Source organism: Staurois parvus, unplaced genomic scaffold (assembly GCF_062004578.1).
Source record: "Staurois parvus isolate SC_StPar_1 unplaced genomic scaffold, SC_StPar_1.0 ptg000544l, whole genome shotgun sequence".
In the NCBI taxonomy this organism is placed as follows: domain Eukaryota; kingdom Metazoa; phylum Chordata; class Amphibia; order Anura; family Ranidae; genus Staurois; species Staurois parvus.
The window spans coordinates 7,285,881-7,545,411 of NW_028318340.1; the positions used below are offsets into that span (position 1 = coordinate 7,285,881).

Consider the following 259,531-nt stretch of genomic DNA (forward strand, 5'->3'; position numbering starts at 1 on the left):
TGGTCTAAGTATATAATACTGTTAGTTATCTTTGAGCTCCAGTAAATCTGATGCTTAGGCATTCTTGTGAAATTCCCCTAATTTTAAAAAACAATCTTAGGTTGTGTAGAGATGTGCAGCAGTACTTATCAGTGTCTAACTTGTAATGTCCATTTTACAGATCAAGCCTTACCATGGCACCATGTGCAGGACGCATGGCATATACTGTACATCCAGGCCTAAACGTTGGTCTGCTTAACATTGAGGATTGAATAAGCAGTTATATATAATGTGCAGGGGCGGACTGACCATTTGGAAACTCGGGCACTGCCGAGGGCCCGGGGTCCGTAGTGGGCCCCATTAAACGCTCCTGGTACCTTTTTCATAGGCTTTTTTGAGTTTGAGCAAGGACACAGGGGCCCCATTATCCCCTATTGTCCAGGGGCCCCATGAGTTGTCAGTCCACACCTGATAATGTGATACCAATGCAAATAATATACACGTTCCTGTGGTACTGCATTTATCATGCCGTCAGTCTGCCACATATGGCATTACTGCACTAATGTAGAAGTACCCATACATTCTACAGCTGACACTAATAGGTGTAGATATACCATTGTCTATATGTACACTGTATATTCTTGTATTTCCGCATCTATCTAAGGTGCTGGGTTAACAGGCTTCGATGTGCAAAGGCAGTCTTAGGAATTCATAAAGGGTGTCGTAAGCTCCATTTAGAACTCTGTTGGAGCACAGTATCAAAAGTGTAGGCGCTTCTACCGGATTCATATACATGTCTTAGACAAATACATGAATTTGTCAGTGCCTGTGCTGAGGTCAGAGTGTCCATATTGGACAATCCTTCCTCAATGCACTGCCGCCTTCCTTCCCCATTCACTGCACTAGTCGCACTGATAGGTGCATGGCCAATTAGGTTTGTACTGGTGGGTGGGCACAGTTTGGTGGGGAACTAAGAGGCTAGTTCCCCATCAGGTTTGCTTTACTTTTAATTGGCAGTGTATGACAATGAACAATATTTGCAACGTAGTTTTTTACAGGCTTCTGAGAATACACCTGGTCACTAAAGCCAGCCATACATGGATCGAAATTAGGCCAGTTCAGCAGGGAAATGGAATTTCAATCCATGTATGGGCAGGGAGGTTGTATAGAAGCCAATCTACTAATCAATTTTTGTACAACCCCCCTGTCAGATTTTTTCCGCTTGATCAGCAGTGTAGGTTGTAGCCTGCAAGTGTTTTTGATAGCAGGGAATTCTGCTGGCTTTTAGAATACAATAGCTCATGAGGGAGAATTCTTCCATCCATACTGAATGTGTGGATGGGGAAATCAAGTCAGTTTTATTGTTCAACACACTGGTTAAACTAAAAAAAAACTGACTCATCTATAGCTAAAACTACTTTAACCACTTGCCTACAGGGCACGTATACCCCCTTCCTGCCCAGGCCAGTTTTCAGCTTTCAGCACTGTCACACTTTGAATGACAATTGCGCGGTCATGCAACACTGTACTCATGAAATTTTTATCATTTTTTGAGACATATAGAGCTTTCATTTGGTGGTATTTAATCACCACTGGGTTTTTCTTTTGCTAAACAAACCAAAAACTGAAAATTTTGAAAAAAAAGTTTTTTCTTAGTTTTTGTTATAAAATTTTATAAATAAGTTATTTTTCTCCTTCACTGATGTGGCTGCAGTGATGGGCACTGATAGGCTGCACTGATGGGCACTGGTAAGTGGCACTGATGAGGAGGCACTAGTAGGTGGCACTGATGGGCATTAACAGGCATCACTGATGGGCACTGAAAGGCAGCACTTATATATGGCATTGATAGGCGGCACTGACTGGAACTGTTAGGCGGCACTGACTGGAACTGTTAGGCGGCACTGATGTACACTGATAGGCAGCCTTGACTGGCACTGATAAGTGGCACTGACTGGCATTGATAGGTGACACTGAAAGGCAGCTCAGATGGGCACTGATATGTGGCATTGATGTGCTCTGGTAGGCACTGATATGTGGCACTGGCATGTGGCATTGATGGGCACTGACAGGTGGCACTGCTGGGGCTACACTGATCATCAGTTCCCTGATGATCAGTGTACATGTCCCCTCCGCGGAATTCCGATTACCGGCACTCTTCTCGAGATGTCAGCATGACAGCTCGTGAGGAGAGAAATGCAGATAACCGGCATTTCCCTATTTACATGCGATCAGCTGTGATTGGACACAGCTGATCACATGACCGAGCCAACACCTTTGGCTCTTTTTGTTGATCGGTGATCCGAGGGACACAGCGCACCACTGATTGCCGCGCTGTGCACTCCGGGAGCTGCGCACGCGTAGTTAGAGTGGGAGGACGACATATGACGTCCTCCCAGAAAGAGGGAACCATCTTGCGCCCGTCATTACCTTATATGGCGGCAGGAGGTGGTTAAACTCCCCTGAAAAAGTAGTCATACCAGAGAGGAAGATTAAGGAGTTTGTTAGGCTGGATTTACATTTGAGCATAGCATTTTTTTAGCATTTTTTGTGCTTTTATCACACCACTTTTGCATGTTTTTACATGTTTTCATCAGGCATTTTTGAACTTTGGAGTTTTTTTATTGGCCAATAGAAAAAAATATCTATTTCATCATCTGTTGTTAGTTTTTCAAGTTTTTCATCTGCATCCTGGGTGAAGTCACTTCTTCTTCCTGTTTTTCATTGTTCTTCCTTTTCTTTGCTGTGTTGTATTGTTGATCGTGCTCTGCAAAAAGGAGTGATGATGAGATGGCGTGTTTTGTGGCAGCAGCCACTGTTACATAATTTTTGCTTCGTGGAAAGAGAGAGGAAGAGTAGGGCACAAAGATACTAGATCCACCCCATAATTGCAGATCGGGAAAAGAGAGGCCAGTTCTGGGTCATGTACAGTGACCTACATGCTCATGAAGATACATTTTTGGGTACACCAGGATGTCCATAAAAAAGTTAGTTCAACTTCTTTTGATTCAAAATTGTTGTCATTGTTGTTTTCTTACTGTCCACTAAACCTCCCTTTTTTTCCTGACAATTTCAACAAATTACTGTGTTTGCACAGTAGTCGTTTGCAGCGAATGGACACATATTTCCATAATAGTATACCTTCTGTTGAACGACTAATCATCACACTGAGATAGTTTGTATTATTTTTTTATAAAAACTGTTATTAGAACTGATACATGAAGAAACAAATATGCTTTTTTAATATGCATAAAATTAAAACCAAACACACCTGTTGCAAGTAATACAAAACCTTAGTTTTTCAAATATAGGAAATTCTCGAAAGATATATTTTTTTTAAATATGTGTTATTATTATTTTATAATTATTTCTATTTATATAAGGCAAAGCAACAGGCTTCACATTGCCAAAACTTGTTATACTACAAAATAGTGCCAGCATGGATACAGGAGTGTGATTTATAGTCCTGGTCACACATAGGCAAGCTCACCTCCAACAACAAGGATTACTTCTTCCCTAGAATTTGAACACATGTTGGACATAATAGCTATCAAAGTCAGCAAGGTCAGAACACCTCCAAAAATGTAATTGCCCAAAAAATGGGAAAATAAAAAAAATAGAGCTAACGTAGCTAAAAAAAATAAATAAAAAATAGAGGTGATGGTAGGTGTATGGGGAGTTGGCTAGCTCATTGGGTGACATCACCACATTCATGGAATGGGAATAATGTGACCAGGTGGAGGAAGGGGGATTTAGAGGAACATTCTGCCAATTAGAAGAATGTGGCGTTGGCAGAGGAGGAGGGACTTGGGCAGGATAGTGTGTTGGCAGATGATGGGGGGGGGGGGGGGGGGCAGAATGTATTGTTAACAGTTGAGGGGGTCTAAAGAATGTGGTGTTGGTAGAGGGGGGTTGGCGAGATTTGCATAGGGGCCATAAAGTGGTAGAGGTTCAGAGGACCTATATGTGGTGGTTGGCGGGATAGGAAGTTGCAATATAACATATGGTACCTGCCAACATGTCTGCCTGGAGTTCTGGTGGTATCTTCCCCATAATGCCTTCCAAACACCTTGCTGACAAAATGCACAAGAGACCTGCTGGTGTTCATGCGTTCTGAAATACTGGCCATTATGTCCAGCATTCGGTTAAATTCAGAGTCAGAAGTTTTCCTTCTCATTGCACATGTGCTTGGTCTTGGAGGTACACAAGAATGAATGGGTGGAGTGGACCCTTCTTCTACAACAGGTGTCCCAGAAGTAGAGCTTGCTGGAGTTGGCATTTGGCTTCCCAGAGATTATTGACCTGCTTGCTGACTGCTTGCATCTGGATCGAAATCCTCATTTTCTGTAGGATACTCCCAGCAGCTTTTCGTACTGAAAATAGAAAATCGTTGTTAGAAGCTGCTGTTTTCATTTTTGTAATGCCAAACAAACATACAGGTGATATATACACAAATCAGCGCGGATATACTATAATCCGTGATACACCCGTGTGCCAACTCTACACAGCCTTGTGTGAATTTACTACACTATATTAGTTTTTGCAGATAGGGAGCAGTGGCGTAGATGATAAAGAAGAGGAGACAGAGGAGATTGTATGATATACAATGCATGCCTAATGGGAAGAATCTGGTGAAAATATATGAAGGTCTTTGAAGGATAGTTGTGTGCGGATTTGTCTATATATAAGACTGTTTTGCCCAGGGGGGGTGTTCTCGTTCTCAGCTGCACACTATTGTGACTTTGGGCTCTTGTGGCAAATAGAAGATTTTACATACAGGTGATAGCTTACCTCCCCAAAGCCACAATTGGCTGAAGAAACTCAAAATAGGTAGAGTTCTTGAATGTGCATTTGGAATTTTGTCTAACAAATGGCGGCCTCTGCACACTCCCATCACCTTTGAACATGCAAAATGGAATCTGTGCTGTGCCCTCCACAACTTTGTTAGGCAGCGTGATGGATTGCTGTTTGAGGACTCATTAATACACAATCTAGAAAGAGCTCATTGGACTGGGGTTCAGGGAAGCACACAAGGTACACATATTAGGGAACCATTTGCATCCTACTTTAGGTCTCCAACAGGACAGGTCCCATGGCAGCCTATAGGAAATTGCATAATGGTTAATAAAACTATCTTCTAAGCTGCACTGAATATTAACCACAATGCGTTATTGATAAAAAGCCTTGTGTGTTTTAAAATATATGTATGTTTATTTACATCATCCATACAGTATTGAGTACTAGGGGTCAGAGAGTGCCCTAATGTATTTGTGACATGCTGACATCTATCTACTTGTATGTCCCAATATAGCCTTATTATCCCTCCTGCAGGACACAGAAAAAGGAGTGGGACGGTGGGTGGGTCTAGTAAGCGATAGCATGTATAGATAAATAAATAAATGCAAAAAAAAATAAAAAGGCATATCACTTCACATTGCTGGGTGTGGAGGTGGTTGTGTTTAGCTTACCTTTATCATCGTTGTCTGTGGCATTGAAGTCTGCCCAGTTTGGGAACACTTGGCTGCTAATCTGGTCCCATACCATCTTCTTCCTTGGGACTTATAAGATGGATCTCTGGCATCCTACAGGCAGGGGTGTCACTTCATCATCCTAATTAGATTTTCAGGATCCAGCAGAGTCCATGTTTCCCCCCCTGTCTGCTAAACAAAATGGAGATCTGTGCATTTCCTTTGAAATATTTTGTAATTTCCTTTTTGGTTGTTAACTTTAACTTGAGCAGAAAAATGTGCAAATACATGCGCAAAAACATGCAATTCACGCATTTCCATTAATTTCTATGGGAATAAAAATGCACCAAAAATGCCCAAATCTGCCTAATTAGAGCTACAAAAAAATCTACGGAACTTGTTTGTGCTTCAGCTGTTTGGCTTCAGGCAACCTGGAGTGGAGATGTGTACCATCTCTACTGAGAATAATTTAATTTTTCTCCTCAGGCATATTTGAGCTTCGAACTTCAAGCTACAAATCGCTCAAGTGTGAATCCAGCCTTAAGGTCTTTTGTTTATTCAGTCCATCTTTACTTGATCTCATCTTCATTAGTGATGATTTCTTCATGGACGTCTTTGAGGATACAAATTCAAGCCTGAAATTTCCTTTTGATTTCATTGGTTTTCTGGAAAATGATCCTTGTTTGCTACATTTGTTTCTTTTTGTTTCATTTGGATCTGCTATCCCTTTACAAATGTTACAGCTAAAAAAGAATATTACTACAGCACAAGAAAGAGGAAAGCAATTCTGAAAGCAATGTTACAGCAGCTGACAAATCTTCCATAAGTCCAGTAGTATATAAATGAGTATACAACATTCAGTGAGTGAATGTGTACAATTCCATAACAATGCCAAAAACATAAGTTATAAATCCACTCCTATTGTAATAAAGCATGTATGTGAATGTTAACCCTTTCATGATGGAGGGTAAACAAATCTTAACGCCTCAACATAGTTTTGCAACTTTGATATGTGCTGATAAAAATGTACATATCAATTCAACTACTCTTAGATTGTAAGCTCCGAGGAGCAGGGCCCTCCTATCCCTCTTGTATTGAACTGTATCATTGCTCTATTGTCTCCCTTTATATTGTTTAAATGCTGAGAAAACTGTTGGCGCTATTTAAATCCTGTTTTATTTTAATAATAACATAGTCTATCCAAGTGAATTGTTCTTTTTAGGAGAAATTGAGCTTTCATTTGGTGGTTAATGGTAATGGATAGCTCCTGTTTTTTTTTTTTTAAGTATTATTTATTTCAGTTACTTATATAGCGCTGTCAATTTACGCAGCGCTTTACATATATATTGTACATTCACATCAATCCCTAACCCTCAAGGGGCGTACAATCTAAGGTCCCTAACTTACATTCATACATACACATACAAGGGCCAATTTAGACAGGAACCAATTAACCTACCTGCATGTCTTTGGAGTGTGAGAGGAAACCGGAGTACCCGGAGGAAACCCACGCAGGCACAGGGAGAACATGCAAACTCCAGGCAGGTGATGCCGTGGCTGGGATTCGAACCAATGACCCTAGTACTGCCAGGCAAAAGTGCTAACCATTTAGCCACTGTGCGGCTTATTATGGGTGTAAATGGACATGTGGCATCTGATCCAATCTGCCAAAAAGAAACATATGAGGATCGTACCCCTTCAGTACATCGAATCAGATCAGATGGCAGTCGGTTGGAAATGGACAGGCAGTCCATTTCCATCCAACCGCCCATAGGGGACAGCGGCTGTGTCCATGTCTGCTTGCTCAGAGAGGATCAGCAGACAGCTCCCCCGCTGAGCAAGTGAATCCTTCTCCCTCCTGCTTGCCATTGACATAATCTTGAGTCGGCCCATCTTATGGTGGATTGCTACTGTCAGTGTGATGAGTTCCGTTTACATACTATGAAGTTTTGATCTACATGTGTTAACTCTCAATTATCTAGATTGAGACCAAAGAAAATCATGAATTTTGTGTTTTTCAAGCAGGCTTGTATACTTTTTGATGCGTCCAAGGAAAAACCGAATAGGCCTGTAAATATTGAAGGGCTTAACACTTTTGTCTTAACACTTATGCATTTTCTAATATTCAAATGTCTGAATTAGAACAAATGTAATCATAAAAGATATGCATGAACACGTCTTTGTGCCCCAGTTGCATTTTGAGAAAAAACATTTTTTTTTTATATTTTTTGCTTTTTTCAGCATTTCCCAAAGCTGCGGAGTGTACATGGATGGGTCATGGAGATACTATTATTATTACAACATAATCTACAGTTTTACATTACAAATGTGAACATTTCAGAGGGAAAAATGGTACAGCTGTATTAGTCATATTTTCTCTGCTCTAGAAGAACAAGTTGTTAATACACTTAGAAATGTAATTATGTAACTCCAACTTCTTTGCTTTGAACAACCGCTGCTGTATAAACACAAGTTAATCTCTGGTGAATGGAGTTGCTTTTATTGTGCCCATAGGATATCATTCATAAGTATGGCTTAATTAGAAAGATTTTTTCAAGGCTGCTTATCCAGTAATCTGTGCTAAGTGTACATATTAATCTGTCAGCTAGCGCTTTCAACTTAAATATTTGAATCTTAACAGAACATTTATTACTCATGAGAGCAGCAAGCCTTTCTTTGGTCTTTACGTATTTTAAAAAGTAAGTTTCATTTTACAAGTTTCAATAATGTGTAATTGCCAAGAAAACCTTCATATTAAAAAGTGAAAAACCATTTTCATTTGGTACTGGGCAATCAGCAGGGCATTCTGGTAAACTTGCTCAGCCCACAAAAATGGTGATTATGTTAGACATCAGGCTTAATTAAAGGGGATTGTAGTTGTTGGAGAAAACATTAGAAGGCAGGAATGATAGTTGGGTGCAGCTCTTACTTTTTCAGTTATGAAAATGTATTTTGGAAATCTTTTGGTGAGCAACACCATCTGTGCCACACTTGTATGAATTCGAGCAAATCATGCCACCTCTAAAGCACTGTCCCTTCTGTAATAAACTGGTTACAGGGTCCACATGCAGGCACCTAGCAATGCCTGTTCATATCTCCAATTATGGGAAATACTAAACTTACATAATAACACTTCTTTGTGGTATCTCAAGTTGGCCTCCCCCTCCTAAATCATTCACCTTCCATATTAGAGCACCTCAGGGTTGGGAACTCCAGGAGGATCCCAGAACCCATATAAAGATAAACAGTGTCTGCAGTTTAGTGCTATGGTTAGGTTATGACCATACGTATGAATGTTTATACAAAAATCTACCAGGCCAACTTTAGTCTGCTAGAGCATGGAGGACAAGATGATTCAGGGACTGGTCTAGCAGCCTGGAGGAGATGAGGATTAAGTAAGTAAATCTAATTCTCCATACCCCCTAGAACTATATGATCAATTAATCCTTGCAAATGTGGGTGCAGCCCACTGCAAAAGAGAATTTTCAAGTTTCCTAGAGTTAATCTTTAAGCACATATTATTCTATAGATTCACATATTTTCTGCCCAAAAGGCAACTGCACCTTTGTTATGAAGATTGTTATGGTAATGAACCTGCCTAACTTAAAAAAATTTTTTATAATAAACATATTATACTTACTTAATCTGTGTAATGGTTTTGCACAGAGCAGCCCCAAACCTCCTTTTCTGGTGTACCCTGCCAGTGCTCCTGGCTCTTCCTCTTCGGTGAAAGCCCCTGTAGGAAGCTGCTTGCTATGGGGGCACTTGTGCGGGGCTAGATCCAGAGCCACACTGCCTGCATCCATAAACATATACAGTGCAGCTTGGCCCTGCCCCTGCTCTCTTCTCACAAACTGTGATTGACAGCAGCAGGATCCAATGACAACCGCTGTTGCCTGTCTTTCCAGTGAGAAGACAGAGAGTGGAAGGAGCCACTGCTCTCGGGCACAGTGCTGGATTGAGATCAAGCTCAGGTAAGTATAAGGAGAGGGGAGCTGCATTCAAAAGGTATAAAACTTTAAACCTTTTGAACCACTTTAACTCTGTTCCTACAAAAATCATCAAAAATTTTGACTGCTTAATTTTCTCTAAGTAACCATCCAAGCACCTGTGGAGGAACAAGTCCACACAAAGTACTATTCTGCGCTCTACAAATCCCAGCATTCAAAGCACTTGAGGAAGCTTTCTCCTGCCCTCTCTCCCTGTTTGTCCTGCATATTTGTTACCTGCTTAGTGGACATGCTGAGGTGATTTAGCAGCATTTATATGATCACCATTCTACCTCAGCAGCACTGAATGAAAGAGTAATACACCCATCTCTGGTATTACCCACATAGGTGGAGCTGATAATATCCAGTAAAGAAGTAAAATTTTGTTAGTGTTCACGTTTCAACCAGTCAGGTCCCTCTCTGTTCATTCCAACCACCTATTATCTAATCAGATGGCCGAGATTCTGCAGAAGCATTTGGCCAATGTCATTTGACAGTAGAATGGCAGTTGGCAGGGTATAGCTCTAATTTCAGAAAAAGATAGTATTTATAACTCCCGTGCAAACAGTGTCTACTACTTAACACAATGATCTGGGTAGCTGCTGCTCAGTTAATATGTAAACATATCATCCAAAATGCTACAATTAAAAGCTGTGCTTTCCCAATACCATTTCATGTGAACATAACACTTATGTATACACACTATACATATAACATGTGATCTATAAACTCCAATAAATAATTATAGTGTTATAAGTCTCTTTTAAAGTGCCAGTGCATAAAGAAAAAGAAAAAAAGGGCCACAATTCACAAGAATTCACAAGAATTGTGGCATTTTGTTTTTCTTTTTTCTAATTTCCAAAAGGTCAGGTTAAAATAAGTTTCAGAGAGGCACACATGAGTGTTTTCTGGCTCGCAATAATAGTAGGTACCATGCGACATCAATTCTTAATAAGGACATTTACTTCAAAAAGCTTAAAATGACTAGCAAGTTCACTTTAAAACTGTGACTGGTAGATACAACTGGGAGCTATCATGCAAAGATCCCACTGCTGGAGTCCTGAATAATATTAATAATACAAACAGGTGCAGGTTATTCTCCTAGATTGTAAGCTCGAAAGAGCAGGGCCCTCGATCCCCTCATGTTTTGCATTGTATTGGTATTGTTCTGTCACATGTTCTGTCCCCCTTTGTAATGTACAGCACTGAGCGAACCATTGGCGCTTTATAAATACTGTATAATAATAATTGTCACCTCTATAAGTGGAGCTGTTTATCTGGCCATTGTGCAGAGAGAATAGAGGTTGTGAGGAGCTTTATTCCTCTGAAGCTTCCATAGGTGTGTCATCAGTGGAGCAGCTGTTCGATTAGACACTGTAATGCTGAGTGAACTCCATGACCATTTTAGTGAGGGCAATGCTAATAAATAGCATGGCTCACAGCAGTTGGCGCACATTTGTGCTGGTTAGGGACAGTGTATTTAGCACTAAGGAGAGGTTCCAGCCAAGGAGGGACAGAGCAGGGATACCACTTCTTTCTATGCCATCTGGGGACTTTATAAAGTTGGGACATAGACCTTTCTATCAGTCTCGTAAGGCACCTGCACCACTGCTCTGCCTATCAGCCACCCCCTTTACTCAGACACTGCTTCAGTAATGTAAGTATTATCTAAGTGTCATCTTGAGTGCTGGGACTGTGTTGAAAACTGAGATCTGTAGTACCCAAGTTGTCTGATGTTCTGGTTCCAATGCCATATTGTTTGGGGCTGTTGGGCAAGCACCTTACCACTGACTTCCACAAGTTGTTACTTCTAATTAACCAAATATTAACTGTGCCACTTTCCTTGTTCTTTGTGTACTTTTACTCTATTGCTGGTACCAATCCACTGGCCAAGCCCACAAGAAGACAGCAGGTAATTCTATCTGGCTTAACCTACAAAAAAAATCCTACAAAGCATTAATTTCACCTTTGTAGGTAAAACTACCTATGGTTTTAACCCATGTCATTGTTTTCTCTTTTATTGTCCTCTTTCATCTACAGTATTTCTAATAAACAACCAACATTTGCCTTCCTTTGACAGTAAAAAAGTCATTTTCAGTGGTAAAACTGAATTAACGCCGGACACCTGCCTTTACACGCACACAAACTTTAATGGCATCCCAGTCTTAGCCCGTAGGGTTCAATATTGAGTTGGCCCAGCCTTCGCAGCTATAACAGTGCCAACTCTTCTGGAAAGGCTGTCCACAAGGTTTAGGAGTGTGTCTATGGGATTATTTGACCATTCTTCCAGAAGTGCATTTGTGAAGTCAGGCACTGATGTTGGACGAGAAAGCCTGGCCCGCAGTCTCCACTCTAATTCATCCCAAAGGTGTTCTGTCGGGTTGAGGTCAGGACTCTGTGCAGGCCATTCAAGTTCCTCCACTCCAAACTTGCTCATCCATGTCTTTATGGACCTTGCTTTGTGCACTGGTTCACAGCCATGTTGGAACAGGGAGGGGCCATCCCCAAACTGTTCCCACAAAGTTGGGAGTGTGAAATTGTCCAAAATATATTGGAATGCTGACACCTTAAGAGTTTCCTTCACTGGAACTAAGGGGCCAAGTCCAACCCTTGAAAAATAACCCCACACCATAATCCCCCCTTCAACAAACTTTACACTTGCCACAATACAGTCAAGCAAGTACCGTTCTCCTGGCAACCGCCAAACCCAGAAACATCCATCGGATTGCCAGACAGAAAAGCGTGATTCATCACTCCAGAGAACACATCTCCACTACTCTAGAGTCCAGTGGCAGTGTGCTTTACTCCACTGTATTCAATGCTTCAATTACACTTGGTGACTGTTGTTGTGCTAATCTGAAGGCCACATGAAGTTTGGAGGTCTTTAAAGTGTTACTAAACCCACAACAGTAAAATCAGTCTGTATTTGCAGTAATGCGTGTTATACTCACTGTGGAACCTAAGGTGTTAATCCTCTGCATTGTGTAAAAAGGCTGTTTGATTCTGTTTTCTCCGCCCCTCCTTTTGTTCAAATGTCCACCTGATAAGACAGATTGAACCCGTAGTCTCATGCACATGCTCAGTTTAGTGTGTATTGCTAGAGAGGTTTTTCTTTTTCTTGGGAGAGTGCATGTGATCAGCACAGGACCAATCAGCACTGTCCTTACAGAGGGTCGGGGTTATGCATCCTCCTAGAGCAGAAAGAAAACTCCTCCTACAAGCTTTAACCAGTGCTCTGCTGAAGTCACAAGACTGCTCTAACAGCTGATGAGAAAAGGTATTTAGCAGTTTATATTTACTAATTTAATTGCATTTCCATGTTCTGTGTACTGTGGGAGACCAGATATAGTGAATACAGGGTCCTGGATTTAGTAACACTTTAACTATTGACTCTTCAGACAGTTGGCAACTTCTGCGTACTGTGCACTTCAGCATGCACTGACCCCGCTCTGTCACTTTACGTGGCCTACCACTTCATGGCTGAGTTGCTGTTGTTCCCAGTTGCTTGAACTTTGTTATAATACCACAACAGTTGACCGTGGAATATTTAGTAGCAAGGAAATTTCACAGATGGACTTATTGCTCAGGTGGCAACCTAACACGGAACCATGCTTGAATTCACTGAGCCCCTGAGAGCGACCCATTCTTTCACAAATGTTTGTAGAAGCAGTCTGCATGCCTAAGTGCTTGATTTTATACACCTGTGGCATGGAGGTGATTGCAACACCTCAGTCCAATGATTTAAAGGGGTGTCCCAATACTTTTGGCAAAATAGTGTATATGAGGGGCGTTCAAGTCAAACCAGGATGGTTGAGTTTATATAATAAAAACAAATTTCAAGGAGTGGAAACTGTATTTATTTTTCTACATACTCTTCTCTGTGACATTGTTCCATTTGTGACCACATTTTCCCTCTTGAGATTTCCTGTCTCTAGCATAGCACAGCTTACCTATTAACTATAAAAACCACTGAGCAAATACACATTTCACACAAGACACAGTATTGTCAGTAACAAAAAAGGCAGCAAATACTTACCAGTGTGTTGGGTAGGTGTATTGTGGTGTGGCAGGCTGGGCCAGAAACAAAGTGAAGTATTTTAAAGAGTTCAACTTGTACAAACAGACCCGCCGGGAAGGATCACCGTCTCATGACACAACTGTTCACAGTGGGACAGTGGATAGAACACCCAAGGATGCTGACAGCATCTGCCACAAGGGAATGTGGCCTGGCCGATCCAATCCAAAGTGGAAGCTTCTGATGAGGTAGAGATAGTCCTTACACTCTCCCTACTCCTCCTGAACCTTTATATAATGCTCAGCACTATCACTGGCAGACGGGGAACCTGTCCCTACACTAGTCACTCGCAGATAGCTTGCCAAGCTCAGAGGTCAGTTTTAAATAGACTCTGCCTAACCCAAGATGGCTGTCATATGGGGCATTATCATCCAACCAGATTCCTGGCCCTAGTGAAATCACAGAAAAACTTGGTCCCTCTTGACTTTCTCCTCCATATGCAGATGAGCGCCACCTGCAGTGGAGATTACAGATTGCACCTGGCTACAAGTGTCCATAATCTTACAATAATGCTATTCTGGAAGCGTACAAGTGGAATTATGGAATACACACCTAAATATTTTCATGTAAACAGAAAGTAGCCTGATTCTTTAGTTAACACATATTTTAGTTATTATTGCAGTTTGTCCATGTGATTTTTTTTGTAACTTCCATATTTTTACATGCTTATTTATACTTAAATTTGTCATTCACACCAGAGCATATCAAAAATGCTCACTCACAAAGAAATGATCAGTCTAAAAATCGAATGGTAGGTGTATTGTAACACTGAGAGACAGAATAGCAACACAAAATTCAAAAGAAATGCATGTCTAACAAATTATGCACTGATCTGCATGTTTGTGAGGGAAATAAGCATTTGATCCCCTATCATTCAGCAGGATTTCTGGCTATCAGGTGTCTTTCATACAGGTAACAAGCTGAGATTAGAAGCAGTCTCTTAAAGGGAGTGCTGCTAATTTCATTTTGTTACCTCTATAAAAGACACCTGTCCACAGGAGCAATCAAACAATCAGATTCCAAACTCTCCACCAAGGCAAAGACCAAAGAGCTGTCCAAGGATGTCAGGGACAAGATTGTAGACCTACACAAGGCTGGACTGGGCTACCAAACTATCATCAAGCAGCTTGGTGAGAAGGTGACAACAGCTGGTGCAATCATTCGCAAATGGAAGAAACACAAAACAGCTGTCAGTCTCCCTAGGTCTGATGCACCATGCAAGATCTCACCTTGTGGAGTGTCAATGATCATGAGAACAGTGAGGAATCATCCCAGAACTACACGTGAGGATCTTGTCAATGATCTCCAGGCAGCTGGGACAACAGTCACCAAGAAAACAATTGGAAACACACTACACCGACAAGGATTGAAATCCTGCAGTGCCCGCAAGGTCCCTCTGCTCAAGAAAGCACATGTCCAGGCCTGTCTGCAGAGAAGGACTGGTTGAAAGTGTTGTGGTCAGATGAGACCAAAATCAAGCTCTTTGGCATCAATTCAACTCACCGTGTTTGGAGGAGGAATGCTGCCTATGACCCCAAGAACACCATCCCAACTGTCAAACATGGTGGTGGAAACATTCTGCTTTGGGGGTGTTTTTCTGCTAAGGGGACAGGACAACTGCACCGCATCAAAGGGACGATGGACAGGGCAATGTACCATCAAATCTTGAGTGAGAACCTCCTTCCCTCAGCAAGGGCATTGAAAATGGGTCATGGATGGGTGTTCCAGCATGACAATGACCCAAAACACATGGCCAAGGCAACAAAGGAGTGGCTCAAGAAGAAGCACATTAAGGTCCTGGAGTGGCCTAGCCAGTCTCCAGACCTTAATCTGATTGAAAATCTGTGGAGGGAGATGAAAGTTCGAGTTGCCAAATGTCAGCCACCAAACCTGAAAGATTTGGAAAGGATCTACAAAGAGGAGTGGGCGAAAATCCCTCCTGAGATGTGTGCAAACCTGGTGGCCAACTACAGGAAATGTACCTCTGTGATTGCCAGCAATGGATTTGCCACCAAGTACTAAGTCATGTTTTGTGAAGGGGATCAAATACTTATTTCCCTCATGAACATGCAAATCAGTGCATAATATGTTAGACTCATTTCTTTTGAGTTTTTTGTTGCTATTCTGTCTCTGTGTTACAATACACCTACCATTCGATTTTTAGACTGATCATTTCTTTGTGAGTGGGCAAACATTCAAAATCAGCAGGGGATCAAAAACGTATTTCCTTCACTGTATGTACGTATCAAAAATGCATGTTTTTGCGCACATTTCCAAAACGTGCCAAATAAATGGTATAACGTGCAATATGTAATTGGGTGCCATACATTCTTAATGGCACCCCAGACATGCTAAGAAAACAGGTGTTTTCTTGTGTGACACAACGCATTAAAGTCAGCTCCAAAAAAAAAGACTGGTGTGTTTTTGGAGCATAGGGAAGCCCATTCAAGAAAATGGGCTGTCCTACATGAAGCATCACTAGGTGTGAATGCAGCCTTAAAACCCAACTATAGGTCTGTCCCAAAGTTGACCCCCTTATTTAAAAACAATGAATACTAGTCTTCTATTTGTACATGTGACATGCGGGGTCCTCTTCCCTCCGGAGGTGGGCATTCCGTTCGCTTGTATAGAATAGTATTAATGTAATGATGTGTGGGCTCTGTTCTGTACAGCCCAGGGGTGGACTGACCATTTGGAAACTCGGGAACTGCCTGAGGGTCGGGGTCAGTAGGGGGCCCCATGAGATGCCCCTGGTACCTGTACCTTTTTCATAGGCTTTTTTGAGTTTGGGCAAGGACACAGGGGCCCCATGATCTCCTATTGCCCGAGGGCCCCATGAATTATCAGTTCGCCCCTGATACAGCCATAATGTCAGTCCAGGGCAGTGTGATGCACCCCTAGAGGGTGGATACATGACACCCTGGGCTCACAGGAAGTAAAGAACATTAGGTGTCATTCAACCTGGAAGACTATTTTTTTTTTCTTTAGTGCATATACACAGGTTAGCCATTAGTTCATATTTGTATGATCCATAATCTGTTGTTTTGATGCATCAACACAGAAATTGCATTATTTAGTGTAAACAGGCTTGCATTGAAAAAAGTACTAAAAAGCATGAAGCAGAACCTCTGTATGTAATATGGTTGACCCTACTGTATGTATATAATTACACACCCTACAAAGAAACCATGGTTTTAAACCATTTGCAAACACTGATCAGAATTTACATCCAGCTAATCTATTTTACATGTATTATAAAAACCCCAAAAGACTTTAATTGGCTTAAGCCCATAGGAGAAATCATATTCCATATACCAACATAGGACTTTTTCTATTAGGTGATAAGCACAATTAATCCTTCTCACAATTTGCTTACTCTGCAGATCACCGAGATACATAATGAGGCAATCCATAGCAAATGACAGTTGGCAAACCTTACTCAAATAATACCCCATTATTCCACTTAATTTCTTTTGGCTATCTCCTCTAAATCTATGTGCTGGGAGAATTGGATCAGCCATGCCCTTCTTTACGCCTTTCATTATCAAGAATACTTTAAATATTTAAAAAAATTAAAATAAACCTTTTTCTGGAAATCTATCCAGCTGAGTACACTTGTGCAGCTGATGGCAGCAGAGAAAAGATTGGCTCTGTGAAATGTAATTATCTACAGGAAAAAGACAGTTCACACCAGCTCCTAATTACAGTCTTCTCCACTTGTCAATGTGGCAGGCTAAATCGGATCAAATATGGCCTAATGTTATCTGTTTTCATGGCTGCTCTATCTGACTTTTATTTCAGGCTATTATTAGAGCAATTAATAACGGCAAAAATCTTGTCCTGTCGTTTCAAGTAATGATCCTCTCTAATTTCCATTATACACATCCCCTTAGGCCTTGGAACAAATATGACATCAACAGTGGCTAATTATATTTTGTGTATTCTAAAATCTGCAGGATTGGGAAGCTATATGTGTTCATCTCTTGCTCTGACGTGCAGAGGCAGATCCTTTCAATGATATTAAAAAAAAAAGTAAACCTTTCATTTATAAATGAGAAATCCTAATCAGGGTAAAAACATCTCCAAGTTTACATTAAATCAGATCACATACACTTTTAAGTTTTAAATAATTTCCGCTTGTGCTAAACATTAAAAATTAATTTTCATTGTTGATGTCTGCAGTGCTTTGTGTGGCAAGGGCCCCAGCTAGTTTTTTTTTTCCAGAAAATACATGAACCTGGATGTTATAGATGGTTTATTTCTAATACAGACCCAAAGCTTTTCATTGTTTTTCAAAAAGGGTATCTGAATGCTAGAAGATGTCTAAGGTAAACAGGCATTCATAACCCACATATGATTCTTAAGTTCATATTTTGCATGGAATCATCTAGGTTTTCTCTTTGTATTTGTCATTATTTGGAACATTCTGGCTTTTTTAATATTGCAAGACAAAGCAGTGTATAATTACACTTTTAACAAAATTTTAATTCAAAATTGAAGCAAACTTTCCAAGGCATCATAGATATTGATATTGTTAAATTCTTACCTGTAAATGCTAGTCTAACAACAACAAACAATTGCTTTCAGGGATTTTCATGCCCGATTTGTCATATTGCAGTCTCACCATTTAGCCATTTTTCTTTTCTTTTTTTTTTTTTTTATCCTTCTATTATTTACTTGTTTTCACAACCTAGAAAAACAGATGCAGCAGGCTATAAAGTCAGCCATTCTACTGATTGCTGATTCTGGTATTTGACAGTTGTATGAGTGCAGTGTTAATTTATTTTTCTAAGACACGGGTGTCAAACTGGCAGCCCTCCAGCTGTTGCCAAACTACAAGTCCCATGAGGCATTGCAAGATTGACAGTTTCAAGCATGACTCCCAAAGGCAGTGGCATGATGGGACTTGTAGTTTAGCAACAGCTGGAGGGCCGCCAGTTTGACATCCCTGTTCTAAGGAAATCAAGGCACAATCTACATCCTAATACTTGGATTTTAAAGCGATGCAATCCAGGCACTGTTATTTCATTTTTTTTCTAGCAAACTGCAGGACTATACAATTGTGTTCAAAATAATATCAGTGTGTGAATAAAGCTCAAAATCCTTCTAATAGCTTTTATTTCCATACACACAAATGCATTCGGAACACTACACATTCTATTCCAAATCAAAACATGAAGAAAAATATATCAAATTTGTGTTGTTCCTCTAACAAAATTGAAGAAAAGTGAATATTAGACTGTTCAAAAAAATAGCAGTGTTTGTATTCTTCTTTGCAAACTCAAACATTCACTATATAAACTGAAAAATGTTTGAAGATTTTGCTTTCCTTTGAATCACTTAATGAATATTTAGTTGTATAAGCACTGTTTCTGAGAACTGCTGTACATCTGTGTTGCATGGAGTCACCCAACTTCTGGCACCTGTGAACAGGTATTCCAGCCCAGGATGATTGGACTACATTCCACAGTTCTTCTCTATTTCTTGGTTTTGCCTCAGAAACTGCATTTTTGATGTCACCCCACAAGTTTTCTATTGGATTAAGATCCGGGGATTGGGCTGGCCACTCCATAACGTCAATCTTGTTGGTCTGGAACCAAGATGTTGCACGTTTACTGGTGTGTTTGGGGTCGTTGTCTTGTTGGAACACCCATTTCAAGGGCATTTCCTCTTCAGCATAAGGCAGCATGATCTCTTCAAGTATTCTGATGTATTCAAACTGATCCATGATTCCTGGTATGCGATAAATAGGCCCAACACCGTAGTATGAGAAACATCCCCATATCATGATGCTTGCGTAACCATGCTTCACTGTCTTCACAGTGTACTGTGGCTTGAATTCAGTGTTTGGGGGTCGTCTGACAAACTGTCTCCGGTCACTAGACCCAAAAAGAACAATGTTACTTTCATCAGTCCACAAAATGTTGCGCCATTTCTCTTTAGGCCAGTCAATGTGCTCTTTAGCAAATTGTAACCTCTTCAGCACATGTCTTTTTTTCAACAGTGGGACTTTGTGGGGGCTTCTTGCAGATAGCTTGGCTTCACATAGGCGTCTTCTAATTGTAACAGTACTCACGGGGAACTTTAGACCTTCTTTGATCTTCCTGGAGCTGATTGTTGGCTGAGTCCTTGCCATTTTGGCTATTCTTCTATCCATTCGAATGGTAGTTTTTCGCTTTCTTCCACGTCTTTCAGGTTTTGGTTGCCATTTTAAAGCATTTGAGATCATTTTAGCTGAGCAGCCTATCATTTTCTGCACTTATTTATATATTTTCCCCTCTCCAATCAATTTTTTAATCAAGGTACGCTGTTCTTCTGAACAATGTCTGGAACGATCCATTTTCCTCAGAATTTCAGAGAGAAATGCACTGTAACCAACATGTACAACATTTGCTGCCTTCCTTCCTTAAATAAGGAAGGAAGGCAGTAATTGCCACCTGTTTTTCAAAGAATGAATGACCTCACTAATAGAACTCTACACTGCTATTATTTTGAACATTCCCCTTTCAATTAGTGATTCAATTACACAGAATCAGCAGCATGCATGTCATGAGTGTTGGGTCTGTTGGATTTCTATTACTCTACTACACCTGCTAGTAAATTATTTGCCATGTAGAAATATCATTTCTACCAAAAACAGTGATTGATCAGGTTATTGATGTCTGACTGCTATTATTTTGAACACAACTGTACATAGGACTTTGCATACTCCCTCTGTCAGCATATGACAGAATTCATGTGCAACAACTGGCTACAAAGGTAATAAGTGTTGCATTGTGGGGAGGCACAGAAAGTGTCATTTGTTCCCCCTACCTAGATATACAATTGTGTTCAAAACTGTATATCTAGGCAAAGTCCCACTGTTGAAAAAAAGACATGTGCTGAAGAGGTTATAATTTGCCAAAGAGCACATTGACTGGCCTAAAGAGAAATGGTGCAACATTTTGTGGATTGATGAAAGTAACATTGTTCTTTTTGGGTCTAGTGGCCGGAGACAGTTTGTCAGACGACCCCCAAACACTGAATTCAAGCCACAGTACACTGTGAAGACAGTGAAGCATGGTTGCGCAAGCATCATATATGGGGATGTTTCTCACACTACGGTGTTGGGTCTATTTATCGCATACCAGGGATCATGGATCAGTTTGAATACATCAGAATACTTGAAGAGGTCATGCTGCCTTATGCTGAAGAGGAAATGCCCTTGAAATGGGTGTTCTAACAACACAACGACCCCAAACACACCAGTAAACGTGCAACATCTTGGTTCCAGACCAACAAGATTGACGTTATGGAGTGGCCAGCCCAATCCCCGGATCTTAATCCAATAGAAAAATTCCACACTCTGGTATAAGCTCATGGTCACTTCAGCGGCTCTGAATGGTCCTTTTGATTGTGATGATGAAATGGATCGCATCTAACAAGCTGCCGACTGTAGCAGTTTATTATAAGTGACATCCCTACTTTGCCACTACCACCAATCTATATCTTAGAATCCCTTCTATCCCAATATTGGCACTGCAATGCAGGGAAAGGAATCCTTTATCATATTTTCTGGTCATGATTGAAACTGAAAGCTTACAGGAAGGAAGTTAGAACCATAACCATCACAGATTTCACACTTCCAGAGACCCTGCCCTCTTCCTTCTACATAGCTCTTATATTCTTCATGAAACATACCAAAAATTTGTGTGCCAGCATTTACTGAACGCAGTGAAGGCCTATATTCCCCTGAAACGGAAAGATTTTTCTCACCAGTGATAGCAATGGAACTTATCAATTCCTCTCAAAATAAAGGAGATTTTCACCTTTAAACATGGTTCTATTGGAACAACTTCTGACTTCATCCCCACCTTTCTAAGATACTGCACTCAAAATGGAATATGCACTTCAGAGTAAGCTTACACTCCTATGATAGTTTTATCCAACAATACTAATCTAATATATTAATACAGTATATTTTTGACTGACAGAAAAGGGGAAAGAGCAGACTTTGCAGGGGAGAAGCAGCCGGCACCCAGTGAAGACAATTTAGTGACGGGTCGGCATTCTATGTCCCCTGCATAGCCCTCTGTCTCCACTGTGCCTTCCCATCTCTATTCCTTCAGCAGCGGAGACAGCAGACTTTGCAGGCGAGAAGACTGGCAACAACCTGTGGGGAAGATCATATATTTCAGGATGGCTGAGCATATATACACATCCTTTGTCTGACTTGAATGAGCACCGAGGTGTTAAAAAGCAGGGCATACATTTTGAGTTTCAAGCAGTGGGTTGAAAAAAAACTCTCATATATCCCGGCATCCACACAAGCGATGTGAATGCAGGGATCTCCCCCATTGCACTATTGTATTCTCACAGAAGAACCCCCTGTCAGAATACACAGATCAGTGCTGCAGCCATTGGCAGCAAAGTGCTGACCAATTGCTGGTTTTCCAACAGGACCGTTTGACAGAAGGCGGTCTTTATACAAGCCTCTGTTGAACAGAGAGGGGTACACACAGATCCAAATTCTGCCGCTTCAAGCTGAACTGACTGTATTTTGGTACATTTATACCATGCTTTATTCTTTATCACCCACATTCATTCAAAAATGCTAATGGCCATTCAGCTTTACGATCACTTCTTTTGTGAATGAACAGGAAAGCACTCTGTAAAGAACACTTCCTGTTCAATGTGTAAGTGAAGCTGCAAAAGTAAAAGGATATTGAAGGCTCAGTGTCCTCAATCTCTTTCTCTATTTCAAAAGTGAAATATCAGGGGTCTGCCAACCATGTGTTGTGGTGTGCTGTATGCTAATAAAAGAAGGTACACACACAATTTTGATGTGATTGTATGTGTTGAGCAGCCCATTCAAATTAACAGGCTACCTCATTTCAGTGTGATTTAATGTACATAAAAATGCAGCACGTAGATTTGAATCTAGACTGAATTCCTTGCCGCCACCACCACCACCCAGGAGCCCATTAACAGGTTCTAAATGCTGGGAGGTGGAGACAGGCTTCCACATCACATCATCATAAGCTCCTGACTGTAAAGAATCTACATGATCAACAAGGGTCTCTACAGGACAGCACACTTTCTAGACCATACAGGGATCAGAGTCAGTCTTCTTATTTTTTAGAAACATTGCGGATGCCCCCTGCAGAAACTTTTCACCTGTGCCAAATTAATCACTTCTTGCAGAATCTGGGCAGGGGGCAGGTTGATATAACCATTAGGACCATGTTTACAAGATACTGTCTTCTGCAGGGGGATATCAGAGTTATATGCTCTGTTCAATAGTCAACACATGCCATCCTATCAATCGGCATGGGAGTCAGATCTGGGTGAGACAATAGCGGAGGAGGAGTGGATACAGTGGTCCACTGTGGTGCATAAACGAATACTCAACAGCACTCCAGTGGAGGCGAACTGCAAGACACTATTCATATAGTACCTTGTTCCGGCAAGTCTAGCAAAACTCTGCCCTGGTACCTCACCCCTCTGCTTTTTAGGGTGTGGGCAGAGACATGTACCATGTCTCGTGGTCTTGTTCGAAGATCCAGCGATTTTGGATCCAAATATTCAATCTCGTCTACTTGGTAACAGGACAAAATATTCCTAAAAGCACCAAAACAATGTTGTTTGCAGACATTTCAGACAAGATCCCCAGACATATTCGAAACCTCATTTTCTTTATCTTCTCAGCTGCTAAAATAACCATAGCACAAACATGGAAATCACCTGTGACTAATGTTACCTTGATCAAACATAAAAGATCTTGGATTATGATGAATGAAAAGCATTCTTAAAGAAAAACAACCCACGTCTGAGAAGGTGTGGAATCCCTGGATTGTATATCTTCAACCCCCCTAGATACCAGGACATCTTGTGGCCGGGGATCTAGACCAGGACAACCATTTTTTTCCCTTTTTTTCCTTCTCCTTTCTCTTTCCTTTATTATTTTTTTTCTCATTTATGAATAATGTCTGAGGACTTTATGTGGAAGTTTAAGGGGAGAACTTTGGAGCCCCCCTCACTTCTACATGTTTAAGGGAGCATGGCTCCGTGCCTATTAGTAGGGAGAATACTATCTCATCTATTTACTTCTTCACCTCTTTGAGAAATTAGGATGATGTTTGATCTGAATTTAAATGTGATGTTCACTTATAATGACATCTGTGACAGTTGGTCGAACTCACCAACGTGTTGTTGGGCGTGTTGTTTTTCTTACCTGCAGGGCCAGCCTGTTAGAATTGATGTTTTAGTTTGAATGCATTAGGATAATTGTACTCTGTCCCCGAAGTATATTGGAGGGTAAACCCATCATCTTTCTCCCCCCCTCCACTTTACTTGTTCACTTGTCATGTAACAACTATATCACTGTCTTACATTTCAAAAATTTAATAAAAATGTATTGAAACAGAAACCAATGGATAACTGAAAAGAGAATGTCATTACAAAAAAAAAAATAATAATAATAACTGCAGGTATAAAGGGCAGGAACCAATCTGCAACAGACTCCCAAAACGTTTTCACAACTGAATACTGTGCCAATCTGATAGGAAAAGGAAAAGCTTCAGCTCTTTCTCATAGTGCTGAAGCATGCCTGTCCAGCTGTACCTGTCAGAGACAGATGGGATTTGGCAATGATGGGAGTGGTTGGCAAGCTGCCACTTTAACCTGGATCAGTTTTGTATTTTAATGACAAGGTCTTTTTAGCACCAAACAAAATATGTGTTGGGCCATCCCTTTAAAAATAGTCAAACAATATTGACACAATTACTAAAAACCTAAGGTACTGAGGTCATTGAGTATAGGAAGCTAAATAAGAGGGGCCCTATAATTAGAACTGAATACATCGCATTTACATTAAATTCAGTGCAGCAGGTAGCTCGGTCCAACATATAGTTTACAAAGCAGAAACATTTATAAGATAAAAAGAGCCACTTGTTGGGCTGCATAGTACAGTTCTCACATGAGACTATTGTATATAAAAAACCTAGGGATGATTTACTAAAGACAGCTAGACTCATTACTTTGCAAGGGAATTTTCCACAGAGCTTAGTTAATAAGGTGCAGCTCTGTTGATGTCCATTATTGAGCCATATGCAAGCAAATTGGTTTTTTTTTTATTTGCCTGTGTTTGGGTATTCTTTGCAGAGGGAAATTTCACTACACTCTGGGGAAAACCCACTTATCAAGTGCAACTTTCCTTGCAAAGTGAACAGCCAATTTGCCTTTAGTAAATCAACCCCAATGACTCAACTACAATATGTTCTGGATGGAGCCCAGGATTATTTTCATTACCACTGTGTTACTAAAATGAACCTGCGGGGATAGAAATATGGGAGATGCCACTACCTACTGTTCTAGTTGTAGAAGTACGATTTTTGGGAAATCATTGACATTTCCAGGCCATAGAGAAGCTTGCCAGCTACCTCTTCACAATTTAGTGTCAAGGTTTCCAATAGCTCTACTTAGATAAAATTAACACTTGCATATATTTTTTGATCTTTTTTTTTTTTTTGAACGGAATTTTTTTTCAATTTACATTACCACAAGAATCAGATAATTGTACAATATATTTAAAGAGTACCCGCACCTTTAGTGTGGTTCCACCTTAACCCCCAGAGTTATGCAAGCCTGTTCCCAATCCAGCAATGCACAAGTCCGGCAAGGAAGATTTTAGACAAGCAACCAAGTGATCTGGGCAGCAATATCTCACTACATTTGGCACAAATAAGTATAAGAATGGGAGAAATATGAGGGGCACTGATAGTATGTATCAGTATGGGGCACTGATATAAAAGAATACCTGCACCAAACTGTATGTACCTAGACCTAAATTTCAATGCATGACTTCATGCAGCAAAGTGTACATGGTTATTAACCACAGTTAAGTGAAAATTTTACATATTAGAACTCAGATATTCAGAGCAGTATAAAGTTTGCTTCCTTCTGCAGGCTGACATAACTTATGGATTCAAACTGGCTACAACCAATTTCCTATTGAAGAATCTTTTGAGGAGAGAAAGAAAGAGTCACCTAAGGCTTCATTCACACTGCCACTACAGTATTTACATTTTTTTAAATGCAGGAGAATGGTGGAACCTGATCCTTAAATTGGTAGTAAATACCGCTTGGTGATTTGTACCTATAGATAAGCTTATAATAAAACTTACCTGTAGGTACAAGTAAAATCTCCTAAACATGCACCGTTTAGGAGATATTCACCATTTCTGCAGCCAGTGACTTTACTAGCTTCCATTCAGAGTGCTGTGCTGCAATTGTGGCTCCCGCACACATACTCACGAGTAATGTCATTGTGGCTCAGCCATACAGTTGGAGCCCATGAACCCAGAAGGAACAGGTGAAGGTAGACGCCCTGTCAATGGTGACAGCGCACCACTGGAGGGCTTCATTTTAAGGTAAGTAAATCGTAATGTGCTAGTATGCAATGCATACTAGCACATTATGCTTTTAATTTGCAGGGGAAAGTTTTTTTTCTGACTTTACTACTGCTTTAAGACCATAGGCTTGAGCCATAATCTGCCAGAGCCACAAAAAATAGTGGAACAGGAAGAGGGTTCCCTACTTGTGAGGACCATCTGAAATGAAAGTCTGCCTGCCTTCCTAATGGTTGCAGTGGCCACTAGGTAAACTTGCATAGTATGAACTACATCGATACAATGAAAGAAAAACTCCTGATGTACTGGAGCATGACAGCGAGATGGATCAATGTCCTGGCTGAGGTGAAAGCTGAAACTACCTTAAGAAGGAAACAGTCTCTATGCAAGTTCCAAAAAGTTCTTTACAAGACAAGGTCACCAGCTCATAGTGCATCACATAGGTGATGACCATGACCAGTAAAACAGCCATATAAGAGTGGAAAGGGGAACATCTTTAGTTAGCTCAAATCCTGTGCTCATCAATGAACAAGAAAGAAAACAGGATTTTTGTACTTACCGTAAAATCAATTTTTTGAAGTTCATTAAAGCAGTAATAAACCTACAAACAACCAATTAATATAATGCAGATGACCAATTCTTAAACATAGTACCTGTATAATTTTTTTTTTAGTTCCCTCCTTCCTTTGTTCTTACCTGGTGATCCAACCAGTAATACCCTTCCAGGCTTAGGATGTCTCCACTTTAGATGGAAGAGCAAAGGAGACACCTTTGGACAGCAGCACTGTCAATCTGAGAAGAGGGTAGTGTTAGCAGAAGTTTGGCTTTAAATTGTTAGTTAACCGCATCTAACACTTTTTTGGCAATTACATTTTTGGAGGAATAAAAGTTTTACATAAATGAATAAAAGCTGAGCATTGTAAGCACCCATGTCAACTGATTTGTCTCAACCCCCTAACTGCTACTTCTGATGGACAGCTTGATCTGTTAAAGGAAGTTGAAAAATAACATACAGGTATAAATGAGGGATAAAAGCCTAAAAATACAAAAAAAGAATGTAGAGGGAAGTGACGTCAGACGCAAACGAGAAACCGGAAGTGGAGCGGCGGCCATTTTAGAGAGTGGAAGTAAGACTGTTTGCAGCGGTTTGGACTCTCCTGGACGTACGGCATGCAGGTTTTTCACACTTTTAAAACATGCGATGAGAAAGATTTTATATTGTAAGCAGCACCAATAAAATTTGTGATTCGAATGTGTGGCGGTATTACACTATATATCTCTTTATGTGTGTATATATATATCGTTATCGGGATGGCGGTTATGATGAAATTGGTCTGAGGAAATAGTGTGGATGGATCCACATTGAATTATGAGGAGGTGAAAGTGAGGATACTGGCAGAATAATACTCGTTTACTCGTCCCATCATACAGCCTACTTGGGGATGTTTATCTAAAGCCTTAAATGATAAACACATTGGTAAGGGTATTCACTCCTTACTGCAGTAGACGTGATTTATGTGTGTGTTATAAACACTTTAAAGAGTGATTCACCTACACAGCTTTTCACTATACATAGTGTATTGGCACACGTTTGCTGTTTACACGTTTTTGTTTCACTTTTGGTGAATTATCACTGGTTGAGTTATATGATATTAATATATTAAGGATAATGCACTATGTGGTTTCTATTTTTGTTTTTTTGAGGTAAATCAAGCTTACACAAAACTTTGAAGAATTTATCACTATTCTTGGACAATTTTTTTGGACTTAATTTTTGTTTGAAGGGGACTTTGATTTTATAAATTTTTGGATTTTTGGATACAGGACTTTATGTTTGTTATTATTTGGGGAATAAGAATATTATTTATTATTATCACTAAGCATATTATTTGTATATTGTGTACACCTCTAAGGGTAGGGGTGAAGTGTGCTGACACGGGATATTTTGGGTAGAGTGATTTATTAATAATATTAAAAAAAGAATGTAGCCATACATATATTGTAATTGGTAAGTGCCATATTTGGTTTTGGTTTTTTTTTTGTCCCCAATGTGATGAAAAAAAAAGTTAAAGGATAAGTTCATCTTGGGGAACATTACATGTTCCACTCATTTTTTGGGTGGAACATGTAACATATTTCCACTGCTGCCGTCTCTCCCTGTGACAGTAGTATGGGGTGAAGTTCCCTAACCAGCTGTCACGTATTGAAAACAGTGTGGCTGTGTGGTGCTCTGCCTACACAACTGCATCATTCATTCACAGACTTCCGTGAAAGGATGAACTACAAGTCCTGACATACTTTTTACGGATGATGGCTTGTAGTTCTCAATGAAATATCATGACGCTGTTGAGCACTGTGATAGTTCATTGAGTCTGTCGGTGTAAAACGGTTTGCCCATTTGAAGTACGAGCACACAAATTACACTGGCAGTCTGCAGGAGACCTGTATGGCACAGCGGTCTGGTGATCATTGGTACAATGCTTTACAGGCTCAAAAAAAAAAAAAAAAAAAAAAAGCATACTTTTTTTACCTGAAAAAAATGGTCTTTTTTTTTAAAGTGAACTTATCCATTAATTAAAATTTTTGTAAAGTGGACCTTTAGGTATAAAATTAAACATGGGCAAACAGGCAGGATTTTTAATGCAGCAGAGACATGCTTTGTCTCTTCTGCATTCAAGCTACCTACCTGCCTATCCACCCCTATAAATCGGAAGGCAAGTATAGTTAAGCTTTAAGTTGGCAATGCCGAATTTGACGGAATTCCAACACATGCGTGGGAGTGATGTCATCTCCTCTCAACGTTCAAGACCGAAAGCTGGCCATCCGAAGATGTCAGCGACCAGGTGGGGGAACACCAGGACAACGCATCGCAGGATCGGAGGTGAGTATAGTTCCGCTTTAAGTTGTAAAAAAAATGTAAATCCCCCCCAAAAAAATATTTCTGAGACCCCCCCACCTCCACATACAGTGCATCCAGAAAGTATGCACAGAGCTTAACTTTTGCCACATTTTGTTATGCTACAGCCTTATTTCAAAATTGATTAAATTAATTTTCCTCAACATTCTACAAACAATACCACATAATGACAACGTGAAAGAAGTTATTTTTGAAATTAAAAAAAAAAAAAAACCCACATGTACATACAGTTGTGTTCAAAATAATAGCAGTCAGACATCACTAACCTGATCAATCACTATTTTTGGTAGAAATGATATTTCTACATGGCAAATAATTTACTAGCAGGTGTAGTAGAGTAATAGAAATCCAACAGACCCAACAGTCATGACATGCATGCTGCTGATTCTGTGTAATTGAATCACTAATTGAAAGGGGCATATTCAAAATAATAGCAGTGTGGAGTTCTATTAGTGAGGTCATTCATTCTTTGAAAAACAGGTGGCAATTATTGCCCTTATTTAAGGAAGGAAGGCAGCAAATGTTGTACATGCTGGTTACAGTGCATTTCTCTCTGCAATTCTGAGGAAAATGGGTCGTTCCAGACATTGTTCAGAAGAACAGCGTACCTTGATTAAAAAGTTGATTGGAGAGGGGAAAACTTATAAAGAAGTGCAGAAAACGATAAGCTGCTCAGCTAAAATGATCTCAAATGCTTTAAAATGGCAACCAAAACCTGAAAGACGTGGAAGAAAGCGAAAAACTACCATTCGAATGGATAGAAGAATAGCCAAAACGGCAAGGACTCAGCCAACAATCAGCTCCAGGAAGATCAAAGAGGGTCTAAAGTTACCTGTGAGTACTGTTACAATTAGAAGATGCCTATGTGAAGCCAAGCTATCTGCAAGAAGCCCCCGCAAAGTCCCACTGTTGAAAAAAAGACGTGCTGAAGAGGTTACAATTTGCCAAAGAGTACATTGACTGGTCTAAAGAGAAATGGCGCAACATTTTGTGGACTGATGAAAGTAAGATTGTTCTTTTTGGGTCTAGTGGCCGGAGACAGTTTGTCAGACGACCCCCAAACACTGAATTCAAGCCACAGTACACTGTGAAGACAGTGAAGCATGGTTACGCAAGCATCATGATATGGGGATGTTTCCCATACTACGGTGTTGGGCCTATTTATCGCATACCAGGGATCATGGATCAGTTGGAATACATCAGAATACTTGAAGAGGTCATGCTGCCTTATGCTGAAGAGGAAATGCCCTTGAAATTGGTATTCCAACAAGACAATGAACCCAAACACACCAGTAAACGTGCAACATCTTGGTTCCAGACCAACAAGATTGATGTTATGGAGTGGCCAGCCCAATCCCTGGATCTTAATCCAATAGAAAACTTGTGGGATGACATCAAAAATGCAGTTTGAGGCAAAACCAAGAAATAAAGAACTGTGGAATGTAGTCCAATCATCCTGGGCTGGAATACCTGTTCACAGGTGCCAGAAGTTGGTTGACTCCATGCAACACAGATGTACAGCAGTTCTCAGAAACAGTCCTTATACAACGAAATCATAATTAAGTGATTCAAAGGAAAGCAAAATCTTCAAACATTTTTCAGTTTATATAGTGATTGTTTGAGTTTGTAAAGAAGAATACAAACACTGCTATTTTTTTGAACAGTCTAATATGCACTTTTCTTAACTTTTTTTAGAGGAACAACACAAATTTGATATATTTTTCTTCATGTTTTGATTTGGAATAGAATGTGTAGTGTTCCCAATGCATTTGTGTGTATGGACATAAAAGCTATTAGAAGGATTTTGAGCTTTACTCACTTTTTTCAACACTGCTATTATTTTGAACACAACTGTACATCAGTAAAAAAAAAATGCCTGTATGCCTAAAAACACCACAGGATTGATTTACTAAAACTGAAAAGTGCAAAATCTGTTGCACTCAGCCTCCAATTTTTTTTCCATCAAAGCTTAGATTTTGCATTTTGATTTTTTCTAGTTTTAGGCTACATTCACACTTGAGCTAAGCCTTTTCAGGCATTTTTTTAAGTGTTTTTTTTTTTCAGGCGTTTCTGCATTTAGAAGAATTTCATCTACACTATATTGCCAAAAATATTTGGACACCCCTCCAAATCATTGGATTCAGGTGTTCCAATCACCTCCATGGCCACAAGTGTATAAAATCAAGCACCTAGGCATGCAGACTGCTTCTACAAACATTTGTGAAAGAATGGGTCGTTCTCAAAAACTCAAGCAGGGTACCACGATAGGTTGCAAAGCTTCCACGGTCAACTGTTAGTGGTATTATAGCAAAGTGAAAGCAACTGGAAACAACAGCAACTCCGCCACAAAGTGATAGGCCACGTAAAATGACGGAGTAGGGTCAGAGCATGCACAAGTCTCTGCAGAGTCAATAGCTAAAGACCTCCAAACTTCGTTTGGCCTTCAGATTAGCACAAGAGTGCGTAGAGAGCTTCATGGAATGGGTTTCCATGGCTGAGCAGCTGCATCCAAACCTTACATCACCAAGTGCAATGCAAATCGTTGGATGCAATGGTGTAAAGCAAGCCACTACTGGACTCTAGAGCAGTGTTCTCTGGAGTGACAAATCCCACTTCTCTCTTTGGCAATCTGATGGACATGTCTGGGTTTGGCAGTTGCCAGGAGAACGGTACTTGCCTGACTGCATTGTGGCAAGTGTAAAGTTTGGTGGAGGGGGGATTATGGTGTGGGGTTGTTTTTTCAGAAGCTGGGCTTGGCCACTTAGTTCTAGTGAAGGAAAACGCATCAGCATACCAATACATTTTGGACAATTTCATGCTCCCAACTTCCTGTTCCAAGATGACTGCGCACCAGTGCCCAAAGAAAGATCCATAATCACATGGATGAGCACGTTTGGGGTGGAGGAACTTCACTGGCCTGCACAGTCTTGACCTCAACCTGATAGAACACCTTTGGGATGAATTAGAGCAGAGACTGCAAGCCAGGCTTTCTCGTCCAACGTCAGTGCCTGACCTCACAAATGCGCTTCTGGAAGAATAGTCAAACACTCCCATAGACACACTCCTAAACCTTGTGGACAGCTTTCCCCCCAGAAGAGTTGAAGCTGTTATACCTGCAAAGCGTGGCCAGCTCAATGGCTAAATCACACATCTGGAAAAGAACACAGCTGCAAATTTCCACAAAAGTTTTAGAGCATGATCTGAAGTTAAAAATGGTGGGAAATCATGCCCAACTGACATGCCTGCAAAAAATACTGTAGAAAAATCCTTGGCACATACAGTTTTGTACTTTTATCCTTGATCTGGGGAGCAGTGTAGCTGTTCCAGTGTGGCTTCTTCTAACTTCCGCCCAGGCTCTGATGGTTCTTGCCCAGCTTTTATAATGGGGATCCCTGGTATCATCATATCGTTGCGGGCAGCACAGTGGCTAAGTGGTTAGCACTTCCAACTAGCAGCACCAGGGTCGTTGGTTTGAATCCCAGGCATGACACTACCTGTCTGGAGTTTACATGCTCTCCCTGTGCCTGGTGGGTTTCCCCCAAGTACTCTGGTTTCCTCACTCACTCCAAAGACATGCTGGTTGGTATATTTGCTCTTGTGTAAATTGGTCCTAGTATGTGTATGTATGAATGTAAGTTATAGATCTTAGATGGTGAGCTCCTTGAGGGTTAGGAACTGATGTGAATAAACAACATACAGTGGGGCAAAAAAGTATTTAGTCAGCCACCAATTGTGCAAGTTCTCCCACTTAAAAAGATGAGAGAGGCCTGTAATTGGCATCATAGGTAGACCTCAACTATGAGAGACAAAATGAGAAAAAAAATCCAGACAATCACATTGGCTGATTTGGAAAGAATTTATTTACAAATTATGGTGGAAAATAGGTATTTGGTCAATATCAAAAGTTCATCTCAATAATATGTTATATATCCTTTGTTGGCAATGACAAAGGTCAAACGTTTCCTGTAAGTCTTCACAAGGTTGGCACACACTGTTGCTGGTATGTTGGCCCATTCCTCCATGCAGATCTCCTCTAGAGCAGTGATGTTTTGGGGCTGTCGCTGGGCAACAGAGACTTTCAACTCCCTCCAAAGGTTTTCTATGGGGTTGAGATCTGGAGACTGGCTAGGCTACTCCAGGACCTTGAAATGCTTCTTACGAAGGAGGTTTGCACTCAAAATCTCACGATACATGGCCCCATTCATTCTGTCCTGTACATGGATCAGTCGTCCTGGTCCCTTTGCGGAGAAACAGCCCCAAAGCATGATGTTGCCACCCCCATGCTTCACAGTAGGTATGGTGTTCTTTGGATGCAACTCAGCATTCTCTCTCCTCCAAACATGACAAGTTGTGTTTCTACCAAACAGTTCTATTTTGGTTTCATCTGACCATATGACATTCTCCCAATCCTCTTCTGGATCATCCAAATGCTCTCTAGCAAACTTCAGACGGGCCCGGACATGTACTGGCTTAAGCACGTCTGGCACTGCAGGATCTGAGTCCCTGGCGGCGTAGTGTGTTACTGATGGTAGCCTTTGTTACGTTGGTCCCAGCTCTCTGCAGGTCATTCACTATGTTCCCCCGTGTGGTCCTGGGATTTTTGCTCACCGTTCTTGTGATCATTTTGACCCCACGGGGCGAGATCTTGCGTGGAGCTCCAGATCGAGGGAGATTATCAGTGGTCTTGTATGTCTTCCATTTTCTAATTATTGCTCCCACAGTTGATTTGTTCACACCAAGCTGCTTGCCTATTGCAGATTTAGTCTTCCCAGCCTGGTGCAGGTCTACAATTTTGTTTCTGGTGTCCTTCGACAGCTCTTTGGTCTTCACCATAGTGGAGTTTGGAGTGTGACTGTTTGAGGTTGTGGACAGGTGTCTTTTATACTGATAACAAGTTCAAACAGGTGCCATTGATACAGGTAATGAGTGCAGGACAGAGGAGCCTCTTAAAGAAGAAGGTACAGGTCTGTGAGAGCCTGAAATCTTGCTTGTTTGTAGGTGACCAAATACTTATTTTCCACCATACTTTGCAAATAAATTATTTCCAAATCAGCCAATGTGATTGTCTGGATTTTGTTTCTCATTTTGTCTTTCATAGTTGAGGTCTACCTATGATGCCAATTACAGGCCTCTCTCATCTTTTTAAGTGGGAAAACTTGCACAATTGGTGGCTGACTAAATCCTTTTTTGCCCCACTGTATATGTGTCAAGTGCTGTGTAAATTGACAGCACTATATAAATATCTGTAATAAATCATAGATGCAGAGGTGGCCACGAATTAGACCAATGAAGGTCTCAGCTTCCAGCACCAAGCTCTTCTCCATTTTGAACATCAAATGTGTGTTTATAAGGTATGTAGCGATGCTAGAAAAAGGAAGCTGCTGTTTAGCTAAAGACGCTTGAAAAAGAAAAAAAAAAAACTCTCATTGCTCATGCGCTTTCAATTCATGTCTATGGGGACAAAAATGCTTAATTCTGACTGCAAAGTAGCTCATTTATTCTTTTGACATGCGTTTTGCTACAGATGACAAAACAATCAAATGTGAACAGGGGCCATTGAAACAAATAGAATTCTCCTTGTTGAACGTTTTAGACCTATGAGCTACAAAAGGCTTAAGTTTGAACAGAGCCCCCCTACCGCTAAGTTTTTAGGCAGCAGTATGTAAGAGGCCTTTTACTGCCACCTGAGGGAGGAATTGGATACTGGAAGAGAATAAAAAGTTTTTGGCCAGACAGATATAATCCCTCCCCCTCCCCTTATGCCTCAGTTTTGTAGAAATGCAGCATTGGGAACAGATCACAAACAGAAGGTTATGACCCATAAATCCTGTTTTCTCTATCATCACAAGACCAGTATTAACTCGCAGACAAATGGGACATCCAAAAGCAGTCCAACTGAGGTTTTGGCAACAGCATACCTACAGGCTCACATATGAAGAAAAAAATGGGGACTGCCTGAAGGACTTTGCACCTGAATCTGGCAATAAATAACATTTAACATACATCTGGGAAAACGCATCCAATGTATGAAATAAGAACCCAATGGCAGCCTTGAAAATCTCAGAAACCATTGCTTGATGCCTAAAAGCCCAAGATGTACTTACAGACCTCAATACAACTTTCTCCTTGTGCAAGAGAAGAAAATGTTCCTTATAGTACAGGGCAGCCAGGTTAAGCACGTCTTGCAACATGTCTTGTAACTTTTTAAATAAAAGTGGAAAGGGGAATGTACCCAATAGGTTAAAAAGCTGAAAGAACCAAATTTAGATCCACAGCCACTGGTTGTTGTACAGGTGGGAATACAAAAAGTCTCATTCGAGGAATGGGATGGTAGCAGTCTTTGGATCACAAGGGCTGAGATTTGCTCTACAATGGTACTCTGGGCCACATGAATATCCAGGCCAGGTTGCAGAATCTATTTCTTAGGGTGAAAACCTCTTTCTTCACACCAGGTGAAGTAAGCTCTCCATGTACGATGGTAAACCTTTGTAAAGTGTATTTCCTAGCTTTTAGCAGCATAGGAATGACAAATTTATAAAAGTCCCCATCTCTCAAGATATGGCTATTAAAACCAGTAACCATGAAGCAGGGTGGTATATTGACCCTTGAGAAAATCAGGTAGATCTGGAAGAGACCAAAGACAGTCTGCCAGGAGTTTGATAAGGGCGGAGTACCACATCTGGCTGGGCTAATTTGGTGCTCTGAGCGTCACAGGAATGCCCTTCATCTTGATCCTTTGGAACAGATAAGTATAGAGCTTTACAGGAGTAGACCTGAAAACCAGGATGTTCGCCTACCTGTGATAGAGGTCCTGAAAGGCCTTTTGATGAAAGACCTTGTCCTCACACTAGACGGTGCTGGTGAGTCTGTCTACTGACAGTCCATGTCTGGGAAGTGAATAGTGGACAAGGCTGGAAGTTATGCCCAAAACAGGTTTTTTTTTCTTTGCTTCTCTTGCCACAGCAAAACATGTGGTTCCTTCCCAACATTTGATACATGCCACTGCTGTGGTTTCTGATTAAATCTGGAGCAGATGGGCCTGCAGTCAAGGAAAAAAAAGGACCTCTTTTACTGTAGTGTTATAGAGGCAACCAAATTGCTTGGAGCTCCATTATGTTGAACTGGAGATGAGCATCTCCCATCTAGAACTCCCTACATTGTTATTCTGTTACACCGGTATCTCCTTGACTCCAAGGCTGACATTTCTGAGCCACCAGTGCAGAGATCACCAGGTTTGGGTGTCAGGAATATTTATTAATCGAGAGATTGCATCTTCTTGCTCCATGCAGAGAGAATGTTGAGTTGTAGGGGTCTGGAGTGGAACTGAGCATATGGGATGGCTCTGAATGAGGCTACCATTAACCTCAAACCGTTCATGCAGAATCACAGGGTTGGATGGCTCCTGGCCTATAGAGTCAAAGTGTAATAGTGCAGAATTAGAAGTTTTCTGGTAGGAGGAAAACTCTGGCCTGAGCAATGTTGAGAATGAGAAACAAATAATCCAAGGATTAAAGCTGTTTTAGTGCTGATTTTTGAAGGTTTAGGATGCTATCAAACCTTTTAAAGGTCTGGACTGTCCATACAACATTGTAGATCAGTTATTGTGCCAATTGTTCTCTCAGAAAGCGATCCTTCAAGCATCTCACAAATAGGAAACACCCTGGAAGCGGAGTAAGGTTAGTACAGGTGTCAACAGCTTGGTGACCATTCAGGGTGTGGAAGATATGCCATATGAATATGCTTAAAACTGGTAGTGTTCTGTGCTCACTGCAAATTGAAGGAAGTGTTTTACCCTTTACCCAAGAATCTAAGATCCTTGTGAACCAGGTGTCTGCAAATGCTACCAGACATTTATCCACAAAGCTGAAGTCTATAGGCACAGAGAATTTTGGGGCCCAGGCTTTATCACTGATTTAGGCCCCTGACTTGGGAGTTGGAGGGCTGGGAGATAAAGGAACTCTTTCCAAGCCTGCAGCCTAGGATTCTTTTACTGGGGTAGTTCTACCCAAGAGTGTTAAGTCTGCATCCCTTAGAGTGGAATGACTTCCGGTGATTCTCTGATGTAGACCCCAGCCGTGGCATTGTACAACTGGATTCTCATCGGGTATCATAGATCAGCATTGAGAGGACAATCAAATGGCTCAGATTCCCAGAATTTTGATTGGAAGTCAGACTTTCTCTGACATCCAAGTCCCTACCCTGACATGGTGTTCAGGACTGTCCCCCAGCCCAACAAGCTTGTATGTGTTGTGAGAACTTTTTTTAGTGAGGAAAGGGCGTCCCTAACTCCAGTGTTGTACTGGAGATCACCATGCAAGGGAGCGTCTGGCCTTGGGGACAGACATATAGGACAGACCCAGAACCCTCAAGCAAAGAGGTCCCTGGTATGAGAACAAAGGGACAGAGGTTTGGCCTGAGGGGGAAAAATTCTGGACAAGGGGATGTGTTAAGCATCTGGAGGCTCATGAATTCTGCATGCTGAAGGCAAGATGCAGTTGAATATTGACAAACTGATCCATAAGGATGGAACTTGGGTTCAGGGCACACAGTCCAGACAACAATGGTCTGACACTGCAGATTGCATGACAGGGTCCACCAAGGCAATGGGTTTTAAGGAGGGCCACTAACCTTTTATCAACTTGTACTTTAAACACGGAATTATCCTTCGCAGTGCCATGAGAAAATAAAAAATGGCCAGATGCACCACAGCGATTGCCCATATCCTAAGGACACTTTAATTTTTCATGTTTTGCTGTAAAAAAAATAAAAAATTTGGGAGGAGCAAAAAAGGTCCAGCCAGGACATGGACTGGGAGGATCTTAACTGGTATAAGGAATTTTAGAGATCACATACTGGATACCCTTAGATGAGCAGTCGCTGGCTGCTCCAGCACTAACCAAGAATATTCAGCTTCTACAGTGCCTTGAAAAAGTATTCATAGCCCTTGAAAATGTCCACATTTTGTCATGTTACAATCAAAAAAGTAAATGTATTTTATTGGGATTTTATGTGATAGATCAACACAAAGTGGCACATAATTGTGAAGTGGAAGAAAAATAATAAAAGGATTTCAAATTTTTTTTTTGCAAATAAATATCTGAAAAGTGGGGTGTGCATTTGTATTCAGCCCCCTTTACTCTGCTCCCACTAACTAAAATCTAGTGGAACCAATTGCCTTCAGAAGTCACCTAATTAGTAAATAGAGACCACCTGTGTGTAATTTCGTCTCGTATATGGCCTCTGTGTAGCCTTCGGAGGTTTGTTAGAGAACATTAGTAAACCAACAGCATTTTGAATGCCAAGGAACACACCAGACAGGTCAGGGATAAATTTGTGGAAAAGTTTAAAGCAGGGTTAGGTTATGAAAAAAATAAATATCCCAAGCATTGAACATCTCAAGGGAACATCTTTTCATCATCCAAAAATTGAAAACGTATGGCACAACTGCAAACCTACTAAGACATGGCCATCCACCTTAAACTGACAGGCTGGGCAAGGAGAGCATTGATCAGAGAAGCAGCCAAGAGGCCCATGGTAACTCTGGATTAGGTGCAGAGATTTACAGCTCAGGTGGGACAATCTGTCCACAGGACAACTATTAGTCGTACACTGCACAAATCTGGCTTTTATAAAAGAGTAGCAAGAAGAAAGCCATTGTTGAAATAAAGCCATAAAAAGTCCCCTTTACAGTTTGTGAGAAGCCATGTGGGGAACACAGCTAACATGGAAGGTGTTCTGGTCAGATGAGACCAAAGTTGAACATTTTAACCTAAAAGAAAAATACTGTGTGTGGCAGAAAACTAACGCTGCACATCACACTGAACTCACCATCCCCACCTTGAAACATGGTGGTAGCAGCACCATGTTGTAGGGATGCTTTCTTCAGCAGAGACAGGGAAGCTGGTCAGAGTTGATGGGAAGATGGATGGAGCCAAATACAAGGCAATCTTAGAAGAAAACCTGTTAAGAGTCTGCAAAAGACTTGAGACTGGGGTGGAGGTTCACCTTCCTGCAGGACAACCCTAAACATACAGCGACAGCTGCAATAGAACGATTTTGATCAAAGCATATTTATGTGTTAGAATGGCCCAGTCAACACTTAAATCCAATTAAGAATCTGTGGCAAGACTTGAAAATTGCTGTTCACAGGCACTCTCCATTCAATCTGATAGAGCTTGAGCTATTTTGCAAAGAAGAATGGGCAAACATTTCACTCTCTAGACGTGCAAAGCTGGTAGAGACATCCCCAAAAAGACTTGCAGTTGTAATTGCTGCGAAAGGTGGTTCTACAAAGTATTGACTCAGGGGGGCTGAATACAAATGCACGCCACACTTTTCATATATTTGTAAAACATTTTGAAAACCATTTATCATTTTCTTTCCACTTAATTATGTTCCACTTTTTGTTGGTGTATCACATAAAATCCCCAAAAAATACATTTATGCTTTTGATTGTAACATGACAAAATGTGGAAAATTTCAAGGAGTATGAATACTTTTTCACGGCACTGTATGAACATAGCAATAGTCTCAGCTTAGGAGAAATATCTGTAGCAGGGATATCTGTCTGCTCTGATACTTCAGAAGGTGAGGAATCTTTTTCAACAGACACCTTCTCCTTTTTCATTGCGAATGAAGGAGATGTTGAAAAAGGCACAGTGACCCCTGCTATCTAGGGCCTCAACAAGGCCAAAATTTCTGCCCATGAACTGACACTGGCAAAAAAAAATCCTCTTTATAAAGAGGGGGAATGGGGGAAGCCATAAAGAGAGGGCACTAGGGGTCTGCACAGATCTACTACCACCCCCAAGGGAACTAAAAAGACTGAGCCTATTGGATCCCTTATCTCTGCACTTATAGTTCACCATGCCTATGAATATCACCAGAGCCATCCTCTTTATCCTTGAAACAGTGGAGCAGAAGGGGGGATGCCTTGGTGCAAACACCTGTAGGCTGGTGTAAATCAGAATCTACAAGTGCCATAGCTCTGACATGCAGGCTCTGTTGCCAGTGTCCAGTTACCTGAATGCAGCTGCCTATAACCCAGATGTGATGATTTAAAGGAGCCTGTGTCCTGTACAAAATGGAAATAGAGAATTTTAAGATAATTTATCCAAATAAGGCTTTAAATTGCTAAAGTGCATCTAACGTTAAAATCATATATTCTTTTCCTGATTATTATTTCTACCCTATTATTCTGAATGATCTTGAAAGTTTGTCAACTTACTTTGTGAAGAGTGCCACACATTTACTTCCTTGAATTCACACATTCACTATGCCCTGTGAGCAGGCACTGTTGTGTCACAGAATTCACAGAGCCTGCCTTCTGAACTACAGAGGTGCTGATAGGAAGAGTTTCAGGAGGCCAAGTCAGTACCTGAATTACTGCTTGCAGGCAGCAAGTTAGTATGGGATATGCAGTCCTTAGAAATTGAACGCAGAGGAGAAGCTGAAAAGCATGCAGGGAATCCAGGAAGTTGTTGAAACATGGCCAGCAGACAGGCAGCACTCACAAATTATTCAAGTAAGCTTATGTTGGATTGTCAAATATAACTATTGCTTGTATTGCTAATATAATGTTGGTATAAAATGAAAGTGTATGCAGAGACCATAAATCTCTTTTATATACAAATTTCATGTGACAAAATACAAGTAATTTAACACCAAATAGATGGGTTATACATTTTTAAGCAAAAATATTAGATAAAATAACCACATTTACACAGTTTATTTCCCTCTTAGGGAAGTGAGCTTTTGTAGAGTTCCAGGGCATTCACTCAGAATGATGCCAAATATGAGCTTTAAGATATCAGCATATCAGCACTAGTATGCGACTTCCGAGTCAGATAATGGACACTTCCATTACAGGCTTTGCAGCTGTTAGTTTGATTATGGATTTGCCTTACATAGACCATCAGTGCTGTAAATTACACTGTCGCTCCTGTATTTGAATATCATATGCTCACCTCTCTGATCCCTACCTTCCTTCTGTTCCAGTGCTGCCGTCATCAAGCTCTAAGACAATGACCACCAGGAGTACTCAGATACCTGTGTCCTTCCACAGCTCGCTGTGGTTCCAGCTTCTGATCCCTACATCATTCCTAAATGCAGTAGTGAGTTAAGGATCAGAGGAAGCAACCATAATGCATGGCAGAGGACATAGACCCCCAACACTGTGGTAATGTCAAATGCTAAGGAAAGAGACAGAGGCTGCAATGCTGGAATGGAAGGAAGCCCAGGAGATGCATGTACTACCTCTTCTATTGCATAAGAAAGATGGTGCTAGAGACCCAACAGGGTCTATAAATAATCAACAATGTATACAGTGTGAGGGGCATTCATACAGTGTAAAATGTTTGCTGGAAGTGAAATATCACACTTGGAAAGTACAGTATTTCCAGGGCCTGGATTCACGTAAGAAACGGTAAAGCGCATACCGTATTTTTCGCCGTATAAGACGCACTTTTTCTTCCCCAAAACTGGGGGGGAAAAGTTGGTGCGTCTTATATGACGAATAGAGAATCCGTGAGGCGCGGCCACGGCCGTAGGAAAGGCCGCGGCTTTGGCCTATCTCTGGAGCGGTCGGCCATCTTAGTACACCCGGCGGTGCGCGCTGACGTCATCACCCCCTCTGCTCGTGGATCCTACCATAGCGTGGATCTACAACAACAGGTGAGGAGCGGGGCAATGCAATGTTACTGGCTATTATTACTAATGTGGGGGCAATGTTACTGGTTATTATTACTAATGTGGGGGCAATGTTACTGGCTATTATTACTAATGTGGGGGCAATGTTACTGGCTATTATTACTAATGTGGGGGCAATGTTGCACTGGAACAGTGATGGTGATAACGAGTGGGGGGCAATGGTGGACTTTACAGTGATGAGTGGGGGCAATGGTGGACATTACGTGATGAGTGGGGGCAATGATGGACATTACGTGATGAGTGGGGGCAATGATGGACATTACGTGATGAGTGGGGGCAATGGTGGATGATGTATTAAACAAAAAGACAAAACGTACCGGTATGTTTGTCTTGTTTTTTTTTTTTACTGATCCGAAAAAGATCCGATCCGTGACTCCTGATCCGTGGAACGATCCGAACCGTGAGTTCTTTTATTTCTGGATTTGTTACATGGTTGGCATTAAATTGTTCTTAAATTGCTGTTAACTTTATACAGTTGATATAAAATATTTTACTACAGTATTGGGTTCAGAATCTTTTTTTTCTAGATTTTCCTCCTTTAAAATTGGGTGCGTCTTATATGGCGAAAAATACGGTACATTGTTGCACATCCAAGCAACAATAAAATGTGAACATTTTCCAAAAAAAAAAAAAAAAAAAAAGCAGGTCTCACTTTCCATATGAGACACAACTGGTGTCTGGTAGAAGCCTTTGTGATTGTTCAATAAACTGCATTATGGGAAAGCTTTTATAACATTTACCTTGAAGATAGTTTGCCAATACAATATTTGCTCTATTATTTAATTAAACAAATTTCAGTCTGGAACATATTTCTCATTAGATCACAGTGCTCTCTAAATGCTACAGCAAAACTGGATTTTTATTTTATCCCCTCTGCCCTGGGTAATTGGCAGTGGGATACTTGCACATTTTAGCTTTTACATGGTTAGACAGACTGAAGGAAGAACTCCAGGCATGGATATTGGTCATAGCAAGCACTAGGTTGAATCATGTTGTTTTCTCTCAATCAGCCAGCTTTTATATATAATGGACATTTTATGTTATTCTACTGTGTTTGTATACATCATTTCTAGCATATTTGTCTCCTGATAATACAGGTTTCACAAACATTTGCATACAAACTGTAGGGCAATAAGGCAATGCAGAAGTGCACATCTGCCGAGGAAGTAGAGAGATGGCTTCATCAGTGTGTTGCTTCTCCTTGGTCCAATTAGTAAGCTGGGGATCTGTCCAGATACTGCATATAAAAAAAAGTGGTTCAAGACGTAGTTCTGCTTTGTAGTAGAAAGTGTCTGGATCATAAGACTACAGAGAATTACAAAGCCTTTCGAAAATAAAACAGTAGGAAGGAGGGACTACAGTAAAATACTGGTTGATAAATGACATTATTTCCCAAACTGAAAGACCATGATACCAAAAACTTTCAGTTAAACAAGAGAGACATCGTTTTACTATAATTCATCATGTTAAATTCCAGTTGGCACAGAAATACATACAAAGGCAGCTCAGCAGTTCCCATTATGCATAGAAATTAACTTACAAAAAAAAAAAACCCAAAAACACACACAACATCAACCCACCCAAACCCAAACTAATCATTGACACTTTCCACAGCAAACAGACCTGCAGCTCTAGCACAAAACCTAAAACCACAGAGACTCTTTTGCATTTGCTTTGCATTGTCGTTGCTTATAAAGACATTTTTTCATATTTTTAAAAGCTTATTACACAGGTATAAAAAAAATGTTCTCATTAAAAGGAACATCTTTCTTTAAAAAAAAAAAAAAAAAAAAAAAAAAAGGGGGGGGGTGTGAAAAACAGGATTTTTCTGCCTGCTGTTAAATCCTTTTCTAGGGATCCACTGAGGAACAGGCCCCATCCCCCTGGAGCTTATGATCATCTAATTGTCCACAATAGCAGGCCAAAAACTGTAGGCCAGTCCCAGGTTAATCCCTACTACAACTACCAGCATTCTTCAGTTTGTGGCAAGCAGGTCAAAGAGCAAGATCAAAAACTAGAGGGGAGAGGCTTGTATCCCTCAATGGACTCAAGTGAACATAAAAATCCTGCTTCCTTTCTTATTCATTGGGAGTCATAGGAAGTCATTCACCTTCTGGACATCCAAAAGCAGTAAAATTGCAGGGGTATGCAACACAGAACACCAATGTCAACAGGTCCAAGGAAAGAACATACAACTGGCAACTGCCTGCAGCTCAGAATCACCTGAAAGAGGAACAGAAGGCACATTTGCAAATTCTGGGAAACATTAGTTTGATGCTGAAAAGCCTAAGAAGCACTTCGGTCTATTAAAGTGCACCTTGACAGAAAACGGTGGAACCAGATCTTTGAGAGCTAAAGATGGTTGAACGAGAAACAAGTGCACCCTTAATGTGACACTAAAGTTTCTTTAAAAAAAAAAACCCAACACATCTATACCTACCTGCTCTGTGCTGTGGTTTGCAACAGAGTAATGCCAATCCTTTCTTTTTTTTTGTGCCCCCTCCAGCGCTCCTCCCCCTTGACTAGTGTCCCCAGGGAAAGCCGCTCGCCCTGGGGGCAATGCTGCCTGCTCATCCCCAAGCCGCTGCTCTATGCATCCATAAGGCATAAAGCCTCAGCTTGGCCCCACACCCCTGCTCTCTCATTGGCTGTGATTGACAGCACTTCTTAAAATACATCGAGACAATGGAGAGAAAATACCTTCTGCTGAACTGAAACCTTGGCAGAGGGATCGAAGAAAGATGTCCTGGTTGAGGTGAAATGCAGAAACTACCTTAGGCAAGCAGGAAGTACTAGATCTCAACACCTTGCCCCTATGCAAAAACAGAAAAGGTTCCTTGCAGGAGAAAGTTCAGCAGAGGTGATGGCTAGAAGAAATACAGTGGAGATTAATGTCTCAGATTCCATAGAGTCACAGCTGAACTAATAAAGGGAGCTACATGGGAAACGCCCACCTACAAAAGTCTTAATCAAGGAATGAAAAGACAATGATCTCAGAACGATCTGCTCTTGCTGTCATCTTTTCAGAGAGCCAGCTGTAGGAAGGAGAGGATTCATTCCACAGAAAAACTCCTAGGTTGGAAGTTCCAAGATTCACTTCAAGTGAGATATGCTTTCAAAATCCACAGATAGATCTTGCAGGAAGTAGACTAACTTTGAACACCATAGAATTCACAGATTCTGAAATGCCCTCTCTTTCAGAACCTAGGCATTAACAGCCATGCCAATAAAGTTAGGAACTGTGACACAAGATGGTGAACAGGTCCCTTATATATATACATAGTTGGTAAGGTTGATTAAAAGACATCAGTCCATCCAGCAAGGTCCTTGAGAAAGAGGATCCAGACAACCTGGTAGAGCCCACAAAGTACCACATCTGCTTAGACCAAATCAGAGCAACAAAGATCCCCAGAATGCCCTTCATCTCAACCCTATGAGGAAGAAGTTTCAGGGAAGGAAATGCATAAATCAGGGTTTACTGATCCCAAGGAGTCACCAGAGCATTCAATGCTTCTGCTAGGTGGATTCTTGTACCTGGAGACAGATTTGTCAAGTTTGTAACAGGTTTTGGAACACCTCTGGGGCTCATACCCCTAGATGCAGGACCTCGCTGCTTGAGAAAGGCTGTCTGCAAATTGGAATTTTGAGGGCAAGCAAGGCTGTAAGTTGGAAGTTCTACCCAGGACAGGATGCGATCTACCTGTCTTGCCATGGCAAGACTTCTGGTTTCTTCCTGATGGTTGATGTACATCACTGCTGTTGTGCTGTTTGATTGAATCTGCAAAGTACGCCAGATCACTCAAAAAGCCTTAAGATCATGTTCTAAAGGTAAGACAGTACTTGATGTCCACAGAAGCTAGAAAGCATGACAGTGGCAAGTAAAGTAAATCCAAAAGGATGTCCCCCATGGGCCATGCAGATCAGATGTTTTTTTAGATACAGGCTCTGCAAGCCAGCAGTTTATTAAAAGTGTTCTCTGTACATGTACTGAGGTGAACCAAGCAGGAGAATGAGATAGTGAATTTCCAGCGGTCCCATGCAAGTGTCATTTAAAGCAACAAACAGTTGCTCCAAATGTTTTATGACCAAGGACCCAGCCACAACAAGGCAAGATCTAATTTGATCAGTCAGCCAAGGTTTGACATAAGATTACAGCTAACATGGGATGCAGAGAAGGGCCTGCCAACCAGAACAGATCTCTAGAAAGGGCTCCCAACCTTTAGTTGGTTGAGTTATTAAAGGCAGCAGCTTTACCACTAGTATGGTGGTTGCTTTGTTAAGGCAGGACACTGTTAAAATGTGGTCTGCCCCCACTGTGCAATCGACAAAGTCCCAAAATACAAAGCTAATAAGCACATGAGAGGAGCAAACTTTGTGAAGGACTTTCCAGTCACCGTAGAAAGACTTGGAACAGTGGGTGTATATCTACAGGAGCAAACTTTGTGAAGGACTTTCCAGTCACCGTAGAAAGACTTGGAACAGTGGGTGTATATCTACAGGCTGATCTAGCTTCAATTTTAGAAGACTGCAACTCTGCTGAAGTAAGTTTGTCCAAGAAGGATGAGTGACTGGACAGTCTCAGCAGCAAATGGCTCAGAGGCTGCTTTGGTCATGGGATGACAGATACAGAAACTGCGGGGTAAGACACTTGTGGCCTCTACAGTTAGAAAATTTAAATGACTGGGTGTTTTGGTTCACAAAGTCTTGCATGAATTTAGTAAAAACCTCAATCGAGAGGGCAGAAGAACCGGCCACACTGAATATAGGTACAGGGAAGAAACCCAATGTGATAGACTCTAGGAGCAGAAGGTACCATAATTCTAGGCTACAGACACCAGCTGCATCAGTAAGCGAGCTGCAAGCAACACCTGAGCTGTTAATAGAAAGTGAGCGGTGGGAGGGGGCATATGGTACAGCAGGATTATCCCCAACACCATCACAAAATCCTAACAGCTTGTAGTCAATAAGGTTTGGACAGCTGGAGGTGACTACAGTTACTGTAGGTGGACAGATAGGAAGGACCAAAGATGTTCTATGATGCTCTTTGTGATGCAGGAAGCAGCAGCGAGGAGATGGCAGAATGGCAGGAAAGGGCATAACCGCATGCTCAGAATTTCACCACCCAGCAGATGACATCAGCGCTTCGTCCAACAGAGTTAACCACTTTCTTATTGTGGAAGCAGATGGAAATCAGGAATTTTAAAGGTGCCAAGTGACCTACGTAAATTAGATAGCGTCCGATGCTCAGCCTACTTATTGAGTCTTTAGAGACAGAGCTAAGGCAATGCCGAAAGCTTTGGACCTTGAAATCACTATGCAGCTAACTTGTTATCAGAACACTGTCTGGAAAGCATCCTATGTGGAACCCAATTACCAAAAGGTCTCTCCCATGTTATTTCCACAAGCTCAGCGGGGTCTGGATACGGCACTCCAAAAGACGGGCTGTGGCAAAGATTGTTCCAGTGAAAATAGGTTTGTTTTTTGCATAGCAGAGCTTAAGAAAAGGTTTATAACTCCTCTTATGACAAGAAAAAACTGTGGCATGCTGGTATAATGAGGGGTTATCCTGGGCTGACCTAGTTTTTTGGGTTTTTTTGCCAGTGTCCAATCCTACAATAGGCGGCAGAAAAACTGATTGGATGAGAAAATAATCTAACGTTTTTACCAAAGTCAATACCTGATACCCTCACAAAGGAAAGGTACTGTACATCTCCATTTCCTTCATACCATACGGGCAAAACAACACAGAGTAAAACAAACAAAACTATGGGAGTTTCAGTTTTGCTTTTTTAGATTTTTTATGATGAGATGAAGAAAGTTTATTTAAACCCCTTGGCACCGGCGCAGAAGCCAGGAGGGGTTTTAGGGTCACGTGACCGCCGTGATTCGTTGTAACATGATACTTTCCGTGAGTACCGAATGTGTGTGCTGGGAGCGCGCAGGGCGCGCGTTCTCAGCCCTTTTTTCTTTTTCAATAGAACGCAAATGTGCAGCTGCTCGGCATCTAGGCCCGGACGCCAGGAGGCCGCACATTTGCATTCGGCCAGCGCCAAGAGGTTAAAAGTATAAAATTTTACATTTCTGCAAATTTACCTTGCACTTAAAAGCACAACAGTAAGTTGGGTTGTTATGCTATGTGACCAGGTTAGATTCTAACCTCCGCTAGTGCTTAGCAGATGTTTTCTTAACTGGTCAACAGAACTTGTCAAGGATGCAAGTTCTGTTTTTTGGAACACTGGCATGTTAAAGTAGAGTTCCAGGCAAAAAAAAAAAAAAAAAAATACAAAACCAGATCTCAACTATATGATCTATCCTATGTGCAGTTCGCAATCTCCATCTGAAATAACAGCAGTGGTAACATCCAATGCACAACTACTGGAAATTCTGCTTCTTTAGATCTTTATTGCCTTTACTATCCAAACCTGACTAGATATGGTAGGAGCAGCATTACATTATGTTTCTGACCCCTTCTGCCAGCCTGTATGCATTTACAGTGTTTGAATGATCCTAACAAGAAGAGACTGCGAGGCTACCAACAACTCAAGAGTTGCATGCCCCAGTGGTTAAATAATCCACACGGAATTTCATCGTGTTTCAATGGTATCATCTCCTCTTCATCAGATCAGGTTATACTTATACAATAAACGCTGTTCTGATCACCACGCACCTCTGAATTTCAAGTGGCTTTGCTGTGTTGTCTTGCACCATGGGAGGAATGGCTATTGGTAAAAACAAGCATGCCAGTGACCCATTAGAAATTAACTTGAATCCGCTACTTTAGAACAGTGTTAAACTGACAACATTGTGCAGAGCAAGACAGCCCAGAATGTTAACCCTTCCCACTGCAAGGCCTGCAAACCTTCAAAGGATTACAAAATTACAGAGGATTAAAAAATAACACAATTGAGCATATATGCCTGTATTTCAAATACATTTCAATTATTTTGTAAGGAATACTTAATTGCACTGAAAGATTTGCCTGAAGCGCCACTTTAATTCATTGTGCCTTATGCTGAAACATTAGTAGTTCTTTGTGAACGGACAGGCTGAAAAACATTCACTTTACACAAAGGAAGTCTCAATAACTTGCAGGTGATTGATGCACTCTGCATGTTCCTGCGCTCAGAATATCAACTTACAAGGAGGGATGGAGAAACGTCAGAAAAATTTACTGATAACGGTAAATTACTGGAAACTGGAAAGGGAGATAAAATAGGTAGCGTCTTTAATACATTATTTTCATAGCGCAAACACTTTAGAAATTAGAATAGTTTTAGATTTATCTTTCTTACAATCTGCAATGCCACAAGACAGCCAGCCACTAAGGCCTGGCAACAATACTGGAGAACGGCAGCATTCTGACAGTCATATTGTGATGTTCTATTGGTCACCAAGCTTCTTGGGAAGAAAAGGGAGAGCACGTGGGATTCGAACAGCCAAGGGATGCACCATGAAAGGCCAAGAGCTGCCCGGTTCAATAGAACACAGAAATAAAAAGGTCATAGAAACAACAAGAAGACTATGACAACACAAAAACATGACAGTGTGTAAAATGGGTTTGTTTTTCACAGTAAAATGTTAACAGAATTACAACACACAATGGCATATATTGCTTCACTTTGTCATCTTGGAAAATCTGATGAGCCACTGTAATGTCAGGTTTAAAGCTGCAAAACAAAGTTATACAAGCATCTTAACACATAAAAAAAATGAGCTATATACATATTCGGGTCTACATGTCTGGCGCACATTACAAACCACACAAATACCCACAGTTATTGATAAAGAGTTGTGGCTGCATTTTCAGGGGCGCGAAGTCAGTCTATTCTTGTTATCAGTGCATGACCCCCTTTTAGTACATATACAGCCTCAGTTCTGTCTCCATGTACAGCTTTCTTTCTTTTTTTCACTCTTCTTCAAGATCTGCCTGCTTCATCGCTTTTTAGTTGCTCGACGTCGTACCTAGGAAGAGAACAAAAGGGTATGTTCAACCTTAGAAAGATTACAGCTATTAGATTACATGTTTCAAAAGATCAACAGGAAGAAGGAATATCTGCTGGTTCTATCAACATCACTAAACACTGGATTTTTAGTATCCTTTTTTGTCACTAACCCCTTTTGAAGGGCTATTGGGATTTGGCTCACTGTATATGATGTGTGCATTTCATCACAAACTAAAAAGTTCATATGGGAATTGTTTAGGGTAGTCTCACCCATAACGCTGCACAACTTACATTTTGATTTTTTTTTTTTACATATGTCAATGTTCTAACATTTGGGATATACTCGCAATACCCTACACCACTTATAGCGCGGATCAAGGTGCTCTGGTAAATCCGGTGTCTCGCAGCAATATAAGGTTTCATGCTCCATTTTTTTTCTGCGCCTAGACACTGAAGCTCAATAAATGCTAATAGCCTAAAGTAGTGTGCATGAACACATAGGATAACACTAATTAGCTTCTAGGAGCAGAAAAAAAAAATGTTAATAGCTTCTAGGAGCTTAAAAAACACTAGTATGCATGAATCCTAAGGGTGCAGGCTGTCTTATGCTTAATCCAGAAAGCAGTGAAAAATGAGGGGATAAGAGACACCACATACCACTAGCTCAACAGGTTGAAAAGAAATGCGAATGGTTTCAGCCATGAGCTCCACCTGAGGAGGAATACACATGGCTGAGGCCATTCACATTTCTGTTCACCTGTTGAGCTAGTGGTGTGCGATGTTCCTCATCCCCTCCTCCTAAAATATGGGAGTTGCACTTTTCTTCATAACACATTACTTTAAAGTTTTTTGTGTTCTTAGTAGTCTCATTCATAGCACTGCAAATTTATGTTTGCAATTTGTAATAGGCGTTTTTGTGAATTAATCCTCATGTGTTTAGCTGCTTAGTATATAAATTAGGTGACTTTTTTCATGCGCAATGCCATTTTTTTGGTTATTTTTTCCAGATGAAGGATAGCTGAACAAGAGGTTATTTCAAGGGTGTAGCCTGATAGCTACAGGGGGCAACCTGAACACTCACACACTTGAGAGGTACACTGCCCAGGGACCCAGCTGGATATACAAAGTTGGGACATAATTTCATGTAGGAGAGTTACCAGAGGGCCTGGAAGACGTCTGCCTATGAGACCAAAAGTTTAAGCAAGAATCAGGTTCTGAGTGCCTACAAGCATTGACTGCAGTAAAAGATGAATGAGTAGGGTAGGGTTCCTTTGTCCCATTCACAGACCTCCTGCACTGATATAGGAGTGTTCCCAGGCCTGGTGAAATTGCTAATGACAGTGTGAAGAGTCAGGGGTTCCTTTGACATATCACTGGTGTCCAAAGCAGAGTCAGAACGCCCTATGCATTTGTATGGATATCAGTCCAATGAGAAACAGGAGTTTAAATGTTTACAACAAAACCATTACAAATGAAGCACAAGGCTACAGAAAGTTGTTACAATCACATCATTTTACACAAAGGCCAGCTCTAGTGATTAACGGGTCCCTGTTAAGAATGTCTATCCATTCTGACACAGATTAAGGTCACCATCACAATAGGTTGGAGAGACACTTGAATTGAATCAAACCGTAATCTAATGGAGTTTAGCTGACAGTGAATAAAATTCTAAAAGGGATGAACGCTTAACCCCTTCAGTGGGGTGTGTCTGTTAATGTGGATAACTATTGCATTTATGGAGGGAAGGGACCACCTGCCTTGTAACCCTCCCTCAAAAAGGAAGGGCTCTGACATTGTGTTCCCTAGAAGCTCAGGATCCTTCAGAGCATTTCCAGTCTATAGGAAGTCTAGAGGAATGACCCAAACAGCAGATGTAGTGGGAAGATCTCAGGAGCCGCAGGAACTCTAAAAGACCCTAGGCCTGGAACAGCAGACTAATCCTCCAGATGTAGCGTAGTATGGAAATCAGGATTGACAAGTCATCAGCAGGTGGGCTTAGATTCTGAATAAGAGATGGTGGCTGGACCCTCAAGCTTGGTCTTATTTAGGATCTCAGGAGGATCTGAGGAAGTCTTTTGCTGGAGATGGCTCTGGGACACACTTCGAGCCTCTGTGGAAAGATTGTTGCAGTAACAGGGCAGACAGGAAGTTCAGAGTGGACATAAAGATCCCTGAGGCAATGTGGGAGACCTTGGCCCCACCTGACAGAACTGTAGAAAACTGATGACTACATTACAACGATCGTGGTCTCAGGTTCTAGATTTCAGCCATTCGTTCGTTCAAAGGATACCAGATGAACGCTTCTAGAACCACAAAGGGAGTATAGCCTAAAGTTACCCACTGCAGCAGGACTTTCCTCTGCGCAAATTTTAAAAAGGTATTTTGACTTACCTGTAACATCCATCTGTTGGGAGTACAGGACAGAGGTGGAGTATTCATAGACTGTTATAGGCTTGTACCTTCAGGTGATTGGACACTGGCAAAGCTTTTTAGGACCTGGCCCAAGGGCGCCTCCCCTATAACCCTACCCCACTCAGTCCTCAGTTCTGTAGCAAGCAATGCAAAATAACTAAGGAATAGAAGGGAGTTTGGTCTTTGTCCTTCATTGTAATACCAAGATTTGAAATTTACAGGCTAGTCAAAATTCCTCTTTTCTTAACAGTACATGACAGGACAAAGGCTGAGTATTCATTGACCTTGGAATGTCCCCAAGCAATGAATGAGAAGGGTGGGCATCAAATAGGCAAACAGAGACTGTGACAACAGGCTCAACAACAAATGTTAACAAGTGCCGCTGCAAGAGCCTTTTGGCCGAAAGCTGAATCCGAAGAACATAAGACATCCACCAGGCAAAGCTTTGAAAAGGTATAAATAGAGAACCAGGTGGTGTGGCCTTACAAAGCTGGGAAACAAGAGGCTTTGTGCCGGAATGCCCAGGAAACACCGGGTGGCATGTATGAATAAACCTAGGAGTAGTTTCTCATTTACAGTGTTAACTCTAGTGAGCGGTTGTCTCATCTATTGAATGATGCTGGACTTGGAAGCACGATGTCCCTCGCGAGGTCCTATAGATAGGAAGACTAACTTCCTGTTTGTCCTAATAAAAGCTGTTGTTTTGAGGTAGATTCTGATGGCTCTGGCTATGTTCCAGGTAATGGAGCGCAATTTAATTTAGACACTTTGGAGTAGGGCACAAAGACAGAAGGACTACAATCTCACAGGTGGAAGATTGATACCACCTTTGGAAGAAAAAGATGGTCTTGGGTCAAGACTACCTTGTCTTTGTGTGTGGAATTGGCTCCTTACAAGAGAGCCGCAAGATCAAAGATAAGTTTGACAGACATAATGGAAACAAAAAGGCCTCTTTTCAGAAAAGGTAGTCTAAGGAGATACCTCTGACGGGTACAAAGGGTGGTTTCTGCAGGGCAGAGAGAACCGGGTTGAGGTCCCAAGAAAGCACGAGCTGCTGTAAAGGGGGCCTGGTCCAAAATACACCTTGAAGAAATGCTTTGACAAGGAAGAGCGAGGCCAGAGGCTTTTGAAAAGGGACGGACAAGGCCAAAATCTGTCCTTTAAGAGAGTGCTGAAGGCTACGCCCTGGACAATACCTTACTGTAGGAACGCCACAATGCAAGGCAGAGAGTAAACTCTAGGAAGAGTCATCTCCTAGTAGAGTAGGTTTGTGTACCAGGTTATTCTGGGCCAGTTTGGTGCAACGGAAATCACCGGCTTCTTTACTTGATCCATTCTGTGGAGCAGGTAAGGTAGAATTTGCACACTACAGGTAAGGCATAGATAAGCCTGAACTGAGACCATGGGATTATCAAGGTATCCAATGCCAGGGCAAGAGGATCCTTGGTTCTGGCCACAGAGGGTTTATTCTTGAAACTAGAGAGCAGGATATCCAAATCTGGGGTCCCCCATTATTGACATGTAAGGATGAAGAGGTCAGGGTGAGGGGCCCATTCCCTTTGGTCCAGGTGGTGATGACTGATGTAATCCATCTTCCAGTTTTCCACTCCTGGGTTGTGGACAGCAGAGAGAGCACTGGACAGTGTTTCCTTCCATGAGGTGATCTGGCTTGCTTTCTTCAAGGCAGCATATGCCTATTGGTGCCCCCTTGGTGGTTTTTGTAGGCTACATCCGTGGCATTGCCTAATTGTACCCTGATTGAGTGTCCTTGCAGAACAGAGGTACAGTTGCAAAGCTATCCTTGTTGATCTAAACTCAAGGATGTTTCTGGGGAACTTCAATTCCACCAATGACCATGTGAACTAAAACACTGAAGGACTGGAACTAGTGGTGCACTGAAATGAATATTCTGGTGCCGAAACCAATCCGAAAATTCCGAACGCACATGGCTTACAACCGTAATGTCTGTGTGTGTGTGGGGGCGGGGAGGCTCAAATTTATTTTTTTTAAACTTTAATGTGTATTTTTATTTATTTTTTTAACTTCTGATTTTATTGCTAACAAATAGGGAACCAAAATCCCCTATGTGATAGCATATGAGTGACAGGTCCTCTTTGTAGGGGGTGGTGGAGCATTGTGTGCAAGGAGGGTACAGGACAGGAGCAGTGTATACAGTGAGGTAGCAGTGTATACACTCAGGCTTCCTCACTGGCTGCCCCTATATATCACTGACGGTTTTTAAATGTAATTACAGGGTTTTTTTCCCCCCTTCGCTATAGCTCCAAGAACAAGCTTTTATTCTCGCCACTAAGGAAACCAAGGGGCGGGGGTCACTGGGTAACCTCGCCCCTTACTTTCCCTTAGCGGCGGGAAGAGTAACAGCTCATTCTTGGAGGTATAGTGAAGGAAAAAAAAAAAGAAACAAATGCCGGTTTTTAAATCTAATTCCCCTTTACTATAGCTCCAAGAATGAGCTGTCTCCCCTTTAAGGAGCGGTGTCACTGGGTAATGTCACTGGTGACCCCGCCCCTTTCTTTAGCAGCAGGGAGAATGACAGCTCCTTCACTGAGCTATAATGAAGGGGAAAAAAAGTCTGAAATTAGATTTAAAAACCAGCATGGTTTTTACTTTTCAATAATTTTTATTGAATAATTTTACAAAGATAGGGCAGCATTAAACAATTACCATCAATAAAGAGTGTGCCATCATAAACACAGATAGAAACACCACAACAACAAATTCTGCCAAAACAAATGGTAGAGAAGTCAAGACATAAATCGCAGCCAATACATAGTCAAGTACAGGTCGTCTTGCCAGAACAATATATATAATATAGAGCAATCTACAAGGAGTAGAAAGAGCAAAGAATAGAATAGAAAGGAAAATCAGGATGAGGGTCATTAAGGTATAGAGAGGTAGTGAATCCACGGTCCCCATGTGGTATTGAATTTCTTCGAATTATTGTGTAAGATACAGGTGAGTTTGTTGTTAACCATGATCCAGTTGAGTTTCTTTTTAACATAATTAAGTGGAATGACCGATTTTGCCAGTGTCTAGCTATAGTAATTATCGCAGCTAGAAATATATAGGAAATCAATTTATGGGATTTCTTGGGAATATTTTCTGGAAATTTGTGAAAGAACGCAGTCTCTGGGGATCTGCGAATCTTAATACCCGTCACGGAATTTACCAAACTAAACATTTGAATCCAAAATCGAAGTACGAGCGGACATTGCCATCAATTGAGAAACATAGATCCAACCTGGCCACAGCGTCGGAAACACAACGTAGAGGCAGTCAGATGCATCTTTGCAATCCAGGTAGGTACCAAATACCATCTCAGCAAAGTTTTATAATTAGCTTCAATTAGAGTGGTACTGATCGAAACTTTGGACAGTGCCAGGGCGATATCTTGCCAATCCGATAATTCATAATTGACCGCTAAATCTTTTTCCCACTGTTCCATATAAGGAAGTTTACAATTTGGATCAGTGAAGAGAGCATATATCGCAGAGACCCGGCCTCTGGGTAATCCCTATTCTTGCAGGAAAGTTCAAAAGGTGGTGAGCAAAGGCGACTTGTCCACTAAAGCGAGCTTCGAGCGGGTGAATTGAAATGATGGAGTTCACTCTACCAAACCGGGACAAGGAATAGTCAACCCAACGATGGAGATCGTCCCTAAGCATTTTAAAGAGAGGAGAATTAGTCTGATAATAAAGTGACTCAATGGAAGTGGTAAAATGTATACCTAAATAGGGTAACGATTTATTCGCCTACTGAAAATCATACGAAGTTCTAAGTTGCTGTTCATCCGATATGGGTATGGAAACATTAAGGGCAGTCGTTTTTTGGGGATTAAGGGAAAATCTGGAAAGAGCAGTGAATTGGCGTAATAACTATAGTAAGTTTGGAATAGTGATCGAAGGAGAAGTAATGTACATAAGAACATCATTGGCAAATAGGGCACATTTATGTTCCTGAGAGCCGCAACAAATGCCATGGATTTGGGGATGAGACTGAATTGCCATAGTCAAGGGTTCAATTGCTAGTGCAAAAAGCAGTGGGGAAAGCGGACAGCCCTGTCTAGTCCCTCTGCAAACAGGGAACACCAAGGATTTCTATCCTTTGATAGAAGCTTGGGCCGAGGAATTAGCATAAAGTGAACGTAACAGAGCAAGAAACGTCGGATCAAAGCCAAACGCCTGCAAGGTAGTAAATAAACATTCCTATGTCAAACTATCGAAGACCTTATGAAGGTTCAGAGAAAGGAGCAGGAGTGCCCTAGAGAAAGGAGCATCCCAACTGGAATGGCAGCCGATATCAGGGTAAACGATCTACGAATCTGATCCAGCGTTTGATGACCCAATATAAATACTGACTGATCTTTATGAATATATTGTGCCAGAAAAGAATTAAGACGTACAGTTAGGAGTTTCGTTAAAATTTTCAGGTCACAATTAATTAATAAAATAGTTAGTTAATAATTATGAACATCAGTGGAATCTTTATTGGGTTTAGGAATGACACTAATATATGCTTTACTCTCATCTAAAAGGGACTAAACCCTCCTCTCGCAATGAATTAAAGTACAGTGTCATATGAGGAAGTAAATGTTCACAAAAAGTTTTATAGTATTGATTGGGGAGACCGTCAAGACCAGGGGATTTATGTAATATTAATAATTTAATAATTATTAAGAGCTCCTCAGAAGTAATAGATTGTTCCATAAGCTCTATAAGAGCTCCAAGCAAGGGAAGGGATAGGCAACGACTCTAGAAAGGATCTAATAGAAGAGGGTGCTGTTGGCTGCGGTGGACCATATAGAGAAGCATAAAAATCATGAAACTCCCGAAGGACCTTCTGAGGATCCTGCATGATGGTTCCCCCCCATCTGCTGGAGTTTAGGTAACGCCAAGTGAGTAAATTTAGGGTTAAGTTTGTGTGCAAGAATAAAACCCGGCCTAATCCTCCACGTGAAATACTTATGATTCATCCAGCGCAATTGTTTTTCCGCTTTCGTAGTAAGGCAAAGGTTAAGTTCTAGCCGAGCGTGTTACACCTTAGATAACAGATCCGAAGTTGGGGTAATTTTATGTTGGGCAGCTAACAATTCATATTCTCTAGATTTGGTAGAGATCAACTTTTCGTGTGCTCGTTTAACTCTGGGAGGACAGCTGGAAAAAAAAACAAAACCTTAAAACGGAAGCTTTATGGGCTGCCCAATTAATAGAGGGATTCGTATCATCTTCTTTGTTAATTGCAAAATAGGATTTAAGATGTTCTCCCACTTCCAAACAAGCTTCATCACTCAGCAGGGACTCGTTTAGTCGCCAGTGTGATTTAACCATTTTAACCGTCAAATTGGAAAGCGTTAAAAGTACTAGGTTGTGGTCCAACCAAGGTGTCGATATAATTTTAGCTGAATGTAACTTGGTGATCATGTTCGAGGGGAGGAAAACATGGTCTATACAAGAATAGTGATTATGAACCCTTGAAAAGTGGGAGTAGTCTCTAGAAGTGGGATTGGCCTCCCTCCATGCATCAATGAGGTCATAGCGATATAAAAGCCACGCAAAGTCATGGCTTTAGACGGCGATTTAAGTTTAGTGACATGGGATTTAACGAGTAAATGGTCTAAAGTTAGGTTTGAGTCCCTTGCCAAGATCACCTCTCCCTCTAGCTCAGTAAACGGAGACTGGAAAAGGAAAACGGAAAACGACCACCTGGTTCGTATTGGGGGCATAATATAGAAGAAAAGACACCATATTACTCCCTAAATGACCCTTCACCAGGAGGTATCGTCCCTCTCTATCCCATAAAACTTTAGTTTCAGTAAATGATAGTTATTTAGAAAAGCAGAGCGCCACCCCTCTCTTTTTTTCAGAGGCATTAGCAAAATAAGTCGGAAAATCCCTATGAATATATCTGGGAGTAAAGGAAGGGGAAAAGTGCGTTTCCTGAAAGGCCACTATATCGGCACCCAGAGATTTATAATGGGAACATATTCTGAGTAGTTTAGAAAGGGAGCCCAACCCTTGGACGTTATGAGAGAGCAATCGGATCATAGCAGAGTCTTGTTTTTGAGTAGACATGGGAAGCAAGTGGCAAGGCCACCATCAGACAAACCCACCCATCCATCTATAGTATCAGGTAGCCCAGGGATGAGCAAAATTTCCAATAAGACCCTCAGAAAGGAAAAGCAGAAAAAAAGTAGAAAAAGGAGAAAAAAGTAGGAAAAGGAGAAAAAAGTAGGAAAAGGAAAAAAGAGAAAGGAAATGAACCAAGGACGTCAAGGCCGAAAAAAGGCCTACATCCGACAAAAGATTGATTAACAATATGAATGCAAGATAACAAAATACCAATATCTCAAGACACTAGGTCAAGGACTGAAAGAGTCTCCACAAAGTCAAACAATAGGGAGAGTCCTTTAAATAGGGTGAGTGACACTTTTGCACCTCCAGGCGCCCCGGGGTCCACATGTTGCATCTATAAAATTTTTAAAGCCACCAGAGTATGTTTCCAAACCACATCAAACAAACATAACCCAGATGCCAATGCCCCACAGCGGGGCCACAGAGAGACCTCCGGTAGAATTTAGCTAACAGTAATAAACCAAAACTTCAAGGCACCTGGTGTGATGTTGCTGCAGCGGATTTCTTCCTGGAGGCTGGAGAACACAGAGGTGACAGTGGGGGGAGGTCCATTACCTTTAGGCAGGTTCCAAGAGGAGGGACTAAGATGAAACCCAAATTCAGCAGAAGTTTACCCCCTCGAAAATGTGGAAAAGCAGTAAGATTTGCCATTGTAGAGAAATGGCAAATGAAACGGATAGTTTCAGCAATAGTGAATATCCCTTTGGATCAATGGCGAGAGTAGCGGTTTAAAGGCCCTTCGCTTTTGGATGGTAGCTTGAGAGATGTCCACGAAAACTTGAATCCGGTATCCATCTACCTCTAAATCTGGATGTTCCCTAGCATAACGCTAGCACTGACTCCTTGATCCTGAAAAAAGGGGCTTCACTATTATGTCCCGAGGAGGGCCATCCGGTCGCAAAGGGATCAAGGCCCTGTGAATTCGATCAATTTCCAGATGAATATCAATTGTCGGAACTGCTGCATGGATGAGGGAGCGGGCAATAGATTCAATATCTTTCACCGTTTCAGGGAGTCCTCTAATTCTAAAATTGCACCGCCTGGCACGATTTTCAAGATCATCTATTTTATCATAAGCCTCATCTAAATGAACCTGTAAGTCAGCAACCACGTTAGAATTTTGAGTCACTCTGTGGACTGTATCATCAACTTTAGATTCAATCTTCTCGAGGCGATCACCCAATTCCCGAAAATCCTGTTTCAGGTCTGAGGCCAATTTAGTAGTAGATTTATCCAATTCCCGCTGCAGTAAATCAGCAAAACATGCAATAAGTATGGAATCTCCGGAATAGTGTGGAGGTACAGGGGGAAAAGCAGGAGAGGCCTCTGGACCATCTTGTGCGGAATCCTTGCTGCCTGATTGACTAATGAAAATATCCGCCATCTACCTGTCTAGTAGGGAGGAAGTTTGGGAATTACAGCTCGGAGAGAGACTTACAGCCTGTGAGGGAGACCTGGGAGGACTAGAAAAGGAGCCTGGAGGTGCAGAAGTGTCACTCACATGAACCATGGCTGCAGAGGAGCTGTCACCTTGGCATCCAGGAGAAGGAGGAGAAGGAGCAGTCCCCTGTGAGCGTCGCTGCACTCCTATAGCCGCAGGAGAGGCCCTGGAGCCGGGCACCATCTTGCCTCCCCTGCCCGCTCCTTTAAATGAGTTGTAGGGACCGCCTGCGGACTTTCCGGCCGGTCGGGTGGGCATGGAAAGAGCCCCCACTATCTCCGCCAGGGGCTCGGATGTGTACCACAGTGATTGGAGAGCTGGGGCCATTGAATTATGCCCCTGAAGTGCCGGGATTGTGTGGAACGGTCAGACGAACATCCCCACAAGCCACCCGCGCATGTGCACTCCCGGCATGGTTTTTAAATGCAATTACCGGCTTTTTTTTTTTCTTCACTATAGCTCCAAGAATGAGCTGTCATTCTCCCCGCTGCTAAGAGAAACAAAAAGAGGGGGTCAAAAGGTCTGTTTTTGCTGAAGCAGCTATTACAGCTGCTGTATTGTGCAGATCTGACATTAATGTTGACAGTTGGGAATTGCTGGAAAGTACACTCCCTGTGTACTTTGCCATGACGTCAGTCCAGTACACATGCATCAATGTGACCCGAAAGACCAGGAGAAAATGGCAGATACGCTTACAGCGCAGGACTGGATAGGTTTGCTAACCAGGTAAGACTGCCATATTGTGACAATATGCTGTCCATAATAACACATTATGCTAAAAGCTCCTGGAGCTCAACAGAAATGTTTTTGTGGATGTTTCATTCAGCTTTAAAGTTCAAGCATAACCAAAACTTATCATCAGAATAGGTGTTTTGATTGAAATATTTCCCCTTTATTCCTGTTCTGGCAACAGTTAGATTTCCCATCATATTCTGGTTTGAGGACAATGGTTACCAAGACAAACAGAGAGGGCAAATCTCCTGGACAGGGACACAGCAATAAAACCTGCCAGGTCTTCTATCCCTTGCCCACATTAGGCAAAACAAAAAAAGCCATAAAAACATCTCAAAAAGGAAATGCAGGGAGTATTTTTTTCTTCTTGCAGAAGGGTCACCATGGTATTGCTGTTTTTTACCCTGATTTGGAGATTATCCTATCCCCCTCAATTCCCAGCAACAATGTTTACAGGTGACGTTGTGTGCTTTGGATCATGAGCTGTTCCAAGCCTTCTCCACACTTTTTTCTTCCCGTCATTCTGGTACAAATTCATCTTCATTTCATCTGTCCAAAGAATGCTTTTCCAGAACTGGTCTTGCTTTTTTAGATGTTTTTTGGCAAAGTCTAATCTGGCTTTTCTATTCTTCAGGTTTATGAATGGTTTGCACCTTGTGGTGAACCCTCTGTATTTGCTCTCGTGAAGTCTTCTCTTGATTGTAGACTGACAATGATACGCCCACCTCCTGGTGAGTGTCCTTCACTTGGCTGGATGTTGTGAAAGGTTTTTCTTTACCATAGAGTGGATCCTGTGATCATCCACCACTGTTGTCTTCCGTGGACGTCCATGCCTTTTTATGTTCCTGAGCTCACCAGTGCGTTCTTTCCTCAGAATGTACCAAACTGTTGATTTGGCCACTCCTAATGTTGCTGCTATCTCTCGTTTTTGAAGCCTTACAATGGCCTGTTTCACTTGCATGGACAGCTCCTTTGGACGCATGATGTAGGTTCACAGCAATAGATTTCAAATGCAAATACCACACTTAGAATCAACTCCAGACCTTTTACCTGCCTAATTGAAGTAGAAATAACGAAGGCATAGCCCACACCTGCCCATGAAACAATTTTTTATTCAATTGTCCAATTACTTTCGGTCTCTTGAAAAAGGGGGGATGGCTACTCGTAAGAGTTGTAACTCCTAAACCCGTCCTTCAATTTGGATGTGCATACTCTCAAATTAAATCTGAAAGTGTGCACTTTTAGCCCATATGCATTATATAACTATAGCTTGAATATGTTTTGGTAAATATCTGAAAAAAACTAAAATTGTGCCCGTGTCCAAATATATGGGTGTGTGTGTGTGGGGGTGTGGGTGTAAATATAAAAGGTTTTAGACTAAACCCTGCTTTATAAAAAACTAAAAATTTTGGCTGCAGGTACACTTTATAGTGTGTCAGTACATCAAACACCAAAAAAGGCACATCAATGCATTGCACAGATGTGAATTAGCACAATTGAAACAATGGCTAACCTATGTACACATGGTGATGTGCATTATGGGCTCATTCCCACTAAAATTCGGTGTGGGAGAGTCGCGGTCCCATGTGGCTTCTCGCACTGCATTTCGATCGCAATGCCCTTGCGATCTGCTGTGCAGGTCAGACAAAATTTAATGACACCCAGAACGCAGTTCGCAAACGCAATGCGTTTGCCCGCACCAAATCGCATGGTAGAAAGTACCATGCGATGCGGCTGCCGTGCGCTTCAAAGAGTTTAAGTATGCAATGTTCAAAAACTTACAGGTACTGGTGCCACCTCCTCCTCCTCTGTCTCTTCCTCTTCTCTTGACATGTTGTCACTAAGAGCTGGGCTGTTCTGTGATACATCCATTTCATCGTCAGAGTCTGGTTCTTTAGTGGCTGCCTTCTTTGGCCGTCCTGAGCTTTTAAATAAATAACAGTCCATTTAGAAATGACCCAACCACAATGTATTAATTACAGACACACACATTTTGTATTTCAATTTGTAATTTTTTTTTTATAATAGTTGAGTAGTTCAGTTGCATAGGATTTAAGATGTTTGCATACCGATTTCTAAAGCTGAGAGTTCTACACTGTAATTTTTTACATAAAGTAATCTGCTGGGATTTAATTTCAGGTTTCACCTACAGAGACAAGAGGCTGTGCAGAAAAGAATAACATTTTAATTGCTCAAAAAATACTGTTCATTTCCCTGCAGCTCCTACTTAATTTACTTCAAAAGAGTTGTTGTTCATATACAGCACAGCTGGTAGAGCAGTAGCTGCATTGAACCTGGATAGCCACAATTCTGAGGTTGTATATCTTTTAGAAGCTTCCAAACATCCCTCAATACCTTCTCAGCAAAGATGAAAAGGGCGAGACTTCAAACCACAATCACCCATCAGGAGCTGGGGTCTGCAAATCACTTAAAAGCTATTCTTAAAGTGGTTGTAAACCCTTACATATATCCAATGACATGATGGGCCTCAGGTGATACACATAGATGAATCAAATCCTCCTATATGAGTTATACCTGGCCTTCTGAATTATTTTTTGATCATGTTACCAATGTTTTGGACCAGGGTGGTGATGTGTGCATAGCATATCTTGATTTCAGCAAGGTATTTGATGCAGTTCCATGTGATGATCGAATAAAAAAAATTGTACAAGCTAGGACTTAGCCCTTGTGTGGTAGCTAAAGGATACATACCACAGTGTCGTTGTAGATGGTGTCCACCAGTCATTAGTGGTGTACCCCAAGGCTCTATACTAACTAAAGGTTTGTTGGGTAAAGTATGTCATTTTTCTGATGACACAAGGTGTGCAATAGCGTTGAGATCCTGGGAGGTGTCTAACATGGAGCATGATTTGGCATTGCTGGAAGATTGGTCGAAGTGGTGGAAATTGCAGTGCAATGTTTCTAAATGTAAAATAATGCACCTATGGAAAAAATTCCTAGAGAGAGTACAACATTGGGGGTACACTGTTGGCCAGCACTACAGAGGAAAAGGATTTGGGAGTACATATTTCAAATGATTGCAAAATGAGAAAACAGTGTGACCAGGCAGTGGGGAAAGCAAATAGAATTCTAGGATGCATCACTAGAGGGGGTCACCAGTAGGAGGAAGGAGGTCTGGATTCCCCTATATACAGTAAATCTTAAGTTAGACCTCATTTAGAATACTGTGTCCAGTTTTGGAGACCTCACGTACAATAAGTTATTGATAAGCTAGAACGAGTCCAAAGATGGGTAACAAAAAAGGTGAGTTATCTGGGGGATAAAACCTATCAAGAGTGACTTAAGGAACTTAATATGTACAGTCTGGAGGAAAGAAGGGAAAGGGGAGACATGATTGAAACCTTTATAAGGGAGTAAGGTTCAGGAGGGCAGTATTTTCAACAGGAAACCAAAATCAAGACCATGGGGACATGACCTACCTGAAGGAAAGTTCAAAACTAATCTCAGAAAGTATTATTTTACTGAAAGAGTAGTTGATGCTTGGAACAAAATTCCAACAGAGGTAGTGAGCCAGTCAACAGTAAATCGCTTCAAACATGCTTGGGACAAGCATAGATCTATACTCAGAAAATAAAAAGTTAAGATAAAAAGAAAAAAAACATAACCAAAACAAAAAGCAAAAAAATATGGGCAGACTCAACAGACCACTCTGTCTTTTTCTGCCATCACTTTTCTATGTTTCGATCTGTAGCCTTTAATTCTCTAGATACGTTCAAAGTGCTTCATTTATAAAGCGTGTCTAAGAGCACAGAAATCAGGGACTGGGAAGCTGAATTTACATTCGGCAGAGCTCAGTGCAGAGAGCTCTGAGAGCTGACTGGTGGGTAAGGGACCAGGAACACTTGGCAGAAGTGACTCATTCTGACAGCAGAGTAAGGAAGCAGCAGACAGAAATAATACTTGGTGCTCTGGATAGAGACAAGTACACACTACATAGAGGGATATGTTTTGTTCTTATTTCATGTTCAAGGTCTGAATTCAATTTAAGAAAGTGGAGAGGGCTTAAAGTAGGCATCCAACAAAAACATTTTCTTTGCATTCTACATAGAGTGGGGAAAGACTAGAATGGGATTTTTAATGTGTGCAGATGTTTCAATCATTTTTGAAGTCAAATGGCAAAATGTTCTAATGCAGAATTTTGACTCTTAAGGGAAAATGTCCCCTTACTTCATGTTCCTGAAACCACGTGTTATCAGTCAAAAAACAGTAATTTTAAATGTTGATTTTTCAGCAATGGCAACATAAATTGAAAAAGTGTTCATTATCCATTCTACAATTGATCTTGCTGTACGTGACAATGGCAAAATAAAGATTTACCTTTTCTTTTGTGCAGGGGCTGATTTGGGTGGTCTCCCTCTTCTTTTCTGTGGTGTAGCTTGAGAAGGCTCCAGGACAGAATCAGACTGGTCAGACCTGAACAAAGATTTTCTATTTTAATTTATGCCTGTCCACATAAACGTTAATCAGCCTTTCAATTATATTTTTCCCAGTTCTGAGGAAGTTTAAATTGAACTTTGACATTTAATAGAGGATAAGCATATAAAACACAACACTTCACTTATCTTACTTTTGTGCAGACTTCCTGGAGGCTCTTCCGGGACCTTTACCTCTTCGTTTCTGCTCTACATTTTCATAGTCTTGCTCATCAGCCATATCAAGTAATTCTTCCTCCTCATCTTGTGGAATTTCAACTGTAGCTGCTCTCTTCCTGCCTCTCTTGGGAGTCTTTGCTACTGGCTCTTCCTTAGCAGTGCTGGCCTTGGCAGATTTAGGTGGTCTACCTCTTCTGCCTTTTTTTGGTGGGCTGTTTTGTTCATCTTCAAATTCTAAGTCTTCCTTTAGTCTCTTATCTGGCCATTGTTGGTCTTCTGACTCTGAGGTGGCTGCTGCTCTCTTTCGTCCACGTTGTCCAGACCTGGGTTTTGATTCCTGAGTGGATTTAGACAGCTCATCCATGCTCAAACTGTCCTCCTGGTCCAGGAGAGTCTGTTTTTTCCGCCCTCTCGGTTTGTCATTGTCAGAGTCGTCTCTCTTGTCTTTCTTCCCAGACAGAGGTGAGGACATCATAGAATAATCTTCATTCTCACTCTGATCCATTTCATTGCTATCAAGTCTTGCAACAGTGAAGAAAAAAAAACAACTATCATTAACATTTCATATAACACAGCAATTGAATCACTAGAGTTCATACAGAAAAGGTCATTGCCAAAGTCATTACTGCTGAATCTTGCTTCACCTTCAGCTGTCTGTCACATAATGGCACTATATGGTCATGCTCTTTAGAGTATGCTATATATCCATGCTTAAGTGTATGCCATTTATTATTATTATAATATGGGATTTATATAGCGCCAACAGTTGACACAATGCTTTACAACATAACGGCAGACAGTACAATTACAATACAATTTAATACAGGAGGAATCAGAAGGCCCTGCTCATTAAAGCATATAACCTAAGAGGGAGGTACAAGAGTTACAAAAGGTAATAACTGTGGGGGATGGGCTGATTAAGAATATACATGTACAGTTGTTAGGCAGGGGCAGGACAGGCCTCTCTGAAGAGATGAGTTTTCAGTGAACGTCTAAAAGTGGACAGAGTAGGAGATAGTCCAACACACTGAGGTAGGGAGTTCCAGAGGATGGGAGAGGCTCTGGAGAAATCCTGGAGGAGAGCATGGGAGGTGGTGACAAGGGAACTAGAGAGCAGGAAGTCTTGGGAGGAATGAAGAGAACAATTTGGTTGATATTTTGAGACCATGATAGTGATGCAGCTGGAGGCAGAGTTGTGGATGGCTTTGTGAGTTGTTGTAAGTATCTTGAAATGAATTCACTGGGCAATCAAAAGCCAGTGGAGGGACTGGCAGAGAGGGGTGGCAGACACTGAACGGTTGTAAAGGATTGATGAGCCTGGCAGCAGCATTCATGATGGACTGAAGAGGGACAAGAATATGTAAAAGTATGCCAGTGAGGAGGGAGTTGCAGTAGTTGAGGCTGGAGATAACAAGGGAGTGAGGTAGAAGCTTTGTGGTGTCATTGGTTAGGAAGGGGTGTATCATGGAGATGTTGCGGAGGTAGAGGCGGCAAGCTCGGTACAGTGATTGGATATGGGGCTGAAAGCGTAATTCAGAGGAAAGGATTTACACCTAGAACCTTGGCTTGTGGGGACAGGTTGATAGTTGAGCCATTGATTTTGATCGATAAGTCAGGGGAAGGGGCACGTGGGGGAGGAAATATTATGTGCTCGGTGTTGGATAGACTGATTTTCAAGAAGTGGTGTGACATCCAGGCCAATTAATCTACTAGTAGATCAGTGATGCATGAAAAGACTAATGAAGTGAGCTGAGGGGTAGAGAGATAGCATAGGTATTGGTATTGAAAGCCATGGGAGGCAATCAATCAACTGAGGGAGGAGGTGAAGATTGAGAATAGGAGAGGTCCAAGAACAGAACCCTGAGGAACCCCAAAGGAGAAAGAAAGAGGAGAAGTGGAAGTAGAATTGTGACACTGGTGCTGTGGGATACGTAGGATGAGAACCAACAAAGAGTACAGTCACGAAGACCAGAGGAGTAGTTTTTTTGAGGAGGAGGGAGTGGTTCACCTTGTCAAAAGTAGCAGAGAGATTCAGGAGTAGGAGTACAGAATAGTATCCATTGGTTTTAGCCGTTAGTAGGTCATTTGTGAGTTTAATGAGAGCAGTTTCTGTGGAGTGTTGTGGGCGAAATCCGGACTGAAGGGGATCAAGAAGGTTGTTCTCAGTGAGATGGTCGCTCAGCCACTTGTAGATCAGGTGTTCAAGGAATTTAGAGGAAAAGGGGAGTAAGGAGATGGGTCGTAGGTTAAGATTGGTGGAGTCCAGTGAGGGCTTTATAGTTATGGAGGTGACTAGAGAATGTTTTAGAGAGTTGGGGGAAGGTGCTGGAAGAGAGGGAGAGATTGAAGATGTGAGTGATGGGGTGTAGGATTTAACAAGCAACGTTGGCAATTTGCAAGGCAGAGTAGGGACTGGCCAGACAGGGATCACTTTTGCACAGTTGGCCAGCTTGAACATGTCTTACAATATATGTGATCTAGAGTTTGCTTTGAACATGTAAGGGTTACAATGTTTAGCATCTTGTGTGTTGTATATATGGAAGACATTTGGGACCCTTTAAAGAGATATCGTCCTGTCTGCTGCACAGTCTGGGTCAGTGGTTAAAAGGGCAGCCTCTTAAATATATATGCACGTATATCTATTTGTGTTAAGCAAAATAATAGCAGTCAGACATCACTAACCTGATCAATCACTGTTTTTGGTAGAAATGATATTTCTACATGGAAAATAATTTACTAGCAGGTGTAGCAGAGTAATCAAAATCCAACAGACCCAACAGTCATTACATGCATGCTGCTCTGTGTAATTGAATCACTAATTGAAAGGGGCATGTTCAAAATAATAGCAGTGTGGAGTTCTATTAGTGAGGTCATTCATTCTTTGAAAAACAGGTGGCAATTATTGCCCTTATTTAAGGAAGGAAGGCAGCAAATGTTGTACATGCTGGTTACAGTGCATTTCTATCTGAAATTCTGAGGAAAATGGGTCGTTCCAGACATTGTTCAGAAGAAAAGCGTACCTTGATTAAAAAGTTGATTGGAGAGGGGAAAACATATAAAGAAGTGCAGAAAATCATAGGCTGCTCAGCTAAAATGATTGCAAATGCTTTAAAATGGCAACCAAAACCTGAAAGACGTGGAAGAAAGCGAAAAACTACCATTCGAATGGATAGAAGAATAGCCAAAATGGCAAGGACTCAGCCAACAATCAGCTCCAGGAAGATCAAAAAAGGTGTAAAGTTACCTGTGAGTACTGTTACAATTAGAAGACGCCTATGTGAAGCCAAGCTATCTGCAAGAAGCCCCCGCAAAGTCCCACTGTTGAAAAAAAGATATGTGCTGAAGAGGTTACAATTTGCCAAAGAGCACATTGACTGGCCTAAAGAGAAATGGCGCAACATTTTGTGGACTGATGAAAGTAACATTGTTCTTTTTGGGTCTAGTGGCTGGAGACAGTTTGTCAGACGACCCCCAAACACTGAATTCAAGCCACAGTACACTGTGAAGACAGTGAAGCATGGTTGCGCAAGCATCATGATATGGGGATGTTTCTCATACTACGGTGTTGGGCCTATTTATCGCATACCAGGGATCATGGATCAGTTTGAATACATCAGAATACTTGAAGAGGTCATGCTGCCTTATGCTGAAGAGGAAATGCCCTTGAAATGGGTGTTCCAACAAGACAACGACCCCAAACACACCAGTAAACGTGCAACATCTTGGTTCCAGACCAACAAGATTGACGTTATGGAGTGGCCAGCCCAATCCCCGGATCTTAATCCAATAGAAAACTTGTGGGGTGACATCAAAAATACAGTTTCTGAGGCAAAACCAAGAAATAGAGAAGAACTGTGGAATGTAGTCCAATCATCCTGGGCTGGAAAACCTGTTCACAAGTGCCAGAAGTTGGTTGACTCCGTGCAACACAGATGTACAGCAGTTCTCAGAAACAGTGCTTATACAACTAAATATTCATTAAGTGATTCAAAGGAAAGCAAAATCTTCAAACATTTTTCAGCTTATATAGTGAATGTTTGAGTTTGTAAAGAAGAATAAAAACACTGCTATTTTTTTGAACAGTCTAATATTCACTTTTCTTCAATTTTTTTTTAAAGGAACAACACAAATTTGATATATTTTTCTTCATGTTTTGATTTGGAATAGAATGTGTAGTGTTCCCAATGCATTTGTGTGTATGGAAATAAAAGCTATTAGAAGGATTTTGAGCTTTATTCACTTTTTTCAACACACGGCTATTATTTTGCACACAACTGTATAACAATCCTGTAAAAATCCTGACATTTAGTAAAATAAGCCAGCAAAGATCATTAAAGATATACATGGCAGTGTCAATTTCTAAATACTGAAGCAAATACCAACGCAGTCAATATCTCTGTCTCATCTGAAAGGTGAAGTGTGATTTGACTGCTCCACTTTGAGCTAGTATTGACAAAGGCAATGGAACTTTTATTTTCAGCAGAGTGACCGACTATATTCTGTGGATTCCTACCTTCCCTTTATCCTTCCAGGAGAGCTTGGATTAGATCCAGAGCTAGCATTGCTTAAAGTCTCCATTCTAGAAGACTTTGATTGTGTCTGTTTTCCTGCGGATGATAGAGGCTTGTTCACAGCTCCAAGAACATTTGTAGATTTAGGCTGCCAAAAATAATGAAAAAATAGTTAAAGCACCAGAAGTATCCAAATTGAAAATATACTGTAAACAGCTAAAATCTTTAAAAGTCAAAATGAACACCAAGGAGGTTACCCTGGCTTTAAAGAACTTTCCACTAACTACATGGCTGTTGCGCCAAACTAGAAAGAAAGATCTAAATATCTGTACTTCTCTTTTTGGCCCCTTGCACATGGGCATCATTATTTACTGATGTTTACTCAGAAACTTGTGATGCCCATGTGCAGGGGATCAAAAAATGTGTGAAAAGACCTGATTAAGGTGGAGGATAGGCAAGTAAAGGTGTGTACACGTGTAGATGAGTATAGAAGAGGACAATTTTTCTTCCTTAACAGTATTATAATATACGAATTTATACTCGATAACCAAATAAACACACAAATAAATTATGCAAATGAAAAATTTTCTATTTTTTTCTCACTGTTTTGTATTACTCAACACTGTGTGCAATGTACCATAGACAACAAACCATCTCAATTCAGATCAGTAATAACTACAGTGTGCAACACGCCTTAAAGAACTTGCCACCAACTGCATGGCTGTTGTTTCAAATTAAAAAAAGAAAAAAAGATCTGAATATAATTGCTACTAGCCTTAGTTTGGCAATGTGTTTTTGGATTTGGCCAATCTGAGCACCATGTGACAAAAAATGTAAAAGCATATCAAACTAGTACCAATGTTTAGCTCTGATTTATTTCCAGGGTGTTACTGTGTAATTTGTTTTCCCCTAATGAAATATCTACAACCAAAATTATTTGTTTTGCTTTGTGCTGTTGTGAATGTAACTATGAAAGTTTGTTCTGTACCTACATACTAGTACAGAATCTAGATAAAACTGACTTCCACTCAAAAATGGAAGCTCCAGTTATTTGACTCGTTCCCCACTCCACTGTCATATTTGGCACCTTTTGGGGGGGAGGGAGGAGCGGGTATCTGGTTTGACAGGTACCCGCTCACACTTCCGGCTCAGTTTGCTGCAGCAAAGTGACCCAGAAGTTTGGCCCCCTCCTTGCTCCCACAGTCTCCTGGGAACTTTCACAGGTTCACCAATCAGGAAGTGTGGTGCAACTCGCGCATGCGCAGTGGGCACCAGGCTGTGAAGCCGTAAGCTGTCACAGCCTGTTGCCCACAGTAGAGATGCAGGCGCCGTGAACGACAGAAGGAGAGAAGGGACTGCGTCGCTGAGTACATCGCTGGACCCCAGGACAGGTAAGTGTGTTTACTAAAAGTCAGCAGCTACAAAAACTGTAGATGCTGACTTTTAGTAAACACAAAAACATCTGAAACTCTGCTTTAAGCAGACATAAGTTCACTACTCACCTTTCCTGGAGTGAAAAAGGATTTCATGTCAGCAGGAAGATAATTTTTGGTGTTGCTAAAATTCTGTGGAGGACAAGAAACAAACACTAAAACACAAGAAGTAATAAGACTTCATTACAGAATGTTACACTGAATCAAAACTAAAACAAAAATGGATTCAACATTCCCCTCATTCTCTGTTTGGTAAACGCCATCTAAAGATCTGTGAAAACAAATATTAGGATAACTTATTTTGTGTTAATCGCCATGCAGGCAAGGCAGGTGCACTCGCGGTGAAGTGTAGTGCAGGAATTGTAACGTTAAACCTAATTCCTGCAAAACACAATTCACAGGTCAACCATTTTACAGTCATCTGATTACTCATCACAGATATGCATTCAACAGGAGTCAGTTAAACCAATTTGATATCAATCTTCTGAAATGTTCCCAACTTGGCCACTATAACGGAGTAGTCAGATAGTGATAGCTTTAAACATTAAAGCAAAATTATTTTTTTCCCTCTAATGCTCAGATGAAGACTTACTATGCATGCTGAATTTTAATGTATACAAGCTCACATTTGTCTCTCCATTCTGCTGATCCCCTTTGTACTAGTTTCACATTCCTGATTTAGGGTAGCTCCTTTCCGTAGCATGCTTCTTGGAGCAACCCTTTTGCTCCTGGAATCTGAATACAGGGAAATATCATTACACTGCCTGCGCTGTCATGCACAGGTAGCATGAGAGGAGGCGCACACATTACATGTCCTCTACTCCTCTTCCAGGAGTAGGTATTGACCAGCAGCTTCCCAGACAGTACCTCTGGAGCAGATATCAATCATGCTCCTTGGAGTAGGAGCAGAGGGCATGTCTTTTGTGTTTATTCCTGCTGCCTGTGCATGTAGTAACATGCAGTGTGATCATATAGGACCTTTTAATATGAATTAAGGGCACACATGTAGTCTCAAGCTTTCTACTTGCTGATGTCACAAGTGCATGTTTCCCCCCACGCCAAGGTGGCGTACAGCAAACTGCAGGACTCGGTACATATGTTCAAAAAAGCGAATAATCTCCTAACGTGAAAAGGAATCCTTTGTTCTAATGTTTATTGTTAATGTTTATGTTTCTGTGAAAAAAAAGATGAAGCTATTACTACTTAATGAGTAAAACCAAAACTGTTGGTATAACCAAACTAAACAGATTTTTCGTTTTAGATAAAACAAGAAATGGTGAAAACACCTGCCAGGTAAAATTTCACTTTCACTTCCTGTCTAACATTTACCGCTATTGGAAAAATTCCCCTCATCTTATTCTGGGGACAGCTCTAAAATTATGGTTCTCTCTCATTGAAAACGGTCAACAATAGAAATAAGAGAAGAGGCTTGAATTTCCCTTATGGGGGAAAAAAAGAGCAAAAAAAAAAAAGCTGTATACAGAACCAGTTTAAAAAGGAATATAATACCTGATTTTATTGACCTGCAGGCCATAGGCGTTGATGTGTGGACTGGGCCAACAATCAAATTTCAATTTCTGCATTATTTATACCATTGTCGAAGATGAGTAAATGCAACTCAATTTTATCAATGTGTGTAATATTAACCTCTAATAATAGGTACAGTAGGATACAAATTTACTTTGTTCTGAAAGGCACAGCTAAATTAGAAATAAGGCATGGGGTATTTCACTAGCTCAAAAAACATGCCTTGACTTTATGAAGATAACAATTTTACAGAACTCACCTTGTCTGGCTGTGTGAAGTACCGTGCTGGTAATACTGGATCTTTAGGAGACTCTAAACTGTAGGTTGTACTCTTTGATATAATTATATTCATTGCTACATCACATACTGTATATAGTTTCTGCAAAAGAAACAATTTGATAATCCCTGATTTTTTATTCTAATGTATGTACAGCATCTTATAAATTCTATAATGAAATTAACGAACCTCATTCATTTTGGGGTCATCTGGAGCTTGCGCATCCTTGGTTTGCTTAATGTTTTCCACCATTTTTCTAATGAAAGCATGGCTGTTATTTTCATTCTTTGACATTAAAATCTCCAAAATAAACCACAGGCACCTTGCAAAAAAAAAAATAAAGTAATCAAACAACATTTTGTTAAAATTGTATAGGGGAAATATTGGGGGAAAAAGAGCAAAAAGGGTGGGAGAAAAATGAAAAATTCTAAAGTCATATCTGACCTTTCATAATCCCTGAGAAGGTAAAAAGATTATTCCTAAAGGTGGTTGTAAAGGCTCATGGTTTTTTACCTTCATGCATTCTTATGCATGAAGGTAAAAAAACCTTCTGTGTGCAGCACTGTCCCCAGCCATATTAATACTTACCTGAGCCCCATCACGATCCATCGATGTGCACGACATCCAGTCAAGCCAATGAGGAGAGAGGGGGGTGGGTCCAAGCCGCATGGAGCAGCAAATGCCCTCATAGCAAGCTGTTTGCTGTGGGGGCACCCGACAACACGAAGATCCAGGCTGCTCTGTGCAAAACCAATGCACACAGTAGGTAAGTATAGCATGTTTGTTATTTTCTCCCCCCAAAAAATTAACTCTTAGAATCGCTTAAAGGATAGGTTTACCTTTCGTAACATATTACACCAATATTTAGGGTGTAACATGTAACAAAAGGACCAGCCCCTGCTCCCCTGTTGTGACAGCTAGTGGGGGACCTCCTCCCCCCCACTAGTTGTCACAAATTAACCCGCTCCACACATTCACATGTGAATGAAAACATTACAAGTTCTGAAAGCCTTTGCAGCTGTTGGCTTGTCGTTTTCAATGAACTACCATAGCACTGTGAAGCGCTGTAGTAGTTCATTGAGTCTTCCTGTCAGTATCTGCCTGCCCATAGGATACAATGACAGGTCTGCAGGAGACCTGCATGGCACCCGCAATATGCTGATCGCTGTAGCAATGCTTTAGAGGCTCCAATGAAAATAAATAAATAAATGCACTTTTTTACCTGGGGAAAAAAAAAGTGCATTTATTATGTTTGTTAAAAGGTGAACTTATCCTTTAACTACTTGCTCTCCTGAGGATTTATACCCCTTCCTGACCAGACCATTTTTTGCATTGCAGCGCTGCATTACTTTAACTGACAATTGTGCGGTCATGCAACGCTGCACCCAAATGAAATTTACGTCCTTTTTTTCCCACGAATTTGTTTCATTGGTTTTTGATCGTCTCTGAAGTTTTTATGTTTGCGCTATAAAAAAAAAAAAAAAAAAAAGAAAAGCGACAATTTTGAGAAAAAACAACAATCTTTTTGACTTTTTGCTATTAAACATGTCCAGTAAAAAAAAAATGTAAATCAAATTTCGTCTCAAATATAGGCAAAAATGTATTCTGCTACATGTAAATTAATTGGTTTACGTGAAAATTATAGCGTTTATAAACGGCGGTATATATACTGGGTTTATATATATATATATATATATATATATATATATATATATATATAATTTTTTTGGTTCGTTTTTTTTTTCTAGTAATGGCGGCGATCAGCGACTTATAGCTGGACTGCGGCGGGCATTCTGACACTGGGGGGAACTGACCAATACAGGGATGATCAGTGCTAAGAAAAAAAAAAAAAAGCACTGACACTGTACTAATAGCACTGGGCAGGAAGGGGTTACCATGAGGGGTGATCAAAGGGTTAACTGTGTGCTGTTTTACACTGTGCTTTGTCTGTGTGCTTCACTGTAATCACACTGCTTTGCACATGCAAAGCCATGCAAAGCAGTGTGCACCAACAGTTCTCCTCCCCGTTGGAGATCCTCAGAAATCACTGGACAGCAGCGGCCGCATATGGCGGCTCGGGTAGGGCGCACGTGTGCCCCCCCCCTACCCGGAAATGCAAAATCACACACACACACACACACACACACACACACACATATGTGATTTTGCCACCCGTGCTGCCCTGTAGCAGTATTTCTGCTATAGGGCGAACAGGAGGCAGTTAAAGGGCCAATCAGCAGAACCCCTTTTGAAATGAGGCCTAGTTCACACAGGGTGTATGCATTCACATGGAGTGTATGCATCCATGCCCATATGAGGGGCATGTATACCTGCATGGGGATGTACAGTTGTTCCATGCATCCCAGTGCAGTCAGTCCCACAGTTGTTGATTGGGACTCTGCTGATCCCAATCGGACATCTGTGTGAGTGCACGGCCCTGAACAAATGCAGCTTAAGGAATGATTCCATCTTCTTTCCTGTTAATCTGTAATATATATAGCGTGAGGTGGACTTCGCACGTCTAAGTCACTGATGACCTTACATCTGATGAAACACATAGGACACAGCCACACACACACACACACAGCCACAGACACACAGCCACAGACACACACACACTATCACCACGAAACTGTCCTGAGATTCTGATGTGGAGCCTCTTTACAAACAAGCACAGCCATTCATACTGAATGTGTATTTTTTTTACCCATTTCTTTGCAAGGCTGCAAATTAAGTCTAACTGGAGGGTCTGGTTCGCATGCTGTCTAAGCTATTTTGACCACTCTGAAAATGGAAGTCTTTGCCTACCAGTAAGCACCCATTTGATATACACTGGAGGTGTGGATCTAACTACACATTTCTTTTGGAGTTCATTTGCACTGGGACTTTTGGATTGCAGCATATATCCCACAATCCTCTTCGTATTATTCACTGCTTTTTTGACATTACAGGTATTGTGAATTGGACTTCTCTCCAATTTTTTGCACAGCATATTTGAGTCTGCCACATGATCTGATACATATTTAAAGCACCGAAAACAATTGTTTCATCCCTTACTGAATTAAAAAAAAACAAACATTTTTTGGATTAGTGCAGAACTTATTTGACACATGCATTAATGTCACTTATTTTCTTTATGACTCAAAATTTGCTGCTGAATGTACCAAAGTAAATGGATTAATATTTCCATACTTTCCAGCTACAAATAAATTCTCCATCAATTGCTTCGATCGTTTATCCCCCCCCAAAAAAAGCACACTTTCAGTTTAACAAAGGAATGGATGTAGAACAGGCTTACTCTTTTATGTCCTTTAGTTGTTCGATATCCTGAATTTTCACATAATCTGGATCATGTGCAAGTAGGTGAATTGTGTATGGGACAACATACTCTGGTAGAAGAGACAACAGCTTTTCTAAACAAAAAAAAAAGAAAAATTTAAATTGTCAGAACCTTAGGGATGTTAAACACTCACATACACCTCAAACAAGGGAGGCAGAACACCTGTTGATCTCACTTACCACTTACTGCAGCATGCTGCTTTAAATATTCTCTTCTAACATTGATATTTTTTACTAAGCATTGCCTAGCATGTGCCCTCCTCTCTTTCACAGGATCCTTAGCACAGAGGGCACAGATAGCCATATATTCTAGTGGCAGTCTTAATCTGGAAAGGCCTTTGTGTAGTTTTTGGGCAAATATTTGTCGGACCTGATAACATTCATCCTGTTAAAAAACAAAAAAATAGTTTGCAGCAATGTCTCATATTTTTGTACATTAGTGTAACCTCTGGAAAGCAATGTTTTGAGCAACAAGAGGTAAATGGTAACTTTTAAAAAAGTATGGTGGAGAAAAGGAGGGGATAATGACAGAAATCATTAACCAATTCAGCTCTTATACCTTGATGTCCCCTACCTTCCAAATAAGTTTTAACAATTTAATTATAGTCTTGTTTATTTGGTGATAATGTTGTCATTACATTACTTTGGGGGGGGGGGGTGGACTAGGCTTTTTGCAATATTCTTTTAAAAACACTTTTTTTCTATGTAATCTATGGACCAAAAAAAAAAAAGGACATAATTTGACTTACCTGTAAATTTCATATCTTGGAGTATAGGACACAGGCAAAGTACTCAGACTCTGCGTTACAAACTCTTACCTTCAGGTGATTGGACATTAGCTTTTGGAGGACACGCCCAACAGGTTCCTTCCCTAAAACCCTTGAGTCTGTAAGCTCTAAAGATCAGATTTCTTTTCCATCTCGAAAAATTGGACTTGGAAGAAGAGTGACCCTTGAGAGGGCCTAAGGACAGGACAAATAGGGAATCCATCAGTCTAATCAAACCTGTAGTTCTGTAGTGGACTCAAATGGCTCTATACCCATCCTTTGGATGTTTTGGAGCAGGGCCTATTGATGGTAGGACTATGCCCTCACTGAGGTAGAAGACTGATACCACCTTAGGAAGAAAGGATGGTCTTGGGTGTAAGGCAACCTTGTCTTAGTGAAGTATGAGGAACGGCTTCTTAAAGGACAGGGCTGCCAACTCAGACATATCCGACAGATGTGATAGCAAAACAAAAGAGCTAGTTTGCAGGAGAGATCATCTAAGGGAATATTCCTGGTGGGCTTAAAGGGTGGTTTCTGCAGGGCAGAGAGAACCAGGTTGATGAGGGCAATGCTTTTGACAGTGTCCAATCACCTGTAGGTAGCAGCATATAACCCATGGTCAAGGACTTCCTATCCTGTGTCCAGTACTGTGCAGGAAGGAAATAAACTTAATTTCTAACCAGGCTTTAAAAACATGAATATCTCTAGCTTTAATAGCCAATACCTTACCCTTTCTTTACACATTCACAGTAGGGAAAACAAGTGCATAGAGGTATAGCCATACTTAATAGCAGTACAAAGCAGATAAAATATATAGCTAAATGCAGTAACTCTAGTAAAATGATCCATAGGGAGCAAAAATAATATACATACATTGACCACTAAAGCACACAACTGGTACTGCTGCAGAGTTATAATTTCATGGTAACAAGGCTCCTGTGCCAACTTTACAACTGCACATCCAGCTGCCAGCCTGAGCCGTGACATATCTGGTTTACTGCACAGAAAGAAGAAACATAGGTTAGAGCACAAATGTCTACTCAGTGTGGTATTTTAGTTTGCAACGGCCACCAATTTATATAGAAGTAGTGCTGTATACACACTATTAAAAAAATAAAAACACAAATATATATTGTATATAAAAAAAAAATTAAAAAAAACAAACATAGGTTTGTGAAATTAGAATCAGAATATAGACAACTATCATTGATATTCTGCAAGGACTGGTTTACCTTAGTTTTCCATGTTCAGTTAAATCGCCATCCGCATGTAATATGGCTGTTAAAAGTCGCAGTGTAGATGTTCCAGACTTACTATGGTTATTCTTCATACCTACTAACCAGCGCACCATCATTTTAATGCCTTGCATCTACATTTAAAAAAAAAAAAAATGTTCTGGAAACATTCCTTTAATGCAGAGTTTTGTTAAATGCTATAAAATCTAGCTTGACAAATATGAAAGCTATGATCACGAATGATGGCCACCTGGTGCGAAATGTAACATTATTTATAGTTGTGCTCAAAAGTTTGCATACCCTGGCAGAAATTGTGAAATTTTGGCATTGATATTGAAAATAAAACTGATCATGCCAAAAAATGCTCTTTTATTGAAGGATGATGATCATATGAAGCCATTTATTGTCAAATAGTTGTTTGGCTCCTTTTTAAATCATAACAGAAATCACCCATATAGCCCTGATCAAAAGTTTACATGTCCTGGAATGTTTGGCCTTGGTACAGACACATAAGGAGACACACACGGGTTAAAACGACAATTAGGAGGTTAACGTCCCACATCTGTGAATTTTTAAATTGCAATTAGTGTCAGTGTATAGTCAATGAGTTTGGCTTGGTATCAAGAGATCCCCAAACTTTCCACTTCTTAATAAGTGATTTAACAGTACTGATTGGCATATTCAAGGCTTTGGACATCTTTTTATGTCCTTTTCCATCTTTATAAAGCTCCATTACCTTGTTACGCAGGACTTTTGACAGTTTTTTTCTGATCCCCATGGCTCAGTATCTAGCTTAGGCAGTGTTTCCACGTAAGAGCTAACAAACTCATTGACTATTTATACACCGACACTAATTGCAATTTAAAAAGCCACAGATGTGGGACATTAACCTCTAATTGGCATTTTAACCCATGTGTGTCACCTTGTGTGTCTGTACCAAGGCCAAACATTCCAGGGTATGTAAACTTTTGATCAGGGCCATTTGGGTGATTTCTGTTATCATTATGATTTAAAAAGGAGCCAAACAACTATTTGATAATAAATGGCTTCATATGATCATCATCCTTCAATAAAAGAGCATTTGTTTTGCATGATCAGTCATATTTTCAATATCACTGCCAAAATTTCACAATTTCTGCCAGTGTATGAAAACTTTTGAGCACAACTGTAGATACAGCTAGTTCTAAACCTCTAGAAACTTTAAAATAGTTTTAAAAATAATTGAGATGGCCAATATTACTAGGCCTGATGTATACATTAGGTATTTCTTTCTTTTAAAGGACTATGCAAAATGGAACTTTATTCCTGCAATTACTTTTGAGATGAACATGCCTAATGCAAACTACAAATATTGTTTCTGAGCAAACTTGGGCTGTAAAGCAGAATGAACTTCGAGCTTGGCACTAAACCTTACAATAAGATCAAATCAATCAAATTAATATTTGTGAAATTAAACCTTTAGCACGGATTCAGATCTTCCCAGCCCGGTGCAGTGCATTCCGTGTCAACATGCATTGTGTTATGACAGCCTACTGGGCTGCCAACATACCAAATCAAGTACAAAATCTGACGGGCTCCATTTTTCAGATGTAGCAAACCACAAGGTAGTGTGTTACCGTGTGATGCAAACACATGCATCTAAAAGGGAGTTGGAGTGCCATTGAAAATTAGTGGTATCACTATTGCACTAATGTTCACAATATCATAATGAACTGCAATTGATGGGTCCGATTGGGCCCTTAACCGCTACCGCACTGCCCTATAGCAGAAATACTGCTACAGGGAGGCACAGGTGTGCAAAATCACGTGATTATGCCATTCCGGGTAGGGGGCGCACGTGAGCGCCCTACCCACACCGCCATTCGTGGCCTCGGCTGTCAATCACTGAGTTCCGGCCAGTGATTCCCCACCGGCAGGCAGCGATCTCCGAAGATTTCTGACGGGGGAGAGACCTGTATGTAAACAATACAGATCTCTCCCCTGCCAGCTCTTGCACACTGCTCTGTATGGCTCTGCATAGCACAGCCATACAAGACAGTGTGCTTACAGTGAAGCAAACACACACACCATAGTAAAATAGCACACAGCACACAGTTAACCCTTTGATCGCCCCTCATGTTAACCCCTTCCTGCCCGGTGCCATTAGTACAGTGTCAGGGCTTTTTATTAGCACTAATCACTGTACTGGTGTCACCCCCCCCCCAGTGAGAATGCCCGGCACAGTCCCGCTATAAGTTACTGATCGCCACCATTACTAGTATAAAAAAAAAGGGGGGGGGGGGGGGGAATTTTTTTCAAGTATATATACCGCCATTTGTTAACGTTATAATTTTCATGTAAACCAATTCATTTACACATATTGGGATTTTTGTTTTTTAGCAAAGACATGTAGCAGAATATATTTTGGCCTAAATTTATGACGAAATTTGATTTACATTTTTTTTTTAACTGGACGTGTTTAATAGCAAAAAGTCAAAAATATTGTTTTCTCAAAATTGTCGCTTTTTTTTTTTTTTTTTTTTCTTTTTTTTTTTAATAGCGCAAAATTAAAACCGCACAGGCGATCAAATACCACCAAAAGAAAGCTCTATTCGTGGGAAAAAAAGGACATAAAATTTCATTTGGATGCAGCATTACATGACTGCGCAATTGTCAGTTAAAGTAACGCAGTGCTTTATCACAAACAATGTCCTGGTCAGGAAGGGGGGTAAATCCTCTGGAGGGCAAGTGGTTAACAATATATGCTGGATGTAAATATTTACTTGCCTTCACCAATGTTTCAAGCGACACTTCATCATCAGGAACCCAGAGCTTAGTAGTTTTTCTGCCAGGACACTAAAAAAGGAAAATATATGCAAGAGATACACATTAAACCAGGTCCCCAGTTGTGAGTTGATTTTCCTTTAAAACTCAACAGCATGTTCACTGTAACATCTTAAAAAGGAGCTGAACTGTGGAAGCTGTGCACTAAAAAAAGTCAGAGGGAAAAGGACTAGTCAACAGTATTTTCTGTGTGGTTCCTGCAGCTGATTTTTCCTCCCATTTCTGACCTGGCATACCTTGTTGTGAACTCTCTGTGTAGAGGAAGGACTATGCTTCTTTGTATCAATGCCTTCAGCAAGGAGAACAGTGAGCAGCACAGTAGTGTCATCAGCAAATCAACAGACTAGTAATCAGACAGCAGTGTCCTAGTTTTCTCTCTTATGTTTTAGAACACACACATATGTATATAGTTTTTGCACTACAAACATTCAATGAGAGAACTTAAGGGAGAACTTGGCACAGGAAGCATGTATAGTAGGAATGAAGACTATTAACTTACTCTGTCAGTCATCAACAAATCCTTCACCACAAAATTGGCCACCATAGACTTAAGAGGAGAAGCAAACTGATCAGGAGCCAGCTGAGCTATGTGACCAATGGAAACAAGGGATATGATGAGCTGCTCAGGGTTGCTTGGATCCAAGCTTTTGTGAAGTGGCTGAACATAAGGAAATGAAGAAACGTTAATAAAACAGGTCATAGTTCTATGTGCTACTATTCTGCACTGTAGCTCAGCTTTAACTGAATGAAATTCTTAATACAATATGGCAGTAAAGCAAACTAAGTACTAAAATACAGCTTGCACACAAAGCCTAAAGGGCCAGTTCACACTACATGCATTTCAGTGTGCTTTTTTTCTGCATCCAAAACGCAGAGAAAGTAGGTTATATTGTTGTCAATGTCATATTTCACATGAGTGCTTGAAGTTCCAGTGCATTCCTGTTGCAAAAAAAAAAAAAAAAAAGTAGCACAGGCTGCATTTTTCCTACACAGAACTGTACTGGAAAGTGGGAAAATGCATCAAAAAACGCACTTGAACGCACGTCCTTATTTAAATTGAAGAAAAAGAGGAGGGGGGGAAGCACATGCAGAAACGCATCTGGACTGCGTTTCTATGGTGTGAACTGGCCCTAAATGTTATGTCTGGGTGGGAACTACATTACCACAATACATGCATATTTTCAAATGTTTAGTCTCTTTAAAAACAATGCAAATGCAGAAACATACCCATTGATCCTGCCAGAAAACCAATGAGCTCCTAAGATCCTGCTTGAGCTGGCAATATTGCTTCTACTGTACTCAAATCCCAAACTAAACCCTGCCTGAACTCTAAATCAAGGGACTATAGAACACCTCCCCTTCTCCTTAACATACAGGAGAGAAGTCATGAGAAGATTTGGGAAAATGCAGTGTAGTGCCAGACAAGCAATGTAATGAAGATCTTCCAGGAAAACGTATTACATATTTTGTTCAACACAAGGATGAGCAAGCTGCCCCAGATAAGTGAATCAAGTACCCTTATAACTTAAGCTTTTTGCTAGCCATACACTAGTTGAAAAATCGTTCAAACAGGTTTTTGAAAGACGAACACATGGTAATGAGAGCAAAAGATGTTGCCATCATGTAATAACTGAATTTTGAATGATAAATCGCTCAATTGACATGAAATTAATAATTTTTTCATCAGTTTTTTGCTTCTGAGTCACATATGCATAGTACCAACAGTTTGACTTTTAATGAGTGAGAAACACATAAATCTTTCAATTTATTGTTCATTCGGCAGAAGTTTTCCCAAACCGTTTCTTCAATGTTTTGGCTCAAAAACGTTACTACCGATTTTCCCCTATTAACTGGATGAAAAACTAATGAACTGTCCAAATGACAGATTTTCAAACAATCTTTCATTTAGAGTATGGGCACCATTTGATTGCAAAGGATGTGTCCTCTCTGTGGGTTTTGTACTTTTAGCCTTGGTTCACACTGGATCCGACTTCATGCACAGATGTCTATGCAAGTCGCACACCAAATCGGTAAAAGTACTACAGAAAGTACTTTTTTACTCGTTGTGATTCCGACAAAGTCAGAGTCGCACAGATTAGATCAGATCTATTGCCAATTATTGCATGCGATTTGAATGCTCAATTCACATCAGTGTGAACCAGGGCTTAAGCAGAAATGATCTGGGTGGCTGTAAAGTAATCGAGCATTCCAATCACTTTGACAGATTTTGAAGTGACTGAATTAGATACTAACAAGTTGAAAAATGTAGGAAAATGGTTGATCCTTTTGTTGTCTCATTAACCCCTTGCCTACCAGGCACTTATACCCCCTTCCTTACCAGGCCAATTTTCAGCTTTCAGCGCTGCTGCACTTTGATTGACAATTGCGCCGTCATGCAACATTGTACCCATATGAAATTTTGATCATTTTTTTCTCACAAATAGAGCTTTCTTTTGGTGGTATTTAATCGCCACTGGGCGCTTTACTTTTTGCGCTATAAATTAAAAAACGTGCAAAAAATTTGAAAAAAAAAAAAAAAGTTTATTTGTTTCTTTTATAAAATTTTTCAAACAGGTATTTTTTCTTCTTCACTGATTTGCGTTGATGAGGCGGCACTGATGGGCACTGATAGGCGGCACTGATGGGCACTGATAGGCAGCACTAAAGGGCACTGATAGGCAGTACTAATGAGGTGGCACGGATAGGCGGCACTGATAGACAGCACTAATTAGGGGTCACGGATAGGCGGCACTGATATGCAGCACTGATAGGCGGCACTGATAGGTGACACTGATTATGGGTACTGATAGACGGCACTGACTGGCATCACTTCTGGGCACTGACTGGCGGCACTGACTGGCACAACCCCTGGGCACTGACTGGTGGCACTGACTGGCAGCACTGCTGGGCTGCACTGGTGGGCGGCACTGGTGGGCACCACTGGTGGGTGGGCACAGGTGGGTGGCACTGGTGGGCACAGGTGGGTGGCACTGGTGGGCACAGGTGGGTGGGCACAGGTGGGTGGCACTGCTGGCACATGTAGGTGGCACTTCTGGGCACAGGTAGGTGGCACTGCAGAGTGGCACAGGTGGGGGCACTGCTGGGCATGGGTGGGCGGGGCTAGTGGGCGCACTGCTGGGAGGAACTTGCGGGGGTCACTGCTGGGCACCGATCATCAGGGCACTGATCATCTCATCAGGGCACTGATCATCAGTGCCCTGATGATCGGTGCCGATCCCCGCTCTGACAACTGCCGGTTCTCGGCAGTACTTTCCTCACGATCTGACAGCGTGAGGAAAGTGCAGCCGAGAACCGGCACTTGCATTTTCCTGTGATCAGCGTGTCATTGGACACCGCTGATCACGTGGTAAAAGGCGGGTGGGATCGGCCTTTCACCACATCTCGTGATCAGCTGTGTCCGTAGGACACAGCGATCACGGAGATCGCCGGGTGCGCGCCCCCTGGGGCGCGCAGGAGAGCGCGTTCTGGGAGGACGTCATATGACGTCCACCCAGAACTAGCCAGCCGCGGTGCAGCCGTCATTCGGCTATGCGCGGTCGGCAAGTGGTTAAGAAGTGGTAAGGAAAAGGAAGACAGGACATAATCCACATTCCCCCGTTAGGTATGTGACACAGTACACCTTGAGACCCACTTCGCAGTTTGAGGACAGGTAGGACTCTGCCCCCACACTTCTGTCAGGGAGACATCAGCCATCTACTGCCCACCTTACTCAACTCACTGCGCCCTAAAAAATGTAACAAGGTAAACTAAAGCCTGGAACTAGTCACAGTACAAAGTTTTCTTGTCTTATTTAGAAGCCTGTGATGAGATAGACAGGTCTGTACTAAAAGCAATGACCTACAGCACTGGATTAGGGGCAAGACTACTTTTATTCACTTGACATACTTTATACAAAAGAAAGAACACCTCCCATATACTGAGAAAGTGTCTTACCTTACCACATTTACCAGATCATATTTCTGGATTAATGTTCTATAGTACCCTTGCTCGTTTATGTGCTACATATTTTTCTGCATTGATGTGAGAGCTGTACATATAGTCTGAAACATACAAAGACTGTACTGAAATAAACATATTCAATCCATGAATCACATTAAATAGTGAAATCCCAGCAGATCACAAAGTGGTGTATTGTGAATTTTACGAATTTGAAATGCCATATAAAACATGAAGGCAAATGCAGGAATTAATAGTGTCTGTGGATGTACACAGTCATCTTCAGGTAGCAAGCAGAGAAAAGAACAGATTCTAGCATGGGCTATAAAATGAGCAGCAACTGAGGGAGAATGGTTATGTACAAACAGTCAGCACATCAAAAGCTGGAAATAAGAAACCAGACAAGTCTGCCTTCCCGGGGGAAGTACTGCAGTAACAAGGCTCACAGATAACTGTCAGGTACAGCAATCATTAGGCAATCCAAAAGACACATCACACATTGTAATATAATGAAATCTCTGGTGATGCACTAACCTCAAATATCTGGGCAAACTGTGTCTCTTTGCTGGAAAATATTGCATTTATGCAATGGATGGCATATTTAGATTGACGAATTGGGCCCTTCTTGGCCTTCTGTTGTAGAACCGGAAGCAAGGCTCTAAAAACAAATGCATAGGGAGCATTAGAAATGGTTAATAGAAAATTCCACAACTGCATATCTAATGCGGAGCAAGAATGGCACCACAAACGTGGTGCGATTTTGCCGCAATTGTTGCGCCGCAAAAAGTGCATGTGAAATTGCACCTGTTCAAAATTTTGTCCCTTAACTTTGCTGCAACAAACGTTCCTGTGGGCAACCCTTTCAAGTGAATGGGCAGCCCTGTGGGCAACAGAATAACACGAGAATGAGAATCATCCACAAAGTCACGAGCAGAAATGCAAGCTCCCCGGACAGTGTGAATAGGGCCTTAAAATAAATTATTTTTTTTCGTTGGCTACATCAACTTCTCAGTAAATCACAGCAGATAATAGGGACACATTTTTTCTCGTTTGCGATTTGTATACTATGCTATGACATATTTTCAAAGTTTTTTTCTGGCGGGGGGATGGGTGTGTTCAGTCCTTAACTACTGTCTTCTCACCCATTACACTGAAAATAGGTAAACAGGCATTTTAAAACTTAACCACTAGCCTACAGGGCACTTATACCCCCTTCCTGCCCAGGCCAATTTCCAGCTTTCAGCGCTGTTGCACTTTGAATGACAAGTGCGCGGTCATGCAACACTGTACCAATATGAAATTTTTATAATTTTTTGTGACCGATAGAGCTTTATTTTGGTGGTATTTAATCACCTCTGGGTTTTTTATTTTTTCTCAAACCAAAGACCACTGAAAATTTTGAAGAAAAAAAAAAGTTTTTGTTATAAAATTTTGTAAATAAGTGATTTTTCTCCTTCAGTGATGTGCGCTAATGAGGCTGCACTGATGGGCACTGATAGGCTGCACTGATGGGCACTGATAGGTAGTACTGATGGGCACTGATGAGGAGGCATTGGTAGGTGGCACTGATGGGCATTGACAGGCATCACTGATGGGCACTGAAAGGCAGCACTCCTATATGGCACTGATAGGCAGCACTGACTGGCAGCACTGATAGGTGGGACTGACTGGTATTGATAGGTGGCACTGAAAGGCAGCTCAGATGGGCACTGATATGTGGCATTGATGTGGCACTGTCAGGTAGCATGGATGAGCACTGAGAGCTGGCACTGACGGACACTGACAGGTGGCACTGCTAGGGCTACACAGATCATCAGGGCACACTGATCATCAGTGCTCTGATGATCTATGTACATGTCCCCTCTGAGGAATGCTGATTACCGGCTCTCCTCTCCGCACGAGCTGTCAGCGTGACAGCTCGTGAGGAGAAAATGCCGATAAACTACATTTCCCTGTTTACATGTGATCAGCTGTGATTGGACACAGCTGATCACATGACCGAGCCGACATCTTCGGCTCTTTCCGTGGACCGGTGATCCGCTGTGTCCGAGGGACACTGCGCACCCCCGATCGCCGCGCTGCGCGCTCCAGGAGCCGCGCATGCGCGGTTAGAATGGGAGGACGTTATAGGACGTCCTCCCAGAACAAGAGAACTGCCTTGCGTCTGTCATATTACTATATGGCCGGCAGGAGGCAGTTAAAATGACTGCCTGCACCTGCAATAGGAGTTTGCCTTTAAAGCAATCCAGCCTTGTGACGACTTTAGCCAATCTACAGCATACAATATACACAAATGCTCTCAGATGAAAACTTACGATCTGATGTGAGGAAAATCATCTTCAATTTTGTTTCCGGTGTTCTTAAATATCTGCAGAGCTGCCTCAGCCACCTTTTCATCATCCATCTTCAGACAAGCCAAAAGGGATTCAAATGTTTCAGCTGAGTGAAATGAGATGGGATGTGTGAAAGATAAAACCTGAAAAAACATTTGAAATCTTGTGAGAACACCACGCATTGTATACAGGAAGCATTCTGCACGGTTAACAGCTACACTGTTATAGACAGTACAGTTACATTTGAAGACGGTCTTAACCAGCAGTTGAGTGTTAATTCAGTACAACTCCATGGGATGACATTGTGAGGAGGCAGAGATGCCAATTTATGTGTTAAACAAATGGCACTTCACAGTAAACGTGTGCTGATCACAGAAATCAAAATGTATATACATTTAATTGTGCCTTTAACTAAAACAACAATAAGGTCAAGCACAAACAATAGCACTCTACTTCAAACAGTCTGCAAGTGCACTTTCATTCCTTCATTGAACGCTCTCCCTCTAATGTGCTCTTGTCGTCCTTCCTACTTGCAACAATGCCCTCTCTCCTCAAACTCTCATTTCTTTATCCCTCCTCTACCTTACAGCGACTACAGATCACTCTTACACTTGCCCGCTACATATTGTTGCACTTATCTTCTGCTCTTTCTGGGCCCACAAAATGTCACAATTTCCATTGAGTACTTGCTGTAATATAAATTTCACACTCTGCTCACATACCTCACCCTCTTTGTGACTTCTATCTTCTGTGAATATTGCCCTGGACTCTGGCCCTAGACCACCAGAATTGGCACACTTTCCCTGGCAGCAGTTACAAACCGAACAGTGTTATTTCAGTTCCCCTGCTTCTACAATCTGCCCCCCCCCCCCCCCCCACACACACACACACACACATATGTGCCCTCTTGAATGCCCGCTCACTCTCAAACATACTCACCTCTGTCAATTAATTTTTCTTCAACACTTCTAACCTACTTGCCATTACAAAAACCTGGCTTCAGGACTCTGACTCTTCAGTGCCCACTCATCGTGATGAACCAGTGGACTAAAAGGAGGTGGAGTTAGACTTCTCCTTTCCTCATAAAGCACCTTCCAGGCTCTTCCTACACCTCCCTCTCCTCTTTCAAGAATCACTGTCTGTTTTTTTCAGTATCCTGAGCATTGCAGTGATACATCAGCTTCCTGGACCAGTGTCATGCTTCCTTGGTGACTCCTCTGCTTGGCTACTCTACATTCTTTCTACTGAAGTACCCAACACTATTCACAGTGAATAATATTCCAGTCAATGTTAACATACCAGCCACCCCTCAGCTACTCAACCTAACCTCCTCCTTTAACCTAACTCAGCGAACACACACCACCACTCACTCCAATGATAATGCCCTCAATCTTGTATTCTCCCACCTTGGCACTCCCTGCAACCTCTCTAATACCACTTTTTCTCTCGCTTTCCTTTCATAACCAACTACTTACCTGTAGAAACCCTCGCCACTTCAACCATTCTGCTACCGACTACCTTTACGACAAAATTCTCTCCCCTGTCCTGGAGGGGACATGCTTCCACCTCTCTCAATGAGCAGAACCAGACCTCACCTGCTACAACCGTGGCAAAACAGACACCATACAACCATTCTCTTGACTTATTGTGCTGTAAAATTAGATCCCTGCAAGACTCCACCCTACACAAATCTGCCCTTCTTAAATACAACTCCTACCTCTATGTTGCTAAACAAACACACTTGGTCACACTCATCAAAAACCTTTTTTGCTACTCTTAGCCCTGTACTTTAACTCCCACTTCCTCCTCCCACTAACCTACTTACTGCCCAGGAGATTGCCAATCATTTAAAAAACAAGATCGAAGCAATTCATGTGAATTGTATGTGCTTTTTCCTACCACCAACAAATCAGGTCCACCACCAAACTCAATACTTTCCTCCTTTGACCCTGCTGCCACTGAAGTAGGTGCCAAACTTCCCTCTGAGGCCCACCTCACCACCTGTCTCCTGACCACTACTATGGCCCTCCTCCATTCTACACTTTTTAACTTCATTCTTTTCTTCCCCATATAAACATGCACTGGTTACCCCCATACTTAAAGTTGTTCTAAAGGATCAAGGTTTTTTATCTTCAAGCAATCTATGCATGAAGGTGAAAAAACAAAACAAAAAAAACTTGTGTGTAGCAGCCCCCCCCCCCCCCCCCAAAATACTTACCTGAGCCCCATCCTGATCCAGCGACTCTCACTACTGATTGGCCACTGGCTCCCACTGCTATCACAGCCAGTAAGCCAATCAAGATGAGAGGGCGGAGCCGAGCCATAGCTCTATGTGTGAATGGACACACCGAGCCGTGGCTCAGGAGTGTGCCTGCTTGGGTGCTCACATAGCAAGCTGCTTGCTATGGGGGCACCCTATAGGAAGGAGGGGCCAAGACTGCCAGCAGGGGACCCAAGAAAAGGAGGATCCGGGCAAAACCACTGCACAGAGCAGGTAAGTATAACATGTTTGTTATTAAAAAAAAACAAACAAAAAAAAAAAACAACAAGACTTTAGTATCACTTTAAGAAACCCTCACTGGACCCCACCAGCTTGAAAAAATTAAGTTAAAACCCATCTCTTTGCTCGCATTTCCCTCCAATGTTCTTGAACGCCTTGTCCTTAACCATATTGCTATCTCATCGTTAACAACCATCTTAACTCCCTCAGTCTGGCTTCCACCCATTACATTCCACTAAAACTGCCCTACTAAAACTCACTAATGACTTGCCAACTACTAAAAGCAAGGGTCACTACTCCATACTGGTAGACCTTTCCACTGCCTTTCAAATAGTCAACAACCCCCTCCTTTCCAATAAACTCCAAACCTTGTTCTTCGTGACTCTTTCCTGGTTCTCCCATCTATCCCATCGCACCTACAGCATCAACTACAATCCTGTCTCCTTTTCTCTTCCTGTTTCTGTTGGGGTACCTCAGAGCTCTGTTCCTGGGCACCTTCTACTATCTCTCTACACCTCTTCCCTGGACCAGTTGAGAACCTTCCACTGCTTCCAATACAACCCAGATAGCAAACAGATCCATCTCACTGCTCTTCTGCTCACAAACTCAATCGGTCTAAAACTGAGCTCATACTATTTCCTCCTCCCCAATCCTCACTCTTCACTTTACTATTAAAACCAATAGAGCAACTATTGGTCCTTCCATGAATGGCAGGGTGCTAGGTGTAATCCTAGACTCTGACTTCTCCTTCGAACTTCACATACAGTCATTGGTTAAATGTTGCCACTTTAACCTCTGAAACATTTACAAAATTTGTTTCTTCTTAACACAACTAAACAACTAAATCACCTCCTGGTAATCTCTTGTCTTGCTGCAGCTCCCTTTTCACTGGCCTACCTCTACAAAGGCTTTTCCTCTTTCAGTATATAATGAATGTTGCTGCTAGACTCAATCACCTTTCTAACTGATCTGTGACTGCTTCTCCTCTCTGCTGGCTTCTACTAGCCCAAAAGATAAAATTCTAAATACTCTCTATAACATCTCCCATTCTCTGAAACTTCATACTTTAATTTTTCTGATTATCTCCTACCCTGTACATCTTCAGGTGATCCCTGAAAACTCATCTATTCAGGGAAGCCCACCCAACCTCCACCTAAAAACTGTACTTAGACCATCTTCATCAGCCCTTCCCCCAAGGATATTATCTTTTGTACTACTTCCCCCTCCTTTTACCCCTTTAGGAGTATAAGCTCCACGAGCAGGGCCATCTTAATTCCTATGTATTGAACTGTATTGTAACGGTACTGTGTCTCTTAATATTGTAAAGCGCTGCTCAAACTGTTGTTCAAACCCAAACTAATCCCAAATAATAATAACAATAATAATATTATGAACTGGTACAAGAACATACCTTTAACAATTCAAGTCCTGCTCGTATTGCTTGATCTGTGGTCACACCTTCCTCTTCATCATCTGCTGTGCCATCAATCGATTTGTTCAACAGTTTAATGAGGGAGCTGTAGCATGGAAAACAGCATTATCATAACTCCCAAATAGCATTCTTGCTCACCCACAAAAAGAAAAAAAACAAAAACACAACACATTTTTCTGCTGCATCATAATCACACTAAAACAATAGAACTGCCCATCCAAGTGTTAAACTATCAATTTAAAAAGAATGAAAGCTAGTATCTGAAAGGCTTATACAGGAAACACCAATATTTTTCCTCAAGCCCTCTTATCTCGCAGCAAAAGAAAAAACGCAATATAAATTATCTATTGTCTTTAGCATACAGGGGCAAAGTATATCCCCAATGTGGTGTTCAACAAGATATCACATGAGAACGTTGTTATTTATTATGTTATTCATTTCAACAAAATCCTGCTAAAACAGGATGCTACCAAAAACGTCATTGGCTGCTTGTGTGATTGGCTCACTGATTTTGGCCAGAAGTCTGCACTAAGATGCAAGACGGATTTTAGGTAACCCCTGCACCAAAATTTCAGTTACTTTTTAAATATATATTTAAAAAAAATTATTATTATTATATACTACACACACTACTGGCTGCCACATATGTAGTTGTTAATAATAGGAGAGCCAGTGACAGCATTGATCAGAACAAGATCAGAGTAGGTAGCTCAAATAAGGAATCCAATTAAAAAAGGAAGGAGGAGCCAGTAGTAAAAACATATATGAAAATACACAGCAAAACAATCCCAATCCAATATCCCAAAAAAGTTATCCACCTCCACCCTTGAAGGCCAAGCAAACAAAATATATAAAACTTTTCTTTTTTTACCCAAATAATAAATATATCCACCAATCCCACCTTACAAAAAAAGTGTCCAAAATATCAAAATAGTGTCCCAAATGTCTCAATTATCAAAATAAATCTCCAAACATGTAGGCCATTAAATTCTTTCTTCTTCAAACTTGCAAATCCTGATGACAATAAACCTCAAAAGAAAAAAAAACTTAACATAGTGTCATACCATTTAAATAATAAAACACACGTGCCACTCTCTGTGCAACATGCAAAATCTATGTACACGTGTATGCTCTATAAGTGAGTATCTCTATACAAGCAAAAAATATATCAATGAAAGACACTCACATAAAGTGTCAGCTGCAAACAAACGTGAAACTAAAGATATCACTCCAAGCGATGTGTATCACCACACTCTGTATATAAGTGTACACCTTAGACCCAAACCAGCAATCTCCACCTCATGTGCTGATGGATAATTACCCTATGCAGGAAAAGATAGGGCATCACATCACTCTGGGTTACTATCTCATCATTCAGATTTCAGGCTTCCTCCAATCCTAGGATTATTCCTCCATGGGTCCCCATATAAATTTTCACAAATCCATATAACCTTCCCTCAATATATATTGGGTTTTATTAAAATTTCCTGCTGCTGCTTTCTCCAGCCACCACTGCACAATTGAGGCAAGAAGCTGAGAGCCGTGGTCGTCCCTGTCTGCTGATCGAGTGCCATCGGCGTTCCAGGGACGACCAGCGAAAAGCAGACAAGGACGACCAGCGATCAGCAGACAAGGACGACCAGCGATCAGCAGACAGGGACGACCACGGCTCTCAGCTTCTTGCCTCAAAAGTAGTAAAAACATGTCTCAGGTAGGGCTCAAAAGGTGATCAATAAAATCGGAATATGGTTAAAACTATATATCATAGTGACCATACCACTTCCCAAACACAAATCTATGAATCAGGTTTGACCTTCCGAAATCCTCAACAGTGATATAAAATTTGAGAGCTCTAAAATCTCCCCTAACCAAGCCATACTGAATTTCAATAAAATCCTGCTAAAAAGAAGAGGTAATCAAAAGACTATTTTTATTTTATTCATACATTAGGCAACGTTCATACACTATGGGTTATAGGCCTTCTTCAAAAGGACTTTTGGGGCTTAGACTCTGAATCGTGACTGGACCCTCAAGCTTGGTCTTATTTAGGGGCTCAGGAGGATCTGAGGCAGTCTTTGCTGGAGATGGCTCTGGTATGCAGTTAGAGCCTCTGTGGAAAGATTGTTCCAGTAACTGGGCAGACAGGAAGTTCAGAGTGGACATAGAGATCCCTGAGGCAATGTGGGAGACTTTGGCCCCAACTGACAGAACTGTAGAAAACATTTGTTACTTTTAGGGACACCAGATAGACACCAGGAATTTGTTCCTTTTAGGGATACCAGAACCACAAAGTGAGTATGGCCTAAAGTCACCCACTGCAGAAGGACGTTCCTCTGTCGTGCATCCTTAAAAAGAGGAATTTTGACTTACCTGTAACATTCATCTCTTGGAGTACAGGACACAGGCTGAGTATTCCTAGACACTAGCAATCTTTTGGAGGACACTATCCCCCCACCCTTTTGCAGGAACCTCCACTAAACCCTACCACACTTTGTGAGTCCTCAGTTATTGATAGTGTCTGTAAGTGATGGACCTCTTCTCCTTCCAGCGTCACTACATTATTTTCTTTTCTCTTATTTTGTAATACCTTAGGAGCTGTACCCAGACTCCACAATGTAGGAACAGCCTAGAATGTTGTTTCAGGCACTGGATCCTGTGTGGGGAGCTCACCTTGGCACTTGATGCTAAAGGGTGTTGTACAGGTTCAGGGCCATAGTCCATCGTTAAAGATGGCAAAGCCTGAAGACACCTTCGGGGGTATGCTGACGGGCAAAGCCTGGAATTTATATACAGTCTAGCTTTGTGGACAGGTAATACAAGGTCAACCCACATCTGACCATTGCTGTGTAAAACAGGACTGTGTTTGGAGTGCAAACTTTTACAAATTGATACTAAAATTCAACCACTTAGAGCTCAGTCTCATGTGGATGACCAGATGTTGCATGATACCACTTATTGCACACTTTGTCACTTCCTATAACATTTTTCAGGAGCCACTTTGCCATGAGGATTTGTTGGAAGGACGGTCTACACCTGGGTTATTGTGTACCCCTTCCAGACACGCTTATCTTATCTCCAACACACTCAGCAAGTACCCCATAGGGGAATACCCATGCTTTTAGCGATGGCGGAGGCCAGGAAAAAAAGGAGCCAATTCCAAACAGGCAAACTTCCACACTGCAGAAGGCCTGCAGAACACTCAAATTCAGAGTGATGATGTCTCCCTTACACCGGAGAAGGACCCAGGGTTTTAACATCGGTCTCAGCATCCAATTCTATTTCAGACACGCAACAAGTGGTCTATTTGTCAAAAGCAGAATTCTCTGCATCTAGGTTACAATTCCTAAGACAGACTACGGCCTTAATTCATTCATCTTTGTCCAGAGCTCTGAAATGCCTGCCTCTTTTACTACCATTTCTCAACTAGAGTCTGACCCCGATATGCTGGTCCTTGATGACATCAAGATAGACAGGAATAAAAAGAGAACATGAAAGAAGTTTTGGAGGAAACTGCAGAGATTTCTCTCCCCCACAATGCTAATGTTGAAAAGCTCTTTGCCTCGTTCTTCAAAAACTACAAAAACGTCCAAAACAATCCTTGTTCATGAAGAGATAGAATGTGCAGTCTATGATAACTGGGTTACTCCTGAAAGAATTTTCACTTCCCCAAGGGTCTTTGCTGAATTCTGCCTAGTGAGAAAAGTTTGCAAAAAAGTGGGCTATTCCTGTGATATACCCCGCAGTCTCTGTCCAAAACATACATCTCACTGAACCAACTGATGTTCTTCCTTTCTAGAAAGATCCTGTTGACAGAATGTTTAAAAAGTTCGTAAGGGTCTATGCATACTGGGCATAAAAAATGCTGCTTTTACTGTACAAGTGTTTTTTCTTCAGCCTGTAGAAACAGCTCTATGTTAGCCTATGAGTCCATGCACATTCAGGAGCTTATAGGCATATTTTCAGAGGAGCATTTAAAAGGCAGAAAAAAAGCCCTCAGACATTCAGTTTTTTCAAGTGTACACTGAAAAATGAGCAGAGGGAAATGTTTTGGAAAAATACTTATAAAAGCAAATGCCCATAAACCTTCATAAAACGGTTATGCTATATGAGCCTTTTTTTGCTGCTTTTTTCTGCCAGAGATTCAGGAATTTTTCTTCTGCCCTTAGTGTGCATGGACCCTAAAAGCTCTCTTTAACCTGGTAGGACCAGCCCTGCAACTGGTTCTTGCTGCTCTGTGTACCAAACTTCAACTAAATGGACCATCATGTGGCTGCAGAGCAATTAATGCCCTCTGATCTTTTCTGTGTTGATGACCTGGAACATGTAATGAGAAATATAACCAGAATGGTTTCAATCACCATTCATATGCACAGTAATCTCTGATCAAAGACTGACAGCAGAAGCTACCCCCAAAAGATGCCTCACACACAAGCTCTTACAAAGACAACATTGTTTTGGTCAGACACTTGATCAATTATAAAATGAGGTCACAGGTGGGAAAGTTTTGCCTCCTCAGGTGACAAAACCTCCTTCTTCCAGAATTCTTAACTCCTCTAAGGTTGCATTCACACTTGAATGTTTTGTAGCTTAAAGTGCAAAGCTAAAAAAATGCTCACACTTAAAAAAATCAGTTGTTCTCTATGGTGCCTGTTTGACCAATCAGGTGTGAACAGACACCATAGAGAACAATTGTTTTTCTAAGTTTGAGCTTTTTTGGAGCTTCAAGCTACAAAAAGTGTGAATTCAGCCTTAATGCAGAGCACCTCCACACTTTACCCAGGTATCAACTTCAAAACCTAAATTCCTTCCTTTTGGCACAAGGCTTGACCAACAAAAGGCCACCAAGCCCTCCCCCAAATGTAGAGGCACCTTCACCCCTAAGAGTGGGAGGACATTTGTAACAGTTTGAACCTCTTTTGGTCACAGACGTCCAAACCTGAAGGCTCCTTTCTTCAAATTAGCCAAAAATTGTCCAAGGGCAGTCAGATTAGCAAAAGGCCCTTAACCACCAATTGTACCAGTACTGCCACAATAGAGGTTCAAGGGATTCTACTCAAACCTGTTCAAGGTACAAAAAACCCAACAGAGTTACCTGTCCTGAAATTAAAGTGGTTCTAAATGACAGGTTTTTTTTAACCTCAATGCATTCTCTGCATTAAAGAAAAGCCTCTGTTTGGTCCCCCACAGCCCCTCCCTAAACCTCCTTACCTAAGCCTGGTCTCGATTCAGAGCTGTGCCCCAGAGCAGCGGCACTCTCCTCCCTCACTGGCCATGGAGGCAGCAGCGGGAGCCATTGCTCCCCACCCCCTGAGAAGAGAGCAGGGGGTGGGGATCGAGCACACACGATTGCCACCATAGCAAGGAGCTTGTTAAATGGGCACTCAGAAAAGGGGAGGAGCCAAGAGATCCAGTGAGGGACCCCAGAAGAGGAGGATCGGGGATGCTCTGTACAACACCATTGCACATAGCAGGTAGGTATGACATGCTTGTTCTTAAAAAAAAAAATCTCTAAAAAGAATAATTTTAAAATCCCTCAACAAATTACTTCGCATTTGCAAAGTTTCGTATAGAATCTTCAAGGTCATTAACTGCCTCTCTCAGACAAGGGGAAAACATGGCATCCGTAGACATCCAAGATGACTACATTCATGTTCCCATATACCCACCTCATCAACAATTTCTACACTTTGCACAGGCAGACTACCACTTCCAGTTTGTCGTCTGCACCTAGAGTGTTCACAAAGATCTAAGCAGCTTTGTTTGCCCTTTTCAGGACACTCGGGTGATAGGCTATCTAGAGGACTTACTCCTGAAGGATTCGCCTCCCTTACAGCTCTCAGAAAAATGTCCAAAAGACAATTCAGCTGCTTTGGTCTTTAGCAGGTGATCAACTTAAACGAAATCTGCTCTCCAGCCCTCCCTGCACCTGGAATACTTGGGTCTGATTCTAGATACATCCCATGCAAAAGGTATTTCTTCTAAAAAATAAAGTTCTATCTCTAGGAGTTCATCCTTGACAGTTGAGATCCAAAATAGATCACATAGTGAGCTTTGCCATGAGTGTTCTGGGCCTAATGGTGGTCTCCTCCTTTCATCCAATTCCATTCAAGAACTCCCCAGGTAAACTCTATCAGCATGGAAAAAGCAGGCTCTCTCCCTGGATCTTCCTGTGTTCCTATCCTTCCAAACAAGGAAGTCATTTCCCTGGCGGATCACCACTTCAACTCTAAGTGGAAAAGTCAGTCTTTCCTTATTATTAAGGAATTAACTGGAAGAATCTAACAACAGATGCAAATCTGGGCTGGAGTCTTCTAATCCTTAACAGTTTAGGGAACATGGTCAAGAGAAGCCAAATTCTTCATCAACATCTTGGAGCTCAGGAGGCATCAGGTTGTCCCTCTAGCACTAGACCCACATTTCCAATATGACACCCAATTTGGGTACAATCAAACAATAGCACCACAGTGGTATACTTCAATCAGCAAGGGGGCATGAGGTGGCTGCCTGCCTTGAGAAAGACAAGCCAGATTCTATCATGGACATAGACTCACTGCCCAGTGATTTCTGCAGTCTACATCTCAGGGAAGAACAACTGGCAGGCAAACTATCTTAGCTGCCACCGCTTAGACCAGGGGGAATGCCTCCTTATCCAGATGTGTTCAATTTGATATGCCAAAAATGAAGGACTTCAGATGTGGACATCCTAGCCTTCAGATACAATAACAAACTTCCACTGTTGATATCCAGAACCAGGGATCCTCTAAGCTCTTGCATTGGATGCTCTAGTTATCCCCTAGTCTTAGTTCAGACTAATTTATGCCTTCCCACCACTGAGCATTCTAACTTGTCTGCTCCACAAAATAGAGCAGTAGGAAAATGGTGTTTCCTCTAGCATTGAAATGGCCCAGAACTTGATAAAACAGACCTTCCCATACTTCTCTATAGCAAGAGAGAAACCCAGACTGTGTGTGCTACATATCCACATCCTAGCAAATCATGTACAAAATATGCACTTTGTTTGGACATACAGAAGAGAAATCGAGTACTGGAAAAACAACTTTATTATGTATCATTAAAAATCTATTACACATTAAAAATTACTCCCCACATAGAATTTCACAACATGCAAAGATTTTGATTAGAATTTACATGTGGGCTCGATGTGGTTTAGGAATCCTTCTTCAGGAGCACACGTGACAGAATCAGTACACTGGAATCCACTCCTAATATTTAACAGAGTAATATCAATCAAGAGGGTAGACTGGAAGTCATAGGATGTGCATGTTGCCCATAGAGGTGCAAATGAGTAGACCAAGGAGAAGCCACTGCCTCTTGGGTGGGAAATTCAGGTACATTCAGTAAAAAGCCAATGGTCTGGTATACATAATCTTAAAATAGGACCAACTACCCAATGGAGAACTATCCAGATCCAATGTACATATGTCACCATAAAGACAGCATGGTAGTCAAGGCACATATATTCCAAAGAGGGAGCTATTGATAAGTATCTAAAAACAAACTCAGTTCACACTAAAGAAAATATTTAAGGGAAAAAAAAAAATCTCTCTCATGTCCTGTCCACAGTATCCAATCTAGACCCTATCAAATTTCCGCGAATGATTCCTGTGCAGGTTTGTACATGGTAAAACAGGGAAGATGTCCAGTAAAGAAATTAGCAACTTCATATGCTGAGGCATTCATACATCCTCATGTATACCCAGTACAGTAATTTCTTTTTAAAGTGGTTGTAAAGGCAAAAAGGGTTTTTTTACCTTAATGTATTCTTAATTGAAAAAAAAAAAACGAAAAAAAAAAAACCATTTACAATCGCTTTAGGTCATTCCAGAGCTCCACATAATTTCCTAGCTTTGCTGCCACCTGTTCCCACCCAGACAATAACAGAATGACGCCTGAGCGGGACTCGCTTCAATCCAAGTCGGCGTCATATGACGACCTTCCCGTGCCGTGGCGAGATCTGTCAACAGCTGTGTACCACGGACACAGCCGATGACAGATCTGTGCAGCGGACCATTGCCAGAACCATGTGACCTGCTGTAAACAATCAAAGCAGGTCACATGACAATTGTAAACAATGGATGGCTTCCTTTCATGCCATCCATTGTATACAATTGTGTCACTAGCTGTGATTGGTCACAGTGATCACATGCAGACTGGGCCAATCACAGCCCATCTGTGTCATGTGATTAGCCATGGCCAATCACAGCCAATCACAAAAAAAACTGAATGAATAGATTTCATGCAGTTAAATGCTTGCTTATAGCAAAAAAAAAAAAATACTGATCACTTCCCCAAAGTAGCACAATGTTACTATGGTAACATACTATCCTTGTATAGTGTAATATGAAAAAAAATATTAAAAAAAAAAAAAAAAAAAAAAATAGAAAAAAATTATGAAATTTTTTTTCTACTGTCACCAGTGTCCCTGATCACCGCCAAACCAGTTATATAATGATGCTGTACTGAATTGGTGACAGTATGTTAGGAAAAAAAAAAGTGAAACTTTTTTGTTTTTTAATTTCTTCAAAAAAACTCACCATTCCTCTTTCTAAAATACCTCAGACTGTCTATTTTGCAAAAACAGGCCATTTGGGGGAGATCTGTACTGTTCTGACATTTTTACATTGGCCGTCAGTACTTCAGGATTGATCAAGTACTTTTCAAAGTTTGTGAACTCTAACTCCTACAGACTAAATAAGAAATGCTTATTTGGGTTATTTTCACCAAAGAAATGTAGCAGAATACATCTTGGCCTAAATTAATAAATAATTATTTGCAAACTTTTATAACCGAAACAAAAAAAACATGTTTTGTTTTCAAAATTTTTGGTCTCTTTTTGTTAATTTAGCAAAAAATAAAAACCCCACTGGTAATTAAACACCACCAAAAGAAAGCTCTAGTTGTGTGAACAAAATGATAAAAATTGCCAAAGTGTGAGAGCGCTGAAAGCTGAAAAATTGGCCTGGGCAGGAAGGGGGTAAAAGTGCCTGGTACTGAAGTGGTTAAACATCCTTTTTCAATAAGGCGTGTGTAGAATGCAGTGCTTGTTAAAGCTGAACTTCAGGCAACAGCTAAATACACAGAAAAAAAAAAAAAACACCACACACAAACACGAGCTGCTTTACCTGCCACACAAGCAGTGTCCTGGCAGGCAAGAAGGCAAGAGAGGGTTCCTGAACTTTATCTGTTGTATTTTCCCTATGACTGAACAGCAAACAGTGAACTCTGTCAACTCTGCAGTCTCCTCCTATCCGCATGCTCCTTAACTGCGGAACACCTGACTTGCTACTAGTGCTGTTTCTCCCTTCCATGCTCTGACCAATGCTGTACAGGAACTGCAGGAAGCTGAAATCAGGTCCGATTCAAGTACTTAAAACAGCTTTCGATTACAAAAATACATTCAATGGTGTATAAATGACAGAGTCCTTTTATACTGGCTCACTTGAGTTCAGCTTTAAATAATTAAATAACTATTCGTTTAATTCATACACATGGGCAAACAACATTTGCAATTGAATCTATTAAAATATCCACTGAAAGTATCGTTATGTTAGATTCCAGAAGTCTCCTGCACATCTGGTAGTCAGGCTCACAATCACATTGCTCAGAGTTGTCAATCCAACATCAGGAACTTGCTGACAAAAGGTGGGAGCAGGGTGATGACCTCATCTGTGTGGTGAACAAGCTTTATCGTTTCACTTCAGAAGGAAATTTAGTTCACAGATCAGGCTATGCTGTCTGAAAAGGCTGACTAAATTACATGACACTTTTCATTTTGGATAGAGCAAGGGAGGGTTATAACCGCTGTCAGATTTTTTTTTTTTTTTTGCCATCTGTGTCCCATTGTGGAGATTTCCCTTCACGTCCTGTCCCATAGCCAAAAAGGAAGTGAGAGGAAATCCCTGCAAAATAAGGGAATCCCTTGGGGACCCCCAGGTCACCAGAACTAGTGTCCCAACTAGACAATTTCCCCTCACTTTTCTGGGGACAACCCAAAATGTGGTATTTTCTTTTATTTTCAATGATAATGGTAAAAAGGACAAATAGAGAGGGGGGATCTATTTACCGGGGGCACTAACAGCAAAAAAAACTGACAGGTGTTCTAACCCCTCTCTACTCCATCCAAAATGAACAAAAAAAACATTTTGCTTTTTGTTATATTTTAAACTAATTAGGTGTTTGCCTTGAGTAATGAAGTACCATTTTTAGTGTTTTATTTCTGTTTCAATTTGCTCAAATATGCTACAGTTTCATATTTCATACTATGTATATAAATCAGTGAGCGCTGTAATAAAAGCAGCTATTGCACTAAAAAGGTAACCAAATAAAACCTCAATACGTATATAAGTTCAAAGTGCAGCACTTATATAACTAATGTCCGTAGTTAAGACCCAATAAAATATATATAAATAGTCCATAAAGTGACAATCCATACTAGGGTGCCAGTTGCAGTAATGGAAATGCTTCAGTGCTTGTGCTTGAAGATATGGTAAAAGTACGCACTCACCAGATACGTATTGGAAATACGCATGTAAATATACACTCAGAGGTCCCCTTTAAGGAAGCGAGGTAGGCCAGGTATGCAATATACTCCCTCTGGGTGGCATACAGCACAGCGGGTGTTCCTGGGTTGTAAAGGAATCCGACCAGCCAGAGGTCCCCTTTAAGGGATGAATGAGTGTTTGCAGCCCGTTTATGGAAACTCCCTCCTCTGGATACTGGGATGGATTACAGTTTATCTCTCGGGTGGGCTCTGAAAATTAATAGCTCAACAGGGGAGCCAAACAAAAAAGGTGCCCATAGTGTAGTAAATTTGAACAAAGGTAATTTTATTCCAAAATGAACAATTTTCCAGGTAAAATGTGGTTTAAAATGATAAGGACTGACAGTCCACTTTGTAAGATGGCCGCCGGACCTGCACGAGGCTCCGGCGGCATGACGTCACGGCGTATTGGCTCCTCCTTTATGCGTTTTGTGCCACGCACGTCTTCAGAAGGGTGCCATTTTGCCATGGATTTACAGACTGGAGCTTAATCACAGGATGGGAGACAATTACATTTTTGATAATTTGGCTCTAATTGCTCGAAATTAAAACCGGAGACAATGTATTGATCAGGAAAATGATAATCCACAATTTTAAGATAATAGATTATACTATGAAGCTAGGTTTTCTTTTATATATGTGGATTCATGGTTTTACATTTTCAGTCCTCTCTGATTCTATATTTTTACTTGATATACAATCATTTTTAGTGGCACTTATCTTAAGCAAATAACTGATTTATATATATGCTTTTATATGTTCTTATTATTCTAGTCTAGATTATGTTTTATCTTATTCTATAATAATTTTTTTGATATGTTATTTACTTTTATCGATTTTATGGGTTTCACATGTGTTTTTTGCCACGGATTTTTTTTATTTTTAATGTTTTGATTCTCGTAAATTGAGAGTGAGGAGTTTGTTTTAAATTCTCCTCTTACTAATTTTAATTTTTTTCATATTTTCATTTGATAATTCCGGTCAATTATAATGATATTTACCATGTTAAGATGTCCCCATTTCAATGCACTAGCATCAATGTTTAATTTATTTTTATATCAACGCTAGCCAATTGTCACGCAGCGTTTTATAGCTTTATGTTTTTTAACCCTCTGAACTTTTCACGCTAACCTTTTTGAGTACAGTGTCCGAGGTTTTTAGTTTTGTTTGGTTTTCCTTGCACCTTTAAAATGGTGGACTATCACTTTCCTGATCAATACATTGTCTCCGGTTTTAATTTCGAGCAATTTGAGCCAAATTATCAGAAGTTTAATTGTCTCCCATCCTGTGATTAAGCTCCAGTCTGTAAATCCATGGCAAAATGGCGCCCGCACATGCGTGCACGCACATTTTGCCCTTCACTAAGATGGCGCTGGCGTAATGCGCATGCGCCGTCTTCCCTATATATTCATATAGTGCACGTCATGGCGGTATTGGCATCACCTTCTGAAGACGTGCGTAAAACAAAACCGCGTAAAGGAGGAGCCAATACGCCATGACGTCACGCCGCCAGAGCCTTGTGAAGGGGCGGCGGCCATCTTACAAAGTGGACGGTCAGTCTTTATTTTAAAATGCATTTTACCTGGAAAATTGCTCATTTTGGAATAAAATTACCTTTGTTCAAATTTACTACACTATGGGCACCTTTTGTTTGGCTCCCCAGTTGAGCTATTAATTTTCAGAGCCCACCCGAGAGATAAGCTGTAATCCATCCCAGTATCCAGAGGAGGGAGTTTCATAAAAGGGCTGCAAACACTCATTCATCCCTTAAAGGGGACCTCTGGCTGATCAGATTCCTTTACAACCCAGGAACACCCGCTGTGATGTATGCCACCCAGATGGAGGATATTGCATACCTGGCCTACCTCGCTTCCTTAAAGGGGACCTCTGAGTATATATTTACATGCGTATTTCTAATACGCATCTGGTGAGTGCGTAATTTTACCATATCTTCAAGCACAAGCACTGAAGCATTTTCATTACTGCAACTGGCACCCTAGTACGGATTGTCACTTTATGGACTATTTATATATATATATTTTATTGGGTCATATTTCATACTGTTTGTGTAATTGAAGTTGCCTGCAGCGATATACATCACATTGACCAGTTTGTAATAAGAATTTTTCAGTTGTACCTTTGATGCATCTATGACATCTCTTGCTTATTTCTACCCCAAAATATAATTCTATTAGATCTTACCTTATAGATTCTGCATCTATGTGCACAGGTGCTATCCGCTCAAGAAGAAATTTCATCATCTCCAGAAAAGGGTTTGTTGGCTGCTTAGGATTGCCCAGTTTCTTTGTAATATCGCGCTTTTTGAAGAAAAAGAAAAAACAAATAGGTTAACTGCTAATAAGAGGAATTTTGACTTTGCTGTAAAATTTCATATCTTGGAATAGAGTACAGCACACAGGTACAGGAATAGAGTACAGGACTGTGTATCAATAGATGGTATAGGTTTGTACACCTTCAGGTGCTTGGACACTGGCAAAGATTTTGAGGATACTCCCCTTGGGCACCTCCCCATAACCCTATCCCACTGAGTCTCCTCAGTTTTGTAGCAAGAAATGCAAACTAACCAGAAAATAGAAGGGAGGGTGGCCTATGTACAGGACTATACTAAAATATATGGAACGTACAGGCAAGACAACATTCCTCTGATCTTAATCGCAGCACACAGGACACAGAGACCCTGGGACATCATCAAATTTTGATGGTAGTTTGGACACCACTCTGTTCTGTTTGACGGTTTTGTGGTTACTTATTGAATCTTTACAAAAGTACATTTTGACCTTATGTTTAAGCTGAATAGCTTTCCCTTCATTGTACACTACAGTATACTGGATACATTCGAGAGAGATTTTCTTTTATTGGTGCCACTTATGGGTTCCTTTCTTTTCTAAGCGTTGTACATGTGGCTGACTCTCTTATGAAGGTAAGTGGTTTGATGTGGTTATTTGGATATATATTCGTTTTATACAAGATAGAATTAATTTTGGAGACTTTGGTTATATTACTTGTATATCTTATATTCTTTGTTCATTAGGTGTGTGCCTTTATAGGCTATCCAGTCCTTGACCTAATTGATGCTTTTAACCATGATATCCTTGATGTTATCCACATGGTGGCTAACTTATTTGTTGGTTGGCTACATATTTTTTGTTATTTTTCATATCATGAAAATGATCAACCTTCAGAGGACTGAATTCAAAGACACCCTGAAGATCAAAGAGAAAAAAAAATTATGCAGCAGGGTAGTCCATTTTGCTGAAATTTCATTGCAGCAACTCAAAATGGTACTCCGTTTGTATGGCCCCCACGTACTTTTGTATTTCAATGGTTTTTATTAATTTTAAACAGTAGAAAACACAGGCAACAAAACACACCCACGCAGGGGCTATCAATTCCACCAATAAAAAAGGCAAAATAGAGCAGACAACGCTCTAATTCCAATAAGGCAAAACGTATGCCCACGCAGGAGCTATCAATGGCACATAGATTACAATAACATCAGTGAGACTTTGATTATCGCAACTAAAGACAGCTGTCCACTGTCACATCAAAACAAACAGAAAAGGAGAGAAGAGCAGAGAAGAGAGGGGAAAAAAAAAACAAAAAAAAACCCACACCAAAGAGCAGGGGTCCACGAGCGCCAATACCAACCTCCATTACCTCCCCACACTGATCGGGGGGAGCGTGGGAAAGGCGTATTGCAACCACGGCTCCCAAACGGTCAAAAATTTATGTTGAGAGTCGTTGCATATACTCGACATCTGTTCGTTGAGCATCATAGTAGTCATACGATCCCGCACCCCCTGGAAAAGTACAAACGGACTCTTCCAGGCCTGAGCAATTGTCCTAGTAGCCGATAAAAACAAATAGGAAGCCAACTGCTGCTGACGAGCCAAGAGGCCCGGTATGGGGCAATGAAGCAAAGCATACCGAGCATCCCGGCGTATAGAGAGATGGAACAAAGTGAAAAGGAGGCCAAACACACGAGACCAAAAACGAACCAACCTCGGGCATGACCACCAGATATGCAGTACATCGCCACGATGGCCACAACCCCGAAAACATTGATCACTACAGGCAGGGTTAGCCTGGGCCAGACGAGCCGGAACCCAGTACCAACGGAACAATACCTTGTAGGCTGCTTCCAGCGTGGTCGTATTAAATAAACATTTAGCTATGAGTGACCAGGCCCTACTCCAGTCCTCCAGAACCACAGCCACTCCCAGGTCGCGTTCCCACTGAACAACATATGAAAGAGAAGTGTGAGACGAGAGTCTGTTCAAAGCTGCGTAAAGAAGGGAGATGCCCCCAAGTACTTTTATGCATGCCTGATAACGTCAGGGCATGCTCCTAATGAGATGGCGGATGGTGCCCTGGGATATTTCCTTCAATATCTGGACCAGGGCATCACTGAGCTCCTGGACAGTCTGAGGTGCAACCTGACAGTGTGGGATGGACCGAAACATGATATTCCAGAGGTGTTCTATTGGATTTAGGTCAGGAAAATGTGGGGGCCATTCAATAGTATCAATTCCTTCAACCTCCAAGAACTGCCTGCACATTCTCGCCACGAAGCCGGGCATTGTCATGCACCAGGAGGAACCCAGGGCCCACTACACTAGTGTAGGGTCTGCCAATGGGTCCAAGGATTTCATCCCGATACCTAAAGGTAGTCAGGGTGCCATTCTCTAGCCTGTAGAGGTATGTGCGTCCCTTCATGGATATGCCTCAACAGACCATCACTGACCCACCACCAAAACGGTTATCCTGAACGATGTTACAGAAGCCATAATGTTCTCCACGGCTACTCCAGACCCTTTCATGTCTGTCACATGTGCTAAGGGTGAACCTACTCTCATCTGTGGAAAGCACAAGGATCCAGTGGCAGACCTGCCAATTCTGCTGTTCAATACCAAACGAGCTCTATGGTGCCAGGCAGTGAGCACATGGCCCACTAGAGGACGTCTGGCCCTCAGACATGAATTCTGTTTCTGATTGTTTGGTCAGAGACATTCACATCAGTGGCCTGCTGGAGGTCATTTTGTAGGGCTCTAGCAGTGCCCATCCTGTTCCTCTTTGCACAAAGGAGCAGATACCGAACCTGCTGATGGGTTAAAGCGGAGTTCCACTCAAAAGTGGAAGCTCCACTTATTTGCCTCCTCCCCCCCTCCACTGCCATATTTGGCACCTTTTGGGGGGGGGGGGGGGGGGGGGGGAGTGTGCAGTGAGCCAGACGTTTGGCCCCCTCATTCCTTCAGTAGTCTCCTGGGACCTTTCACAGGTCCCAGAAGACTGCCGGACCAGTCAGAATTGTGCAGTGCGACTCGCGCATGTGTAGTGGACACCCGGCTGTAAAGCCGCAAGCTTATATATTTTTTTTTTTCCCCTTCCTATGTCTGGTGATTTCATAGTGATCCAATAAAAGGTAAATTATTGTTGTGTTATCAATTATTTATGTTATTATTCTTTGTGTTTGGGTGTTAACCTGTTCACCCCATTTATTGGTGCCTCATGGAAAGGTCGCGATCACAAACTTTTCAGTTGCGAACTTTCATAGATGCGAACGGACCTCGCATTACAACAAACATTCGTAGATGCGAACAAAGCGCCGGATGTAGCTCACGTGTCTGTCGGACATTGTCACAGCTGCGCTGCTGTGTGCTTACTGTACAGTATGATAGTGTACTGTACAGAGCCAAGGATGTGCGGAAGCAAGAGGAAAAGCAGTGGTGATGTGGAGGGTACTGCTAGGAAGCACAAAGCAATAACCATGGAAACAAAAGTGAAAATAATTGAGAAATTGGACCGTGGCGAAAAGATGGAAAACATTGCTCGTTCTTATAACATGAATCATTCAACCATTGGCACAATGCTAAAGAACAAGCCCAAGCTCATGGACCATGTGAAATCTGATGTGCCTATGAAGTCAACAATATCTAAACCGCGTGGTAAAGTGATAGAGGAGATGGAGAAACTTCTCAGTGTGTGAATGCAGGATCAGCATCAGCGTTGAGTCCCACTCAGGTTAATGCTTATTGAAGAAAAGGCTAAAAACCTGGAAACTTTGAAAACTTGAAGAAAAAACAGTGCGCATGCTTTACTGCCAACCTTGACTGGTTTAACAGATTCAAGGCTAGAGCCAACCTTCACAACGTAAAAGTAAGTGGTGAGGCTGGGAGTGCAGATACCATAGCTGCCCAAAAATTTCCAGCAACACTTAGAGAAATTGACAAAAGGTACTTATTTACCCCTACAGGTTTTTAACATTAATGAGACAGGACTGTACTTGAAGAGGATGCCAGAATGAAATTACATCAGTAAAGAGGAAAAGGTGATGCCAGGCTTCAAAGCAGCAAAGGACAGACTTACACTGTTGTTTGGTGGCAATGCTTCTGGTAATATGAAACTAAAGCCTCTCTTAGTTTACCATTCCGAGAACCCAAGAGCCCTCAAAAACATAGCCAAGGGCTCTCTACCTGTTGTGTGGAAGAGTAACACCAAAGCCTGGGTTACACAGGCCATTTTCCAGGACTAGTTTTTCCACCACTTTATCCCAAATCGAGAAATATTGTTTAGAGAAAGATATCCCATTCAACATTCTTTTGCTGCTTGACAATGCACCAGGTCACCCCCAATTCATGGATGACTTTCATCCCAACGTCAAAGTAGTGCATCTGCCACCTTATACAATGGCATTCATCTAACTTATGGACCAAGGAGTCATTGAGAATTTCAATAAATATTATTTACACCACACTTTTTTTCAGGCAGTGAAGGCTATTGTTGAAACAGGAACAACCTTGCGACAATTTTGGAAGGACTATAACATTTAAAAGGCTATAAATAACATAAACTTTGCTTGTCGTGAGGTTTTGGCTGTCACCATGAATGGGGTTTGGAGGAACCATTGCCTGAAGTTTGTCCACGGAGTTCATGGACTTGAGACGATGGGTAAGGAGTCCAAAGAGGTCTTCAACAACTTAGTGACCCTTAGCATGAAGCTGGCTTGATCTGACGACTTCATTGAACTCCTTGCTGTGCAACATGAGGAGCTTACTAATGAGGACCTCATAGAATTAGAGGCCCAGCAAAAAGACGAAGAGAGCCAAGAAGAAGATGCAATTGAAGAACCAAAGAGATTCACAACACAGGAAAAGGCAAGGGTATTTTCTTTACTTGAAGAGGCACTGTTAGTTTTTGAGGCACTGGACCTGAACGCAGAACGATACACAAAGGTTGCAGCAGTCGTTCAGAATGCTATCCAGTGCTACAGTCATCTAGGATAATAAAAAAAGAGCTAGTACTCAGACATCACTGGATCATTTTTTCCAGAGGGTAGACAGAATTCAATCCATTAAAAAAACCTGTGTCATCAACATCCGGTGTGAGTGAAATTCGACTTCGTCTTCCATCTCCTACTGCTGATGATCCTTCAGCTCCATCAACATCAGGTGTGGGCAAATATCTATCTTGCCCTCCGTCTCCTATTGCAGATGATCCTTCAGCTCTATCAACATCAGGTGTGGACCAAATTCCATCTTGCCCTCCATCTCCTATTGCTGATGATCCTTCAGCTCCACCATGTCCCACCTACCCTCCCTCCTCCAGTTAGTAACTCTCTTCCACTATATGCCAGTTGTGGTACTGTATCACCATTTTAACCACTTGCCCTCAAGAGGATTTACCCCCCCCCCCCCCCCCCCCCCCCCCCCAATGACCAGGCCTCTTTTTGCTATTTGGAGCTGCACTATTTCAACTGATAATTGCGCGGTCATGCAATGCTGTACCCAAACGAAATTGACGGTCTTTTTTTCCACACAAATAGAGCTTTCTTTCGGTGGTATTTGATCACCTGTGTGCTTTTTATTTTTCGCCCTATAAACAAAAAAAAGACCAAAGGTTTTGAAGAAAAATTTTATTTTTTTACTTTTGGCTATAAAAAATACAGTAAACTCAAAGTTAGTCATAAATTTAGGCCAAAATGTATTCTGCTACATGTTAATAAAAAAAATCCCAATAAGTGTATATTGATTGCTTTGTGAGAGTGTTATAGTGTCTACAAACTATGGTATAGATACTGCAATTTACACCATTTTTTTTTTGCTATACAGCGCTTCACTAGTTTAACTGACAATTGCGCGGTCATGCAATATGGTATATAATGGAAATTTACACATTCTCTTTTACACAAATAGAGCTTTCTTTCAGTGGTATTTGATCACCTGTGCACTTATTTTTCACGCTATAAACAAAAAAAGTTTTGAAAAAAAAACAAAACGATATTTTCTCATTTCTGTCATAAAAAATATCCAAAAAACTCAAATGTCGTCATAAAATTTAGGTCAAAATGTATTCTGCTACATGTTTTTGGTTAAAAAAAAATCCCAATAAGTGTATATTGATAGCTTTGTGTTAAAGTTATAGCATCTACAAACTATGGTATAGATCAGGGGTGGGCAAACTTTTTGACTTGAGGGCCGCAATGGGTTCATATATTGGACCTGGGGGCCGGACCAAGAGTAGATGAATGATGTGTATGTGTCATCCATAGTAAGTATAGTAATATTCCCCCATAGTAAGCATAGTAATTCATCCCCATATAGTAATTCATCCCCCATAGTGTAATTCATCCCCCATAGTGTAATTCATCCCCCATAGTGTAATTCATCCCCCATATAGTAATTCATCCCCCCTATAGTAATTCATTCCCCATATTAAGTCCCCAAGTCCCCCGTGTCAATTCACTTACCTTTGCTCCGCGCGTTCCTCTTGCCGTGTTCCCGCGCCGTTCCGGTGTAGCATGAAAATCTGTCTCCTATGAGGATCTGCCCCCCTCGACGTATCTGCGCATGTGCCAGTTTCAGGCATTAGCAGCCGATCGACGATCTCCGGCACATGCGCAGATACGTCGAGGGGGACAGATCCTCATAGGAGACAGATTTTCATGCTACACCGGTCTTCAGGGCGGACTGTGAGAGGAGCCTAGCGGGAGCCTAGCTCCGCGGGCCGGATTAAAAGGTCCGCCGGGCCGTAGTTTGCCCATTGCTGGTATAGATAATGGAATATACACAGCTTTTACTTTCTGACTGCCCATCACATTTCTTGAGGTGCTAAAATACCAGGACAGAAAAAAATACCCCCAAAATGACCCCTTTACGGAAAGTAGACACCCTAAGCTATATGGGGAGAGGCATATTGAGTCCATGGAAGATTTATTCTTTTTCCACAAGGTTTTGGAAAATGACAAAAACACTTTTTTTTTTTTTTTTTTTTTTACACAAAGTTGTCATTTAAATGATATATTTCTCACAAGCCATGGGTATATGTGAAATTACACCCCAAAATACATTCTGCTACTTCTACCGAGTATGGGGATACCACATTTGTGAGGCTTTTTTTTGGCAGCCTAGCCACATACAGGAGCCTGAAATCCAATGACCACTTTGAAAGCCTGACGGTGCGTAACTTCCTCACTACCTATCACAGTTTCTGGGGCACTGAAATGCCAGGATAGCACCAAACATCCCCCCCCCCCCAAATGACCCCTTTTTGGAAAGTAGACACCCCAAGGAATTTAAAAAGAGGCATGGTGAGTATTTTGCAGATCTCAATTTTTCTCAGAAGGTTTTGAAATATAAAAAAAGAAAAGAAAAAAAAAATGTTTGTTTTCTTTCATTTTCCCAATATTTGTGTCAACAAACGAGATCTGCAAAATACTCACCATGCTTCTTATCAAATTCCTTGGAGTGTCTACTTTCCAAGAGGGGTAAATTGGGGGGGGTTTGGTGCTATCCTGGCATTTCAGGGCCTCCGAAACTGTGATAGGTAGTCAGGAAGTGTGTCATGTTTCACATGACTGTCATATGCCTTTAAATGTTTTCTATATTTTGTCTCTGCTCCTCCCTTTCCTTTGGTTTAGTTAATGTTGCATAGATAGCCCTTCCCTTTTCCCAGAGATGCATTGCAGCAGCCTGGCATGAAGCAAGAAACAGTATGTTCTTTTGACCTATGAAATGTTAATTGTTGTGAGATTCTCTCAGTTTATGGAATAAACATCACAAGATCTACAATATGTCATTCTCATTGAGTCACTGACTGTGGTATCCAACAGAGGTTGAAGTTATCACTATCTCATCACAACTGTAAGTTACAGAGATCACACTATCAATGCTTAGATTGGAGACACAGAACAAAGTGCAATGAGGAAATAAAGCCCTTTAAAAGCCTGCATGTGCTTATTGGATTTTGGGGTCCTGTACTTGGCTAGGCTGCCAAAATTCCAGTCTCCAATCAGCTCTATGGTCAGCTGGCAGAAACACCGGCTGCATCCTCAGGTTGCCCCCGATGGCACGGGACGTCTTGAGAAGGCAGTGGGGGAGGGGGGGCATCATCTCCCGCTGCTTGTAAATGCAATCCTGAAGCTAATTAGCCACTAGGATTGCTTATACATGAAAGCCGATCGCCGGCTAAAAAGAAAAAAAAAAAAAAAAAAAAAAAAGATACCAGGATGATGCCTGCAGCTGGTACAACCAAAGTCCAGTGATGCACTAGCACGTCGCTGGTCCTTGTTGGGTATATATGCTATGTTTTTTTTTGTATACAGCCTGTGGGCTGAATGAAAAAAAGAGAAGAAATCTCTGCCAGAAAAAAAAGTGTGTGGTGTGCCCACCATTAAAATATACTGCCCTGCATCCACCCACTTCTAATGGTGGGCACACATTAGGTAGCACAGTGCCACATGTGCCAATTTCAAGATTGAACAAATGTCTAAATAGTGGCACGCTTTAATAAAAATTGTCCACATATAAGTGGCACCCCATATGGAAAAAGGATGACACCAAGTCCAAAATGATCTTGCCACTACTCCCCATGTAGTCTGGGCATCCGGGGGGCTCCTCGTGACTCTTTTCCCTCGTAAATCTAAAACTTATATGCATAGCCTGTTGCCTTCTCACAGGCCTTCTACATCTTGACCCCATATCTGGCACGTTTGCTGGGGAGAAATTGTCTGAATGCAAGTCGGCCAGAAAAGTTAATGAGGGATTCATCAACACAGATTTTTTGCTGGGGAGTATAGACATCTGCAAATTTTTGGATAAGGCGATTTACGAGGGGCTGAATTTTGTGGAACCAGTCAAATTCAGAGTCACCTCGAGGACAACAGAGTGTATTATCATTGAAATGCATAAAACACATTATACTCTCATATCTATGCCTGGCCATGGCAGCAGAGAACACGGGCATATGATGAATCGAGTCTGTGGACCAATACAACCGCAATTAATTTTTTTTAGTAATACCCATGTTGAGGGTTAGGCCTCAAGAAAATTTAAATTTGGAAACTGTAATGGGTTTCCATGCAAATAGTCTGGCAAGGTTTGAATCTGGATTGGCAGCGATAAATTGTTGTGCATATAAATTGCTTTGATCCACAAAAAATGCATACAGATCTTCAGTGAAAAACAGCTCCAAAAAAATCAAGGGGAGTTGTTAAGTTTGCTGTTTCCACCTGAATACCGGGTTGAGCAGTGAATGGGGGATGTACAGGTGCTGCAGAATTTGTGGGCTGCTAATCGGGATTTGCAAGCACATCCGGAAGGATACTAGGGGCTCTACGGGCCTGTGTGCAAATTCTTGGTGGGACAATACTTGTGCTCGCCACCGCACCAGCTTGTGCTGCACTTATGGGACTCGCCATGTCACCAAAGGATACTGCAGTGCTGGTATGTGAAAGACCAGGATGTACTAGGCTGCAGTTGCTTGCCAGTTCACCAAAAGGTAGCGTGGCACTAGTACTGGCACTCGGCTGCATATGAGAGTCATCAAAATTTACCGGCAAGTGCTAACAGAGATCAGGCCTGATTCTGCGAACACTGCAGTTTTGTGTGCAATGTATCAAGTGACAGTGACCTACTGACATTGCACTTGCTGTGGGGAGAAGAGGGGGAGGGAAGATTAAGCATAGGGGCTAAACGCAGGTGCTGGCAGGTGCCGGGGCTGATTCTGCTAACACTATGTTTTTGGGGACGCTATACTAATGTGAACACTGGTATAGTGCTGATCTGATCAAAAGATACTGATCCGTTCAGACACTTAACTAGCAATGGAGGTTTATTGTGTATGAGCATGTTCCTGGCAATCAAGGGGTTAAATGTGATTACTGATGTACTGACAGGCAATCTGCTGCTATCTGGGAGAGGCGTGAAAACCACGGGAGCGCAAATCACGTATATATGTGATTTTGCGCACCCGTGCTGCCACTGTGGAGTGCTGTAGTAGTTCATTGAGTCTTCCTTTCAGTATCTGCCTGCCCATAGATACAATGACAGGTCTGCAGGAGACCTTCATGGCACCATCAATATCCTGATCGCTGTAGCAATGCTTTAGAGGCTCCAAGGAAAATAAATAGATGCACTTTTTTACCTGGGGAAAAAAAGAAAAGTGCATTATGTTTGTTAAAAGGTGAACTTATCAATTAACTACTTGTTCTCCTGAGGATTTACACCCCCTTCCTGACCAGACCATTTTTTGCATTACAGCGCTGCATTATTTTAACTGCCAATTGCGCGGCCATGCAACGTTGCACCCAAATTAAATTTAAGCCACTTTTTTCCCCACAAATAGAGCTTTCTTTCGGTGGTATTTGATTGCCTGTGCGGTTTTTATTTTTTGCGCTATAAAAAAAAAAAAAAACAGCCAACAATTTTGAGGGAAAAAAAACAATGTTTGACTTGTTGCTATAAAAATTTAAAAATCAAATTTCATCATAAATTTAGGCCAAAATGTATCCTGCAATATGTCTTTGCTAAATAAAAAATCCCAATACGTGTAAATTAATTGGAAAGTTATAGTGTTTACAAGTGGTGGTATAGATACTGGACATTTTTGAATACTAATAATGGCGGCAATTAGTGACTTATGGCGGGACTGCGGCGGACATTCTGACACTGGGGGGGGGGGGGGGGGGTCTGACTTGGGGTCACTGACATCCCCGGTGACACCAATACAGTGATCAGTGCTTAGAAAAAAAAAAACACTGACACTGCACTAATGGCACTGGGGAGGAAGGGGTTAACATTTGGAGGCAATCAAACGGTTAACTGAGTGATGGGAGTGTTTTACTAGAGGGCGGGGGGTGTGTGCTTCACTGTAAGCACACTGATTGAGATGGCTGTGCTCATCCATCCCGATCAGTATGCCCAAACTGACAGGGAGGACGGCTGCATTATAAACAATGCAGCCTTCCTGCCTATCGGTGATCGGCGGTAATTAATCACCGGGCTCTGGCAGGTAATCACTGGTCGGGACCCGGTGATTGACACCGGTGATTGACATCCAGGGCCGCGATCGGCAGCAAGGATAGGGCAGCCACGCACGCCCCCTACCTGGAAATGCAGGATCACGTTTATATACGTGATCCTGCGCACAGGGGCTGCCTTGCAGCAGTATATGTACTGTGGGCGGTTCCCTAGTGGTTAAGGTAACTGTAAAAGCAAAAAACTGTTTATTTACAATTATACTGTACCACCATTTCAAGGTAACTGTAAAAGCAAAAACAGTTTATTTATAGTATTTGTGTTTGTTTTACAGTTGTGGCCAAAATTATTCAACCCCCACTGAAATTGAGTGTTTTGGCCAGTTTGACATTGCTTTTGATCATTCAGTCATCTTGCTTACATTTACATTAAAGAGGCACTTGTAGGTCAGACAAATATAACATAACAGTTATAATGAAATAACCACAAATGTCTTTTCTGTGCTCACAGCATTATCAGTTTTATTCAACCCCCAAGTGACATTCAATCTTAGTACTTAGTACAGCATCCTTTTACAGTTATAACAGCTTTTAAACGTGAAGCATAGCTTGACACAAGTGTCTTGCAGCGATCTACGGGTATCTTCGCCCATTCTTCATGGGCAAAGGCCTCCAGTTCAGTCACATTCTTAGGCTTGCGCACTGCAACTGCTTTCTTTAAGTCCCACCAGAGGTTCTCAATCGGATTTAAGTCTGGTGACTGCGATGGCCACTCCAAAATGTTCCAGCCTTTCCTCTGCAACCATGCTCTAGTGGACTTGGAGGTATGCTTGGGATCATTGTCCTGTTGAAAGGTCCAACGTCTCCCAAGCCTCAGGTGTGTGACGGACTGCATCACGTTTCCATCCAATATCTCCTGGTACTGAAGAGAATTCATGGTACCTTGCACACGCTGAAGCTTCCCTGTACCTGCAGAAGCAAAACAGCCCCAAAGCATGATTGACCCTCCACCATGCTTCACAGTAGGCAAGGTGTTCTTTTCATCATAGGCCTTGTTCTTCCTCCTCCAAACATAGCGTTGATCCATGGGCCCAAACAGTTCTAATTTTGTTTCATCAGTCCACAGAACACTATCCCACAACTTTTGTGGTTTGTCCACATGGCTTTTGGCATACTGCAGTCGACTCTTCTTATTCTTTGGAGACAGCAAGGGGGTACGCCTGGGAGTTCTGGCACGGAGGCCTTCATTACGCAGTGTGCGTCTTATTGTCTGGGCTGAAACTTCTGTACCCACATCTGACAAATCTTTTCTCAGTTCCTCAGCAGTCACACGGGGACTTCTCTCCACTCTACGCTTCAGGTAGCGCACAGCAGTCGAAGTCAGCATCTTCTTTCTGCCACGACCAGGTAGCGTTTCAACAGTGCCCTTTGCCTTGAATTTGCGAATGATGCTTCCTAAGGTGTCTCTTGGTATGTTTAACATCTTTGCAATCTTCTTATAGCCATTGCCCTTCCTGTGAAGAGAAATCACCTCTTCTCTTGTCTTCCTGGACCATTCTCTTGCCTTCACCATGTTTGTAACCACACCAGTAAATGTCTAGAAGGAGCTGAGTATCACAGTCATTTTAAAGCTGCCTAATTGGTGCTTATTATGCTTGATTGCTGCTCGGTGACATCCACAGGTGTTTTCAATACCTGATGGAAAGCACCTGTATGAACCTCTGTTCTTCAGAGTGGTAGTCTTTAAGGGGTTGAATAATTGTGGCAATGAAGAAACCACATAAGAACCATTTACTACTGTATTACATAAACAATTGATGTCATTTTAGTTGCATTTGGGTAGTTACAACGTCCTTGTAGGATTTGATTCTGAATACAATTCCAAATGTACACTATAGTCCCTAAACCCCTTTACAGCATTGGGGGTTGAATAATTTTGGCCACAACTGTATGCTTTACATTGTAGATTTGTGTCAAAGGTGTACAAGACGAAGAATGGATCTGATTTACGAAAGTTCTCCCGGAACGGAACTCGTTCGTAAGTTGGGGACTTACTGTACTTGCAATCGGGAGCTTTCCGGTAGTGTGACCGCTGTGACAGTCAATTACGCTGGTCACATGACCCCAAGTCCCGCCTCCCGGTGTCACAAACCCCTCAAAGGGCCAGGAGGTGCCGATGCTAAGGGGTTAATATTAATCTTGATTGCATTGTTTATCAGCTATAATATTATTAAAACACACAAAACTAAGTGGATCCTGAGGAAGCTCTCTTTAGGCGAAACGTGGCGATCCATCTACTCTTCAGGGGGTTTTTTCGATTTGAATATGTACCTTCTGACTGTATTGTAGCTGGTATTGAATGTTTTTATACAAATCGAAAATACATACTAAAAAGTGTTTTTTATATATTTTTTTTTCTTTTTTAGTTTGAGTGCACCTTAAAGTCTCCATTTTTCCATGATTCTCTCCCCTTCCCTTTGGGGGGTAATTATGGAAATTTTTATTATGGTATGGAACCATGGAACCTGCAAGAGCCTTGTCCCTCAACACTTGGACTTCAACAGCCAAGCTGTAAGAGCCAGCAACTGTGAAGTGAGATGGAACACATGACCCACGTAGGTTTCACCAGGAGTCTATGTCCAAGTACTATGCCCTCCTGGGACAATTCAGTGCAATAAGAATCAAAGGACTGCTTTTCTCCTCTATCCCCCAAGAGTTTTGCCTAAGTACAAAAGATTTCAATTTTTTTTTTTTTTTAAAACAACAGGCTACTTCAGTTACCGACTTGATGATTTGTGTATGCCACTGCTGTGGCGTTGTCAGATTGGGCCTCTAATGCCCAGAGCAGAAGGGGGGTCCAGTGCTGAAGCACAAGCGACATCGCCCTTCGCTCCAGAACGTCCAGCAACCAAACTTACTCTAAGAACTGGACTGAAATCCTCCCTCCTCTACTTCCAACCCAATGTGGTTGTATAAGTGTGCACACCTTTAAATGAATACTTTGTTGAAGCACCTTTTGATTTTATTACAGCACTCAGGCTTTTTGGGTATGAGTCTATCAGCATGGCACATCTTGACTTGGCAATATTTGCCCACTCTTCCTTGCAAAAACACTCCAATATCAGTCAGATTGCGAGGGCATCTCATGTGCACAGCCCTTTTCAGATCACCCGACAGATTTTCCATCGGATTCAGGTCTGGGCTCTGGCTGGACCATTCCAAAACTTTCATTTTCTTCTGGTGAAGCCATTCCTTTGTTGATTTGGATGAATGCTTTGGATCGTTGTCATGCTGAAAGATGAAGTTCCTCTTCATGTTCAGCTTTCTAGCAGAAGCCTGAAGGTTTTGTGCCAATATTGACTGGTATTTGGAACTGTTCACAATTCCATCTACCTTTCTAAGGCCCCAGCTCCAGCTGAAGAAAATCAGCCCCACAGCATGATGCTACCACCATCATGCTTCACTGTGGGAATGGTGTTCTTTTGGTGATGTGCAGTGTTGTTATTGGCCATAATTCGAAAAGATATGTTTGGCACAAAAAGTTCAAACTTGGTTTCATCAGACAATAACACATTTTCCCACATGCTTTTAGGAGACTTCAAATGTGTTTTTGCAAAATTTGGATATTTTTCTTCGAAAGAAAAGGCTGCCATCTTGACACTCTACCCCATAGCCCAGTCATATGAAGAATACGGGAGAGTGTTGTCACATGTACCACACAGCCAATACTTTCCAGATATTCCTGCAGCTCCTTCAATGTTGCTGTAGGCCTCATGGCAGCCTCCCAGACCAGTTTTCTTCTTGTCTTTTCATCAATTTTGGAGGGACGTCCAGTTCTTGGTAATGTCACTGTTGGGCCATATTTTCTCCACTTGATGAAGACTGTCTTCACTGTGCCCCATGGTATACCTAATGCCTTGGAAATTCTTTTGTACCATTCTCCTGACTGATGCCTTTTAGCAGTGAGATCCCTCCGATGCTCTGAAAGCTCTCTGCGAACCATGGCTTTTGCTGTAGGATGCGACTAAGAAAATATCAGGAAAGCCCTACTAGAACAGCTGAACTTTATTTGGGGTTAATCAGAGGCACTCTAAATGATGGCAGGTGTGTACGGACTCCTATTTAACATGATTTTGAATGTGATTGCTTAATTCTGAATACAGCTACATCCCCAGTTATAAGAGGGTGTGCACACTTATGCAACCACATTATTTTAGTTCTATAGGTTTACTCCCCCCAGCCCCCCCCAAAAAAAGATTTCAGTTTGTTTTTCAATTGAGTTTATAGGTCACAGTTTATAGGTCACATTAAAGGTGGAAAAAGTTCTGAAATTATTAGTCTCTCATTTTTTTACATCACAGAAACCTGACATTTTAACAGAGGTGTGTAGAATTTTTATATCCACTGTACATGAAGGTCCCCAAGGATGGAGTACCTTAATTAGCTAGTGAGAAACCAGATGTTGCCCTGGTTTGCTACCCTAGAAATGTGGAAGGAAGCCTGTCTCCTGAAATAAGGAAGCTTACGTCTACCTGGTCCTGTTCCTCCTAGTGCCAGGTTCGCCATGCCTGCAGAGCCTACAGGAGGCACAATACTCACATCCTAACCACTAGTACCAATAGAGGGGAGGGGTTAGTATCAAGGTGTGGCCTGTATGAGACTCAAAAGGTATGTCCTGCTTGGCTGGTGTCCTCGGTGCAAAAAATGAGATTCAATTAGGACATACTCACAATACCCTGTAAGAATGCAGGCTATCTTATGCTTGATCCAGAAAGCAGAGAAGCTCGGGGGAATGAGAGACACCACACATCAATAGCTCAACAGGAGGGGAGGGAATGTATAACAGCCTCAGCCTTGCGCTCCGCCCTTGATGCATTTCGCCCCGTACACTGGGGATTAGTCATGGAGGCCCTTCCGATGGAATTGCAAAATGCTTCAGGGGCGAGGCTCAAGGGGAGCTCAAGGCTGAGGCAGTTTTACATTCCTCTCCACCTGTTTGGCTAGTGGTCTGCAGTGTGTCTCATTCCCCCATTCAAATATGACACCTGCACACTGGTGGGCTGCACTGGTGCCGTGGGGTCATGCCTGCGCATTAGGCTTGGAGGGGAAAGGAGGGAGAGCCCAGTGTGCTACTGATAGGGTGATGCGTTCACCCTGTACCAAAAAAGTATGCTCACAGGTTCCTCTAGTAATACAACCAACCGGGACCTGCAGCTCTAACAGGTGCGAGAGGGAAACTACTGCCTGTACCAAAGTCCTGTAAACGCACGCACACACTCTTCACCTTCTGCAGGGTAAATACACTGTAGGGTCTTCAAAGACGGGGCTCTACTTCACCAGACCACAGACCTGGACTGAGCATGCTGACAGATGCAACTGCCAGAGCTCCATGCATTGAAACGGGACACACAAATCCATACCCTATGGACACTAGCAAAAAACTGGGGTACTTGTGGAAATGGGAGGAGTTATTGCAAGCAGTGTCAAACTTTGCTATTTGCCAGCGTCCAATCACCTGGAGAATGACCCAATAGTCTAATAACTGACACTTGTAATTTATGATTAAGACACAGTTTTGTAATGTATTTCAGCTTACAAGATCCAAGGGCAAGCTACAGGGCAATGTACTAACAACTGCACATTAATGTAAAATCCTGTGATAAGTCCATGAATGCTTTACAGAACTACTGTAAAACGTGTGTCCACACTGACTGGAACAAAATCTCCTGGCCTTTAGCTATTATGCTGGTGCCAGGTATTAGGACACTGAATAAACAGACTGACAGCCATATTTCCACATAACCATGCAGCAATTAGAACTTTTCAGTCAACCCAAGAACTATAGTATGAAAAAGCTATACAACAAAACTACTTAGGTACTATTAGTGCTAATTGCCAATGTGAATGTCAATGAGAAACAATTCAAACAGATACCAAACCATACTGAACACCTACCACACACACTTCTGCCTGTTTGCATGAACAGGTGGGACTGACAAGTTTCTCCAGCTGTCCTCTTATCTTCTCATCTTCCTCCAACACTTGGGTAAATTTCTTGAGAAAGTCTTGGCCCTTGCCAGGGTCTGGCAAGTTTCCTGAGAAACAAAAAACAGGAGATAATACAGCTGCTAAACAGAGGGGTAAAGACAGCTACTAAATAGAGGGGGAAAATCTTAGTGGTAGTCTGTAATGTTAAACCAAAGAAAATACAAAACAACAAATAAAAAAATGTATAACCATTTGTACAGAGAAAAAAAAACTACTTTTCTTTTTACGGTTATGCAGTTATAGGGCACTGGTGGACAAAATAGATGCTTCCCTGTTAAAAGGCAAAACCACCATTATAGTTGTCACTATGTTAATGAAATGGTACAAGGCAAGGATGAAATGTGTGTTCAGCAGCACTGAAAACTGGGGAATGCACAAAAAAAAAAACACCCAGAATAAAATGTTTTCTAGAAGGAAATCTAATGGAAACACAAAATATTGTCTTATATTGGGAAGCTGCTGAAACCAAGTAATATTTCAAGGAGCTGCTCTATAGGGCATGTAAACACCAACAATTAACCTCTCTCATTTGCTCCTTTCTGGTGTGTTATAATGGTTTTAATACAGATAGGTCCATATATATTTGGACATGGGCACAATTTTAGATTTTTTCAGGTATTTACCAAAAAATATTCAAGCTATAGTTATATAATGGATATGGGCTGAAAGTGCACACTCTCAAGTTTAATTTGAGGGTATGTACATAAAAATTGGAGGAAGGGTTTAGGAATTACAGCTCTTAAGAGTAGCCACCCCCCCCCCCCCCTTTTTCAAGGGACCAAAAGTAATTGGACAATTGAATCAAAAGCTGTTTCAAGACCAGGTGTGGGCTACTCCTTTGTTATTTCTTCATTAATTAAAAGATCTGGAGTTGTTTCTAAGTGTAGTATTTGCATTCGGAATCTATTGCTGTGAACCTACATCATGCATTCAAAAGAGCTGCCCATGCAATGGCCAATGTAAGGCTTCAAAAAGTAAACAAATCCATCAGAAAGATAATAGCAACATTAGGAATGGCCAAATCAACAGTTTGGTACATTCTGAGAAAAGAACAACGCACTGGTGAGCGAAGCAACATAAAAAGGCATGGATGTCCACGGAAGAAAACAGTGGTGAATGATAGCAGAATCCTCTCTATGATAAAGGAATACCCATTCACAACATCCAGACAAGTGAAGGACACTCTCCAGGAGATGGGCGTATCATTGTCAAAGTCTACAATCAAGAGAAGATTTTGCGAGAGCAAATACAGAGGGTTCACCACAAGGTGCAAACCATTCATAAGCCTGAAGAATAAAAAAGCCAGATTAGACTTTGCCAGAAAACATCTAAAAAAAGCCAAACCAGTTTTGGAAAAGCATTTTTTGGACGGATGAAACGAAGTGTGGAGAAGGCTTGGAACAGCTCATGATCCAAAGCACACAACGTCATCTGTAAAACATGGTGGAGGAAGTGTGATGGCATGGGCATGCATGGCTTCCAGTGGCACTGGGTCATTGGTGTTTATTGATGATGTGACAGAAGACAGAAGCAGCCGGATGAATTCTGCAGTGTTTAGAAATATACGGTCAGCCCAGATTCAGCCAAATGCAGCAAAGTTGATTGGACAGTGCTTCACAGTACAGATGGACAATGATCCAAAACACACCACAAAAGCAATCCAGGAGCTTTGAAGGAAAAGAAGTGGAATATTCTGCAATGGGCGAGTCAATCACCTGATCTCAACCCAATTGAGCATGTATTTCACTTGCTGAAGGTAAACGAAAAAGGCAGAAAGACCCACAAACAAAGAACAACTGAAGACAGCTGCAAATAGAGCCTGGCAAAGCATCAGAAAGGAAGAAACCCAGTCTTTGGTAATATCCATGGGTTCCAGACTTCAGGAAGTCATTGCCAGTAAAGGATTCTCAACAAAATATCAAAAATCAACATTTTATTTTTGATTATATTCATTTGTCCAATTTCAGGAAGTCATTGCCAGTAAAGGATTCTCAACAAAATATCAAAAATCAACATTTTATTTTTGATTATATTCATTTGTCCAATTACATCTGAGCCCCTGAAAATGGAGGGACAAGGGTACAAAAATGGTTGCAGTGCCTAAGTGTACTTGATATTTATGTTCAACCCCTTGCATTAAAGCTGCAAGTCTGCATTTCACAGCCATTTGGATTGTTTCGTTTTAATTTATTCTGGTGGCATACAAAACTATGAAAATTGTGCCTGTGTCCAAATATATATGGACATGTGTATCTGTGCCTTAAACGAGAAGTATAGCCAAAGCTTTTTTGCCTATACTTCTCTGGATCACAAGAGTGCAGTTAGCTGTTGGCTGACGTCACAGAGCCAGTCCAGAGTTCTGAATAGATCCCGACCATATGGTCAGGATCAGTCCAGAAGCCTGAACCGATACCTGACTCAGTCTTCCAGTGATCCGGCAAGAGCCTGAGGAAGACACCCCCCCCCCCCCCCCCCCACAGCGCTATGATCTAGTGAGTGCTGGAGGGGTGGGGCAGAAAGCCAGAGTGTCACATGTTTGATTGTTCAGTTCTCTGTGCAGAGCATCCACGTAGGTGAGTATAATGTTTTGTTTTGTTTTTACTTCTCCAGCCCACAATTCTCTTTTAAGTGCAAAAAATTACCTGTTGATCCTGCCTCAAATCTCAAACGCTGTCACAGCTTTAAAAAGATTTATAGATTATCAATTAAGCGTTTATTGTAAACAATGTCCCCCATTTATTCCCCTTGCACTACGATGTGTGTCCATATTGAATGTGCTACGGAGTTGTCAGTATGCATGCAGGAGGCTTCAAAGTGCTAAAGTGAACTTTTATTTTGCACTGACTAGACAACATAAAAGGTTCACCTTATAGGAAAGGCCATGATGCACCTAACCTTTCCTAGAGACTAAGAAACACCTGGTTCTTCAGTGTATGAAGAAAATGAAACACTACCCAGGGTGGCCAAATACCAGGAATCAACTGCTATCAAATGGGCCCCATAATATGACAAATAATATCTGCGCATACACCAACTTTACTACATCATGTTGACAGCACATCAAATTAAATGGCAGGCAATATTTTTCTCTTTCAGTTTTAGAAAAGCAGAGACAAACCCTCTGGTTTCTACTACTGTCTATGACCCCATCTGATAGCATCTGAATTGGATTATGCTGTTTTGTTGCTCATTTGCCAAATATTCAGGGAACAAAATCACTGTAAGTGAACCTAACCCTATGCAGAGGACAGTACACAGCCAGGAATCGGTATGTGTGGGCAGTGTTTGCATTAATCTGCAGCCGGTAGCCTGCAGAAATCAATGACAGGCCAACATATTCCACAACTTCACACATTGCCCACACATCTGAGCAGTTGCATGTAATTAGGGACAGATGAGAGGCCCTGATAATTCATCTGTCAGCCTGTAACTGATTTATACATTGCCCTGCGTATGGGCAAATGAGGTTTTAGTCTTCAAAACAATAAGTCATTCACCCGAGAAGCCATATGCATGCAAACTATAAATATGGGCCCCAACTACCCCATAGGTTGAGATTACCAAGTCCACCACCATTGTTATTAGAATATTACATGTCAGAGTCAGGAGGCAGCACAGGATCTAGCATTTGACAACCGTATGACAGGGAATGTTGCTTAATGCAGGCAGGGGCAGGGTTTCACCCAAACGTAAACCTCAGCATCTATCTAGAGCAGCAATGGGCAAACTACGGCCCGGCGGACCTTTTAATCCGGCCCGCGGAGCTAGGCTCCCGCTAGGCTCCTCTCACAGTCCGCCCTGAAGACCGGTGTAGCATGAAAATCTGTCTCCTATGAGGATCTGTCCCCCTCGACGTATCTCGCATGTGCCGGAGATCGCAGATCGGCTGCTAATGCCTGAAACTGGAACATGCGCAGATACGTCGAGGGGGACAGATCCTCGTAGGAGACAGATTTTCATGCTACACCGGAACGAGCCGGGAACACGGCGAGAGGAACGCGCGGAGCAAAGGTAAGTGAATTGACACAGGGGGGACTTGGGGACTTAATATGGGGGGTGAATTACTATGGGGGATGAATTACTATATGGGGGGGATGAATTACTATAGGGGGGATGAATTACTATAGGGGGGATGAATTACTATAGGGGGGATGAATTACTATAGGGGGGATGAATTACTATAGGGGGGATGAATTACTATGGGGGATGAATTACTATAGGGGGGATGAATTACTATAGGGGGGATGAATTACTATATGGGGGATGAATTACTATATGGGGGATGAATTACTATGGGGGATGAATTACTATGCTTACTATGGGGGAATATTACTATACTTACTATGGATGACACATACACATCATTCATCTACTCTTGGTCCGGCCCCCGGGTCCAATATATGAACCCATTGCGGCCCTCAAGTCAAAAAGTTTGCCCACCACTGATCTAGAGTATGTGTTTAGGCTCTTAGAAATCCTAATCTTGACTTGGAAAATGGGATTTTGGTTTAACTTTTCTAGGAATACTCCACAGGGCACTTCATATTCAACTCCCATCAGTTCATCCCCCACAGTTAATACCTTTTGTTTCACCAGCCTCAGCCTATTAGATTGTAAGCTCCCAGGAGCAGGGCCCTCCTAAGCCTCTTGTATTGAATTGTATCGTTGCTGTATGGTCTCTCCCTTTATCTTGTAAAGCCCTGAGAAAACTGTTGGCGCTATATAAATCCAGTATAATAATATCTACTTAGGTATGCTGCCATCTTCAGGAGAATGGACACTGGTCAAAGAAAAAAAAAAAAAAAAAAAAGAAGGATAACCCACCCAGGTACAACACACCCCAACTCAGAGGATAAGCTGCAGTTTTGCAGCAAGCCATGAGGAACAGGTAAGGGGGGAGGGGGGACAGAAAAAAAAAAGTATGCCCATAATCATCCAGATCAGTCCTAAAGCTGGTGTTCTGGCAAAATGGTTGCCAAGATCTTATTAACACTTAATCCAGAGAAAGAAGCCGGCAGAATGGCATGCATCAGGAGTATTAAAGCCACAAATAGGTAAACATATTTCATCCATTCAGGCCTTTTTCATGGCAGACATACTCTACATTACTCCTATTACTACAATACTCTGCATTACATAAAACTCATCACGCTACTGATACAGGACGTTGTGCTGGCTTCTTTTGCTGGATGTGTCTTGGGATGTTCTCCAAAAAATGATTTTACAAGTGAACTAAAAATACTAATATCTTAATTAGGGCTGTTGCTAACAATTATTTTCATAACCGATAAGTTGGCCGAATGTTGTTTCGATTAATTGAATAAAAAACCACAAAAAAAGTTTGGTGTATAATTTAGGTAACAGTACGTAAAATAATTTATTCTTGAACATCTATATGCAGTGGTAAATATAAATAACCAGCTATATGGTTAGGGAACAAATTATCTAATCCACTCTGAGAATAACAGACAGATGTATATACTATTAGCAGGTTGAGTCTGGTAAGAGAAAAAAAACAAAATAAAAAAAAAAAAAAAAAAAAGGACATAAAAACACAGTTTTGCAGGTTTTCACCTAGGACTGTGATATGTTATGCATAACAGACTGCCCTGGCATAGGTAGATATCTTGATACAAGCTACCTGTGCCTGCTGTCACTTATGCTGACCATACATTTTGTTTGAAAATTTTTGTTTTAAGAACGTTCGATTTTCTAATTCTTGGTGGGGGTCAAATCAATGTTAGTTTTCAACCACAGTGACGGGAAACTTTGAAGGAGCAGAATAAAAAACTTTAATTGTAATGCCTTATGTTACCTCCAGTCTATCACCTTCTCTGGGTTCAGATGCAGATCATCCCTGCACAGAGCCCTGTAGTGAGCTGTATGTGTACTGCACTGTGTATACAGGCTTGTATGAATGGTGTACTGATCTGTATATCTGCTTTACTGTATTTTCTGATATGTAAACAAATATTGCATTCTTTAAGCATGCCAACTAATTGATTATAAAACTAGTTGACAACTATTTGCATAACTGATTATATCGATAAGTTGTTTCAGCCCTAATCGTAATTGTACATCAAATGAAACTTCATAATTATGACTACTTAGGATGTCCCAAAGCACTGAATATGAGGGGGATGGGTAACAAAGCAACAATGGTAACATGCACAAAATCCAAAAGCAGAATAGAGGAAGCACCACTACAAAGCCAACAGCAAGACCTTTTGCCCAAAACTGGCATCTGCAGAGGCCTACATACCTATCAAGAAGAACTTGGTAAACATGTAAAGTGAAGACCAAGTGAACTGCAGCAGCTTGATGCTGAGTAGCCGAGGAAGCATTGACACTTCTGCTGGAATGGGATTTTACTGGGAAAAGGGGAACCCTTGCCTTTGATACCATAGATCAGAAAAACAAGCTGACAAATCCACCTACAAAATAGATTGAATAGCAGCCTGACTATTGCTAGGTCCCTCAGGGAGAGAAAACTGGGATTCAGATTAAAGAAAGTTGTAGACTTCAGATAAATTTAAAAATGGCTTGAACAGCATCCCCAGGCACATTCTCCGAAGGATGAGGGGAAAAAAACAATGTCCTGATTAAAGGCAGAACGAAACTACCTAAGGTAAATAAGGGGTCCGAGGTCTCAATACCACCTTATCCAGGTGAAGAACTAGGAAAGATTCCTTGCATAAAACAGCAGCCAATGGTGACACCTTGTGAGCCAAAGTAATGGCAACCAGAGAAAACCTTGAGCATAAACAGCGACAAAGGATATTGCTCAGAGAGGCTGGAATGGAGAAGTCTGCAAAACAGACACAACCAAATTAATATCCCATGGAAACAAAAGGTGCTGCACAGGTGGAGCAATCCGTTTAATGTCCTGTACAAAGGCTTTTATCAAGGAACGGGATGTAACGTGCTTTTGTAACAGAATAGCCAAGGCCGAAATCTGCCCCTTGATGGTACTTAAAGTCAAAGACATCTTCACACCATACTAGAGAAAAGATAAAATGCATTACAGATTACCAAATCAAAAACACACCTATCCCTCATGGCTTGGACTTCAACAGCCATTCCATCGAACCAGCAACCATAATGCAGGATGGAAGATGGGACCCTGCAACAGCAAATTTGGCCAGACTGGAAGAGCCCCCGGCTCATCTGCCAAGAGATTTGTGATGTCTGCATACCACATTCTTTGTGCCAAAGCAAGAATCACTGGAATGCCCACCACCTTTATCCTACACAACAGGTGAGGAAGAAGTTGCAGTGGAGAGAAGACAGATCATGGAAAACTGACCCCAAACAGGACATCTACCACGAATGCCTGAGGGTCCCCGGTATGTTGAATCTGGACATAGTTCTACATCTGGCATCCTCCATAGCAAACAAATCTCTATGAACACCTCCAGGTGAAAGGCCCAATTTCACAGATTCAGCTGCTGAAGGCTGTATGCCAGTTTTCCACACCTGGCATGTGCACAGTGGAGATGACCAGGATGTGCAGTCCTGCCCAAAAAGGACCAGTTAATCTTCTTCCTGAGCAGTGCAACTTCTTGTCCCACCTTGATCGTTGATGTACGCCCCAACTGTGACATTGTCTGACTGTAACCTGATGGAAAGACACCAAAAAGTAAACAGATCAGTGTAGCAGAGCCAGCTGAATCACCTAAAGTTTCAAGGATGTTGATTGGCAACGACCAAAACCTATGAAAAGAGGTTCTCCAATACACCTCCCCAGCCTAATAAGACTGGCAATCATCTTCCAGATCTTTAAACTCATCAGAAGGATGGATTTCCCAGTACCCAGCATATGTATAGATATTCACCATTCCAGCCCCAATCTGCTCTTTGGAGTTACATGCACTGGCAGGTGCAAGGATTCACAAAGTTTGTCTCACAATGACAGCATATTTAGCTGAAGAGCTCTAAGCGTAAAGGAATGTTTTCAAAAGGTGGCCACTATCTTCCTCAGCAACTCCTTCCTCTTTTTCTAACAACCTCAGGGGTTCTACCTGGGATTGAAGAGACAATCACTACTCCTGTGGATGCAGCACTTGCAGCCAAGCTTGGTCAAGGACTAAGCATTAAAACACTCCAGATGTTGGACAACTGTAGCATTTTCTACCTTGGTAAACACTGTGAGGGTGATGGACAGGTCCAAACTGGTAGTAGCAATGCTCCACTGTGAACTGCAGAAAATGTTAGAGATGCCAATAACTGAGATGGCACCTTTGATATCCACCAACACCAGGAAGTCCTCCTGATGCAGCAAAGCAATCACTGACTAGGTGGACCCCATCCTGAATTTTTTGACCTTCAGGAACTTGTTTAGACCCTTGAAGTACAGAGTAGGCTGGATGTCTCTCTTTAGCTTTAGGTGCTGGAAAACAGGATGTAATAAAATGTAGAACACTTCTCCCCTTTTGCTACGGGTGCAATGACTCCCAGGGTTGCAACGAAAACTTTTTATTTTTTAATGCAACTACAAAGCACATAAAGCATGGACGGGAAAAGCAGCAAAACTCCAGCTTGTAACCAGTAGACACCATGCTGTAGACCCAGGCATCTCTGATTATTTTATCCATATATTTAAAAATTCCACATTTCACATAAAACAAACCATTGCTTACTTACGTGTAATAACCATGACTTTAGAAAAAATTGATTTACTGTTGTTTTCCGACTGAAACAAGAAGAAAAAAAAAAAAAAGAAAAAAAAGGCGGTTTAGGATTTTAATTAAAGCCACTGCACAAATAAAACAATGTGTGAAAATCATGCTGGGAGCCCATATCAGGACAAACAAAAAATATTAGACAGAACAGATCTTGTTTCCAATATCTACATCTCTTTTCCACCCATATGATTATATATATTTTAACAACAATTTGTTTTTAACTTAACTTCAAACATTACACAATAGTGACTTTTCTCCAAAAAGAGCAACAATTTCTAATCTATGTATATATGGTCTCAACTGGCCCCCAACTTCATGTCTGCTGTGACTAGACTCTAGCCTGGAAGGGGAGCATTGTCCGCCACTGCTGCTGCCTCCAGGATTTAGGGTAAACTCAAAAGGAACATGCCAGCTGTAGCTGCCCTGGGCACCTGACCGTCCCAACAAGTAATGCCTGCCTGGGCCCAACTTATCTACTAACACAGAGAATCGCCCAGAGCTGGTTAGAAGGAGCAGCTTTACTCTCAAATTATGCACCAGCAGGAAAGCAGGACAGGGAGGATACCAGTATAATATGTGAACTGGAGGTATAGTTGATGCCTACCTATGCAAGCCCGAGCTAGTGAAACTGAAGCGGACCTCAGCTGCAGGCAGGAGGTGGGAAAGGAGCTGGTTATCGAGCACAAAACCACCCAGAAAATACATAGAAGCCCATAGGTCAGCTGAACTGCAGCACACATGGAAGAATGGCAGGGATCTACTGCTGGGATGCAATGTATGTGTAGCTTGGGATATGCACTTACTTTCACAATATCAACCTTAGCTTTCAAACATGAGTTTTGACCTTAGTCCTAACCCGGACTTCTAATTTAATTTTGGTACAGTTTGAAGCACAATTCTTCTGACCCAGTGGGGCCAAACATGCAAAACTAGAGTGACTACCCCTTTCCCAATACCTCAACTGACAAAACTACACTGCTCTTAATGAATATGATCAGTGACAGTCCACTTGCTTCTGACAGCTCACCAGAACTAGCTCATTCTAACCTTACATCATTTATGTCCACAACCTAGGTCCCACAGGTTACCTAGACCATCTTACCAGCCACCTAAGGACATACCTGAAAAAGATAACTCTAGCTCTTTTATTCCTTTCCTATAGTGCATAGCTCTGGAGCTTACTACCTATCCACATAACCACATGGCATGAATTTACAAACTCCCCATATTCTTGGTACGCATCTGAGCAGTGAGGGTACACACGGTCTGCATATCTACCGATTCAGCAGGACATCTGGACCATGTGTGTGTTCAGCTGTCCAGAAGAAGGACCAGCTTTTGACGAAGGGACGTGCTGGAAAACCAGCATCCAATCAGTACTTGGAGCCAAAGGCTGCGATTGCTGGTTAGTGTGTTTTGGGGGTGGGGGGTGGGGGGGGGGGGGGGTAGTTCCCATGTCAGAACACAAAGGCACAGCAGGCGAGATAGCTGTACTAACATCGCTTGTTTAGTACAGTGATCTCTCTTTTTTCCAACCCGATGGGTGGAATGAAAAAAAAAAACAAAAAAAACACCTGTACCAGACTTTAGTAAGTCTTAAGTTTATCATTCCATAGACATAAGCAGTACATCAAAGCTAACAAACCAGACACACTCCTGTTACTGAAACTTTGTAAACTAGATCAGGACCATAAACCCATTGGTCCTAAAATTTCTAGGGATACTCACACAAGCAATCCGGTCAAAGTCTTCCAAGAATTCCTTAATCATCACCCCAAACTATATTGAGCCAACAGTGATTTCTCCCATACTCAGGCAGATAACTTTAGTAAAAAAAAAACAAAAAACCACTTCCAACCCTAAATGACTTTCAGAAAGGCCTCCTACAACAATCCATTACGGTCAAAGAGGTTTTACAGGCCAAATATACCTTAAAACCCATAAATGTCCTTGCCCTGACAAACTAAGAGCTTCCCATCACAAACCCTGGTGGCCAAAACCAAACACAGACGACTCTTCCTGGTCCAAACTAAAGACATATTTTATATGATTGTATTTTATTAATTATTTATAAACTCACAGGTTGACTCAAGCATATCATAGGATCTTTTATCCATAAAGACAAGGCTGGGTTTAAAACCCTCACACAAGGCAGCAATTATGTCCATAGAGCATCACTCCTATTGACCAAAGTACAAAAAAAAAAAAAGAACATAACAGCCTACCTTTTTTCCAGAAGGCATTCAGTTTGTTTATTGGCTGTATCTACATTACATACTGGAAGACTGGGGTTTTGACTCAAACTTTTTAATATGGATCTCCTTCCTTTAGTACAACCCATAAGCGTATCTGAAATACTCAGAATACAGATGAGGCTACTTCCCAAAAGTCAGAGGTACTAGAAAGGGTTGTAACTTTTCACCCTTATTGCTTGCTCTAGCTATCAAACCTTTAGCTCAGCTAATTTAGTCAAAGTCATATCTAGGACGTTGACCTCACTAATAGAACTCCACACTGCTATTATTTTGAACATGCCCCTTTCAATTAGTGATTCAATTACACAGAATCAGCAGCATGCATGTCATGACTGTTGGGTCTGTTGGATTTCTATTACTCTACTACACCTGCTAGTAAATTATTTGCTATGTAGAAATATCATTTCTACCAAAAACAGTGATTGATCAGGTTAGTGATGTCTGACTGCTATTATTTTGAACAAAACTGTATATACACGTGATTTTGCAAATCCGTGCTGCCCTGTAGCAGTACTTCTGCTATAGGGCGGATGGGAAGCTTGCCTACAGGTACAGTAAATATCTCTAAAACATGCACTTTGGATTAGTTTAAGTCCTTTATACTGTAGTAGTAATGTGATTAACTACCGCTTTAACAGCACATAGAAAAACGGCTACAAAAGAAATGGTATTCATTAAAAAAAAAAAAATTTACACAAGTGTATAGATTTGAAAGCAAAGACCACGTGAAATAATTTGAAGTTAAACATTCATAGCTGCCACTTTAAGGCATTACAAAATGCAGTCTTGAATGATCACACAATCATTTCACCAAGGCAAAACAATAATGCTTACTTTGGGCTGTTTAATCAAATCCAGCAAATCCTTCACATGATGCCTCAGCATGTTCTGACATTTCCACATTTCATTCAATGCTCTGGGGGAGTAGGAGGTAAAGTGATATCAGTCCTGATTATATAAATAATTCAATACATGCATTCTCTTTTAAATGCAAATTCTATAGCTTCTACCCACGAGAACACCCAACAGCAACTATTGTGTCAACTTCATAACATTTAGTAGTGCCGAAATGTGTTCAATGTATTTTTTTTTTTTTTAAATCTGCAATGTACCACACTTACTTAACAGCATTTGAGTCTAAAGTTGCATACAGATAGTACAAGCATTTCATTCTTTCTGTAGTTTCCAGGTTGTGAGGTACCATGTACTGGGCAAAAATTCGCTCCACCAGTAGTCTGAAAGAAAATAAACATCTCATTGATATATGTCTATACAGGCCACAGCAGCATTAGGTCTTGTGTTCAGAGAACGCTCACAGCACACTAACTGAGCTGTCACTGATAGCTCTTTGTCAAGGCTTCCCATTGGGAGCTCGTCCCACTGGTTGCTAATCATGTGACCATTGTGAGTGCAAATCATATAGCTCATATGATACAGAGACTGCACAATAAGGGGTTAAGGACTGCTTTAATTTTCAGCAGTCACAGAATTCAAGTTAGCAGCTTGCAACTCATTTCTTCAAGGTAGGTTTTTTTCACAGCGAATCAAATTTCCTACACACAATGCCATTCTATGATCCCACTGGTAGATGACCAACAAATCAACACATTGGACAGGTAGTCATTTCCAAAAAGAAGGATCACCATTTAGGTAGACATGCCAGCACGACATCTAACATCAAATTACTTCGTAAAATCGAAGTAAAAAGAGTTAAAATGCACTCACTGTATAGGGAGGGTCAAATAGCACACCACAAAATCTGGTATGGGACCATCTGTGGACCTATCAAATTTATAGAGGTTGGCAGATGTCAGAGCTTTGCCAGGAAGCTGCTGGTGCAAGGCAGGTCTGAGTCAAGCTGCAGTGCTAGCGAAACCGTGGTTTACTGTAGGGATTCTGGGATGCTTCAGCAGAACTAGATTCAGAACCAGAGCTGCCAGCCGAAGCATCTCAGAAGCCCTACAACAAACCATGGATCCTCTTGTGCTGCAGCCTTGCTCATAGACCTACCGCCCACCAGCAGCTTCCCGCTGCAGCTCTGACATCTCCAGCTTCATCCTTGCCAACCTCTGCAAATTTGACAGGTCCAGATTGTAACATGCTATTTAACCCCAACTATGCAGTGAGTGCATTTTAACTCTTTTTACTTTGGTTTCAATAAATAATCTGCACTTAGATGTTGGCGTCACAATGTGCAATAGACTACTCAAGATCTGTTCAGAGGAGCAGCTTTCATCTACAGCGTTCTGAAAAATTTTAAGGATTTGGCACCCCTTCTGCCTCCCCCCCCCAATCCCCAAGTCCACCCATTTCATTGATCAATATAGCGCCATAGCTGTTGTTTGCTGAATAGCCAAATCCCAAGCCTCTAAAACAGAAGCTATATGACCAGTTCCAAGTCAAAGGTCCGATGATTGGGTAATCCAAATGCTTTTTTCAGCAGGGAAGGCTAGCATTTCGAAGCTGTAATTACAATTTATCCTATGGGTCACTATAGTTTTATTAGCTTTGATTTATGTCCATGTCCATGGGCAACTACCCAAAGAAAAAAAAAAAATAATAATACCAACTTACTTTTATAAACAAATGGCCATGTGTAAACAAGGATACCTATACACAACGTCTAATGCTTTTAAGTTATATTACCTTCCACCTTCTCTGTGATGCTAATGAAGTCTCATTTATAAACAATCTCAACATTTTTTGTTTTTGATTGACAGTTTGGACTATGGCTGCACAGCTCTTGTTTTATGATTAAGGCTAGGTGCACACTGTTGCAGGTGGGTGCGGGTGCAGGACTGCATGTAAAGTACAACTATACCCACATCGGCAACCACCCATTGCTGATCTTTTGCAGACAATTGGGGTTGCCATTTATTCTTAATGGGACCCCTATGCACCCAAAAACACAGCGTATTGTATTGTTTTATTTACATATCCAACTCTTTGCATTGCAGAACAGAGAAACACGTTTATCAATAAAAATACATAAAGTAAATGGAGCTTACAACTCTGAGGGGGGAGAGAACACAACTTACCTATCGTCAATACTATTCTGGTAATATATATGAAGGAGTTTGTCTTTTATCCATGAAATCTGTTTTGCTGCCTCTTTCCCAGCTTCTGCCTGTAAGGCATACTTCTTATAAATCTGAGCAAGACCCATCATTGCTTCTTTTCTAACTCTCCACTACAATAAAAATGAATATCCATGAAGACAACAGGATTGTAATAAAAAATAACTCAACTACAGAAATTAGGCTGAAAATTTACAAACTACACAGAAAAATTATCTACATGTTATGGGTTAGCAGGAAAAAAAAAAAAAAAAAAAAAAAAAAAAAAAATCTATGGTATAAGCATTTGATGACTATACAGTTACTGCTATACTTTAAGCACAGAAAAAAGACTAAAGACTGTATAATGAACAGTATGGAATCCTCCAACAGAAAAGAAGATCAAGTTTCTTTTTTCATAAAAATAATAAATAACAAAAACAGAAAAACTTTAATGCAATTACAATTTAAAATAAATAAAATGCAAGCTCAATGTTTTCCCTATAATTGTTGTGTTTCTTATAGTTACTATGGTCCGGTGTACATGGGCCTTGGTGCTTACGCCATAAGTTTGAGGAGCTTCTGAGATCATTCATAATTCGTTAACGGCTGCATGTGACCTCCTTCTGACCTATTGTAATTAGGTTTTACATTTCCATAGACTTGTATTGGAATGCAAAAATAATTTGAGGAAAAAAAGCCCATCAACACAATTCTGCTTCCAAAACTTGGCTTGAGCTATTTTTTTACCAAACTACCAGTATGCCAATATGATCACTCATTCACAACAAAATGAATAAGTACACAAGTTCTATTCTTACTCTTTTGTCCAGAGTCCTCTCCCGAACAAAATTAAGAAGATGATCATTGACAAGCAGAAGGTCTTTCTTTGCAGCAGTTACTATAGACACTATGACATCATGTCTAATGGCTTCTTCAGGGTCATGAGATCTTACTTTTAGATATTCTGAAAAAGAGCACCCATAGATGATTAAGCGTGAAAACGGATCAACAGAAGTAATGCAAAAAAAAAAACCAAAATAAAAAACACAACAGGAGGAGAATTCTAGCTGTTGCAAAGCTAGAAGTCTAAGCAAAACTCTGAAGGCTAAAAACTATTACATCATTCTGGGAGCTGACAGTGTATACCAAGATTATTAGGTCCACAATAAAATGGACATGCATTGGTTATCATTGACTAATAAGATATAAAAGCAATCATACAGTTACATAATTTTTCCAAGAGCTAGGGACACTTTAAGTTAGTTTAACAAAGTAAAACAAGTGAATTATAAACACAGCAACAATAACAGGAAATAGATAAAGGTTATTAACATAGTTTTAGCTAGAGATTCATATTATGTCAGCAAGATTATGCCAGGAGCAATACATCAATTAACTGTGTAAATTGAAGAAAACAGTACAGCCCTCAGCTTGTCATGTACTTTGGACATTACACAATACCTTTTGAGAATAGTTACTTGACTGTAATAGTGGTGCATTGGCTTCAATGCTTCCCAAGTAACTAAATGAGTGAAGGCATTAGACTCATCAACTCCAAATCTTAAAGCTGCTTCACATACTTGGCTTGAGCCATTTTTACCAAACTACTTATATGCCACTATGATTACTCATGCATAACAAAAAGAATAAGACAAGTTCTATGTATTACATGTATACAGAATACTGAAACTGACAAAAAAAAAAAAAGGAAAGAGTCCTTAGGCAGGTTAGAATTCTAGAAAAGTCAAGCACAGAACAATGTAAAAAAAAAAAAATAATAATATTTTGAGAATAAAACATTCCTCATTTTCCTCCCACATCATTGGCTGACATAGCATAAGGCCATGATCTTCCGATGAATTGACAAAAGCATAGGTTAAACTCACACCATCCTGCCAACAATAAGTAATAACACATTAGCGTCAGATCACAAACCAATAAGTGACAAAATTGTAGTGTCGGATCACCAACGTGCCCACAGTGGTGTCACTAACCAGTCTCTTGTTGCCAGTGTGTGATGAAAGCGCCATGAGCCTCATCTTGCACATGGATTACGCTCCTGTGAACTGGAGAATTTAAGTACCGACAGAGTGCAATTGACAGTGGGGTGAGGTAATTCTGCAGTTAACCCGTCATACACAAATGTCACCACGTGTTTAGCAGAACCACAAACCATTCACCATAATCACTGCAACATACCCTGAGTGTTAAGAAATGTCTAATACATCCTGTCATGCAGATGGCACTCTTCAAAAGGGACAGGAATTCTTTATGTTCTGCTTTAGTGCATTAGAGGTTACCTTAACCGTTTTAAAATATTGTTTAATAAAATAAAAAAAATGCAGAACATCTCATAACAGAAGAGGACAATAATACAACAAAAGAAAAGGGATAGAGGGTTTTGCTCACGGTTGTACATTTGGTGTATGGGAGTGCAGAATAAAACTATACTCCTGTTGCTGTAGCACTCAAGAGCCACAGTTGCAGATTTTTGCCCACTAAGATGCAGCACAGAACACACTGTGTGGCGCTATACATGCATAACTGCTGGCACTCGCACTTACACATGCATGTGTATGGGAGTATTTTTTTTTTCCAACTTAAAAATGACTCTGGGCAAATGTACCTCTCTCATTTTGATGGAAAAGGACAACTTTTTGTAGACCTTCTGGAGGGCGTTACTGCAGCCAACATTACAACAATCTCCTACACCCCCCCCCCCCCTTCCCCACACACATCAGAAAAGCTAAGGAGCTCTGTAATGTTTTTTATTTTTCCAACATCAGCCACTCTTTGGAGATATTGATATAAATTTCATTTTTTTTTTTAATTGACTTTCAAACCACATTTTTCACAATCAGGCAGCCAGCATATTACCCAGAGTTAAAGCTTAAAGTGGAAGTTCAGTCAATATCTTCCTAAGGCTAAACCTGTCCTCACTCCCATTTCTATCTACCCTGTGAAAGGAAAGATGCTTATACTTACCTATTCTGGAGCTGCTCCGGTCCGGTCACATAATATGATACCAACGCTGGCTTCAGTGTAGAGGAGGAAAGCTGATGAGGGATGCCCCAAAGTAAGTCTATGGCCGATGTCACCGCCCAGGCATTTACAGCAGTTGTCAGCGTTCACTCACACAACCAGGGTGCCTTCAAGTTTCTGCAGGGGTGCCTTGGCAAAATGCCTAAAAATTGCCCAAAAACTGTATACAAGCCAGCAGGTAGATCAAGCCTGCCATTTAGTTACAAAAACCCAAAGGTTTTCATTGTGCACCATTACAACCTTCTTGCTTCTGGTGTCACAACAATCAATGTAAGTATGCATAATCCATACCAGAAAATCATTGTAGTAGGCACTGCTGCTAGCTTCTGGGTTGCCATGCAAAACGTTTTCTGATTTGAAGAGGTGAATAGGTGACATCACAGTCTCAGAGAATGAGCTATATCCACTGAGAAAATGTCAAATGTTCTCTGAAAGGTGCCAGTGCCCAGAGGCTAGTAATAATCACTGTAGTAGTGATCAAAGCAGAAAAAAATTCAGTGCTATGAGTGAGACTACACATTGCTACTATACATCCCTGATACCAATATTATTAACCATTTTCAGCTTTGTGTATATTATCACCAATAATCATATAGTGCAGCATCAGAGGTGAGACTCCTAAATGAAAATTCACCAAGTAAAATTGTGAAACAAATATGCACATTTGAATTCACGAGAGTAAAAAAAAAAAAAAAGTCAGTAAAACAACAGAGATATGGAAGATTTGATTCTCATGCAGTCCTTGCCCAGTATTGCTAAAAACCCAAGTATTTCACCATGTGAGTTCACATATATATTAAGTATGATATGCTCACCCTGCATGCGACCTCTAAATTATAGGAGGTCTACAGTGGATATAAAAAGTCTACACACCCCTGTTGAAATGCCAGGTTTCTGTGATGTAAAAAAAATAACTTTTTTTTGGAAACTAAAATAATGTGGTTGCATAAGTGTGCACACCCTCTTATAACTGGGGATGTAGCTGTGTTTAGAATTAAGCAATCACATTCAAAATCATGTTGAAATAGGAGTCATTTAAAGTGCCTCTGATTAACCTCAAATAAAGTTAAGCTGTCCCAGTAGTTCTTTCCTGACATTTTCTTAGTCACATCCTACAGCAAAAGCCATGGTCTGCAGAGAGCTTCCAAAGCATCAAATGGATCTCATTGTTAAAAGGCATCAGTCAGAAGAAGGGTACAAAAGAATTTCCAAGGCATTCAATATATCATAGAACACAGTGAAGACAGTTATCAAGTGGAGAAAATATGGTGCAACAGTGACACTACCAAGAACTGGACGTCCCTCCAAAATTTATGAAAAAACAAGAAGAAAACTGGTCTGGGAGGCTGCCAAGAGGCCTACAGCAACATTGAAGGAGCTGCAGGAATATCTGGAAAGTACTGGCTGTGTGGTACATGTGACAACAATCTCCCATATTCTTCATATGTCTGGGCTATGGGGTAGAGTGGCAAGATGGAAGCCTCTTCTTACAAAGAAAAACATCCAAGCCCAGCTAAATTTTGCAAAAACACATCTGAAGTCTCTTAAAACCATGTGCGAAAATGTGTTATAGTCTGATGAAACCAAGGTTGAACTTTTTGGCCATAATTCCAAAAGATATGTTTGACACAAAAACAACACTGCACATCACCAAAAGAACACCATACCCACAGTGAAGGATGGTGGTGGCAGCATCATGCTTTGGGGCCGATTTTCTTCTGCTAGAACTGGGGCCTTAGTCAAGGTAGAGGGAATTATGAACAGTTCCCAATTCCAGTCAATATTGGCACAAAACCTTCAGGCTCCTGCTAGAAAGCTGAACATGAAGAGGAACTTCATCTTTCAGCATGACAACGACCCAAAGCATACATCCATATCAACAAATGAATGGCTTCACCAGAAGATGAAAGTTTTGGAATGGCCCAGCCAGAGCCCAGACCTGAATTCGATCAAAAATCTGTGGGATGATCTGAAGAGGGCTGTGCACAGGAGATGCCCTCGCAATCTGACAGATTTGGAGTGTTTCTGCAAGCAAGAGTGGGCAAATATTGCCAAGTCAAGATGTGCCATGCTGATAGACTCATACCCAAAAAGACTGAGCGCTGTAATAAAATCAAAATGTGCTTCAACAAAGTATTAGTTTTAAGGGTGCGCACACTTATGCAACCATATTATTTTATTTTTTTTATTTTTACTTCCCTCCACCTAAAAAATTTCAGTTTGTTTTTCAACTGAGTTGTACAGTTTGTAGGTTACACTAAAGGTGGAAGAAGTTCTGAAATGATCTATCTTTGTCTAATTTTTTTACATCACAGAAACCTGACATTTTAAACAGGGGTGTGTAGACTTTTTATATCCACTGTATATGGGCCTGATGTTAAAATAGCTCCTCTCTGCCACAGGGGTCTCCCACCATGCAAAGCCTCAGTTTTTGAGGAGACTCCACCCCTAATAATAATCCTCCTCCTTCACTATCGAACAAAAGGAAACCGATCTAGTGTTCTCCATATATATTATTCACTACTAATGAAGTCCCGTCTTTAGTGGGCATAACGTGGACTGATGTGTCAGTGTGGAGGATTTTTGTCAGTTGAAGCTGGACCGTCATTTGCAACTGAAAGCTGTATACTTAAACATTCAAGTGAATAAATTTTCATGCATTGCCTCCATAAATAATATTTACGGAATGCAGTAGAGCTGTTTTTTTGTTTGAGAGCGGAGAAAAAGAGAAAAAAAGAATGAGGTGGTGCATGGTGGGAAACCTCGTATGATTCAGAGGTTGCAGGAGGGATAAGCATATATTTAATACATATACACGTGTAGTCACGTGGTGAAATCCGTGGGTTTTAAGAATACTGGGCAAGACCTGCATGAGAATCACATCTTCTATATGTCTGCTGTTTCACTGACTTTTTTAGACCGAGTTTGGTGAATTCTAATGTGCATATTTGTCTCACAATTTTACTTGGTGAATTCTCATTTAGGAGTCTTACTTCTGATGCTGCACTATACTATTGGTGATAAGATATACAAAGCTGAAAATGGGTATTACTGGTATTGAGGATGTATTGTACCATTCACAGTGCTGAACTTTTTTTCTGTTTTGATTATTTGTTTTGTGATTTTTGGTGGATAAATCCATTTGTTCAGCAGCTGAGTTTGTAGTTGTTTTCAGTAGGGGCATCGCTGAGCATTCCTTTTTTTTTTTTACTGCAGTAGTGGTACCCATTACAGCGATTTCTAGCAAATCCACATCCCCCCACTACCAGAATGGCTTTTGAAGCAAAGTTGCACTGAGAGCATAATCATGAACACTGGACGGACATTGTGGATTCAAAGAAGGAAAAAAAGAGAAAAAAAATGATCCTGTAAATTTCAAAACTTGGATCAGACCCAGGTATCCAGGGCAGTACAAAGTCAGTGGAGGAAACCAAAAAGGATGCAGTATCAATCACAGGTATTAGTGGGAGCATCACTGCGTTGGCATATAGACAGGAGGGACTGGAAATGATGTGACCACTGTGATTGGCTGTCACAGTGGTTACATGATCGGGAACTGGTCCCACTGGCTACCAATCATTACTGGTTGCCAACAGCTTGGTCTCTGTGCTGGACTGCACAGTAAGCGCGCTCGCAGGACAGGAATATTGGCCACCCAGTAATGCATATGTTCAGCGGCAAACGGGTGGCTTTGTTATGTGGCAACAGGTTAAGGGTCAAATGATATAGCACAACAGAGTGTGAAAATCATTTCAGTTAAAATGGCTACATTGAAGTTTGAATAGATGGAGAGAGTAAAACCCCTCATGTTGCTTATGCTACTAAGTTATAAAATCTCTCACGACAGATATAGTGGCGGGCCTATACAGGAATCCAGGCAGAAACCCAGCTGCTGCAGTAGGTATCGTAAAAGGTTTTAGGAGACCCCCTAGGGGCCTAGATGCTGCAGTAATTTGAACAGTTATTTAAAGGGCTTAATGGACAGGCTTCCTTAAAAAAAATGGACAAGGGTTCATGTTTAGGAGTATAAAAGATAGTATAAAAATAGCCCAGAGGAGCAGTGATCTGTGATAAAATGCAGACGTGGGGCATCTTACCACAGCGCATGTCACCTGAAAGCACTGCAACACACTGACCTGCTGTACAGAGACATGAATTAACATTTTTTTTAAATCTTTATTTGAAGTTCACAAAATAAAAAAAAAAAACAAAACAAAACAAAACAAAAAAAAAAAAACAACAAACTGCAGTGTGGTACAAACAACCATCACACCGGCTCATTACAGCTAAAAAGTGACAGCTGACATGTTTAAACAGTGTTTAGCATGCATGCAGTGGTGAGAATGGGTGCTCTCTTCTAAGCTCTAGTCCATTTTGCCGAGTCTCAAGTCAACTGAATGATTAAAGGTGAGAATGTCTTCAATAGAAGCAGTGGATTGTTTAATGCAAGAGTGGCTAGGCCCACTGTGGGAAGTCCATTTCTTTTTAAATACTTCTTCCATAGGATATAAGAAAGAAAAAAATGCCAGGAGGAGTGAACCTTAGTTTCTGGCCAGTCATTATATAGGGCCCAATTGGCTTAACCATGATTAGAGAAATAATTTGTAGTACTGGCCTTATTTGTGCCGAATAGCTTACGTGGAGGCTTGTGCAAAGCTAGGTGTGTCTAGCCAGAAAATAGTGCGCACTGCTTTAATCAAGGAGTCCGCCGTAACCAGCATGTGTGGAAAAGATTAAGGATTAACTTAAAAAAATGCTGGTGGCTGAAAAATCTTTAGCAGCTTTTACTAAGATGTCAGTCGCTCCTCTACCTTCTGCAAAGGAAAACACACTGGGCAATTCAGGTTGTAGTCAATGAATATAGTCATCGGAAGGAGAGCAGAAAAGCATTCATGGCCGTTTCCACAAGTGGCGATAGCTTGGGGAGTAGATCAGACACAATGGCAGAAAATTCAGCTTTAGTTAGTCAGGCCACAAGTTGTGCATCTGTGAGGGAGCATGCAAATAGGGGGATAGAGCAGCATCAGTGAATTCGATACCACGTGGTGCTTATAAAGACTCGCACAATGGAGGCTTTTTAATGCTGCTGTTAAGGGCACCTGGCAGTTTGTTTGTCTTGGGGGGGGGGGGGGGGGGGGGGAAGGGGTCACCTTTTAGCACGCCTGCATGTTAGCTTACCAGTGACAACGCATCCAGGAATGGCATCATTTTGGCATAAAAATGCTTGCCGCGTGTAAACACACATTTAACGCTTGACAGTGAATTCAGTTCAATTACATTACTTCCCACGGTTTTATATACATTTCATATACAGCATCTCACAGAAGTTACACCCCTCACATTTTTGTAAATATTTTATTATATCTTTTCAAGTGACAACACTGAAGAAATGACACTTTGCTACAATGTAGTGAATGTACAGCTTGTATCACAGTGTAAATTTGCTGTCCCCTCAAAATAACTCAACACACAGCCATTAATGTCTACACCGCTGGCAACAAAAGTGAAAATGTCCAAAATTGAGCCCATTTAGCCATTTTCTCTCCCCGATGTCATGTGACTCATTAGTGTTACAAGGTCTCAGGTGTGAATGGGGAGCAGTTGTGTTAAATTTGGTGTTGCACTCTCACTCTCTCATACTGGTCACTGGAAGTTCAACATGGAACCTCATGGCAAAGAACTCTCTGAGGATCTGAAAAAAAGAATTGACCAAAGAAGTTGAGTGCACGTGCTCAGCATCATATCCAGAGGTTGTCTTTGGGAAATAGACATATGAGTGCTGCCAGCATTGCTGCAGAGGTTGAAGGGGTGGGGGGTCAGCCTGTCAGTGCTCAGACCACACGCCACACACCGCATCAAACTGGTCTGCATGGCTGTCATCCAAGAAGGAAGCCGCTTCTAAAGATGATGCACAAGAAAGCCTGCAAACAGTTTGCTGAAGACAAGCAGACTAAGGACATGGATTACTGGAACCATGTCCTGTGGTCTGATGAGACCAAGATAAACTGATTTGGTTCAGATGGTGTCAAGCGTGTGTGGCAGCAACCAGGTGAGGAGTACAAAGACAAGTGTGTCTTGCCTACAGTCAAGCATGGTGGTGGGAGTGTCATGGTCTGGGGCTGCATGAGTACTGCCACCACTGGGGAGCTACAGTTCATTGAGGGAATCATGAATACCAACATGTACTGTGACATACTGAAGCAAAGCATGATCCCCTCCCTTCAGAGTTTGGGCCGCAAGGCAGTATTCCAACATGATAACGACCCCAAACACACCTCCAAGATGACCACTGCCTTGCTAAAGAAGCTGAGGGTAAAGGTGATGGACTGGCCAAGCTGGTCTCCAGACCTAAACCCTATTGAGCATCTGTGGGGCATCCTCAAATGGAAAGTGGAGGAGCGCAAGATCTCTAACATCCACCAGCTCCGTGATGTCGTCATGGAGGAGTAGAAGAGGACTCTAGTGGCAACCTGTGAAGCTCTGGTGAACTCCATGCCCAAGAGGGATAAAGCAATGCTGGAGAATAATGGTGGCCACACAAAATATTGACAGTATGGGCCCAATTTGGACATTTTCACTTAGGGGTGCACTCACATTTGTTGCCAGCGGTTTAGACATTAAGCCTGGGTTCACACTGATGCGGTGCAAAATTTGCTGTGCGATTTCCACACCGCATCATAATCGCACCCCGTTCACACGAGCCATTGCGGGTTTGTATTTTAAGTTAACGACACCCTGAAATCAGTTCGCAGAACATGGTGCAATGTGCAGAATCGGATCGCATTGGGTATGAACACCCATGCGATCCGATTCTAGTGCAGACCAAAAAAAAAAAAGGGTCCTGTATCTTTTTGGTGAGAATGTGGTGCGATTTGATACATAAAAAAAATGTATGGCTCAAAGCGCACAGCACAGAATTCGCATGTGATCTGCACAGGAATGCGGTGTGGTTGCTGTGCGAATCACATGCGCTATGTTGAACCGCACAAGTATGAACCCAAGCTAATGGCTGTGTGTCGAGTTATTTTGAGGGGACAGCAGATTTATACTGTTATACAAGCTGTACACTCACTACTTTACATTGTAGCAAAGTGTCATTTCTTCAGTGTTGTCACATGAAAAGATAGAATAAATTATTTACAAAAATGTGAGGGGTGAACTCACTTCTGTGAGATACTGTGTATATAGAATTATTTATTTATAAATGTATTTCTTTTTTATTTATTTTACACAGGAAAATGTCACAGACTAGGTTGCGCTGGAGATTGTACCTCTACTCGTGTAGTGCTCCTGTACTAAATGACCAGTACAAACAGGTCCGAAAAGTGCCCCGTGCAGAGCTCATACCACATTCTAAACTTGGAGAATGCACAGCAAGAGATAGTAACTAAAGGACTGGAAAGTGCCATAATTCAGAGCCCAGTGCCCAAAGGTCACATTCCAGTATATCATCACCCTATCAATGGGCTTAATCATACTGCGAGCCTTCAGGAAACTGTTTCAAAGCTGAGACTGACACAGTTCTGGACCTGTAAAGTGCTCTGCAGCTAACAAATCAGTATACTAGGTGTCTAAGAAGCACCCAGTGTCTGATGATCAGATTTCAGGCAGGCTGCACAAGCTTTGGTTCGTAACGGGGGTTCAGGTACTGCCTCCATGGCACCACTGAAAGACCACCTCATGCAGAGTAATAGAAGTCTTGATTGAAGAGAAATGTTGAGGGAAATTCAAATCAACCTCCTATGACAGGGATGTCAAACTCAATTTCATCGTGGGCCACATCAGCCTATGGTTGCCCTCAAAGGGCCAGTTGCATCTACAAGACTAGATGTCTGGAGCACCCCCCCTTACATCAGATGTCAAGAGCCTCCCACCCTCCCTTACATAACAGTGCACTCCCCGTACCTTGTGCTGCTTCCAGGAAGAAGCTGGGGATGGAGCTGGAAAGCAGAAAGTGCAGGGTCTGGAGGAGGATCAGAGGAGGGCTGGAGTCAGCTGCCAGAGTCTGCTGAATGCGGAGACCAGGGGAGGTGGAGATGAGGGGGTGCTGCGGCTGCACAGAGAGGAGAGGGATCTATAGGAGTAGGTCTGTCCTCCTCTCTGCTGCCAACTGCTGAGATGGGGGGTGCAGAGATGAGCCTTTCTGCACCTTCACGGAGAAATGCAGGATCTGATGGAGGAGTTCTGGTGTTGTCTCTGCTGTCGGCTGCTGAGACAAGATGGGGGTGGAGAAAAGGGGGGAGCCATAGCTACAGGAGAGGTGTGAGGGCCACATGAAATGATCTGGAGGGCCAGATTCGGCCCATAGGCCTTGTGTTTGACATGTGTCCTAGGACATTGGGGTTATATCTGAATGTCCAGCGTCCACGTCTTGAAGGCAGCTGCATACCTACAGGTTTATGAATTACTATCCATGCTTCCCTCAATGAACAATAAACAAAAATATTTAAGAAATAAAATTTTTAAAAAAGTGTATATATTTACAGTATTTACCACTTGCCGCCCGCCTGCTGTTTATAAACGGCAGGACGGTGGCACTCCAGGGGCGGGTTGTCGTTCATAAATGGCACCCGCCATTTCTAACTGTGCGCGCTCCTTGGGAGCGCGCAGCACCGCAATCCGGTGCCCGCTGTGTCCTCCGGACCCAGTGAAACACAGATCGTTGGACGGGACCTCGGTACGAGGTCCTGATCATGTGATCACTGATTGGCCGATCAGTGATAACATGCAAAGTAGTAAGCAAGATGTCACTTGTGACATCATTGCTTACTACGTGTGAAATCTTTGAATGATCACAGAGGTCACATGGTACAAGGCTATTCACAATAGCCTTGTACCATGTGACAAGCTGTGACCAATCACAGCTCACTCAGTAATTCTCAATGGCTGCAAGAATGCAGACAGAGAGAAAGAGAAATAATTGCCTTTACATCCTATATGGGTGTAAAATCAATCACTGTAAAAAAAAAATCTTCATCACCCCCCACAAGTAGTACAGCGTCACCATGGTGACACTGTACTGCTAGGGTGACAGTATGTTAAAAAAAAACTAATATAAAAATATGAAATAAAAATGTAAAAAAATGTTTAAAAATTATAATTTTTGGTTATAAACTAATTTGATTTTTTTTTTTTACTAAAAAGATAACGGAATACATTTTGGCCAAGATTTATGATGAAAGATTATTTGCAAAATTTTATAAGAAAAACACTTTTCAAAATTTTTTGACTTTTTCATTTACAAAAAAATAAAAATCCCAGCAGTGAATAAATACCACCAAAATAAAGCTTTATCTGTCTAAAAAAAATGGTAAAAAATTCATATGGGTACAGTCTTGCATGACTGCGCAATTGTCAAAGTGTGATAGCGCTGAAAGCTGAAAATTGCCATGGACAGGAAGGGGGTAAAAGTGTCTGGACAGGAAGTGGTTAAAGTTAGGCAGGTTTTATGAGTTATTGTACTAAAGCGGTAGTAATGTCCGCTTTCGTTTCTTCTTTTCAGGGGCCCCAAGGTGGGTTATGCCATAATGTGCTAGTATGCACTGCATATTAGCACATTATGACAGACTTACCTATCAAACAGAGCCTGCGAACGATCTGGTGGGTCAGGGGTGCTTCCATCTTCGCCCAGTCTCCCTTCCGAGTTCTGTGCCTTCGGGTGCTTGAATGGCCAGGCCGTGATGATGTCGCTCCCACACATGCACACTGGAGTCACACTGCAGCGGCATAGATCGGGGCTGTAAATGTTCACTGAGCTGTGCATGCGTGGCTCAGTGTACATGGCAGCTGACAGGTAGGAGGAAGCATTTATGACAGAAGAGACAGATAGGGTTTCTTCTGTCAAAAATATCCTGTCAGCACTTTTTAAAAAGAAAGTTTATTACCACTTTAACTAAATGTACAAAATGTTTATCAATAGGCTCATAGCATAAATACCTTTACATTTTACCAAAGCATTAATCTATGAAATATTAGGTATACCTTAATAATAACTGTAGCAGCTTTACTGGAATTTTGCAAATTTCTGTGACCAAAAACATTTAAAACCATGATATGTAAAACAGCACAATACTTTGACAGCAAGGGTGCCTTCACACGAGAACAATTTTCTGCTTGAAGATTGTAGCTTGAAAACACTCAACAAGCCAAAGCCCATTCATTTCAATGGCCCGTGTTTACATATGAGCGTTCTGTCACCAGAAGCAAAACGACTGTCAATCAAAAAAGTACATGAGCTTCATTTTTGCAGATTATAAGAGTTTTTGGCCCCATAGCCTTCAAAAGAAATGTCTGAAACGGTGTGACTTGAGAATTTTACGAGCGTTTCATCACGCATTTTCTGCTCAAACAGCAGCTCTCCACCCCTAATTTCCTCCCCCCCTCGTGCTTTCTTTTGGCTAAACAAAAACGTCTGAAGCTGTAAAACGCTTGTAATTCGCTTCTAAAAATGCTCAAAAACTCAAATCTCTATGCTCAGGTGTGAATGTCTAAAATGTACATATTTATTACCTAACCATGCACAGATGTCATGTATACTAAAAAAAAAATATTAGTGGGTTAATTGAAACTTAAAAATGAATAGTCTGCATGTAATCCGATGCTACAACAGTTCAGCTAACCTCAATTCGATACTTCATTCCACAGATACAGGCACTATTCACATACCTGTTAAGTCTTTCGCCAAATCAGGGTGGTTCATTAGGCAGTGGCTGGCAAACTTTACACATTCCAAGCGAATTGGCACATGTATGTCATTGAATCTATGAAATTAAAAAATTAATGAATGCTTTGGATGTGTGCTTTCAGCATACATACATAATTCATAAATCACCATTAGTTATTCAACCAAACTACTCCTGCTAGGGAGTGTGTAATCACACAAAGGCCATAGAGCAGTGGTTCTCTACTCCCGCACCACAGCCTTCCTCCAGCCAGGCCCTGGTTCCCTGTCTCACTCTGACAGATAGACTGTGGCTGTTGAGCAGAAGGGAACCATGGCTCAGTAGGAGTGTGCAGTCTTGCACTCCTGCTGGCTCCTAAAGTGTGGTGGAGATGTGAGGGATTTCCACCCAGCTCTGGCTGCCTGACAGTCCCAGCAAAGCAATGCACACCAGGCATCAGCTTCCCTACTAGTAAAGAGCAACCACCAGAGCTGGCTGGAAGGAGCCTTGAGGTTTTCCCTTGTTCCAGGGGCCAGCAGGAGTGTAAAACAGTGCTGATCTCGCTTTCATGGAGGTTCTCAGCACACATGATGCTGATACCTGTCTGTGCAAGCCCAGGCCTGCAACACTGCAGTGGAGATCCAGTTACAGGGCAAACTCCCGTCTGGAGCAGAAGGGAGAAAAAGGAGGTTGGTGATCAGCACAGAGCTTCACCAAATACACACAGAAGCCTCCTCTGGACACCAAGATTGTCTAAACTGCAGCACACATAGTTGGCTGGCATGAAACATGCAATTCACTGACATGTTGTGTGTGTGGCTCTGTGGGATGGCCAGCTTGGCGTAGACACATACTTTACACATTCTCCTCCTGGGCTCTTATCAATAGCTGGAGCAGGACACTGCCCTCATCCTGAAACTTTCCTCTTCTGTCTGCCAGGCTCAGTGCTTCCCCAGTAATCACTCTTATTTCATTGATACACAGTTTGAAGTTGCTCGCTGCAAGTTTTATCCGTTCTAATTGGTCTGACAAGTCATTGGGCAAAAAAAATCTGCTCCAGGCACTTTACATTATATAAAAAATGAGAATTGAAATTATGCATAGAATTGAAGTAGTGCCAATCCGATTTCACCATTTTTGGGGAAATGTTGTGGGCTAATTCACACAGTGTGGTGACAAGTGGCTTCCTGCACTATAAAACGACTGTCACCGCAAGGACACACAGAAAAAAAAAAAGTTTCTTGTGTGTCCTATTCATACTGCAATGAAGCCAGGAGCTTTGCTGCAAACGTGTTGTGATAAAAATGCAGGCTTGCTGCATTTTATAGCAACACACGGGTGTGAACTACGCTCACTAGAAATCACTGCTTGTTGATGTCCATGTTTTGGGAATGCATTCACAAAATGCATCCCAGTGCAAATTGTATAAAATGTTGCACAAAATTCCATGCCAATGGAAATTACATTGACTTCAGTGTTACTTTAGGGTGATGCAGCACAATTTTGTGCCCCATAAACTTTAATGGAGACGCACCAAAAACACATGCACCTAATTATTTGTGCATTTTTACCTGTGATTTGTGTTGGTCGTTAGGGAATTGGAAGCCGCCAGCTTTCTAACAACCAGGGACTCATCTCTGTCAGACGGGGGATTTTGACTGACAGCAGAATATAAACCAATGAGCTGTCAAGCCATCAGTAAATGGTGTGAAACCCCCCACACCAAATCCATACCAGACCCTTATATGAGCATGCAGGAAAGGGAGTGCAAACCCCCTCCAAAACCATACTAGGCCACATGTCCTCAATATGAGGGGGGTACTTTATGAGTGGCAAAGCCCCTTGTCCCCATGTTGAGGATGACAAGGGCCTCTTCCCACACAACTTTGGCCCAGTGGTTGTGGGTATGTGGGGGTGACATTATATTCTGAAAATGTAAATTAAAAAAGGGTTATGGCGCCTTGCCTCCAAGCTAAATTACTACATGTGCAAAACCATACCATCCACATAGTATCATAAGAGAAATAAACCAAAAAGAATACTCCTCAACAGTGGTGCACCGAAATGAAAATTCTGGTGCTGAAACCGATACCGAAAATACAGAATGCATGTGGCCTAAAATTGAACCAAAAACAAAAATGTCTGCATATGTGGAGGTGGGGAGGCTTCAATTTTCCACGTATATTTTTTTTTAACTTTTGATTTTATTGCTATCACATAGGGGACCAATAGTCCCCTATGTCATAGCATATAAATGACAGGTCCTCTTTGTAGGGGGGAAAAGGGGGGGGTGCAGTGTGTGCAAGGAGGGAGCAGTGTATACAGTGAAGGTAGCAGTGTATACAGAGGGGCTCCCTCACTGGCTGTCACTATATGTCAGTGCCTGTTTTCAAATGCAATTGCCGGATTTTTTTTTCTTCTTCACGATAGCCGTCATTTCCCCGGAGCTAAAAGGAAACGGTTTCTTTTAGGTCAAGAAAAGTGACAGCTGATTCTCTGAGCTACAGTGAAGAAAAAAAAATCCGGCAATTGCATTTAAAAACCGGCACTGACATATAGTGACAGCCAATGAGGGAGCCTCTCTGTATACACTGTTACCTTCACTGTATACACTGCTCCTCTCCTGCCCGCCCCCCTCACATCTGCAGTACACACAGTGCCCTGTAACCGGTTAAATTTTTCCTATTGGCAAAATACCGATAGAGCTAATTTCTGCCAATATGTTTCCGTGTGGCCAAAATTTCGGTGCATCCCTACTCCTCAGAAATGGTGAAAGCTTATGTGCACCTACACCATATAGGTGCATTACAATAAACATGTGGCTGCCCCTTTAAGCGCACCCAGTAGTGCTCCTAACTGTGAAAGTATGACTATGAGTGGATGCTTACACTCCCATAAACACCCTGCAATCAATCTCCAAATGCCAAAAAACACATCCCTTGACACAAATCAATAAAAGTGCTGCATGTAGTCCAACACCAATATGGAAATACTGTTTCTGCGCCAGCGAATCTTCCCAATGTGCTTCACCTCCTGTGTCACCACAATGCCCTCACCAAAGAACCATGACCCTCTTATTTAAAAGAAAAGGCTATAAAAACGCTTGGCCCTAGATGCTTTCCAACTGCTATTCCTCACTGTTCCTCCAATCATCACTTGTCCTGTGTGCACAATGTCTCTCCATCAATATCACCCAAGGACCACAAATACAGAATCTCTCATTGGGCATAATTAAGACTTCTGAGTAGGATTACTCATACTAATTCATATTGTGGGGGGCAGGGTCTGGGGGCCACCAGATTCCAAAAATAGTTGTGGGGAAGAGGCCTTTGTCCTCATCATCATGGGGCAAGGTGCTTTGCCAGGGGGTCCTCCCCCTGGCCCATTCAGCAAAGTATGAGGGTATATGGCCTAGCATGGCTCATTCTCCCCTTTCCTGGCTTACCAGGCTGCATGCTCAGATGAGGGTTCAGTATGAAATTTGTGGGTACTTCACGTCTTTTGTTTTTTTGCCATGGGATCCTCCTAAAAAAAAGACCATACCAAATCTGAAGGACCACCCGAAGGATGAGTCACTAGTTAAGATGCTGACAGGTGATGGCTTCTTAACAACCAATTATTCATCTTGCTGGCTAATGGCAGAGATGAGTCAAAATGCAGTACAGTAAAACGCACATTAAAAAAAGCAACCAAGTTGCACTACATAACCACACTGCAAACTGGATCAAATCTCAGCTGCACTAGTATGAACCTAGCTTAAAATGAATGTGAAGTTTCTATTTTTTTTTTAACTGAACACGTAAGTGTTCAATTTGATGCAAATAAACATTGTTAAAAAAACAACAAAAAACAAAACCTCAGTTCTAGTTTATAATTAAACATGTACACTGTGGCAGTCATATTTGCCATTTAGATATGAAGAATCACAATAAATTAGTGTAAAAGGTAGTTTTTGTCAGCACCTGGACATTTATTTTTGCACATGAATGAAAAAAGAAAAATAGGCTGGGTAAAGGTTTGACTTTCGCTATAATGAAAGTATTATAAATCATAATGTCAGCAAGGAATGAACATTGTCTTGTGGGTGAATAAAATCAAGGTCAGCAGAGAACCTGTGGTGTATAAACACAGCATAAATTATTTTTATAAAACGATGACACAGCACTGTGAGGATTTTATACATATTGGCTCTGCTCTATTCACCATATACAAGCCTTGGATAAAGATTCAATTACCTCCCCAAGTAGCACTGCCAAAGCGGCTTATTTTGAGAAGCCAGTTCAGAATCCTTTGCTCCAAACATTTTTGCAAGAAGTTTCACCACCTGAAGTCGTTCTTCATTGTCGTTACTCTACAGTATTAAGACACAGACAACAGGCTCTTCATACAGGATATAATTCGATCATCAGATATTTAAAATAAACTAGGCAAAGACAGCAGCTAGTCAGCTTAATAGACGTAATAACAGCAATGAACCAAGTCTGAAGAAATCACACCAACAAATGCAACATGTGAAGAACAACCTTTTTTACTTAAAGTGGAACTTCACTTTCTCAATCAACATGGACTAAATACACCAAAGTGCATAAGTGTGAACAGGCCCTAATACTATACACAATCTGGATGTTTGAGTTTCCAGTTTATAACCGATGCTTTATTCTGTATCTGAAAAATGAAAATAGATGCTCCGGTGACCAGGAGGTAAAAAGGAGCATGTCAGAAGATGAATACAGGAGCTGTCTTTGCAGACTTGTCTTTGAAGGGGCATGCTCCAAGGCTGTCCTTCTTTGCTTTACTACATAGCAAGTAATGGACCACCAAAAACCATGCACGTACCAGTCATTCCAACACTTTACAGACACATGTTCTGGGGCAATGACTCAAGTAGTTAAAGAAGAATAAGGATTTCAGCCATCCAGAGACTGGACAAATGCAGCTTGCTTTAATCCTGCATCGGAAATCAAACTGAGAAGCTTCCAAGATCATGCACAGTTCAAGATTTGGTACATATGGCTTGCAGTCAACCTCATTCTGACCTGCATTTGAACACTTTGAAAGTCCCTTTGACTTGTATGGAGCAGAAAAGGAATTTATACTTACCTGTAAATTCAATATCTTGGAGTACAGTACAAGACACAGATTTTATTCTTAGACACTGGGTTATAGGCTGCTACCTACAGATGACTGGGCACTGGCAAATGTTTTGCTGTGCACACTCCCTAGGTGTATTATAATCCCATCCCACTCCACAAGTCCTTAAGCTTTCTTTTGCCCCAAGCCATGCAGCATAACATAGGAACAGAGGAGAGGGTGTCCTGTGTCCTGTAATGTACATCAAAAGAGAATTTATAGGCAAGCCAAAATTCTATTTATCTTAAGGCAGTATTAAAACCAAAAGCAAAAATTTAGGCTTTTTTCGCCCCTGTATTTTAACTTGCTGATCTGGCCAGTCTGGATGGATGAGCACAAGGGGCACCTTTGAGCAGCAGCATTGTGAGGGTGGGAGGAGGGGTTTGTGAGATGTACTAGCAGATTTAAACACTCTAAAAAAAATTGAAGCCAAACTGCAGCTAACACTTTATAATCAGTTACAACAACAGTTTTTATTTTTTTGGGATAAGGTTTTACATAAAAAAAAAACGAATCATTGTAAGCACTCCTGTCAGTGTTAAATAGTTTGTCTCATCCCTGTAACTGATACAATCTACGAGAGAGTGTTCTTTTGAAATCAACAGACTTGCTAGCTGGATTATCAGATGATATTAAAACAAAGCCTAAAAAATAAAAAATGATAGCAGCCACCACATTTAAGAATTGGTAAGCGGCAACATAATAAATGTTTGCATTCAAGTTTAATACCGTTTAATCATACAATACAGCACCCAGGCTTGATATTCATAGACCCCATGACATCCCCAAGCAATGAAACTGAGAGGTGGGCAATAAGGTAAACAGAACAGTGCAAAAAGGCCCTACAATTTGAACAAACAAGGGTCAAAGGCCCACCTTAGAGTGACGCTGAAAGAACCTTGCAATCAAAGGCTGAATTTATAGAGAGCTGCAAATCCACCTCATAAAGCTTAGAGAAAGTATAAGCCAAAGACCAGATGGCAAGCCTTACAAAGCTGGACAATAGATGCTTGCTGTCAAAAATTTGGGAAAACACCAACCGATCTGATGGAGTGAGCAGGAAAATGTGCTGAAGATCTTTTTTTTTTTTTTTTTTTTTTAATAGAGCATAATCCTTCACAATAAAAAGTCTTATTCACCTAGCAATAGTGGCTTTAGAAGCAGGGAATCCTTTACAAGACCTTATCAGCAATACAAAGAGAATCTGTTTTTCAGAAAGAGGCTGGAGTTGTCAGATAGACCCTGACAGTTATGACCATGTCCAGTCAATGTGCTTTGGAGCAGAGCACAAAGAAAATGAGGTGGAAGGCCAATACCATCTTAGAGTGTCTGCGTGAAGTATGTGGAACAGCTTATGAGAGTCACAAGGTCAGAGACAATTCTGACAGACATGATGGCAAGCAAAAAGGACACTTTTCAGGAGAACTCATCGAAGGCAATATCCCTGATGGGTTCAAAGGGTGGTTTCTGAGCGGCAGAAAGAACCAGGTTGAGGTCCCATGGAAGCACAGGGTGCTGTTAAGGGGACCTGATTCAAGATATAACTTGAAAAAAAAGACTGAAAAAAGGAGAACAGGGCCAAAGGTTTTTCAAAATGAATGAAAGTTATGTACGCTCCTGGAATATGAATAGCAGAGATAGCTGGGAAGTAATTCCCCACCCAGGAGAAAATCAGACAGACTTCTTCAAAGTCTGCCTGATTGTTGATACCCACTTGATGACTGCTATAGGCCACTGCTGTAGCACGGTGTTATTGTACCCTGATTAGGTGTCCATGAAGAAGGAAGGTCCAGTGACACAGAGATAGTTAGTGCCAGAATGTTGAAGGGGAGATTTGCTTCCCTTGGGGAACAGGTTCCCTGAACCACTCCTCCCCAGTCTGTGAGGCTGGAATCTGTTTTACCACCCTCCATGAGTAGTAACAGAAAATCCACCAAGCTAGGGGAGTTCCTTGCTTGACTGGAGCAAAGCATAGGAAGATTGAGAGGAGTAATATGTTTGTTGCAGTTCAAAAGAATGTGGTGTTAAAGAGGCATTGAGTGGAAGCAACAGGAACAGCCTTGAATGAGGCTACCATAAAGTCCCGAACCCTCATGTAGAATGGACTGATCTCTTTTTGATTTTACGGTCCAAGCATGAGGTTTTAGGGAGACAAAATTGTTTTGAAAGCAGATTACCCAGTCAAAGGCCTGAAGAACTTGGATAGTTTGGTGGATGTTGGCAGACAGTTGAGGGAGATGAACCCTTCAGAAGAAGGTACTCTAACCTGGATGCTGTGTTCTTAAGAGGGTAAGGAGTGCAAGAACCTTTGTGAACACCCCGGGGGTAGAGGATAAGCCAAGTGGCAGTGCAACAAACTGCTGTAAGACAAATGCTTCCAAAGTGCAGAAAGGGATGAATAATTGGAAATATGTAGGTAAGCATCATGAATGTCTTCACCTCTTGTCTCAGGACATTTACTGGCATTGCAGGTTGCATATGAAACTTTGGAACACAAAAATATACGTGTATAGGGATTTTAGGTCCAGAATAGTATGAATACCCTAATTGGGTTTTGGTACCGTGAACAGTTTTGAACAGTATTCTTTGACCCTGTCCCCTGGGACAAAAGGTGGTTCATGGTCTACAAATCAGGCTGTCTTTGGGCAGATTTCAACTGGTGTGAAAAATTAAAAAATGGTGAATGGGTAGAGTTTGAAGTATTATGTTTCTTTCTGAAACAACTGGTACTGGTAGGGTAGACTTATTAAAACTATGTTTTCCAAGTGTTGGGTACAGCAATGGGGAAATCTTGGTTTAGAGGAGGTGGAAGCCTTCAGTGGGCCAGGCTTTTAGCAAAAAAGTTAAGTGTATATGGATAGAAACAAGAGCCACTCTGGAAATTTGGGTCATGACATGTTCTGGGGCATCAATGCAGAAAAAAAGGCAAAGTTTTCAGGTATTTTGTCAGAAATGAGTCCTGGAAAACAGGATCCTGTTGATTGTTCATTATCCTAGTCCAATTCGCTGCAGTAGTAATTGCAGCAATAACTGGCTGAAGAGCTGGACATGCAAGAACAAAGAGAACCTTTAAGAGCATCTTACATTTTTATGCATGGACACATAGGATAACACTATTAGCTTCTAGGACTAGAAAAAGAAAAATGTTCAAAATAGCTTCTATTTTGGGGGGGGGGGGGGGGGGTTAATGAGTATGTTTGTATAACTTGTTTATCTGAAAAATTAAGAAATATTTAAATTTAAAAAAAAAAAAAAAAGCTTCTAGGAGGTTTTAAACGCTAGTGTGCATGGAGCCTCAATAATACTATCTAAACAAGCTGAATTTCAATTAAAACACTTAACAACATATGTCATAACACTGAAATCAAATCAAGTGACCACCAGCTTCTGAATATTGAGATATGCCGCTTTTCCAGCAGCCAACTGGCTGTACTGTACTGCCCAAACAAGGTTCTAACTGATGCCATCTGTTTTTATGGCATTGTCTCTGATGTGTCCACATATAGAGTACTGTCACACATAAAATGTGAATAAAGGCATTTTCAGTAAGTATAAAAAAAGGAAACATACCTTGAGCTTGAACTCCAGCTGAGGTAAAACAGAAAGGAGCAAGTGGCTATCAATATTGTAAAGCTCCAAAATTAGATCAAACACGTGTTCAGACAAGTCACTGATGGAGGTTTTACCAAGCATGAGAACCTGATTAAAAAACTGAAAAGAAAAACCATTGGTTACTCATGTTTGAATAAATAGCTTCAAAAAGGAACATTGACACTTTTTTGTTTTAACTTAAACCACCTGTTCAAATACTACTAGTATCTAACGTCTTAAAATGCATAATGCACATGCGCCCCTGGGGTGCTACCACCACAAATTCAACAGACTGCACAGAAAATGTTTACGCTATGGAGGATAAACATGAAAAGCACTTCTGAATCACAAGCAACCTATCCTGAGATATCTTAGAAGAATAATAATGCTTCCTACCCCCACAATCCTAATCAAGGTCAAGCCTTCCACATACATTCAAAAGTACTGATCTTTCATAAAACTTTGCATGTCATGGCTTCCTGGGGGTTTTTTTGTCAGTTTTACTGTTGTTTGCCCTAGGAAAGAACAAGTAGAATACAGCTAAAGGAGGATGATGCGCAAATGATTAGGGTGAGGAAACTGGATATCAATCTCCCTTTGTATGAGACTCAAATCCTAAAGAATATTTTTCTTTTTTTTTGTAATATCTAGCTTCACCTTTAAGATTTTTCTGCACTATATACTGAAAGTTTAGGGTTACCCAAAGGACTATGCAGATTCACATTAGACTTTAAGCCCAATATTACATATCATAGCTGAAAATGTACATCAAATGCCATGCAAACTTAATAAATTGACCATCAAGCTAGTACAAGTTTCTATACATATATATACATGCAAAGACTTGAGACTGAGGCAGAGGTTCACCTTCCAGCAGGACAACAACCCTAAACACACAGGCAGAGCTACAATGGAATGGTTTAGATCAAAGCATATTCATGTGTTAGAATGGCCCTGGAAAAGTTTAGATCTAAATATAATTGAGAATCTGTGGCAAGACTTGAAAATTGCTGTTCACAGACTTTCTCCATTCAATCTGACAGAGCTTGAGCTATTTTACAAAGAAGAATGGGCAAAAAGTTCACTCTCTGGATGTGCAAAGACGGTAGAGACATCCCCAAAAACACTTGCAGCTGTAATTGCAGTGAAAGGTGGTTCTACAAAAGTACTGACTCCGGGGGGCTGAATACAAATGCACGCCACACTTCACATATTTGTTAACATTTTTTTTAAAACTACTTATCATTTTCCTTCCACTTCACAATTATGTGTCACTTTGTGTTGGTCTATCACATAAAATTCCAATAAACCACATTTACGTTTTTGGTTGTAACATGACAAAATGTGGAAAATTTCAAGGGGTATGAATACTTATTCAAGGCACTGTATATTTAATACACTCTTACTAGTTATACCATATTTGGTGACCCTTGCAAGTATAAAAGCCATAAAGGATTTAAAACAAGCACAGTGATCCAATGTGAATGAGTGGCTACAGTCACCTGGAGCTGTGTGCAGGCAGCGTACATTACTCTAAAAGGAAAGTAGCGGCTGTATGGACACAGCACCAAATCCTAATTTGATGGTAATGCAGGAGCAGGTGCACGACTTCAAGCGCACACTGTCTGCATTCGGGTCCAAGCACCCACCCCTGCAGGCGTGCCAAATTAAGATGTGTGGCTGTGTCTATACAGATGCTACTTCCCCATAGAGGAACATAGGCTGCCTGCATGCAGTGCCGAATAAATGAACCAACTGCTTATTCATGCTGTGCAAGCCTCAGCACATATAAAGGGGCTCTTAGGGATGTAACATGCAACTAAAATGTTGTTAAGCAGAGACAGAAATGTAAAGTAAGTTCAGATCTCATCAATCTGTCCGGAAGATTATAACATAGATATAATTTTAACTTACATTTGTTATGTATGGTTCTATTGCTTGAGCGGTTCTTTTCAGCAGGGCTTTGGCCAGATCATAAGCCTGTTTGTTTAAATTCTATAAAACAAACCACAGAATGAACAGAGATAATATAGGCAAATAACGAGTAATGTTACTAGCATACAACTATATATTCATAACAAACATGTATATTTTAGAATTAAACCTTATTAATTGTTACAAAAGACTATTATACAATGCATTCAGATTTCTGGCTGTATATTGATCAGCGTTTTTTGGATGATCCTGCAGGCTGAATGGTAAAAAGCAAACAGATTCCTCCATTCACACTACACAGTACAGATGGATGAATCCTTCTGCTGACCCTATTCTATTCTGACAGCTGCCCCACCAACAGACAAAACACCCGAACTGCAGCTGCATCTGACTGGATGCAGCTGCTTTTCTGTCAACTATCTTACACTGGGCCCCTTTGATTGTTTTCTTAATCGATGTCAGGCAGAAGGGCAGCTGACAGGACCTCCACTGAAGGAAAATCGTTAGCTGGCCATACACTAGTTCCTGAGGGAGCAAACACCACATTCAAGCAGGGCCTTGCTGTAGCTATATTCCCCTTACATGCAACATTTTTATTAACATTAAAGTGTAACTAAAGGCAAAATGTAATTTTTTTTTAGTTTTGAATAGGATAGAAAATGATTAGAATTCACCATCTCTATTTGTCTCTTACCATTATCATTGAAAGTGAAAGTGGGGACACTAATTCTGGTGACACAACAGGATTCCCTCACTTCATTACCTGTTCTGGCTATGGGACAGGAAATGAAGGGAAATCTCCGCAACTGGACAAAGATGGCAAAAAAAAACGAAAAAAAAAAAACAAAACCCACACCTGATGGGTTATAACCCTCCCTTACTCTATCCAAAAAAAAAAAAGTTTTGCCTTTAGTTATACTTTATTATTACACTATAGCAGAATATTCACTTGATAAAAAATTATCTAGTGCCACTGAGACATTATTTTCAACCAGGTATCAATGTGAAAGATAAGCAGTGTGAGCCATAATCTACGCTTCCACTAAACAGTATCTCATATATTAGTGCTTTTCCTAAATATAACTATAGCCCACAAGCTCGAAAAGGCACTATTCATACGTTTCTGTGAAGCAGCCACACTTGGCGGTTAAGGAGGTTTCCCCAGCATTATGTGGATGTTTGCACATGGTTAATATATGCCTTTATTGTGACTGTCACTGGGCAGTCCTACAAAGTTCCACAAACACCAAAACGTAGCAAGTAGATCATGTCAAGATTACAAATGCAATAGCGACAGAAAATAATTATTTCTAGACGTTACAATGATACATAGGATAACTTATTATGTGCATTGTTACAGATGGGTCTCTCAGAGGTGTAGACTAATGCTCCTTCCACACGTGCAGACCATCTGTCCATTTTTCCTCCATCCGTTAACAGATGAAAAATGTAAATCGATGCATCTATATGGAAAAAAGGATGTAAACGGATGATCCGTTTAGGTCCAAATCAGTCAACATCTGTTTTATGAAATGGATCAAAGCCCTATATTTGGTCTGTTAAAAAAACGTCACTGACAAAAAACAGATGTAAAATCAAATTTAAAAACTGATGTTAACTTCTTCGAAAAAAAGGGACAGAACTGATGAAACTAATGGTCTGCACAAGTGAAAAGGGAGCTAATGGCTAAAAAAACAAACAAAAAAAAAAAAACCAAAAAAAAACAGCCTGGCCAGAAATAGCAGTCTTCCCCATCTCAGCATCATATAGGTGCATGCTTCTAAACAGTATCTGTTATAATAGTGCTAAAAGGAAAACAATATTTATAGATTCCATTTAAATATCCTCTTATGAACATCGTTTATTCTGTGTGCACCTGAATTACTGGAAAGACTAACATTTTTCTACTTACACAGGAGTAATAGGCACCTACACTAGTAATATTCAGAAAACACCTTTAAGATGCTAAAGAAAAAAAACTTGCTGATGTGAAACAAGATGTTAAAAATAGATAGAAGAAAGCTTGTTAATACAATTTGCACTGGACAATTATACCAGAGAATGATTTAACTACAGCTGCGCTCTGCTTAGTGTTTTTATGATTGTGGAAAAGATTTAGGGTTTATTTTAATACTTTGTTATGAATATAGGTGAAAGTACAATTAAACACCATTCTATATTTGTTACTTAATTTCCCATATTTGTTACTAAAAGGTATACAGCAAATTTAGAGTACCTTTCAACAATGAAGTAGTAATCAGTATATTCATAACTGGTAAGAAACAAAGTCAAGAATTAGCTCTGGTAATGAAAAATTAGTGACAAGTCTCGGATTCCCATGAACAGAAAGAAAATTCTATGAAGGCTTGGAAATGAATGTTGATTTTATCAGTAAATATATTAAAAAGTCGCTATCGGCAATTTTATTACCCATTTCGGAGAGAGAAACGGAGGGTTATAACCCAGTCAGTTTTTTTTTTTTGTGTCCCATTGCAGAGATTTCCCTTCACTTCCTGTCCTGTAGCCAAACAGGAAGAGGAAATCCCTCCAAACTGAGGGAATTCCAGGGTGTCCCCATTGGAAGACTTCCCCTGTTACCAGGTTGAGTATAGGAACACATTAAATTTATTCCCTTCTATTTCTGTTCTGACATCAACCCAAAATTTGGAATTTTCTTTTACGTTCGATGGGGACACAGACTGCAATAAAACCTGACAGGTGTTCTAATCCCTCTCCACTCTATCCGAAACTTTAAAAAAAAGAAAAAGAAAAAAAAATTTGCCTTTAGTGACACTTGAACATCTGCAAAAAATGACTGTAAGCATTATATATTTATAAACAAATGAATATACTATTACTATTTGTGGAGTCTAAAGTTTAGGTCCTCTGCCAGGCAAACACTGCATAACACCTTCTTTGCCAGAAGTCACAGCCTCCAAACAATTCCTGGAGCCAGCTAACAGTCATTTTAATTCTGGAGGACTATGAAGGCTATTCCAAAACTCATCCTTTCTTTCCTGAAGTAGTTAATGTGTTTATTAATGTTAATGTTTATTTTGAGGAGCACCTTCCTTAAACAAAATAAATATTTACCTCTGCAGCATCAAACCACAACACCGGATTCCAAATTGAGACTGGGATCACATATGTGCAGGTCGGTTTGCGGTACGATTTTAAAGCCCAGTCTGGTGCAATTTAATTTATCGATTCAGATGCGATTCCAGTGCGAATTGTTGAAGTGTATGACATTGGAAATCACACCTGAACTGAACAAAATCTCACAAGACTGTTTTTCAAATCACACTGCGACTGGCCCGCATAAATATGTGAACAGCCTCCACTGAAGAGCCTTTTGATTCACGTTATGTGAATTGGTGTGGTTCAAAATGCATCCGAATTCCCAAATATGTGAACAGAGGCTCAAACCGCTATAATTTTTATTTAATATTCTTGCGCAAATGTTAACAGAAGCCAGTTGTTGCTAGATTTAAACCCATCACCTTGAGAGGTTCAAAGGGACTAAGGTTTTATAAAGCTACGGAATTGTATTTGTCCGAGATGAACACTGACCGTACACAAAGCAGTATGTACAAAACTTCAATCACTAACCATAAAACTACAGGCTGCTGAAACCATGAAAAGAACAAAACATTAATTTGGTTGCTTCTGAGATCAAATGCTGGTATATCCTTAAAAGAAACATTTTCTATATCTGGATTCCATACATGCTATATTTACTGGAATCATTAAAAAGAAAACCAAACAAACAAATTATGGCCCAATTTTACCGGCCCTAATAATTAAGTACATTACATCAGACTGAAGTAAAGATACCCCATACTTTAATCATTACAAATGGACTACTTGTGACATTTATAACAAAGGAAACTAAATTATTTTTTTTTTTTGGTGGGGGGGTGACGCATTACAAAAAGGAAAGAGAAAAAAAAATTAAAAACAAAACAGCAGAATAAAACATGTACCTTGTGTGCAGGAACCAAGTTTACGAGGACAGTATCTAACAATTCCTGAGAGACTGTATCTCCTTCAGAAATGATCGAGCTCATCAGGTCCACCATATGCATGTGAACTTTTTGATTATGACCATTGCTAAATGAAATTAAAATATAAACACTGATTACTCCACCCAATAAAGCAAATACTGTATAACCAAGATAATCAGTGAACCAGAACACTTAAAGTGTTACTAAACTCACAACAATACAATCAGTCTGTATATGCAGTAAAGCTTGCTTGTTATACTCACTGTGGAACCTGTTTGATCCTGACTTCTCTGATCTTTCCCTTCTTCAGGTACCCCCCCCCCCCCGGTATCTCATAAGATATGTTGTGTGGAGACACTCTACACCATGCTCAGTTTGGTGTGTATTGCTAGAGAAGGTTTTTTTTTTTTTTTGGGAGAGTGCATGTGATCAGCACAGGGCCAATCAGCACTGTCCTGACACAGATCAGGGGTTCTGCATCCTCCTAGAGCAGAAAGAAAACTCCTACAAGCTTTAACATGTGCTCTGCTGGACAGTGATAAAAGTCTGCTCTAACTGCTGATGAGAAAAGGTATTTAGCAGTTTATATTTACTAAAATAATTGCATTTCCATGTTCTGTGTACTGTGGGAGACCAGATAGAGAGAATGCAGGGTCCTGGGTTTAGTAACACTAAGTTATATAGACAATCATAAAGGCTTCAAAAACAAAAAAAGTGCATATCTTATATCCACTTCAGCTCCATAAATGTTTAACCCCATCCATGAACGGGCCATTTATTGCCATTTAGCACTGTGCTGCTTTAAATGGCAATTGCACGGTCCTGCAACACTGTACCCAAAATTAAATTTATACAATTTTTTTCAGACAAATAGAGCTTTCTTTTGGTGGCATTTTTTGTTATAAACAAAGAAGAAAACAAATTTTTTAAAAAACCCCACCATAATATTTTTTACTTTCTGCTACAAAACATATTCAATAAAAGATTTTTAAAAATCAAATTTCTTCATAAATTTAGGCCAAAAAGTATTCTGCTACATGTCTTTGTTAGAAAAAAAAAAAAAAAAAAAAAGAATCCCAATAAATGTACACTATATTGCCAAAAGTATTGGAATGGCTGCCGTTCCAAGCACATGAACTTTAATGACATCCCAGTCTTAGTCTGTAGGGTTCAATATTGAGTTGGCGCACCCTTTGCAGCTATAACAGCTTCAACTCTTCTGGGAAGGCTGTCCACAAGGTTTGGGAGTGTGTCTATGGGAATGTTTGACCATTCTTCCAGAAGTGCATTTGTGAGGTCAGGCACTGATGTTGGACGAGAAGACCTGGCTCACAATTTTCGGTCTAATTCATCCCAAAGGTGTTCTGTCAGGTTGAGGTCAGGACTCTGGTGCACAGTCATGTTGAAGCAGGAAGGGCCCATCCCCAAACTGTTCCTACAATGTTGGGAGCATGAAATTGTCCAAAATGTCTTCGTATGCTGATGTCTTTAGAGTTCTCTTCACTGGAACTAGGGGGCCAAGCCAACCGCTGAAAAACAACCCCATACCATAACCCCCCCTCCACCAAACTTTACAAAATGCAGTCAAGCAAGTACCATTCTCCTGGAAACCACCAAACACAGACACGGCTATCAGACTGCCAGACAAAGAAGCGTAATTCGTCACTTTAGAGAACAAGTTTCCACTGCTCTAGGGTCTATTGGCGGCGTGCTTTACACCACTGTATCCGATGCTTTGCATTGCCCTTGGTGACGTAAGGCTTGGATGCAGCTTCTCGGCCATGGAAACCCATTCCATGAAGCTCTCTACACACTTTTGTGCTAATCTAAAGGCCACACGAAGTTTGGAGGTCTTTAGCTGTTGCCTGTGCAGACAGTTGGCAACTTCTGCACACTGCGCTTCGGCATGTGCCGACTCCGCTCTGTCATTGTAAATGGTCTACCACTTCGTGGCTGAGTTGCTTTTGTTTCCAGTTGCTTCCACTTTGTTATAATACCACTAACAGTTGACTGGAATATTTAGTAGCAAAGAAATTTCATGGATGGTTTTATTGCACAGGTGGCAACCTATCACAGTACCACGGTTGAATTCACTGAGCTCCTGAGAGCAATCCATTCTTTTACAAATGTTTGTAGAGCAGTCTGCATGCCTAGGGGCTTGATTTTATACACCTGTGGCCATGGAGGCGATAAGAACACCTGAATCCAATCATTTGGAGGGGTGTCCCAATGCTTTTGGCAATATAGTGTATAATGATTGGTTTGCATGAAAGTTATAGCATCTACAAACTATGGTGTATATATACTAGAACTGTTATTTACAGTTTTTTACATTACTAATGGCAACGATCAGTGACTTATAGTGGGACTGTGATAGTGCAGTGTGCAATCTGACACTAACTGACAATGGGTGGGAACTTACTGAAACTGGCAACACCAGTGACAGTAATACAGTGAATACTATACACTGTCACAGTACTAATGACACTAGCTGGGAAGTGGTTACCATCTCAGGTAATCAAGGGGTTAAGGGTGCCTAACACATGTTAATTGTGTAATGTGTGCTGCTTTTTGCTAAAAATCTGTTTCTTCTCCAGGCTTTGTAGGGAGAAGAAACAGAGAGATCATTCCCTCTGTACAGAGCCCTGTGTTGACTGTCAACACAGGTCCCTTGGCTGTGATTGGACACAGCCGATCAGCAGGTCCCAACAATGAATCAATGGCCAGCACCCGCTGAGTACAATCACAGCAGGGGTGTGCAGCTGCACCCTGCACTTCAAAGAGACCAACAACATACAGGTAAGTCACTGTGCCCGTACAGACTGCCAGTCCGCAGAACACTGCAGGTGGGCGGTCCTTAAGTGGTTATTAGTTGATATTTACATATAAAACATATTTCCTACATACTGCCATTATATATACATATATCTCTAAAAAACCCATTGTTTCATTTACTTACTTGATAACTGAAAACAGAGTCCTATACAGCTGTGTGAAAATTTCATTGCTATCCTCCAACTCAAAACATATATTGTAAGATTTCACCCAGGCAATATTCTGTGCAAGAACAAAAAAAATGCAAGCACATGTAAGAGATGAAAAGCTTTTGCTCATAAATGAATAGTTCAGTAATGTCTTAGAGATGTTTTACTCACCTCAAGTAAATAAAAATATCTATTAAACTGTGGGCTTTTTGTATCTTCAAGTCCCTTAAGTTGCCTTGTTATGAACATAAATATATCCTGTTGAAAGAAAACAAATTTTCACATTTTAATTTATAAGCGCTATAAAAACCAAACGGTCCATGCATAGAGATGCCCAGTTTTCTCTAAAGTGAAGCTGACTGGCCTTAAAAGGATCCTTAGAGAATGTGAAGAAAGCAGGCAACTGCTTGCCTGCCATCTGTCTGTTAATACATGAGTTAGCCATCAAATCCTGTGGCGCCTACTAGGCCCAAGCTATACATGGAGTCTAAAGTTAAAGCCTAACTTTTGCCAAAACTACAGCCGAACTCCAGGCAAAAACTTCATTACATGTCCTTGTTACTGATTTCCTTCTGTCATTGAATATGTCATCTGCTGTTAGAGGCAGAAAAAAAACTCACTGCCAGCAGGTTCAGGAGCAGCACCGTTTTGGCAGAAAAACGCTTGGCGGGTCAAGCACTTGAGCGTTAACTCATTTCAACGGCCAGAATTAATATTCTGGCCAAAGAAATTATTTAATGCCGAAGAGCTTGGTGGGTCTACACGCATCAATCGTTTTTTCTACCAAACGCTGATGCCAGGAGGATAGCTGTTTAGGAGAGCTGGGCAAACACCCTGTGTGTATATGTAACATTTATAAATACAGGACGTATTGCTAAGACAGTAAATGTGATATTCACTGAACATACACTGCCAGTGAATCCATCTCTGGGAGTTTTTAAGATAGATAGATATATATATATATATATATATATATATATATATATATATATATATATATATATATACATACATACATACATACATACATACACACATACATACATACACACACACACACACACACACACATATATATATATACATATATACATATACACACACACACACACACATATATATATATATACATATATACATATACACACATACACACACTGCTCACTTCTACCCATACACTAGTGTGATCATCAATTCCCCAAATAATCTTTTGGGAGTTTCAAGTAATCTTCAGGCCCAAAATGTGCATTTTAATGTGTGTAAGGATTAAAAAAAATGATCTGCCATAAAATGTTTGGCTCTTTCATTTAGCAAGGTGAATACAGCCAAATCTGTGAAATAAACAGATTTGAGAGAACCTGGGCACATATCAATGAACCAGCTTTTTTAGGCTTAGGAAGTTTTGATCATTTTTATTATCTCAAAGTCAAACACATCTTTGCACATCATTTTGAACTTATTTCACCACAGAATGGTATTTGAAAGTTACCTTCAGCTTATCTGGAGAGGTGTAAGGAGCTTCTGGAGCATAAATCCTGAAAATATCTGCAAGACAACAAGCTACTAGCAAACGGACATCTTTATCCGGGTGTTTTAGGAAAAAATCAGAAGCAAGGTGCAAAGCCAGGTTTAGATAATGCTCCTTTTCTTCTTCAGAGTCCTGATCCATATCCATAAAGGTTTTCACAACCATCTAACAAGGGAAAACAAAAATGTAAATGCAGTCATAAACAGCTGACATTGCACACACATAGTCACAGAAATAAAACATGCAGAAAGATAGATTGATAGCTATATACAAATATTTTGTAATCTTTGCAAGCAACAGAGACGATTAGCTCACCTTCAACCGCCTAACCATCTCCTCTTTGGAAATTTTGTCAGAGATTTCTTTGACTCCCGGTGGATATGTGATTTTTCCATCGTTGCCCTTCGCCTTCGAATGAGCCATGATGGCAACGTGCGTTTATCTCTAGAAGAAAGAAAAACAAACAAACAATGATTGGGCAAAATTAAATAAATTGCATGCAAAACATATATATAAGGCCTCATGCATATGGATGCTTAGTAGATGATGTGCGCTTTTGTGCCATGTACAGTTGCCAAGAGAATGGCTGTATGTGGGTGTGCTCAGGTAAAAGCCAATGGCTTCTGCAATGGAGTTTGCCCACACATGCGTGTATGGTGCTTCTCACAGGAGGTTCCACTTTCACACCTGGAGAGAAGTGCAATTAATGCATGCGCAAGTAAATGTTTACCCAAGCACAGCCGTGTACAGACTGTTGTATGCTGCACCCCTGGCACCAGAAAACACCAAGGTTTATATGCCTCAGCACACAGAGGCCACCAAGTGTCTATGTGCATGAGGCCTAATAATACATGATATGATTATCTAAGCAGACAAAGAAAATGTAACCTCTCTCCCATCAGGACTATATTAGAAATGCCCAAGCAGACCTGAACCTTCTCCAAAACTAGAACTTTTAATCAAATCATAAAATTTTTAATCTAACAATACATTTTGTATTTGGATTAGCCTCCTTAGCCCCTTGTAATAGAAATGAAAGAAAAAGGAAAACAAAAAACAAAAGCTCCACACATACATACTTGTAAACAATTGAGCCACATATATCTTCATACATGCCAGAGTGAGAGCAATAATTCTTCATTTACGATTAAGGCTGGCCATGCATTATACAATTTTCTTGGTCTGGTGTTTAGGTTTGACCTCAAATTATATGGTTTCGGAAAATCTAAAAGGAAAATTGTACAGCCTAACTCTGAACTGATGAGCTGTAAAAGGCATTTGCAGTATCACCTACTGATCTTTTCAAGTACTATATTTTTTTGCCATTTCACTGGTGCACACAGTTTTGAGGACTATATTTGGTCAACAACACCTCAGCTTTAATTTTGTTTAAATAAATTTGAATTAAAAGTACTTTTTTTGCCCACACTAGAAATAATCTTACTTTAGATTTGATAAACAGTTGTGCAAATATTGTGCAACATATAAAATTGCAACCATCTCATTTGTTTTTCATTCTACAGGGCCTCTGCATTAAAAATATGTAATGTTCTGGATTTTTTTTTTTTAAGTAGCTCTAAAAGGCAAAAGGTTTTTTTACTATGACGTACTGGTATGTCACCGGATGGGAATGGTGATCGTCACTTTCTGTACACTTTGTTGTTCACGTCTGATCAAACCGAGGCCAGAGAAGACATCTGGGGTCTAATAGACCGCAGATCTCTCTAAAAAGAGGACCTGTCACGGCCCCTGCTATCCCAAGGGATGTTGTTCATCCCTTGGGTTAGCGATAAAAATGATCCAAAAAAAAAAGTTAGAGGTCGTGTAAAAAAAATTTTTTTAATTAAATAACAAAACATTTTTTTGTAACGTGCCCCTGTTCCCCCCCACACAAACGCAAACACGCACATCAGTCCCACATGCATAAGTAAACAGCGATCACACCACAAATGTGAGGCATCGCCCCAAACATCAGAGTAAGAGCAATAATTTTAGCTTCAGATCTCCTGTGTAACTCTAAACTGGTAACCTTTAAAGGCTTTTAAAAGCATCACCTATGGAGATTTATTAAATTATGACATTTACGTGCGTAACCTCTTCTCGTCGACTGTTCGCATATACAGGAGGGTAAGATAAGTATTGAACACATCACCATTTTTCTCAGTAGATATAGTTTTTTATTATTTAAATCTTTTTTTAAAACTTTTTTCTTTTCAATTACAAAAACACAGCAAAGTATTATTTACATCCAAAAATATAAACCTTCCCATAAATTTTGCAATCCAACCCTCCACCCCCATCTCGGCTGAACTCCCTTACAATTTACCCCGGTCCACATAACTCTTCCCTTCTCTTTCCAACTTTCCATTCTATAACAAAGAGCTTTCTCCTCAATCCTTCTTTCTCCATTTTTTTTCACTATTCTATCCTTCCTTCCAACCTTTCTTTTCCCTTCTCCTATTTCTGCTACCTCTTTACAAAGCATTCTTTTTATTCGCCTACCTCAAATCCGGTCCTTGGGCCTCCCACTGCTTCCATAAATTTTCCAGATGCCTTGAAAATCGGACCATCTTCCCCATTCCTTTCTAAATTTACCCATACAACCTTCATCATGGTATAACTCCTCCATCTTATTTATATATTCCACCCTGTCTAACCAGTCCCTCATTGTTGGAAGCTCCTGTACTTGCCAGAACTTAGGAATAAGCCCCTTGGCTGCACTAATTAGATGGTATAATAAACAGTTTTTCACTGGTTCTTCTGTCCTATAAAACAAACACACCCACAGATCCATCTGTATAGTTATCCCCGAAATCTCGTGTATGAACTAGATTAGGTCTTGCCAAACCCCTGTATTTTTGGACATTCCCACCATATATTTATCATTGTTCCCTTAGATCCACATCCCCTCCAACATAATGGTGAGACTTCTGTTCGTTTATGTACAACACTCAGTGACAAATACCACCTCGTTAAACATTTATAATTAATTTCAACCGTATTCTTGTTAACCACCCCGTGTATTAATTTAAACATTTTATTTTTCTGTGATCCATTAATTTTTGTTCCCAGTTCCCTTTCCCATTTCTGTAAGAACAGCGGAGGACCAAACCCCCCAATTGGACAAGACTCTTCTATATCCCAGAAGTAACATGTTTTGGCGCGGTGTTGGAGCCCAACATCGTTTCAAAAGGGAGCATGTCCTCCACCATCCTCAGTGGTTGAGGCAACTTCGTAACAAAGTGTCTTAATTGATAGTATCTCAATTCATCTAATAACACAAATAACTTTTTTTAATCTTGAAGTCTTAAAAAAAAGTGTTTAACTTCCCTTCAACTCCTATATCCCCCAAACGTGCATCTACATCTTTAAGCCATTTCCCCAAAACATTGTACTTCCCCAGCGGGAAAAACTCTGTATCCACCGGGGAATCAACAGTGAATTAATCAAAAGTGAATTATACTTCCAATCCATTTGGTTTTGCATTCTCTCTATTCTAGTCTCATCCATAGTGCGATACTTTCGTTGTATCAAAGTAATCCTGTCTAATCGTGTATTACTTAACCACATACCGCCCAGCCACTGTAGAAATACAATGGCAGGGCGGCACGGCTGGGCAAAACCACGTTTTTAAACGTGTGTTTGCAAAACAGGTAGGGGGCGCACGAGATGCGCCCCCGCCCTACCTGTCCCGCCGATCACGGCCGCGGATGTCAGTCGCCGGGTCACAGCCAGTCGTTACCGGCTGTGTCCCGCCAATTAGCGGCAATCACTGACAGAGAGCAGGGCTGCAGTAGCTCTGCTTTCTGTCAGTTCCCTGTCAGCTCCTGACATGCTGAGCCAGAGAGAAGAGTTTCTCTCTCCCGATCAGCGTGTCCCCCGTTTTTGCACTGATCACTGTATTGGTGTCACTGGGGATGTCAGTGACCCCAAGTCAGTTCCCCCCCCAGTGTCAGAATGTCTGCCGCAGTCCTGCCATAAGTCACTGATCGCTGCTATAAGTCGCTGATCGCCATTATTAGTATAAAAAAAAAATTAAGAATCCCAGTATCTTTCCCGCCATTTGTAAACGCTATAACTTTCACGTAAACCAATTAATTTACACGTATTGGGGTTTTTTTTTTTTTTTAGCAAAGACATGTCGCAGAATGCATTTTGGCTGAAATTTATGACAAAATTAGATTTTTACATTCTTTTTACTGGACATGTTTTATAGCAAAAAGTCCAAAATATTGTTTTTTTTTCTCAAAATTGTCAGCCTTTTTTTTATAGCGCAAAAATAAAAAAACTGCACAGGCGATCAAATACCACCGAAAAAAAGCTCTATTTGTGTGAAAAAAAGTGGCTTAGTGGTTAGCACGTCTGCCTTGCAGTAAATGGGTCAAGGGTTTGATTCCCGACCATGTCGCCTCCTGCATGTTCTCCCTGTGCTTGCGTGGGTTTCCTCCAGGTGCCCCGGTTTCCTCCCACACTCCAAAGACATGCTGGTAGGTTAATTGGACTCCTGTCTAAATTGTCCCTAGTATGTGTATGTATGAATGTAAGTTAGGGACCTTAGATTGTACGCTCCTTGAGGGTTAGGGACTGATGTGAATGTTCAATATGTGTAAAGTATTGCGTAAATTGACGGCGCTATATAAGTACATTAAATAAATTTATGTACCATATTGCATGACCGCGCAATTGTCCGTTAAACTAGCACAGCGCTGTATAGCAAAAAAATGGTGTAAATTGCAGTATCTATACCATAGTTTGTAGACGCTATAACTTTCACACAAAGCAATCAATATACACTTATTGGGATTTTTTTTTACTAAAAACATGTAGCAGAATACATTTTGGTCTAAATTTATAACTAACTTTGAGTTTACTATATATTTTTTATAGCTGAAAGTAAAAAATAGTTTTTCTTCAAAATTTTTGGTCTTTTTTTGTTTATAGCGTGAAAAATAAAAAGCGCACAGTTGATCAAATACCACCGAAAGAAAGCTCTATTTGTGTGAAAAAAAGGACATAAATTTAATTTGGGTGCAGCATTGCATGACCGCGCAATTATCAGTTGAATTAGTGCAGCGCCAAGTAGCAAAAAGAGGCCTGGTCATTAAGGGGGGTAATCCTCAGGAGGGCAAGTGGTTAATGCACTTTCTATTTTAACCCAACTCTTTCCCTGTGAATTATATGTCCAATCTACAATTCGTGACAATATCACTGCAGTGTAGTAATTCTTAATATTGAGCAATGTTTAATCCTTCTCTCTCTTTATTACACAGAACTTCATACCTAATTCTCGGTTTCTTATTAGCCCATATATATTTAAGTATTAATTTTTTTTATTATCCCAAAGAAGGATCCTGGAATATGGACTGGGAGCATGTAAAATTTATATAAAATTTTTGGGACTATCGCCAAATTAACCAAATTTTATACGACCAACCCAAGAGACCCTTCCCCTTGAGAGTCTTCTCAGCTCATCCTGTATTTCATTTATTAATGGAATATAGTTTACCCGATATATATTATTTATAGGAGTCAACTTTATACCTAGGTAACCTAATTCCTTCTGCCTCCATGAAAATGGGAAGTCTTTTTGTAAAGTCTGTAACACATTCTTTGAAACATAGATGTTCAAGATCTCGGACTTTGAGGGCTTTATTTTCAAATTTGAAAGCTCTCCATACTCTTTTAGTAGTTCCATTAGGTTAGGCAAAGTTAACCCAGGATTTACAATGTAAAACAACATATCAGCATATGCTGCTACTTTATGCCCTGTCTCACCTATCTTAATCCCTCTTATATCTACACTCTTCCTTACCATTACCAGCAAAGGTTCCAGGGATATTACAAATAGCAACTGGGATAAGGGGCATCCCGCCCTTGTACCATTGTACATCTTAAGACTGAGAGGGACCCGTTTACCTTCACCTCTGTGGATGGGCCATTATAGAGCTCCTTTATCCAACTCATCATCTTGGTCCCTATTCCCAAGGCCTCTAGAGTATTTAGCATAAACCCACAATCTACCCTGTAAAAAGCTTTCTCAGCATCGATTGACAATAGAACTGTTGGTAACTTTTCTCTCTTTGCCTTCTGTAAAAGAAGCAATGTTCTCAGGCCATTGTCCCTCCCTTCCCTTTCCGGGACAAAACCCACCTGATCCAAAATGTATCCATTCCGGCATCAGCACTTTTAACCTTGTGGCTAGAACCTTTGAAAACAGTTTTGTATCTGTGTTTAGTAATGATATAGGTCTATAGCTAGCACATTGTAAACTATCTTTTCCTTCTTTTAGGATGAGCGTTATAAACACTTTCAGCGATTTTGCTCTTATTCCCAATCCCTCTCCTAAAGGAGTTCATGTATTTACAAAATTTAGGGACCAATAAGTCTCCAAACCTCTTAAAATCCCCAACCGTAAACCCATCGGGTCCTGGACTTTTCCCTCCTGCTGTAATCTTCAGGGTCGTATTAAATTTCCTCCTGGGAGATCGCTTGTTCTAACGCTATTAATTTTTCTTTTGATAGTTTTGGCAGGTCTGCTGCCTTTAAAAATTCCTGCAGTTTCCCCCTTTTTTCTTCCTCTGGAGCTCTCGGGTTTCTAGGTTTTACAACATACACCTTACTATAAAATGTTTTGGAACATACCAGCAATATGAGTGGTGGAGATATATCAGTTTTCCTTTTTCATCTTTAATTTTTTCAATATAATTTTTCGATTTCTTCTTAAGTCTTTTCATCAAATATTTTCCTGGCTTATTCCCCCACTGATATCTTTCCTTTGAGACGCTATTAAAAAAGATCTCAATTGATTCCTGTTCCAGTGGGTCTTTTAACTCTTCTCAAGTATGATCTTCGAGTGGATATCTGTATTCTATCTTTTTGTGTACCTGTTCTAACCTACAAAACTCCTCCGTCAACTCCTTTATTTTTCTCTCCCGATCTTTTTTTTTGTTCCTGCAGCTATCAAGATTCCCCTCACATACACCTTATGTGCTTCCCAAATGGTGGCTACCGAGACTTCCTCAGTTTCATTCAACAGAAAAAATTGCTATATTTCCTCCCTCAACCTCCTCTCTACTTCAGGGTCTTGTATAAGCATCTCATTTAGTCTCCACATTGCCCTTTTATTCACTTCTCGTCCTACCTTTAATCTCGCTGTGACAGGAGCATGATCTGAGATAGACGTGACTTCTATGTTAGATTTAACCAATGAAATCAATTGTCTATGCTTGATTATAATATAATCCAACCGTGAGTACGATCTATGCGCATATACAGGAGGGTAAAATAAGTACTGAACACATCACCATTTTTCTCAGTAGATATATTTCTAAAGGTGCTATTGCGTTATTAAGGTATGTGTAATAAAATGGAATGACACGGAAAAAAGTATCGAACATGCTAACTGAAATGTAATACTTAGTTCAAGTTCCTTTGTTGGTAATGACAGCTTCAAGATGCCTTCTGCATGGAAAAATTAGTTGCATGCATAGCTCAGGTGTGATTTTGGCCCATTCTTTCACACAAACAGTCTTAGAATCTTGAAGGTTCCACGGGCCTCCTATGAACGCTGATCTTTAATTCTTTCCATAGAATTTCTATTGGATTCAAGTCAGGTGATTGGCTGGGCCATGCTAGCAGCTTTATTTTCTTCATTTGAAGCCTATTAAGTTTCCTTGGCTTTGTGTTTGGGATCATTATTTAGCTGAAATGTCCACCCTCGTTTCATCTTCATCATCCTGGTGGATGGCAGCAGATTTCCATCAAGAATGTCTTGTTACATTTTTCTATTCATCCTATCTTCAATGACCTGTTTGCCAGTACTGTATGCTGAAAAACAGCCCCATACTATGATGTTCCCAACTCCAAACTTCACTGGTGGTATGGTGTTTTTGGGGTGGTGTGCAGTGCCATTCACCTCCAAACATAGTGTGTATTGTGGCATCCAAAGAGTTCAATTTTGGACTAATCTGCCCAGACTATAGTCTCCCAGTATTTCACAGGCTTGCCTAAATGTTGTGCAGCAAACTTTAAACGAGCTTCCACATGCTTTTTCTTCAGCAATGGATTCTTGCGTGGTGAGTGTGCATACAACCCATGGCGGTTGAGTACATTACTTATTGTTTTCTTTGAAACATTTGTGCCTGATAATTCTAGGTCTTTCTGAGGTTCCCCACAAGTGGTCCTTGGCTCTTGGACAACTCTTCAGTCAGAAATCTTGCAAGGAGCACCTGGCTGTGGCCGGTTTTACAGTGAAATGATGTTCTTTCCACTTCCAGATTATGGCCCCAACAGTGTTCACTGGAACATTCATACGTTTAGAAATCCTTCTGTAACCAATGCCATCAGTAGGTTTTGCAACAATAAGGTTGTGGAGGTCTTGAGAGCTCTTTGCTTTTACCCATCATGAGATGTTTAATGAGACACCTTTTTATAGGCCATCAGTAGAGACTGAACCAGCTGATATTAATTTGCACAGACAAGGGGCAGGATTGCTTTCGAATTACTGATAGATTTCAGCTAGTGTCTTGGCTTTCCATGCCTTTTTGCATCTCACATTCGTCATGTGTTCAATACTTTTTCCCTGTGTTCATTTTAGTACACAAATTAATTTCAGAACTTATTTGTTTTGGATTTTTGTATGTATAGATTGTTACTGACAGGTGACGAAAATTTCATATCAAAAGCACCTTTAGAATTATATTTACCTAGAAAAATGGTGACATGTTCAATACTTATTTTACCCCGTGTATGTGGCCTCACGGAAGAGGGTCTTTATCCATGGGGCTGCATATAAGCGTATCTGACTGCTGTGCAGCACAGAGACCGTTCTAACAATCGGGACCTGGGATTCCAAGTTCCCGGTCACATGATGGGTGTGATAGCACCTGAGTGGCTATCAGAGTGGTCAGTCACTGTGAGCCCATCCCTGTGTTTACCTCCTTCTCTAAATAATAACAAAAATATATTGGATCTCTTTCTCTTCTTGCAGGAAAGGAAGCTATAAAACATACAAAGGGTATAATCCACCTGGATAAAGCAGTTGTGATGATATGTACAGTTTTACAAACACATGTCAAAGTCGTAAAATTGTGTTTGGATATTAACATTTATATTACCCTAAGTCAGTAAGGGGATAAAAATTGAAAAAAATTGTTCTAGAGCACAAGTTAGTAAAGTGGAATTTCTACCTAACACTATGTTACAAATATCCCCCCATTCTGCTTCCGATCCTGCCTAATTATTATTTTTATACAGGATTTATATAGCGCCAACAGTTTGCTCAGCGCTTTACAATATAATATCTGTGAAAAAAATGTGTATTCTTACCTATTTTTAGGGCTCATGTACACAGGGCGTTTGAAAAACTTTTCTGACTGCTGGAAACTGACTGCTATAAAACGTAGTTTAAAAACATCAGCTTAACTGCGTTTAGCTACCGCGTTTGCACATTAAAAGATAACCTCAGGAGACCCTCTCAAATGCCTGAATTCACTATTTCAGACAATTTGGTGAGAAATAGAGAGCAAAAACAGAGAGCACTACTTTTTGATGGGTGTTGCAAAAGTGGCTTGTGAAACATGCTTGGCACTGTGAGAGGAGCTACATAGTGCTGTAATGCCTCCGGATGCATTCTCCTTGTGCTTTTTTTTGCTGTGTTTTGATGTGTTCCAGTACAGTTCTGTGAAGAAATAATGCAGAACGTTCTACCAATTGTTCCTGCATGAGAAACCTGGAACTGACTGCACTGGTATACTAGGTCCATTTGAATACATTGAAAACGCTGCGTATGCATTTTTGATGGAAAAAAAAAGGCACTGGAAAGTATCTGGATATAGACCAGCCCAAAAACGTGTCTAAAAGCAAACGCGCATAAAAGCCTTTATACGCGGTTACAAGCATTTGACGTTTGAAACACAGGTAAACTCTAAGCAATTTTTGTGCTTTCAAAAAAATGCCTGTAGCCTCAACTGCCTGTAAACTACTGTAAACGACTATGTGTACATGGACACATAGGAAAACAAAGGAGAGTTCAGGGGCTTCTGGGAAAAAAAAAAAAATGCACAACTGCTCCTAAACTTCAGTTTAGCAGCTGCAGTGTACATGAGCCCTTAGTCTGCTCCAGTATGGTCACATGATTCCGTGTCAGTCAGCAGCTGCTGCAGGGGAGAGAACAAAGAGCTTGACAAAGGCTGAGAATTCTAGGAGTGGAGACATCACCTAAACACTTTCAGTTCTCCTCTCCCCTGCAGTCACTGCTCACTGACACAGGGGAGTCAGGGTTACAGATCAAATGACCAACCTAAAAAAAAATAGGTAGGTTAGACAGCATAGGTAGGAGGAGGGGGATTTTTAAACAACTGTATTAATCTAGAATTCTATTTTAACTAATCAAAGTATGTAATCTTCCATTTTGGATACATGCACAACAATCCCAGCAGGAACGACTGAATTTCTAGCAACAAATACAGATTGTTAACGTATGCAAAAAAAAAAAAATGTTAAATTGCCTCGGTAGTCAATTAGTTAAACATGCTAACAAGTAAACTGCCCTTGTAAGAAAATAACTACTATGTTATGTATAACTGCCACTAGCAAGCCAGATGTTCAGTCCAATTTCCCACATACTAGTCCATATTCCACCCATGTTCACGACTATATGGCTTTTCAGCAAAATCAATCATCAGGCTAATAAGGAAATGCTTCTAGAAGCTGAAACTAGTTACTTGGCTTCATTGTATACCATTAGTCTTGACAGGCCTGCCCTGGATGTCTGAATAATGATGGTGGTGATGGTTTTGAGGTGTACAAACGAGCAAGATAAAGTCATTCAAATACTAAACACTGCTGCAGAATAATAAACAGGCAGAATAGATTATGTTCAAAAGAAGAAGAAAAAAAAAAAGGGATTACAATACAAATGTACTATATATTGGACACTGCCCCTTGCTGTACACAAAGTATTAAAATCCAAGGACATTTTGGAAGCACATAGGCAGAATGTGACTAAGAATGTCATAATTATGACCCCCTCTTATCCACTTTATCTCAATTAACTTCAGTAAGGCCTTATTTGTATCTAAAATTACTATGCAACAAATTTAATTTTAGAAAGTCTCTCTCTCTGTAAAAGCAATTAGGGCTCATTCACACTTTTGGCAGTCTTTACTGTCCCTATGAAAAGTGATACACAGTGAAACACTTTACAGAGCGCTATAGACAAGCAGCTACCAAGCATTCAAGAGGCAATATACCGATGCCTTCTAAATCCCTCTGTTTTGATAGCCAAGTGCAGATTTTCTTATGCAAATACCACACAAGTAGAACTGAACTGGTCACATCATGCAGCAGTACTGCCTGCCAAATGCAAACAGGTATATCATTTTTGCCATAGCATGTGTAAGACCCCAAGTTGCTGCATACAATTTTTATATGGACAGTAAGGGGGTAGCAAACTCATGGCTCAACCAGCAATTTTTAGACTTCAGACATATAGGATCTGGTGTTCTCTCCTCTTTACTATTGATGTGTGTGATATTCTCATGCAAAGACCAATAGAGGTCCTCAGAAAGAAGACAGCGGATGCCTATGAGCTTGGAAAGGGTTTAACCACTTGCCAACCACAGATAGCCGAATGACAGCTTCACGGCGGCCGGCCAGTTCTGGGAGGGCGTAATATGACGCCCTCCCAGAACGTGCCTTCGGCGATCTCCATGATCGCTGTGTCCTACGGACACAGCTGATCACGTGATGTGGTAAAAGGCCAATCACAGCGGCCTTTTACCATGTGATCAGCTGTGTAGCACCAAAAGAAAGCGCTGTCTCAAAAAAAATTATACAAATTTCATATGGGTACAGTATTGCATGACCGCGCAATTGTCAAAGTGTGACAGTGTGATAAGCTGAAAATTGGCCTGGGCAGGAAAGGGGTATAAGTGACCTGTAGGCGAGTGGTTAAAAGCCTATGCTGCTGCCCTACAGTATATGTGAACCCTCGCAAAATTAACCACTTCCTGTCCACCCTATAGCAGTAATACTGCTACAGGGCAGCACAGGTGCGCAAAATCACGTGTATATACATGTGATTTTGCATTCGCAGCCTCAGCTGTCAGTCACCTGGTCCTGGCCGGTGATTACTCGCTGGCACCCGGTGATTGAGGAGCATTACCAACGGAGGGAGAGAACTGTAAGTAAACAAAGTTCTCTTCCCCTGTCAGCTCCTGCACACTGCAATGCATAGCAGTGTGCTTACAGTGAAGCATACACAGCATACAGTTAACCCTTTGATTGCCCTACATATTAACCCCTTCCAGCCCAGTGCAATTAGTACAGTGTCAGTGCTTTTTATTAGCACTGATCACTGTATTGATGTCACTGGGGATATCAGTGACACCAAATCAGTTCCGCCCTCAGTTTAAGAATGCTCGCCGCAGTCCTGCAATCTCTCTATAAAAGTCACTGATCGCCGCCATTACTAGTAAAAATTAAATTAAAAAATCCCAGTAAATATACCGCCATTTGTAAACTCTACAAAACTTTCACGTAAACCAATTAATTTACAAGTATTAGGATAATTTATTTAGCAAAGACAAGACACGTAGAATACATTTCAGCCTAAATTTATGACCAAATTTGATTTTTAAAAATGTTTTTACTGAAAATGTTTAATAGCAAAAAGTCAAAAATGTTTTTCTCTCAAAATTGTCGTTTATTTTTTTGTAGCGCAAAAAATAAAATGCACAGGTGATCAAATACCACCGAAAGAAAGCTCTATTCATGGGGGGGGGGGGGGGGGAAGGACATACATTTCATTTGGGTGCATGACCACGCAATTGTCAGTTAAAGAAACACAGCGCCATAACGAAAAAATGGCCTGGGCAGGAAGGGGGGTAAATGGTTAAGACAAATAAACACACATGCACTATAAATACCTTTTTATTTCCTTTTTTTTTCATAAGTGATCACACACCCTATGTTCTCAGCTGCATAAGGAGTTTAGAGAGCTAGGGGAGGAGAAAACAACAGAACACTAGTCTTCCCAGTGAATGGCTGTGCAAGAGGGGCATGTCAGCAAAAGTCTGATCAATGCAGGAGAGCAGGCCAAGCTCTGCACAGGGAGAAAACTGACTACACTGTGCTCTAATGCCTAGTGTGGTCCGTTTTTAATAGGAAAGCAAACGTGACTGGCAGGAACACCAGACATTTCACAAAAAGGAAGCAATACAAAGAGAACAAGAAACTTTTTCATACAAGTACAAGCTACAGCTTGTATGAAATGTTAGGTTTACATACAGGTGCATCTCAATTAATTAGAATATCATGAAAAAGTTAATTTATTTCAGTAATTCAATTCAAAAAGTGAAACTCACATATTATATATAGTCATTACACACAGAGTGATATATTTCAAGCATTTCTTTCCTTTAATTTTGATGATTATGGCTTACAGCTTGTGAAAACTTAAAATTCAGTTTCTCAGAAAATTAGAATATTACATAAGACCAAGTTAATAAAAACAATGTAATATAGAAAATGTTGGCTTACTGAAAAGCATGTCCATGTACAGTATAGTATGCACTCAATACTCGGTCGGGCCTCCTTTTGCATGAATTACTGCATCAATGTGTTGTGGCATGGTGGCGATCAGCCTGTGGCACTGCCGAGGTGTTATGGAAGCCGAGGTTGCTTAGATAGCAGCTTGTCTGCATTTTTGGTATGGTGTCTCATCTTCCTCTTGATAATACCACACAGATTCTCTATGGAGTTTAGGTCAGGCGAGTTTGTGGTCCAATCAAGCACAGTGATACTATATCATTAACCACTTGCTTTCAGCACTGTCACACTTTGAATGACAATTGTGCAGTCATGCAACATTGTACCCATGTGAAAGTTTTATCTTTTTTTTTTCATACAAATAGAGCTTTCTTTTGGTGGTATTTAATCACCACTGAGAGGTTTTTTTTTTTTGCGTTATAAACAAAACAATTTTGAAAAGAAACCCAAAGTTTTTCTTTTTTTCTATTATAAAATTTTGTAAACAGGTAATTTTTCTCCTTTATTGATGTGCATTGATGAGGCTGCATTGATAGGCAGCATTGATGAGGTGGCACGGATAGGCAGCACTGACTGGAGGCACGGCTGGGAACTGATAGGCAGCACTGATCATCAGCGCCAATCTCCTCTGTGACAGCGTGAGGAAAGTACTACCGATAACCGGCAACTGTATTTACTTCGTGATCTGTTGTGTCATTGGACACAGCTGATCATGTGGTAAAAGGCCGCTGTAATTGGCCTTTTACCTCATCCCGTGATCAGCTGTGTCCGGAGATCGCCGGGTGTGCGCCTGGGGGGGGCGCTCAGGAGGGAGCGTTCTGAGAGGACATCATATGATGCCCTCCCAGACCTGGGTAACCGCACTGTAGCCGCCATTCAGATATAGCGCGGTTACCAAGTGGTTAAACCAGGTATTGGTACTTTTGGCAGTGTGGGTAGGTGCCAAGTCCTGCTGGAAAATTAAATCAGCATCTCCATAAAGCTGGTCAGCAGAGGAAAGCATGAAGTGCACTAGAATTTCCTGGTAGAGGGCTGTGCTGACTTTGGACTTGATAAAACACAGTGGACCAACACCAGCAGATGACATAGCTCCCCGAATCATCACTGACTGTGGAAACGTCACACTGGACCTCATGCAACTTGGATTCTGTGCCTCTCCACTCTTCCTCCAGACTATGGGACCTTGATTTCCAAATGAAATGCAAAATTTACTTTCATCCGAAAAGAGGACTTTGGACCACTAAGCAATAGTCCAGTCCTTTTTCTCCTTGGTGAGACAAGGAATGCAACAGTTGTAGCCCATGTCCTGGATACATCTGTGTGTGGTGCCTCTTGAAGCACTGACACCAGCTGTAGTCCACTCCTTGTGAATCCACCCAAAATTCTTGTATGGCCTTTGCTACACAAACCTCTCAAGGTTTTGGTTATCCCTGTTGCTTGTGCACCTTTTTCTATCATACTTTTTCCTTCCAATCAACTTTCTATTAATATGCTTGGGTACAGCACTGTGAACAGCCAGCTTCTTTAGCAATGACCTTCTGCGACTTACCCTCCTTGTGGAGGGTGACAATGACTGTCTTCTGGACAACTGTCAAGCCAGCAGTCTTCCCCTTGATTGTGTAACCTACTGAACCAGAGATCATTTAAAGGCTCAGAAAACCTTTACAGGTGTTTTGAGTTAATTAGCGGATTAGAATACAACACCATGAGTCTACAATATTGAACTTTTTCACAAGATTCAAAATTTTCTGAGATACTGAATTTTGCATCAGCGGATCCGCCTGCTCAGTGGTGGATCTCTCTACTGATCCCCGTTGAGCAGGCGTATGACAGGTCTGTGTCTGCTCCGCTGCTGTAGAGTGGGGACACAGACACTGCCCACTGTGTTCTGTGGGGCAGTTGGATGGAAACGGACCGCATGTCCGTTTCCATCAGACTGCCATCCGATCCACCAGATGAATGGGGAACAGATCCCCATTCATCTGTTTTTGGCATACAGAATCACATCGGATGCCGGCGGGTGTCAACGGCCACATGTCCGCTGACACCCACTGGTCCATAGACCAGACTCTTTTACAAATTGCACTGCAAACAGGCCCCGAACATATGTGAACTTAGACTCAGTCTGCTAAATATACAGGGATGTGCAATTCATATCGCCTGATGCCTGGGACATGTATTTCTGGACAGGTAGGGGTGCTTTGCCTTCAACCCTGCTGTGGGCAAGCAGCAGGGCTCATCTGTCAGATGGAAGCATTTGGGTGGCAGCGCTGCCGCCCAATTGCTTCCACACCCACACAGCCCGCAGTGGCATCTGCTGCCCCCCTGCCAGCTATATGTCCCCGGCTCCGCTTGCCCATCTCCGGGCCCATGTATGAAAATGACAATTGCAATACACGTTACATATTGCTGCGCACACCAGAATGAGAGCAATAATTCTAGCACCAGACTTCCTCCATAACACTAAACTGAAGACCTATAAGAGGCTTTAAAAGCGTCACCTATAGAAAATATAGGGTACTAAAGTTTGTTGCTGTTTCACGAGCGCATGCAAATTTAAAGTTTGACATGTTGGATATCTATTTACTCAATGCAACCTTGTCTTTTATATTTTACAAAAACATTGGATAGTTTATTTCTTTTTGTGCCCTAAAATTAATTTAAAATTTTGTGTTTCCTTGACCTTTGTGATAAAATTGTGACATAAAAAATTGTAACTACCGCTATTTTATTTTCTAGGGTCTCTGATTTCAAAAAATATGTCATGTTTTAGAGTTTTATGTAATCTTCAGGCCTTAAATTATTTTTCAAACATGTGCAAAAAATGCAAAAATGGCTCTGGCAGCAAAAGGGATAAAGGATAAGCCCGACACTCCCCTTTCCTGCCAAGTAGCCAATTGGTGCTCATTACACTGCAAGGTCACTCCCCTCCCTGCTAGCCCCCGAGTGCGGTGCTGGAGACAGGCAGGGAGGGGAGGAGGAGATAAACAGTGCAATGTTAAAAATATTAAACGTTTAAGTCGCCATAAAGCCTCTTTCATTTTTAAAAGCCCCAGACATCCCATAAAGCACCTCCAATTTAAATACAGTTTTGGTTAAAATGCATTTTTTTTTTATCAGGACAAGTAGATTGGGATATCAGTTTAGTCCCTGGACAAGTAGTTTTTAAAAAAACCTCCACACCCCTGTATAATATACCACTGAAAAATCAGTTTACTCAGCTTACTGAATGTGGTGAATACCCAACCACGTGCAAAGACAAAATTGATATATATATATTTTTTTTTTAACCACTTGCCTACCGGGCACTTATACCCCCTTCCTTACTAGGCCAATTTTCAGCTTTCAGCGCTGTTGCTCTTTGAATAATTACGTGGTCATGCAACATTATACCCATATGAAATGGTTATCATTTTGTTCTCACAAATAGAGCTTTCTTTTGGTGGTATTTACTCGCCGCTGGGTGTTTTAATTTTTGCGCTATAAACAAAAAAAAGAGCAAAAAAAAAAAAAGTTTCTTTGTTTCTATTATAAAATTTGGCAAACAGGTAATTTTTCTCCTTCACTGATGTGCGTTGGTGAGGCTGCACTGATAGGCGGCACGGATGATGGGTACTGATAGTCGGCACTGACTGGAGGCACTGCTGGGCACAGGTGGGTGGCACTGCCGGGCACCGATCATCAGGGCACTGATCATCAGTGCCCTGATGATCGGTGCCGATGCCTGCTCTGACAACTGCCGGTTCTCGACAGCTTGAGGAAAGTGCAGCCGAGAACCGGCAATTGCATTTCCCTGTGATCAGCGTCATTGGACACGGCTGATCACGTGGTAAAAGGCCGCTGTGATTGGCCTTTTACCACATCACGTGATCAGCGAAAAAACGGAGATCACCGGGGGGGCACAGGAGAGCGCGTTCTGGGAGGACGTCATATGACGGCCTCCCAGAACTGGCCAGCCACAGTGCAGCCGTCATGTAGCTACCTGAGGTTGGCAACTAGTTAAAGTGACCAATCCTCACTGCCTCCAATGCAGATGTAGCTCAAAAGGAGGGGAGCATTCTCATAGTACAACTCTATTTACCATTTAAAACTTTTATTACTCAATATAAGCATTCACAAAAAGGTACAAACAGAAGAAGTCACAAGACCAGTGACACAACGCAACGGGCAGAGTCAGTGATGCCACATCTAGTTGACACAAAAACTGGAAATGTGGTGAGAAACTCCATGTTTGCATTGGGAATATTGCTCTCTACTTTTTTACTTTTTGAGTGCATATATTGAGTAATAAAAGTTTAACTGGTAAAATACGGGGTTGCGCTATGAATATTTCCCACATCTTTTGAGCTATATCTGCATTGGAGGCGGTGAGGATTGGGCTCTTAACCTCCCTAGCGGTCTTATGTCAGTATTTCTGTGCTCAAAGCGGTACTTTTTTTGCATGAAAATTTTTTTTTTATTGTAGGCCTGTAATTTTTAGGAATAACTCACTGAAATCTGTCCGAACAAGAGTCTAGTAAACATCCCGGGTATGATAAAATTTGAAACACAAAACCATAAATTATAATAAATAATATAATAAATTTAATTCAATAATGTAATCAAACCAAAAACTGAAATTTGAAATATAGCGCCAAGTTCACACATCACTGAACTTAGTCGCAAAATCCTTTTCAGTGTCTGATGATGAATTTCCCCACGAATCATTGTCACTCAATTCTGCAAGTGGTTCTAATTTACTATCGCTGTTCTCTAGCTGGTCTTAAACTGCTTTTGATCTAAAAGGGACGCTTCCCAGTTTCCAGGCAGAAAGAACAGTAAAAATGCAGGCAGGGAACAGGACAAAGCACTAGGGACAAACATCTGCTTGTTAGGCGATCGCAGAGGAAGTGGGAGCAGGAACCTGTCAAATTCAGGTACCCCCCCCCCCCTCCCCAAAGGTGCCAATCCTTAATAGGGAGCGGGGGACAAAGGCTTAAAGCGGAACGTCCCCTTTTCGGTGGATCTCCGCTGTAAGGACTTGATTTATTTGTACATTATCACACGGAAACAAGTTTGATGGCTAGATGTTATTTTAATTAGTTTTATAGTGAGGTTTTCATGACATAAAGGATTATTGGTTATCTATTCTTTTGAGAATAACTCACATTAGTATCTCTATTTTGCGTTTGTTATTTAAAAGGGAAAGCGCACCATCTTTAAAGCTTGCATAGTCTCAAACAAAAGGCAACCGCTAGTAAAATTCCAGTAAAGGGACCACCCACATCAACAATTATATTGGCTGTAACACACCAACTACAGGCATAAACAACTGATTACAGTACAAGCTGCTGCAATGCTGTAGTTATAGGATGTTTCTTGGATCGTGTCTATTGACAGTGATAAATGGTTACATATGCATATCAAACCCTTTGTAAATATGCCTCCAGTAATAGGAGCAAGTTCTAGAAGACTATAGCTCAATTCCAAAAGGAAAAATTAAATGGTAAATACTCATCTTTCAAAAAAAGAAGTATGTCTTCCTATTAATTCTGCAGCAATACCTGCAATACTGAGCAGCAGTTGAGAGCAACTTTCTCTTATCAAAGCAACTAGTTTAAGCTGGCCATACATTATTCAGTATTTTTCCATCAGCCAATTGGCTGTACGAAAAAAAAAAAATCTGAACAGATTTTCCCATCCACACATTCATAGGGGATGGGAAAGCCTGCCCACTAGGTCTTTGTATTTTGACAGCAGGATTCTCTCACTGTCAGAACACACTAATCATCGCTGCAGCCCATAGGCTGCATGCGCTGATCAAATGCTGGTTTTCCAGCAGGACCATTTGATGGAAGACGGTTTAATGACTGGCTTCAGTTGAACAGAAAGGGCTACACACAGATCAAAATTCAGCTAGTTCCTGCTGAAGCTTTAGAATTAGACTGTACCCATTCCTTTTGTTAAGGGGGAGCATGAGACACTCTCATCATGCAACACAAGATGACTGTGCAGCCAATAGATACCTTCACCCACAAGAGCAAAAGGTCCTTTGAAGAGAGTTAAATGCTTCCCAATACTCAGAGATGCGATGCTTGAGTGGCCAATCAGCAAGCCTAAATGCTGTCACACGGAAGCAGGTCCTTAGACCCCTTTGAATTTCATCTGACTTGGAACATTTTTTAGTGTTGGCAAGTAAACTGGCAGCGAGCCAGTGAATGGAAGCTAACAAAGTGTTACTAAACCCACAACAGTAAAATCAGTCTGTATATGCAGTATAGCATGCTTTTTGTACTCACTGTGGAACCTAAGGGGCTAATCATCTGCATTGTGTAAAAAGGCTGTTTGATCCCGTTTTCGCTGCCCCTTTTCTGGTTCAAATGTACACCTGATAAGACAGACTGAACCCATAGTCTCATGCACATGCTCAGTTTAGTGTGTATTCCTAGAGGTTTTTTTTTTCTTGGGAGAGTGCACGTGATCAGCATAGGGCCAATCAGCACCAGAAAGTCAGAGGTTCTACATCCTCCTGGAGCAGAAAGAAAACTCCTCCTACAAGCTTTAACCAGTGCTCTGCTGAAGTCACAAGACTGCTCTAACTGCTGATGAGAAAAAGTATTTAGCAGTTTATATTGATTTACTAAAATAACTGCATTTCCATGTTCTGTGTACTGTGGGAGACCAGATAAAGTGAATGCAGGGACCTGGGTTTAGTAACACTAAGTTATATAGACAATCGTAAAGGCATCAAAAACAAAAAAAGTTTTTAATTTTTTAAATTAGATTTTTGCACTTACAATAAATTCTATTGGAGTATTGAAGTTCTTTGGGGGACATAGGATTCAGGGTCAATCAGGTAATACTGCCGCCTACCACAGGTTGAAGAAAAGAAAAACCGCTCGATTCCCCAATCAACATAGTCAGTGTTGATAGAGGAAGAGGAATCCCTCCCGCTGAGCAATTGCATACTGACACTGGAAGGCTTCCCTCCTGGAACATACAGGTGAAACTCAAAAAATTTGAATATCTTGCAAAAATTCATTTATTTCAGTAATGCAACATAAAAGATGAAACTAATATATGAGATAGACTCATTACATGCAAAGCAAGATAGTTCAAGCCGTGATTTGTCATAATTGTGATGATTATGGCTTACAGCTCATGAAAACCCCAAATCCACAATCTCAGAAAATTAGAATATTGTGAAAGGTGCAATATTCTTGGCTCAAAGTGTCCCACTCTAATCAGCTAATTAAGCCATAACACCTGCAAAGGGTTCCTGAGCCTTTAAATGGTCTCTCAGTCTGGTTCGGTAGGAATCAATCATGGGAAAGACTGCTGACCTGACAGTTGTGCAGAAAACCATCACTGACACCCTCCATAAGGAGGGAAAGCCTCAAAAGGTAATTGCAAAAGAAGTTGTATGTTCCCAAAGTGCTGTATCAAAGCACATTAATAAAAAGTTATGTGGAAGGGAAAAGTGTGGAAGAAAAAGGTGCTCAAGCAGCAGGGATGACCTCAGCCTGGAGAGGATTGTCAGGAAAAGGCCATTCAAAAGTGTTGGGGACTTTCACAAGGAGTGGACTGAGCCTGGAGTCAGTGCATCAAGAGCCGCCACCACACACACACAGACGGATCCTGGACATGGGCTTCAAATGTCGTATTCTTCTTGTCAAGCCATTCCTGAACAACAAACAACGTCAGAAGCGTCTTACCTGGGCTAAAGAAAAACAGACCTGGTCTGTTGCTCAGTGGTCCAAAGTCCTCTTTTCTGATGAGAGCAACTTTTGCATCTCATTTGGAAACCAAGGACCCAGAGTATGGAGGAAGAATGGAGAGGCACACACTGCAAGATGCTTGAAGTCCAGTGTGAAGTTTCCATAGTCTGTGTTGATTTGGGGAGCCATGTCATCTGCTGGTGTTGGTCCACTGTGCTTCATTAAGTCCAGGGTCAACGCAGCCGTGTACCAGGAGATTTTGGAGCACTTCATGCTTCCTTCCGCAGACGAGCTTTATGGGGATGCGGACTTCATTTTCCAGCAGGACTTGGCACCTGCCCACACTGCCAAAAGCACCAAAACCTGGTTCAATGACCGTGGGATTACTGTGCTTGATTGGCCAGCAAACTCGCCTGACCTGAACCCCATAGAGAATCTGTGGGGCATTGCCAAGAGAAAGATGAGAGACATGACACCGAACAATGCAGAAGAGCTGAAGGCCGCTATTGAAGCATCCTGGTCTTCCATAACACCTCAGCAGTGCCACAGCCTGATAGCTTCCATGCCACGCCGCATTGAGGCAGTAGTTGCTGCAAAAGGGGCCCAAACCAAGTACTGAGTACATATGCATGCTTATACTTTTCAGAGGTCCGATATTGTTCTGTGTACAATCCTTGTTTTATTGATTGCATGTAATATTCTAATTTTCTGAGATTGTGGATTTGGGGTTTTCATGAGCTGTAAGCCATAATCATCACAATTATGACAAATCACGGCTTGAACTATCTTGCTTTGCATGTAATGAGTCTATCTCATATTAGTTTCACCTTTTAAGTTGCATTACTGAAATAAATAAACTTTTGCACGATATTCTACTTTCGAGTTTCACCTGTAATACAATGTAGAATACAATGATCATTGCTGGCAGCTATAGCCGCCAAACAAAACAAAAAAAACAAAAAAAAAACCAACTCCGACAGGCTGGTTGTACTTAAGTTGATCAATAGATAAACCTCAGTACAACCAACTGAATTTCAATCTGTCTATGGCCAGCTTTAAACCAGAGGAATGTTAAAAACATAGATCCTAACAAAGTGGTAGTAAAGCCTGCCAGCTTACTTGTACCTACAGGTAAGCCTAAAAAAAGGATTACCTGTAGGTACAGCAAATATCTCCTAAAAATGCACTGTTTAGGAGATAGTTACTATAGTAGAAGCAGATGACATCACTGGGGCATGCACACTACACTCTCTAAGGATGGCGTGCGAGAGCCGTGCTGCGGCTGTAGCTCCTGCGCTCATGCATGGGAGTGAAATCTTCCCGGTTTGGCCAGTCAAACAGCTGAAGCCCACAAACCTGGAAGGAAGACTGGGTAAAGATAGAGGCGCTTACATCGGTGATAGCGCGCCGCTGCCGAGGGCTTTGTTTGAAGGTAAGTCTTTCATAATTTGCTAGTATGTGATGCATACTAGCACATTATGCTATTATTTTGCAGGGGAAGTTTTAGGTCATTTTTTTTTACTACTAAATTAACAGGGAAGCCTTTGTTTTCACCTACCACCGTGCACACATTATTATTGTTCCAGGGGGCTGCCCACATTGAAGGTCTAACAACAAAGTGAGAAGGGAGAACTTAAAGTGTTACTAAACAACAGTAAAATCAGTCTGTATATGCAGTAATGCATGCTTGTTATACTCACTGTGGAACTTAAGGGGTTAATCATCTGCATTGTGTAAAAAGGATGTTTAATCCTGTTTTCTACGATCCTCCCCTTCTTCTACCATCCCCAACTCATCTCTTGATAGAACAGAGACTTGGGGGTAGGTTATACATAATCAGTTTGGTGTGTACTGCTAGAGAGGTTTTTTTTTTTTCTTGGGAGAGTGCATGTGATCAGCACAGGGCCAATCATCACTGTCCAGACAGAGGATCAGGGGTCCTGCAGTCTCATAGGACAGTGAGAAACGAATGAAAACTCCTCCTACAAGCTTTAACCAGTGCTCTGCTGGACACTGACAGAAGTTACAAGACTGCTATATATTGCTGATGAGAAGAGGTATTTAGCAGTTTATACTTACTAAAATACTTGCATTTCCATGTTCTGTGTACTATAGGAGACCAGATACAGTGAATGCGGGGTCCTGGGTTTAGTAACATTTTAAAGTATATTTATAGCTGTGATGAAAAGAAGATATGATGACCCACAAATACTGTGCAGAGAATGGGGAAGTCATACTAAACCCAGCGCTACCTTCATTTCTCAGTGACAAATCTCATGTCTGTGGTTGCCAGCCAGAGAAGGTGGCAGAACAGAGCCAACTGAAAGTGACACCAAGTCCTTTTCTGCCTCTAAAAGACCTCTGCATATTAGCCTACGAGTCCATGCACACATAGGCATTTATAGGCAGAAAAAATCCAGGAGCAGCGGTGCTTTGGCAGAGAAAATGCTTGACATATGTAAACACATGCAAACGTGCACTAATGCTGAGAGCATTTAGCACTTGCGCATTTATTCCTTACAATGACCAGAATACGCCTACTAAAAACACTGCTGCCAGAAGGAAAGGCATCTAGGAGAAATTAGCAAAACATCCTGTGTGCATGAGGCCTAAACATCAATCTTTCTAAAACATCAAGTTTATCAAGTGTGTTTTTACAGACTTTTGTACTTTGCATGCTCCCTTTTCTCCAATGATGCACCTCACCACTACTAGTTTAAAGTGAGCAGTGCTGTTATTACCGGCCACATGCTTCACTCTATGATCTACAGTTCCCACAGAGCTGCATTTGTCTGCATGAAGATGTGCGATTCATCTCAGGAGCGAGCAAGAGAGGGTTGCTACATTCACACACACAAGGGGAGCATGAAGTATGAATATGGGCAAAGTAGAACAAGTCTGAAAAAAGTTTGCATTTGGGAGTTGAAACAAAGAAAGAGACTGATAGAAAGTACATTCTACTTATATTTAAACATAATGCATTTACTGTATAACAAATGAGTTTAGAGTCACTTTAATACACAAATTGACACAAAGCAGACGGAATTCAGCAGTGTCATAAAACCTCAACTGTACTTATATTCTATAACTTCTATGGCAATGGAGTTACATTCATATAAACCGATGTATGGGAAGATGTCAATTAGGGACCAACAGACTCATCTTACAGGCCAAGAATGAATGAAAAAAAACTAAATAAAATGTCATACTTACCAACAACAGCGACCCAGGCAAGTAACAATTTGAGAGAGGTAGTTTGTATGTATTTCTTAGGGCAGGTTTACATTTACTGAAGTTCAATTACAGTTTTAAACTAACCACTAAGATGTTTTTAACCCTAGTAAGAACATCAAGATCTTAAAAGGATTCTTGCTAAACCTAGAACAGGGGAGACAATTTTATTGCTGTCCCATATTACTGAGGAACAATTAGGCCTTGTATACATAGGCTCCAGTGTCTAGAACAGCACCATATACTGCAAAATTTTACAAACTATTTGCAAAGCTGCCAGCAAGCTTTGTGGAACCCTTTCTAAACAAACCTTCCATGAAAATGCAAGGTCTGCTTTGCTGACAGCCCCCAAATACACATTGCAAGAAAACCTCTAATAAGCCTGGTCTTAAAGGTAGAACATGTCACTGATAAGGACCAAGGCAGATCTGACCATCTTTTAAATAAAACAGATTAAGATGCTGACATCAGTGTGCAAGGATTGCTACGGTTAGTATCCCCAAATACAGATTTCTTTAAACAGCAAAACAAACCCAGCCTCCAACATTTTTAGGATGCATGGGTGATGCGACTGCTCCTATGCTAGGAAAGCTGGGTGTTGAAAATCCCAATGCACTCTAGCACAGTGCAAGATCTCACCCTCGGAGACCTCAGGTATCCCAATTCCCTAGGATAAATCAAGAGACGGGCAATGTCACCTTACTTTTAAGCAAAAATGTTTTGGGTTGCAGCCTCTCAGAAAAGCTGACCTTTAAAGACAACACTTTGGATAGAGTGGACAGAAACAATTGAGTACTGACGTGATACTTTTTTTGTTCGCACTAACATACAATTTTGAGGACAAGCTTTCAGGGTATGTCTCCTTCTTCATGGTCCAGGCAGTGCTACTACAAAGTTTTAGCAGAATATTAGAGATGTTGAAAGGGGGAGGGGAAAAAAAAAAAAAAAACACAGAAAGAAACACACAGAAACAAATGTACACAGCAATGGTTAAAAGACTAGGATTAGACTAGAGATATGACACAGCAAAAGCAAAAAAGCAAAGGGGGGGGGGGGGACAACAGTCACAGGCAGGGTCATAAAACTGTTGGATGATGAGTGAGGAATCCCATGTCCAAATTAAGGCCGTTATCTCTTGTATCAAATAGAATTATCATTCTTAGTTAGAGTGGAGAGAGAATACAACAGGTCAGAGTCTACTGCGTTCTAGTCATCCTCTCTATTTGCCATGTTTACCATTATCACAAAGTGTGAAAGTTCAAGAAAATCCAAAATTTTGGGTTGCACCAGAGTAGTACATGAGTAGAGGAAAAAAATCTTCCAATGGGGACTCTGGTTCTGGTGACAGCCAGGGTTTTCCTGGTATTTCCACTCGCTTCCTGTTCCTTCAGCACTACTTGAAGCATGCTAGCTGCTTGTTTAACCCTTTCGCTAACCCCAATCCTATACTCAGGTGGCCAGGCCATTTTTGCAATTTTTCAATTTTTTGGTTTCTTACAGCTTTCAGAGTTTGTGAAAGACCCCCAAACCATACATTATTTCAAGCATAGGACCAGTAGAATAAAAAGAAGGTGCTACTGTCTTTTTTTATGCCCTGTAATATTTGCACAAATATTTATCAAAACAATATTTTCACTAAAAATACACTAAAATCATTATTAATGGACACATATATGGCAAAACTTGCAAAATCCTCCTATAATCCTAATAAATATAAAAGCTAAAATTGTTTTGAGTGAATACCAAATATTTGTAAATTGCGCCTTTTTGTGAAATGGTGAAAACTGAAGATGCACAAAAACTGTAAATAAAAACAAAATTTACTCTAAAAATCTGAGGTTACCATTTTTCCCCTGTACTATGTCCGCAGTCTCTGGTCATCTCCTGTACTGTGTCCGCAGTCTCTGGTCATCTCCTGTACTGTGTCCGCAGTCTCTGGTCATCTCCTGTACTGTGTCCGCAGTCTCTGGTCATCTCCTGTACTGTGTCCGCAGTCTCTGGTCATCATCTCCTGTACTATGTCCACAGTCTCTGGTCATCTCCTGTACTGTGTCCGCAGTCTCTGGTCATCTCCTGTACTGTGTCCGCAGTCTCTGGTCATCTCCTGTACTGTGTCTGCAGTCTCTGGTCATCATCTCCTGTACTATGTCCACAGTCTCTGGTCATCTCCTGTACTGTGTCCGCAGTCTCTGGTCATCTCCTGTACTGTGTCCGCAGTCTCTGGTCATCTCCTGTACTGTGTCCGCAGTCTCTGGTCATCTCCTGTACTGTGTCCGCAGTCTCTGGTCATCCCCTGTACTGTGTGCGCAGTCTCTGGCCTTCTCCTGTACTGTGTCCGCAGTCTCTGGTCATCCCCTGTACTGTGTCCGCAGTCTCTGGCCATCTCCTGTACTGTGTCCGCAGTCTCTGGCCATCCCCTGTACTGTGTCCGCAGTCTCTGGCCATCTCCTGTACTGTGTCCGCAGTCTCTGGTCATCTCCTGTACTGTGTCCGCAGTCTCTGGTCATCTCCTGTACTGTGTCCGCAGTCTCTGGTCATCTCCTGTACTGTGTCCGCAGTCTCTGGTCATCTCCTGTACTGTGTCCGCAGTCTCTGGTCATCTCCTGTACTGTGTCCGCAGTCTCTGGTCATCTCCTGTACTGTGTCCGCAGTCTCTGGTCATCTCCTGTACTGTGTCCGCAGTCTCTGGTCATCCCCTGTACTGTGTCCGCAGTCTCTGGTCATCCCCTGTACTGTGTCCGCAGTCTCTGGTCATCCCCTGTGCTGTGTCCGCAGTCTCTGGTCATCCCCTGTGCTGTGTCCGCAGTCTCTGGTCATCTCCTGTGCTGTGTCCGCAGTCTCTGGTCATCTCCTGTGCTGTGTCCGCAGTCTCTGGTCATCTCCTGTACTGTGTCCGCAGTCTCTGGTCATCTCCTGTACTGTGTCCGCAGTCTCTGGTCATCTCCTGTACTGTGTCCGCAGTCTCTGGTCATCCCTGTACTGTGTCCGCAGTCTCTGGTCATCCCCTGTTCTATGTCCGCAGTCCATTAGTTCAGAATTTTTTTTTCCTGTTTTCTGCCTCTAAAACCTAGGTGTGTCTTATGGTCAGGTGCGTCTTATGGAGCGAAAAATACGGTATGTTTTTTCAGTAAAGCACCGAAATGAACATTCTTGGACTGAAACCAAAAATTCAGGATGCATTTGGCCAAAAACTGAAATGGACAGTTTTCTAAAAATAAATATATATTTTGTATAAATATTTGTATTATATTTGATTTTTTAATTAACATCATGAATTTAAATGAATATGAACTTATTTTCTGCACTTTTCGACCAATAGGCTGCTTTCACACTGAGCAGTTTTTGCTGCACTTATGCATAAAAAAAAAAAAAAAAAAAGGCATAAGAAAAGCTCAAGAAAATGTATCCCTTTAAATTCAATGCATGTCTTCACACTGATCAGTTGAGCTTTCCTTGCGGTGTTAAACTCTGCTTGCTGCATTTTTGGTGCATACTTGGCAAGTTAAAAAAAAAAAAAAAAAAACACCAAAAATGCGCCTCCCCATTGAGGCATGGTTCACACCAATGTGTTTCTTAGGTTTTTTTGCAGAAACGCACTACAGTCCATTGAACATGATTTCCTAGGGGACACGCTCACATCTATGCTCTTTTGAGCTACTGCGGTTTTGGAAAGGTTCAAGGACTCTTTTAAAAGCAAAACATTGCATTTTTGGTTCAATAGACTTCAATATAGATGCTGCAGAAAACACATGCGCATTTTTGACATGTTTGCTGCATTTTTTTTTAGGTGTTTTGCATTTTGAATCTGCCCAGCAACAATCTGGCCAAAAAAAAAAAAAAATCAAAAAAACGCATCAAAAAACACATGCAAAAAAAAAAAAAAAAAAAAAAGTGCACTGCAAAATAGACAAAAAACAAACCGCATTGGTGTCAACCAGACCTGAAATGCATTGAAAACACATCAAAAACACACGTGTTGTATGCCTGCCTAGCAACAAGTTGGCCAAAAGAAAAATCCAAAACACATCAAAAATGCATGTGCAAAAACGCAAACGCACTGCAAAACAGACAATGCAAACTGCATTGGTATGAACCAGACCTGAAATACATTGAAAACCAGTCAAAAACACATACTTTGTGTTTTGATGCATTTTTTTTAATCACGACCTATGAAAAACACACCCTAAACGTGGTAAAATTAGCAATTTAAAAATAGCTGTTTCTACAGATACTTGAATATCTGCTATAGCAAAACTACAAACAGCTCACCCAAGGTTTTCACTGAACTGAACACTTAGTCCTCATGCACACTTCATGTTTTTACAGCGGCTGTTTTTGGCTTTTAACATTTCTTTCTATAGCTAGTAAACCCCCCAGCATGTTATCCTATGTGTCCATGCACATATCGACTGTAATCAACGTTTTTGGCTGGGACGTTTTTTGGCTGGAAAAAAAACCCAGGACTAGTGGGTTTCTAGGAGTTTTTTTAGCTGTAAAACCGGTTCCAAATGCAGTAAAATGCCACAAACTGGCATTGTGGGACATTTTTTTTACCCCCCCCAAAAAAAAATTTTTTTTTTTTTTTTGGTAGAAAAAAAAACAAAAACGCGAAAAAAATGCCACTAAATGCCAATGCAAAAACGCTAAAAAAAGCTAACATCACCAGCGTTATCAAAATGTCCAGTGTGCATGAGGACTTAGTGTTGTACAAACGACTTAGAATTCAGAAGCCGAGGAACATGTGCTTCTACTGAGAATAGAGAAAGATCAAAAGTTTAAATATATTTAAACCCTCACCTTATAAAACAACCCATTCAGTTTAAAATACAAAAAAGGCAAACCATTTGTGTAGGGATATAGAAAACCAAATATTCTAAATACTTTTTTCTCTATTTTATAAGGGATCCCATACCCTCTCAGTTATTTATGCAGCATGAACAGAGAGCTGGGGGAGGATAAAACAGCAGCACACTGAACTTTCCAATGAATGGCTGTGTAGGGGGCATATGAGCAGAAGTCTGATCATTGGAGAATAGAATACTGATTTCCCAGTACAGCTAGAGAACTGACCATGCTGTGCTCTGCTGCCTAGTGTGGTTAGTATTTTAATAGGAAAGCAGATGGACTGGCAGGAACACCAGGGATTTAACACAAAGGAAGCAATACAAAGAGAACAGGATACTTTTTAGTACAAGTACATAGTACTGCAGACACATCAGGAATGTGAATGTTGGGTTTACATATTCTTTAAATTAGACCTTCACTCCATTTACATAATTTAACTCCCTGGTGACCAACCTGCAGCTCTTGGACCTAAGCAGTCTGTAGTGGGAACACTGATTAGAACAGAATTGATCTCAACTTGCCTCATGTAATATGTTCCCAGTTTTGTATTGTCTTCTGTAGCATATCCCCAGCCAAAAATGTAGGCTGTCCACATTCTCTGACCCTAATTTCCTCTATTATGTCTGCAGCTTCTGACAGTCCTCTCAAGCATTACATATAGTGAACATTATGTGCAGCCCTTTGGTGATGTCAGGGGCCACATTTGAGGCCCCTTTAGCTGATAAGTTGACCACCACTGATTTAACTCCTACCATTTTCTACCCAACACTTGCAAAGTTTTGTTTAACCAGTTGCCGACCGCAGATAGCTGAATGACGGCTACACTGCGGCCGGCCAGTTCCAGGATGGCGTCATATGACCTCCTCCCAGAACGCGCTCTCCTGTGCGCCCCCGGGGGCGCGCACCCGGCATTCTCCGTGATTGTTGTGCCCAACGGACACAGCTGATCACGTGATGTGGTAAAAGGCCAATCACATTGGCCTTTTACCACGTGATCAGCCGTGTCCAATGACACGCTGATCACAGGGAAATGCAATTGCCGGTTCTCGGCTGCACTTTCCTCACGCTGTCAGATTGTGAGGAAAGTACTGCTGAGAACCGGCAGTTGTTAGAGCAGGGATCGGCACCGATCATCAGGGCACTGATGATCAGTGCCCTGATGATCGGTACCCAGCAGTGCTACCCACCAGTTCCACCCACTTGTGCCCAGCAGTGCAACCACCTGTGCCACCCAGCAGTGCAACCACCTGTGCCACCCAGCAGTGCAGCCCAGCAGTGCTGACAGTCAGTGCCCAGCAGTTGCGCCAGTCAGTGCCACCTAACAGTGCTGTCTATCAGTACCCATCATCAGTGCCACCTAATTAGTGCTGCCTATCAGTGCTGCCTCATCAACGCACATCAGTGAAGGAGAAAAATTACCTGTTTGCAAAATTTTTGTAATAGAAACAAAAAGAAACTTTTTTTTTTTTCAAATTTTTTGCACTGGTTTTGTTTATAGCACAAAAAGTAAAACACCCAGCGACAAGTAAATACCACCACAAGAAAGCTCTATTTGTGAGAAAGAAATGATAAAAATTTCATATGGGTACAATGTTGCATGACCGCGCAATTGTCAAAGTGCTGAAAGCTGAAAATTGGCCTGGTAAAGAAGGGGGTATAAGTGCCTGGTAGGCAAGTGGTTCATTTTTTGAATTTAGGCTACCCTGTACTTTTGCCTATTCGAGAATGACTGCTCGTGAGACAATGATGTAGAACATCTCAGGAGGTTTTGTGACAATCCAGAGCGCGTGCATCACTGTGCTAATTCGGGGGCCGGTGGCAAGAACCCGGAAGAGACAGCTGGCTCCCGATGGTGTCAACAAAGAAGATGGCAGAGCTGAAAATTACAGCAGGACAACTATGTATTTTTTGGACGAGTGTTTGGAGGATAACCCAGCAGACAAAATACAAGAGGACATTTATCTTTGTTTCATAAGGTAAGTGGAAGACGCTTTGCAACAATAACAAAAGTAGTGATCAGCTGTATATATTACCTACACTAAATCTTCACACAAGGCATAAATGCTCCATGAATAGCACCAGTTCAGAGGTCAGCTGTTGTCTTGTCCGACACATGAACTCTGAAGAAACCTTTCACAAGTTCCCAGCTCTAACATTGACCGGCCAAAGGAGGGGGCGGGGGAGGGTTCCAAGTGAAAGGACACAGCCTATGCACAGTACATGACAACCCCTTCAGGGGAAGAACTGAAATGACAGAGCCAGAGACTGACAGGAATACACACATCCCAAAAGACATAAAAACACAGCCCAATGCATTGCTCACACACAGAAAAGTGACAGGTGACAACAAGTACAAGGAGCTTGGCCCTAGGAATGCAGCAGCCCACCCCACATCAGAACAGCATAAACAAAGGGCACCAAGCAATCAACAGCTGCGGAATTCCTAACCATAACCTGGCAAATCTGTCATCACTTGGACCCAATAGACACCAGCATTTCCTTTCTAAACAGGTAGGCCAATTGCCATCCGCACAAACACTTCGCTATGCTGGAAGATCAATGTTAAAGGTATCACAATGCATTTTTCAGCCATGTGTTCTACTTTCACTGAATGAATATCAAGATGGGCAATTACATTTGTTTTTGCTGGTGAACGATTACTGTATATGTTCAGCGTTATGACCAATGAGAACAGTTAAGTGGCTGCTTATTACAATACAAAAGGAAAAGGGACATAGGGTCCGAACTCATGGAAAAGAATGTGGAAGCCCACCTCATGTCTGCGTGGCATGAAAAGGACAAGCAATGAGCACACACTGCTGCCAAAGCCTAATAGATGGGTTCTCCCGGGGCATTTAATAACACCCTATAGAGGCCAATTTACATTACCTTCAGCAAATGTATAGAAGGCAATGCCAAGCAGATTTATCAAAACTGGAGCCACAAACCAGGTGACATTTCTCACACATTAAACAAGAAAATGTACTGCTTGCTGCAAGATTTCTGATTCTGCTTAAGGAGGAGCTTCTCCCCCGAGTCATTTTATTTTATTTTATCCAATCCCCACTTATGCTAGATTCACACTACTGCATGTCAGGAAGGCACGCAAAAGTGCACGCTCTCCTGACACGCATGCAACCACACTGACCTACAGCAGACGCACGGCAGTGACATTAGTAATGGCACCCCCTCACCCCTGATATGTGCATCAAACTGCATGGTGCTGGATTTGTGGAAAGCAGTCAGGGACTTCTTTTCCATGTTTCTCACATATAGGTGAAATGAATGGCTGCCCTACATACGAGGCACAGAAACATCTGCGCGCTCAGTCGCACTTGTAGGTGTCAACCCATCTTTAGCTTTTTTGCTGTGTTGTCCACAAAAGCATACTCACACTCAGCAAATCCAGTGGCCCTTTGTTGTGGTCTACCACTGCACACCAGGTGCCATGCCACCATCCAGACCACCCCCAATAACGCACCAATATGAGTGCGTGTCACCTGGACCGGCTGCAAGAACCAGGAAAAGACAGGCAGCTCCTGATGACACGCCACGTTTTTTGATATACTGCCCTGAAGCCACCTGGAATGAATGATATGGGTATCCCAGGGGGCTGCAGGGGTACATCATTCCCCTATGTCAGAAGCCCACATTACACTGTGAAATAAAGGCATTTATGTTTTGTTTTTTCCCCCTGAATTTGTGTGAAAGGGGTTAGAGGTCTGCTTTAAGTTTTCATTGACTGAGCGCCCATAAATGCTGGAACCACTAAAAGCAGTAATAAAATGAAAAAAAAAACTGGCTGGTTGCCAAGAGTAACAGTTATGCTTTATATCCAAGTTTAATGAACCAGCCCTCAGACAATGCTCCTGCATAGAGGCCCTTCCACTGCAGAAATATACAGCAGGGTACCCCAGTGCTGATATGGAGTGGTTGCTGTAATAATACTGCCCAGTAATAATGGCCCAGCGCTCTGTAGTGAAAGTGGGGGGCCCAGTGCTCAGGAGGGGGTTGTGGGGAGCTTCCAGTGTTTGGTAATGGAGGTGGAGGGTTCCTAATGCTTGGTAATAAGGGGGGGTTGTGGGGGGCTCCCATTTTTTGGTAATGAAGGGGAGTTGTGGAGGACACCCAGTGTTTGGTAAAGGTGGGTCCTTGTGCTCAGTACTGGGGGTGGGGGGTTAGGGGGTCCCAGCGTTTGGTAATGAAGGGGGGTGCCATTGCTCAGGAATGGGGTTAGAGGGTTCCAAGTGTTTAGTATTTGGGGGAATCACAATGCTCAGTCATGTGGGGTTTTGTGGAGGGCTTACAGTTTTGGTAATGGGGGGTCCTCAGTGCTCAGCAATGGGGGGGTTGTGGGGGGCTGATATTCTGGTAATGGGGTTTGCTCAGTAATGGGGGAGGGGGTTCCCAGTGTTTGGAAATGCAGGGTCCCAGCGCTTGGTGACAGCTTGGCAGATACCTGGACAGTGAAGCAGAGGAGAGAGCAGGGGAGACACAGCCGGGGGGGGGGGGGGGGGGGGGTCAGGACTGAATGAGAAGCTCCAGAGACTCCCTCACAATGGAGAAGTGACAATTGGGGGACCCCCCCCCCCCCATAGGGAAGTGACAATTGGGGGACCCCCCCCCCATAGGGAAGTGACAATTGGGGGACCCCCCCCATAGGGAAAGCGACAATTGGGGGACCCCCCCCCATAGGGAAAGCAGCAGAGCCCATGACTTGCAGGCTACAAGGCTGAGCCAAGATAACCTGGAGCAGATACAGGAGTGCCACCCATGGCAACCAATATCTCCATCAATGACAAGCCTAGCTGGTTGCTATGGGCAACAACATGAGCACAACGCCCCCTGCCGGTGTAGACAGAGCACCGCACCAGATCCCTCCGTTGCTATGGGGAACATACCCTCGCCCAGCCCCCGTTCTCTGGAGGAATGCATTGTGAACTATAACGGGGACCGGCGGCATGCAGAGCCGGGGGAGGGGATGGATGGATGGCCGGCTGTGTGTAGGGCACAGGGCGGGCTCACTCCTCGAGGAAAGCACAGCCGGTAGATGGAGCCGATCCCACAGGGCCCCCCAGCCTTGGCAATGACAGAATTCCGCGGACACAGGCAGGCTGGGGGCCGCTCCCCGGGCTCCCCCCACCGCTCCAGGAAATCCCGGAGCCGTCCGGCCGCTACCGCCTCTTACCTTCTCTCCACCGCCGGCGTCGGTCTTGCTCTTCTGTAGTCCGCACCGGCTCTTCCCCGCCCGTGACACCCGCACCGTGTCGCCTTCCCCGAGCTTCAAAATGGCGCCAATTTGTCACCAGCGGCTCCAATGGAAGCGGCTGAGGGAACAGCGAGACCAGCTGCACAGAGCGGGCGAGGAGCGCCACCATGCGGCCAGTGGAGGGACAGCCAAGCCACGCCTCCCACTGGCGTCACCCGCTGATAGGCTGCCCCTCTGCGATCTCCGGAGGATGGGGACAGTGGAGGGGCCACAGAGACCGCTCCTGGCCGGGAGGGACTGTTCTGCATTGCCTCTCGTAGTCCCTCTGCAGGGAAGAACCTGTCATAGAGCCTGAGCACCGTACGGAGGGACTACCAGAGGCTATGCACTGTACGGAGAGCCTACTAAAGGGTGTGCGCCCTATACAGGGGCTATCAAAGACTGTGCAACTAAGAGAGGGACTAGCAGAGCCTATACGGGGACTAGCAGAGCCTATACATCCTACACGGGGACTACCAGATCCTATACATCCTACACGGGGACTAGCAGATCCTATACATCCTACACGGGGACTAGCAGATCCTATACATCCTACACGGGGACTAGCAGATCCTATACATCCTACACGGGGACTAGCAGATCCTATACATCCTACACGGGGACCACCAGAGCCTATACATCCTACACGGGGACTAGCAGATCCTATACATCCTATACAGGGACCAGCAGATCCTATACATCCTACACGGGGACTACCAGAGCCTATACATCCTATACGGGGACCAGCAGATCCTATACATCGTACACGGGGACTAGCAGATCCTATACATCCTACATGGGGACTAGCAGATCCTATACATCCTACACGGGGACTACCAGATCCTATACATCCTACACGGGGACTAGCAGATCCTATACATCCTACACGGGGACTAGCAGATCCTATACATCCTACACGGGGACTACCAGATCCTATACATCCTACACGGGGACTAGCAGATCCTATACATCCTACACGGGGACTAGCAGATCCTATACATCCTACACGGGGACTAGCAGATCCTATACATCCTACACGGGGACTAGCAGATCCTATACATCCTACACGGGGACCACCAGAGCCTATACATCCTACACGGGGACTAGCAGATCCTATACATCCTATACGGGGACCAGCAGATCCTATACATCCTACACGGGGACTACCAGAGCCTATACATCCTATACGGGGACCAGCAGATCCTATACATCGTACACGGGGACTAGCAGATCCTATACATCCTACATGGGGACTAGCAGATCCTATACATCCTACACGGGGACTACCAGATCCTATACATCCTACACGGGGACTAGCAGATCCTATACATCCTACACGGGGACTAGCAGATCCTATACATCCTACACGGGGACTACCAGATCCTATACATCCTACACGGGGACTAGCAGATCCTATACATCCTACACGGGGACTAGCAGATCCTATACATCCTACACGGGGACTACCAGATCCTATACATCCTACACGGGGACTACCAGAGGGTATGCATCCTACACGGGGACTAGTAGATCCTATACATCCTACACGGGGACTAGCAGATCCTATACATCCTACACGGGGACTAGCAGAGCCTATACATCCTACACGGGGACCAGCAGATCCTATACATCCTACACGGGGACTAGCAGAGCCTATACATCCTACACGGGGACTAGCAGATCCTATACATCCTACACGGGGACCACCAGAGCCTATACATCCTACATGGGGACTAGCAGAGCCCATACATCCTACATGGGGACTAGCAGAGCCCATACATCCTACACGGGGACCACCAGAGCCTATACATCATACACGGGGACTAGCAGAGCCTATACATCCTACACGGGGACTAGCAGATCCTACACGGGGACCACCAGAGCCTATACATCCTACACGGGGACCAGCAGATCCTATACATCCTACACGGGGACCACCAGAGCCCATACATCCTACACGGGGACCACCAGAGCCCATACATCCTACACGGGGACTAGCAGAGCCTATACATCCTACACGGGGACTACCAGAGCCCATACATCCTACACGGGGACCAGCAGATCCTATACATCCTACACGGGGACCACCAGAGCCTATACATCCTACACGGGGACTACCAGAGCCTATACATCCTACACGGGGACTAGCAGATCCTATACATCCTACACAGGGACCAGCAGATCCTATACATCCTACACGGGGACTACCAGAGCCTATACATCCTACACGGGGACTACCAGAGCCTATACATCCTACACGGGGACTAGCAGAGCCTATACATCCTACACGGGGACTAGCAGAGCCTATACATTCTACACGGGGACCAGCAGATCCTATACATCCTACACGGGGACTACCAGAGCCTATACATCCTATACGGGGACCAGCAGATCCTATACATCCTACACGGGGACTACCAGAGCCTATACATCCTATACGGGGACTAGCAGAGCCTATACATCCTACACGGGGACTAGCAGAGCCTATACATCCTACACGGGGACTAGCAGATCCTATACATCCTACACGGGGACCACCAGAGCCTATACATCCTACACGGGGACTAGCAGATCCTATACATCCTACACGGGGACCACCAGAGCCTATACATCCTACACGGGGACTACCAGAGCCCATACATCCTACACGGGGACTAGCAGAGCCTATACATCCTACACGGGGACTAGCAGAGCCTATACATTCTACACGGGGACCAGCAGATCCTATACATCCTACACGGGGACCACCAGAGCCTATACATCCTACACGGACTACCAGAGCCTATACATCCTACACGGGGACTAGCAGATCCTATACATCCTACACGGGGACTAGCAGAGCCTATACATCCTACACGGGGACTAGCAGAGCCTATACATCCTACACGGGGACCAGCAGATCCTATACATCCTACACTGGGACTACCAGAGCCTATACATCCTATAGGGGGACCAGCAGATCCTATACATCCTACACGGGGACTAGCAGAGCCTATACATCCTACACGGGGACTAGCAGAGCCTATACATCCTACACGGGGACTAGCAGATCCTATACATCCTACACGGGGACCACCAGAGCCTATACATCCTACACGGGGACTAGCAGAGCCTATACATCCTACACGGGGACTAGCAGATCCTATACATCCTACACGGGGACCACCAGAGCCTATACATCCTACACGGGGACTAGCAGATCCTATACATCCTACACGGGGACCACCAGAGCCTATACATCCTACACGGGGACTACCAGAGCCCATACATCCTACACGGGGACTAGCAGAGCCTATACATCCTACACGGGGACTAGCAGAGCATATACATTCTACACGGGGACTAGCAGATCCTATACATCCTACATGGGGACCACCAGAGCCTATACATCCTACACGGGGACTAGCAGATCCTATACATCCTACACGGGGACCACCAGAGCCTATACATCCTACACGGGGACTACCAGAGCCCATACATCCTACACGGGGACTAGCAGAGCCTATACATCCTACACGGGGACTACCAGAGCCTATACATCCTACACGGGGACTAGCAGAGCCTATACATCCTACACGGGGACTAGCAGAGCCTATACATCCTACACAGGGACTAGCAGATCCTATACATCCTACACGGGGACCACCAGAGCCTATACATCCTACACGGGGACTACCTGAGCCTATGCATCCTACACGGGGACTACCCGAGCCTATGCATCCTACATGGGGACCACCAGAGCCTGTACATCCTACACGGGGACCACCAGAGCCTGTTCATCCTACACGGGTACTACCAGAGCCTATACATCCTACACGGGGACCACCAGATCCTATACATCCTACACAGGGACCAGCAGAGCCTATACATCCTACATGGGGACCCCCAGAGCCTATACATCCTACACGGGGACCACCAGAGCCTGTACATCCTACACGAGGACCACCAGAGCCTGTTCATCCTACACGGGTACTACCAGAGCCTATACATCCTACACGGGGACCACCAGATCCTATACATCCTACACAGGGACCAGCAGAGCCTATACATCCTACACGGGGACCACCAGAGCCTGTACATCCTACACGGGGACCACCAGAGCCTGTACATCCTACACGAGGACCACCAGAGCCTGTTCATCCTACACGGGGACTAGCAGAGCCTATACATCCTACACGGGGACTACCAGAGCCCATACATCCTACACGGGGACTACCAGAGGGTATGCATCCTACACGGGAACTACCAGAGCCGATACATCCTACACAGGGACTTCCAGAGCCTATGCATCCTACACGGGGACTACCAAAGCCTATGCATCCTACACGGGGACTTCCAGAGCCTATGCATCCTACACGGGTACTACCAGAGCCTATGCATCCTACACGGGGACTACCCGAGCCTATGCATCCTACACGGGGACCAGTAGAGCCTGTACATCCTACATGGGGACCAGCAGAGCCTGTACATCCTACACGGGGACTACCAAAGCCTGTGCATCCTACACGGGGACTACCAAAGCCTATGCATCCTACACGGGGACTACCAGAGCCTATACATCCTACAAAGGGACTACCAGAGCCTGTACATCCTACACTGGGACTGCCAAAGGGTATGCATCCTACACAGGGACTACCAGAGCCTATACATCCAAGACAAGGACTATCAGAGGATATGCACCCTAGAGAGGGACTACCAGAGGATATGCATCCTAGACAGGGACAACTGGAACTTATACAGCCCAGACAGGGACTAACAGAGAATATGCTTTGTAGACAGGGACTACCAGAGGATATGCACCCTAGACAGGGACTACCAGAGGCTATGCACCCTAGACATGGACTACCACAGGCTATACATCCTAGACAGGGACTACCAGAGGCTATACACCCTAGACAGGGACTACCAGAGGCCATGCAGTCTAGATAAGGACTATCAAAGACTATGCAACCTAGATAGGGACTACCAGAGGCTGTGCACCCTAGATAAGGACTATCAAAGATTATGCAACCTAGATAGGGACTACCAGAGGCTGTGCACCCTAGATAAGGACTATCAAAGGCAATGCACCCTACATAAGGACTATCAAAGTCTATGCACCCTAGATAAGGACTATCAAAGTCTATGCACCCTAGATAAGGACTATCAAAGGCTATGCACCATACAGAGGAAATACCAGAGGCTTTGCACTCTGGAGAGGAACTACCAAAGACTATGCACCCTAGAGAGGGACAGCCAGAGCTTATGCAATGTAAAGATGAACTATCAAAGGCTGTCCTCCTTATAGATGGATTGCCAGAGCCTATGCACCGTAGAGACGGACTATCAAGGCTATGCACGCTAGAGAAGGCCTACTAGAGGTTTTCCCTCCCAGGGAGGGAATTATCAGAGGCTATGCACTACATAGATGGACTGTCAGAGGTTATGTACTGCATTGCATACCATCTGTTAGTCCCTCTCTTCAGTGCATAGGCACTGATACTCCCGTTCTGCAGTGCATAGCCTCTGATATCTCCCTCTGCAGTGCATAGCCACTGATATCTCCATCTGCAGTGCATAGCCTCTGATATCCCCCTCTGCAGTGCATAGCCTCTGATATCTCCATCTGAAGTGCATAGCCCCTGATATCCCCCTGTGCAGTGCATAGCCTCTGATATCCCCCTCTGCAGTACATAGCCCCTGATGTCTCCATCTGCAGTGCATAGCCCCTGATATCCCCCTCTGCAGTACATAGCCCCTGATATCTCCCTCTGCAGTACATAGCCCCTGATATCTCCATCTGCAGTGCATAGCCCCTGATATCTCCATCTGCAGTGCATAGCCCCTGATATCTCCATCTGCAGTACATAGCCCCTGATATCTCCATCTGCAGTATATAGCCCCTGATATCCCCCTCTGCAGTGCATAGCCTCTGATATCCCCATCTGCAGTGCATAGCCCCTGATATCTCTATCTACAGTGCATAGCCCCTGATATCCCTATCTGCAGTACATAGCCCCAGATATCCCCATTTACAGTACATAGCCCCTGAAATCCCCATCTGCAGTGCATAGCCCCTGATATCTCCATCTGCAGTGCATAGCCCCTGATATTTCCATCTGCAGTGCATAGCCCCTGATATCCCTATCTGCAGTACATAGCCCCTGATATCTCCATCTACAGTACATAGCCCCTGATATCCCCATCTACAGTACATAGCCCCTGATATCCCCATCTGCAGTGCATAGCCCCTGATATCTCCATCCGCAGTGCATAGCCCCTGATATCTCCATCTGCAGTGCATAGCCTCTGATATCGCCATCTACAGTGCATAGCCACTGATATCCCTATCTGCAGTACATAGCCCCAGATATCCCCATCTGCAGTGCATAGCCTCTGATATCCCCATCTGCAGTGCATAGCCCCTGATATCTCTATCTACAGTGCATAGCCCCTGATATCCCTATCTGCAGTACATAGCCCCAGATATCCCCATTTACAGTACATAGCCCCTGAAATCCCCATCTGCAGTGCATAGCCCCTGATATCTCCATCTGCAGTGCATAGCCCCTGATATTTCCATCTGCAGTGCATAGCCCCTGATATCCCTATCTGCAGTACATAGCCCCTGATATCTCCATCTACAGTACATAGCCCCTGATATCTCCATCTACAGTACATAGCCCCTGATATCCCCATCTACAGTACATAACCCCTGATATCTCCATCTGCAGTGCATAGCCTCTGATATCGCCATCTACAGTGCATAGCCACTGACATCCCTATCTGCAGTACATAGCCCCAGATATCCCCATCTGCAGTGCATAGCCCCTGATATCCCCATCTGCAGTCCATAGCCCCTGATATCTCCATCTGCAGTGCATAGCCCCTGATATCTCCATCTGCAGTGCATAGCCTCTGATATCCCTCTCTGCAGTACACAGCCTATGATAGTCCCTCTATGCAGGGCAAAAGCTCTGATTGTCCCTTTCCGTAGTGTATAACGTCTAATAGCCCCTCTCTACAGATATATTCATGTAGTTTGCCTGTTGGAATCCACCCTGTAAATGATTGTGTTGCTTGTTCTCAAACAGTTTAATTTGAGAATATCGAATGAATATTCGTCCGTTTTTTTTGTTGTTTTTTGTATGCGTCTCATATTGAAAATGAAGAGGTTACTAATGTTACGAAAATTCTCATTTGACGGAATACAACTTTGGAAGTGATGTAATTGTATTGTAATGTATTTTTTCATTTCTGAGCATGCGTGGTTTTGCTCTTCCGATTTTTTTCAGATGAATACTGTACTGATTAAATGAAAATCATACAATCTGGTATCATATGAACAAAAAATTGTTTGTCCCTTTGAATAACTTCGGACAAAAGCTGTGTGCCAATGATCAGATTATGGTACGTTTACTTTGAAAGCAGTATTTTTTGCTTTATTTTCTGATCCTGTGTACTAGGCCTAAGGTTTTGTTCACATGGATGTAAGAAACAGCTGTTTGCTTCATCAAATGCTTTGCAAAGTTAATGCTTGTTCTTTACAACACAGAAGAACAGTCTAGTACCATACATAAAATTCATGGTGCTATTGAATGTTGCTTTGCATAGCTCTTAATCTTGCCTGCAACATTTGGCAGCTTATAAAGCTTCCTGAATTCCTCAATTCGAGTTAATGACAGCTTGATGCAAACATGCTCTAAATGCACTATGAAAGGCATTCATCAAGGTTTAAAACGATATCAAACCCAAAACAAAAATGTAATGTATTGCTGTTTACCAATTCTTAGATGTAGTGGCTGCATTCGTTTTTTAGGTGTTTTTTTTTTCTTTATTTCACCTGATGACCCGACCAGTAACACACTTCTTGCAGGGTGTCTGCATTCTGGATGAAGTAGTAGAGCAGACACCTCTGGACAGCAGCATTGTCAGTCTGGGGGGAGAGTAATGTTAGACTAGGAGGTTTAGATGGACTTGGCTAACAAATCGATGCTGAATTCAAGCTAACAGTTTATAAGCAGTTACAACAAACAGTTATTTCCATTTGTGTTAAAGGTTTTGGATAAATTAATAAAAAGCTGATCATTGTAACCTCCCCTGTCAGTGGTAAATATTTTGTCTCATCCTTTTAACTGCTACTTTTTCTGGACAGCTTAGTCTGTTAACCTCCCTGGCGGTATGATTATTTCAGATTTTTGGTGCTGAAAGCGGTAGCATTATTTTGCATGGAAATTTGGCGTTTTATATTGTAGGCCTGTAATTTTTAGGAATAACTCACTGAAATCTGTCCGAACAAGAGTTTAGTAAACATCCCGGGTATGATAAAATTTGAAACACGAAATCATAAATTATAATTTAATAAATAATCATAAAAAATAATCATATAATAATACATTTAATTCAATAATGTAATCAAACCAAAAACACTGAAATTTGAAATAGAGCGCCAAATTCGCACATCACTGAGCAAAGTCACAAAATCGTTTTCAGTGTCTCATGACGAATTTCCCCACGAATCATTATCACTCAATTCTGCAAGTGGTTCTGATTTACTATCGCTGTTCTCTAGCTGGTCTAAAACCGCTTTTGACCTAAAGGGACACTTTTTGGACGCCATGGACTTTTCTAAGTTTCCAGGCAGAAAGAACAGTCAAAATGCAGGCAGGGCACAGGACAAAGCAGTAGGGACAAAATGTATGTGAAATGCTTTGATACAGTAATGTTTTACTATGTCATTTTGATTTATTAGAAAATAACAGTTTCTAAAATTTTTCAATTTGCCGCCGGTTCCAGACCCCGTACGTCCCGACGCTCGCAGGGACCGGAACACAGAAGCCGGATGCCGGCATCAGCCGGAGGAGATGGCCGGGGACACTGCAGGGGACACATCACGGGAGCGAAGGACAAGGTAAGCGCTGCATGGAATCCCTGAGCAACGCCGCATGGTAAGCCCGAGTGTAGCTCGGGGTTACCACTTGTGGTACTGAAATTTTATTTATTAAATTTTACACTCGGGAATACTGCCAGGGAGGTTAAAGGAAATTGAAAAAAAAAGACTTACTGACTGGATCACCAGGTGAAAATAAAGGAAAATGTCTAATAAAAGAAAACAATTGCAGCCACCACATCTAAGAATTATAAAGGTGCAATGTCATACATTTTTGGTTTTGGGTTTAATACTGCCTTAAGATTAAGATTATATGGTTTTCCCTTAAAAAAAAATGTTTCACAAGGCATTTGGAGAGTTTTAATGAAGAAATCCAGGCAAAATTATTATTTTCCTACGCAGTGGTATGGTGCTCGCTTTGCATGGGTTAAATGCTCCTAAACCGCCGATCCTCCAAGCACAAGACCAATCCCCACTGCTCCAGCCCCCCCCCCCCACACTAGTGGTCTTGGACTGATGACATCATCATGCCCATAGACCAGCACTGGACCTGAGGACAGCAGGAACAGTCCACCGCTGGATGTGGGGGAGTGTGGTATCCTGGAGAATTGTTTTATGAATTGTACAAATTATGTACCACTTTGTGTTGGTCTATCACATAAAATCCCAATGAATTACATTTACACTTTTGGTTGTAACATGACAAAATGTGGAAAATTTCAAGGAGTATGAATACTTTTTTAAGGCACTGTACATTTTAAACTATTTAATTATAGGTGTAGCAGTACCCCCATAGGAGCAGCCAGAAAGATTGCCAGTATTCCTTTTCCCAGTAGTTGCCCCGCAGTCAGGCACACAGTCACAGTCACTCATTTGGCTCAATGAAAATTCCAGGAGTATTCTCTTTTTGGTGTTTTTATTTTTGGGTAACTTGGACAGGGAACTGTATTTGATACTCCTAAACTATGTGAAAACAGGAGGACACTCTCTCTTCTGTTGAACTATCAGCCAAGTCCTTGCTCAAGTAATTGGTGAAATCCAAGCAGAGTCCTTTCACTAAGGCTGGCCATAGACGGGCCATTTATCGGCCGAATTGTCGGCCAATAAACAAAAAATCGGTCTTCCCGTTGCCGATGCTGCCACCAATGTCCACGAAAAACGTAAGTTTTCCAGAATGACCGATAAAAAGAAACGAGAAGATCCACGAAAAACGGCGGACGGCATTGCCCCACGAACGGCATGAATATCGGCCAACTTTTCGTGCGGACAAAAATTTGGCCAATAAACAACCTGTCTATGGCCTGCATAACATTTAGATAGACTAAGATCTTAAGCACACAGTTTCTAGGATCTCTCACTCCAGTCTGTGCTCACAAATGTCCTTAGATTATTATTATTATTATACAGTATTTCATATAGCACCAAAAAGGTTTGCTCAGCGCTGTACATTATAGTGGGGGACAGTACATGAGACAATACAGTAACAAGACAAAACACGAGGGGTTCGAGGGCCCTGCTCTTTCGAGCTTACAATCTAGGAGGGAGGGGATAGTGGTACAGGAGGAAGTAGCTGTGGGGGATGGAGTGGTGGAAGGAGCTTGGGAGATCGGCTGTTATGTTAGGGTGGGGTAGGCTTCCCTGAAGAGATGGGTTTTCAGGGTGCGCCTAAAGGTGAGGAGGGTAGGTGACAGTCTGATGGATCGGGGTAGTGAGTTCCAGAGGATGGGGGAAGTCCTGGAGAAGTCCTGCAGTCGGGCGTGGGAGGAGGAGACCAGGGAGCTAGAAAGTAGGAGGTCTTCTGAGGAGCGAAGCGTACGGGTTGGGCGGTATTTGGGTATCAGGTTGGTTAGGTAGTTTGGGGCAATGTTATGAATGGCTTTGTACGTCAATGTTAGTACCGTATTTGCCGGCGTATAAGACGACTGGGCGTATAAGACGACCCCCCTACTTTTCCTGCTAAAATGTAGTGTTTGGGCTATACTCGCCGTATAAGACTACCCCTCTTCCAATGCACACCTGTGGGAGGAATAGTGCCCCATCATTGATGTCAGTGGGAGGAATAGTGCCCCATCATTGGTGTCAGTGGGAGGAATAGTGCCCCATCATTGGTATCAGTGGAAGGAATAGTGCCCCATCATTGGTATCAGTGGGAGGAATAGTGCCCCATCATTGGTATCAGTGGGAGGAATAGTGCCCCATCATTGATGTCAGTGGGAGGAATAGTGCCCCATCATTGGTATTAGTGGCAGGAATAGTGCCCCATCATTGGCATTAGTGGCAGGAATAGTGCCCTATCATTAGTATCAGTGGAGGAATTGTGCCCCATCATTGGTGTCAGTGGGAGGAATAGTGCCCCATCATTGGTATCAGTGGCAGGAATAGTGCCCCATCATTGGTATCAGTGGGAGGAATAGTGCCCCATCATTGGTATCAGTGGGGGGAATAGGTGCCCCATCATTGGTATCAGTGGCAGGAATGGTGCCCCATCATTGGTATCAGTGGCAGGAATAGTGCCCCATCATTGGTGTCAGTGGGAGGAATGGTGCCCCATCATTGGTGTCAGTGAGGGGTGGAATAGTGCCCCATCATTGGTGTCAGTGGGGGGTGGAATAGTGCCCCATCGTTGGTGTCAGTGGGGGGGGGAATAGTGCCCCATCGTTGGTGTCAGTGGGGGGGAGGAATAGTGCCCCATCGTTGGTGTCAGTGGGAGGAATAGTGCCCCATCGTTGGTATCAGTGGGAGGAATAGTGCCCCATCATTGGTATCAGTGACACCAATGATGGGGCACTATTCCTCCCACTGAGACTTGCTGACCCTGTTCTCGTATGGTGCTGCTGCAGCCAGCATATGTGGTTGCAGCAGCACCTCTACACAGAACACTTACCTGCTGCTCCGGCACTCAATTTTCGCGGGGCCGCTCAGCTCCGCCCCCTCGCCGGTGATTGGCCGCCTGTGTGCCTTTCCTGAGCTACAGTTCTGGCGGCCAATCACCGGTGAGGAGGCGGAGCCGAGCAGCCGCACGAACATCCAGTGGCCGAACTGAAGGAGACGCCGCGCTTCCTGGACCGGATCGTCGTGGGACTGGATCCAGGTAAGAGACATCAGCCCCTGCAAACCCCTGTACTTAATGCCGCAGCCCCCCTAACATGTGTACCGGCGTATAAGACGACCCCCGACTTTTGAGAAGATTTTCAAGGGTCAAAAAGTCGTCTTATACGCCGGCAAATACGGTAGTTTGAATTTAATGCGTTGGGCAATCGGAAGCCAATGGAGAGAATGACAGAGGGGGGTGGCAGATGCAGAGCGGTTGGTAAGGTGGATGAGTCTGGCCGCTGAGTTCAGGATAGACTGAGGCGGGGATAGTCTGTGATGAGGTAGGCCGGTGAGGAGGGAGTTGCAGTAGTCGAGTCGTGAGATAATAAGGGAGTGAATAAGTTGTTTAGTAGAGTCTGGGGTTAGGAACGTACGTATTTTGGAGATGTTTCGGAGGTGGAGCCTGCATGAGTTTGCCAGCGAATGGACATGGGGTTGGAAGGATAGATTTGAATCTAGAGTGACACCTAGGACTTTGGCTTGCGGGGTGGGACTGATGGTGGCGTTGTTGGTCGTGATGGAGAGGATGAGGGGGGGGCGTGGGCTGGGGGGAAAATTAGGAGCTCAGTTTTGGAATGGTTTAATTTGAGGAAGTGGAGTGACATCCAGTCTGATATGTCATTCAGTAGGCGGGTGATTCGGGCGGAGACTGAAGGGGTGAGGCGAGGGGTAGAGAGGTAGATTTGCTTGTCATTGGCGTAGAGGTGGTAGTTGAAGCCGTGGGAGTGTATCAGTTTGCCATGGGAGGAGGTGTAGATGGAGAAGAGGAGGGGCCCGAGGACAGAGCCTTGGGGGACCCCAACAGAGAGGGGGAGATGGCAGCGTTATAGGTAACGCTGAAGGAGCGTTGGGATAGATAGGAGGAGAGCCAGGAGAGAGCGGAGTCTCTGATGCCAAGGGAGTATAGTTAATTGGTTTCCTAGTTCCAGACACTTTCTCTCCACGATACCAGACTAAATCCACAGATGACACGCCTCCTCGGTCAGCTTCAGTAACTTTTTGCAAAATTGGCCCCCCAGCCAGCCCAGCCAGAACCACAATGAACAGCAAACACATGGCAGACTTGCCCAGGGGGCATTCAGTTTCCCTAGGCTGTGATCTCCTCAGGGACAAGACACCTGGTTCAGGTCTCTTTGAGGACTATTTATACACTTTCCCAGCAACCATCTATGCAGTCTCCCACAGGGATTGGCTGAGACAGTATAAATAGGCTGCCCATTTGCCTTACTCAATGCCTATGTTCCAGAATCACCCAGAGATTTCTGGATTGCAAGCAGAGCAATAAAATCATGTAGCCTGTGAAACACAGAACAGACCTACATGGCCAGACTAATGACAGTGAGACCAGAATTACATTTACCTAACCTAGCACCTATCTATTCGGAAGTGTAAAATGGCTGTAAAGTAGCACTCAGACAGGGAGAAGGAAGCTCAGCACTTGAGGCCAATTACTAGAGCTGCATTCACTTTGGCAAAAAAAAAAGGAAGATGCTGACAGGAGGAGAGCACAGAGAAATTACTTCAGCAGTCTATTGCTGCCCTTTCATTATCTAATCAAAAGCTGGGAATGGGAGGTAACCTAGATGTGATGGCAAACTGCAGTAGAGAAAATTCAGATCTTCAGCCTTGCTATGCTGTCTGGCAGGGTTCTATCATTTCAAGACACACATTAGTGCAGCTCACTATTCATTAATACATCATAACATGAGGTTTTTTTTGCAAGCCGTATAAGTACCTGCATTTTACTTGGTATCAGTCTCTGGCAGTTCCTGTATAGTAGACTAAGAGAGGGAGGGTCAATACTAGGTGTCAGTCGGTTGTGCTGCAATTGCAATGCAATGCTAGCTAAGAATGAGCTCATAGGAGCAGAGAGCAGAGTGACAGAGTGATGAGCTCGTCAGTCTGCTTTTTCTCCCTTCACCATCTAGTCACAGGCTGGGGTTGGACAAGATCTGTAAGTGTTATTTAAAGTGGTCCAAAAGGTTGTAATTAAAAAAATGTTATATGTACCTGCTCTATGCCAGGGGTGGACTGACAACTCATGGGGCCCCCAGGCAATAGGGGATCATGGGGCCCCTGTGTCCTTGCCCAAACTCAAAAAATCCTATGAAAAAGGTACCAGGGGCATCTCATGGGGCCACCTACTGACCCCGGCCCTGGGGCAGTGCCAGAATTTCCAAATGGTCAGTCCGCCCCTGCTCTATGCAATGGTTTTGCACTAAGCAGCCCCAATCCTCTTCTTTTTGGGTCCTCCGCTGGCGGTCCTGGCTCCTCCTCCCAGATGAGTTCCCCAAAATAGCAAGCCTGTTGCTATGGGGGCACTTGAGCGGGCTCGCTCTTTAGCCACGCTCCTGTGAATAGATATTGTCCATTCACACACAGGGTCACACACAGCTCTGCCCCAACTCCTCTCCTCCCACTTTCTCCTCATTGGCTCCCTTGCTGTGATTGACAGCAGCAGGAGCCAATGGCTTCCGCTGCTGTTTGAGCCAATGAGGAGAGAGAGACCTAGGAGAGCCGAGGCTCATATGCACATTGCTGGATCGAGATGGGGTTCAGGTAAGTGTAAGGGGGGTCTTGGGGGGGAGGTGCATCCAGACGTTTTTTGTACCTTCATCCATTCATGAAGATAAAATACCTTCTGCCTTTAGAACTACTTTAAATTCATCAGAGAAAATTAGTGTGTAACAGAGCTGTGTAAATCTTAGGACTTGATGGACATAAATACAAATCCTTTGACAGGTAAAATAGTTATCATACTGTCCATGTAAGTATTTCATCTGTGTATTTTGTGGTTGGTCTAGAATTCAGCTTGAAGTGTTAGGCATTCCCTACAAGTCAGGGTCATAGTTCCACATACTTGCAATACACTTAGAATACTAATGCACACAGTCGGCATTTATTTTTATACCTTTTGCAAAGCAAAATTTAACATTTTTAGTCATTTGCTTTCAGCTCCCTTTCATTCTTTATGAAAGACTGGATCAAGGTGCACTGGTGCAATGCAGAAACAGACTTCTTTTTCATGAACTGTTAATAACTGAAAAGAAACAAATGACAATATTAGCACTGTTCCCACAGAGACAAGCTTTTCGTGTTCATTGCCAGAAGCAGCTACCATATGTGAATATAAACACAAAGTAATTATTCCTTCTTACTTTCCTCACACTCAGAATATTTTCTCCTAGCTTAAAGTATGTATTATGGGTTCAACTTTATACTTTACATTTTTATTCTGTTTAGAAAAAGGCCTTTTTAATTATTTGGTGAAAATCTCAAAAAAGTAATGTGGTCCATATGTCTGTGAAGGTTCTCATTTATCCAGGTCATGGTATAACTAGTATCAGCTAGTCAGATTCCATTGGACTTTTCTGTAATGTTGAAGATTCTGTTGTAGCTTTTCTATTCACTTCTTCGATTCTAATGACTGTAAGGAAGAAACTCAAGTATTCATATCCAGCAGGTAACACAGCACTTCAATCCAATCACCATGGGATTTATCAAGACAGATGTTGATTGGATGGGAGGTGTTAAAGTTGTGGAACCACCATGTTCTAGTTACATAATCCCATCCTTTGTGTTAGAAAACCTGCATGGGTGTTAAAGTGATACGAAAGTTTTTAAAAAAAAAAAAAAACATGTCATACTTACCTGTTCTGTGCAGAGGTTTTGCACAGAACAGCCCAGATCCTCCTCTTCTCAAGTGCCCCACCAGCGCTCCTGGCTCCTTCCTCCTGTTTGGTGCCCCCAGAGCAAGCAGCTTGCTCTGGGGGCACCCACACAGGCGTGTTCCTGAGCCGTGGCTCTGTGTGTTTATTCACACACAGAGCTGCAGCCCCTTCCCTGATTGGCACACTGGCTGTGATTGACAGCAGCAGGAGCCAATCAGGAGTGAGAAATCCCCAGAGAACTGAGGCTCTCGTGGACATCACTGGATCAAGAAGGGGCTCAGGTAAGTGTTAGGAGGGGGCTGGGAAGGCTGCTACACATAGAAGGTTTTTTACCTTCATGCAATGAATGCATAAAGGTAAAAAAAAACCTTCTGCCTTTAGAACCACTTTAATTATTTGATATTCATGGCTGAAAGAAGAGATTTTAAAATGGGATTTTATGTGGAAGACAGACAGTGTCAAATGCAACCACTCCTGTTCAAGGATGGTTGTTCCACTTGGACGTAGATGGCCTCTGTTATGTCCCTTATGTCCATTTTCCTTAGGGTATATGAAGACTGATGAGTTTTGATCTGTAGATTTGCCTTCCTTTGTTGGACCATTCATTTGTTGAGAGGTTGTTTTGTCTCCCCAATGTAAAGGTGCACTGTATTTACCAAGTTACTTTGCTTGTGTTTGGGTGTTGGGTCTTTTCCATATACAAGCTTCAGTTTCACTATAGTACTGGGCTTTAAAGTGGCATTAACCACTTCCCGTTCATCCTATAGCAGAAGTACGTGATTTTGCACTTCCGGGTAGGGGGTGCGCACATGCTCTACCCACACCACTATTTGCCACCTGTCAATTACCAGGTCCCGGCCAGTGATTACTCGACGCCACCCAGTGATTGTCGAGCATCTCAAACAGGGGAGAACTGTCTGTAAATAAAACAGTTCTATCCTCTGTCAGCTCCTGCACACTGCTTTGCATGACTGTGCATAGCACAGCCAGGCAAAGATGTGTGCTTACAGCGAAGCACAAACACAGCACACAGTTATAAATGGCACACAGTACTCAGTTAACCCCTTGATCACCCCACATGTTAACCCCTTCCTACTCAGTGCCATTAGTACAGTGTTAGTGCTTTTTATTAGCACTGATCACTGTATTGGTGTCACTGGGGATGTCAGTGACACCAAGTCAGTTTCCCCCAGTGTCAGAATGCCCACCACAGTCCCACAGTCCCGCTATAAGTCGCTGATCACTGCCATTACTAGTAAAAATAAAAAAAATAAAAATAATCCCAGTATATACACCTCCATTTGTAAACGCTATAAATTTCATGTAAACCAATTAATTTACATGTATTGGGATTTTTTTCATCAAAGACATGTAGTAGAATACATTTTGGCCTAAATTTATGACGAAATTTGATTTTTAAAAATTTTTTTACTGGACATGTTTAACAGCGAAAAGTCAAAAATATTGTTTTTTTCTCAAAATTGTCGGTCTTTTTTTTTATAGCACAAAAAATACAAATGCACAGGTGATCAAATACCACAGAAAGAAAGCTCTATTAGTGGGGAAAAAAAGGCCATAAATTTCATTTGGGTGCAGCATAGCATGACAGTGCAATTGTCAGTTAAAGTAACGCAGCGCCGTAACGCAAAAAATGGCCTGGTCAGGAAGGGGGGTAAATCTTCAGGAGGGCAAGGGGTTAAACCCAGAAGCAACTATTTACTATATTGCAGCTTACAAAATTTATAGATGTAATGGTTGCTGTAGTTTTCTTTTTTAGGCTTGCTTTTCATCTGGTGACCCTGCCAGAAGGTCTGTTGTTTTTTAACAGACCAAGCTATCCTATAGATGCAGCAGTTACAGGTTTGAGACAAACCATTTACTACTGACAGAGTGCTTATAATCAGATTTTATTTATTAATGTAAAACCTTTATCCCAAAAGGAAAGAAATTGTTTGATGTAACCACTTATACAGGGAGTTATTCACTAAAATTGTATGGTTCCAAATCTGGTGCAGCTCTGCACAGAAACCAATCAGCTTCCAGGTTTTATTGTCAAAGCTTAACTGAACAAGATGAAGTTAGAAGCTCCTTGGCTACCATCCTCCAGACACAGCGGAACACCAATCGCTGTACGGGACCTCTGTGTGAGGTCCCGATCATGTGATCACTGATTGGCCAATCAGTGATCACATAAATAGTAGTAAGCAAGATGTCACTTCTGACATCATTACTTACTACGTGTGAAATCTGTGAATGAGCACAAAGATCACATGGTACAAGGCTATTCACAACAGCCTTGTACCATGTGACAAGCTGTGACCAATCACAGCTCTCACAATATTTCTCAATGGCTGCAGAAATGCAGCCAGAAAGAAGGAGAAATGATTGCTTTTACAGCCTTTATGGGTGTAAAAGCAATCAGTGTAAAAAAAAAAAAATCATCACCCCCCACACCATTTTCACCCCCTTCCTGTCCAGGCCAATTTTCAGCTTTCAGTGCTATCACACTTTGAATTACAATTGCGCGGTCATGCAACACTGAACCCATATGAATTTTTTAGCATTTTTTTGAGACAGATAAAACTGGGATTTTTATTTTTTTGCTGTATAAATAAAAAAAGTCCAAACTTTTTGAAAAAAAGTGTTTTTCTTATAGAAGTTTGCAAATAAATAATCTTTCTTCATAAATCTTGGCCACAATGTATTCAGCTATCTTTTTAGTAAAACAAAAAATAACCCAAATTAGTTTATAACCAAACATTATAATTTTTCAAACTTTTTTTTACATTTTTATGTAATTTTTTTTATTATTATTTATGGGTTTTTTTAACATATTGTCACTGTCTGGGCTCCGGGTATGACCAGAGGTATGTGAACTGACGCAGGGAAACGCAGGCTTCAGATATGTTATAAACAATATAATTTATTAATACTAACAATACAAAACGCAGTGCAATACTAAAACATAAACACAGTGCAAACGAACCAAACCAAACCACCCACAGATAACAATACATACAATGCAAGCGTAGTCAGGCAGGCCAGGTCAATAACAATCGGGCAGGTAGGAACAGGAGGAGCAGGCAGAGAGTAGTCAGGTCACGAGCCGGGTACAGCAACTAACGGGCAGGTAGGTATAAGGGGACAGGCAGAGAATGGTCGGGGTCACAAGCCAGGGATCAAACAGGAGAAGTCAGCAGAGGTCAGGATCAGGCAGGGTCGGCAACGAGTCAGTCAGGCAGGAACAGGAACAGAAACAGAAACAGGAATGCAGGTAACAAGATACAGGGGCCCATGGAAAAACACACACCAAGGCACAGACTGCAGGTCTGGCCATCCCTTAAATACACCTGTAATCAGCCTCAGGTGTTTGGCTGACTGCAGGGTTGAGTCTCTGATTGCTGAGAGCACCCGCTGGCCAGCCCTGGTACTGCAGCCCACAAGGCAGGTGAGTCCCACCATTATTGGCAAGTCCATTCCTGACAGTCACCCTAGCAGTACAGTGTCACCATAGTTACACTGTACTACTTGATTTTTTTTTTTTTTACACTGATTGCTTTTATACTCATAAAGGCTGTAAAAGCAATCATTCCTCCTTCTTTCTGGCTGCATTCTTGCAGCCATTGAGAAATACTGTGTAAGCTGTGATTGCTCACAGCTTTTCACATGGTACAAGGCTGTTGTGAATAGCCTTGTACCATGTGACCTCTGTGATCATTCACAGATTTCTGTGAGGCGATTCTTCTTTGCCTCCTTCCCTTCCTTCTCTTACCCTTCTCTTATGCACCACCTTTATTCCCATACTTCTCTTTCTTCCTGTCATGCCATAAACACAATCACTGAATGGATTGCCATTTTTTTCTCTTTTTTCCCAGCTGCAAATGGTTTCATATTCTTGCATGCTACTATTGTTTTCACAAACTCCTGATTCCATGTTCTTCATGGTTACTAATAGTACTTACCATTCATATTGCACTGTTATGATCTAACATTATTGTATTATCGCAGGTGGTTCAGTTTATGACAATTGTATGAATGCTATCTTTATGCTTTTTTTTTGTATTGATTTCTAATTTTCTAAAAACAAATAAAGATCTTTGTGGAATAAAAAGGAGAATTTTCTTTAACATAATACCATAGCATAAAAGCTTAACGTGGGTTCTAACCCAATCCAAACCATAAGAGCACCACACCAAGGAAAAGTCCAAGTTGTTTTTAATTATTTCATATTAGGGTAGGAAAAACAGCCTATATTTCATGGACTCTGGCACTTCCCTTCATCAAGGCTCAGGATCTGTGTGTACTTCAGATGATTGGATTTATCAATTGCAGTAGCTGCAAAGCTATCCACATAGAGCCAATATTTTCAGATAGCTTACAGTACTATCTCAGAGTTTCACTTCAAGATTACTAAATGCTAGGTCTTCAGTTTGTCAAAGAGCTAACGCGTTTCACATCTGAGTGACAAATCAAAGAAAGACATCTCCTATGTGTTATACTATTTTCCCTGTAATGATCACAGGACCAATACCATGACGCATAGATCTTGTTGTTTGTAAATGTGTCAAAAACACTCAATATCATATCTGAGTGAACTGACCATTCTTTTTTTTTTTCAATCTTTATTGTATTGAACTAGGGCAATAGTCACTACACATGGCCATATATGGATAGATATCTTGTTGAGACTGATAATCAGTGAAGCACTTGTCCATCATCAAACAAGCTGTGGCCCATCAGTACCTGCTGCGTTCTTCTTCTGGATTGGGTCAGTGGATAAGTATGGTTCAGTGAAATCTTTGCTAATTTTGTAATTGAATGTTATTAAAAATGACCTTTTCTTTTCAATCTGCAGTGCTATAGTTTTCGCAAAATTCAATATGGCTACCTGGAGACATTCTGTACACAGATGGTGTACAGAACACCCCTGAAGATGTCACTTCCTGCTTGTATGATTGGCTCACTGATTTTCTCAGAAGTCGGCACAAAGATACAAGTCAGATTTTTGGCATCCTCTGTAACGAAAATGCTTTTTGGTGAGAGACTCCCAAAGGGAAATCACATCTAAAGGGATGCAGACCCTGCCACTTTTCTCAGAGACCTGCAGGTGCAGCAGCTGATTGATAATTATAAAACCACCCCCATACAGATTCACTCTGCACATGGACACAGACACACAAATAGCTATTTCTTCAGAATAACAAAAGGTAGGAACCTGCAACAAAGTTGGTTAAAATCCCTGCAATGTACATTGATCACCCATAGGGGAATGTTTTTTTCTGATCAAAAGTGGAATTACTCTTTAAAGTGAATGAATGGATAGATGCTTCAAACATAATTTTGAGCAGGCTGGCCCTTCTATGGCAAGTAATGCTTGAACTGGTTACTTATTTTCCTTTATGAGGCCACTCACACCTTTTTACCGCTGAATCTTTTTCCATAGATGGACAAATTGATTTTTATTTTTGTGTTTTCTTTTTTCCAGATGAACAAGCCACGGTCGTATTGAGTTATAGCATTGTGCAACTAATATTTTGTAGTCTGTAACATTTTTTACTTGACTTTATCTTTCAGTACTTGATATATTGTTTAATTTTCTGCATGTTGGCTTATTTTCAGTTGAAATGGAACTTAGTATTCTTGTGTGAGCCAGGGCTTGTTTTATAACAAACTGTATAAACTCTTTAAAGCCTCTGTATTTCCAAAAAAAAACCTGTTCTGATTAAACAGCACTAAGGGGTTGTATTACTAAACCTGGAGAGTGCAAAATCTGGAGCAGTGTTGCACAGAAACCAGATCAGCATCCATTTTTTATGGTAGCTGAAGTTAAAAACTGGCCACCATGCACAGCTGCACCAGATTTTGCAGTATTCAGTTTTAGTAAATCAACCCCTAATGCCAGGTTCACACTAGTGTAGGCTTTGCAACCCGCATTTGCTTGGGCACGGCAGCCTATTCATTTGAATGGGCTGTTGTGCCGCGTGTCCTGCACAAAAAAAGGTGCATGCACCTTTTCAAAAACACATCCGCAGGGAAACCGCATGGTCTTTTTGACTATGCAGTTTCCCTGTGGTTCTCGTACTTGTGATTGTGCTGAAGGCTGAGACATGTGGGGGTGCCATTCAAAATGAATGGCAGTCTCGCACGTCTCTCAAGAGTGGTGCGATTCGGCTGTGGGTGTTTGCGGGTGCAGGAACAAGTGCAATTCCTGCACCTGGAACCAGCCCGTACCCTGTGGGCTAGTGTGAACCCAGGGTTAATGTGTAACCAGGTACTTTCAAAAAGGTTCCTAAAGTGTTACCAGATTTTCTTTTGCTGTGTTCATACTCTGAGATTATTCAGGTCAGCTATCTTATATGTCCTTGTTGTCCTTGTTTGACCTGCTAGGCTGGTGGATCTGAGAGGGAAAGATTTACTCTGCTGACCAGTTTTCTGCTCTTTTTCAGAAGGATACTGTCCCCTGTGGGTCAATCCATATAAATAGAGTATCATTAGTGCCCCCCCCCCCCCCCCCCGGGGAGGGGAAAAGAGAGGAAAGGAGGGAGGAAGAGTGAGGGCTAGTTCATATCACATGCGTTACAGTGTTTTGTTTTTTGTTTCTGCATCCAAAACACATAGAAAGTTGGTTACATGGTTTTAAGTTGCATAGTTCACACCAGTGCTTGCAGTTCCGGTGCGTTCCGGTTTCAGAAAAGAAAGTAGAACATGCTGCATTTTTCCTGCATAGAACTGTACTGGAATGCGGTAAAATGCATCGAAAATGCACAGGACCCCAGTACAGTGAAAAAAAAAACAAAAAAAGAAGAAAAAATAATCTGGAACGCATCCAGAAATGCATACGGAAACGCACCAAAAACATGTTAAAAATGCACATGCAGAAATGCATCTGGAATGGATCTGGAGTGCGTTTTTGTGGTGTGAGCTAGCCCTGAGAGTGAGAGAGGTTCCAGATATACTGTCAAGATGTAGCTGTTACTCTGTTTGCACCCTTGTGGGAACCATGTTGGGGTTCCAAGGGGATTGAATCTACACGGACTTATGTTGGATCTTGCGAATTAACTATTGCCTTTGTAGATTCACTACAAACTCTTGCCTTGCTATGGATTACTTTCATGAATTCTGCTGCTAAACTCAGGTATGACTTTTTTGGGAAACTGTTTCTGTGTTACCTTCAACTACTTTAGTAAAGAACTTTGTTGTTCAGTGCAACTGCCTGACCTGAAGTCTCTAAAGGGGTACATGCATGGCATATCAAAGAACAGGGCTTACAACAGGAGACTAAAGAGATTAAAGGAGATACAATACAGAGGTCTAATGAGCAAAATGCCGTCCAGAGGAAGCTAGATTGCCATTGCTAATGACTACTGTATTCGTGTCACATGCTGAAGCATCCAACCGGCCAGGAGGCAGGTGACATGGAAAGGGTGATGGATACTCTGGTAGTAAAAGGGTGTTATGATTGGTCCCTTCACTAGTGGCCAGTCTCCTATATCCTAGGACCGATACCATAGCACACAGTACCTAGGGAACTTACCTGGAGTCATGGGAGAGAGATGTAGAGTGGGGCCCCAGGAAGGAGAACAGGCATGAAGTTGAGGAGAAGTGCGCTTCTTGTGTCCAACTGTCACATCCAGAACATTGTCCATGAGAGTGAGGTGATGGGACTGCTGAGTTGGTGGAGACCGGTACATGCTCTGTGGTAACAGCTCACAAATGCTGCCCAGGTGAAGTGGTGTTCTCTAACAGAAGTTGTGTCTGAAGTGTTTAGTGTTAATGGTCCAGAGGAAGCTACATTGCCATTGCTAATGACTACTGTATTTGTGTCAGATGCTGAAGCATCCAACCGGCCAGGAGGCAGGTGACATGGAAAGGGTGATGGATACTCTGGTAGTAAAGGGGTGTTATGATTGGTCCCTTCACTAGTGACTAGTCTCCTATATCCTAGGACCGATACCATAGCACACAGTACCTAGGGACCTTGCCTGGAGTCATGGGAGAGAGATGTAGAGTGGGGCCCCAGGAAGGAGAACAGGCATGAAGTTGAGGAGAAGTGCGCTTCTTGTGTCCAACTGTCACATCCAGAACATTGTCCATGAGAGTGAGGTGATGGGACTGCTGAGTTGGTGGAGACCGGTACATGCTCTGTGGTAACTGTAGCAATTGTGCATACAGAGATGGACACGGTCATCCATCTTGTTAAGAATCTTCAATTTTGTATCATTTTTACTCCCAAATCAGCTTTCCTCATCCCCCCTCCCTCTCTGTTGAGTGACATGTGGTCTGTTTGATGCAGATCACAGGCAGCAAACTCAGTGGGAGGGCGTCAAGACTATAAAACCCCAGCTGAGCTGGTGCCTAGATGCCTGTTAGCTTCGCTATCTGGGATATCGTAAAACCATAAACCAAGTCTTTCACTGAGTTCACAGTCATTCCAGGTAGTCGTAAAAACAGACTTACATTTACAAACTCACTTTTCCATATAATTTTATATCTTCAAATAGGACATAATTACACAAACATGGAGCACATATTCGGACGGCTCACTTTAAGACAAGTCGCCTGGTATATTACACCCCCTAGCTGGCATATACAGGAGAGCAGAAAATTATATCTCCTTAACCATCCGAGCAGGTATCTCATATTTCATATGTAGACGTTCAGCAGAAGATTCTGTGTATTAATCTACTCGTGGATAGAATGTTATATGTACCTAGGAAAAGTTATTTGCCATAGTATAATTTGTGAAGGCTTTGGTCATAGCCTGAGCTCCCCGCCTACACAACCCCCTCCCCAAATGAGGCGATTGGTTCTCTGCTTCAGGGAGACACCCTGTGGAGTTCCTAGAAAAAGCTAAGCTGAGCTGAGTTGAAGTTTCTCCCTTGTAACATCGGAACCGACTCTGGGAGACGGCCCTTTTGCTCTGAAACTTGATCTGCTTAACCCAGGCTGACGGCAAGTACTTTATCTATCTAAATTCCTTTCTGTTATCTCTTTGCTGTGCTATTGTTCTCTGTATATTTATATATATTGACTATATCTTTTTCTGTAAATATTTCTATTGCACCCTTTTGACCTTTTAGTAATAAATCTTACTTTCTGAAAGTGTTGAACTGTTTCTAAAGCTTTTTAATGCAAACTAACACTCCCTGCCTCTGAAGAGTGCTACTGTGTGTGTGTTTTAAACTTCGGTATATCTCTGCCTGCGGTGACAGTGGTATATCGACGATTATTCAAACATCATAGTGTTATTGCTGATATTGCTGAGTTTCCTCTTTCTCTGTACAAAAAGGAGGTGGTGGCAGTGTGAAGGGTTAATTGCGTAATTAACCTGACCCAGTAACAAGCCCTCCCAGGCTGCCGACACACAGGTTGTGGTCCATTAGCTGGAAAATCTGTGTGCAGGGTGCAGCTGGGCGTGGCATTGTTACGCACGTGACAGCGCGGTTCTAGATTGACTAGTCCTTCGGTCACAAGTTTGATGAGAAGGGCTGGGGTCTGACGCCGCGATCGTCACAGTAACAGCTCACAAATGCTGCCCAAGTGAAGTGGTGTTCTCTAACAGAAGTTGTGTCTGAAGTGTTCAGTGTTATTGGTGTAAGAAGTATTACAGATTAGAAAGAGTGCAAGTTTCTGATTCTACGTCTGGAGAAGCGCCTTAATGTTGACTTTCACATGACAGCTGCTCCCTACCTATGTTAGGCATTAATGAGTGCAGTTCCACAGTGTCTTCACTAGGGCACCTTAAGCCCTGCCTACAAATGAAACTATAGAAAATAATAATACTGCTGTAATAGAAAATTGGCGGCACCCGCAATGCTATTATAAATATGAAAAATGCTTTATAGTTTATAGCTTTTTTTGTTATAATGCACCCGTTCACTATAAATGCTCAGACATGTTCATGACAGTCAGAACTAGAGAAGCAATTTGGATGAGTAGTGAAATGTGTTCAAAATTTCAGAACAAGTCCAACTGAATGTAACTAAATACTACTAGGTATACTATCAGCACTACAGCACATTGCATATGGAGATATGATTACCAATCTCCAGTTTTGCAGTGTTGTCCTTACATTATCATACCTTCCTATCTCCAGGTCAAGAAGTTTCTTTGTGAATAGCAATGCCCCCTTGCACCACTGCAGGTCAGCAGAGTGTCTCTTAAAATATTGTTAGCTTTATTCCTTCTAAGCTATTTTAATTAAAGTAGAACTTTAGTCAGAAAACAAAGATCTTCTAGATCACTTCAGGCTGCCCATTTTTGCAGGTATAGCTACAGTATGTTAAACATTAAAAATAAGTGCCTATAGTGTTTAAAATCCAGTAATACACTGTCTCACCTTGCTCTGCACATGCTCACTTGCTCTCCATTTTTAGGCACTGCTGAATTTGTAGAGGTCCTCTACAGCTAAGGAAGATGCTTCTGTTTGATCCTCAACTGCCATGGTGCTGCACATGTGATCAGTTATGACACTGCCAGCCATTTGATGGTGTGACAGTTTTGATAGGACACAAATAAGTATGACAGTTAGCAATCCTGGCATTCCAGGAATGTAACTGTTTTTTGAAACTGTTATATCGATGGGTTTAGTTCTGCTTTATGATTTACTGCTCCTCAGGGGCTCTGGCAAAATAGCAGCCTCCAGCAAGAAAAAACAGGAGCAATGCTGGAGGCAATTTACCCTTGGTTCACACTAGGGCCATTTTGCGGGCCACAGCACAACAGCCCATTTATTTGAATGGACTGCCTTTCCTTGCAAAAGGCAGGGGAAAGGTCCATGCACCTTTCCAGAAATCACAGCCTGTACTGGGAACCGCAGTGCAGGTGCAATTTCCAGTGAGGATGGAGCACCATTAAGATTAATGGCACCCACCTGTGGTTCCCATGTTTTGTGTGTGGGTGGTTACAGCTGCTGGACGAAGTGCGGGTCCCGCAGGGGTATCCACCTGCACTAGTGTAAACCGAGCCTAACAGCACAAACTAATTTTGGTAGCATAATTGTTAAGGTGGAATGTTTGCTCCTTGCTATAGAACATTATTTTTTATCAAGTTATGGGTAAAGTTCCACTTTAAGATAAAATCCTTACCCAGATTTTCCCTTGCCACTGAAGAGAAGAACCTGTTAGGAACAAGGGGTTTAGTCAATAAGGCTGTGCAAAGCAATTATCCACAAAATGTAGTACTTAAGGCCCATTCACGCCTGAATGCAACGCACTGCAGTGTATGCATTATCTTGCTTTCAAAGCATGCTACATTCGGCAGTCCTTTCATAATGAATGGTCTGTAATGCACATCAACACAGGAAAATGTAGGTCCTGCTGCATTTTTTGTAGTATATGACATATTGTGTGTTGTAATGTACTGCAATGCAGTTGCTTTCTGGATGTGCATTGTGGTGCCATTCAAAACTATTGACACCACAACACACTAATGTGTGCACGGTACACTATCATATTTTGAGGTGCCATTAATTTTGGCACCCAAATACAAGGAAGGTTACGTGAATGAGCCCTTACAGCAACCAATGCAAAGCTTAAATAACATCTTAGATGATCTGGCTTCTCTGAGCCCTGGTTCACACTGATCTGACTTAGAAATCATGCAACTTCACAAGAAGTCACAAGATTTCAAAGTCGGATGGCAGTGCGAATTCAGGTGTGACTTAATAGACATCTGTATGACCTCATGCACAGATGTCTATGCATGTTGAACCCCAATAGGCAAAAGTAGTGCAGGAACGGTTCCATTGCCGATCATTGGATGCGATTTGTCATGCGATTTGAACAATAAGTCACTTGACAAGTCGAAGCAGTGTGAACCAGGACTAATTCTTTGCACATCAGTATTCTTTTCAGTGTTTATAGATTTTGTCTGAAAGTATCCAAGCTGGATCTACAGGTGATATTACAATACCTTCTAGCCAGTTAATTGGTTTCCATTTTGTTTTAGGAATTAAATTAAAGTAATTTTTCTAAGGTCTTATTACCTAATTGTTTTTTCTAATAAAATATTTATTTAAAGGTATTTTTAATAAAAATACAACATAACACAATATAATGCAAAAAATCATATAAAGATTTTTTATTCAAAGAAGAATAAAGGAAAAGTAATGCATACAGCTAATATTATGAGTAGCATAGAGAAATGGTACAATGGGGAATATAAACAAGGTCAGTGCATGTTCAAGGTACACCATCCTTGTGGATATATGGTATGGGTATGGGGTTATGTCCCTGAAGAAGTAAACCAAATAGTAGTGTGCTAGGTGGCATGGACTCTTTTATGGACCATGGAATGTAGGTAGGACGATAGGAGTGTGGGGAGGAAGCTGAATTCCTAAATCTTTAACGCCTCCACCTAAAAGGCCTTTGGGACTACAGGTGGGACTCCTTTCTCAGAATACCTTGTCCCCAGGTATTCCATTTACTTGTTCTTGCAAATAAATGTGGGCTCAATCTTGTAGATGTAGTTCCAAGTGTTATTCGAAAACCTGAGACATGACAGAAGGAGGTAGAACACCCAAACTCTTCCAAGGCTCGTACAGTTCCTTCAGCTAGCAGTTGCTGGATGGGTCTTAGAATCTAGAAGCACACAGTTTCCACTGGAGCACAACGGGAGATTTTCTGTAACACACAGTTTTTTCTGGAAAAAAATTAGGTTCATGAAGCTTTTTTTGAACAACAGGACAGTTAAAAGAAGCATCAATTCATCTCAGAGGTGAATTAAAGCCCACTGCACCCTTAAACCGCAACCGAACCAACATCTACACATATTCCAAGTGCATCAAAACAAAAGATAACTATTACGTTACAATTTCTTTTCTTTTCAAAGCAGCCACAGCCTGAGTAGAAAAGCCATTTCCTTACAAGCAGTTACGAAATGGCACCCTTAGTATCTGTGTGGAAGCAGTGGACTCTATTCATGAGTCAGACCTCTGCAATCAGCAAACGCATGCTTCCAGTAGAGCTCTGGCTCAGCAGGCCAACGTGTGTCACATTTATAGGTAGATGAGTACAATGGTGTAAAAGAGCGGATGACAGGATTAGCAACCACTACATGGCCCATAGCTGGAAAGGCACACCCCTAGGTATGGTTCAAGAAGGTTTTCTTCATGAGGGATCATTGCACTAGGGCAGGGATCTCCAAACTTTCTAAGCAAAGGGCTAGTTTACTGTCCTTCAGGCTTCAGGGGGGCCTGGACTGTGGCCAGTGGGAGTGGACAATGCCCCGACATCAGTGCCCCATCATTGGTTTCAATGGGTGCCCCATTGTTGGTATCGGTGGGAGCAATAGTGCTCCATTGATGGTGTCAGTAGGGGGAATGGTGCCCCATTATTGGTGGAATAGTACCCCAAGGGCCAGATAAGGGCAAGCAAAGGGCCACATCTGGCCCCCAGGCCACAGTTTGGAGACCACTGCACAGGCAGGAAGCAGCATAACACATTTGTAGGTTTATTTAAAATGAAGAGATGTTGTGATTTCACATTTGCAGCAAGGCCCAAAGGTGTTAATTTCATCCTTTACTGGAATGTTCACATAAATATATTTATACATTTTATTTCAGCTACCTAATATAAAGCAACTTGTTTGCTGGGTTTAGTAGCCCTTTAAGTGAGAGCAGTATGTATGATTTATCTGTTGTCTTCATTGCTCGGCTTCTGGCTGTTATAATTTGATTCACACACTGGAAATGGTGTAAAGGCTGTTATAGTACATAGCTCGCTGATTTAATGTTACTGCAGTTCCAAGATATAATGCCTGGCTGACAGCGTGCTGAACAGACTAAACAAATGTCAGCCATTATTTCTCTACACATTTTTTATTCCTGGGGTTTTTTCCTTCTTTTACAGCATTGTAAGTCTAAAGCCTAATGTTGTAGAATTTCACAATGCAGCAACTTCTACAGGGACGTTTTTACTTTGATATTTTTATGATAATAGCTGCAATAAAGACAATTTTGCAGCAAACCGTACCTAGCTTTTCTGTTGGCAGCTGGGAGTTACACCCTATGAGTGAACCGTTTTATCTAATTACAGAAAAGCATAGTGTTTTCTAAACACCAACTCCCTACTTAAAACACCCCCTTCACCTTTTTTATTAAAAACCTAAAAACAAATATTTTTTCCAGGTGTCTTCGGTCTGGCCTTGTGCCATCATGGTATCTCTTTCTCCACCTCTGGTGGGGAGCCCAGGGCAACTGGAAGACAAACCCCCAGGGGTCAAGTTCTTGATGCCCTGGGTTCACAGGAAATGGTTTGAATTATACTGAGCTCAATACAGCCTGGAAGACTGGAGACATCTTGTGATAAAAAAGTATTATGGGGTTGAGCTCCAGATTGAAGGTGAGAATTGCAGAAAGTGTGTTTTTTTGTTGTTTTAACTAGGTATAGTGTTGTTATATTCTCTGTGTTGTTTGTTTGCCTTACCTTGTAAGTATACAGGGTTAATTTATTAAAACTGGAGAGTGCAAAATCTGGTGCAGCTCTGCATGGTAGCCAATCAGCTTCTAACTACAGCTTGTTCAGTGAAGATTTGACGAAAAATAAAACTGGCAGCTGATTGGTTTCTATGCAGAGCTGCACCAGATTTTGCACTCTCCAGTTTTAGTAAATCAACCCCACAGTGTCATGGCTGATCAGTTCCCCTATGTCCATGGCTTTCTACAGCCAGCCTGTCCCTAATCACCAAAGGGACAAGACAACTTCCTGTTCTGGGTCACAACGTCCAGTGCATGCCTTGCCATCTACACTGTATCACAGGAGTGCTAATGTAATATAAAAGACATCTTCCAGCTATATGGTAAGTGCAATTTCTGTGAAAGCTCTGCCTGTTTTTGCAGCGGTGTCTAGGTCTTACCTGAATAGCACTAGACTGACAGCCCCAAGGACTGTGAGATATGTAGTGTCTTCACAGGAAATCTTAGTTCTCACACTACCGACAGCGGCGGAGATCCACTCACCCTGTCAAAAAATAAAAGTCAGCAGCTACAAAAACTGTAGCTGCTGATTTTTAAAAAACAGCCACTTACCTGTCCCTCGGTCCCATGGTGTGTCCCCCGCAGCCCGTTTTACCAGCCGTCCTGTATTCTAGGAGGCCGGCATACTCAGTGTGGGCACCTGGCTGTGACTGCTTGCGACTTCACAGCTGGGTGCCCACTGCACATGTGCGAGTAGCGCTGCGCTTCATGAATGGTCCTGTAGTCTTCTGGGACCTGTCACATGTCCCAAAAGACTACAGGGAGGGAGGACACCTTCCGCTTCCGATCGCCTAGGCAATCGGACCGGAAGTGGGAGCGGGTACCTGTCAAATTTGGGTACCCGCTACCCCTCCCCCCCGCACCCCAAAGGTGCCAATCCTTAATGGGAAGCGGGTGACCTTAAAGCGGAACTTCCCCTTTTGAGTGGAACTCCACTTTAACTTGTGCAGTGCCTTGTCACATACACAAATAAAAACCTTGATACAGGAATGTGAAGATTTACTGCACTATAGGCTGTATGTACAGGGCAACACATAACGCCATGAAAATAGATGATCAATGTGAATCTTATGCAGGTGAAAAACACAAAGTGCAGGTAGGAACGTTTATAATGGCTTTAATTTTTATTTTGTCTAAATATTGTTGTTGTTGTTTTTTTAATTTTCATGCAGCTGAAGCTGGGTTTTGCTCTTATTGGCATTCCCAGAAAATAATTTAAATATAAAATAAATGCACCTTTAAAGCAAATGTAAACACAGGCTTAGCTGAATACATGCAGGACAAAGCCTGCTTACCAATTAAAGTGTTACTACACCCAGGACCCTGCATTCACTATATCTGGTCTCTTACAGTAAATGGAAGTGCAAGTATTTTAGTAAATATCAATTGCTAAATACCTTTTCTCATCAGCAGTTAGAGCAATCTTGTGACTTCTATCAGTGTCCAGCAGAGTGCATATTAAAGCTTGTAGGAGGAGTTTTCTTTCTGCTATAGGAGGATGCAGATCCCCCAACCTCTGTCTGGAACATGCTGATTGGCCCTTATGCTGATCACATGCCCTCTCCCCAAAAAAAAAACCTCTCTAGCAATACACACCAAACTGAGCATGTGCACAGTGACTCCACACGAAAGGTTTGATCAGGAGATAAGGAGGAGGGACACTAGAAGAAGGGGTTGATCACAGAAGACAGGATCAAACAGCCTTTTTACACAATGCAAAGGATTAACCCGTTAGGTTCCATAGTGAGTATACCAAGCATGCTTTACTGCATATACAGACTGATTTTACTGTTGTGGGTTTAATAACACTAAATACTAAAATGTTTGGCTTGACATACACTTAAAGAATAACTCTACTTTTGTTGAGAAAAAAACATTTCCCTCTGAGTGATCTGTGTACATTGCAGGGATGTTAACAAATGTTGCAGATTCCTACCTTTTGGTTTTCTGAAGAAGTAGATGATTGTTTGTCTGTGTCAATGTGCAGAGTGAATCTGTATGGGAACGACTGATTAATTATCAATCAGCTGCTGCAACTGCAGGGCACTAATGAGGAAATTTACAAGGTCTGCATCCCTTTACCCTAGGTTCACATCTGTGTGGGTGGTGCCACTGCGGATCCGCATGAAAATCCGTGCAGCCGCACCACACGCACAGAGTAATGCGGACCCGTGGGTGGGTGCCATTACTTCTAATGGCATGCCGCTCACACTGGAAATTGCAACCGTACAGGGAACCGAGGTTCCCATGTGGGCTGCGTTTTCCAAAGAGGTGCAGGGACTTCTTCCCTGAGTATCACAGGCACGGGAGTCCTTTCAAATGAATGGTCTCTCGTGCCCGTGAAAAACGTGGCCTGCACGGCTGCATATATGTGAACCAGGGGTTAGATGCGAGTTCCTATAGGGAGTATTTTACCAAAAATGACATTTTTGTTGCAGAGGATGACAAAAATCTGACTTGTATCTTAGTGCAGACATCTGGGAAAATCAGTGAGACAACCACACAAGCAGGAAATTAAATTTTCAGGGGGTGTTCTGTACACACACTGTGTACAGAACACCTCCAGGTAGCCATATTGCATTTTACAGAAAACTACAGCACTGCATATTGATAAGGAAAGGTCATTTTTAATAAAATTAAATTACAATATGACTTGTGTCGCAATTGTAAATGCTAAATTATTTGTTTTTTAATTTGCTAATTTTTCCCACGAAAGTGGAGTTACCCTTTAACAACATAGGAAAGCCTACAGCAGTACTTGCAGGATGTTGTCAACCCATGTTAGAGCCCACCCACGTTAACAGCATTACAGTGCACCAGACGCAGTACACACACATGTAACATCTACTTTTTTCAGCACTCACCAATGCAGCAAAAGGACATAAGGGAAATTGCCTTGTTCTTGCTTGGGACTGCATGGAGCTATGGGCTCCTACTGTCATCAATTTCTTGCATTATAGCTTTGCCGCTGCCACTTGAGTTTAAAATTGGAGTTTTCAGAGTTTAATAAAATCTTATCCCTTGTACATAAAAAAAGCTGTGTGATCGGTGTAACGGTAAATAAAGCAGTATTAAACCTAAAAACATATACAGTATTACAGTTTAGCAATCCATAAATGTGGTGGCTGCATTCGGAGACACATTTGGACAGTAATAGCACTGTCAATCTTGGGCAAGGGTAGCGTTAGAGGCACTAGCAGATTTAGGTAGAATTGAATAACATTTTAAATCTGAACCCCAGCTAACACTTTTAAAGCAAAAGATTGTTTTCACTATTGTGGTACAGACTGCAATAAAAACCTGGCAGGTGTTTTAATTCCTCTTCACTCCATCTATGTCCTCATACACACGGGGTGTTTTGATAACGCTGGTAACGTTAGCTGTGTAAAGTCATGTTAAAAACATGAGTTTTCAGCTTTTTTTTGCGTTTTTGCATCAGCATTTAGCGGCATTTTTCTGCATTTGCGTTTTTAGTGTTTTTTTTTTACCAAAAATGCCGGTTTGCAGCGTTTTACCACATTTTGCTGTGTTTTTCACCATTTTCCAGCATTAGAGAGTTTTTGCAGCTAAAAAACTCCTCTAGAAACCCACTAGTCCTTGGTTTTTTTCCAGCCAAAAAACTTCCCTGCCAAAAAATGTTGATTACAGTCTGTGTGTGCATGAACACAGGATAACATGCTGGGGTGTTTACTAGCTGTAGAAAAAAACGTCAAAAGCCAGAAACAGCGGCTGTGAAAACGTCCAGTGTGCATAAGGACATAAACTAAAAAAAGTTTTGCCTTTAGCTATACTTAAATCACAATTTATGTGTGAGAAGATAGGGGGTGCTATTGTTACCATCATAAAGCACTGAGGATGATGAGCAGGAGGCTCTTTACCAGCTTGGAAATGAAAACCGATTGCCATGTTACACTGATTTACCATGAGATACAGTTTTATGGCTATACAGTACCTATAGAAGCTAAGTTACAAGGGTAATATTAATCTCTTGCTACTGAATGATTTAACCATTTGCTGGCAGTTATCTCATTAGGCCAGCGTTTTTCAACCACTGTGCCGCGGCACACTAGTGTGCCGTGAGATATTGTCTGGTGTGCCGTGGGAAAAATTCCAATTTCATCTGTAACATGTGGCTTCGGCTCACAAATAGACCAATCATTAGAATCTAATGATTCAGTGGTCGGCAAGCCGCGGCTCGCGAGCCACATGCGGCTCTTTACCCAGTCTAATGCGGCTCTTCTGTGTGCCGGGCGCCTGCTCCCCTCCCTCCTCTCGGTCGGCCGCTCCCCTGCCTCCTCTCGGTTGGCAGCCCCAAAAGTCCGCGCGGACCTTTTAATCCGGCTTGCGGATGTGGCTGTCAGGATGTGTGTAGGCGGGGCAGCGTGCCGAACGTGAGGGGAGGGGAGCTAGGCTCCTCTCACAGTCCGCCCTGAAGACCCGAACGGCGCGGGAAGACAGCGAGAGGAACGCAAAAGGTAAGTGAATTGACACGGGGGACTTGGCTTACTAGAAGGGGGGGGGGGGAATAGTACTGTGGGGGATGAAATACTATATGAGGGATGAATTACTTTATGAGGGATGAAATACTATATGGGGGGATGAAATACTATATGGGGGATGAATTACTATATCAGGGATGAATTACTATATGAGGGATGAAATACTATATGGGGGGATGAAATACTATATGGGGGGATGAAATACTATATGGGGGGATGAATTACTATATGAGGGATGAAATACTATATGGGGGGATGAAATACTATATGAGGGATGAAATACTATATGGGGGATGAATTACTATATGAGGGATGAATTACTGTATGAGGGATGAAATACTATATGGGGGGATGAAATACTATATGAGGGATGAAATACTATATGAGGGGATGAAATACTATATGGGGGGATGAAATACTATATGGGGGATGAAATACTATATGAGGGATGAAATACTATATGAGGGATGAAATACTATATGAGGGATGAATTACTATATGAGGGATGAAATACTATATGGGGGGATGAAATACTATATGGGGGGATGAAATACTATATGGGGGGATGAAATACTATATGAGGGATGAATTACTATATGAGGGATGAAATACTATATGGGGGGATGAAATACTATATGGGGGGATGAAATACTATATGAGGGATGAATTACTATATGGGGGGATGAAATACTATATGAGGGATGAATTACTATATGAGGGATGAAATACTATATGAGGGATGAAATACTATATGGGGGGATGAAATACTATATGAGGGATTAATTACTATGCTTACTATGGGGGAATATTACTATACTTACTATGGATGACACATACACATCATTCATCTACTCTTGGTCCGGCCCCCGGGTCCAATTATAAAATACTTTATTATTTCATAATAAAGTAATTATAAAATAATTTCTTTGTGTTTGATTCCTATTCAAGAGAATTACTTTATATATAGTCAATATAGGCACAGAGGTAAATTTTTTTAACATTTTCTAATGGTGGTGTGCCTCGTGATTTTTTTCATGAAAAAAGTGTGCCTTTGCACAAAAAAGGTTGAAAAACACTGCATTAGGCTAATGCTGCAGAGGAGACTTTTAGGGCTCGTTTACACTTGCAGTTGGGGGCAGTAAAACACTTGGCTTAGCCACGTTTTTTTATTATGTTTTACCCAACCACTCCCCCTAAGCTGCAAATGCATCCATACCGAAGTATACACATATCATAGCCATGATGGTTTGCATCGCGGCACGGCAAGGATTATCTTCACTGTTTTGTTTGCTGAGCAGTATGACCTGCTATTCAAATCAACAGGGCTTCGCTGCAGCCACCTCACATGCAATGCACAACTGTACAGGCTTTTTAGGACAAGGAGGCAACATAACCAGGGGCGGACTGACCATTTGGAAACTCGGCCACTGCCCAAGGGCCGGGGTCAGTAGGGGACCCCATGAGATGCCCCTGGTACCCTTTTCATAGGCTTTTTTGAGTTTGGGCAAGGACACAGGGGCCCCATGATCCCCTATTGCCTGGGGGCCCCATGAGTTGTCAGTCCTCCCCTGAACATAACACCTCCTAACTGCCTGTCAAACTAACTCAAATGTGAATAAACCCTTAGTAGCTCAGCTGTGCCAATAAATCTCTAAATTTGAGTAGCAATTGAGTCATATTCACACAAGCACTGAGCCCTGTATAGCATGAATGGGGCTTTTTTTAAATGTCTCTAGCTGGCAGGTGCTGCAAGCAGGCAGCCCATTGAAGTCTATTAGGAAATAGCAGCTACACTGACACAGCCACTTGAAGGATGTGGGTGAGTGGCCCTATACGCAGACAATATGCGTTCAGGGCCATTCACACCTGTCACATTAGGAACTTTTAGGGATCCGGTGTTCTGCAGCGATACGCAGGGCGGCACATGCGCAGAACACCGACACGCTCTAGCCGGCAGGCAGCGGAACCTGGGCAATAGCGGCAGCAGCGACGGCCGCGCATGCGCAATCGTGATCGCGGACACGCGCCTGGCACCAATGACAGCACAGGGCGCGCTATTTAAATGGGACAGAAGGTATGTGCATTGCCGTTTGGTCTTGTTATCCAGTTCCTGTGATCTGATTAGTGAAGCTTTCTGTTGCCGACCTCTGCTTGATCCTGACCCTGCTGATTGTCTCCTGCTTGACCCCTGGCTTGACCCGACCACTCTTCTGCCTGCTCCTCCGGTACCTACTTGCCCTTTAGTTGCTGAACCTGGCTCGTGACCCTGACCATTCTCTGTCTGCTCCTCTAGTACCTGGCCTGCCTGACTACGCTTTACATTACTCTGGCCGTCCATCCATCCATCCCGCATGGATCAGTCCCTGCTGCCAGGCCTGCCAGCCTCTTCATATCAGGCTCTATTTCCCGAACACCTCTGTCGGTACTCTCTACCACTGCCGGACTTACTCGGGGGTCGCGACCTGGTCTCAGTCTGCTCCAAGTCCATCCCCACCATCATGGGCCCTGGTAAATAAGCAGATTGGGACTTAGACCCCGCACCCTGAGGAACCCCGCGCTGTGGGCTGCTAGAGATTCCGCCAGGCGGTGTCTGACAGGAACAATAGGATAAGCAGCTGTGTCCATGCTGCTACTGCATCTTAATAGACTTGAATGGGCTGCCTGCAAGCAGCACCCGCCGGCTAGAAACACTGGGAAAAAAAACAGACCATTCACAGTGTATATGCCTCAAAACCCATGTGAACGAGGCATTGTTCACTAAACAGATCAAATATATAGAGCCCTATGCAGGGATTTCTTTTCTCAGAGAATAGGTGCTGGAACTACCTACCTTTTGAGTCACCCCTTGTCTCCGCACCCTACCCACCTCCAAGCTCTGTCCCTTGGTTTCCACCCCCTACCCACCTTCCAGTGCTGCCCATTTTAGAGAACACAGAATCAAGTATCATTTTGTGGTGCTAAGTAATTTGCATGTAATATGTTAATGATAACAAGACAAGCAGTAAAATGCAGTAAATCCCCTGCAGCCAGCAACAATAGATCCCTCACACAACAATAGCCCCCCCATCAACGATGGACCCCCCAAAACAAAATACAACCCCAGCAATAATAGATCCACCCAGCAACCATAGACCCCCAGCAGCAACAACAGATGTCCCAGCAGCCAGCATCAATAGGCCTTCCATCAGCCAGCAACAATAGACTCCTCCCTCAACAAGAGATCCCTCCCACCAACAACGGACCCTCCAGCAACATAAGACCCTCCCAGCAACGAAAGACCCCAATGTAAAAATAGATTCCCACTAGTGACAACAGATCCCTCAGCAGCCAGCACCAATACACCCTCCAGCAAACCCCTGCAGCCCTTGCCATTATATTCAATCAGTGCTGGAACTGCATTCCCCCTGAAAAAAAGCAACATCCAGTGGCACCTTGTGGCAATCATTTACAAGTGACTGGGGCATTGTTTTGATTAGAACACAAATTAAATAAATTACTAATAAAAACTGAATAAACCCTCACCCCTTTAACCCCCAGGTCCCAACAAATATGTCCAATGATTTACGTGTTTACTGAGCTTCAAACACTCACGTGAGCATGCTATTAATAAGAGCCCAGAATTACTCCAGATATTGTCAGACTGAGCTGAAGGTGCAGCAGCTACACACTGGCCAGACAAGTCCACCATTATTAGAACTGTTCATAAAATACACCGAAAAGTAAATGCAACTAAATTAGAACAAAAGAAGGAAAAACTGAACCCAACTTTACTGGTACAGAGGAGACCACGCTTATGATAAAAGTTATGGATATAGCTGCTATTACATAGATTTTAAAATGCAGAATGGATCAATATGATCCTAAAATTACCATAGGAGATACCTTACATCCTATACTTCTTGCTTTTAACAGCAATAACTGCCCACTATCATCCACAACCTTGGTCTATTATATTTGTATATTGAATGATCAGTAACATTGGCCTTATGGTGATGATTCCTCGTAAATCAGAGTTCCACCCGAATTTTAAAGTTTGTACCCGTGTCTTTGCTCCTGCTGCTCCATCAGTGTTTGGCAGCTTTTTTTTTTCCTCAATGTTTTCATACTTTAATTTCTCCTGAAGTGCTTTACTTCCTATCTACTTCATATCCACCCACTCGTTGGTTCCTGGGATACATGTGCCATCAATCCCAGGAATTAATGGGCATCCCCGTCCTCTAGCATCGCAATATTTCCAAACCGGAAATGACGCTACACCAGACAAGCGCCATTTTTAAATAGGGAAATCTTTCCATATACAGTGGGGATCGAAAGTTTGGGCACCCCAGCTAAAAATTTGTATTAATGTGCATAAAGAAGCCAAGGAAAGATGGAAAAATCTCCAAAAAGCATCAAATTACAGATTAGACATTCTTATAATATGTCAACAAAAGTTAGATTTTATTTCCATCATTTACACTTTCAAAATAACAGAAAACAAAAAAATGGCATCTGCAAAAGTTTGGGCACCCTGCAGAGTTAATATCTTGTACTTCCCCCTTTGGCAAGTATCACAGCTTGTAAACGCTTTTTGTAGCCAGCCAAGAGTCTTTCAATTCTTGTTTGAGGTATCTTTGCCCATTCTTCCTTACAAAAGTCTTCCAGTTCTTTGAGATTTCTGGGCTGTCTGTCACGCACTGCTCTTTTAAGGTCTATCCATAGATTTTCAATTATGTTGAGGTCAGGAGATTGTGAAGGCCATGGCAAAACCTTCAGTTTACGCCTCTTGATGTAATCCCCCGTGGATTTTGGGTGTGTTTAGGATCATTATCCATTTGTAGAAGCCATCCTCTCTTTAACTTCAGCTTTTTCACAGATAGCATCAAGTTACCATCCAAAATTTGCTGAAATTTTATTGAATCCATTTTTCCTTCTACTCGTGAGATGTTCCCTGTGCCACTGGCTGCAACACAACCCCAAAGCATGATTGATCCAACTCCATGCTTAACAGTTGGACAGAGGTTATTTTCATTACATTCTGTGCCCCTTCTTCTCCAAACGTACCTTTTCTCATTCCGGCCAAAAAGTTAAATTTTAACCTCATCGGTCCACAGAACTTGTTTCCAAAATGCATCAGGCTTGTCTATATGTTCATTTGCAAAGTTCAAACGATGATTTTTGTGGTGAGGACGTAGAAGAGGTTTTCTTCTGATGACTCTTCCATGAAGACCATATTTGTACAAGTATCTCTTTATAGTGGAATAGTGTACCACAACTCCAGTGTCTGCCAGATCTTTCTGGAGGGATTGTGCAGTCAAACATGGGTTTTGAATTGTTTTTCTCACAATCCTGCAAGCTGTTCTGTCTGATATTTTTCTTGGTCTTCCAGATTTGCTTTAACTTCCACTGTTCCTGATGACTGCCATTTCTTAATTACATTACGAACAGAGGATATTGACATCTGAAAACGCTTTGCTATCTTCTTATAGCCTTCTCCAGCTTTGTGAGCGTCAACTATTTTCAGTTTCAGTTTTCTAGACAACTGCTTAGAAGAACCCATGGTGCTGATTGTTGGGGCAAGGTCAGATGAGTCTGGGCATTTAAAACCTTTGAGATTGACATAACCTGGTCTTCCCAGATGATGATTGAGAACAATCCATGACACTGGCAGGTCTCAGCTTAGCAAAGGGGGCAGTGCATGCTATAAATTCTGCAGGGTGCCCAAACTTTTGCAGACGCCATTTTTTTGTTTTCTGTTATTTTGAAAGTGTAAATGATGGAAATAAAATCTAACTTTTGTTGACATATAAGAATGTCTAATCCGTAATTAGATGCCTTTTGGAGATTTTTCCATCTTTCCTTGGCTTCTTTATGCACATTAATACAAATTTTTAGCTGGGGTACCCAAACTTTTGATCCCCACTGTATATATATATATATATATATATATATATATATATATATATATTTGTAGAGATAGTGGGAGATAAATGTAGAGTTACGCCCAGTGGATATAAATATATATCTATTGATTAATACACATTGACAGTACTACGCCTAAAGAAAAGTGTGGAAGGCTGGCTTGCTTCAGGGTTGCTGCAATGATCGACAGTTGTCATACACAGGGCAGGAACTTCTGCCGGTGCCACCATTGCTATGGCAACCCTCAATACAAGGAACCTTCTTCACACTGCGCAGGCATACAGAATTTGCAATATATGAACTAAGGAATGTTTTATACTGGCACTAAATTAGATACTGGAGTGTTTGCTGCCCGATCTGTTGGTTGTCATGGTGATCACGCTCGCCAACGTTTCTTGAAATATGTAACAAAGGAAAAATGTTTCTCTCCTGTTTTTCAGTAATTTAAAAGGAATTGCAGCACTTTTCAGTAAACTCCAGGACTTGCAGTTTTCTGAAAATGTGCTGGCTTATAAGGGATAAAGTCCAACCAGGTGTATGCCACCTTATGAACTTTTATTTACTATTTACATTTTTACTGAGTGTCAGAAGTACAGCTATCACTGACAAGAGAGATGCTCTCTGCTACACAGCAACCACTCTGTCCGCCCCTTTCTTTGCAGTGCATTCACATAATGCTTTATATTTTATGAATAGCTTCACATAATACAAAGTCTTTTTTGATTGGTTAAGAGGAGAGGAGGGATGGGCAGAGCAGGTACAGGCTCGTAGGCCGCCTGTTAGAATGCTGGAAGTAGAACAATAGCTGTACCCTGCTCAGTAACAATGTAAATAGCAAATAAAAGAGGTAAGCTCACAAGGCGGAATACACCACATTGTACTCGACCCAGGGGCGGACTGACAACTCATGGGACCCCTGGGCAATAGGGGGTCATGGGGCCCGTGTCCTTGCCCAAATGCAATAAAGCCTATGAAAAAGATACCAGGGGCATCTCATGGGGCCCCCTACTGACCCCGGGCCCTCAGGCAGCGCCCGAGTTTCCAAATGGTTAGTCCGCCCCTGACTCGACCCCTTATAAACCAGAATATTTGATTGTGATTCCTGGACTATATTCTTAACACTAATGTTATATAATGCTAACTCCTGTTTTTTCACAGAGATTCATTGCCTTCTTACACTTCAACAGACTGGAAAAACATCCCCTCTACTGCAATAATCCGAAGTAAAATGGCATTGGATCGAATTTCTATGTCTTATTCAAGAATTAAAATATATCTAAAAGGACAATCAATTGGCTGTAAAGTCTTTCAAACACCAAAATTGTCTGAATCCATGATGTTGGACGAGTTCTTCTCTTTATATCATCCTGCCTAAAAGAAGTTTGGATATCAGGATTGGTCATACCTATTGTTCCACAAGGGGGATACCACCACTACTGCTAAACCGGATTTGTATATGCTGATTGGCCAAATTGCTATATCTTATATTGTGAAGGCTTATTGGCCCTTTGGGGTCGCTGCATGAAGGTGAGGGGGCAATCCAGCCAGTGACAGATCCCAATTTTGTCACCTATATTACCGAGGAATTTTTCTCTTGTTTGAAGCGTTCACATGGGGACATTTGTTGCTTATCATTATTATATTATTTAGTGGCACATTATTTGTGGCATTACGTGGCTAGTAGGGGTTTGTTATTTATTTATTTTACAGCACATTGTGATATATTGTTGTGACACTTTTTTTGTGTTTGCATTTACACAAATAAATCCCAGTTAGGGATTTGATCACGAGTTATATATTGTTTATTTTGGTCACTTATTACATTTTGTAACACATTTATGTGGAAGGACTTTGTGTGGTCCGAAAGTTTTGTTTTAAGTCAGGCTTTTATCCTGACAGTCTCACTGTATATTACTCATGCCAGTTGTGAGTCTTCTGGTCACAGCACTTTTTTCAGGCATATTTTATGCCATTTATTTATCACTTTATTTGTGATTTATTTCACTTTTTTCCCCCTGATTTAAGGGATGCATGTACAGTATATTGTCTCACCATTTTCGTCATTGTGTGATGTTTATTTCTCGTTTACACATATATATATATATATATATATATATATTTGTTGCATATTATCACATGATATTGTCCTTTCTTGATGTATACATTTTCTTTGTTAGAGTTCATTTGATATTTATGTACTAATTATGCCATTTAAGTGTATTTAGGTACTATGTATGGAAGCACAACACCATTTTCTTTTTTTTATCCATAACGACATGGATGAGCGAGTTTGGAGTGGAGGAACTTGACTGGCCTGCACCTCAAGCCAATAGAACACCTTTGGGATTAATTAGAGCGGAAATTGCGAGCCAGGCCTTCTCATCCGACATCAGTGCCTGACCACACAAATGCACATCTGGAAGAATGGCCAAAGATTCCCATAGACACATCTGGAAGAATGGCCAAAGATTCCCATAGACACACTCCTAAACCTTGTGGACAGCCTTCCCAGAAGAGTTGAAGCTGTTATACAGTTGCAAGAAAAAGTATGTGAACCCCTTGGGATTACGTGGAGTTTTGCATGAATTGGGCATAAAATGTGCTCTGAACGTCATCTAAGTCACAACAATAGAAGAACACAGTCTGCTGAACATAATTCTACACAAACATTAGATGTTGCCGTGGTTTAATTGCACATAACATGTAAACATTCACAGTGCAGGGAGGAAAAAGTATGTGAGGCCCTAGCTTAATGACTTCTCCCAGAGCTAATTGGAGCCAGGAGTGAGCCAACCTTGACTCCAATCAGTGTGATGAGATTGGATGTGTTGCTGACAGCTGTCCTGCCCTTAAAAAAACACACCTGTTTTGGGTCTACTGGTTTCAAGAAGCACTGTCTGATGTGAACCATGCCTCGCAGAAAAGAGCTCTCAGAAGACCTACGATCAAGAATTGTTGACTTGCATGAAGCTGGAAAGGGTTACAAAAGTATCTCCAAAAGCCTTGATGTTCATGTGTCCATGGTAAGACAGACTGTCTACAAATGGAGAAAGTTTAGCACTGTTGCTACTCTCCCTAGGTGTGGTCATCCTGTAAAAATGACTGCAAGAGCACAGCGCAGAATGCTGCATGAGGTAAAGAAGAATCCCAGTGTCAGCTAAAGACCTACAGAAATCTCTGGCACATGCTAACATTTTTGTTGACACATCTACAATAAGGAAAACATTAAACAAGAATGGAGTACATGGGAGAACACCACGGAGGAAGCCATTGCTGTCCAAAAAGAATATTGCAGCACGTTTGAAGTTTGCAAAAGAGCACCTGGATGTTCCACAGCACTACTGGCAAAATATACTGTGGACAGATGAAACCAAGATTGAGTTGTTTGGGAAGAACACACAACACTATGTGTGGAGTATAAAAAGGCACAGCACACCAACATCAAAACCTCATCCCCACTGTAAAACATGGCGGAGGGAGCATCATGGTTTGGGGCTGCTTTGCTGCCTCAGGGCCTGGACGGATTGTTGTCATTGATGGGAAAATGAATTCCAGAGTTTATCAAGACATTCTGTCCGCCAACTGAAGCTCCGCAGAGGATGGGTGATGCAACAGGACAATGACCCAAAGCATACAAGTAATTCAACAAAACAATGGCTGCAACAGCACAGAATACGCCTTCTGGAGTGGCCCAGTCAGAGTCCTGACCTCAAGCCGATTGAAATGCTGTGGCATGACCTTAAGAGAGTGATTCACACCAGACATCCCAAGAATATTGCTACACTGAAACAGTTTTGTGAAGGAGTGGTCCATAATTACTCCAGATCGTTGTGCAGGTCTGATCTGCAACTACAGGAAACGTTTGGTTGAGGTTATTGCTCCCAAAGGAGGGTCAACCAGTTATTAAGTCCAAAGGTTCACATATTTTTTCCTCCCTACACTGTGAATGTTTACATGTTATGTGCAATTAAACCATGGCAACATCTAATGTTTGTGTAGTATTATGTTCAGCAGACTGTGTTCTTCTATTGTTGTGACTTAGATGACGTTCAGAGCACATTTTATGCCCAATTCATGCAAAACTCCACGTAATCCCAAGGGGTTCACATACTTTTTCTTGCAACTGTAGCTGCAAAGGGTGATCCAACATAATATTGAGCCCTACGGACTATAACTGCCAATAAAGTTCATGTGCGTGTAAAGGCAGGTGTCCCAATACAGTTGGCAATATAATTAATATATATATATATATATATATATGTGATGGTGCTTCTCTGGGTAGGGGATGCGTGCCCGCCTACTCACGCTGTCATTGGCTCCTTTACATGTCAATCACCACGTCCAACCCATCAATTCATGGTCAGGACACGGTGATCGGCGGGGTGAGTGATAGGAGAGAGATCAGTGTATGGAAACAACACAGATCTCTCTGCTGTCAGTGGGGATGTGCTAGTTTTTATCTCCCTGCAAATCAGGGATTAAAAACCAGCACATCTTCTACTGAAACAGCACACAGTACATACACAATTACAGTCCCTGGCACACAGTTAACCCTTTGATCACCCATATGTTAACCCCTTCCTACCCAGTGTCATTGTTACAGTGTCAGTGCTTTTTACTAGCACTGATCACTGTATTAGTGTCACTGGAGACGTCAGTGGCATTAAATCAGTTCCCACTCCATGTCATGTCAGTTAGTGTCAGAATGCCCGACGTACTATCACAGTGCCGCCAAAAGTCGCTGATCGCCGCCATTGCTAGTATGAAAAAAAAATTTCCAGTATCTATACCATTATTATATACTATAATTTTCACACAAACCAAATAATGTATACTTATTGAGATTTGTTTTTTTTACTAAAGACATGAAGCAGAATAAATTTTGGCCTAAATTTATGATTTTTTTTATATAGTTTATAGCAAAAAGTAAAATATATATATACACGGTTTTTTTTATAGCACAAAAAATACCCAGTTGTGATCAAATATCACCAAAAGAAAGCTCTATTTGTGTGAAAAAATTATATTAATTTCATTTGGGTACAGTGTTGCATGACTGCGCAATTGTCAATTAAAGTAGGGGCAGCAAAAATGGCCTGGTCAAAAGGCTCTTCTCTGTCACGATCATGTCCTCTATTTCATTAATTTTCACAATTTTTTCAAACTAGACAGTGATCGAGGATGGTTGATGCGGTTTCCAGAAGATGGAAATACAGCTTTTCGCTGCACTTACTAAGAGTGGGACAATCAACATTTATATTACTTACTGGGAATCATGTGACAGTGTAACAGTAAAAAGGTTGGATCCCAAGGGATCACATACTGTAGTTCATGAATTTCTGGGAGATCCAGCTTCACTTTTGGGATGGTATTGGGCAGGTGATGAGCTGTGCCTGGTTTCCTCCAGACATAATATTTATAATTGAGGTCAAACAGTTCAATCTTGGTTTCATCAGACAAGAGAATTCTGTTCCTCAGTCATGTGGGTGCTTTTTGCAAACTCCAAGCAGGCTTTCATGTGTTTTGCACTGAGGATAGGCTTCCTCTAGCCACTCTGCCAAAAAGCTTAGATCGGTGGAGGGCTGCAGTGATGGGAAAAAGTTCCCGAAGGATACCCATCTCCATACAGGATCTCTGGAGCTTAGTAAGAGTGACCAGCGGTTTCTTGGTCACCTCTGTTAGGCTACGTTCCCACCAGCATTGTGTGCAGGCGGCAGAGAGGCGTTTGGGAAGCGTTTTTACCGCTTCTCAAACGCCTCTGCCAATTCTGCACATTACAGCACATGGTGCTGTTCTAATGGGAGCGTTTGCATCGTGTCGCATTGCATCGCGGCAAAATGGACACCTCTGGTCGAGTCAGGAGGCGTTGAAGCCTCCTATTCTAGTCTATGGTGCCACTCCGCAAACGCCCGGCCGGCAGTTGCGGGGCGTTTGCGGAGCGGTAACACCATTCAAACTGCATTATAGGCGTTTGTGGGCCGTTTTTAATGATCGGCAAACGCCTAGCAACCTCCGCTAAACCGCGCATACAGCGTTTGCCGAGCGTTAAAAAACGATCTGCAAAAGCCGGACCAACGCTTGCCAAACGCTATAGGGGCATTTGGCAAGCGTTGTTAAAACAGCCAAGTGTGAACGAGCCCTTACTAAGGCCCTTCTCCCTCAATTGCTCAGGTTGGCCAGGTGACATATCCCATCATGGAGACCACTGTGCTTCTAGAGACCTTCAGTGCAGCAGATTGTTTTTGTATTTTTAGCCTTGCCAGATCTGTTCCTTGGAATAATCCTGTTTCTAAGCTCTGCATGCAGTTTCTTTGACCTCATGGCTTTTGCTCTGGTACAGTATGCATTGTCAGTTGTGAGGGATTTTATAGAGAGGTGCATGCCTTTCCAAATCATGTCCAATCAATTTAATTTACCACAGGTGGACTCTGATCAAGGTGTTGAAACATTTCAGCAACAATCAAGAGAAACTGGAGAGCTAAATTTCCAGTGCTGTTGCAAAGGGTCTGCACACTTATGTCAATATGATATTTCAGTTTTTCCTTTTTCATACATTTACAAACATTTCTAAAATTCTGTTTTCACTTTGTCATTATGGGGTACTGAGTGTAGATTAATGAGAAAAAAAATTAGCTTAAACACCCAGAGCTGGATCTATCTAATTTGGGGGTGCAGTAAAAATGTCAGGGGGTACAATAGCAATGCTGACTATTTATCACACTTTGGGGGTTATTTGCTAAAACTGGAGAGTGCAACATCTGGTGCAGCTCTGCATATAAACCAATCAGCTTCCAGGTTTTATTGCCAAAACCTAAAGTGGTTCTAAAACTTCGTTTGTTTGTTTTTTTTCTACCATAATGCATTCTGTGCATTAAGGTAAAAAACCTTTTGTGTAAAAGACCCCCCCCCCCCCCATTTATACTTACCTGAGCCCTATTGCAATCCAGCAATGGGCATGAGAGCTGCACCTTTCCTGGCTTTGTCCCTCCTCACTGAGCAGATCAATAGCAGAAGTCATTGGCTCCTGCTCCTGTTAATCAACTTCAGTGACAGGGCCAAGTACTGCTGTCTGAGTCAATGGGCACAGCAGCAGGACTCTGGAGTGATCTTGCACAAGTAGCCCCATGAGCTTCGTATTGGGGGCACCAGCAAGAGAGAAGGAGCCAGGAGAGCTGGTGGGGGACCAGAGAAGAGGAGGATTGGGGCTGTTATGTACAATTCTATTACACAGAGCAGTTAAGTATAGACATGTTTGTTTTTTTTTCCTTTACAACCACTTTGAGTAAGCTCAAATTAGAAGCCGATTTGCTACCCCCAGTGTGATAGAGATGCAGGGAACCAGTATTCCCAGTTCACTCTGCATGCTTCTGTACCACAATGCTTGACCTGGAAATAACGTCTGATAGATGGTGCAGGAGAAAACTGGTAACGTCAGCAAGCATTATGCCGACATTAGATTAGGGTGATTAAAAACAGAACTGTGCCTCCTTATATAACCTATCCCTATAAGGTTTCCCTCTTACATCAAGAGTCATTAAGATCCATCCATTTACATCAGAGTCCCCCTTTACATCAGGGTCCCAATTATATATAATGTCCCTATCAGAGTGCCCCCTTACATCAATTGCCCTCATCAGAGAACCCCTTTCCATCAAATGTCCCCATCAGAGTTCCCTCTTACATCAGTTGTCCCCATCAAAGTATCCTCTTGCATAAATTGCCCTTCATGGATCAATGAATGCACTCTCAGAGACCTGGGGGGGGGGCATAACTAAAATCTGGGGGGTGCATAGTTAGTCTGGCTGAAAAAAGACAAAAGCCCATCCACTTCAACCATTAAAAAAAAAAAAGTTACAATCCTATACCCACAGTTGATCCAGAGGAAGGCAAAAAATCCCAGCAAAGCATGATCCAATTTGCTCCTGCAGGGGAAAAAATTCCTTTTTTTCCCCTGCAGGCAATCGGATATTCCCTGGATCAACTTTACCTATAAATGTTAGTATCCTGTTATATTCTGAGTATCCAAGAAAGAATCCAGCAATAGAAAAAAACAGGACAGCGCTACAGAGAGTACTGAAAGTCCACATATACTATGTATCAATTCTCAAAATATAAACAATATAAGAATCCCCTTGAGACAATGATCCAAATGTATCAGAATAGTAATGTAACAGTTCAGCAACACAACATATGGAAACATCCAGGTGAAAAAAGTCTCAATGGATAAGTATGAAAAAGCTCCCTTCTGTTCAAGAGGAGTAGAGCAAAATCACCGCATGTGAGAAACCTTCAGCCTCTCACCTGATGGACAAACCTACTAAACTTCTGTCTGATTGCACTGTTAACCCTATTCTCCCTGGGTTAAGGGCATATCCTCCAGATATGGGTCCTCCAAAATGCAATGAAGAGCAATACACCGATGATATGAGAAGAGAGAAATCACATAATGTGTACCCTTATAAAAGATTCACTGTACTCCCTCTCCTCTTACCTTCTTATCTTGTCACTATGGTCCATGTAATACCACCAGCAATGAAGCGGTATGCCGGTGTGTAAATGCCACTCACTCCACTAAGCACCCTTATGCGTTACGCCGGTGGTATTACACAAACCATAGTGACAGGACAAGATCAGGAGATGAGAGGAGAGGGAGTACAGTGACCTCTCAGGTAGAGCTTCCATCAGCTGCAGCAATCATACAGATCATCTCCCTGATATTGCTGTTATATGTAGTGCACCAGGCATGTGCACTTTCCTTGGGAGTGATTTTAATTTATTTCAATAAATCTTTTATATGGGTACACACTATTTGATTTCTCTCTTCTCATATCATCTGTGTATCGCTCTTCATTGCATTTTGGAGGACCCATATCTGAAAGATATTCCCTTAACCCAGGAAGAATAGGGTTAACAGCGCAATCAGACCGAAGTTTAGTAGGTCTGTCCATCAGGTGAGAGGCTGAACGTGAAGGTTTCTCACTTGTGGAGATTTCGTTCTACTCCTCTTGAACACTTGGACAGAAGGGAACTTTTTCATACTTATCCATTGAGACTTTTTTCACCTGGATGTTTCTATATGTTATTTTGCTGAATTGTTACATTACTATTCTGATACATTTGGATCATTGACTCAAGGGGATTCTCATGTTTTTATATTTAGAATTGATACATAGTTTATACAGACTTTCAGCACTCTCAGTCTGTAGCCCTGTCCTTTTTTTTTTTCTATTGCTATTCAAATATGTGGTGCGATAATGTGAGAACTCAGCAGCAGATTATTTTGTGATATTTTTTCATACATTAGCCTATTTCAGATTGCGCACAGGTGCTTTTATTATTATAAGAAAGAATCCAGGCCTTTTTTAAAGCAATCCACTGAGCTGGCCTGAACCAACTCTTGAGGGAGTCTATTCCACATTTTCACAGCTCTCACTGTGAAGAAACCTTTCCATGTTTGGAGATTACATTTCTTTTCCTCCAGACGTAAAGAGTGCCCCCTTGTCCTCTGTGATGACCTCAGGGTGAATAACTCTACACCGAGTTCACTATGTGAACCACTGATGTATTTATCCATGTGGATCCCCCCTTAATCTCCTCTTCTCAAGAGAGAATACATTTAGTTCCTATAATCTTTCCTCAAAGCAGAGCTCCTCCATGCCTCTTATCAGTTTTTGTTGCCCTTCTCTGTACTTTCTCCAGTTCCCCAATGTTCTTTTTGTGAATTGGTGCCCAAAACTGAACTGCATATTCCAGATGAGGTCTTACTAATGATTTGTACAGGGGTGATATGATATCTCTCTCTGGAGTCTATACCTCTTTTAATACAAGAGAGGATTTTGCTCGCTTTAGAAACCGCAGCTTGGCATTGCATGCCATTAATAAGCTTGTGATCTACCAGAACTCCCAGGTCCTTCTTCACCATTGATTCCCCCAGTTGTACCCCCCCCCCCCCCCAGTATGTATGATACATGCATATTCTTAGCCCCCCAAGTGCATAACCTTACATTTATCAACATTAAACCTCATTTGCCACACAGTTGCCCAATTAAACAGTGCATTGAGGTCGGCTTGTAAGTTGGAGACATCCTGTAAGGACGTTATTCCACTGCACAGCTTGGTGTCATCTGCAAAGACTGAAATGGGATATTTAATCTCAGACCTTAAATTGTTTATAAATATATTAAAAAGTAAGGGTCCCAACACTGAACCTTGGGGTACACCACTGACAACCCTAGACCATTCAGAGTATGAATCATTAACCACTACTCTCTGAATACGATCTTTTAGCCAGTTTTCTATCCATTTACATACAGATTTTTCCAAGCCTATAGACCAGCAATGGGCAAACTACGGCCCGGCGGACCTTTTAATCCGGCCCGCGGAGCTAGGCTCCTCTCACAGTCCGCCCTGAAGACCGGTGTAGCATGAAAATCTGTCTCCTATGAGGATCTGTCCCCTCGACGTATCTGCGCATGTGCCGGAGATCGCTGATCGGCTGCTAATGCCTGAAACTGGCACATGCGCAGATACGTCGAGGGGGACAGATCCTCATAGGAGACAGATTTTCATGCTACACTGGAACAGCGCGGGACACGGCGAGAGGAACGCGCGGAGCAAAGGTAAGTGAATTGACACGGGGGACTTGGGGACTTAATATGGGGGATGAATTAATATGGGGGATGAATTACTATAGGGGAGATGAATTACTATATGGGGGATGAATTACTATATGGGGGATGAATTACTATATGGGGGATGAATTACTATATGGGGAATGAATTACTATATGGGGGATGAATTACTATGGGGGATGAATTACTATATGGGGGATGAATTACTATATGGGGGATGAATTACTATGGGGGATGAATTACTATATGGGGGATGAATTACTATGGGGGATGAATTACTATATGGGGGATGAATTACTATATGGGGGATGAATTACAATATGGGGGATGAATTACAATATGGGGGATGAATTAATATGGGGGATGAATTACTATAGGAGGGATGAATTACTATGGGGGGGATGAATTACTATATGGGGGATGAATTACTATGGGGGATGAATTACTATGGGGGATGAATTACTATATGGGGGATGAATTACTATGGGGGATGAATTACTATATGGGGGATGAATTACTATGGCCCCTCGACGTATCTGCGCATGTGCCGGAGATCGCTGATCGGCTGCTAATGCCTGAAACTGGCACATGCGCAGATACGTCGAGGGGGACAGATCCTCATAGGAGACAGATTTTCTTGCTACACTGGAACAGCGCGGGACACGGCGAGAGGAACGCGCGGAGCAAAGGTAAGTGAATTGACACGGGGGACTTGGGGACTTAATATGGGGGATGAATTAATATGGGGGATGAATTACTATAGGGGAGATGAATTACTATATGGGGGATAAATTACTATATGGGGAATGAATTACTATATGGGGGATGAATTACTATGGGGGATGAATTACTATATGGGGGATGAATTACTATATGGGGGATGAATTACTATGGGGGATGAATTACTATATGGGGGATGAATTACTATGGGGGATGAATTACTATATGGGGGATGAATTACTATGGGGGATGAATTACTATATGGGGGATGAATTACAATATGGGGGATGAATTACAATATGGGGGATGAATTAATATGGGGGATGAATTACTATGGGGGATGAATTACTATAGGAGGGATGAATTACTATGGGGGGGATGAATTACTATATGGGGGATGAATTACTATGGGGGATGAATTACTATATGGGGGATGAATTACTATGGGGGATGAATTACTATATGGGGGATGAATTACTATGGGGGATGAATTACTATGGGGGATGAATTACTATGGGGGATGAATTACTATGGGGGATGAATTACTATATGGGGGATGAATTACTATGGGGGATGAATTACTATATGGGGGATGAATTACTATGGGGGATGAATTTGTATGGGGGATGAATTACTATGGGGGATGAATTACAATATGGGGGATGAATTACTATGGGGGATGAATTACTATAGGAGGGATGAATTACTATGGGGGGGATGAATTACTATATGGGGGATGAATTACTATGGGGTATGAATTACTATATGAGGGATGAATTACTATATGGGGGATGAATTACTATATGGGGGATGAATTAATATGGGGGATGAATTACTATATGGGGGATGAATTACTATGGGGGATGAATTACTATGGGGGATGAATTACTATATGGGGGATGAATTACTATATGGGGGATGAATTACTATGGGGGATGAATTACAATATGGGGGATGAATTAATATGGGGGATGAATTACTATGGGGATGAATTACTATGGGGGATGAATTACTATGGGGGATGAATTACTATATGGGGGATGAATTACTATATGGGGAATGAATTACTATATGGGGGATGAATTACTATGGGGGATGAATTACTATATGGGGGATGAATTACTATATGGGGAATGAATTACTATATGGGGGATGAATTACTATGGGGGATTATTACTATATGAGGGATGAATTACTATAGGGGGGGATGAATTACAATATGGGGGATGAATTACAATATGGGGGATGAATTAATATGGGGGATGAATTACTATGGGGGATGAATTACTATAGGAGGGATGAATTACTATGGGGGGGATGAATTACTATATGGGGGATGAATTACTATGGGGGATGAATTACTATATGGGGGATGAATTACTATGGGGGATGAATTACTATATGGGGGATGAATTACTATGGGGGATGAATTACTATATGGGGGATGAATTACTATATGGGGGATGAATTACTATATGGGGGATGAATTACTATGGGGGATGAATTACTATGGGGGATGAATTACTGTATGGGGGATGAATTACTATGGGGGATGAATTACAATATGGGGGATGAATTAATATGGGGGATGAATTACTATGGGGGATGAATTACTATGGGGGGGATGAATTACTATATGGGGGATGAATTACTATGGGGTATGAATTACTATATGAGGGATGAATTACTATATGGGGGATGAATTACTATATGGGGGATGAATTACTATATGGGGGATGAATTACTATGGGGGATGAATTACTATATGGGGGATGAATTACTATGGGGGATGAATTACTATGGGGGATGAATTACTATATGGGGGATGAATTACTATATGGGGGATGAATTACTATGGGGGATGAATTACAATATGGGGGATGAATTAATATGGGGGATGAATTACTATGGGGATGAATTACTATGGGGGATGAATTACTATATGGGGGATGAATTACTATATGGGGGATGAATTACTATATGGGGGATGAATTACTATGGGGGATGAATTACTATGGGGGATGAATTACTATATGGGGGATGAATTACTATATGGGGAATGAATTACTATATGGGGGATGAATTACTATGGGGGATTATTACTATATGGGGGATGAATTACTATATGAGGGATGAATTACTATAGGGGGGGATGAATTACTATGTGGGATTATTACTATATGGGGGATTAATTACTATATGGGGGATTAATTACTATGGGTGATGAATTACTATGGGGGATGAATTACTATATGGGGGATGAATTACTATAGGAGGGATGAATTACTATATGGGGGATGAATTACTATATGGGGGATGAATTACTATATGGGGGATGAATTACTATGGGGGATGAATTACTATATGGGGGATGAATTACTATGGGTGATTAATTACTATATGGGGGATGAATTACTATGGGGGATGAGTTACTATGGGGGATGAATTACTATATGGGGGATGAATTACTATATGGGGGATGAATTACTATATGGGGGATGAATTACTATATGGGGGATGAATTACTATATGAGGGATGAATTACTATATGGGGGATGAATTACTATAGGGAGGATGAATTACTATAGGGGGGATGAATTACTATATGGGGGATGAATTACTATATGGGGGATTAATTACTGTGGGGGATGAATTACTATATGGGGGATTAATTACTGTGGGGGATGAATTACTATATGGGGGATGAATTACTATGGGGGATGAATTACTATGGGTGATTAATTACTATATGGGGGATGAATTACTATGGGGGATGAATTACTATATGGGGGATGAATTACTATATGGGGAATGAATTACTATATGGGGGATGAATTACTATATGGGGGATGAATTACTATATGGGGGATGAATTACTATAGGGAGGATGAATTACTATAGGGAGGATGAATTACTATAGGGGGGATGAATTACTATATGGGGGATGAATTACTATGGGGGATGAATTACTATATGGGGGATTAATTACTGTGGGGGATGAATTACTATATGGGGGATTAATTACTGTGGGGGATGAATTACTATATGGGGGATGAATTACTATGGGGGATGAATTACTATGGGGGATGAATTACTATATGGGGGATGAATTACTATAAGGGGGGATGAATTACTATATGGGGGATGAATTACTATATGGGGGATGAATTACTATATGGGGGATGAATTACTATGGGGGATGAATTACTATAGGGGGGATGAATTACTATATGGGGGATGAATTACTATATGGGGGATGAATTACTATGGGGGATGAATTACTATAGGGGGGATGAATTACTATATGGGGGATGAATTACTATATGGGGGATGAATTACTGTGGGGGATGAATTACTATGGGGGATGAATTACTATATGGGGGATAAATTACTATATGGGGGATTAATTACTATGCTTACTATGGGGGAATATTACTATACTTACTATGGATGACACATACACATAATTCATCTACTCTTGGTCCGGCCCCCGGGTCCAATATATGAACCCATTGCGGCCCTCAAGTCAAAAAGTTTGCCCACCCCTGCTATAGACTTTACCTTACACATTAGCCGTGTGTGGGGAACTGTGTCAAACGCTTTTGCTAAACCCAAGTATACCACGTCCACTGCCATCCCTCTGTCCAAGTATACCACGTCCACCGCCACCCCTCTGTCCAAGTATACCACGTCCACCGCCACCCCTCTGTCCAAGTATACCACGTCCACCGCCACCCCTCTGTCCAAGTATACCACGTCCACCGCCATCCCTCTGTCCAAGTATACCACGTCCACCGCCATCCCTCTGTCCAAGTATACCACGTCCACCGCCATCCCTCTGTCCAAGGTTTTGCTTACCTCTTCATATAAAGAAATCAGATTTGTTTGACAACTTCTGTCTTTCATGAATCCATGCTGTCTGTTGCTTAAAATATTTTTATTTCCATCAAGAACTCATCTATGTGGTTTTTTATTAAACTCTCCAGTATCTTCCCAACTATAGAAGTTAAACTAACAGGTCTATAATTACTTGGTAAAGATTTTGACCCCTTTTTAAATATTGGCACCACATTGGCCTTACGCCAATCCAGTGGTACTATGCCAGTCATTAAAGAGTCCCTAAAAATGAGAAATGACAGAGCTCAATTCTGTAAGGACCCGTGGGTGTATGCCATCTGGTCCAGGTGCTTTATTCACCTTTATCCTGTCTAAATATTTTTGGATCATATCAGTTGTGAGCCAATGTGGATCATCTGGAGCTGTGTCAATACCATGCCCATTATGCTCCTTTGTATACACAGAGCTGAAGAAAGTATTTAATAAATTTGCCTTCTCTTTGTCCCCAGTCACCCATCCTAGATTATTTTGTAAAGTTCATGTGCCTGAAGTATTTTGTTTAACTGCTTCCTGTCCACCCTATAGCAGAAGTACTGCTACAGGGCGGCACGGGTGTGCAAAATCACATATATAAAGGCGATTTTGCATTTCCGGGTAGGGGACCGTGCAAGCCATTTACGGCTGTTAATCATCAGGTGATTACTCGCCAGCGCTCGGTGATTGCCAAGCATCTCCGACAGAGGGGAGAACTGTTTGTAAACAAACAGTTCTCTCTCATCAGCTCCTGCACACTGCTTTGCATGGCAGTGCATAGCACAGCCATACAAAGCAGTGTGTGTAAAGTGAAGCACACACAGCACACAGTTAACCCTTTGATCTCCCCACAAGTTAACCCCTTCCTGCCCAGTGCTATTAGTACAGTGTCAATGCTTTTTATTAGCACTGATCATTGTAGTGGTGTCACTGGGGATGTCAGTGACACCAAGTCAGTTTCCCCCAGTGTCAGAATGTCCACCCACCACAGTCCAGCTATAAGTCGCTGATCGCTGCCATTACTAGTATAAAAACAAATCCTAGTATATATACTGCCATTTCTAAACGCTATAACTTTCACGTAAACCATTTAATTTAAACGTATTGGGATTTTTTTTTAGCAAAGGCATTTTGCAGAATACATTTTGGCCTAAATTTATGACAAATTGGGGGGGATGTAAAATATTTTACTGGATATGTTTAATAGCAAAAAGTCCAAAATATTGTTTTTTTCTCAAAATTGTCAGTCTTTTTTTTATAGTACAAAAAATAACGCACAGGCGATGAAATACCACCGAAAGAAAGCTCTATTCGTCGGGAAAAAAGGACATAAATTACATTTGGGTGCAGCGTTGCATGACCGCGCAATTGTCAGTTAAAGTAACACAGCTCCATAACACAAAAACTGCCCTGGTCAGGAAGGGGGGTAAATCCTCTGCAGGGCAAGTGGTTAACATTTGTTCTGTAAACAGCTTCTTCCTCTTTTTTTGTATTGGGCTGTGCAGGACAAAAAGACTTCCAT

The 259,531-nt window shown here is 41.8% G+C and overlaps 1 protein-coding gene and 1 pseudogene across 1 annotated transcript; both read right to left on the bottom strand.

Moving 5' to 3' along the window:
* Positions 1-3,660: 3,660 nt before the first annotated feature.
* Positions 3,661-26,354, bottom strand: LOC149451253 (uncharacterized; annotated as a pseudogene).
* Positions 26,355-48,733: 22,379 nt separating this feature from the next.
* On the bottom strand, positions 48,734-202,378 carry PDS5B (PDS5 cohesin associated factor B). The gene is made up of 34 exons (XM_089690872.1): positions 202,220-202,378; positions 168,023-168,151; positions 167,669-167,872; positions 166,351-166,437; positions 166,155-166,252; positions 163,175-163,301; positions 159,171-159,251; positions 157,236-157,376; positions 152,771-152,886; positions 148,540-148,634; positions 135,651-135,796; positions 134,812-134,963; positions 132,895-133,008; positions 132,608-132,689; positions 129,478-129,526; positions 120,742-120,881; positions 103,716-103,831; positions 90,932-91,037; positions 87,003-87,163; positions 85,222-85,345; positions 81,230-81,388; positions 80,674-80,742; positions 77,905-78,041; positions 77,546-77,669; positions 76,086-76,290; positions 75,865-75,979; positions 72,756-72,888; positions 72,549-72,668; positions 70,832-70,894; positions 69,332-69,477; positions 64,794-65,339; positions 64,544-64,639; positions 61,988-62,129; positions 48,734-49,487 (listed from the first exon to the last, which is right to left on the bottom strand). The coding sequence occupies exons 2-34, from the start codon at positions 168,128-168,130 to the stop codon at positions 49,458-49,460; spliced, it is 4,332 nt and encodes a 1,443-aa protein (XP_089546998.1). The 5' UTR covers positions 168,131-168,151; positions 202,220-202,378; the 3' UTR covers positions 48,734-49,457.
* Between the last annotated feature and the right edge of the window lie 57,153 nt (positions 202,379-259,531).

What these genes read in the sequence shown, in the direction of transcription:
- PDS5B (XM_089690872.1), bottom strand. Translation starts at nt 168,130, where the DNA reads ATGGCTCATTCGAAGGCGAAGGGCAACGATGGAAAAATCACATATCCA. An exon ending in TGTGTGCTTTAGTGGTCAAT is followed by an intron (nt 76,291 to 77,545) that starts GTATGTATATTA and finishes GTTTTTTAACAG; the next exon opens with GATGAATGTTATCAGGTCCG. An exon ending in GCCCCTGCACAAAAGAAAAG is followed by an intron (nt 62,130 to 64,543) that starts GTAAATCTTTAT and finishes TTTATTTAAAAG; the next exon opens with CTCAGGACGGCCAAAGAAGG.